Consider the following 224,401-nt stretch of genomic DNA (forward strand, 5'->3'; position numbering starts at 1 on the left):
AATCTTTCAGACAAATATACAAAACTCTGGATTCCAGAAGTGCCTTTCTACTTGAAATGTTCTGTTTAAAACATCACTCACTATACCTCTGTTAGAAAACCAGATTGTAATCTAAGGCTGCTTTTGGTTAGTAAAGCAAGGCTGGAGGACAGTCAATATATGTAAAATATGATTTCTAAAAGAAAAAGTTGATTTCTTGTGTTTATACTATTTTCAACTATTGTTTCATACACATATCTATAATTTCAAAATACCCTTATTCACTGTTGCAACTAAAGTGTTTTTGTTTTGATTATCCAGTTCTAGTAAAGTTTTCCCAGTTCATTGTACAAATCGTTTCATAAGTAGTTTTTAATTATAAGGTAAATCAGCCTCTTAATATAATGAGCTTTCTTTAAGGGAAGTCAGATGAGTAGGGAAGGGAAGCTGTTCTCCCTGAAAAAGAAAACTGCTTATTCCTAATGTCGTTGGGAGTGATGAAGAGGTCCGTGTCACTGTCTTAGGTAAGGGACGTGGCTGAGCTGCGTGGCTGCTCCTCTGCTTGTCCTGGCTCTGTGTGTGCACAGCCTCTGCACAGTAACAGGTGGAGCTAGGCCTGCAGGCTGGTCCTGTGTGGAAGGAGGGCGTCGCTGTGGTGAGCAGTCGGAGCAGCCCCTGGGAGCAGGAAGTCCATCACTCACTGGCCTAGGAGCTTGGGAGGTGTCGCCTTGTCATTTTCAGTAGTCAGCAGGTGAATCTAATCGCCGGGGGAGCAGAATTGCCTTCCCTTTCCTTACCTAAAATTCCTAATCAAAGAAAAAGATTGTTGCTAATCTTACAGTGAAGAATCCAGCTTCATGGAACGATGAAGGCAGTCATTGACCAGACATGGAAATAAGCAGGAATGGAAGTTAGGACAAGGAAAGGGAGAACCGTGGTTCTCTCCCCTGCCTTGCTGAGCAGGGCCTGGAAGAGATGTCAGGTAGTCTGTGGGTGAGGCCATTAGGGTTGAGACCAATAGAAATATAACATGAGCCACACGTATGATAGCTGAATTCTGAAGGATGCAAAGAAAGGGGCAAAGCTCATATGTAAGCCAGCAGCTCTGAAACATGTTCCCATCATTGAGTACAGTAGGAATTACTGAAGTACCGCGTCACTGTGTTGAGTCTAGTATGTGGTGTATGTTTTACACTTTGATCACTTGTGACTGTTGTGTTGAAAGCACGGGTTTAGATGATGCTTGTGTAACCAAAAATAGCCCAACAGCTAGTGAGAGTGTGAACTGTCATGAACCTAGGGAAGAAAGCGGCAGAGAGGGGACTCCCTAAGCATGGAAAGTTTCCTGCCAGTCATGGGTACTCGATACCTTCTGGAAGTACGCTGCGGCGTTGTGTTAGCAGAAGGGAGCTCACGGGCCGTCTTCTACCCTTACATACGTGTGTGAACCCATGTGTGAGCGTTCTTCCCCGATGTACGATGAGCCGCTCACGATTCCCATTCAGTCATTAACACTGAGAATTCTGGGAGGTCTTTGGGACACAGAAACTTCAGACTTGATTCAGAAACAGCTGAGACTTGAAAATTGTAGGAAAAAGGCAAGTTGTGGCTTGTTGGCTAACTTTTCAGTATATGTTAAAAAATTAGGAAAAAATGCTTATTTTCCTCCTCATCACAGACTTGTAAAAAATTCTCTCAAAGCAGAGTATTTAAGTTTTTTTCTTAATTGGGTGACATGGAGATAGAGCTGATCAAAGTAGAGCTACCCATTTGTTACTCCACAGAAAATCATTTTCCTGTTAAGGCCGTTAATGGCACAGCCGTTTTCAGGGAAGTACTTTAAAAAGTAGTATTTTAAATTTTTGCATGTAACTGTTTAACAAAAAACTAAAGTCAGACAAAACTTACAACCATCTAAACAGTAAATCGCCTCATTGCTTCGTAGTCAAGTCTTGAGTTACCTTGCTTTCAGCCTGCCCTGTGTTTGCCAGGCCTTGGTTCCAAATGTCTTCCCTGTGAGTGCACATAGCGTGTGAGCTGGTGTGGCTGTAGGCTTCGAAGCCAAATGCAGAACCTCCGTTTCAGTTGAAAATGTGTTGCAGCTCCTATAACTCAGACATGAAGCCGAATGCTTCTGTTTGCCGAGTTACATCGCCAGGCATCGTGATTTTACCACCGCCGACTTGCGTTTCTATTTCTGAATTATCTGCCCTTCTTATTTCCACGGTTTCTCTCCCCAGGTCAGGATCGTGTGACTGTTTACCAGAACTATCTTAGGTCTCCTATAAAATACTCTTTTAGTCTCTTCCATCTGCCAGTCCTTCTGCGCTGCTGCTAAGCTGATCTTCCTAAAGGACTCTTGGCCAAGGAGTGCAGAGGGCCAGCAGCCACACACTGCACGGCCCCCGCCTGCTTCTGTGCCGGGCCAGCATGGCTGCAGGCTCCCCACGCCCGTTCCCCTTCAGGCAACTGACAGCTTCCCTTCCCATCATCCCTGAGACACCATGATGACCGCATGTATGCTGTGCGCCCACGTGGAGAGGCCGTGACCTTCCAGGAGATCACCGCCTGCCCTGAGGCCCCACCCAGGCTCCTCCAATGAGGGTGCCGCTTATTACCCCCTAACGGGACAACCCCACCTTGTTGGGGGCAGCTGCTCTACTTCATCTGATGTGTACTGTTCCTTTAAGTACACCTTCCGTTCCTGCACCCTGTCTGCCTCTGCTTTGAATTCTCGCCAGGACAGGAACTTGTAAGCCCAGCCATGCCGTTGTCCACACCACTGGTGCCTGTACAGAACGTCCAGGGGCTCCAGAATCGCTCTCACACTGTTTGCTGCCTTGATTCTCCCCTTCACCTGCACCCGCCTTTACTCGAATCAGCTGAAGCCGCTGGCGCAGTCCCCTTTCCTTTGCCCCTGTGCTTGTAGGAGCCCCACCCGTCCTTGAGACTTCAAAGCCACGGATAAAGCCCACACCTTAGAGCGTGCTCCGAAGTCAGCTCACTGGAAGAAGGATGCTGGATCTGACAGGACTGGAAGAACGCCTTGCCCCCTAGGTGGTTCGCGCTGGTGCCTGCCTTGTTACTGTCTGGCCTCACGGTCTGCACACGGCTGTTCCTCGATGCATGGCCGTACCTGTGTTAATTCCTGTGGCTGCAGCCCAGACAGTGTGACCGGTTAAGAACGCGGGCCTGCAGCCCACTGAAGTGAATCCTGGCTCCAGAAGCAGCGCGGTTGACTGAGCAGGTTGCTTTTCTCTGCAGCATAGTATCCTTCAGCGTCTCGTGGATGGCGCCCCCTGACTGATAGGAATTTCTTAGTAGTAGCAGGTGCTTAAGCAATACTGCACGACCAGTAACATCCCAGCCAGAGCAGAGCACCTGCAAGGCTGTTATTTCACCTGTCTTACAGACAGACAGCCTGTACAGGGCCCACCTGGGCTTAGACCACCATCACCACCCGCAGCCCCCACCCCTGGGATACTGCACTGTGGGAGCCTGGAGGCTGAGGGTCAGGGCGAGGGCTCCTTGCAGTCAGAATGGGTTTGTGTTCAGACAAGTCCTGGCCACACGGCTGCCCTGCTGTGGCTCAGTGAGTGCTGCCAGTAGAGGTTGGGGGCCTTTAAAGAAGTCTGGTGATGGAGGGGCCAGTGAGAGGAGAGCCATGACCAAGAGTCAGCCTACAGAAAGAGGAGACCCTGCAGCCACGCGATGCGAGGCCTTGGACCACAGCTGTGGGAGTGCAGAAGGAGCGAGGGTAGGAAAACCCCCGCTGTGCCAGTTTGACTCCTGATGCGCTCGTTTGCAGGCCTGAGAGAGGAGTGGGGCTGCTGCCTTCTCTGAACAAGAGCGAAGGAAGGGGTGGGTGGGTATGCGTGGAGCTGACAAGTTACAGGGTTCAAGCCTCAAAGCCTGCGTCTGTGCTGAAGAAATTAAGGGAGACCCGGGCAGACGGGAAGTCGCAGAACTGCACAGGATAGGGAGGAGGAGAGTCGGCTAAGGGGACTACTGCCGAGTGCTGGTGCTCAAATGAGTTTGGGAATCGTGGCTTTGCGAGGCAGCCAACTGAAGACGCATCCTGGTCTTCAGCCCGTAGCTGGCAGAGGCGGGACACAGGCCAGGCAGATGGGCTGGGAACATTGGCGGGTGTGAGACGAAGGGGAGAGGGGTTCTGAGATAAGAATTTCAAGAGTGAGGTTACTGTGCGAGAACGGAAGGGGACAGAGGTGACAGACGTGAACTGGAGGGTTTACACGCGGTGACGGAGGGACGGCAGGAGAGGGTGGCCAAAGGCAGCAGCTGAGCTCCGGCCATGGTGACACTACTCTTGCGTGTGTTGTTGCTTTAAGAAACAGTAGTAACTTCCACGCCGCAAGCAGCTGCCCAGGCCTTTCCACTGGGGTTATTTCTGTGGCGTTGCTGGGATTTGCTTTCGGTTTGCTGTGTCCTGGACGTGTCTGTCAGGACTGAAAAATCTGGAGCCTTTTGGTTTGCTAATACTGCTTTTATGAAGATAGCGTCTGCATACAGTCTGAGAATTACACTCGTGCTGAAGAGGCTAAATACAGTACAGTGGTGCTGTGGCCTGCATGTCCGGGCTTCCCTAGTCCTCTTCCCCGGAGGCAGGCTCTCTGAGGCTCAGCTGTCTCTGCCAACACTTTCTCTCTCTCTCTGTCTCTGTCACTTTATTTTGCATGGTCACTGTCTTACTCTGAGGTTTATCTACCCTTCCAATGAAATGATATTTTGTTAAATCAGTATTCAATATTTGCGCTATTATGCCTATACCAATATTGTTCACAGCTGCAGATTGCAGTATATTTAGTCATCATTTTCTTCCTTTCAAAAATACTAAATTTTATTTTTTGGAACTGATTTCAGTTTACAGGGAAACTCAGGAAGGAGGATGCAGTTCTGGGTCTAGCCTCCCTTAGTAACTTCTTGCGTGAGCACAGTACCTTTTGTGCAACTGATGAACCAACACCGAGGGGCTGGCACTGTGGCGCAGCAAGTTAAAACCTCGGCCTGCAGCACCGGCATCCCATATGGGCGCTGGTTCGAGTTCCGGCTGCTCCTCTTCTGATCCAGCTCTCTGCTATGGCCCAAGAAAGCAGTAGGAGATGGCCCAAGTCCTTGGACCCCCGCACCCACATGGGAGACCCAGAAGAAGCTCCTGGCTTCGGATCAGCTCAGCTCTGGCTGTTGTGGTCATCTGCGGAGTGAACCAGTGGATCGAAGAAACCTCTACCTCTCTAACTCTTTCAAATAAATAAATCTTTTTAAGAAATGAAGCAACATTGAGCCGTTAGTTTTTAGGGCTTCATCTGTTTTAAAGATTTATTTATGGATTTGAAAGGCAGAGTGACAGAGGAGAGAGAGAGAGATCTTGCATTCACTGGTTCACACTGCACGTGGCTGCAGCAGCCAGGTCTGGGCCAGGAGGGAGCCAGGAGCCAGGAGTTGCTCCCCGGGTGGGATGCTGGCATCGCAGGCTGCAGCGTAGCCCACTGTGCCGCAGCAGTGGCCCCCATCGAAGTGAAGTGCGTTCTCACCCGGATGTCCTCAGTCTTTGTCTGGTGTCGCCCTGGTGTCGCGCTCTCCTCTTCACCGAGACACTTCTCCCTCGCCTTGTCTTCAGTGAACTTCCTGTTTTTCCCTGAGCTAGAACAAGACTTGATTTTTTTTTTCCCCCATCGACTGCTGACTTCCGGGGCCTCCCCCTGGTGTCCCGCCAGGGCGCTCACAGCAGGCGGTGCAGCCCCGCCAGGCGTTTTTCTGAGCCCTCCCCTGGGGACCCTGTGCTCTGGGTGGCTACCCTGGGGCTTGCAGCCCGCAACTCCGGAGTTGCATTTGCCATTCTCCTGGGACGCCACCCCTGTATCCCTGGTCTAGTGCCTTCCTCAATCTTGGTTTATTTTCTCGTGTGGAGGAAGTGTGGTCTCCAGTAGTTTCTCTGCGTATGGCTGAAGACAGCGGGAAAACAAGCCTCAGAATGCCTGCGCCCTGTTACTGCCTGTCGCACGGGGAGGGGGGATCATGAAGGTCCCCTGGTCTCTCCCTGGCTCGTGGCTTCTGCTTTCTGTACTCCGTGTTTTTCTCATCTTGGTCTACTCTTTCATTTGGTGGGCATACAGAGCGTGCTGATGAGAGTGGGTATGATTTGGGGTTGGCTACTTGTTTGGGTGTCCCCCCGCCCCGCCCCGGCGTCCCATGCAGTGGATGCGCCATCCCCAGAGTCTCCTATGAAAGGTGCATGCTGAGTGGTAAGGGCTGCTGGATTAGGGCTGGAGGCAGGACCTAATCAGGGCAACTAGGAGGTGAGCCTGGGGGAGGCCCTCAGCTCCCAGGGTGTGAGGCTGAGCCCCATCCCCAGTGCCTGATGCAGCCTTTGTCAGGCCTGGCTCTCTCCCTAGCTGTGCTGCTGCTCCGCCTTGACCATGATCACCAGTCAAGTCCTTGCTGAACATTGGGTCCCTCGGTGAAGGGAAGGGTCGGGCCCGCAGGCGGGGGTGCAGACCGCGTGACTCGGAATTCAGCGGTCATCTCTGGCGCTAACATCCTCCTGGTAGACCCCGTCTGGAGATATTCCACGGGGACATCAGGCCCTGAGTGCACCGTGCAGCAACTGATGTCGCTGTGGGCACAGTCAGCCCAGGGCACACTCTGCCATCAGAACGTGCCAGCGGCCTGTCGCTGACCGGTTCAAGGAAGGCCACCCGCACTCTAGACCAGCCAGAGAGCCACACGAGAGACTGTCATACGAGGCTCCACCTCTGTAAGCTTCCCCACCCTTCATTCCTCCCAGCATGTGGAGTCGGCACCTCGCTTGCCGAGTGTGTGGCAAGCAGACTGGCGCATCCGTAACAATTCTGCAACCAGGTGTGAGGGGCTTCTTGTAACAGGGGCTTGTCCTCTGCAGGTTCTCGAGAGAGGATTGGGTGTGTGAGTCCCTCCCTCTCTCCCTCCCTCCCTCCTAGCCTGATGGCTTGACTGCCCCTCTGCCATCCTCTGGCCTCACTGGAAACCTGAAACAATGGCACCATCTGACCTTGAGACTGAACCTGCAAACTCTAAGTTGAAACAAACCTTCCTGCCTTCCAAGTAGCTTCTCTGGCGCACTCTGGTTACAGCAGTGAGAACACTGATGGTGGAGGAAGCCATCAGGAAGCTTCTGAGACTTTGTGTTGTCCTGATTTTTAATAGATAATTTGAGTACAGACCTGAAAGAATTTTCTCCGAGAATGCTGAAGACGTTGCTCCATTGTCTGCCGCCTTCCAGCCTGACTTGAGAATTCCAAAGGAATTTCCGGAAGGATAGCAGACTCGAGGGATCTTGCCGATTCTTGACTTTCACCCGGTCCTGCTTATTTTACCCAGCAACCCCCTGTTCTAAAGGTTCCTGTTGTCCTCTGCTTTGTGCTGTGCAAATCAGGTTGGTTTGCAGCTTTTCCAGGGCAGGTTTTAGGTTAGGATTTCTCGTGGGCTGCACGAGTTACTTCTCATCCATCTGCTTTCTGGCTCACGTACATGCTGTCGTCTTTTCCAGCTTTCCTGTCCTTGTGGGTTGAGAAAAAAGGAAAGGCTCCTTTGGTGCCATTGTTCTGCGTTCAGATCCCTATCTTAACCCAGAAGTCTCCCCATCAGTAATTTTACCTGCATTGTCCTGCAAGTGTAGCAAGATACTTTTATCCAACCACCACAGATGTTTCCCTTCATAAAGTACGCAGTATTCTTCTACACACCTCTCCTTCCCTGTGCGTATGCGAAACCTGTTTCAGGTGTGAAACTTCTGCCGTGGCCATGTGCATTTCACACTGTGCCACCGCTGCTGATTGCTCATTCAGAAGGGCTGTCCCGGTTCATTGCCCCATCTCTGGGCCCATCTGAAAGGTGAGACACCTCCTTGCTGTCATTTGCATCTCCATGAGCTCTGCCACAGCTGGGCATCTCTGCTCAGGCCTGCGTGGCAGCCAGCCTCCTTGATGGCCATCTGAGATGTGCACCCTCCTGTGCTGATTGGATCTAAGCTGTGTAATGAGGAAGATATTCCAGAAATGGTGGAGTAAGCTTCTGAGGGTGTCATAAAGGTCGTCATGCCCTGAGCTATTTGTGGGAAGCCAACTTCCAAGTGTGGGGCGATCCAAGTGGACGGAAGCTCAGGCCTCCTGCCAGTAACCGCATTAACTTGCCAGGCACGGGAGTGGACCAGCTTGGAGGTGGATCCTGTAGCCCAGCCTTGCAGCCTTGGCTGACCTCTTACTGCAACCTAAGCTCCCAGGTTTCTGACTGCCAGCCACTTCGGGAGACGGTATTAAACAGTTGTGCTTGGGAGAATTTCTTATGTATTCATATAGTTATGTATGGGTAACTTATACAAAATTTTTCCCCCATTTACATTTTTCAGGCTGTTACCTGTTCCTACTGTGTCTTTTTTTGTTGCTCCATTAGGAAAAAAAAAAATGTAGATATTCTTTAAATACAAAATATGTGTCAATTCTTTTGTTGCCCCTGTTGCAAATATTTTTCTCAGTTTATTGAATGTCTTTTATACTTTATGCTTTGATTTACATTAATTTCAACTTCTTTTCTAAACTATAATGTTTCCCTTAATGTCTTTGACATTTTGTATGTTATATTCCAAGAAGACTTTGTCTCCCTTAAGGTTGTAATAGTATCTTCCTGTATTTTATAGCTGTGTTTTTTTTTTAAATAGAGCTTTTTACTATATTTGGTAAAATTTATATTTTAAAAATCTGTTTTACTTTTCTTCCAAATGGATAGCCGGGTATCCCTGCACCATTTGTTAAACACCTGGTTTTTTGTACTCCTTTGGATTTGAAAAGCCACAGTACATTCACATTCACATTCACACTACATTCACATCTACTAGGAATCCAGTTCCAGCTAGGAGCATGCCTTGGTCCTTAGGCTAATTTGGCTCCAGGAACATACCTGACTGGTTCCTATGGCTTTACAGTGTGTGTTTACGTCCTATAAGGTAACTGATCTCCTCACTCATTTTGCTGCTTTTCCAAAAACACTCTGGCTTTTCATTTTCTAATGACTTTCAGAGCAGGCTTCTCGGTTAACTTAGTTTGTTGGGGCTGTGATTGTATTCACTTTATAAATCATGTTGGTGGGAACTTAGATCTTGTAAAATACCGACTCTTCCCATGCAGGACCATGACACCAGCACTGGAAGCCTCACCTGCTGCCCCCCAGCCACGTTAGCAGGAAGCTGGAATTGGGAGGGAAGCTGAGATCCAGCCTGGGCACCCTAATAGGGGAGGCAGACGTTTTATCCAAGTGGTATCTAACTGCCTCGCCACATGCCACCCCTAGTGTAAGGACTGCATAGCCGGCTTCCAGCAGAATGTTTGTATTTTACTTATATAAGCAGTTTGCTATTCTTAGAAGACGTTAACTATTCAGTGTGTCCGCTGTGCGTTAAGATACTTAGCTGGCCAGTCACGGATTGCAGAATCAGAATGACTCTGTAGCCAGAATGGGAGATTCGGCTGCCTGCTTTCTCCCTTAAGTGCCGCTCTTTTCTCCATGTATTTAGTTAGAATTTGGGGAGAATTTTAGCTCTTCTAATTATTAAGCAGTGATTTAATAATGGTTACTTACCCTCTCTGGGCCTCTATTATGCCATCTATACTAACTGAAATTGTAACAACACCAGATCTGGCTGCTGGGAGAGACCCTCCAGGAGACAGGCACCCACACATTGTCAGCTTGTGTGCCTTTTTAGCGAGGCGAGGGGGAATTATACAGAGTACTAGTGCACACAGCGTGTACGTTTCATCTGAACCACCTTTCATATCCACACAGTAAGTCTAGCAGGTGAGTGGTGAGCCATGCCATCACACAAGTATCTTTGCCGGTCCCTGGGAGGTGTCTGCAGAAGAACAGCACAGAAATCCCATCAAAACCTTGATCAACAATCTGTAGCTTAAAGATTTTGTGCCCACATAATTCTAGGCTACATTACCTATTTTAACCTCGCAGTTGTTTGGAGGGTCTTCTGCCATCTTCAACTATTAAAGATTTATTTATTTGAAAGAGTTACACACACACACACACACACACAGCGACAGAGACCTTCCTCTGCTGGTTCACTCTCCAAATGGCTGCAATGGATGGGACTAGGCGAGGCTGAAGCCAGGAGCCAAGAGCCAGGAACCTCATGTGGGTCTCCCCCATGGGTGCAGATGCCCAAGCACCTAGAGCCACCTTTGGCTGCTTTTCCCAGGCCATTAGCAGGAAGCTGGATTGGAAATGACGCAGCTAGGGCTTGAACCTGTACCCATATGGGATGCTGGCAATGTAGGCGGTAGTTTAATTCATTATACCACAACACTGGCCCCAACTATTAATTTTAAAATTAAAAATGGGCAGTTGTGGCTGAGTTAAGGCATCATGTGGAATGCCTGCTTCCCATTCAGTTTCCTGCTAATGTGTTTGTGAGGCAGCAAATAATGGCTCGAATACTGAGTCCGTGCCACGCAAGTGGGAGATCCTCCTGGCTCCTGACTTTGGCCTTGCTCAGCCCTAGCCATTGTGGGCATTTGGGGAGCGAATGAGCAGACAGAAGACCTCTTTCTCTGTTGCTCTGCCTTTCAAATAAATAGAAATGAATGGGTAGCAACAAACAAAAACAAAAATACTACCTCTTAGCTTTTGAAATTCCCATTGCATTTTATAAAATGAGCTACTGTTTGAGAGGCAGATAGATAAAGCTCCCATCTATGGGTCCACCCACCAAGTGCCCACAAGAGCCAGGCCTGGGCTGGGCAGACGCTTGGCGCTCTTTGCCCGTCTCCCACATGGATGGGTGCCAGGCACCATTTCTGCTGCCTCCCAGCAGGAAGCTGGCAACCGAGCCTGAGCTGGGACTTGAACCCCGGTCCTCTGACAGGGTGTCCCTGCAGCCTAACCAGCATCCTAAGCGGAGGCGCAACTCCGGTGCCCGCTGCATCTTCACAGACACAACACTCGCACGCGGGGTTGGGAAGCAACTTCAGCGAGACAGCGCTATGACGGTACAGGGCACAGCTGTCACAGCCCACCGGGTCTGTCCAGGTGAGCACTGAATGTACCTACGACGCTTTCGAGAACAGTCTCCCAGGTCCCATGCCAAGCAGGAGATGACAAGTGTTGGTTTTGTTGTTTGAAGAAGGCTCTTGTCCTGAATCGGAGAAAGGTAAACAGATCTCCCAGCGCAGGCGGGGTTCCCCAGAGGCGTAAAGGCAACCTGCAGACCGGGTCTGACCTGCGGGTGTGGAAGACAGGAAGGCACAGGCCAGGCATGGAGGGTGCTTTTCTTAAAGAATTAGTCCTCGTGTTTACTGGCCAGGAGGGCACACCCGCGGGGGCCGGGCTGGCAGGCGCACGGAGCAGCCCTGCAGAAGCACGCACGGGGGGGCCGGTTCTGCAACAGGCCGGCTTCCTCCTCGTCCTCAGGTCCCAGCAGGGGCTCTGGCTTCCCGGGCGAGGTGACCATCCAGCTCCTCAGCCTGGGTCCTGGGCCTACCTGGTTGAGGAGCAGGAGCCGGTCCCCCACGTGCCCTGCTTTTCTGTCTTTTCCGACTCTCTACCGCACCCTGGGCTGCGGGACCTCCCCCCCCCCCCGCCCCCCGGCGTCCTCGCAGGCGGGAGCCACGCCACATGTCGTCTCCCGTGCACACACCCCCGCACTGCCACGGTGTAACGCGGCCCTTCTTCACGGCTGAGTACTACTCCGCAGAACGGGGGGCGCACGCCGTGGTCTCCACGCACCCGGACGCGGAGCTCCGTCACGGCAGGAGCCAGCGGTGCGGGACGGGAGCGGGCGCGGCCAATCCCGGGGCGTCCGCGGGGCTCCTCCGCAAGGCCGGCTTCCCGCAGGCCGCCGCCGCCGCCTCGGACTCGGGGCTGCAGGCCCCGCCTCCCGCGGCCCCCGGCACGCCCAGGCGCGGCCCGCGGCGCGCTCCGGCGTGCGGACCCCGCGGCGGCCGCGCGCAGCCTCGGACCCCGCGGGCGCCGGAGCGGGAGGCGGGGCGGTCGGGCCGGGGGCGGAGCGGCGGCCGCAGCAGCCGAGAGCCAGCCCGGCCCCGCCCGCCGTCGGCCGGCCGGCTGGCTGGGCCATGGAGGTCTACATCCCGTCCTTTCGCTACGAGGAGAGCGACCTGGAGCGGGGCTACACGGTAGGCGCGGGCCGCGGCCGCACGGGGCCCGGGCGCCGCCCCGGCCGCCCTCTCCCCTCCCCGGGCCGCGGGCGCTCGCGGGCCCCCGGGCCCTTTCCCGTGGCGCCGCGGGCCGGGCTCCGGGGCCTGGGGGCCGCGGCGCCGGGGGACGCGTGCCGGGACGGGGCGCCGCGCGCGCCCGGGAGCCCCCCGCACGCCGCGCGTGTGTGTGTGTGTGTGCGTGCGTGCCTGGCGCGGCCGCCCCTGCGTCGGGGCGCGCGGCAGGTTCCTGCTCAGCCGGCGTGAGCGCGGCCGTGGGTGTTGCACAGGTCCCGAGTGGGGCAGGTCGGGCCCTCGCTGGGCGGTGCGCGGGCGCCTGGGCGCCTGGGCCCGCCCCTCTGCGTCCCCCAGGTGTCGGCCCAGGTGGGTTTCCCGCGGGGTCTGGGCACCTGAGCCCTGCCCGCCCTGGCTTCAGGGGGCCAGCGCCTCCCTCGGGGCGAGAGTTTATTCCCACTTGTTCAGAAGAGCAGGTGGGGCTCGCCTGGAAGTCGGGTCTCAGGTAACCCCAAGTTTTCGCTCTTCTCGCCTGTACCTCTTATTCTTTGACCTTGCTGATGGCCAAGGCCGCGGACAGAGTGTCACACAGCAGTGGTGCTCAGGTCCCGGCGGCTGCAAGGCGCTTCCTCATTAGATGTGAAGTCAGGTATCTGCTCTGGGCCGGGCTAGTTGGCTAGTTCACCTTTTTCAGTTAGAGACCTTGGGCGCTGCTTCAGACGCAGAATTGGTAGGTGTGGCCGTGCTGCTTTGTTGACTTATTTTTAGCATCTGTTGGCATCTAGTGGATCTGGATATTTAGGGTTGGGGAAGGATGGCAGAGAGCGGTCTGAATTGTGTTCACAGCCAACTCCTTCATTTCCTCTAAATATTAATGGTATTTGGTGGCTGTGCATCTGATGCCTTTGGTTTTCAGAGCAAGAACTAAGCCACCCTCTCAGAGAGATTTAGAATGAAGAGCAGTGATTAGAAGAAATCCAGGGAGTATGTGGGTTTTTTGAATTAGATACACAGCTGCGTCCATGTGTCCCCTAACAAGTCCTTACTTAAAGTGCTTTCTCTGGGGAGGCTCCTGTGCTCAGCACTGTCAGAGACTTACATAAACAGTCCTAGCTAGCGTGGTAGCACGTGGGCGAACCTTAAGGGTCTTGTTGAAAACACTAACACCTGCAGCCCTCAGGGCTTTGTCCTTGGAGCTTTATCCCAGCCTCTAAGCCCAGAGCCTTGGCTGTCTTTCCATCTCCCTGGTTATGTCACCTGTCCAGTCACGGAGGCCTGGTGTCTTGGAGGTGCACTTTTTGGGATGTGAAGATAAAGGGGCTCCCAGTTAGGGGCCAGGGTCTTCAGAGCAAGGGTGAAGTCGGTGTGAGTGGGCCAAGCCCGGAGCACTCAGGCTCGCTGCCCTGAATTCGATTGTTGGCTTTCTCCTCCCCGACATTATTTTATTTGTGTAACGGGTGTGTGCCAGTCTCCAGGTTCTGATCTGGAAGGAGTTCTTTCTGTGTAGAGTTTGAAGGCTGCCAATGATGCTACGACAGTTGCTGTGCTCTTTAAAAGTTTACATGCAGGGCCCGACGTTGTAGCATAGTAGCTTAAGCCAAGGCCTGCAATGCCAGCATCCCGTGTTGGAGTTCCTGTTGCCTCACTTCCAGTCCAGCTACCTCCTAGTGGCCCGGGAAGAGCAGTGGAAGATGGCCCGAGTCCTTGGGCTCCTGTACCCACCTGGGAGACCCGGATAAAGCTCCTGGCTCCCTGGCTGTTGTGGCTATCTGGAGACTGAATCAGTGGATGGAAGATCTCTCTCTCTCTGGGACTCTGAAAATTAGGGAGAAAAAAAATCATATTTTAAAAAAAGTCTGTTAAGCCGGCGCTGTGGCTCAATAGGCTAATCCTCCACCTTGCGGCGCCGGCACACCGGGTTCTAGTCCCAGTCGCCCCTCTTCCAGGCCAGCTCTCTGCTGTGGCCTGGGTGTGCAGTGGAGGATGGATGGCCCAAGTGCTTGGGCCCTGCACCCCATGGGAGACCAGGAGAAGCACCTGGCTCCTGCCATCAGATCAGTGCGGTGCACAGGCCACAGCGCGCCGGCCGCGGCGGCCATTGGAGGGTAAACCAATGGCAAAGGAAGACCTTTCTCTCTGTCTCTCTCTCTCACTGTCCACTCTGCCTGTCAAAAAAAAAAAAAAAATGTCTGTTAAGATACCTTCTGACATGATAGTTTTCCTCTGGGAATTTACGAAGCAACTGTTAGATACTTTGTTCCTCTAAGTAACCGATTTTCTAATTGTTTCATTCAGTGATTCATTCAACAAATATTAACTGAGGGCCTGCTGTGTGTTTCTTTTGTAGGTGCCATGAATATGGCAGTAAGTAATAAATAGTTAAGCTTTTAAAAATGCTGGAATTTAAAAAACAATCCGTTTCCTAAACAGGAAACTGGGAAAACAGTGTACACTGTAGTGTTAAAATCCCTTTTTACTTTAATGATTGTGTTTTTTGTTTTGTAAATCACATTCTAACAAAGTCTGTGACGTTAAAGTGGAAGCAGAAAGTTCCCTCCCTGTACATAGTCTGTGCCCCCATGGACACAGCAGAGATGTGTTCGTGGAGGTTTTTCATTATGCTATGAAAAGATGTTGGTTTTTAATAATAAGTATGATAATAAGCTTTTAAAGAATAAACGCAGCTGCCATCCAGTGACTTCCCGGCAGCATCAGCGCTGTTGGGACCAAGACTCACTCCTGCGTGCCGTGCCAGTCCAAGTGCTCCACGGTTTGTTCTCCTGCCTGTCTGTTGGTGGCCATTGGCACCTGCTTCGAATTCTTAATGACAAAACCCAATAGTAAAATAAGACATCTTTGTTCCTATTTAAATATTTGAAAGGCTGAGAGACAGAAAGAGAAAGAAATGTCTTCAGTCTGCTGACTCACTCCCCAGATGGCTGCGTTGGCTGGGACTGGACCAGGAGGAAGTCAGGAGCCAGGGATTGTACCCAGACACTTGGGCCATCTCCCACTGCTTTCCCAGGTGCAGTAGCAGGTAACTGGATTGGAAGCAGGGCAGCTGGGACTCAAACCAGAGTCCTGGTATGGACTTGACATTACCGCAAGCAGCAGCTTAACCTGCTGCACCACAATACTGGCCCCTCTGTTGCTTTTTTAAAAAAAATGTTTTTAAAGTTTATTTTCTTTTTATTTAAAAGGTAGAGGGAAGGGGGAGTAGTCTTCTGTCCACTGGTTCATGCCCCAAATGCCTGCAGCCAGCAACAGCTGGGGCTGAGGCAAGCCACGAGTGAGGAGCTCCACAGGGGTCGCCCAGGTGGGTCGCAGGTGCCCAAGTACTTGAGCACTGTCTCCTGCCTCCTTGAGTCTTCATTATCTGGAAACGATTGGAAGCAGCGTGGCCAGGACTCGAACCAGGCTCGCCGATAAGTTACGGTCATGTCCTGGTTGGCAGCTTAGTGACTGTACGGAACACCTGCCACTTGTACATGCTATTTTAATGTTCACTGCTAGGATTTTTCTAGACCATCAACAACAAGAGGTCCTTTTAGTTTTTTTCAGGTTTTTATAGATACTGTTCAGTTATTCAAACAAAACTTTACAGGGGGCAGCGTTCTGGTACAGCTCCCTGCTAATGCTCCTAGGAACGCAGCGGAAGATTGCCCAAGTACTTGGACCCCTTCCAGCCAGGTGGGAGACCTGGATAGAGTTCCAGACTCCTGACCACTGCAGATGTTTGGGGAGTGAACCAGCAGATGGAAGGTACTTCTCTGTCTCTAATTCTGCTTTTCAAAAATAAAAAAAAAATTAAAGTTACATAAATCTGTGCTTAGTGTGCAAAATAATTTACCTGTAAAAGTGGATCCTGGCCCTTGAAATGTGTACTGTGGGCCTGCACTCTGTTGAGTGAGGAATGAAAGATGGAAGTGCTCTCAGCCTCTGGGGCCCTCAGCCCACCAGGGTCAGCTCAGGGCGAGGTGGGAAAGGGCTGGGGTGCCCTCTGTCAGCTGGAGCCCTGTGGGCAGGCCAGGGAGGGCGTGGAGGTCAGCTGTGCCCTGCAGAATGGAGACTGGCGTGGCGGTAGGCCTTAGGAATGCTGACTTGGAAATCTGATTAGCGTTTTGCTAGCATTGTGAGTTTGTGAAAGAGGAAATAACAGGGCAGAAATCGCCTGTCAAGGCTTTTCAGATTCTAAGTTATCGCAACAAAAATGTGGGGGTCACTTGTACTTCAGTTTGGTGTGCAAAAATAGGAGAGACTCCTGGGCCAAACTGCAGAGGACCCAGAATGGTAGCCCCTGGGAGGGTTCCTGCCCTGCGTGGCTGGCTTGCTCTGTGTGTGTCCTTGCTGGACTCCCTGAGGCTGGGCACAGCGTCCCCTGCCCCACCGTGCCCTGGCCCGGGGGAGCTCAGTCCCTGTCTGTGGGATAAGTAAGGAGTGAGTGGATCTTCTCGTGGGAGGGAAACTCAGAAGAGCTGTGGCCTGGAGGCCTGAAGCGGGTCTGGGTGCCGTGGGCGTGGGTGCTGCCGGGCGTCTCTGTGTCAGCAGCAGGGACTGTGCAAAGGGCTTCCAGAAAGAGCCGTGGGCAGAGCCCGGCTGCCAGCTGGAGAGCTATAAAGGGAGCGTGGACTTCAGCCTCAGACAAGGAAGGAAGTAATGTGCTTAGCTGCGTGCGCATTTAGAAAGACGACTGTCTTAGGCAATTTGGACAGCTCTGAGAAAAATTCCGTGAACTGGGTCGTTCATCAGCCCTGACTTCTTGTAGTCCTGGAGGCTCTGACAAGTCCAGGATCATGATGGAGGCAGGTTCAGGGTCTGGAGCATCGACAGTGCCCACTTGCTGTGGCGCCACCTGCTGGAAGGGCACGGAGCTGTCTGAGGGTCTTACACGGGCACTCATGCCATTTCTGAGCCCCTTGACCTAATTCCTCTCCCAGAGGCCCTGTCTCCTCGGGCTTAGGGTTTCAGCATGTGATTCTGGGCGAGACACAAACATTCAGATGGTGGCAGTGGCCTTGGGGCACTGAATATTTCAGTGACACTTGCAGTGACCTGGTTGGCGCGGAGGCTTTATTTAGCTTTGCTCGTGGTGGGGAGGTGCTGACGGCCAGTCTCCAGTGCTGAGTGACTCAGGTGACCGCGTGGAGGCGGAGGCCAGCAAGCAAGAAATACTGCAGCAGGCCAGATGGTTGGTGACTGCCAAGCTGTGGGCATGGGAGCAGCTGTTTGATTATGGAGTTCAGAGTGGGTGAAGGCCCTGGATTGAAGCGTGGCTGTACGATGGAAAGCCACGTGTGGAGTGGGGAGGGCCAAGGTGACGTTCCAGAACTGGGTGGGCAGAGACGCCCCAGAGGGAGAAAGCGATCCCAGCTGTGTGGCTGGAAGAGGGGGGTGGGGCAGGCCTGATGCTGTCTGGAGTCGGGGAGGGGAAGGTGGTGAGCCGGCAGTGGGGTGAGGGGCCTCTGAGACAGAGCAGGTGTCGGGCTCTGGCTTCAGCGAGGGTTGCAGTTTTAAGATACCTTGTTGATGAAAACAGCAAAATGAGAATCCTCACTTAGACGCCAACACAAACATTTGCATATGTCGTATTTCAGCTTTCATAGCTGTAAAAATCCCAGCACTGATTTAGGGAAGTTTTTCAAGTCCATTTGAACCACTCATCTGTGGTTGACTGCGTGTTGGGTTTGGGCCATAATCCGCTAAGACAACTGTCTCAGATACCCATAATCCCAAATGTTGCAAACCCAAAAGGTCAAAATCCCCTAAAGTCTAATATTGAAAATCTAACTTTGGAAAAAATAATTTAAAAATTCTTGAAGAGACCTTTTATTACATTTTATTTTTTAAAAAGATTTACTTAGTTATTTGAAAACTGGAGTTAGAGAGGGAGGGAAAGAGATCTTCTAACTGCTGGTTCACTGCCCAAGTGGCCTCAACTGCCTGCACAGAGCCAGGCTGAAGCCACGAGCTGCTTCTGCGTCTCCCACATGGATCAGGGGCCCAAGCAGCTGGGCCACCTTCCTCCGCTTTCCCAGGCCCTTAGCAGGGTGTGGCATTGAATTGGAGCAGCAGGGGCTGGAATTGGCATCCTGTGTGGGATGCCTGTGAAGCCACAACGTTGTGGCTCACTAGGCTAATCCTCCGCCTAGTGGCGCCGGCACACCAGGTTCTAGTCCCAGTCGGGGTGCCGGATTCTGTCCCGGTTGCTCCTCTTCCAGGCCAGCTCTCTGCTGTGGCCAGGGAGTGCAGTGTAGGATGGCCCAGGTCCTTGGGCCCTGCACCCCATGGGAGACCAGGAGAAGCACCTGGCTCCTGGCTTTGGATCAGCGCGGTGCGCCGGCCACAGCACGCCGGCCACAGCGGCCATTGGGGGGTGAACCAATGGAAAAAGGAAGACCTTTCTCTCTGTCTCTCTCTCTCATTGTCCACTCTGCCTGTAAAGAAAATAATAATAATAATAAAATTTTTTTTAAAAAGTAAGTAAAAGACATGTTAAGGAGAAGGTGCAGTGTGCAGGCTATGTCCCTCTGGCTGGGAATTCTGTGTGTCCAGCTTTCTGACTGTAGTTGTGTAAATGCTGTGACCCCAAGGCTGCGGGTGGGTCAGACTGCGAAGGGACACCCTGCGTGCCAAGAACTCGCGAAGCTCCCGATACGGTGCTTGCTTCCCTTCCTAGCTGGCTGTGCTGTCTTGCCTGATGCACACAGCTTGCAGCTCTCGGACAGCCAAACGCATGGCATGCACACTGTCTGCTCTCTGGGGTGCTGCCTCCTGGCCCTTCTCTGTAGCTTTGCACTCCTATGGGAATAGAGATTTAGGGGATTTTTTGGCCCTTAGGATTTCAGCATTTGGGAATGTAAGCTTTTGGGATTGTGGTTTTGGGAATTTTAGACTTAAAGGATTTTGGTGTTTGGAATTTCAATGTTGGGCATTAGTGGCCATCAGGATTGTGTCTTTGGGATTATGATCAGCAGCAGTGTGCTTGTGAAGATACACTGTGGGCCAGTGCTGTGGCATAGTGGGTAAGGCTGCTGCCTGCAGTGCTGCCATCCCATGTGGGCGCCGGTTCGGGTCCCGGCTGCTCCACTTCTGATCTGGCTCTCTCCTATGGCCTGGGAAAGTGGTGGAAAATGGCCTAGGTCCTTGGGCCCCTGCACCCATGTGGGAGACCTGGAGGAGGCTCCTGGCTCCTGGTTTCGGTTCGGCACAGCTCCAGCCATTGTGGTCATCTGGGAAGTGAACCAGTGGATGAAAGACCTCTCTCTCTCTGACTCTCCTTCTTTCACTGTATAACTCTTTCAATTGAATAAATAAAATCTTTAAAAAAAACACCTTTTTCTCAGCATATGGAATTTATAACTGATTTACTTAAAGATGTCTCATGCTCCTTAATACATGGGTAGCATTATATATACATAATCATATTATTTTGATACATGCAGGAAGCATTGTTTCAAGGTTTTCATGGGTTCAACTACAAAGGATGAATAATTCAGTAGATGACCCATTACTTTCAGTATGCTAATTCTGCCATAGTTCAACCCCTCATGTCTCTCTCCTTTTTAAATTTAGGAGTATTTAAGTGAAATGCAAGGTATAATTTCACCTGTAAATGTATCACTATGAATACCTGGCAGGTGAAAGACATTTTTAAAAAGTGACAGAAATGTGACTATTGTTGCAGAATTAGGAACACTGCTGTGTCATCCAGCTCCGGGTCATTTTTTACTGCAACCACAGTGCGCGTGTGGGCGTGGACTTCTCAGTGATTGGCATGTCAGTGTTATTGCCGTTCTGTGTCTGAGAATGGCGCTGAGAGGTGGGGTGCCAGTGGCCCTCCTATCCTGTTTCCTTTTGCTCTCCGAGTAGCTTCCCCTTGGGGACAGAATGGTGAGAAAGTTTGCAGGCTTTTTCTGTCGACTCAGTACCCAGGGAATAGAGGATGGTTGCCAACAACAGTAAGGGCCCTGTCGCCTCCCCAGAAGCCCTGAGCCGAAATCTCCCTTCAGACTTCACTGCCCCGTTGGGTTTCTCACCCACCGCTGCTCTCCCAGGGTTCTGTGTGCCAAGTAGCTGAGGCTGGGCTTGTCTGAACCCGTCCCGTGGCACCACATGGGGGGTGGGTTGCCACATGGAGTGGACTTCTGGGAGGAGACCTCTCTGGAGCTGGGCATGGGCTCTGTGCATGCCTGCCTCCCAACCCAACAGGTTCCACAGCGAGGGGAGGATGTCGGTGAGCCTGTCCCGTGCCCAGGGCCGACCTGTCAGTGAGTCACTGTTAGGAGCTGGGATGTGGAAGGGGGCACGCCTCCCACTGGGTGGGTAAGCTCCCCGCAGAAGCGCTCATTCAAAGTCTGCTGAGATGTTCCCAGCACCCCAGGCCAGGAGATACAGTTGGAAAATGTTCTTGACACAGTAGCAAACTCAGAGTGCTCCCCTCCCTTGAAAAATCAAAGAGCCTCTAACTTTGGAAACATAGTACTTAAAAAATGTGCGGACAGAAGGGAATTACTTTTCTTTGAACTAGAAGTAACTTCTAATATTTTTAGTAGTTTCCTCATGTATTTGTTCCAGTACACTGAATTTTGAAATCATCTGAGGTTTGTAGAAGCTTGGGACGTTAGTACAGACGGTTGCCGTGTCCCCTCACCCAATTTCCCCGGCTGTTGACATGTGATGTCACGGTGGTACTTTTGTCAACACGGGGGAAGCGTAGTGTTGGGTCACACTTAGAACTTGGCTCCAGGCTTCATTTGGATTTCAGCAATTTCTCTGCTCATTTTCTTGTTTCGTTCTAACCCAGGGTGCCACCTTGCCCTTGGGTCTGCCCTCATCCCGATGATAGGTCAGTAGTCCACATTGTGAGTTTCAACTGGGGAGTTCAGGTGCATCCTGGGTCCTTTCTGCCCTTTGGGAAGAAGGGTGTGTGGTGGGGGCCGACAAAACCAGCCGGAGCGGGGCCAGCGGGGGCCCTGGCCTCCTTTGAATGCCGAGCCTGACTCTGGCAAAGCTGCTTTCTGCCCTCCGCCTTGTTTGCCTGATCTCGGGGTTTGGTTTGGGGATTCACTGAGAGGATGCTGGCTGTGTACCAGGAATCGTATCTCTGGCTTTTATTCGAGGTTTATTTTCGTTTCAAGTACATACTGCCTTGAAGTTTAGTTGGTTTTCTTTTTTAAAGCTCTTTCATGTAACTTATTAATGTCAACAAAAGCCAGAGAGAAATGTTTATGTTATAAAAAATAAACTCTTTGCAAGGACTTTGAAGTGCTTCAACAACAGCCGTGGCGCACGGCCCACTGTATCCTCAGTGCGGCTCTCAAACCGTGTGTGCGTTGGCGTTGCCTTTTCTGCTGTCCCTGCATGCGCTGTTTTCCCCATGGCTGTGAAGGCCGCTCTAGTTAGGGGCGTGATCAGGGTGTGTTGCAGAGGTCTACCAGATGCCACTGTCCTGCCTGCCCCATGCTCCTCCATCCCCCGCCCCCAGCCCCTGCAGAATGAAGCAGCCGTGAGGTCCCTGCACTGTTCTCTCTCGCTTTTCCAGTACTCATTTAGGTGTCTTGGGATTGTCTGTGATTTGCTTTTTTATAGCTTTCCGGTGTTCGTTTGCGGTGCTTCCCTCCACCCCCCTCACCTTAAAGGTAACTCTTGGGACATCTCGACGCAGCAGCGGAGAGAACAAGGACGGCTCCACTCAGGTTTGGAGCTCAGTGACTCACGACCGCTTTGTATCCTGCTCTTCCCCACTGCTCCGTGTACATCCTCCCCATTTCATTCTGAAACAGACCTCAGACCTTTCTGTAAATATCGTCAGTTATTCATAGGTCTTTTACACTATGGCCACAATGTCATTATCATACAAATAGCAGTAATTCATCAGTTTCACAAATATGGTTCCATTTGTATATAAATTCATTTTTTTGCAATATGTGGGTATAGTGTATTTGCAGTTTAATTCATTGCCTTGGTCACCTTTATGCACTTTGTGTCCCTGTCCCATCTTTGTCCATTTCAAGTTGGGTGCTGTGCCCTTGACACAACCCCTGTGGTCTTTGATATTGTCCTTGCTTTCTGGTACTGACAAGGAATTCCTAATAGTTCTTTTCCATTCATACCCCAGATTGGGAATTAGCCGTTTTCCCAAAGGTTTTTTTTTTTTTTTTTTTTTTTTGACAGGCAGAGTGGACAGTGAGAGAGAGAGACAGAGAGAAAGGTCTTCCTTTACCTCCAATGGCCGCTGTGGCTGGCGCACCGCGCTGATCCAAAGGCAGGAGCCAGGTGCTTCTCCTGGTCTCCCATGGGGTACAGGGCCCAAGTACTTGGGCCATCCTCCACTGCACTCCCGGGCCACAGCAGAGAGCTGGCCTGGAAGAGGGGCAACCGGGACAGAATCCAGCGCCCCGACCAGGACTAGAACCCGGTGTGCCGGTACTGCAGGCAGAGGATTAGCCTATTGAGCCGCAGCGCCGGCCCCCAAAGGTTTTAATGGAGAATACTGCAGCCTGGGCCCAAGATTTTCATTCTTTTCAGTGGTTCAGACGCTCCTTGGACTCCTGCATCTTGTGTCAGAACGCCTGGGTGTAGTGCCAGCTCTGTTCTGATCCCAGCTTCCTGCACATGTGAGCCGCGGGAGGCAGCACGAAATGGCTCAAGTGGCAGGGTCCCTCCTACCCATTTGAGAGAGCTGGTTTGAGTTCTTGGCTCCCAGCTGTGACCTGGACCAGCTCTGGCTGCTGTGGGCATTTGAGGAGTGAAGCAGCAGATAGGTGGTCTTTGTCTTTTGTCTCTTTCACTCTCAGATTAATTAATTGAGAAAGTTGTGGTATGAGGCAGGCAGCAGCACTGCATTGATAATGGGGAATTATTTTTCTTCTGGATACAGATGGCCTTGTTGCCAGCAGATATGTGGGATCAGAAGATCGGATGGGACATTAATCACTAACGTTTCCCATGGGAAAAAGACCTTTCACTTGAAAACAGAATGGAGCTATGGTGTAGCGGTGAAGCCACTGTCTGCAGTGCTAGCAGGCACCGATTCGAGTCCTGGCTGTACCACTTCAGATCCATCTCCTTGCTAATGCAAGGAAGATGACGCAGGTGCTTGGGCCCCTGCACCCACGTGGGAGACTGGGATGAAACTACAGACTCCTGACTTTGGCCTTGCTCAGCCCCAGTCGTTGTGGCCATTTGGGAGGTGAACCAGCAGATGAAAGACCTCTCTCTCTCTCTCTCTCTCTCTCTCCTCTCCTCTCCTCTCCTCTCCTCTCATAAGTCTGGCTTTCAAATAACTAAAAAATAAATCTGAAGAAAAAAAAATAGAACAACTCCTGATCTGTTCATGCCCCACTCTCTTTTCCTTAGGTAAGCAGTGGTGTACACCAGCACTTACTCCCCGCTGCTGGTACCCTGCACTTTGCTCCCCAGAATGTGTGTGTGAAGAGCGGCATTGTTTTCTGAGGCTGCCCTGTGTTCCTGGGCCTGGCTGCAGTCAGTAGCCTTGTGTGTGTCTTTAGGGTCTGTTCCTAGCAGCCGGTTACTGGATCACCAGGCAGGTGCCCATGCAGCTTTGCCATTTCTTTCAAATTCCAGTACACAGATGGTGCTGTTTCCCATCTCCATGGCAGCAGAAATGCGCGTCTCCCGCCGAGCCTGCCACCAGAGCTGTTGGACTTGACTGTGTGATGGAGAGAGAGAGAGAGAGAGAGGGGAGGGGAGGGGAGGGGAGAGGAGAGGAGAGGAGAGGAGAGGAGAGGAGAGGAGAGGAGAGGAGAGGAGAGGAGAGGAGAGCCCAGCCCAGTGGGTGGCAGAGGCTCAGGTACTCTGGCCATCTTCCGCTTTCCCTGGCACAGTGGCAGGAAACAAGATCAGAAGTGGAGCAGTGGGGATTCTGGCATTGCTGGTCTGCAACGTGAGCCCCTCAAGGTAGTTGGCAATGTTGTTGGTTACCTCCTTCATCGTGGGTGGCATTGAGCTTCTGTGTATGGTTAAGAACCTTTTGTAGTTCTGTGAATAAGATGCTTTCAAAAGTGGTATTTATTGGGGCTGTCTCTGTGGCATAGCAGGTAAAGCTGCCGCCTGCAGTGCCAGCATCCCATAAGGGTGCCAGTTCAAGTCCTCACTGCTCCATTTCCAAACCAGTTCTTTGCTATGGCCTGGGAAAGCAGTGGAAGATGACCCAGTCCTTGGGTCCCTGCAGCTGTGTGAGAGACCTAGAAGAAGCTCCTGGCTTCAGATCAGCTTAGCTCCAGCCATTGCGGTCATTTGGGGAGTGGAGCAGCAGATGGAAGACTTTTCTCTCTTGCTCACTCTCTGCCTCTCTGTAACTCTGCCTTTCAAAAAAAAAAGTGTTATTATTTTAAGTTTTTCACTCTTTCAGGTAATGTTTTAACTTCCTAATCAGAACTATTCAGTTTTATTAAAGAAGTATCCAATGGGTGAGTGAATCAAAACATCGCATTAATGGAGAAGCTGAGATTCCTCCCTGGGGCTGGGAGGGTCTGGTGATGAGCTGCGTACCCCACTCCCCAGTGAGGGCCGCAGTGGTGGAGCCGAGGGAAGACGTCTGTGTGTCCGGGAGCAAGGCGGGCCCTGCCACCTCCAGCCATGTGAGCTGCCCTGTAGTGTGCAGAGCCCCAGATAGCTTAGGGAGCATCTCAGGGATGAACTTCCGGTTAGTGCACGAAGCAGACCCCGGCGAGTTCCGAGCTGTCCACTTTGGATGCCAATGCTTGCCGATGACATATCCCGTGGAAGCTGTAGAGTAGCCAACACTGAATGATACGGAGACCTCCAGGTAAGTCACTGAGTTTTCAAAAACATTTCTTGGCTGTTTGCTCTGGATTCTAGGGAAACATAAAGGAAATAAAGTAATAATGGTGCATCCGGCTAAATGACTGCCAGTGGTTGTGTCAGGAAAACAAGCACGTTGAGACAGAGAGCCGTCTCTCTTGGGCAGGATTGTGAATTGGAGGGCTAAAAACAGGCGGTGGGGTTGAAGCAGAGAGGCAGTTGGCAGCCATTGTAGGTTGCTGAGGGCTGGGACCATTTATTTATTTGGAAGGCAGGCAGAGAAAGAGAAAGATCTTGTATGCACTGGTTCATTCCCCACATGCCTGCAAGGGCTGGGGATGAAGGAAGCAGGAGTCAGAAATTCCATCCTTATCTCCCACATGGGTGGCAGGAACCACGTACTCGGGCCATCCCTTGCCGCCTCCCAGGGGGCACAGAGCAGGAAATTGGATCAGAGAGGTGGAATTCCAGCCCAGGCACTCTGATGCAGGACGTGGGCAGCCCCAGCTGCAGCTTAACCTGCAGCGCCGCAGCACCAGCCGCCATGTCTGCTTTAGGTGTTCCACACAGTGTTGACGTGGACTGTACGGCCCCCTGGCGAGGAAAGAAAGCAAGTATGTACACAATGTCACCTTCAGATGCTGAGTCTGGAAAACAGGCTGCCCCGCCGTCAGTTCCCTGGTTGGTTCACGTGGCATGCCTCATTAGCATACACTTTAAATTCCTTGATGATTATTCTGGCCTCCTGATTAGTTGTTATCTCTGCCTTCTGATTGGTTGTTATTTTGGCTTCCTGATTGGTTGTTATCCATGCTTTCTGACTGCTGTCATTCTGCCCTTCCCCTTCATTGGCTAAATCTGTATTCACTTTTCAGGAAGGAGCCAATCAGAGAGAGACACTTTATGTATAAAAGAGTCAGTACTGGCAAGCTTCCGTGGTACTTCCTGTTGACTGCAGGAGGCTTCTCGCTGGCAAGAAAGTTCTCTTTGCTCACGTCCTTGTCCACGTGGAAATTCTTCGACGTGAGACAAGGACTGAGATGGCCCTCATCGTCCTGCAACAGCGTCAGAATCAGCTGGGCTTGAGTAATGAAAGGATGAGCTGTGTGCTCACTTTAGACTCCCATGAGGCATGTGCTTAACACTGACTGACAGGCTTGACAGGCGTCAGTCCCGGAAAGCACAAGTTGTCCCGGCTCAAAGGTTGCACGATCTTTGGTCCCCTCTGAGCAGCACAGCAGTTCTTCATGATGTTTTTGTCCATTCAGACAACCAGATTAGCCCTGGAGAGACAGAGACAGTGTTGACAGTGAGCGGCGTGTGCTGCCTTTCCAGCCATTTCTTTAGGTGTGAAGAGCAGAAGTGCCTGTCGGGGCCGGGTGCCATCCTGTTGTAGTGGCTGAGGGGGATTCATGTCACTGTGGCGAGGGCTGGGACCACTTGCTTCTGGTCCCAGCCTAAAGAATGAATGGAATTAAGGGTCTCAGAAACCTCTGAGAAGGTTTTGTGAATTAACCTCCCCTCCCGGAAGATTTCAGAAGCCGGTAGCCACCGGGAAGCCCTCTCAGACCCGACACTCTGAGGACCGCCTGGGGCGGATCTGAGACAGGCCAGGGCCACCTGCTACTTTTTTTTCCCCTCGTGGGGGAGACGCTGGTATTTGAAATATGCTGCTGTCCTCCGCTTGTTGGTTTCTGTTAAGAGGGAGGTTGCTCAGGTTTTCAGTTGGTAAGTCTCACTCCCAGCGGCCTTTTCCTAGTTCTCTGAACTTAGAGGAGTTGTTTTCAGCGCTGTTAAGTTTCTCTCTCTCCTTGCGATGGGAAGTATCTTGTCTGGGTTCACCTAAGGCAGGTGGAGCGGAATGCGGCCCCCTCCCAGGGTATTGTTGGGGCTTGCTGGGTGTGTGGGAGTTTGTTTCTGTTGAGGGAAGGCTTGGGGAGAGATAATTAGGGGCAGGTAGGAGAGCAGGTGAGATGCTGCCTACAGCATGGCCTGAAATTCAACAGGCACAGTAATGATAGGTGAGAACCAGCACTGAAGGAGGTGGTGAAGGGAACAGGTTCTGTAATCCTAGTGAGGCTATGAGCCTGAAAATCTGTTGTGGTCAGTTTGGTGTTGTTTATTAAACAAGAAAATCACTTAACCCAAGGCCCACCCTTGTCCGTGTTCACAAGTGTGCAGAAACTTTGACCTAAAGCTGTTCACGACTGCATTGTTTATGGCATGCAGGCAAAATGGAAACAAGTCGGCCCACTTTCTGAACCAGTCTTCCTGGGCTCTGTCTCGAGTGGCAGGTGCTAGTCCTAATCTGCTAGGGACACTGCTGTTAAAAGTCTGGTGGCCCGTTTTCAACACAATGGACAAATAACTTCAGCCAGAGTTGGAGACGTAGTAAAACTCACTGAGCAAACCCGAGGTTAGGAAGCAGCCAGCTCACAAGAGGAAGCTGAAGTGCGGAGAAGGGAGGAGGAAGGTAACTTTGTAACTTAGGTGCTATGGGGCGGGGGAAGGTTGCACAGCCCGCAGTACTCAGCCAGTGAGGTACTCAGCCAGTGAGGTACTCAGCCAGTGAGGCACCGGGGGAGGGACCGGCATGCTAGGATAGAAACTGCTTGCTGTAACTGCTGGGGGGGGGGGGGGCTGCTCATCATAACACCTGACTTTTCAGGAGCAGTGATAAAGTCTCTTGCTTTCCCTGTGTGTCTTGTGACCAGCTGGTGTCTTAACTCCCGGTTCTGTCGAATCAGAGGTGTGTGTCCTGGGGGGAGCGTTCTTCCTTTGGAACTGAGACCTCTAGGCCAGCAGAGCATAAAGTTGGGGAGAAGGGAGAGAAACCGCCGGGCGTGGGGGCCGCGGGGTGAGGATGGGTGGTACACTCACCTTCCCCCATTCACCCCTGGGCCCGTGATCCTGGCCGTGGGAGACCGAGCGATGTGGAGTGGCTGCTGACTCGGGGCGTGGCAGCTCCCTGGCCCCGCAGCTGTGATGTGTTTCCAGCAGCCGTTCCGAGCCGTTCTGCGGAGCCGGCTACTGGGGAGTAGGGTGAGCCCCGAGAGAGAAGTTCGTGGGCCCCTGCTGTTCACTTGCTGTGAAGTGAGTTCCTCGGAAGCGCTGGCCTGTGCTGCAAAGACCCCCATGCGTGACACTGTCACCGTGGCTCAGGCATTGTGTGAGTCCACAGAGGAGGGTGTTGGCAGAAGTACCATGTGCAGGGAAGGCGAATCCGTGTCCCGGGTAGCTGGCTGCCCCTCCCGTGGCAGAGGGAGTCCCAGCTAATCCACCTGCACCAGGTGGCCAGGTGGTCTTTCCGGGGAACGTGGCCGGCTCGGGCACTCAGTGGTGGTCTCTGCCGCTGGCAGATTGGGCTGCAGCCAGATTGGCCTTGGTAATTGGAAGCCCTTGAGCGTAACCTCCTGGCTGCCAGCGTGGCCACTCTGCGTGTTCCCGAGCCGTGGGGCCTGACAGTGGAGCCTGGGGTGAGTGGGTGACAAGCGTTCTGCTCAGGTCACCTTTGCTTCCATTCACATGGAACACAGCTGTCGCCGTAGTTCTCTGGTCTGTTCAGAGCGAGCGTCCGCACACCTCTTCCTCAGATAGCCTTGTCACCGGTTTTCCGTTCATGTTTCTTCCCACCCAGCCACACCGGTGGGCTGCAGCCCCTGAATGGCCTGGATTGCCATTTCTCCTTGGAGCAGAGAGCACAGGCAGGTGCCAGGCCCGCGGTTCTGCCCGCCGGGAAGATTGCCTTTCACCCCCTCAGGGATGTCCCACAAGGGGTGTGGCACCCACTTACAGGTAGCACCCACATACTCTGCAGAACCATCTGTAAACTGCATCTCAGTGGGGGGAGGGCATTGTGGGGGTGGGAGCTGCGGGCGTTTGAGCCACCCTCTGGTGTAACTTGGGTCTGATCGTGCCTACGCCACGGCCGTTTGGAGGAGTATTGCCGTGCCTCCTCAATCTGGGTCGATGGCTCAGTCTCTGCTAAGACCCATTGGTGGGCTGCACGATGGTTCAGGCTGTACTAGGACCCAGTGGTAGGCTCCGAGCTGTTGATCAAAAGGAGAGTACTTGTCCACAGAAGATGGCAGAACCCAGACCCTAGGGGGCCCTCACTGCACTTGGCCAAAGCAGACTGCCAGGCTGCGACCGGCTCCCCTGTCTGCCCCTGGCTGCAGGCACCATCGGCTCACCTGGCCCTGCTGCCCCTGTGGCCGAGTGGCTTGCGTGGCAGCAGGACCTGTTGCAGGAGCTTTCCCCTGTCGGGGCTCCACTCAGAACCAGCAGCTGGGGCCAGCACTGTGGCGCAGCGGGTTAAAGTCCCAGCCTCCCACGCTGGCATCCCATGTGGGTGCCGGTTCAAGTCCTAACTGTTCCTCTTCCCATCCAGCTCCAGATTGGCCCAGTTACGGCCGATGTGGCCATTTGGAAAGTAAACCAGCAGATGGAAGACGTCTCTACCCCTCTCTCTGTCTCTGCCTCTCTCTGTAACTCTATATTTCAAATAAATAAATCTTAAAAAAAAAAAAACTGAGAAAACTCATTTAAAAAAAAAATAAAAAGAACCAGCACTCTGTGGGTCCCTTGGCGAGTGGGCCTGGACAGTGTACCACGTGAGAAGTGTGTTGCTTCCGGGCTCCATCCGTGCTGGCAGGGCTGTCAGCTTAGCTCTGTCTCTGTCTGCAGTTCGACACACACATCTCATCCAGACGCATCTAAAGTAGGCAGGCATGCAGGTTAAAATTGATCGAATTTGTGAACTGGAAGACCACGCCCCTGCTCCTACCTGATGCCTTTGCTACGCCCCTGTGTGGCCTCATTCCCCTACCTGGCCACACCGGGGTGCCCACTAGCCAATCAGGTTAATTAACCACTCCCCTTTGGAGTGGGTTAAAAGCCAGGACATGGTGTGGCCTGGCCTGCTCTTCTTCCCTGACCTCTTGTCAGGACAGGGCTGGCTGTAGCCCCGCGCCTCCAGGGCGCATGGCCTTCGGGCCATGTGCTCTAGGCTTCCTGGCCTGGATGCTCATCCACGTGGCTGGTTCCTGGTGCTTGGTATGAACCCCCATTCACTTCTCTCCCCTAAATAAAGCTCTCACTCTCCTATGCATCTTTCTCACTGAATAAAAGCTTAAAAAGTACCATGCTGCCTCGTTGATCTGTGCCAGTATTTAGAATTCTTCTCTAAATACTAGGCAAGAACCCTCTCGGGCTTATTGATATCAGGGATTTAGTAATACGCCCGTGGTGAAATCATAAGGCACCCCAAATTCTGGTAGCGCGTGTGGCACCCCGGATAGCACTTCGGGGGAACTTTAAGGGGCCACATTTCAGGGTAAAGTTTAGGGGGTCTTGTCCGACTTCACATCCTTTTCTGGATGCAGGCAGAACAGTGTTTGACTAACTGGCTGGGCACGCTGTTGCCCAGTCAAATTGACTCGTGAAGGGAACCCCCTCCTAAAAGTGGAATACACATGGTAATGCTTTTTTTTAAATTAAAAAAAAATACTTATTTGAGAGGTAGAGTTAACAGACAATGAGAAGGAGAGACAAAGATCTTCCATCTCCTGGTTCCCTCCCCAAATGGCCACAACAGTCAGAACTGAGTTGATCTGAAGCCAGGATCTTCTTCCAGGTCTCCCAAGCACTTCAGCCATCTTCTACTGCTTTCCCTGGTGGTGGCAGAGAGCTGGATTGGAAGTGGAGCAGCCGGGACTAGAACTGGCGCCCGTATGGGATGCCGGCACCACAGGCGGAGGATTAACCTGTGCCACACTGCAGGCCCTATGGTAGTGGTTTGTCCCTTGTTTGTGTTCAGGTGAACATAGCATGAGAAAATAAATGTGTTTGTGTCGTCTTCTGTGATGTGTATTTTAGACTGTTTAATCAGTCGTGTAGGTCGAAGTCTCTTCGGGTGCATGTCAGCGGCACGTTTGCGTCCCAGTTTTTAAAACACGGATCATAGTGCAGGGGAGGGAAGATTCTGTGGCAAAGCTGTGTTTTCTTTGCTTACTCTCTGTGAACAATTAGATCTCATTGTCAGTAAAAATTGATGACTGCAGCTTTCAAACTATTGAGCCCGTGCTAATAAATGCAACAGTTGTTCATAATTTGGTGGTAAATGACCTTTAAATGTAGCTGTTTACGGAGGCTGTCCTTGGGGAGCAATTTAACTTCCAAATGACACCCAGGAGTACTTGTTATCATTTAAATATGCTTCCTTTTGTCAATAACAGAATAACAAATACTGGTTAGATTTCTGATGTTGATTCAGATACCAGGAAAACTGCTGAATAAATTAGTGTACATTTGATTTATATTGACCAAAATTTTTTACATTGCTGTGTTACAAGTCAAGGTGATGTGCATTTAAATGCATTGTGGAGCAGAGGTCAGGCCTGACTGACATGAATGCTTGGGCTGTTTTTCATTAACTTTTAAACAGGATCCTAAAATTCCTCCTGCGGTTCTAATTACTAGGAGCAGGACTGAAATTAACTTAAGGCACTATCGCAGACCTTATTTAAAAGTCGATAATGTTGATCATTCCCATAAAAATTATCGGAGTATATTATCGCTACATTTCATCTCATCATTTGTATGGAAATCAGATCTACTTTTTTTCCAGACTAGGAATTCGTTGTCTGTGGTTTCTCCATTGACGGCTTTACAAAAATAAGCTGAAGTAGCACCAGAAAAAAAAAAAAAAAAAAAGCGAAGTAGTGGACAAAAATCTTAGCTGCTCCAGGAAGTACTCTCCCGAGCCAGTGCGCGTTGTGGCACCGTGAGCGTCTCCCTGGGCGCAGGTGCTGTGAGAGTGTGGTTGCAGGGTGAGGATGGAGATGAACCCTGTCAGCGGTCGTTAGCAGTCCAGCCTCGTAGGTGTGCAGGGGCAGCTTTAGTCAGTACCGCATCTGCCTTTGAGAGAGCATCTTCACGCCCAGTGCCCTGCCTTCCCGTCTAAGGATCCTGGGGCAGAAAACGTGTTGCTTCCTGCCGGGACTGTGATCATTTATGCTCTGTGGAAGGATGTTTACTTAACTCACAAGTTGAGAATGGAAATGCACAAGGTTCGGACTTTCTCAGCCATGAAGTCCTTTGTTGTTAAGGAAAATGTGTGCTTGGAGAATTCAGTCTCAGCCTCGCTTGTCTCCCTGAAGCCTTTGCTTTGTGAACTCTGACCTCCTGAGGCCAAAGCACCACTCTGCCTGCCCCTGGGCTTGGCTTAGCAGGGGTCCTTCGCTGCAGGGTTTACCTTGGTGCCTAGGCTTGATGGGTCCAGAACAGAATTAACCCCGTATTGCCCACGAGGGTACAGGAAGTGGCAGTGCTGCAAATGCTGTTAAGACAGAGAAGGAAGTGGAGAGAGTGCGGCTGAAAGTGGAGGGAGAGTGACAGACACACAGTGCGTGTGCGTGCGGCTGGGGTGAATCACTGGGCAGTGGGCAGAGTCCTGCAGCCTTTCTCTGAAGTGCACCTGCTTGTGCAGGGTTGGGGGAAGTGGCTGACAAATGGGAAGACTTCTGGGTTGTCAACTTTGGCCTAAATTGGCATCAGTAGTCGGGTGAAACAGTTTGGTCCAAGGGGCCGGCGTTGTGCTTAGCAGATAAAGCCATGGTGTGATGCCGGTATCCTGTCTGGATGCCAGTTTGTGTCCCAGCTGTTCCACTTCCCATCCAGCTCTCTGCTGATGGCCTGGGAAAGCAGCAGAAGATGGCCCAGGTCCTTGGGCCCCTGCCACCTGTGGCAGACCCAGTTCTAGCTCTTGGCTCCTGGCTTCAACCCTGGCCATTGCAGCCATCTGGGGAGTGAACCAGTGGATGGACAATCTCCCTCTTTGTCTTTTAAATAAATAAATCTTTAAAAAAATTTAGGCTCAAAGCAACCTTTGTATAAAGTGAAGTGCAACCTAGCTTGATGTATAAGGTATTCACAACCTATCTGAATGTATACCCTGGTAACCAAGCAACTCAGTCTCAGCCAATCACAGCGGCTGAACCATCAGCCAGTCCCAGGCTGGATGCCCAGTTACACCAAACTAGTAAGGGAAACCTGGGAACTGTACCCATCAGTTGATCTCTGTATTGCATTTCCTGCTCTTCTAGTTAGGAATTTCAGCTCACTGTGCTGTTCTTGGGGCCATTCGGAACCATCCTGGGTCTGGAACCTGCCCCGTTCTAGAACTTGTCTGCTTAAGACAACTTTGTTAACCCCCCTAGTCTCAGAGTCTGTGCCCCCCAGTCCCATCCCCAGAGGTTGTCAGCACCAGCTTCAGGGGTCTGACTCTAAGGGTGAAGGTGAGCAGTTTGGGGACAGGCTCATGACTGGCACACCATGAGAGGGGAGGGCTTGGTGTCCCGTGCAGTGTGCAGCTGCTGAGTCCAGGGTGCTCATCCCACTGCACGCTGGAGGCACCTGGAAAGCGTTGGCCTAGGCCTTCCCCCAGAGTCTGAATGGTTTGGCGTGTGGAATGAGTGCTAGAAACGACAAGAGGCCCTAGGTGGACTGTGTCCCCAGCATGCTATGCACTAACTATGTCCTGAGGCACATTACGGATCCCAGTACATATTAATAAGCTAGTTCAGTGATTCTCGGGAACTGTTTAGGACTACAGGTTGTCGGGCTTTGTCTCCAGCAGTTCTCGTGTGCCGCAGGCACAGGCTGTGCGGTCAGTAAGCGCCACAGGTGATTTTGGTTAGCATCCCAGCCCTCACACTGTGGGCTGTGTGGCTCACCTTGCTTTGAAACGGGTGCCCTACAGCGTGTGCATTTAACACAAAGGAGAAATGCCAGCCTTGTGACAGTTGTCGTCACCTTCTGATTCGACAGAAGTGGTTCCAGCCCTGGCTTATAAACGCATGGCCTTAAGCAAGCGCTTCTGACCTCAGCCAGTTTGAGGAGCTGCTGAGCAGTCCTTAGTGAGCTTGGGAGGCAGGTGGACTTGGTGCCTTCCTCCTCAGCTTTGCGACCAGCGAGGTGTAGGACTTGCCGGGCCTCGCTGGCCTACGTCGCTGGTCTTGCTTTCTCACAGGTCGAGTTCCAAGCAGCACGTGAGAACCGTGGGCACCTGCTGTGGCTGCTGGTACTTCCCATGGAATTTCTGCCAGTCAGAGCTAATGTGTCCACAAAGGCTCTCCCTCGCATCTAGTGGAATTTCTCTCCCTCCTCTCCTTGGAGTGATCCCATACTTACTTCACTGCATTAAATGAACCTTGAGAAAAAAACAGCATCTCAAAATTTCCCAGTTGGAGGCCAGCATCCCAGGTGCTTCTGTCGCTTCACACGTGAGGACAGGCCAAGAACAGCTACTCCATGGCTTAGCGGCCAATTGACAATAGCTGTGTGTCGATAACAGCGTACTTAGGTGGCATTCCCGCTGCCTTCTTGGCCTTGGGCTCCCGCTTGCTCAAGTCTTTGCTTTCTCAAGGACTTTGTAGAGGAGGGCAGATGCACAGTCCTACGTGTGCAAGGATCTTGGAGACGGCTGCAGCCTGGCAATGTGGTGGAGCCAGTCCCTACTCAGACCCGTTCCTGGGTGCTTGGCTCTGAGCAGAAGTGGGACTTGTGACCCCAGCTCAGCGGTGTGCCTGTCTTACTGGCTCTGATCTGGTATTCCGGAGCATTGGAGCCAGCCCTTGTGAATCAGAAGGAAGCCAGGCTTGTGTTTATTCTGTAATTATGGCCAATCACAGTTCTCGGAGAAGGGGAACAGCAACCTGACTGAGGAGCGAGCCTTGGACTTGTCTGACCCCAGAGAGTCCTGGCCCTGCCACTTCCTCACCACCTGCTTGCGTGCTGTGCACCCCAGCTGTTAAACACGACAGTGACTGCAGCATCATCAGTAGGTGTTGTTCGATCAAATGAAGCCATGAGTGTGAAGTTGGTTCTGTCCTAGCTGATGTGGACGTGTTTCCCTAAACCGTCATACATACAGAGTTTCTGAGTAAGGTAATCCCATAACCCCCTCTGAGCCTGTCCCTTCATTTTAGTCACCACAGCTGAACAAAAGTCAACAGAAGTAATGCTTTTCAAATAAACGTTTGGTAGATAGTCCAGTATGCTAAAGGGTTTTGGAGAGCTCAAGTCAGACTTCCGTTGATCCACGACCTGCTGAGAATGGCTTCCTGTGTCCAGTGGAGTCTGCTGCAGCCAACTAATGCAGCAGCATCAGCAGTGACCAGTGCATGCCGGGAGAGCCGTGGTGCGAAGACCTCATTTTTACGGGAAGGATTCTCACAGGTGGCCCACGAGGTTACATGCCTGTGCTTCAGAAGAGGTCTTTGTTAAGGGTTTGCTGTGATTTGCCTGGCACTTGGACAGCCTGGAGAGAGCATAGCAGGGCAGGAAGGGCTTGGGATTGAAGGTGAGCCAGACCCAGGCCTTACCCTGCTTGTGCCCCATATGCCCTAGTCTCCCCGTTTGTAATGGGGGATGTTGTCCCCAAGAGCTGTCGGGACAGAATGGATGGAATGTCTGAAAAGCCCCTGCACAGCGCAGGGTCTGCACTGAGCATCGTTGTTGTCCCAGGTCTGAGTGTGGGTTGGTCTCTGTTACAAGCAGCACGTGGGGAGTGCTCTTGTAGCCTGTCCTTGCTGCCTTCTCTCGCCGTGTCCTGGGGCATCCCCGTTCTCTCCCTCAGTGGCACCTGCTCAAGGGCTGCAACTGTCTGGAATTCACACTGTGTAGCAGGAAGGAGCCAGCCAGGTAGAGAGCACCTGCCAGGTAGAGGACACCTGCCGGGTAGAGTGCACCTGCCGGGTAGAGGACACCTGCTGGGTAGAGGGCACCTGCCAGGTAGAGAGCACCTGCTGGATAGAGGGCACCTGCTGGGTAGCGGGCACCTGCCAGGTAGATTGCACCTGCCGGGTAGAGGGCACCTGCCAGGTAGAGGGCACCTGCTAGGTAGAGGGCACCTGCTGGGTAGAGGGCACCCGCCGGGTAGAGTGCACCCACCGGGTAGAGGGCACCTACTGGGCAGAGAGCACCTGCCGGGTAGAGTGCACCCAGTCCGCTTGGGCTGCACCTGCCGGGTAGAGTGCACCCACCAGGTACAGAGCACCTGCAGGGTAGAGGGCACTTGCCGGGTAGAGTGCACCCAGTCCGCTTGGGCTGCACCTGCCGGGTAGAGTGCACCCAGCCCGCTTGCTGCCCAAGACTGCAGAGGCTGCTGTGCTGCTGGTGTTACTGAGAGGCCTTGCCGTTGGGCAGTTGTTCTTGAGTGGACCAAGGTCGGTGATCAGGACCCAGCTTGAATTCGGGTCCTGAGGGCGCTGGCCTCGTTGGTGTCAGCGTCATCCTGGCCAGGTAAGGGATTGGAAGGTTGGATTTGGACCGTGCACCCACTTCATTGGCGCTAATTCAGCCAGCAGAAGAGAATTTTCTAGTATTGCCATTAAGCACCTGGAGAGGAACTTAAAACAGACACGCAGTACTAAGAATGGTTCCTACGTGGTAAATTTTGATCATTTGAGGAAGTATTTTGGAAGTTTTAAGAGTCCACGTATGTGTAGATTAGAATATGTAGGAGACATTTTTGCATAAATAATAGACACAGAACCCAAAGTGCCAGTACTGGCTTAGGAAGTTGCGCGCACGTGTGTGTGTGTGTGTGTGTGTGTGTTACAGTAGCTGGAAAGCAGGACAGGTGTTGTGCAGTGGGGTTAGGCTGCCACTTGGGATGCCTGCCTTCCTTATCTGAACCCCGGCTAGACGACAGCTTCCTGTGGGTGTGCACTGAGAGGAGACAGGTGATGGCTCACGCAGATGGGCCCCTAACACCGTGGCGGAGACCCAGATTAAGAGTTCCTGGTTCTGGGCTTTGGTCTGACACACCAGCTGTATTTGGGGCATGAGCCAGTGGGTGGAAAATTTCTCTTTGTCATAGTCTCCCTCTGTCTCTCTGCCTTTCAAAGAAATAAAAATTTTAAAAAGAGCAAAATGTGTAGATTGACTTCTAAGTTCTCTATGCTATTCCATTGGTCTGTGTGTCTGTTTTTATGCCAATACCATCTTGTTTACTGTAACTTTGTAGTACATTTTTAAAAATTATTTTATATATTTGAGAGGTAGAGTTACAGACAGAGGGAGAGACAGAGCAAAAGGTCTTCCATCCACTGGTTCACTCCGCAAATGGCTGCAACAACCAAAGCTGGTCTGATCCAAAGCCAGGAGCCAGGAGCTTCTTCCAGGTCTCCCACACAGAGGCAGGGGCCCAAGCGCTTGGGTCATCTTTTGCTGCTTTCTCAGGCCACAGCAGAGAGCTGGATCAGAAGAGGAACAGGTGGGACAGGAACCAACACCCATATAGGGTGCTGGTACGGCAGGCAGAGAGGGTTAGCATACTATGCCACAGTGCAGGCCCCTGTAATACATTTTAAAGTTAACTATTTAATTTTCCTTTTTAATCAGGGTTACTTTGGCTATTTAGGGTCTTTTGTGGCTCCATACAAATTTTAAAAGTGTTTTTTTTTTCTGTTTCTGTGATGAATGTCATTGGCATTTTGGTAAGCATTACATTGAATCTGTAGGTTGCTTTGATATTAGACATTTTAACAACATTCTTTCAATCCATGAACATGGAATTTCCTTCGTGTGTGTGTGTGTGTGTGTGTGTGTGGTCATCAGTTTGTTTCACCAGTATTGTGTGACTTTCATTGACGAGCTCATTTCAATTTCTTGGCTGGGTGTATTCCTGGCCCTCAGTGGGGGTGGGGCTGAATGGGAGTGGGGTGGTTGTGTGTGACTGTTGTGAATGAGGTTGCTTTCTTGATATCTTTTATTTTTAATGATTTATTTGTTTCTTTGAAGGGCAGAATGACAGAGAGGGAGGGAGGAAGGGAGAAGGGTGGGGTGGGGTGAGAGAGAGAAATCTTTCATCTGCTGGTTCACTCCCCAGATGGCTGCAACAAATAGGGCTGGGCCGCGTTGAAGCCAGGAGCCTGGAGCTTCTTCCGGGTCTCTCATGTGGGTGCAACAGCCAAAGCCATGGGTCATTTCTGTTTTCCCAGGCACATTAGCAGGAAGCTGGATCAGCAGTCGAGCAGCTGGATCTCAAAGTGGTGCCCATGTGGGATTCCAGCTTTGCAGGCAGCAGCTTTATCTGCTGTGCCTCAGTGCCAGCCCCTGTTTATCTATTCTAATAGGTTTTTGGTCATGTCTCTAGATTTTTCTAGATATAAAATCATGTCACCTACAAGCAGGGACATTGGACTTCCTCCTGTCCTACCTGGATGTACATCATTGCTTTACTTGTTTTATTGCCCTGGCCAAGCTTTCTAATGCTGTGTTGAACAACAGGCAGGCTTTCTGCCAAGTGGTTAAGGTACATGTTGGCTCTCCCAAGTCCCACATCAGAGCCCCTGGGTTTAAGTCTCAACTCCATTCTCAGTTACAGCTTCCTCCTGGTCACACCCTGGGAAGCAGTGTGTTGCGGCTCCATTTAGTTGGGTCCCTGCTGCTCATATAGAAGAAGTGGATTGAATTCCCAGCTTTGGCCTGGCTCACTGATTGCATGTACTGACCCATCCTATGGCTGTGGCATGCGTCCTACTTGGTCACGATGTGTCATCTTTGGCTTGGCCAGTGTTTTTTGAGTATTCTTTGATTTATTTACGGGGATATTGTTCTGCAATTTTTTGTTGTGTCTTTGGTGTTGGTATTAGGGTGATGCTGAATTTGTAGATTGGATTTGGAAGAGTTCCTTCTTTTATAGGTCTTTGGAATAGCTGGAGGAGAATTGGTGTTAGCTCTCACTTACGAGTTTTATAAAATTTAGCAATGTGCCTGGGCTTTTTTTTTTTTTTTTTGATAGCGTTACAGACTGTGAGTGGGAAGAGACAGAAAGTTCTTCCATCCCCTGGTTCACTCCCCAGATGTCTGCAGCCAGGAGCTTTTTCTGGGTCTTCCACGGAGGTGCAGGGGCCTAAGGACTTGGGCGGGCTTTTACTGCCTTCCTAGGCCATAGTAGAGAGTTGAATTGGAAGTGGAACAGCTGGGACTAGAACTGGCACCCATATGGGATGCCGGCACTGCAGGGGGAGGATTAGCCCACTGCGCCACAGCTCCGGCCCCAGGCTTTTCTTTATTGGGAGGATTTTTATTACTGATTTGATCTGATTACTTGTCATTTTCTCTGTCCTCCTGGTTCAGCTTAGTTTATTTGTGTTCAGAGATATATTAATTTCTTCTAGATTATCCAATTTGTTGGTATTCGGTTGTCTGTAACAGTCCCTCGTGATCTCTTGATTTTGTGTGATACCAGTTGTAATGGATCCTTTTTCATCTCTGATTTTATTTGGGCCTCCCCCTCTTTTTTCTTTTTTAAAAATGTATTTATTTGACATGGAATGATAGAGAAAGAGACTGATTGATTGACTGATCCATCTTCCATCCTGTGGTTCACTCCCCAGATGACTACAGTGGCTGGAGCTGGTGCAGGCCAACATCAGAAACTCTATCCAGGTCTCCCACGTGGGTGTTAAGGGCCCACGTACTTGAAGCATCATCGGCTGACTCCCAGCCACATCAGCAGGAAGCTGGGTGGGAAGCAGAGCAGGTGGGACTCTAACCAGCACTGTAACATGGAATGCTGGCGTCTCCAGCCAAGGCTAGCCTGCGTTGCCACAACACTGACTGCTTAGCTGTGTTTTGCATACCAGGTAGGATCTAAATGAGCAAAAGGTGCAGGAATCCATGCCCTCCACCCCGCCCCATGGTAGATAATAATGAACAGTACATCAGGGGCATGGGCATGGGAGAAGAGCAGCTTCCTGTATATAGGGGGTCAGCCATGGTGGAGGAGGGAATACTGATACACAGAGCCACACTGCGGGGGTCCTGGGGGGCAGTCCTGTCCATGGGCTCCTGGAGGGTGGACAGTAAGCAGATGTTGGAGCTGTCAGCGCCCCGCTCTGGTGGAGTTGGGGAGCAGGAGGTGCTTTGGGGAGGTGGGGAAGGGGCTGTCCCGTCACAGGGTCTCCTGGTCTTTGAGCGGTATGGGTAGGACCTGCACAAGTAGCTCTGGGAACTGTGCTTGGGCCAGGCTGGGCCAGCAGCTGCCTTGTGCCGGAGCAAGCAAGGCCGTGGAGAAGCCTGTGGACCGTGCAGTGCCCTGGGGCTGAGGAAACCCTGCTGGCCGCCGCCACCGAGGTGCCCCGGGCGCTCCCAGCGGGGTTCAGTGGCATCGCCTGTGGCACCGCCGCTGTGGCCCAGGGTGAAGGTTTGGGCTGGGGCGCACGTGTCAGAGGCTTCAGGCGCTGGCAGCTCCAAGAATGAGAGGAACAAGGAATGAAACGTCGCATCTCCATCCTCCTCTGCTCCCCTCTGCTCCCTGCATCCCCGGACTGCACCCCTGCCAGCCCCCGCGGTCGCCTCGTGGTCTTCTGCCTGCGGGAAGCCTTCCCTGCCCCTGCCCCGAGCTGATGCACTTGCATTTTCCCCTCAGCACACCAAGTCGGGTTTCACTTCCTCCCAACAGCTGATGGGCAGATTTTCACTTCTACCCCAGTTGGCTCCTTCCTCCCTTGGCTGTGTCTTCGAGCCTACAAAGCAGACCCACGTGTGGGGACTCCCCGCTGGCCCTCCTCTCTGGGTGGCCCTGCTCCAGGGGACAGGAGCCCTGAGGCCATGGCCTGCAGGTGGCTGTGGCACCCCTGTGCTGCCTGTAGTGCAGCTTGATCCTGGCTTTTCCTGGACAGGAGCAGCAGGGGTGGGGTTGGGGGGGACCACTGGGCAGAATGATGGCTGACCTGGGAGCCCGCGAGCAGCTCTCCTGCAGTGAGTGAAGGAAGTGGGTAGTGGGAGAAGGGTCTCCTGGGGACCGGTGTCTGGGATACCGAGGTGGGGAGTCGATGCTGCTTCCTGTTTGGTCCACAGAGTGGGAAGGTTTCCTTGCCTCCTTGCAGGCAGCATGCAGGTGGTTGGTTCAGTCGAAGCTGTGGGGTCCTGGGGCCCAGTAGCAGCAAGGTCAGGGAGGGTGAGGGGCTGCGGGGGATAGAGGGTGGGGGAACTCGGACCCTGCAGATGCCGGGGGGGGGGGGGGACTTGGACCCTGCAGATGCTTTGACTGTGGCAGGAGGGAGAGCAGTCAGCGGCAGGAAGGGAGGTGGGGTCAGGTGCCGGCTTTTCCTGAATCCCTCCGTGACCTTGACTGTCAAGGTCACGGAGGGCAGTGGAGCCCGAGGGACTTTGGGGAGAGGGAGTATAGGTGGGAAGGAACCCCTGGAAGCAGGCTGAGGTGTTTGGAGGGGCTTTGCTGGTGGCAAGCTTGGACTTGTGCCTGTAAATCCAACGTATGACCGAGGCATGTAACCCACGTACACGTCATGTACGAGATCATTGATAGCACTTTTGCAGTGGCTTGTTGAAGTCTGGTGTTTGCACACTCGCAGGCCTTCTCCTTTTGGACTGGCCATGTTTCCAGTGCTGTTTGGCATCAGGGGGTGGGCGCTGCGGTGCTGGGTGGGGCGCATCGAGAGAACAGGATGGGCCTGGCTTCCAGCAGTCCTGGGGAGGCCGGAGCTCATCTCCACTCTAAGACTTCGTGGCTCCTGCTGGAATCCAAGCGACTTTTGTGTGTCTGCACCATCCACTCCCAATCATTTTCTCAGTGGGGGTCTGTTTGCTTGCACTCACCCTGTCCGCAGGTGGATGTGTGGAATTAGGAAGTAGGCTTGGAGGGGGCTCCAGTGCCACTGCAGGGGCTCACTTCCCACACTTCCCACCCCTGTCAGTTACAAGCCGTGAGACATGGGTTAGCGACCTCTCTGTGCCTCAGTTCCCTTACCTCCACAGCAGGAATGGGGCCAGTGTTGTGCAGGGCGTTAAAGCGCTTCTGGCATCGCTGGCATCTTGTGGTGGAGCACTGGGTGAGTCCCAGCTGCTGTGCCTCCTGTGGGCCTGGGAAAGCAATCAACATGGTCCAAGGACTCGGGCCCCCGCCACCCATTTCAGAGAGCCTGATGGAGTTCCTGGCTCCTGGCTTTGTTGTGGCCATTTGGAGGATGAACTGGCAAGTGGAAGATCTCTCTCTGCTGCTCTGCCTTTCAAAGAAGTAAATAAATCTGAAAGAAAAAGAAAAAGCAGGAATAGGAGTCGGCACTGGGGAACAGTGAGTTGGGTCGTCACTTGGGCTGCCTGCATCTCAGTTTGGAGTGCCTGGTTACAGTCCTGGTGACTCTGCCTTCTGTCCAGAGACTTGCTGATGTGCCTGGGAAGCAGCGGGTGAGCGCTCAGGTCCTTGAGTTCTGCCACCCATGTGGGAGCATCCGATTGAGCTACTGGCTTGTGGCTTTGGCCTCACCCAGCCCCGGCTCTTGCTGCCATGTGAAGAGTGAACTGGAAGATGGGAGGTGTTTCTATATCTTTCTCTCTGTCATTCTTTCAAATAAATAAATATATACAGTATAGATAAATATTTTTAAAAATAGGAATAGTGGTGGTACATTTTCATTAAGTGAAATTCTGTCTTATAGGACTGTTACAAAAATGAAATGTAGAGCTTAGAATAGTACCTAACCCAAAAGTAAATTAACAAGTAAATTAAATTTTAAAAGAAAGTATTCAGACTACTTTATTTGAATCAATGTTAATCATAATTGTAGATAAAAAAAATAAAAACTTGGGGAGGGCACTAGTACTTTATGAAACGTTAAAGTCAGAGTTTAAACTAAAAATGTCTGCTTCAGTCTTGTGATTTCTTTGGAAAACTATGAGAACACCTGGAAAGTTTGGCATTTATTAAGAATAATATGTGGGGCACTGCTCAGAATGTTACTGTTAGAAGCTGCCGTTCGGTGGGAGCTGAGCTCTCTGTAACGTAATAGAAGAGCGGACTTGGAGCGAGATGCCCGTGTTTCTGAGAAGTGTGCTGCTGACATAGGACAGCCTTGTTTGCCTGCATCGCCCTTTGGAAAAACTTTTTCATTAAAAACCTCTGAATGAAGAGGCTGTTAGAATGGAGCTAGGGCGGGGGGGTGGCAGGGGAACCATGTAAAAGCTGCTGCCCACGTGCCCTGTTCCTTTCAAATAAGCCTTTATAATAACTGGATCCTGGTACCCATCCGCAGGTGTGGGTGCAGGGACATGCCCGCCTGCAGCGTCCAGCTCAGCCCTCCACATGGGGCCCCAGGTTGGTTTTTGCCTGGAAAAGCTGAGAGTGGACCTGATGCAAGTGTTTAGTCTGCAAAGCCTCATTGTACTTATCATACCAGAAAAGAACAATGTTGTGTTGTGTTGTGGTCATAATAGAAGCCAACTCCGCTTGTTCACGGAAGCTGAGCTCCTAGAGATAAGGGAAGCAGAATAATAGAGTGCATTGGAAAGAGTGGAGTGTAATTATTTGTGGCCTGTCAGGTGCACCCTCTGCAGCCCCGAGTGATCCAGATCTGGGAACTCTGCACGGCTCGGCACACTCACTACCGGCAGCATCAGGGAGATCTCCCCACGCCGTGGACAGCGCCGAAATTGCTTCAGTTTGTCATGTACCAGGCATGCCGGCCTCACACAATATGATTTGGTTGCAAATGGGCCTGGCCCCGAAGCCCCGGAACACGTTCTGTGGTATCTGACTCTTGGCCTGCGATTTGTCACGTCCCGGCTGCTATCAGCAAACTACAGTAACTTTAATAGATTCTGACGGTTCCCTCAGAGGAGCGCGGGGCACGGGTGGGACTCTCCTGGCCAACGATGGCTGCGCCTTTTAAAAGGAAAAAAAAAATACAATGCATTGTACAGTTTAATTTTTATGAACCATGTTGTTTGTTTTCCATCTTTAAAGGAGTAGCCTCTTTGGAGATGTGTTAGTGGCAGCAGAGTGGGCTCTGAGAAGCCACCGCTGTGGGCGTGGAACCACGTAACGGAGTGCTTGCTGTGAGTCCATTGCGACTCGGCATCTGGCCCCTGCAGTAGCGGCTGTGCTGGACGTGTGTCAGAAATGCGGACTCTCTGGGGTCGCTCTCTGCACCTGCAGACTCTCAGGTGTGGCTCTGCCCCTGCAGACTGGGGCCCTGCGTTTGCCCAGATCCCCGGGCGGGGGTGGGGTGAGGGCACCCACATACAGGCTGGCGTTGGAGAAAGCATGGATCGTGGCCATTTGGTCAGTTGTGCCGGGCTTCAGATTCCTCTTAGGCAGAGTGGGGATTGTGATAACTGCGTCATTTGGCTTTTCTGAGAATGCCATAGAATTAAGTCTTTGTTGATAGAGTTACGGATTTTTAAATATCTCTGTAGCTCTGTCTGTATCAAGTGCCTGACATGGACCAAGTGGAGGTCGGTGGAGGATCTGTATACCGGTAGCCCCACAGACTTTGTCTAGGGACGTGGGCGTGATAGTGAAATAATTCTCCTTCAGGTGGTTTCCTTGACACAGGGATCGTGAGTTTCTGTAGAGCAGTGCTGGCTGACCACGGCTGACTGCAGAGTTGAGATGCCACTCACTGGCCCTTCCGTGCTGTGCTGGGGAAAGGCACATCTGAAACAGAAGAGGCCAACAGGTCCCACGGCGCCCGTGTTGGGGGTCCGCTGTTGAGGGATGTTGCTTCCTCCTGCCCCTCTCCCAGCCTTTGCTCTTCCAGCTCACTCTCAGGGTTCTGCACCTGTCGCTCAGAGCCTGGTCCACAGTGGCCAGGGAGGCACCACCTGGTGCCCTCGGCCCCTCCCGCTCCAGGGTCTTCTGTGTGGGGGTTTGGAATCTCCGCAGCTCCTCCCCACTTGGGCATCATCCTCCCCGCCGCTGCTGTGAGATCCGTGGCTTCCTCCTTCACTCCCTGCAGTGAGGCCTCACGATCCTGAGGTTCGTGGGGTCTGAGAGCACCCATCTCTGTGGTGGGTGTGAACTTATCTTCAGATGGGTCTCCAGCATCATTGCTAGGAACATGGGGCGGGAGGAAGGGTGCACTTACGCTGAGTCTGCTGGCTTAGCTCGGAGTCAGGCTGCCCCTCTTTGCCCGTGGGCCTGTCTTGAGCCGGAAGTTAAGGAATCAGCAAGTTTAAATAAGAACAGAGATTGAGAGGAGCTTGGGTTTGGGAAAGTCAGAGTGAATGTGCTGAGAGGCTCGTGGAAGGAGCCTGGTGCCTGCTGGAGACCGGAGGGGTTCAGGGTGGCCGTTGGCATCCATGGGCCTGGGGACAGTGGAGGGGTCGAAGGAGCCTGGTGCCTGCTGGAGACTGGAGGGGTTCAGGGTGGCCGTTGGCATCCATGGGCCTGGGGACAGTGGAGGGGTGGAAGGAGCCTGGTGCCTGCTGGAGACTGGAGGGTTCAGGGTGGCCTCGGGACAGTGTTGGGGAGGGGCTCAAGCTTTGTGTGGAGAGCTTGGACTTGAGTTAAATTAAGACCAAAGATATTTAGTTGACTTTTGATGGTGGCAAAGCTTGCATTTTTAGTACTTACTTTGCAAATAACTGTACTAATACTCACCTTTATAAAAGAAAATGGGAGTTTTTTGAAAGTTGTCTGCTTACTTTGATTACAAACACATTTCTGCCACTCTGCTTTCTGATTACCAGGTTTGATTCCTACTTTTTTCTCTTTTTTATCTTTTGTCAAGTGATGCTTTTCTTCTTTTTGTGTATCTCATCAGCCATTTTGGAACCTATTTATTTAGATATTTAATATTAAAATGTTGGCTTTTATCCTATACTGTATACATTTTTTAAAATTGATGAGGTTTTTAAAAATTTATTTCTTTGAGAGGTAGAGTTAAAGAGGGAGAGAGAGAGAGAGAGAAACAGATCTTCCATCCTCTGGTTCACTCTCCAAATGGCTGCAGTGGCTGGAGCTGGGTCAATCCAAAGCCAGGTGTCAGGAGTGTCTGCCCTGTCTCCCACACAGGTGTGGAGGCCCAAGCACTTGGTCCATCCTCCACTGCTTTCCCAGGCCATTAGCAAAGAGCTCAATTGAAAGCGGAGCAGCTGGAACTTGAATTGGTGTCCATATGGGATGCTGGCGACATAGGCAGTGGCTTTACCTGCTACACCACAGCATTGGCCCTAGTTTTCTAATTACATTTAAGGTCATGCATGATTGTTTTTCTTTCCGCAGCAAGGCAGGAACCTTAGCAGATCCTAATTAGTGTACTCCCGCATCCTGTTTCCTTGAGTTGCTATAGGGAATCTAGAATATTTAGTTCAGTTTCAATTTTTTAAACAAAAGTTATTTTAAAAGCAGAGTTTTGGCAATGACTGTACTCAGAATTTTTTTCTTTTAATCCATTATTTCTCTCTGGACATACTTTAAAAAAAAAAAAAGATTCTGTTGTTAAAAAAGAGAGGGGGAGAGATACAGAGAAAGAGAGATACCTTCCATCAGCTGGTTCCCACCCAGATGGCTGCATTGTCTGGGGCTGGGCCAGACTGAAGCCAGAATCCACAAGCTTCTTCTGGGTCTTCTACATGGGTGGCCTGGGCACAAGTACTTGGGCCATCTTCTGCTGCTTTCCCCTGGCACATTAGCAGGAAGCCGGATGGGAAGTGGAGCAGCAGGGACATGAACTGTTGCCCATACAGGATGCTGGCGTTGCAGACGGCAGCTTAACCCGCCATGCCACTGCACTGACCCCCAAGCTGACATTCTTTAAAAAAATAATGACCACTTCTTTCCTCTTTTCCTTGTTCCCTCCCTCCCTGTCATCTTTCCTATTTTTGTGAGAAGAGAGAGACACAGAGAGCTCTGATCTGCTGGTTCACTTCCTGAATGTCCACAACACCCAGAGGTGGGCCAGAGCCAGGAGCTGGCAGCTCTGTCCAGGTCTCCCATTGAGGGTGGTGGGAACCCAGGGACGTGAGCCGCCGCTGCTGCTTCCCAGGGTCTGTGTTAGCAGGAAGCTAGAGTCGAGAGTCAGACCTGGGAGTATGGAACCCAGGCCCTCCGGTACAGCACCCGGTGTCTTTTTTTTTTTTATTTTTTTTATTTTTTTTTTTTGACAGGCAGAGTGGACAGTGAGAGAGAGAGAGACAGAGAGAAAGGTCTTCCTTTGCCGTTGGTTCACCCTCCAATGGCCGCCGCGGCCGGCGTGCTGCGGCCGGCGCACCACGCTGATCCGATGGCAGGAGCCAGGAGCCAGGTGCTTTTCCTGGTCTCCCATGGGGTGCAGGGCCCAAGCACCTGGGCCATCCTCCACTGCACTCCCTGGCCACAGCAGAGGGCTGGCCTGGAAGAGGGGCAACCGGGACAGAATCCGGCGCCCCGACCGGGACTAGAACCCGGTGTGCCGGCGCCGCTAGGCGGAGGATTAGCCTAGTGAGCCGCGGCGCCGGCCCAGCACCCGGTGTCTTAACTGGCGTCTTCATCACTGGCCTGGACGGCCAGCTCCTGGGCTCACCTTTTATTTGCATTTAATGTTAAGCAAGGATCTCTAAGTGATAAACGTTAGATAAATTAATAAAAGGAAAGAATAAATAAATGAGCCGTCCGTCTGTCCAGGTGGGCTTCATTTTGTCCGTTCTCTGGGTTGACATTCTGGCTCCACTCCCGATGCTGGGATGTCATTCATCATATCGTCTCGATCCTCTCGTGGCGCCTGTTGTAGCTGCGACGTCTGCCGTGCACCCGATGCCACTTAGCGTTCAGGAATGTGCTCTCTCTGTGACAGCCCCTAAGACGTCTCCAGCACAGGGTGCGCGGGAGGGAACTTGCTCTCACTCACGCTGCTCCCTCTGCGCGCTTGTCCCGTCTGCCAGTGCCTGCCCTGTTGAACACTGCCAAGTTCAGATCCCAGGAGCTTGTAGACGTGTGTGGAGGCCTCCTGTCCTGTCCTGTGTGCCCTGTAGTGACTCTGTCTGTGAATGTCCTCGCGCTCTCCCCGTGACCTGGAGTTTCACAAGATTGCTCTTCACTTGGCCAGTTCTGTCTTCAGCTCTGTCTGGCCTGGGGTTTGCGGGAACCGCGGAGTGCTGGGTTTCACTGGCTGTCCTGCATCCACTCAGGGTTCACACTCAGTTCCTGTTCATGTCTATCTTTGCCTGTTTCGCTCCACTTGCCTTAGCTTTTTGCTTTTTAATTTCCTCGCTCCCTTCCAGTGGATGAAATGTTCTGAAAACATTTTCAGCGAGTTCTGTCACTTGTGTGTTTTCTGACTGTGGTTTGTTGACTGCTCTCGTGGCTTGGAGCCTTGGTCTGCAGGCTCACCCCGCCCGTGGTGTTAGCTTAGCCTAGTGCTCTGCTGGACTCGCTGTCCTGTGCGGTCCTCCCGGTGTCTCGTTCACAGCGGGGCCCTGTCCCTTAGAGGGACTCGCAGGACAGGAAAGAGGAGGCCTCAGTCCCATCCCTGCCGCTCCTGATCGCTCACCTGAGTATTTGTTTCTATTTCTCGGCCTCGTTTCCTCTTTAGCAGTCGGAGCTCAGGCTGGTAGCTAACTTGAGCTTTGGTTTTGATGATTCAGTGAGGGTTGCTCAGAACTCTGTGTGGCTCATGGCTCATAATGAGAGCTCAGTAAGTGTGTGTGTGTGTGTGTGTGTGTGTGTGTTTAGAGATCTTATTTTATTTATTTGAAAGGCAGAGTTACAGAGGCAGAGAGAGAGAAAGGTCTTCGGTCCGCTGGTTCTCTCCCCAGATGGCCACAATGGCCGGAGCTGCGCTGATCCAAAGCCAGGAGCTTCTTGTAGGGCTCCCGTGCGGTGCAGGGACCCAAGCACTTGGCCATCTTCCACTGCTTTCCCAGGCCACAGCAGAGAGCTCGATTGGAAGTGGAGCAGTCAGAACTCAAACTGGAGCCCATATGGGATGCCGGCACTGCAGACGGCAGCTTTACCTGCTATGCCGCGGTGCCGGCCCTCTCTAAGTGTTCTGCTCATGTTGGAAATACAGCAGAAGCAGAATGAGCAGCCAGATGGGGCCCCACACCTGGTCTCAGCCACACGCTGCCCCTCAGATGCACAGCTTCCTTTAGGCCACAGCTCCAGGGTGCCAGGCCAGCCCCCAGCTTCAAGCAGAGACAGTCCTGGCTGCTGCAACCCCATCCCCTCAAAATGTGCTTCTGATCCCAGTTACACCACAGGAAACGGACTACCGTCCCCGCTGCCTGCCTCTGGTCTTGGGGTTCAGCAGGCTGTAGATGTTATGGGGGACAAGGACATTATTTTTACTTTATTTTGAAATAATTTTAAGTGTACCAAAAAGTTGCAGGCGTAACAAAGAATTCTTGTTTCTGTATACCCAGGTTCATCAGTTTTTCTCATCTTGCCACTTTATCCTCTACCCCTGATAAATATAAATAAATAAACACACACACACACACACACACACACACACACCTTGCGCCATTTGGTCATAAGTTGCATACGTTCTGCCTCTTGACCCCTCATTATTTCATCATTCGTAAGGACAAGGTTGTTCTCTTAGCATCGCCACAGTAAAATTGTCAAGGGTACAAATGTAGCATTCACGCTGCTTTGTCTCCCGTATTCCAGGCTCGTCAGTTGTCCCAGTGATGTCCGTTGTAACTTTTACTTTCCCTAGCCCAGGACGCAGGCACATGTGCTGTTTAGTTGTCAGGTCTTTGTGTGTGTCCTTTAGTCCGGAGCTGTCTCCTGGCCTGGCAGCGTCTTCCACGGAACTGATGTTTGTGAGGGACAGGGCGGTGCTTTCATAGACCGTCTCCCGTTGGACGTCGTCTGATGGGCAGGTTTGGGACAGGCAAAGCCGTGAGTGACGCTGCGTCCTCTGGGCTGTGACATCAGGCTCCTGTGTTACCTGCTTGCCTCTGAGTGCTTTGACCACTTGGTCAGGTTCTGTGGTTTTCTCTGCGGTGCCCTTACTGCTTTTCTTGTTGAAGTTAATAAGTAGCACTGGGCAGGCCTTGACATCCCGTAAATACTCCATTCCTCAGCATTCCTGATGATTCTTGCCTGAATGTCTTACCCTGATGTCAAAATGGCAACTTTTATTTATTTATTTATTTGTTTATTAAAGATTTATTTATTTATTTGTAAAAAGTTACAGACAGAGAGGGAGAAGTCTTCCACCCACTGATTTACTCCCCAGATGGCTGCAAGGATTGGAACTGGGCCAATCCGAAGCCAGGAGCCTGGAGTTTATTCCGGGTCTCCCACATGAGTGCAGGGGCCCAAGCACCTGGGCCATCTTCTGCTGCTTTCCCAGGCCACAGCAGAGAGCTGGACCGGAAGGGCAGCAGCCAGGACCTAAACTGCCGCCTGTGTGGGATGCCGGCACCGTATCAGATGCTTAGCCTGCTATGCCACAGCGCTGGCCCCTACAATATAGTTTCTATAAAAGTATTTGTTTGTTTATTTGAAAGATTGAAGGAGAGGCCTTCCATCCACTGGTTCACTCCCCAAATGGCTGCACGTGGCCCATCGTCTCCTGCTTTCCCAAAAGCATGAGCTGGGAGCTGGATCGGAAGGGGAAGCAGCCGGGACTCAAATCGGTGCTCCAACGTTGGTTCACCCAGTAAGTCACGATGCTGACCCCAAGGGGCTTTTTTTAAAACACGTGGTTTTTTTTGTTATTACCTTATGCTCCACGCCTGTGCTCTTCCAGGAGAAGGCCCCTCGATCAGTGGATGTTAGGGATTGTGTGGGCCCTGGTCTGGGTGTCTGCGGGCGGGCTGACCCGCAGAGCCTCATTCTGCATTCTCAGTGGCGGGGCGGGGCTGTCTGTGAGGAAGCGTGTCGGTGTGTGCGTGGCCTGGAGGTGCCGTTGAGTGTGAGGTGTGGGTGCCAGCCTGGCTGGGCCCGGGTAGAGCCTGTAATGCCGGGAGCGCCCTCAGCCAACAGGGTAGGGCAGGGGGGGAGGGGTGCAGGTGTGCCCTTTGCCCCCCTGCCCGTGACTGAGAAGGAGTCTTGAAAGCCAAGTGCGGGAGCACCGGGCAGCTCGCCGGCTGCTGTGTTTGCCGCGCTTTCTTCGGCTCTCAGTCTTTGCACACCGACTGTATTTGCACTTGTTGGAAGAATCAGCCCTGAATTTCCACACCACAGCCCCTTGGCCAGGGGTTGCCGGGAGCGGTGGTCTGTGCCTGAACTCACCGTGATGATGGTTGCAGATGGTGGGTTTCTTCTGTTGCGTCTTCTGCATGAACTCTGAGAGATTCATGGCTTTTTTTTTTTATAAGTTTTCTGCTGCTGTTATTCTTCCTCCTCTACCTTTCCCTGTCCTTTTGACGGACCCTGCTTGCTTTCTGTCTGACCAGGTGTGCGCGTTCCCCTTGCCCTTCACTGGGTTTTTCCAAGGCTGCCTGCCTGCTTGTGGTCAGCGTATGGTCCATAGAGACCCAGGGCTGAGTGGCAGCTGTGCCGTGGTTTCTCTTTGCTTCTGGAACTTTTCCGTGGAACTAAGAAATGCACTTGCTGTGTGCATACATGCAAGTATTTATGATACAGGGGTTGGTGGCATGCAGTCACCTGTGCGTGGTGATGTTCCCGGCCGGGGATGGGCGCTCACACTTGAGCGGTGTCCCCGTGAGAGTGTCCTGGGGCTGAAAATGTCCTGTCGCCTTCAGGGGCTTTTGGGTGGTTTTCAGTACTTTCCTCTCGCTAGTAATGCTTGTGTAGCTGGTGGTTTTTAATGAACAGTTGCCTCCTCCTAGCTCTGCTTGTTGTCAGGATGAGCAGTGAGGTGCATTTTCTGTCCCGGAAGTGTGGCCGGCTTGTGGGAGGATGTGCCTAGCAGGGAGCGGGACTGGAAAGCCGCTGTAGTCTGGTGCTGGGCGCTTTACTGGAATCCAGATACTCTCAGTTCCTAGTATTGGCTGCACCATCTTGCACAAGTGGGATGAGACGAATAATGTGGGGCATGAGTATTATGCTGTCGTCTAGCTTCGAAGGAAAAATGAAATAGCATTTTTAGGTTAAAGTAAATACTTTTCACTGAGTCACCATTCAGTAGGTGTATTAAGCGACAAGTGTGATGTTTCAGTCGCTGCATTTTTGTGCAGTTTTTTTTTTTAAGTATTTATTTATTTGAAAGTCGAGTTACACAGAGAGAGAGAGGAGAGGCAGAGAGAGAGATGGAGAGGCAGAGAGAGAGAGAGGGAGGGAGAGAGAGAGAGAGAGAGAGGGAGGAAGAGAGAGAGAGAGTCTTCCATCCGAGGATTCACTCCCCAGTTGGCTGCAACGTCTGGAGCTGCGCCAATCTGAAGCCAGGAGTGAGGATCTTCCTGTGGGTCTCCCATGCAGGCAGGGACCTAAGGACCTAGGCCATCTTCTACTGCTTTCCCAGGTCAAAAGCAGAGAGCTGGATTGGAAGTGGAGCAGCCGGGACTAGAACTGGCACCCATATGGGATGCCAGCACTGCAGGTGCTGCAGCTCCAGCCCCTTGTATAGTTGCTAAAGGTAAAACATAATCAGGGATTTTGTATTGTTTGGTCAAAATTTTAATTCTGGATTTTTACCTTTTTTGGTAAAACATCCTATCTAACTTTCATTCCTACACAGAGGAAAACGTGGCTGCCCAGCCCGCCCTTGGTTTTGGGTGTCTGCTTGTCTTCACTCGTGAGGAGGTCAGCTGGTGTTGGAGACATTTTTGAGGGTCACTGCTCCCAGCACAGTCCGTCAGGATCCCCGTTACGTTCGTGCCACCACTGAGTGTCTCCTTGCATGAAGGCACTGTTCTGACTGTGGTGGCCCCTGTGTTTGCCACAACTTTTGGCTTCTGGTTTGTTGTGACACCTGGCCTGTACCCATTATCCAGGGGAACTTAGAAATGGAGCACACAGGGGTTAAGCACACAGGTTAAGCCACCGCTTACAATGCCAAATCCCTTATCAGAGCACCCGTTGGAGTCCTGGCTGCTGCACTTCCAATCCAGCTCCCTGCTAATGTGCCTGGGAAAGTAATGGGAAAGAGCCAAGTACTTGAGCCCTTGTATCCATGTGGGAAATGGGGATGGAGTCTCCTAGCTTTGGCCTGGCCCAGCCCTGGGCATTGTGGATATCTGGGGAGTGAACCAGCAGGTGGAAGATTGTCTCTCTCTCTAATTCTAACTCTGCCTTTCAAATAAACTAAATCCTTAAAAAAAAAAAAAAAAGGTTTATTTATTTATAAGGCAGAGTTAGAGAGATGGGGAGGCAGAGAGACAGAGATCTTCCATCCACTGGTTCACTCCCCACATGGCCACAGTGGCCAGGGCTGGGCCAGGCTGAAGCCAGGAGCCAGGATCCTGGGCCAGCCTCTGTCACTTTCCCAGCCGCATTAGCAGGAAGCTACAGCAGCAGCAGAGCAGCCAGGACTTGAACCAGCGCCCCTGTGGGATGCTGGCGCTGCAGGTAGTGGCTTAATCCACTGCACCACAGTGCTGGCCCCAAACTAAGTCTTTAACAGAAAGTTGTAGCATGTTTGTAATAGAAAAGTTAGGACATAGCAGTAAAGGGAAGAAAGCAAACCTCGGGCATAGGCTCCGCCTTCAGCTTACCTGTCGGGAACTTTCCCGTCTTCCTGGTTTCCTGTGAGCAAGGTCTGACTTGCACGTGATGTCTCCTCTGCTGGACTTTGGAGCCGTGTTTACAGCTCCCGCATTGCCAGGGGAGCCCTCACTGCTGTTCATCCACCCCGTCTCGTGTGCCACTTCCTGGGTCACAGGTGTGGGTGGTCTTGAGTGCTGGGGACCCCACACAGCCGCACGGGGGCTGGGCTGTCTTCTGGAGAGATAGGGTTTAAGGACATCAGCTGCGGGGACCACCTGGCATCTGTGGCTCCCCCAGGTCTGTTCCACGGGGCCAGCAGCCCCTCCTCTGCCTCAGCCATCGTCCCTGCGTCCCTCACCAGGCTCTCCCGCGGGCCAGAGAACATTGTGCGTATCTGAGCAAGCACAGCACTGTGTTCAAACCAGAAAAGGCTGAATTCACAGAGTGTTCCCGGGTGGGAAAGGCTGCGTTTGGCTTTCGTCTTGGAGTCAGGAGGTTGCAGGTCTCTGGCACACGTGTCATTGTTTCCCGCTTCCACACCCACAGCAGACATTGCTAATCGACCCCAGCTCTCTGTTCTGTTGGTTCTGCCCAGGAAACCATAGCCGTACAGCGCAGCCTTCCCAGGCAGGCAGACGTGGCACTGAGTTGTTCTTGTTTGTGAGGTTATGAAATTTTCCTTCCAGCTGGCTCCACAGGCAGAACTTGTAGCATACCCAGTCCTGTCCTGCCTCGTCCGGCTTCACTGAGGCTCCCTGCCTCCCAGCACCGTGGTCTGTGCAGCCCCGGACCCTGCTGTCTCTGTGCCGACATGAGACCCCCGCTGCTCACCGTGTTTCCCGCGCCTGCTCCACCCGCGTCCGTGTGTTTCCCAGCTGCTTGAGCTTATTTCTCTCCTCTGGCCCGGATCAGCAGCGGGGAGTGTGGGGTCCAGACAGCGTCCTGAGTCTTGCCTCGTTTCCACGGAAGACCGCAGCTTGTCCATCACAGGGTGCAGCTGCGTATAAAGCAGCCGGCTTCCAACTGCTGTGTTCTTGGATTATATGATTTAAAAATTTTGTTTTTTTAAAAAGATGTATTTATATATTTATTTGAAAACCAGTTAGAAAGAGAGAGAGAGAGAGATAAAGCGAGCGTCTGCTGGTGCAGTCCCCGATGACTGTAACAGCCAGGGCTGGGCCAGGCTGAAGCCGGGAGCCTGGAACCCCACTGGGGTCTCCATGTGTATGGCAGGGGCCCAAGCACTTGAGCCAGCTTCTGCTGCTTTCCCGGGTGCATTAGATCAGAAGTGGAGCAATCGGGACTCCAGCCACCACCCCTAGCTTAAGCAGCTACTTAACCCATTGCACCACCACGCCAGCCGCAGTTTTTTCAAAACGATCATGTGACATGACTGCCTTCAACCAAACACAGTGATCCCAGCGAGGTCTGGGGGTGAAGTCTGAGCACCCAGCACAGCTGCTCACGGCATTAGGAGGTGGTGGGCTGAGCACTGAGTGAAGTCCCCAGGCCACGTGGGTCTCAGACCCAGCACAGGAAGCGTAACCCTGAAAAGGAGACGTGTGGGCCTTCCTCCTGGTGCTGGATCAGTGCCACGTCTGGTGTTGCAGGAGACAGGCCAGCAGATGTGCCCCAGTGGAGTTTTTAGGACTTGTCTCAATGCCTTGTGGCTGTGCCAGTAGGTGTCACTGCGCGCGTTAAGTGCAGATCAGTGATGTCATTAAAGGAACTTGCGCGTTGGATCATCACCGTGTTCCCCAGCCTCCTTCCTCCTCCCCTGGTCCTGTTACCTTACTGCATTGCGTGGGCTTGTTTGTTCATGTACAGGTGTGTGCTCGGTGCCTTCCCAAGGTGACAGGAGGTGGGCTTCCCTGGGACCTCGTCCTGTCCCTCCCCTGGCTAAGGACTTTCCCGCCGTGAAAGTCTGTCCCCGGCTTTCCTTGGCTCATCACGCAGACTGATCCTTCTCTGACAGGGAAACCGAGTTGTCAAAATGTCTGTTTGGGAGAAGTGCGGCTGTCTGACCTGGGGAAGTAGGGGGTGGTCTGGCGCTTGCCTGCTCTGTGCTGTCCGAGGCTCTGCGGTGAGGACTGGCAGCACGGCGGGGCTCACTGTCCACTGTGGTGCAGGTTCAGGTTCAGCGGCGTCGGGACAGCTGTGCCACGCCAGGGGCTGTTTGGGCTCTCAGGACACTTGGCGTGGCTTCTGTGAAGACTGGCCCAGGGAAGGAGCCAGTGCCCCACTGTCCTGTGGGAAGACTGAGGGCCTGGTGCTCCTGCAGAGTGGGCGGTGAGCCATTCTGAACCCATTTTCCCAGGGGAGGAGTGTGCGGGGCAGCCAGTGCAGACGTGGTGGTGACAGAGGTGACGGTGACGGCGCCAGGGGTGGGGTGGGTGGGGGGTGGCTCCCAGGTCGTCTGTCTCCAGCCCTGTGCTTACCCAGGCTGGTTGACTCATGCGCTAAACCCAGGGCCCGGGGAGACACGATTTTGTTTCTTGCTTCCCCTCCCCTGTTTCCACAGGTTTATTGAGCTGTGATTGACAAATAAAAATGTCCTGCACTTAAAGTGTACGAGGTGATGATTTGACACAAGTTCACCTGCATATCCGTCACCTCGCAGTCACCGTGGCGTGTGTGTACTTGGAATTTCTGAGCTGGGAGCTCTAAAGCATTGGGAGGAGTCTGTGCATCCGCGTTTCAGCCCCGGGGGCTGTGGGGAAATGGGGAGGGGGCGCGGGGCTCGGTACCGGGAAAGATGAAGTCTTGGCAAGGACTCGGTGCCAGACTCGTATCCCTCTACCCGCGTAAGCTGTGCTCTACTTTGGCGAGGGAAACATCACTTCTGCGTGTCAAAAAAGACGGAATATTGCCGGCACTGAGGATGAAAAGTGACCGCGTCCTGCCGAGATTTCGGGCCTCCTGAAATGGAGCGGGTTTCCTGCTGCAGACACGGGGGCAGTGGCTGGGTGCCTGCATCCCATTCCGAACACCTGCGTTCCGGGTCCAGCTCTGCTTCTGCTCCCAGCTGGCTGCTGGCGCACCCCGAGTCCTGCCTCCCTCCAGTCCGTGGGTCCCCACCGCCCATGGGGAATGGAGGGCTCGGCTGCTGGTGTTGGCCTGACCCCACCCTGGCTGTTGCAGGCACTGGGGGAGGGAAGCAGCAGATGGGAGTGCTCTTTCCCTGTGTCTGCCCCTCTCTCTCTCTCTCTCTGCCTTTTAAATAAAAGGAAAATAAGTACATATTTTAAATGTCCCCCGTCTCCACTTAGCAAGTGTTTGTAGTGCCTGATGCTCTGCACTCTGGAGGACAGGAAGCAGGAAGTGGAGGAATTGTCATATGCACTGTCAGGCTGTTTGTAGACGTCGCAGTTGAACAATGAAAACCGCTCCATGCAGAGGAGCAGAATACAGAGAGGTGCTAAGTACTGTAGGAGTGCAGGGCAGCCAGGCTGGTCTGGAGGGGCTGGCGTGCAGTGGGGGTTGCTTATCCCAGCCCCTTCCTGTCCGGGTCCTGCACCCCAGGGCTCCGCCACGGCCGGGCTCCACGTCGAGGTGTGAGTGGCTTGTGCATCTTTGACTTTGTCCCCTGGTGTTGCCCATGGACTTGGCACATGCGTGTTACAATACCTTGGACCTCCGCCACCACTACCACATGTCCTGCACATACATCCTTGCTCTCTCTCTCTGACCCTGGCCTCTGTGGGTAAACACACAGCCCCCGGATGTGTGGTCCTGCACTTGTCCTTAGAGTGACATGTTTCCAGTCGCTCTGCCTGTCTCTTACTGGGTGTCTTGTCTCTGGACATCCTGTGGGTACCGAGATTTAAGACGTCCCAAGCTGATTTCACGTCTCCTTTCTGTGTTCTCCCCTCGGCGAGCACACCGCGTCCTTGTGTCTTCTGTGTCCGTGTCAGCCTACACAGCACCATCAATCCCATTTCCCAACGTAAAACAAAAGGATTGTCATCGTCACGCCCTCACCTGGTGTTCCCCTGTTCACAGGACGGCTCCGTGGCCTCTGACCTCTGCTCCGGTCTCCTGCCCGCCCCCTTGCGTTCCCACAGAGGCACTGCCGCCTCCCTCTCCCCTTCTCCATCTCGCCGTGCCTCTTGCCTTTCTGTTTCTGCTTTCTCTTGGCCATCTGCATCCCGAGGGCTACACTGCAGGTCTTCAAGAAGCTGCTTTCCAGTCTCCGGCCACCCAGCCCCCATCCCTCCTCCCAGCCACTTCCCACCTGTTAGCCAACACCCCCACCCTGCCTCAGCAGGTTCTGATGCCCGCTGGCTTGTCCGTGTTGCACAGATGGGGGCAGTTCTGGATCTGTGTCTTCCTTGCTGTTCCCTGGGCCCGAGGCACTCCCAGCCTTTGCAGTCTCTCTGTCCTACCAAGAACCCACTTCCCGGCTCAGAGACATCTCCCCTGGGGATTGTAGTCTGACTGCCCCCCAGACGCTGCTCTCCTGTGCACTTCCAGGGTTCGCTGTTGGTGTCTGCCTGTCTTTCTGTTTAAGAGGCAGAGAGGCAGACAGAGCTCCCATGCAGTGGTGAATTCCCCAGGTGCCTGCGATAGCCGGGGGCTGGGCCACACCAGAGCCAGGAGCCTGGACCTCAGTCCACGTCTCCCAGATGGGTTGGTGGTGTGGTCCCGAGTCCTTGAGCCATCACTGCTGCCTCCTGGGGTGCACATTAGCAGGAAGCTGGACTCAGGATAGCCAGCCCTGGAGCCCAGGCACTCTGGTTCAGTCTCCCACTGCAGCCAGCTCTGGCCAGTGCCATCCAGGGCTCCCATGTAGGAGGCAAGACCCAACTACTTGAGCCGTCTCCACTGCTCCCAGGGCTGCACTGGCAGGAGGCTGGAGTCGGCAGTCAGAGCCGGGCACAAGACCCAGGCACTCCAGAGTGGGATGTGGGTGCTGGCTGCTAAACCAGTGCCCGCCCCAGGGTCCTGAGGTCATCCTGGGTGCTCAGCGAGACTGGGAGCTGGTGGGGATCCGTGGCCTGCTTGGTTCCTGACGGTTGGGTGCGTGGTGCCGGTGCTCACTGTGGTGATCCGGGTGCCTGAGACGCTCAATTAGGAGGGCAGGAGATACAGGCAGTGCTGCTGACCTGCACGCACACGTGTTTATAACTCAGGCTCGGCCTCGTCCCGATGGCCTGACTGGCGGGCGGGCTGCCCGAGCGCCCAGAGCACCGCGGAAGGGTCCTGCTTGCCTGCTTGCTCTGTCTGCAAGGTTACTTGGAGTTCCTGTCGCCATGCCCAGGGACATCACTCAGTAACTCAGGTTTTTTTTTTTTAACTTTTATTTAATGAATATGAATTTCCAAAGTACGACTTATGGATTACAATGGCTTCCCCCCCATACCGTCCCTCCCACCCACAACCCTCCCCTTTCCCACTCCCTCTCCCCTTCCATTCACATCAAGATTCATTTTCAATTATCTTAATATACAGAAGATCAGCTTAGTATACATTAAGTAAGGATTTCAACAGTTTGCTCCCACACAGAAACATAAAGTGAAAAATAATAGCTGATTTTTTTAAATGATGATGAAATCAGATCAGACCTATTGTCATGTTTAATCCCAGTGAGAGTCAAGTTGGGAATTGATAATTTCTTTCTTTTTTTTTTTTTTTTTTTTTTTACAGAAGATCAGTTTAGTATACATTAAGTAAAGATTTCAACAGTTTGCACCCCCATAGAAACACAAAGTGAAATATATTGTTTGAGTACTCGTTATAGCATTAAATCTCAATGTACAGCACATTAAGGACAGAGATCCTACATGAGGAGTAAGTGCACAGTGACTCCTGTTGTTGACTTTACCAATTGACACTCCTGTCTGGCATCAGTAATCTCCCTATGCTCCAGTCATGAGTTTCCAAGGCTATGGAAGCCCTCTGAGTTCTCCGACTCTTATCTTGTTTAGACAAGGTCATAGTCAAAGTGGAGGTTCTCTCCTCCCTTCAGAGAAAGGTACCTCCTTCTTTGAAGACCTGTTCTTTCCACTGGGATCTCACTCACAGAGATCTTTTTGCCAGAGTGTCTTGGCTTTCCATGCCTGAAATACTCTCATGGGCTTTTCAGCCAGATCCGAATGCCTTTAGAGTAACTCAGGTTTAAGTGACTTCCACCTGGCCGTTGACTGCCTTCCTGGGCGGGGTAGGGAACCCAGTCCTGTCAGGTGGGGGTCTCAGGAGCAATCACTCCGCCACAGCCAGGTGCCCTTTGTGTGGGCAAGTGTTGGTCGGGCACCAGAGGCAGAGCTGAGTCAGCACAGAGCGACGCAGCGTGGGCGCTTCCGGTGTGTGCAGAGAGCTCTCCGTGCCCAGCACTGCATGTGGTGGCCTCTTCTTCTGTGTCCCTCCTGTGACAGTCTCCGTGGCCATCCACGCTGATGTCCGCTGAAAGAAGAAGGTGGTGGCATGGCGCCCAGGTGACAGTGGCATTGGTGGGCTACCCCAGGGACGACTGCTGCTGGCCCCTCTCTGCACTTGGCAGCTGGTGCTCGGGTTCTCCCACCCTGCCCTGGGGTCTGTGGCTGTGCACCGTAGAGGAGCATGTGTAGTGCTTGTCCCATGCCTCCTCGCTAGTGGCGAGCCCGGTGGGGAGGGCCTGATGGGCACGGTGCCATGTTCCCCGGGAGGCCTGGGCCACAAAGCGTGTCCGGCAGAGTACCAGGTCTGGGGTTCAGAGGCCCTGAGCTTGCAGCTGTGCCAGGGCAATGTAAAAGGGCCGTTGGATCCTAGTGATCTGAAAATACCAAGTGCAATGAAGCCAGCGTGTTTTGTCGTGTAATTCGTGAGGCGACAAAGCTCGTGGGATGTCTTGAAACACCTGACATGTTTGAAATAAACGCGAGTGGCAGCTTTCTGCTTTCCTGCTGCTTTTCATGTTAGCCCAGCCTGATGGTGCAGGCCAGGCCTAGCGACGCCTCCATCAGACCCTCGTGAGCCTTCCCGCGTGGGCTTGGGACGGGGAGCAGAGTATGCTCTGTCACCACTCCTTGCTTGTGTTCCTGCGTGGGCCCAGGGCAGACTTGGGCTCTGTGTTCTAGGAGCACTGGGGTCCGAGGGGAAGGCCTAGGCCTGACCCAGGAAGCTGCACTGGGAGGAAGTGTGGCTGGTGCCAGAAAGATGGGACCGGAATGGTGGGACGAAGGGCTTTGTGAATGGGGGTTGCCAACTGCCTCTTGAGTCGCTTCTGCCCCTCTGTGTTTGCTTTTTGGAGCTGAGGGTCTGCACAGGGAGACAGGAGGAAGTGAAGAATGGTGGCTAGCGTTGGTTCACAGTGTGGGACACTGTGTCCTGTGCTAAGCACGTCCCATGCACAGTCTCCTTGGCTTCTCAGTTAGTCATCGCCGTTGATGTTTCCTGCAGATGGCAGAGAGGTTGAACAGCTTGGCGGGGGTCACACAGTGAGAGGAGAGATCAAGCCCCAGCAGCATGATCGCACCCCTGGTCCGCTTGTGCACACTGGGGGTGTCTCCTGGGTGCAGACACAGGCCACCAGTGCTGCAGGTGCCAGCTGAAAGGGTGCCCGGGCTGTGGGTAACTGGAGTCACAGCAGAGAAAGCCATCCTCCCCCCTTCACCTCTCTCTTGCACGTCACTCCCCACCCATGGAACACTGCCGCAGGGGCTCTCACCGGCTCCCCGGCCAGCGTCTGCGGCAGAGAGGGCTGGTGCCACTCAGCCTTAGCCTCAGCAAGAAGCACAGCTGAGAAACCCGTGCTGACCTCGCCGCTCACCTCCTGTGGGTGGCGAGTGCCGCTGGCTTCCTACAGCCAGTACTGACAGCGTTTGCTCTACGTCTGTGGCAGTGCACGGTCTGTTGAAACCAGGTGGGATACAGGTGGGGCCTGGTTGTGCAGGTGCGTGGGGATTAGCAATTACAGATGGAGTTAAAGGGAGTCAAGTTGAAAGTCGGGCTCCCCCCTCCAGGGGGAGGGAGGTTGTGTTCCTTCACCTCCCAGTCAGAGGGTAGGGGCTGGTACGTCTGGGACCCTTGTGGCCTTTTCCTTCTCCTGTGTTGGAGGTGCATGCGACAGACTACCAAGGGTCTGTCTGGTTTCGTGATCCCTGTTCCCGTAACGTTATGACGCCTGTCGGCGGTGGCAGTGGGAAGGGGTTGAACTTGTTCCGTTTGAAACCGAAAGGCACAGTTTGTGTGCAGAGGGCCTTGATCTGCTGTCTGAGTTTGTAGAAGCAACTGAATTCTGCTTACAAGTGACTTTCAACCATATCTCCAGTTATCCGTTTTCTGTTTATTCTCCTGACAACACCATAAGAATCGAAACCCATTTAAATTTCTCTGCACAGTGGTTTGAAAGTTTGAAACAGAGCAATTCTGGCTCACTAAATGGTAATTCTATTTTTTGTTTTTTAAAGGACAGCGCAATTAGGTTTCAGTGAGATTGAGACCCGGGCGTCTCTCTCGGTGCATTTGTCAGGACAGATCAGTTACCAGGTAGTTTGCAAGAGCTGGTGGGTGCATCAGGCTCGCGTCGCCGCACAGACGGAACGGGCAGGAGGCAGGCGGTGCTGTAAGCACAAGTGGCATGATGTAATGAAGTTGTATCCCATTAGGCTCCGTGTCCGGGCGCCAAATGTCATCACCCGCACCGGCCCGTGTCTCCGCGCTACAACCTCATCTGTGCCGTCAACCAGTTTTGCTCTGATCAATAAGCAGTTTTCTGTGGCCTTTCACTACTGTCAGAAGTGGTTGAGTGATGTAAACGCACGTCAGAAACTAGAAAGCTGACGGCTGCCCCGGAGCCAGGACGGCGGCGAGCAGGGGATGGCTGACATCTCTTCGGGGTCACCGGATGCTGTAGCAGGTGCACTCTTCCCCCAGAACAGATGGCTAAAAATAACCCAAGGGAGAGCTTGTTCTTGGAAGGCAGAGGACGGTGACGGCGAGCACGGTTGGATCAGGTGGACCCCGAGTAACCGGTTCCTGTTGGGTTTTGGTGAAGGATCATCGAGGCAACAGAGATGGTGGCCCGTGTGCCCATCTTCTGCATCTCCCACTGCCGTGCCTGTACTTGGGAGAGTTTGTTAGCCCAGGAAGACGTGGTTTGTCAGGATTCACGCAAGGGGTGCCAGGCGGCAGTAACAGCAAAGGGACGTCCGTGTCCTCACCCTGGGCAGGGTCAGCAGTGCCCAGTGCAGAGGCAGAAGGGGCGGTGTCAGCGGCTGCCTTCTGTGTCCAGGGCAGCCGCGCAGCCTCACTCTGCCCGCAGGTGCCCGGGGCCCAGAGGGTCTGCTGCTGACTGCGTGCCGGACACCATGCCCTGTGCTCGATGCCGTTAACTGGTTTGAATCCCCGTGGAGAAGGCATTATCATCCTGTCCAACAGGCAGAGGCAGGTGTTGAGAGGGTTCCGGCCACTCCCTGTAGGGTGTGTACCAGCGGCAGATGGAGAGGCGCTAGGCTGAAGCTCTGACGCCTGGGTTTGGACTCCGAAGATCAGTTCAGGGCCTGACCTTGAGAGCGGAAGAGCAGCGATCCACTGGCACCGACGCTTCCCAGTGCACCTGTGTCGCCAGGACAGTTGCCTTAGCCTGGCCACGCCCCTGAGGCTCAGGGACCATGTCACACCTCCTGGGTGGCCCAGCTCTTACTTCAGTGGTAACCCTGCCCTTCCTTTGGGTTCCTCAAGTTCAGTTGGGGAGAGGCCATGTCGCTCCTGCTGTGTGCTGTGCCCAGCTCCGCATCTGGCCCGGGAGCAATGGCGACTCTGTTCCTGTAGGCAGCCCTGGAGTGAGGACAGCGTTGCAGTGCTGTGTTCTCTTCCACAGGGGCCTGATGGACTCCCTCTGCCCAGCACGTGCTTTGCACTGAGGAGGCCCACGTGGACTCCTAGCGAGTGGGTTCCAGGCAGGAAGACAGCGGTTCTTCCTGTAAATAGCGAGCCATGGGCTTCCTGCTCTGCCTCCCAGCTGTAAGGAGAAAAGAAAGAAAATCCCCAGAGGTAATGTCCTCTTAGAGACCTGGAAGAGCAGCCGGGAGAAGCCAGGAGAGGGACGCGGTGTCAGCGCTGCAGCCTCACGTGCTGTGGCGCTCACAGCCGGAGCGGCGCCTCGCCGTGACCCTGGGTGACCTGAGGCCTCCTCGCCACATCTCAGTCCCCAGCCACGCCCATGTCTGTCTGCTTTCGTCTCTGCTGGTTTTTTCCCTGTCAGTACCATAAGAGGGTTGCGGGACCATCGGACCATCCTTGCAAGTCTCCCTGTTTTAAAACTTTAATGTACTTATATTGTAAAGGCAGAGAGAGACAGAGAGATAGTCTGTCTGCTGGTTCATCCCCTGAAGGCTTGCAATAGCCAGGCCTGGGCCAGGCTGAAGCCAGGAGCCATGATCTTTTTTTTTTTTTTTAAAGATTTATTTTATTTAGTTGAAGGTCAGAGTTACACAGAGAGAGAAGGAGAGGCAGAGAGTGAGAGAGAGAGAGAGGTCTTCCATCCACTGGTTCACCCCCAGTTGGCCGCAACCTGAGGCCAGGAGCCAGGAGCTGCTTCCGTGTCTCCCATGTGGGTGCAGGGGCCCAAGCACTTGGGCCATCTTCCACTGCTTCCCAGAGCTGGATCAGAAATGGAGCAGCGGGGACTCAAACCGGCACCCATTTGGGATGCCGGCACTGCAGGCAGTGGCTTTACCTGCTACGCCACAGTGCCAGTCCCCGGGAGCCACATTCTGAATCCAAGGACCCGAGCGCTTGAGCCGTCACCTGCTGGGTGTGTGTCCCTGGGGAGCTGGAGAGCTGGGATGGGAACCTGGCTGCTCAGATGTAGGTGTCCCCAGAGGCGTCGTCACCGCCATGCCTCTGTCCTCACCACCTCCGAGACGGCTGGGTTTCCCGTGACCGAGGTCGCCCTGGGTTGCTGTGGTGCGGCTACGAAGGGTGAAGTGGAACCTCAGGAGGGCAGTGTTTCTTGGGCAGAGAATTTTGCATGAGGTGTCAGGGGCTCAGCTTCTCCCTTTGATCGTCTGTCGCACTTCCTCTCTCAGTGCAGCCACCACCAGACACCCGGCTTCCAAGCCCCAAGCCAGGAGCCGTCCCTACTGCTTCCCGCTCCGTCACCCTCTGTGTCTGACCTCAGACCAGGTCCAGCGCCTTGACGTCCCTACGGTCTAACCAAGGCTGCCTGCTCGCGGCCACGCCAGCGCCCCCTGCCGGCTGCGAGGCCTTCCCCGTCCACTCTGTGCTCTCACAGGGTGCCTGCCACTGTTGAGTGGCTTCTCGCCATCAGGGAGGAGCTGCCCCGGGGGTGTCCCGAGGCCCAGCCTGCGGGGCCCCCACCCGCCTTGGTAGCTGCTCCTGGCGCCCCCTCCCCACTTGGCTGCAGTCCTGGGCTGAGCTCCTCCGTTCACCTGCAGCCTCACTGCTCCTGGGTTTCTGGCCCTGCAGGTTGTGGCCCTGCGGGGCTGCCCGGAGCCTGCCCTCCCCTGTGGCCTCCATCAGGCCACGCATGGGTGCGGGTGGACGTGAGCATTGCCTGGTCAGCATTGGGGCGAAGCTGACAGCCTTTTCCTCTCTCTGGTTTTCGCTCTTTCCTAGCCGTCATTCATTCAGATCGCATGGGGCTCTGTTTCTGGGGGACCTGGGTTTGCGTTTCGGGGTTGCAGCCCCCTTCTGTGGATGTGGCTTCTGAACACTTCCTCTGCCCCCTCTTAAAGAAACTTTTTATCTGTATATTTTCATTTTATTGGAGACAAACAGAGATCCCCCTTCTGCTGGTTGACTCCTCAAATGGCCACAACAGCCAGGGCTGGGCCGGACCAAAGCCAGGAGCCAGGAGCTCCATCTGGGTGTCCACATGGGTGCCAGGGACCTGAGTCCTGGAGCCGTCACCTGTGGCCCCCCAGCCTCTGCCCTGGCAGGAAGTTGGATTGGAAACAATGGGGCTGGGACTCAAACCAGGGAGTCATGTTTGGGGTGCAGGTGACCCAAATAGTGGCTTAACCCACTGCACCAGACGCCCACGTATTTGTCCCCGGCCAAGGATCACCCCTGGGACCTGCTTTGCTTTTCTGACATCATAAAGCTGAAAATTACACGTTTCTCAACTTTCCCTCATTCCTGAAAGTGACCCTCGCAAATTGTGTGTCTGTAATACTTTGAGCTTTTGTATTTTGAAACCTTCCATTCCAAGCCTTGATCTCGGTGCTGCTTGTTTATCCAAACCTGGCCTTGGAGCCGTGCGCGTGGGGCCTTGATCGCTAGCCAACGTTCTGTCTCTCCGATGCTGCCCTGCTGCTGCGGAGGCCTGGCCCTCACGGACTCGCAGTCAGCAAGGGCACTCTTGGCTCAGCAGCATGGGCAGTCTGTTTGCCCAGACACGGGTGCCTCACGGGGCCTGGCTTCCCACAGTCCATCCCACGTAGGTGGCCTGGGGACCGCCGTTCAGCCTTCTCCGCCTCCGTCCCGGTCGTCTGTCTGTGCCCCAGACGGTAGAGGGTATCTGCCCCTTGCTTCTGCGTGGGGTCTGTGCAGCTTCCCTCTGGGCCATCCACTCACAACCCCTCGCTGCTCCTCCCAAGCCCTCTGGTCCTGCTGTGGCTTCTCCGTGGGAAAGACCCTATCCCGGCTGACAGCTGAGCCTGGCAGACCTGTAGGAGGGGACTGCGTGTGGGCCTAGGGGTAAGGTTTCAGCTGCATTGCAGAAGCTAAGGAATGGGGAGGAGGGTCCCCCAAGACTAGCTTCCATGTGTGCTCTGGACCTCTGGTCTGCTGAGAGGCAGCTGCCAAGTCCTCTGCTTCTCTGGCCTTCTCGTGACGTTGCCGTCTGGAAAAGGTGACGAGAGAACACCCCTGGAGGTGCTCACGGGCTGGTAGCAGATGTCGCGGTACAGAGGTGACGCTGGTAGAATGATTGCTGCACCACTGGGACGCGCTGCACGGGCACCTCGGTTTGGACCCTGCGCACGCGGTCTTTAACACGCCCCTGGAGTGCTGTGTCCTGAGAAAAACCACGCTTGGGTTCCAGGTTTTTGGGACCAAAATCAGCTTCGCTTCTAATTCCTGTTTTTCTAGTAACATTCTGGAGTACCCTGCGTTAGCCCAGGCTGCCCTGATGAGAAACCACAGACCCAGGACTGAAAGAGGAATCTTCTCTCGCTCCAAGATCGAGGTGACCTCAGGGCCGGATTCTGGGGAGCCCCCTCCTGGCCTTCTCTGCACCCACTCGGCCTTTGCTCTGTGCACACGTGACGGGGACGGAGAGGGAGAGGGAGAGTTCTCTGCTGTGTCTTCCTCTTCTCTTAAGGATGCCAGGCGTGGTGGACTGGGGCCCCACTGCAGCCACCTCCCTGAACCTTAATTCTTTACATAAAGGCCCCCGTCTCTCAGTGCATCACATGGCACCCACGTGGAGGACACAGTTGGAGCACAGCAGAGATGGGGCCTTCATTGTCTGTGCCGGTGGTCCAGCACCAGACGCGTGCAGTGTGCATGTGTGCACCCGTTGGCCTGCAGTCAGGAAACGAAATGCTTGCTGTTTGAGTGACTGCTCAGGAAGCCACGCCCCCATCTACAGGTGCAGCCGTCCCTGAGAACTTCCTGTTCCAGTCATTCGCTCTTCACCACTGGGCGGTATTTACATCTATTGCTTGTCTTTTATCATCGGTCGTATTTGTAGTCTGTGGAAGCTGTGGATTCAGGTGTGTGTCTTACCCTGCCCTGTGGCGCATACGGGGCAGCCAAAGATTAGTAATCTTGTAAAGATTCTGTGAGTTTCGGAGCTGAAAAGAGCCCACGGTGGCCATGTGCCGTGGCATCCCCACGCACTTACAGTGGAAGGAGAGGCACTCCGGGGGAGTCGCTGGTTTTCCTACGTGGCACAGTCCGTGGCCGAGTCTGGGAGAAAGAGCGCAGCGTGGCCTTCCTGACACGTGGCCACCTGCCCTTTGCCGCGCGCTGCCCTGCCTTTGAGGGAAGTTTCAATGAGGGTTAAAACTTAGCTTCGGCACTGTCTTGGACATGTCCACCCAGGTGCACAGCTCACAGGGGTGTGTGCATGATCTATAGGAGAATTTATCTTATACTCTCAGTGCAATTGCCACTTTTTGCCGCTTATTAAGACTTCAGAGATACAAACCAGTAGCTCAGTAATTGCTTTCTTGAATCTGCCGTTAATAATTACATTTAGTAAAGCTGTATCGAAAATTAGAAAGGCAGAGACTAATGGAAAACTAGATTTTTCACTGAATTAGAAAGCGAGACAATCCATATATTGACAACCCTTCAAGTTGAAACAGATCAGGAAAACCGTTTTGGACTGTTTGTGCAGGGCGCCCAGCAGGGCTGATGGGCAGTGGCGTCCACGTCCCAGGCCGGCAGAGAAACTCAGAGAGATTTCATGGAAATGGGCAGCTGGCTCTGATTTGGTTAGAAGTCATTTGAATCTCTGAAGGCCTGGAATTTCTCCTAACAAAGAAGTAGAAAATACAGAATTGTGTTAATGAAGTGGGAATATCTTTGAATTAAAAAAAAGTGAAAAAGCACCAGACTCATTTGAGGGTCCTGTCCTGCAGCCAGAGAGAAACATGGCGAGAAGGCTCCGTTTGGCTGGCTTCTGTCGTTCTAACTTCATGGCCAGAAAAACAAGTTTATTTCGTGGTATTTTGTAAAGGGCGCCAGAGAGATCCCAATAGTAGATTTGCTTAGGGTGGCTTAGGTATTTAAGAAAATAATTCAAAACTGAGGCGCAGTGATGCTAACCAAGCAAAACCGGGAGCACTGGTACCTCTGCTGCACCTGTCAGAGGGACTGCTCCCGGGCAGTAGCCGAGGGCCAAGCCGAGCTGCCGCTGCTGCTGCGCGTGCGCCTTCCCAGCAGAGCCTGGTCGCGCAGCTCCCTCGCCCCAGGTTCCACAAACAAGGCCACAGCAGCGTTCGAGAGCAGTGCCTTCAGGGACTCAGTTCTGTGTGTCACACTGCGGCGACGCTCATAGCTGGCCAGCGATGGATCCACGTGTCTGCTCACAGTGTTTGGTAGTGAGAAGTTGGGTGAGTCTCTCCAGGAGAGGCAGAAAGAAACGTCTGGAAACCAGAGGACCCAGCTGGTCGTCTGCACGCTACATTGTGGGGGGTTTGGGAAGAGAAACAGGAGCTGTAGGGGTGAGGAGTGAGCAGCGGGCACGTGGTGGAGCTGCTGTCTGGCGCGTTCGCCTGGGGCTTATGTTTTGAGCAGCCTCCGATTTCACAACCAGGAATTGCACATCAGGGAGAGAACCAGGGTGAGTGGGATGGCCCTGCTGGAGAACGGGACACAGGCTGAGATGCCAAGGGTGTAGACTGATCCCGAAGCTTGCGATGTTTGAACAGCAAGGTTAAGCACGCACAGTTACGAATGAGCTAGCTTCTGCTTGCGTTGTGCTGGTGTAGGGTGCAGAGCGAGGCTCGCTCTCTACCTTAGAGCAGACTTGGAGATGCGTGTACTTGACAAAGGAATGCAAGTGTTAGCCCTACGTGAAACCCTGAGGAGGTAGATAGCCTGTGGTCGGCCCCCCTCCCCCCCGCCTTGTTAGAGGTGTTGAAGGATGTAGAACTGACAAGTGATTTCTCTGTCCCTGGCTAATACGTATTAATGAGGGGCCTGGAACCCAACAGTTCGGATTCTTAGCTCCTTTTTTTGCTATTGTAGAATATTATCTCTCAAAATTTTAGAAAGTGGCATAAAACTGGGGGGAAAAACCCAGGAAAAGTGCAAAGAAGGAAAAAAATGACCCATGATTCCCGCAAAGCATTTTGGCTTTGTTTTTCCTCCCAGACACACACACACATGCAGAACACATATATACATGAATGATGCAGTTACACACATGTGTTTGGTAAATGAAGCAGCCTGCCTTGTTTGCTAACTTTAACAAGATGAATATTATCCTTTCAATGTTGACATGTTTTGAGACATTATGTGAATGCGCCATCATTTATTAATCCTTTATTAAAGTATTGCGTTGCCTGCAATACTTTTATAATTCTAAATATACTTCTTATACTTTTTTATAAATATACTTTTTCATTCTTACAAGTCATAATTTAAGGCTGGCGCTGTGGAGCAGCAGGTTAAGCCATTGCCTGTGACTCCAGCATCCCCCAGGAGCACTGGTTCCAGTCCAGCTCCCTGCTAATGCACCTGGGAAAGCAGTGGAAGATGGCCCAAGTGCTTATGCTCCTGCGCCCGTGTGGGAGACCCTGATGGAGTTCCAGGCTCCCGGCCCAGCCCTGCCTGTTGCAGCCATCCGGGGAGTGAACTAGTGGATGGAAAGTCTCTGTCTCTCCCTTTCTCTCTGTAGCTCTGCCTTTCAAATCAATAAACCGTAAAATAAATGGATCTTTATTAGTACAGTAGACATCCGTACAGGCATCAGTGAGAAATAATCTTGCACTTTTTGTTCTTTTTCCCAAACATTGATTGACAAACTGTTTTTGTTCTGTTTCTGTTCTTCATCTGTGTCTTTTCAGATGGACCTGTTCTTGGAATAGGTTCCCTGAAAAGCTGCGTTTGAGGTGGCAGCCCCGAGGATCCCTGAGGCCAGGCACCCGCCTCTCTGGGAGGGTCTACATGCTCCTGTGAGACGGATGAGAGGAGTCTCATTAGGGAAGGGGCAGCCCTGGCAAAGCTGTGTGTGGGATGGAGCGTGTGGATAGCTTAGGGAGCCACATTTGGGGAGTGGAGGAGCAGTCGTGTCTGGAGGTGCCAGGTCCCTACCTTGCCGGCCATTTTTGCCAAATGTCCTTTGGCTGCCTGTGCGCTGTACCCTGGAGAAAGGCCAGGCGGGGACTCCCAGCAGTACCCTCTCTGCCTGGGCAGAAGTGCTGTGCAGGAGATCCGGGCCGGGGGCTGGGGTGGGGGAGAGTGGTTGCTCCCATGCCCTGGGCAAGCGGGCGTTTTCAGCCCTGGGCTGCCTTGGCTTCAGCTCAGGCCCCTGGGAGTGGCAAAGTTTGCAGCCTGGGGTTTCCCTTTCTCAGCAGAGACCACAAGTGTCCTATTGTAGCTGGAATGCGACCCACAGACAAAAGCAAAACACACAGACAAGATGATTATCTTTTGCAAGTCTACACCTTTTCTCTTTTCTCGAATCCATTGTTCTTTGTTGAAAGCAGGCCAACAAATTAAGTGATTATGATGTATCATGTAATAGAAGAATCTCTTTGTTTGAGGGGGAAGAAAATCGATACGAGACACTCTCAGAGGCTTTTTGCTCGCTCCCAGCAGCTCCTCACATGTGGGTGTGGAGACACTGACCCCAAAGGCGGGAACAGTGGTTCCTGCACAGCCCGGCTCTGTGGGCTCCCAGCTGTTCCCTGAGAGACGGGACGCAGGTGGCGACATGCGGATCTAGTTGAGGCAGTAATTGGTGTGCTACAGAAGTTGAGCTGTAAATTTCCTTTAGGTGAACATAGCACTTTAAGCCATATATCAGTGCATGCTTTTTGAAAAATAGGCTAACTTGGAGTCGGTGTGTGGTGCAGCGGGTTAAGCTGCCACCTGCAGTGGGATGCAGATCCCATCCTGGCCTCAGTTCGAGTCCCTGCTGCTCCACTTCTGATCTGGCTCCTGCTGATGTGCCTGGAAAAGCAGCCAAAGATGGCCCAAGTGCTTGGGTCCCTGCGCCCACACAGGAGTATCTGAGGGAGTTCCAGGCTGTTGACTTACAGCCTGACCCAGCCCTGGCTGTTGTGGCCATTTGGGGAATGGGCCAGCAGATGGACGATCTGTCTCTGTCTCTTCGCCTTTCAAATAGATAATAATTTCTGAAAAGTGGGTTGACTGAACTATGAAGCAGTGAATGCGACCTGAGTTCATGTCTTCTCAACATCGCCCACTTGGACTGTCCCCTGATAGCTGCACCTGCGCAGCACTCCTTCTCCGACCTGTCTCGTCACTTCCTGAAACTCAGCCGTGTGCTTTACTTGTTCCCTATCTCTATTACTTGTTTTCAGTTCCCCCTGCTACGAGGTAAATTCCACAAGGGCAGAGAGCTCTTTGTGTTTGATTTTTTTTTAATTTTAAAGCCTCAGTCACTGTATTCTTTTTTTTTTTTTTTTAAAGATTTTATTTATTCACTTGAGAGAGTTACATACAAAGGGAAAGCCAGAAAGAAAAGTTTTCCATTTCTTGGTTCACTCCCCAAATGTCCGCAACGGCCGGAGCTGGGTGGATCAGGAGCCAGGAGCTACTTCTGGGACTCCCATGCGGGTGCAGGGCCCAAGCACGTGGGCATCTTCCACTACTTTCCCAGGCCACAGCAGAGAGCTGGATTGGAAGAGGAGCAGCCAGTATGCAAACTGGTACTCGTATGGGTGGGATGCCTATGCCACAGGCAGAGGCTTAGCCCACTACTCCACAACACCAGCCCCTTGATTTTTTTTTAAACAGATTTATTTATAAGTCAGAGTTAAAGAAGGGGAGAAACAGAGAGAATTATGCATCTCCTGGTTCATTTCCCAAATGTCTGCAGTGGCCAGAGCTGAGCTGATCCAAAGCCAAGAGCCAGGAGCTCCTTCCGGGTCTCCCACACAGGTGCAGGGGCCCAAAGACTTGGGCTGTCCTGTGCTTTCCCAGGCCATTAGCCAGGAGCTGGATTGGAAGTAGAGCAGCCAGAACTCAAACTGGTGCCCATATGAGATGCCGACGGCACAGGCAGAGGCTTAGCCTACTGAGCTAGAGCGCCGGCCCATCCATTTAGTTTTGGGAGAAACCCAGTAGCACCCAAGGAGACAGCATAGTGGCTTGTGTGCCAGGCAGGGTGCTGGGTGCTTTCTGTTCCTGGTCTTGCTCATTTCCTCCGTCACGAGCCCTGAGAAGGTCGGCTCTGTCGGTCCCGGTGGAGGAGCAGGGGCTGTGAGGAAGTGCAGTAGCAGGTGGCAGAACCGGGGCTCAGGCCTGTGGGCCCAGGCTGGAGTCCTGCAGAGACGGCTGACCACTGAGACGGAGAGCGCCTCTTAATTCCTGTTGCGGAGCGATCTAGTCGCTTTCCAGCCTTGGGGACAGAGTCCTTTAACCAGGTAGGACCAGCTTTCTGCAAGGAACCGTCTCATGCCGCCTGCTCTGCCTGCGCCCTGCCTGGCGCTCCTGCCGCACTGTCCGACAGTAACTCACAGTCCTCTCCCGCCGCCACCACCAGCGGCTGCGTGGGCTGCATCGAGGTGCCTTCGTGTTCTGCGATTGGTCGTCCGACTGTCAGTGGCATCTCTCCATCCCTCCCCTTCTGTTTGTTTGTTTCTTGGGTGCACACGTTCTGTTTAAGGCAATGGGGATACGACAGTGGACAGGCAGACCAAGTTCTCAGTTGTCGTGTGCATGTGTGGTTAAGTGTGCATAGGTATATGTATGTTGTGTGTAGTCATGCGTGCGTGTTTTCGGTGTACATGCATATGTGTTTGTGTTTATGTACATGTGTGTTTTATGAGTGTGTGCATGTACATGTATGAGTTGTGTTTGTGCACATATATGTGTTTGCATGTGAGATGTGTGTAAGGGAGAGATACACACACACACACACACACACACAGTTAGGCCCTAGTAAATGACAGAGGAAAAAGAAAGGTCTGGGGGTGGGGAGTGATGGGCGCCTGAATTAGTGCGTTTGATGGGCTGATGGGTTACACCGTTCTGAGAGGGTGACCAGCAGGAAGGAAAGGTGGGCTCGTGGCTGACAGCTGGACAGTCAGAAGTCACGGCTACACCTCAGCCAGCCACCGAGGAGGGAGCACTGTGGGAGGGTGGCACTGGGAGTGCCCTGTTGTGGTTGACGGGTCGAGGCTGGCACGGCTGGGCCAGGAGGCGCGTGCGGGGGTGTGAACAAGTGAGCCGCATCGGGAGGTGTGAACAAGTGAGCCGCATCAGGAGGTGTGAACAAGTGAGCCGCATCAGGAGGTGTGAACAAGTGAGCCGCATCGGGTTGTGGCTGCCGAGAGACTCAGATGGCTACAGGGCTCTGGTGGAGCCCGAGGCAGCTGGGAGGTGTTGAGTGAGAGTTCGAGGCAAGGGTAGAGATGCGCGGGCAGAGCTGACACCAAGCTTGGCAGGGCCCCAGGCTCGTGTTGTGGATGACCGAACCCACTGTCAGAAAATCCTCTCAGAGTAGCGTGCTGATGTTTCACACGTTTGTGGAGCCGACCCCGGGTCCGAGACCGCCTGTGCAGACAGCTCTGGGGGAGTATCTGAGGGTTTGCGTTCACCTCCAGGTCATCCTGTACCAACAGTGAGAGGTGGTTTCAAAAATCACCGGGGCGTGGGACCGGTGCTGTGGCAGAGCAGGTTAAGCTGTCTGCAGTGCCGGCATCTCGTGTGGGCACCAGTTCAAGTCCTGGCTATTCAACTTCCAATCCAGCTCCCTGCTAATGTACCTGGGAAAGCGACGGAAGATGGCTGAAGTCCTTGGGCCCCCGCACCCACATGGGAGACCTGAAAGAGGCTCCTGGCTGATCAGCCCGGCCCTGGCTATTGAGGCCACTTGGGGAGCGAACCAGCAAAAGTTAGATCTCTCTCTGTCTCCCCCTGCCTCTCTCTGATTCTGAGTTTCAAATAAATAAATCTTTTTTAAAAAAAATCACTGAAGTGAACACACAGGCTGCACATCTGGAAGCTTAAGCCAGAATCAAGTAAAGGCTGGTGAGTGTTGTGGTGCAGGGAGTTAAGCTGCCCCTTGAAGCCGCATCAGAGGCCTGGTTCCAGTCCAGCGCTGTGCTGATGCGCCTGGGCCCTTGCCACCCTCCTGGGAGACCATGATGGAGTCCCAGCCTTCTGGGTTTGGCTTAGCAAAGGGTGAGCTGTTGCAGGCATTTGGGGAGTGAACCAGCAGAGGGAAGATTTCTTTCTCTCTAAAATCCAGGGGAGTCAATCCCCACCCCGTACCTGGGTTTATGACTGCGGGCATTGGCGGGCAGGTGCGTAGGAGACCCTGCACCTGGTACCCGCAGGTGAACGTGGTCCTCTTGTTCCTTCTCCACCACCAGCAGCTCCCCCACCCTGCTGCTGTAAACATGTGCAGCAGTGCTGAGAGGTTAACAGTGTAAACAGTGGTGCTGCCTGGGTCCTTGCTAAACACCACACAGTTGGTTGATGGTGTATGTGAATATTCACATTTCATGCTGGCTGCAGACCTGTGTGAGAGGCCGCGTGCTGAACTCCCTGTTACAGGCGAGGAGACTGAGGCACCGGTGGCGTTTGGCAGTCCAGAGGAGAGCAAGGGAAGTCGCAGAACGCAAGGTTGTACTAAAAATCCAGTGGGAGAAGTAATACTAATTTACACCCAAGTTGATCAAGATAGAGTTGTATCAGCTGGCGTTAAACCTATTTTTATATGGATTCTGTGAGACAGTTGTGCTGATCTGTGTTTTCTTTGTAAATCGGTTGAGGAGGTAAAGTCTTGTCTTGTCATGCCGGCATCCCATCTGGGCGCCCGTTAGAGTACCGTTTGCTCCACTTCCAATCCAGCTCCTTGCTAACATGGCTGGGAAAGGAAGCAGAGGATGGGCCAAGTGCTTGGGCCCCTGCCATCCATATGGGAGAACTAGATGGAGTTCAAGGGTCCTGGCTTTGGCCTGGCCAGCCCCAACCACTGCAGCCATTTGGGTAGTGAACCAGCAGATGATGGATCTCTGCCTCTCCCTCCTCTTCCTTCTCCCTCCCTCCCTCCCTCCCTCCCTCCCTCCCTCCCCTCTTCTCTCTCTCCCCCCCTTTCAAGCAAGCAAATCTCTTAAAAAAATAAGAAGTAGAGAGGCAGATAGGAAGCTCCCATCTTCTGGTTTGTTTCCTAAATGCCTGCAGCAGCCCAGGCGGGGCCAGGCTGGAGCCAGGAGTCTGTAACTCAGTCCAAGTTCCCAACATGGGTGCGGGGACCCGATTTCTTGAGCCATCACCTGCTGCCTCCCAGGGTCTGCATTAGCAGGAAGCTGGAGTCAAGAGCCAGAGCCAGGAATTGGAGGGGGTGGGTGTGGGTTTTATAGGTGGCCTTGACCACTAGGCTCAGCCCCCACCCCTGAGTTTGAAACTACCTGAAAGATGGATTGGGGGGGTCACAGTCCGTTCATCAGGTGGGGAATGCCGGTGTGTCCCCAGGTCCCGGATCCTGCTCTGGACAGAGCACAGACACTGCTTTGTGCAGAAGACGGTCAGCCATGAGGGCCTGAAAGCCGGGTGCTCTCCAGGCCTCTCTGGGAGCTGGAATTTAGGGACCGAGGGGAAAGCTGCCAGAGTGGAGGAAGGTTCCTGCTCTGGGGATGAAGCCGTGAGCTGTGGGACGGTCTAGGATCCCTGAGTAAACCTCTCCCTCGGGCTGTTGGGAGCCCATCTCACTCACTTCCCAGAGGCCCCCGGATTTCTGTCTGTGGCAGAGAGCTCCCCTTACTGCCTGGATTTGCAGCTTCCGCCTCCTCAGCCTGTCTGGTTGATGTCCACTGTGCGAGTCAGGCTTGCCGCAGCCAGGACCGAGCCCCCGTCTGCCCCACGGATGGGTCTCTTGGCCCTGGTGCCAGTGCCACCCTGCCCCCAGCCGCTCGGATGGGTCTCGTGGCCCTGGTGCCAGTGCCACCCTGCCCCCAGCCACTCAGATGGGTCTCACGGCCCTGGTGCCAGCACCACCCTGCCCCCAGCTGCTCGGATGGGTCTCGTGGCCCTGGTGCCAGCGCCACCCTGCCCCCAGCTGCTCAGATGGGAAGCCTCAGCATTGCACCTGACTCTGTCCCTTCTGTTGCCAACTCCACATCCCACCAGCAGCCTAGGCTGCTGGTTCTGCTGTCACCCACGTCTCCCCACCACGCTCAGGGCTTACGTCAGAGCGTTCTCTCCGTCACTCTGGGCACACAAATGTGCCTGGCGTTTTGCCCTCTGCCTGCACCACCCTCCCCTGCGCCCTGTCCCTAGGGAGGTGTAGGACTCCCTGCCTCACGTCCCTCAGGCCTGGGGATATAACTGGGCTGGGGATATAACACGCCCTGGCCCCAGGCCTGTGAACTTGGCACTCACCCACAAGGGCCCCGCCTGGCTGGCGTGCTGAAGCTTGAGGGCCTTGCCCTGGGGGAGGTCGACCTGAATTCCGAGTGGGCCCTATGCTGTCCTGTGAGACCGTGGGAGTGGATGAAGAAGGCAGAGGGATAGGCAGGGGCGTGCCACCAGGCTGGGAGCCACTGTGGCTGGCCTTGATGTTGGAGGAGAGGAGCAGCGAGCCAGGGAGTGAGTGCAGGGGCTGTCGGAGCTGCAGGCGGCCTATAGGACGCTGGGACCGTGTCCCCAGCTGCTGGCATGCGGGACCTGGACTCCCTGAGATTCCCTTCAAGGGAACGCAGCACAGCCTGGATTTTAGCTGGGCAGACTGGACCCGCGAGAAACCAGCCAGGCCCTCTGGATGTGGGACCTGCAGGACTGGGAGGCTGTGAGTGGGTGCTGTGTTCCTGACAGCAAGAGTGCAGGACTGGGCGAGCTCTTGACCCCAGTGTTACGTCACCCCCAGGCCTTCCCTGGCCGCCCATCTGGCCAGCAGCCCCCACAGCCAATAGATGGCATCGCCCTGTTCACTCGCAGGTAAACTGGGACCTGAGCTGGCGTCGCGTGGGTGACGGATCCTTGCTGAGCGCTTGGTAGGACGTGGCCTTCAGCTTCCTCCCCAGCCTGGTCCTGCAGCAATGCCACCCTCACCGCCTGGCGGTGCCACGCTCAGCTGCTTCTGTCCTCTGTCCTGTGGCCCAGGGCCTTTGCACGTGCTCACTGTGCAGTGTCCCCCCCCCCACCCCGCTTCGGCTGCTGTCCCCAGAGGTCTGTTCCGAAGCGTCCACTCTGAAGGGGAAACTACCCTCATCTCTGGGAGCAGATCCTGTCCCCTCTCAGGCCGTCAGGTAGCTTCTTACAGGCCTCCGTTCCAGCACAGTCACCATGCGTTAGGGCACGTCCTCGTCCCAGCCTTCACGGCGCACACAGCTGGAATTCACAACTCAAAGGCGGGAAGTTCGCTGCTGCCGCTCCTTCTTCTGGCAGAGTGCGGCGGAGTACCTGGCACACAGCTCGGTAAAACTCGGTGGGAATAAATGGACTTGTAAGCACATGAGAGTTGTATTTGAAAACGAGTGATCATTGTTTATGAACTTCGCTCCACAATAACATGGGAAGGCAGAAATCTGATTAAATCTTTTCTCCTGCTATAAAGTGTTTTATGTGAATGTACAGCCGTATGTAGCACACACATACAGTAGGGGGATTGTCACATTATACAGGGAACTATACTGATTGTAACACTACCGCTCGAGCACCGCTGTGGCCTGTTTAGCTGCCTGTGTGTGCTTGTGTTATGTAGTCGGGGCATAGTGTAAATAAAATACAGTATCCAGCCTCTTCAGTGATTGGGACAGATACTTCCTCACATCAGTCATGTCAGGATCCACTTGGTGATGACTTCTCCCTGGGAAAATTCTGAAAGTTTTGGGTTATTTTGGGCACATAGGGTTTCTGTGAGGCTGTCACCAGGAGTCGGTTTGGTCACACTGAAAATGGGGGGCTGTGGGTGCGCTTCAGCAGTGGGGTTTGGCCATGGAGGCACTCTGTTGAGAGGGCGGTCTGGGAAGCCAGTGCTGCCTGCGGTCCCAGAAGGCTGTGCGGTGGTGATGGGATGGCGTGGAGGCTGCAGGGAGGCCAGGCTCCCCGGTGAGCAGCTCCACATAGATGCTGCCGCGGCAGGGGGGATGCAGCAAGGCCCAGCTCCCCCCAGGATTTCTGTGGGAAGCAGGATGAGGTGGTCGACAGGTTGGAGCAGATCCAGGAGGGCTTCGGAAGCAGGTGGAAGAACTGGTGTGTTTTTGTGGACACCGTGGGCTGGAGATCAGCACGTGCACACTCTAGCTAAGCAGTTGGAGCGAAGGAAGGGTGGATTCTTTGGTCACTGTCTGTGGCAGGCTCTGTGGACCACAGACCACTGTAAGCCACCTGTGACAAAGGCTGTCCCCCCGAGGCCGTGACCGCCTGCTGGAGACTGCCCACCTCTTCATAACCTGCAGAGTCACCTTCTCCATTGCAGAACCTCTTACACAGCACTCAGGCACTTGTGTCCCAGCAGAGGGTGCAGCAGGCGTTGCTGTGTCGTTCGCACTGATCTTACAGCGAAGTTCTGCGACACAGATACTATTCAAGATGTGCCCTCGTTGGTGGCCAGCGGAGGTAAAACTTGTCCGTTTTCGTTCTTTCAACGCAGGCTATAAAGGGAGCAGCAAAGCTCATGGAGCAGTTACCTTCCAGGGTGTGAAATACGATTTCTTGCCACAGCAACTTGGGAAAGCAGAGAACCCTCCAAATTCACGTTTTCTGGAAAATCTAAGCTGGAGTAGCAGATACTGGAAGTAATGAAAAGCCAGGTAGCCAGTGTGCAGGTGTGGCTGATGCATTTGAGTGCTTTTCCCCCTCTCATCGGATTGATTGATTGTTTTTGTTGTCATATTGATACAGCTTAAGAAGAAAGGAAAAAATGAGGACTTCCCATAACCAAATAGCTAACCACTCAAGGAACTGCGACTAAAAGCAGTCAGGGTGTAGACTGAAAATCTGAAATCCTGGATTTATCTGTGATGTTAAAAAAATCAGTAAAGTAAGGAGTCTCTCCTTTATAACCAGAAAGGTGTAAAACATTTAGCATTAGCATTTAACGTTGTCAGGATATTTGAAAGTAACATGTGTCCTTAGAAGAATTCCAACACTAGGCAGGCTGGCACCGCGGCTCACTACGCTAATCTTCCACCTTGCGGCGCCGGCACATCGGGTTCTAGTCCCTGTCGGGGCGCCGGATTCTGTCCCGGTTGCCCCTCTTCCAGGCCAGCTCTCTCCTGTGGCCAGGGAGTGCAGTGAAGGATGGCCAAAGTACTTGCGCCCTGCACCCCATGGGAGACCAGGATAAGTACCTGGCTCCTGCCATCGGATCAGCGCGGTGCGCCGGCCACGGCAGCCATTGGAGGGTGAACCAACGGCAAAGGAAGACCTTTCTCTCTGTCTCTCTCTCTCCTCTCTCACTATCCACTCTGCCTGTCAAAAAAAAAAAAAAAAAAAAAAAAATTCCAACACTAGGTGTTGGGGGAAAATAAGGTGTGTCTAGAACCTTCTAGAACCAGAAGTTCCACAGCTGCTGGTTTGTAGAAGGCACAGTGCGTCTAATGATCCGTCTCCAGTTCTGACTCCTGCCACTGAGTCTTCCAGGTTGTCCTCTGCCTCTGCTCTTTGAAAATGGCTCAGCTCAGCTGTCCGTGTCATTCCGTCCCCTCGCACTCAGCTCTCACTGTTTATGGTTTTCACGTTATCAGTTAAAAATGAGCATTGTGATTGTTTCTGTTGGCTGCTTGGCAAGTTGAACCTGTCTTCACCCACCAGCTTTGGGACGGAGCCTCGACTGCTGAGTTTGAAAGATGAAAAAATTGGCACCGTGGCCACTTCCATCACCAATCCCTCCCCACTGCATTTCCTGTCTCCTGAGTGGAGTGGCATTATTTTCCTACTGGCCAATTTCTTTTTTAAAATTGATTTACTCATTTGAAAGGCTGAGTGTGGGGAGAGAGAGAGGGAGAGGAAAAGAGAGAAACAGAGAGAATATTTCGCATCTGCTGGTTCACTCCCCAAATGCACACAACAGCCAAATCTGGGCCAGGCTGAAGCCAGGAGCCAGAAACTCCAGCAGGGTCTCCCACGTTGTGTTGGGGGCCTTCCCAGGTACATAAGGGAGCCTGGAATGCTGTCACAGGCTGTAGTTTAACCCACTGCACCGCAGTGCCAATCCCTGTACAGGTCTGTAAAGTGTGTACAATCTCTGCGTGCGGGGTAGGGAACTTGGATTTTTTGACATCACTGAAGGCCAGACAAAATTGTCTACTTAAAGATTAGCCTGCTGCAGATTTATTGAACTTTGAGTTCCACCTGTGGTTGCCTCAGCAGAGCCGGTCCACGTGATTTTGTGGGCCTTACGTGGCCTGCAGGCCACGTGGTCCCCACGCCTGGATCAGCTCCCTTGCTGTGAAGGTTGGTTCTAGAAACTGAGCGTGGGGAGTGCTGTTTCCAGTATGGTCGTCGTACGGATGTGTGTGCACGTTTTTCTGTTTTCACAGTACAATCAAGAGGTGTATTTAGAACTGTAATGAAGGAAATGTAGCCTTATAAATTACTAAATTGGTACTTCTCAGTGGATAGCACTTCAAGCCTTATGTCAAATCAATATTCTTTTACTATGATTCTGTAAATGGCACCACAGTGTGTTACATTTGGTTTGCTTTATTTTCAGACATTTACATTGTTTATGGTTGTGCTTATTTTTCTTGAACATTTTAAGCATTTTTTTCTTGCTGAAAAGTTACATGCTTTGATGATGTTGCTGCAGCATTAGGATTTCTCATTGGTGTTAATCATAGCATTTTCTCCATGAGTGCTTTCCTCTCGGGGCCTTCGGGCTTCTTTTTCTGATTCGAGTGTGTGTTAGGCTGCACAGCCGACATGCTTTTGCCCATTTTATTTCTCAGTTTGGTCTACAGTCTTATTTTTTTTAATTACGTATTTGGAAGAGTTACACAGAGAGAGAGGCAGAGACTGCGAGAGAGGGATCTTCCATCCACGGATTCACTCACTCCCTCTGCGACCACAGTGGCTTGGGCAGAGTGGGTGGCAGGGCCCAAGCCCCTGGGCTATCTTCTGCTGCCTTTGCCAAGCCATCAGCAGCGAGGTGGATTGGAACTGGAACAGTCGGAACTCGAACTCGCGCCCGTATGTGATGCCTGCGTTGCAGTCAGTGGCTTTACCCGCTGCACCACAGTGCCAGAACTTAGAACTTCAGGATTGGCTACTTTTTTGAATTTATTTATTTCTTTAAAGATTTATTTATTTATTGGAAAGGCAGAGTCACAGAGAGAGGGAGAAATCTTCCACCCACTGATTGATTCCCCAGATGCCCACAGTGACAGGGAGAGGGACAGGCCAAAGCCAGGAGCTTCTTCTGGGTCTCCCACATGGGTGGAGGGGCCCAGCCAGGGAGTGGATCAGCAGTGGAGTCTTTTTTTTTTTTTTTTTTTGACAGGCAGAGTGGACAGAGAGAGAGACACACAGAGAGAGGTCTTCCTTTTGCCGTGGGTTCACCCTCCAATGGCCGCCACGGCCGCACGCTGCGGCCGGCGCACCGCGCTGATCCGATGGCAGAAGCCAGGTGCTTCTCCTGGTCTCCCATGGGGTGCAGGGCCCAAGGACTTGGGCCATCCTCCACTGCACTCCCGGGCCACAGCAGAGAGCTGGCCTGGAAGAGGGGCAACCGGGACAGAATCCAGCGCCCCAACCAGGACTAGAACCTGGTGTGCCGGCGCTGCAAGGTGGAGGATTAGCCTAGTGAGCCACGGTGCCCACCTAGCAGTGGAGTTCTGAATGGTGCCCATGGCGGATGCTCGTGCTACAGATGGCGGCTTAACCCCCCACACCAAGACACCGGCCCCTTGATTTTATTTTTTGATCTGAAGATTCCTGAAAGCACCATAAAGAAACTTTCTGTGTTCTTGCATGGTGAAAATAGCGCTTTCCCTGGAGTTCTTCTAGTTTGAAGATCATTCACTACCAGACAGTGTAGTTGTTTGCCGCTGTTTCTCCATGCGCCACGTTGACCACAGACAGCTCCCTTTAAAGAGGAGGGCAGCAAGCAGCCTGGGACAGGTGCCTCCGTGTGGCCCGGGCGCCCTGTGCGTCCTGCTGCAGGCACTCGTGTCCTTCTCGTGGTTCGCAGCCCCAGGATTTCTGTTATTTGCACTGATTTCTCAAAAAGGACTTAGGTTCTCTCTCTCTCTCTCTCTCTCTCTCTCTTTTTTTTTTTTTCCTTAAAGTTTGTTTATTTGACTTAACAGAGAGAGACAGATGGAGATAAGGTCTTCCATCCACTAGTTCACTCCCCAAATGGCCACAGTGGCCGCAACTGGGCTGATCTAAAGCCAGGAGCCAGGAGCTTCCTCAGGGTCTCCCACGTAGGTGCAGGGGCCCAAGGACTTGGGCACCTTCTGCTGCTTTCCACGGCACATCAAACCAGTGCCCGTATGGGATGCCAGCACCGCAAGGGGAGCTTTGCCTGCTCTGCCATGGCACCGGCCCCAGGACGTAGAGCCATTATTTTCTGGGTTTTCCCAAAACCGAGGCTGCCTTTTTGTTGTGTTTGCACGTGAACTGCAGGAGCCACAGCACTAGCCTCAGTTGTAGGCACTCGCAGGTGTGCAAAGCAGCAGCATAGCTTGCTTGTGCCACAACACCTGCTTTGTAGTGTATCTTTAAAAAAATTTTAAGTTTCTGAAATTTAGATATTTAGAAAAATATGAGAAAAAGGTAGCTGCTTCATTATCACGCAGGTAATATATTACTTTACATAATATAATATATTCAGTATTAATTTATATTAATGTATTAACTTAATAATATGTCTCACTTTATCAGTGTGGCATCTTAGAAGTATGACTTAAGCCTCAGAAGAGGAACAAATGTTTACATTAGTTTTTTAGGGTAAATGTTGTTAATAATTATGTATTTAAAGATTTATTTATTTGTTTGAAGAGCATAGAGAGTCAGTGAGAGAGAGAGATCTTGTATCAGCTAGCTCACTCCCCAGGTGGCTGCAACAGGCAGGTCTGGGCCAGGCCAGGCGCCAGGCGCCAGGAGCTCCGCCCAGGTCTCCCGCGTCAGCTGGGTGGCAGGGGTCTGATGCCCGAGTACTCGGACCGTCCTCTGCTCTCTTCCCAGGCGCATTGGCAGGAAGCTGCGTTGGAAGCAGAGCAGCCAGGACTTGAGCTGGTGCACCTGTGCGCGGCGCGGATGCCACAGGCAGCTGTGAGCAGTGCACCAGAACAGGGGACCAGCAAGCAGTGTTGTGATTCCCTAACAGCTGGAGGCGTTCTCATCTGTGTCCCCTATTAAAAACTGTGTGAGCTGTCAATTTGTACCCCTGCAGATCAGGGCTCACAACAGGCGTGTGGGAAATGGCTGTTTCACAGTCACCTTCTTCAGTGGAGTAATAATATCCTTTATGTTATCCTTACTGCTTATTCTAACTCAGGAAAGACAGCAAGTATGTTGCCCCTGCCTCTTGGGCTAATCGATCCAGTGTTACATATGAGGATGCTTCAAGAAGTTCATGGGGAACTGTGACTTAGGGTCTGCATTGCAGAGCTGGCGCTGTGGCTTAGTGTGGCTGCCGTCACCGCGGATGATTCTGGGTTTCTCCCCTTGCGAGTGTGGTATGAAAAACCTGGGCAGGTGTTGCGGAATTGCTTTTGAATCAAAATAGACTTATGATTTTGATTCCATTTTCTGTGAACTATTAGAAGTATCCTTGTATGTGTGCGTGTGCTCACATGCGTGTGTGTAAGCATGAGAAGTTCTATTCTGAGTGCATGGTGGTCCCTCACAAGTATCTGATTCTCAGTGTAGACCTACACTGACCTCAGCTATTTGGAGCGCTGGACTTCAAACTTTATGTGTAAATAGATTCCCTGTCTACACTTAGCAGGCACTGGAAGTGGTGTGTCTGTGTTTTTCCTTTGTTCTTTTGTTTTTTGATTGAGTGTTTGTGTTTGGCAGACCCTGGAGTTAATTTATTAGACACTGTTAATCTGTTACAAGGTAATTTTTTTTTGCTTTAATTGGGCGTGAGTAATTGTCAGATATCAGCTTCTTTAAGGCCATTCATTGAGGAACAGCCATTAGGTCCTTGATTTAGCTGAGGTTTATTTAGTAGTATATTATTATCAATATTAATATATAATTATATATAATATTAATATATAGATATTATGTAGATGTATGTCTGAAAAATTGGGTGTAAACCCACGTTTTGAAGTGTTTTCTCAGTGACTGGCAGTGTTACCCCAGAGATGTTATCAAAAGGGGGAACGGTTGGCTCTGACATGCACTGAAGACCACACTTGGGCACTGGAACCTTCCCTTTAAGTGACGGCATTTTCCCTCCGACTCGAGTTCTGTTAACTTCATGTTTCTACAGCTGTGGCAAAGTTTAGTGAACAGAACAGAGTAATTTGTGTTTTTTAAACAAAACAAAATGGCGTTCGGAAAACGCTTGTCTGGCTGCATGCAGCTCTGCTGACTGTGCCGTGGGGTTTCTGGAAATCTCCGCGGGGTGAGTTTTTCTAATAGAGGGAGACTCAGTCCATCAGCCTCTGTGCAGTGTTGGGTGAGATAGTTGGAATACGCCACCACGTGTACTCGTCACACTGGACTAAATTCTAACTCCGCTCATGAGAGTCAGTGTGGTGAACAGCCCTGCTGGTTGGGGTGGGCTGGACGTGCTGCCGGTGACAGCGTTTTGGCAGGTCCCTCTGTCCTGGAGTGTCACCTGCCTGTCGTGTGCGTGGAGACCAATGTTCTGGTTCCAGCCCTCAGGGCGTGGAGGAGAGTGTGGGCTCAGGGTGGTCCCTGGTGAGGTGGTGCAGCCGCCCAGGACCGTGGGAGGGGCGTGCGTGACCGTGGCTGCCGTCACCCAGAACGTGTCTGGGTTTCTCCCCTTGCCAGTGTCCAGTCTTCCCAGCGAGTGGGACCCAGTGAGAGTCTGCTCAGTGGGAGTCAGAACTGTGCAGGGGTGCAGGGGTGCAGGCGCTGGGCCCGGTCTCTGGGTTCCGCGGGCGGCGCCGCCATCGTGAGGCTGCGACTCTCCCTGAGCCTCCCTCCCGCCGTCCTTGCTGAGAGAAGGCGGTCGCGGTAGCTGCCGTGCAGAGTGATGATCCTCCCGAGTGAGAGTCAGACAGCACCTGCTTAGAAATCCCTGCTGCCTCTGCGGCTGGTGCTCCTGTTGTCGTCTGGGAAGGACAGTTTAAGTAGCTTGAAAATAATGATTCGCAAGAGCACATTTCTAGTAATTTAAACACATAGCTTAGCTTAGGCCGGCGCTGTGGCTCACTAGGCTAATCACCTGCCTTGTGGCGCCGGCACACCGGGTTCTAGTCCTGGTCAGGGCGCCGGATTCTTTCCCGGTTGCCCCTCTTCCAGGCCAGCTCTCTGCTGTAGCCAGGGAAGGCAGTGGAGGATGGCCCAAGTGCTTGGGCCCTGCACCCCATGGGAGACCAGGAGAAGCACCTGGCTCCTGCCATCGGATCAGCGCGGTGCGCTGGCCGTGGCAGCCATTGGAGGGTGAACCAACGGCAAAGGAAGACCTTTTTCTCTCTCACTGTCTACTCTGCCTGTAAACAAAACAAAACAAAAAAAACCCCGTAGCTTAGAAGATGTGTTGGATCACTGTCAATGAGTTTGGTTATTTATACTATAGTATATCTGCCATCAGATTGTATTTGATCTTTTTAATGTCACTCTCTTTTTTTATTTTTTTGCTTTGCTTCTCAGATTTTGTCTTGCCAGCTGGTTTTCAATCATTTGATTATGATGTGTCTTGGATTTTTGTTTTTTTCCAAGTGTCTTATGTTTGGGTTCGTTGTTCTTGGATCTGTGAGTTGACAGTCCTCATTAAACAGGCTTTGGCTGTGGTTTCTCCAGGTATATTCCCCGGACCCCCAACCTCCATGTCCATCTCTCCTCTCTTTCAGGGACTCCTTTGATAATTAGGTTTTCTTGTTTAGCTATCCCAAGGTTCGCTGATGTTGTTTCTTTATTTTTTAAGATCTCCTTTTTATCTCTCTAATGAAGTGGATTGTTTCCACTGACAGGTTTTCAACACTAATCTTTTGCAGTGTCTAGTCTAGTCTAATCTGCTGTTATATGCAGTGTATTTTTGTTTTGTTTTTATCACAGATAGCAGTAGGACACAGACCTCTTCTTTAAGTGTTTTTGTTTGTTTTAGTTCCCTCCATACCTCTCCACATAACACAGCTAGCTTTTCTTTTTGGTTCTTCAATATAAGAAATTCTCTCCTAATTTTGATGTTGTTGTCTACTAATTTTATTTTTTAAGGTTTCCTTGTTTTTTAAAGATTATTTACTTATCTGAAAGAGTTATACAGAGAGGCAGAGAGAGAGAGAGAGATAAAGGGGGGTCTTCCATCCACTGGTTCACTCCCCAGTTGGCCACAACAGCTAGAGCTGTGCCGATCCGAAGCCAGGAGCTTCTTCCAGGTCTCCCATGCAGGTGCAGGGGCCCAAGGACGTGGGCCATCTTCTACTGCTTTCCCAGGCCATAGCAGAGAGCTGGACTGGAAGTGGAGCAGCCGGGTCTCCATCTGGCACCCATATGGGATGCCAGCACTGCAGGTGGCCGCTTTACCCGCTGCGTGATAGCACCAGTCCCTCCTTTATTTTTGAAAGGCAGAGCTACAGAGAGAAGGACACACACACAGACCACAGACAGACAGACAGAGATGGAGAGAGCTCTTCCATATGCTGGTTCCCTCCCAAGTGGCTGCAATGACTAGGATTAGGCCAGGACACAACCAGGAACCTGGAACCCCATCTAGGCTTCCACGTGGGTAGCAGGGGCCCAGGTACATGGATGGTCTTCTGCTGCTTTCCCAGCCACATTAGCAGGGAGCTGGCTTAGAAGCAGAGCAGCTGGGGCTCCAACTGGTGATCAGATAGGAAGCTGGTGTTGCAGGCACTGTGCCATGCTGGCCCCGATCTGTCTTTTCCGAGTCAGTTTGAGCTGATTGGTTTGTCTTACTACCATTGAGTTGTCTTTTTCTGTTTCCATGTGATTCTTTTTAAAAAAAATTATTTGTTTATTTGAAAGGCAAAGTTACAGAGAGGCAGAGAGAGAGAGAGGTCTTCTACCCTCTAGTTCACTCCCAAGATGGCTGCAATGGCTGGAACTAAAATGATCCAAAGCCAGGAGCCAGGAGCTTCTTCCAGGTCTCCCATGTGGGTGCAGGGGCCCAAGGACTTGGGTCATCTTCTGCTGCTTTCCCAGGCCATAGCAGGGAGCTGGATCAGAAGTGGAGCAGCTGAGTCTCGAACCGGCGCCCATATGGGATGCTGGCGCTTCAGGCGGTGGCTTTACCCGCTACGCCACAGCGCTGGCCCCTGCTTCCGTTTGATTAAATGTGATTTTGTGCACGTTGTCTTGTAGGCTGCTGGGTGTTTTTATATTCCTAATATTCTTGAGCGTTGTCTGGCCTGTGGAGACAGTGTGATGTCTTCAGGTGTTGCCTTTAAGCTCTGTTGAACTGCAGGGACACAGTTACTTTTGCCTTCGTCCTGAGTCCCCTAATGCCTCAGGACTTCGGAGGCTTTGCAGCCTGACTGTGTGAAGCAGGCAGGGTCCCCCGTTGCACGTGCGCACTGAGCACTGTGCCTGTGATCCTTCCCGCATCCCTGGGGGCGACCTCCCCTGTTCCATTTGCTTGTCTGGGAGCTTTGGGGGTGGCCCCTGTCAGCTCTGGGGGTGTCTCCCTGCTCCCTGCTCCTGGCCCTCCAGTGCCTGCCCTGAGAACCTTGACCACCTGGGCCGCCTGCTCCCAGCTCCCCTTCCTGAATGTGAAGGGAGGGGCCGTAGGGCTCATCCTGGGTGGGGACCCCTTCCCTGCACGGAGGCCTGGGAAGCCTCTGCAGGCGGCAGGCTGGGCTCTTTGTGTCTGTTTCCTCCCTTGGGTTCCCTGATACCCAGGGGCCTGGGAGCCTTTCTGTCCCCCATGTGTTTTGTCCAGTTTTGTATTCTTTCCAGGTGATGGGGTTGCAGGTCAGTCTTCCCCCTGTTACTCTGTCTTGGTAGTCAGTGTGCACTAGGCTTTAATTTTAAAATGGTTCTGGTTTTACATAGGAGTGAAAAGACCATTGGCCCCCTGGTGCCCACCTGAAACACAGGGGCAGCCCCACTCAGCTGCTGTGTTCCTGTCTCCTTGGTGATTTTCCCTCGGTGCCTCCGTGCTTGGGCATCCCTCAGGGGCCACGCAGCCTGCATCCCTCCACCCTGCTGCCACGGTCCTTGGTTCGCCCTGGGTGCTGGCCTCCCTCCCTGGACACCATGGCAGGTCCTCCAAGGCTGAACTCTGCTTTGTTTAGCTCACTGCTGGCTCACAGAGCCCAGAACAAGTCCCGTGTGCTTTGTAGAGCCCCAGTGAGCATCTGCTGGGTTAATAAACAGATGAACGCCAGGGACTGTGCTGGGCGCCTTCCATACCCCATCGTGCACTGCAGCCGCCTATGATGCGAGGGGTTTGCAGGAGAGCAAAACAGCAGGGACAACATGTGTCAGGAAACTCAGAATAACAGCGGGAAAAAGAAGGTCCGGTGTGGCAGTCAGGAAAATAGGATTATTTAAATCGACTCCGTTTCTGCTTCATTTTGCCGAGAAAATCCAGATTAACCCGCTTCCTCCCTAGAATGTTTCCAAGCATTCAGAAGGGAAAAAAAAGCCTTAGCAATGTTACGACGGTGTGTGTGTGTTCAGTGACAGCATAATAAAATACTAGACGTGAGATCTGTCACAGGCTTTGCTTTGTGTGCGTACAGCTCCCAATCCTGTGGCCCCTCTGTGGATCGAGCGCTTGGGGCAGAGAGGAGCTTTGGAACACAGCCACTGGGGCATGGAGGGGATGGCAATGCAGGAGGCAGCAGGTGTGCTGTTCCCGGTGGTGATTCCCAGAGGTGTTTCATTCCCGGCCTTTCAGGGGTCCCTGGAGGGGTGACCCAGCAGGTCTAGCCTTAACCTTGCTCCTTCTCCCAGTTCCACGGACTCCGCCACCAATTAAAGTGGTGGATTTTGTGATGAAGCCTCCAGTATCTGGGCCGAGCATCACTTCATTTGGTTCCTGTGGCTCAGCGGGTGGGAGCTGTTTTCACTGCTCCCGTGTGGTCCTCATTGAAACCCGGGACCTGGTGCTGAAAGTGGGCTCTGCGTCCTGTTCACGACCCCCAGCGAACGCCGCGCTGCCCTGGCCGGTGCTCTCCTGTGTTTTCCTGCTTCTGCTTCGGACCAGGTCTTTGAAGCAGCAGCATTTTCTTTAGTGAATTACTAAACAGATATCTTCCCCTAAATAACGGGTGTATGTCTGAGGGTTAACAGCATATGCTAGAAGGAAATATTTTTGTCAGTTCAACAAAGAGTTGTATTTCTGGGGGTTTCTTTAAGCAAAACAGATTGCTTAAGCTGAGTGGTGCAACGGAAGAGTTTGGTTTCTGATTCAGAGGAGCTCAAACGTGCACACAGGTTCCGTGTTGAAGACAGAATCCCGGCTTTGTAGCTGTGTCATACTCACGTGTCACGAGCTGACCTAGAGCCGCGGTGATGTTTCCATACTGAACGTGTGACTTGGACCTCACGGGTTCAATTCAAGAAGCTCTCATTCTCAGGCTTACAGCGAGCATGCGTTTAACACCCTTTCGTGTCACGTTGACCACAATAGAGTTCCGCTTTGTTTTTGAAAAGAAAGTGATTAAAATCGGAAATTGGGCTTGGCAAGTGCTTGACCGATACTGTCTCCGATGCAAACCCTGGCTACCCATGTGCCTTCTCCGAGCTCCTGCCAAGGAGGCCTCCCCACCTGACCTTAACGTTGTTATTTCCATGAGCATTTCGCGATATTTCTCATCCCTTGCTCCCAGCCTTGACCCCCTGACCCAGGAATCAAGAGAATGTCATGTCAGTGCCTACTAATTAGTGCGCTCCGAGAGCCTTTTCATCTGGCCTTTCAACCTTCGCAGGCGGCGCACGAGCTGTCACTTGCATCATGCAGGGAAAATGAGCCTTTACAACATTGCCCCTGTTTTGCAAACAGCAGAATAAGCCCAGCTGAGACTAGAGATGAATATGCAGGTTACAAAGAAATTAACCTGAAATGCGCTGCTGTTTGCATGCGTGGCTTCCCGATGTCACCACCCGCCTTTGTCGAAATCCCCAGAATGGAGTGCCGCCTGCCTGAGCCTGCGCCTGGAGTCTGGCTGTGACATCACGCTTCTGTTTCAGTACCATCCTGTTCGTTTGGCGAAATCACGTTAAGCGATGACTGTGTTCTGTAATTTAAACAATTCGGTATCCTGCTAATGAGTTATGTCTTTGCTTGTTTTTAGCCATGTTTTTGGAGGCTGCTATAGTTTGTTAGTGAGCTTCTGATTTGAGCGCTCATTAATCAGTGTGCTGGGCCAGGGTCTCTGGAGCCTTCTGCTTTTGGGGGATCAGCTCCTGTAATTAAAGGGATGAAATACATCATGGTCACAAACTTACTGCATCAGACACTTTGAGGGCTTTGAACCAGCAGAATTAATCTTTCAAATTTTTTTTTCCCCTGTAGGTGTTTAAGATAGAAGTGCTAATGAATGGAAGAAAACATTTTGTTGAGAAAAGATACAGCGAATTCCATGCCTTGCACAAAAAGGTAATCTTTCGTCTTTGCTTGTTTTAGCCCTTTTCTCTTTCTGTGTTACGAAGTTGAATCTCCTTGCTGTGGATCTTAGAGCATTAGTATTTGTGGGAGTGTGTGTATACGTATGGTATCGCTTACCGTGAAGTCCTTTTAAGACAAATGATGCAGTCTCTGAAAGGGGTGTTTTCCAAGTAGGTGGGCTTGGGTTAAGATCATTTACACAGAGAAAGTGAGACTGCAAGCATTTTGCTATATATGCCTTTGGATGTTACAGGTTCAGAAAGATTAAAGCCAATATCTTATACTGTGCTAGAAAATGCTTAATGTTCTTAGCAAAATGGAAGAGAAACACAAATAATCTTTTTACAGGAATAAATTTATTGAACTCCACTTACACGTTCATGGATTTGAGAAACGCAAATGCATATGCACATGTATGAAGGGACTGGGGAACACGTGAAGACATAGGCTCCCGCCTGCCTTAGCCTGGTAAAGGGCCACTTAGCAAGACTCACGCTTCAGTTGTAGGGCCCATTTTATTAAAAGTCTTGGGTAAAAGAAACAGAAGTGCATTAGGAATAGCTACGTTCGGGCTGAAAACAGGTAGTAACACATAGAGAAGTGAACACATGTTTACCCCAATTTAGTTGCAAATTATTGTCGGAGTGCTGAAATTCTGTTAATAATTAGAAAAACGAGGAAATTGCCCTGGAAGATCACTGCTCGTGCAGGTACACCGCTTTCTGCATGTATGAACTCTACATACTTACACAGGAGATGTGTGTTGGAAACACGTGCACAGTGTATGGCATGATTCAGTCTCTTCACTTTGCTGGGAGACTTGAGCGTGAACCTTCACCGGTGTCACTGAGCCCTTTGGGGCGCCGTTTCCTTTCACACAGGGAGCCCTGGATGACCGTGCACTTGTCTGAGATGGCCGGGGGTAGCCTGCAGGGATCCTCCAGCTGCACTTTTGTCAGGTCCAGGTTCACTTCCCAAAGAAGCCACACAGGTGGACACCGACCCAGAGCTTCCAGTTCAGAGGGTTTCGAAGAGAAGCCCAGAGCCTGGCTGGCACTGCCCTCTCCCGGAATCTTGCCTGTGTTTGCTTGTTTCTGGAGGACGCAGATGCCGGAGCGGCTTCTGCCAGGTACCTGATGGCATAAACAATGGGCTGAATTCGTCTCTGCCAGTGAGGGTGAAGCCCCGACTGCCTCCACCCTGGCCCAGCCTCTGCTACTGACCCAGCTCCTCCCAGGTCAGCACCCAGCTCTGGCCTCTCCGGCTGCTAGGCATCCAGTTCCACGCCACACACAGCTGAGGGTCTGCCAATTAGGCCAACTGGGGGGTGGGGGCGCGTGGGTGGGGGTGCATCTGGCCTGGCTCCTGCGTGGCACCCTGTTCTCTGCTGCTCCCCAGTAATAACCACAGGTCTGAGACAGTTACGGTTGGAGCAGATTTCCCAGAGCTCATTCTTCTCTTAGTTCTAGTTATTGTAATGATTGTAGCCAGAATTATGTTTATGCACACACACACACACACACACTTATGTGTTATACGGTAGACATTTTATATAGCATAGTGTTACCAAGTAGAAATTCTCAAATCTCTCAGTTTGGCATGTTTGCAGCAGCCTTGTCAAAATATTTAAGACGTCCCTACAGGATGGTGGAGAGAGAAATGGGCTTTGTGGGGCAGACTTTTCTTTGGGATCCACAGCCCAGTCATAGGTGTTGTGCCAGGGAGAGAAACTGCTGGAAGTCTCCTTGACTTGCTTGCCCCATGGTACTGCGTGCCAATACTATGTGGCAGTACGTAGCAATAGAGTCTCTCTGGGCCGGCACTGTGGCATAGCGGGCAAACCGCCACCTGCAGTGCCAGCATTCCATTCAAGTCCCAGCTGTTCCACTTCCAATTCCACTCTCTGCTGTGGCCTGGGAAAGCACTGCAGGATGGCCCAAGCACTTGGGCCCTGCACCCATGTGGGAGACCCGGAAGAAGCTCCTGGCTCCTGGCTTCGGATCGGTGCAGCTCCGGCCATTGCAGCCATCTGGGGGAGTGAACCAGCAGATGGAAGACCTCTTTTTCTTTCTGCCTCTCCTTCTCTGTGTAACTCTGATCTTCAAATAAATCTTTAAAAAAAAATAGTCTCCTTTATGCATAATTTTTTTCCCACGTTCAAGACTGTGTAAGTTGGATTGCAAAAAAAGCAGCCTTCTTCTGTCAGACGATGTGGATGTTTCCATAGCTGCTTGTATATATTTGCTAAATTACTTTGCAAAACGGTGATAGCAGATGTAGAATGCAGTGGCAAGTGTGAAAGTTTAAGGCTCGAGTATCTCATCCGCTTTGAGTATCACTGGTCCAAAGATCAATCTGTTTGGCAGGCATGTGCACGGCCTGGCTGTTCTGTTCTGCATTTCTCTGGTTCGTGGAGGTGTTGCAGTCTTTCCTGAGTAGTCCGTGTGTATTCCCATTTATCCGCTGGGATCTTGGCCCTGTTGTCTTGTCAGTGTGTGTGACCTGTTAATAAAATGTTAGCCACTTGCTGAAAATATTTTTCACTAAGGCCCTTTACATTTCGGTTATGCTGTTTAGTTTACAAAAGCTTAATGACTTTTTTATGTGGCCTATGTCAATTTTTATTCTTTGATATTTAAAACAATTTCATTTTATTTGAAAGCCTGAGAGAGTCATAGTTCTTCAACCCACTGCTCCACCCTCCAGACACCCGCAGTGGAGGCCAGGTTTGCACGTGGGTGCGGGCATCCCTGCTGCCTCCCAGGCTGAGCTGCAGCAGGACGCTGGAGTTGGAAGCAGAGCCTGGGCTCAAGCCTTAGACATTCTGACAGGGCTGCAGGCATCCCGGACAGCGTCTGAACTCCTGCACCGGACACTTGACCCCTGTCCTTGCCATCATTTCTTCTAGAGACCTGCTGAGTATTTGACTGCATGCGCTTTTAGTTTTCCTAGATTGGTAGTTTTCACAGTGTGGATTTTGATCACCCAGGAGCAGACAGCTGGGCCCCGCGTGAGGCGTGCCGACCCAGAATCTGCAGCAGCCAGTGATCTGCGTGTTGAACCAGCATCCCAAGTGGTCTCAGTGCCAGCTGACCTGGGAAAATTCCTGTTGTGTGGCTGCATCTTTTAAAAAGGTTTATTTATTTATTTGAGAGGCAGAGTTAGAGACATAAAGAAGTAGAGACAGAGAGAAAGGTCTTTCATCCGCTAGTTCACTCCCCAAAGGGCCACAGTGGCTGGAGCTGGGCTGGTCTGAAGCCAGGAGCCAGGAGCTTCTTCCAGGTCTCCCACGCGGGTGCAGGAGCCCAAAGGCCTGTGCCATCTTCTACTGCTTTCCCAGGCCATAGCAGAGAGTTGGACTGGAAGTGGAACAACCGGATCTCGAACCAGCGCCCGTATGGGATGCCGGCCCTGCAAGTGGAGGCATATCCCACCATGCCATAGCACTGGTGTGCTTGTATTTTAAAGGCTGCGCATAGACACAGCCCACCTCACCCTGTCCCCACCACACACACTGAAGCCACAGGTTTTAAAACCATGCATCTCAGGCCAGCGCCGTGGCTCAATAGGCTAATCCTCCGCCTTGCGGCACCGGCACACCGGGTTCTAGTCCTGGTTGGGGCACCGGATTTTGTCCCGGTTGCCCCTCTTCCAGGCCAGCTCTCTGCTGTTGCCCCGGGAAGGCAGTGAAGGATGGCCCAAGTGCTTGGGCCCTGCACCCCATGGGAGACCAGGAGAAGAACCTGGCTCCTGGCTTCGGATCAGCGCGATGTGCCGGCCGCGGCTGCAATTGGAGGGTGAACCAACGGCAAAAGGAAGACCTTTTTCTCTGTCTCTCTCTCTGTCCACTCTGCCTGTCAAAAATAAAAAAATTAAAATTAAAAAAAACCATGCATCTCAAGGTGTAACACCTTGAAGTCTCTCCTCCCTCTGTCTTAGCCACATCATCCAGGTAAATTTCCTTTTCTTCCAAATTTCTTTTCACACATTTATTTTATTTGAAAGGCAGAGTTACAGAGGCAGAGGGAGAATACACAGAGGCACACAGAGAGGGAGAGAGAGAGAGGTATAACTTGATCTATGAGGTTTATTCCCTAAATGGTCATAACAGCCAGGTTTGGACCAGGCTTAAGCCAGGGGCCAGGAACTCCATCCAGGTCTCCCAGGTGGGTGGCAAGCATTTGGGCCATCTTCCAGTGTCTTCCCAGGTGCGTTAGCAGGAAGTTTAATCAGAAGTGGAGCGTAGAGCAGGACTGAAAATGGCACTCTGATCTGGAACGCCAGCCTTGCAAGTGGCAGTTTAACCTGCTGAACCACGACGCCAGCCCCATCTTCAAAATTCTGTACGGTGTGCCACTGAATTTTATTTTTAAAGATTTATTTATTTATTTGAAAGATAAGAGTGCAAGGGAGAGGCTTTTATACTCCCCAAATGCCCACGATAGTCAGGGCTAGGCCACACCCAAGCCAGGGGCTGTACTCAATCTGGGTGTCCCATGTGGGTGACAGAGAGCACGTGCTTGGGCCATCATCCGCTGCCTCCCTAGCGCACTAGCTGGAAGCGGGACTGGAGGCAGAGTAGCCAGGACTCAAAGCAGCACTGTGATGCGGGACACCGGAGCTCCAAGGGGCAGCCTCACCTGCTGTGCCGTTGCACCAGCCCAGGTGAGCTGTACTCCGCATGAGTTCTCATTTAACCATTTCTGACCCTTGACTTCGGACCTTGTTTTCGGCTGCAGACCACTTTTCCCAAAGCACCGGTTTTGTTTTCGTTCTCTTGCTCAGATGGGCTGACGTGGGTCTGTGACATTGGCCATGTCAAGGGCGGTGACTGAAAACCAGCCTGAAACGCTGCGTTCAGCGCTTCCTGGGGCCGCTGTGCCGAGTCGCCAGGAGCTCCGTGGCTCAGCATCACATGCCTTTGTTCTCGGGTTCTAGTGGGCCGGCAGGGCCGTGCTCCGTCCGGGGTCTCTTCTGGGAGGGACTCCACCTCCTCATGTTTCCCCGCTGCTCGACACCGCCCGTGTTCCTGGCTCAGCGGCCCCGGAATCTTCAGGGCAGCGGTGATGTTCCTGCAACGTCTCCCCTCCTGACGCCTCCTGCCGTCAGGTCTCCTCCCTCAGATTCTCCGCTTCTGCCTTCCCCTTGCGATAAGCGCCAGTTCCGCCCAGTAATCCAGGGTAACCGTGCCTTCTCAGGACCCTTCATCGGATCCTGTGTGCAAAGCCCCTTTCTGCATGTATGGAAATCCGTGCATAGAGTGCAGGGCTCAGGAGTCGGGCAGCCTCAGTGGGGCCACGAGGCTGTGCTGCTTCTCTCCAGCTCTTGCAGAGAGCCCAGCCGAGCCAGTCTTGCTGTCCCCATGGCGTGTGCCGCCTCTGTCCTTGCCAAGCCGAATGTCCACCTCCACGTTCGGATCTCCAGATTGGATCAAGACATTTCCATTCTCCTTCTGTGTCAGTTCCTTTTCTTCACTAATGTCTTTTAGAAAAGAAAAAAACAATTTTTTTAAGGATTTATTTTACTTATTTGAAAGTCAGAGGCGGGGGGAGAGAGAGAGAGAGAGAGAGATTGAGAGAGATTTTCCATTTGCTGGTTCGCTTTCCAGGGGCCAGGCTGAAGCCAGGAGTTTCTTCTGGGTCTCCCATGTGGGTTCAGGGGCCCAAACACTTGGGCCATCTTCTGCTGCTTTCCCAGGCCATTAGCAGGGAGCTGGATGGGAAGTGGAGCAGCTGGGACTCAGGCAGTGCCCATACGGGATGCCAGCGTTGCAGGCGGCAGCCCTGCCAGGTACACCACCGCACAGCCCGAGGAGGGATGTTTCTAGGGGAAGCCTGGCTTCTGCTGCGGGGGTCTGTGGTCCCTTTAGTTCTCCTGACTCTGCTCATCCAACCTGCCCCTTCTGCATGACCCCAGGGAGCATGAGTCCTGCCTGTGCTGGGTGGGGAAAACCCGACCCGTGCCCTGAAACAAGACCAGAGCCAGCCTGTTCTTCCACGGTGCAGGCCCCGCTCCTGTGACAGGGACGCCTGGAACCTGGTACGGGCATCCTCCATGCCCAGGCAGCGCCGTGCACTCCACCTGCCTCCAGCGAGCTTGTCTGAGTGGAGGCGCGTGAACGGAGCCCGGAGCCACGCGCGTGGGTAGGACGCCTACCCTGCACCGCAGGCTGCTGCGCGTGCTGTGTTTCCACACCTTCCCCGCTGTCCAGGGTCAGTCCCAGCGCGCCCTGTTACACACAGAGGTTTCCCTGAAATTCGGCGCTGCTTTGTTTTAAAATGAACTGCCCTCTTTTTCCTTATTGCCTACTTTGGGCTTGAGGAAAACCCTGCATTCTCGTGTATTTAATCTAATGAAGCGCACATTTCAGGAGAAGCCAAAAATGCTGTATGAGATCCAGTGAGAGGGCAGCACTGTGTTTGCCTCTGAAAGGACACAAAACAGTGACGGTGTAGGGAGAGGACAGTGTAGGGAGAGGACGTTGAGGGAGAGGACGGCGTAGGGAGAGGACGGCGTAGGGAGAGGACGGCGTAGGGAGAGGGCGGTGTAGGAGAGGACGGTGTAGGAGAGGACGGTGTAGGGAGAGGACGGTGTGGGAGAGGACGGCGTAGGGAGAGGACGGCGTAGGAGAGGACGGCGTAGGAGAGGACGGTGTAGGAGTGGACGGTGTAGGGAGAGGACGGTGTAGGGAGAGGACGGGCTTTACCCCCAGGTATCCCCATTTCTTGAACTTTTATTTTTTATTAATAAAATGCACATTCTTCTTATTCATGTGCTTGGGAGAAGTATTTCCAGCCTTTCCTTTGGGAAATGGCTACTGTGAGGGGTCTGCAAAAAACTTAATGGAAAAATTGCATAGATTTGGATTTTTTTTTTTTTGCAGTGAAACAAACACAGCTTTTAATTATTCCATTTTTCTGGAGTTTTTTGTTTTGTTTTGTTTTGTATTTGTTTTTGTTTTTGTTTTGTTTTGAGAAGGAAAGTTTCCCTACGTTAGTTCCCTCCCCGAGTGCCTGCGTCAGCCAGCAATGAGGCCCCGCTGAGAACCCAGTCACTGGAGCTTGCTCCTGTGGGAGTCAGCCCAGTATTGCTTTAGCAGGAGGCTGGAGTCAGATGGGGAGCAGGGACCCAAACCCAGGCACTCTGATTTGGAATGCGGGTGTCTTACTCTTTTTTGTTCTTTTTAAAACGTGTGTTTTATTGTACTCGGAAGGCAGAATGAGAGTGAGCGGGTGGGAGCGAGCACCAATACCTCCTTCCCTGGTTTGCTTCCCAAACGCCAGCAACAGCCAGGGTCAGGCTAGGCTGAGACCCAGAGCCAGGACCTCCATCTGGGCTTACCGCGTGGTGGCAGGGGCTGGAGTGCTTAGGCCATCATTCACTGCCTCCTAGGTTGGATGCAGGAGCAGGAAGCTGGTGGAAGCAGAGTAGCCGGACCCGTACCGGCACACCCACGTGGGATGTCGGCGTCCCTGGCAGCAGGACCCCCTGAGCCACGATACTTTCCCCAGGCGTCTGAACCTTAGCAATGTCTTCACCTCTAGGCCAAACAGCCGGCCTTTCCACACCTGTCCGTGTGCCCTGCTGTCACCACTGTGCATGCAGTGGGTCCGTGTGGCCCGGGCTCTGTGTAAGTTTTTCCGGGAGAATGAAGAGGGAATGGGAACGGTCACGCCAGGCAGAGGGGGGACTGTGGTGGTGCTCACATCCCACCCGGCCCTCATCTGAGGCATCGGCAAGGCCGTTGACTGGCCGCAGTGTGGCCGGGCAGCTCATCGTCGGACGGGATGGCAGCAGAGGCCTCTGGGAAGACCCTGGCTGGGGCGTGGCTCGCACCTGAAGCAGTCCGTTCCCGCCTTCGCAAGCTGTGACGTGCGCCTTCCTCTGCTGCCCTTGATGGGATGACAGAGGCACCGCGTGTCTCACGCCGAGGCGTCCGGGTTTTACAGAAGAAAAGCGAAAGTGGTAAAGGAGTCAGAGTCTACTCTGAACCGCATGTTGCAGTTCAAGAGTTTTAAGACAAGTTTCTTGATGCAGATGAATATTAATGAGCTGATAACTGCTGTTGAGAGCGAGCTCAGAGAGGGTGGAAGTGAGCGGTGGGTGTGTTCCCTCGCAGAAACCATCTGTCCACCTTCCTCTCTCTCAGCCCTGGGTCAGTCTCCTGCCTCAGTGTCCTGGTTCTCCCCTTTGCCCCAGGACAGCTGTGCCTTGGCTCCAAGCTGTCCCCGTGCCCTTCCCATTGGGTTCCTTCTCGCCCCGCCCCGGCATCTGGTAGCACCTAGACCCCCACGCTTCCCCGGTGGAATGTACCTCCACCTCCCCTTCCCGGAGAACTCAGACCTGGCCCTCCGTGCCTCGTCTGCTCAGCACAGCGAGTTACCCCCAGTCAGCAGCTCAGAGGACCACCAGCCTGGTTTCCTTGCAGGAAAAATCAGCTCACTCCAGGGCTCACCCCTTCAATTCACCTCCCCTTTCAAATGAGACCCAATGCCTGCCTTGGCCTCCAAAGCCCACAGGGCACTGCCACCCCTCTGAGGATGCCAGGACGCTGAGCCCTTGCCCGATGACAACTGAACGCATACAGTGGGTGGCACAGAAAAGGGGCAGCCGCGGGGCGCGGGCAGGGGAGGCCTGTGCCAGGTGAGGAGTCTGGGGACGACCCGAGTCCCACGCTGGGGAGCAGGGGAGGCTGTCGAGAGCATCACACGGGCAGAGGGGCCCAGAGGGGCCGAGCCGGGGTGCCTGCAGGCTCTGACCCCTCCCCCAGCTGCCAGCCCTGGCCCCAGTTTCTTCTTCCTTCCTTTGCTCGTGAGATTTGGGGAATGAAGTCGGCATGGTTCAGTGTAGGGGACAGCACAGGAGGGAGGCTCCGAGTGCGTGAGGGCCTGGAAGTGCCTGTTTGCTGGCACGGGGCTGCCAGTGGCTGGCTGTGGAGCTCCATTTTCAGTCTGCGTCTTTGAGACATGGGTCTTCCAGTTTTCACTGCTGCTGCTTGGGAGTCGGTTGCCGCTGCAGGCTTTTAGAAATAAGGTTATTTGTATTTATTTGGAAGGCAGAGAGAGCTCTTCCATCTGCTGGTTCAGTCCCCAGATGCCTACAACAGCCACCGTTGGGCCAGGCTGAAGCGAGGAGTTCGGAACTTCATCCAGGGCTTCCACGTGGGTAGCAGAGACCCAGTACTTGAGCCGTCACCTGCTGCCTCCCGGCCCGTTGGCGGGAAGCTGGAATCAGCAGCAGAGCTAGCGTGGAACCGGCCCTCGGATGTGGGGCGTGCGCCTGCCTTTCCCTCCGCTTTCTCTCCATCACCGGGACTCTGCAGGTCCCACGGGCCTGTGTAGATAAGTGTGGGTCTTTCTGTTTTGTTACTGTACTGCTGTCAGTCTGATTCTTAATCTGAAGACAGAGGTCTTTGAAGCATCATGTAGAAAAAAGGTTGTCTTTGAAAATGTCTCTTTTTCTTTACAGAATGCTTACTAATCTCAGTATTAAGCCTCTTGGTTTTATCTTTTGTTTAATCCTTTTCACTCGTCTTTTCTCTCTTTGTTATAAATTGAGAGATTTCTGTGATTCTGATTCTACCCCATTTAATTTTTCTTTTCTGTGTCTTATTTTTTAGTTTGCAACATCTTTCTTCTCTGTTTCTGTCTCGTAGCAACCTGTTCTTGTTTCACACAAGCGACGTCTCCTCGACTGTCTCTGCGATGCTAAATGGCATGTTAGCAGCTCCTGTCTGTGAGCTGACGCGTCTGTTCCTCTTCTCTCGGGTGTCCTGCTTGCTTGTCCCACACTCTCTTCCGCAGCACGGGCTGCTGGCCGCTCTGCACGCAGAGGGTGGCAGTAGGCTGCCCGGGCACAGGCTGACTCCTCCCCTGCTCCCTCCTTCTCTGAGGCCAGTCCTGGGCGCACAGCCTGCTGGGTCTGCTGAGCAGCGTGGGTCCCCGCTCCCCCGCCACCTCCCTCCTGGGGGCTGTGGCCGGGCCTTCCCATGCCCCCTACCGTCACTGACAGCATCTGTTTCCTGTCTTTGAGACACTTGTTCATCCCTTCAGTGGCCATGCCTCGTTCCCCCTTCCTCTCTGCAGGGTTCTCTGGTTCTCAGGGGCTCTTAGTTTTCTTTTAAACTCCTGTCCATCAAGATGAAATTCAGGGGGTGGGCATTGTGGCACAGTGGGTTAAGCCCACCGCTAGGGACACCCGTTTCCCACAGTGGAGCCCTGATTCAAATCTCAGCTGCTCTGTTTGCAGTCCATCTCCCTGCAGATGGGCCTGGGAGGCAGCAGATGATGGCTCAGGAACTTGGATCCCTGTCTCCCACGTGGCACCAGATGGAGTTCCCTGCTCCTCGTTCAGTTTGGCCCAGCCCTGGCTGTTGTGGCCATTTGGGGAGTGAACCTGTGTGTGTGTGTGTGTGTGTGTGTGTGTGTGTGTGTTTCTGTGTGTCTTTGTCTTTCTCTCTGTCACTTTGCCAAGTGAGTCAGTCAACTAACCAACCAGTCAATCTTGTGTAAAAGATTAGATTAGGGTTCATAAACTGAGCACCCCAACGTGGGAAGCCCCAGATGAGGCAGGGGTGCTTCTCCTCTCACTCAGCAAGCCTGCCGATGGGCAGCCCTGGAGGACATAAGTCTCACTGGCTGCTGCTTCCTTTCTGCTCAGCACTAGGAACAGCGTCTTCCTCGTGTAAGCAGATGGTTGCTATAGCTCCAGCCGTTGTGGCCACATTCTAGGCAGACAGAAAGTGACAAGGGAGTAGGACAGCAGGTTCAAACCAACTATATCCGTTCCACAGTGCAAAAACTTTTATGCCGAGCCCTTCAGAGCGACTTCTGGCTCTATCTCATTGGCTTCCACCACCTGAGAAATTCAGCTTTGTAGTGTGGGTGAATACTTTATTACTCCCAGTAATACAGGAGTTCAGTTGGGGAGGGCGAATAGAATTTGGGTTCCCAGCCGGTACTGGGGCATCATTCTTTTAATGCGCTTTGGGCTCAGAGGCAGGAGGCAGACGCAGGGCCAGCCTCTTGTCTGGACTGGAGGAGCTCAGGGCAGGGCACAGGGCCTCTTCTTCATCGTCAGCACAGCACCTTTCAGCCTGGGATGGCTGATGGTGAGTGGATTCTTAAGTGGAGGAAGAAATTTTTATACTAGTGGTTTCAGCTACCCAAGTGTAGCCATTGTGCTGAAGTGTTTTCTACTGTTTGTGTGTGAGGCAGGGAAAGACAGAGACACATACAGAACTCCCTAGAGCTGCTTCCTTCCCCGCGTGTCTAAAATGGCTCTGCTAACCTGGGGCCAGAGCCAGGAGCTGGGAACACAAACCAGGGAGTCCACGTGGGTGGCAGAAGGCAAGTTATTGAAGCCACCATGGCTGCCTCCCAGAGGTTGCGTTGGCAAGAAGCTGGAGTCCAGAGCCAGAGCTGGGAATTGAACCCAGGTACTCTGATGTGGGGCACAGGTGTCTTAACTGCTAGGCTGGCCACCCACGCCCGTGAACTTTTTTTTTGTATTTGAACTTTTATTTAGTAAATATGAATTTCCAAAGTACAGCTTATGGATTACAATGGCTTTTTCTACCCCATAACTTCTCCTACAACCTGCACCCCTCCCATCTCCTGCTCCCTCTCCCATTCCATTCATGTCAAGATTCATTTTCAGTTATCTTTATATACTGAAGATCAGTTTAGCATATATTAAGTAAAGGTTTCATCAGTTTGCACCCACACAGAAACACAAAGTGTAAAATACTGTTTCAGTACTGGTTATAGCATTACTTCACATTGGACAACACATTAAGGACAGAGATCCTACATGAGGAGTAAGTACACAGTGACTCCTGTTGTTGACTTAACAATTTGACACTCTTGTTTATGGTGTCAGAAATCTCCCTAGGCTCTAGTCATGAGTTTCCAAGGCTATGGAAGCCTTTTGAGTTCGCTGACTTCAATCTTATTTCGACAAGGCCGTAGTCAAAGTGGAAGTTCTCTCCTCCCTTCAGAGAAAGGTACCTCCTCCTTTGATGGCCCGTTCTTTCCACTGGGATCTCACTCGCAGAGATCTTTCATTTAGGTCTTTTTTTTTTTTCCTCCCAGAGTGTCTTGGCTTTCCATGCCTGAAATACTCTTATGGGCTCTTCAGACAGATCCGCATGCCTTAAGGGCTGATTCCGAGGCCAGAGTGCTGTCTAGGACATTCGCCATTCTATGAGTCTGCTGTGTATCTCGCTTCCCATGTTGGATCGTTCTCTCCCTTTTTTGATTCAATCAGCTAGTATTAGCAGACACCAGTCTTGTTTATGTGATCTCTTTGATTCTTAGACCTATCATTATGATCAATTGTGAACTGAAATTGATCACTTGGACTAGTGAGATGGCATTGGTACATGCCACCTTGATGGGATTGAATTGGAATCCCCAGGCACGTTTCTAACTACCATTTGGGGCAAGTCAGCTTGAGCTTTTTAAAAATTCATCATCAGGCTGTTTGTTTGCATATGTCATAAGGGAGCAACCTTGGTGAGCTTTTCCGAGTTTTTAATTACAACATTAGAATTTGTTCTGTTTTCAGAGGCGTCGGGTCAGTTTCCTGTTGCTGCTGTAATATGTTTCTGTAAACCTTAAAACAACACACCTTTGTTAGCGCACATTTCTTGAGATCAGAAATCCAAGCTGAGTTTCAACAGGACTGTGTCCCTTCTGGATGCCCAGGGGCGGAATCCATTCCCTTCCCGGCTTCTAGAAGTTTCCCGGGCTCTCGGCCCCTTCCTGCGTCATCGGAGTCAGCCAGGCATCACCTTCCGGTCCGGCTCTGACTGTGAGCTCCCCACCCCCAGCTGAGGCTCTGACTGTGAGCTCCCCACCCCCAGCTGAGACTCTGACTGTGAGCTGCCCCCCCCCACAGCTGAGGCTCTGACTGTGAGCTGCCCCCCCCACACACAGCTGAGGCTCTGACTGTGAGCTGCCCCCCCACAGCTGAGGCTCTGACTGTGAGCTGCCCCCCCCCACACACACACAGCTGAGGCTCTGACTGTGAGCTGCCCCCCCCCACAGCTGAGGCTCTGACTGTGAGCTGCCCCCCCCACAGCTGAGGCTCTGACTGTGAGCTGCCCCCCCACAGCTGAGGCTCTGACTGTGAGCTGCCCCCCCACACACACAGCTGAGGCTCTGACTGTGAGCTGCCCCCCCCCACAGCTGAGGCTCTGACTGTGAGCTGCCCCCCCCACAGCGGAGGCTCTGACTGTGAGCTGCCCCCCCACAGCTGAGGCTCTGACTGTGAGCTGCCCCCCCCCACAGCTGAGGCTCTGACTGTGAGCTGCCCCCCCCACAGCGGAGGCTCTGACTGTGAGCTGCCCCCCCACAGCTGAGGCTCTGACTGTGAGCTGCCCCCCCCCCCACAGCTGAGGCTCTGACTGTGAGCTGCCCCCCCCCCCACAGCTGAGGCTCTGACTGTGAGCTGCCCCCCCCCCACAGCTGAGGCTCTGACTGTGAGCTGCCCCCCCACAGCTGAGGCTCTGACTGTGAGCTGCCCCCCCACAGCTGAGGCTCTGACTGTGAGCTGCCCCCCCCCCACACAGCTGAGGCTCTGACTGTGAGCTGCCCCCCCACAGCTGAGGCTCTGACTGTGAGCTGCCCCCCCACAGCTGAGGCTTGACTGTGAGCTGCCCCCCCCCACACAGCTGAGGCTCTGACTGTGAGCTGCCCCCCCACAGCTGAGGCTCTGACTGTGAGCTGCCCCCCCCCACAGCTGAGGCTCTGACTGTGAGCTGCCCCCCCACACACACAGCTGAGGCTCTGACTGTGAGCTGCCCCCCCCCACAGCTGAGGCTTGACTGTGAGCTGCCCCCCCCCCACAGCTGAGGCTCTGACTGTGAGCTGCCCCCCCACAGCTGAGGCTCTGACTGTGAGCTGCCCCCCCCCACAGCTGAGGCTCTGACTGTGAGCTGCCCCCCCACAGCTGAGGCTCTGACTGTGAGCTGCCCCCCCACAGCTGAGGCTTGACTGTGAGCTGCCCCCCCCCCACAGCTGAGGCTCTGACTGTGAGCTGCCCCCCCACAGCTGAGGCTCTGACTGTGAGCTGCCCCCCCCCACAGCTGAGGCTCTGACTGTGAGCTGCCCCCCCACACACACAGCTGAGGCTCTGACTGTGAGCTCCCCCCCCCCACAGCTGAGGCTCTGACTGTGAGCTGCCCCCCCCCCACAGCTGAGGCTCTGACTGTGAGCTCCCCCCCCCCACAGCTGAGGCTGACTGTGAGCTGCCCCCCCCCACACACACACAGCTGAGGCTCTGACTGTGAGCTGCCCCCTCCCCCCCCCACAGCTGAGGCTCTGACTGTGAGCTGCCCCCCCCCCCACAGCTGAGGCTCTTCGGAGGATCCTGAGCCTGCTTGGGTGACCCAGGTCGCTCCTGTCACCCCAGCGGCGCTCACAGGTGTAGAGTTTGGACGTCTGGGGCTTGGCGGGAGCTTTCTGCTCATCACAAGCAGCCCTGAGTCTACTTCCCATAGAACTTTTCGTTACTTAAATTGTCACTTAAAACTGCTGCCCAAGATGCATCATTCCGTTTTCACAAACAGAATTTGGTCCTCATTGTTAGGAATGTTGGAGAGATCAGACTCTGTGCTTCTCATTTATCCGTTATGACGTGTGCGAGGCTCGCTGCCAGTGGTGCGGCCTTGTTCACGTAGCATTTCTTTTTTTTTTTTTTTTTTAATTTATTTTTTACTTGAGAGTCAGAGTTATACAGAGAGAGGAGAGGCAAAGAGAGAGAGAGAGAGAGAGAGAGAGAGGTCTTCCATCCACTGGTTCACTCCCCAATTGACCGCAATGGCCAGAGCTGCACCGATCCCGAGCCAGGAGCTCCTTCCGGGTCTCCCACACGGGTGCAGGGGCCCAAGGACTTGGGCCATCTTCTACTGCTTTCCCAGGCCACAGCAGAGAGCTGGATCGGAAGTGGAGCAGCCGGGACTAGAACCAGCGCCCATATGGGATACCAGCACTTCAGGCCAGGGCGTTAACCTGCTGTGCCACAGTGCCAGCCCCCATGTAGCGTTTCTAAGGACTGTGGTTATAAGCAACTTTGTTTTGCTTTCCAGTGTGAAAAATAAGGAGGATGGCTTTTTATCAGAAAAGAATTGAAGCAAAATCTTTTATTAATAGTTTATCATAAATTTTATTTTCTTGTTTCTTGGGACTGTTTATTTGAAACTCAGAGTTACAGGGTGAGAGGGAGAGACAGAGATCTTCATCTGCTGGTTCACTCTCCAAATGGCTACAATGGATGGGGTTGGGCCACGTTGAAGCCAGGAGCCAGGAGCTTCTTCTGGGTCTCCCACGTGGATGCAGGGGCATATCTCCCACATGGATGCAGGGGCATATCTCCCACTGATGTTCCCAGGTGCATTAGCAGGGAGGTGGATCGGAAGTGGAGCAGCCAGAATTCGAAGTGGTGCCCATCTGGGATGCTGGCATCACCGGTGGCGGCTCCACCCCCTACACCACAAGGCTGGCCCCTTTGTTTTTGACTCATTTAACTCATCGATTTTTCAGGAAGTATAATTTCAGTCTAATTCTGGCAGCAAGAGCTGTGAAACAAAAGCCTTGATTCTGAAACGTGGATTCGCAGGACTGCTGAGTGAAAACGTTTCAGGGGGAAATTTCCGTATAATTACGTCTCCTGGTGCTTTTTGAATTGGAGGTAGCAGTAGTTCACATCTAAGAAAAGTAGATTCCCTCCTCCATGTTGTATTTGACAGCTTTTTTTTTTCTTCTGATTCTGTCTTTATAGCTTAAGAAATGTATCAAAACTCCAGAAATCCCGTCCAAACACGTTAGGAACTGGGTCCCGAAGGTCTTGGAGCAGCGGCGACAAGGTCTGGAGATGTATTTGCAGGTAAGGTGGTCGGCCCGGCCGGCCTCAGGACTCACGCTGGGTTTTTTTCTCAGTACCGGTAGGGGCGCTGCGGAGCACAGCGAGCTGTGAAAGGTCTACATTAAGAGGAGGAAGCTTCAAAGTGTAGGTTTGCCCCTCCGAGGAGTTCTGTTTCAGATAGGGGATGCGTATGGGGGAAGTGGGAGCTGCAGCGTGGAGAAGCTGTTGTCGACAGGATCTGTCCGCTTAGGATTTTCCAGTTGTATGAATTGGGTTTTGCTTTCCATTTTCCCGTTCGGTATCTGCCACTTCTTCTTGGAGTGGCCCCTGGTGTTGGTGTGTGCTGGGGGGCAGCTGGCTGGGTGGGGCGGGGAGGGGGTTGCGTCTGTGGAGCGAGGCTGAGAGCTGCTGCGAGGGGGCGCCAGCTCCCTGGGAATGCGATGGCACAGGAGCAGGGGGAGCTGCCCAAGTCAGGGGAGACCCAGGCCCGTCCACCAAGCCAGAGGGAAAGGTGGGGCAGGACCAGCGCCTCTGTGTGGGCCTTATGGGCAGGATGGGGGCAGAGGCGGCCAGGGTGGGTGGGGGACCTCAGCCGGCAGCAAGCAGCACCAGACTCCCCCGAAGAGGCAGCGCCCCATTGAAGCATGAGCCCTGGTGGCTGCAGGATGTCCGTGGGACTCCAGGGACCAGGAGAGCCAGGGTTGCCTTCTCCCCACAGCTCTCCTGGCTGAAGATGAGAAGCCCAGTTCCATGCCAGAAGTGTGTCCCTGGCCCCCGCGGTATTCCCAAAGCCGCCTCAGGGCATCTAAGCAGAGCAGGCTGGGGGGTGGGGGTGACGAGACCCCACCCCATGGGACTGTGTGTGGCAGTCCCAGGAGCTTCCTGACTCCTATGGCTTCAGGCAGCACTTCGGAGCCAAAAAAAAAAAGGCAAAAAGCAAGACATCAGACGTGGTGGGCAGAGGGTAAAACTTGCCGCTGTCTGTAATTACATGGCATAGGTAAACAACGCGTTCCTGTCTGTAAGCCCGATTTTCCACGGGGATTGCGTGTCTTCGGGCGGAGCTTGTGAGGAAGGCTTTGCTCCCCGCCCGTGGTCCGGGACACATGACTTGCATTACTGCTCCGCGTAAACACGCTAGGTTGTTTGTGCCCTGCATGTAAACACATGGGTCCACCCATCTGGCACGGACGGAGCCGAGGGCAGCATTGCCATGGAGCTTGAGAGATGCGGTGGCAGGGCTGGGCGGGGTTGGTACTCAGTGCTGCCGCTCAGCTGCCCTGGGAGTCCACTGCTTCCCAGTCTCCCTTCTCCCTTCTCCGCCTGGTGCTGCTGCAGGCACTGGGAGCTGGACCCGCACGGCGGAGATGAGTGTGAGCGCTTCATTCATGCCCAGAGAAACATGGACCCTGGCCCGGATGTCCTTTCTCGATCCTTCCGGGGATGTCAGTCTCCCTGGGTGTAGGGCACCGTGGGCGTTCCCCCTGTGCCACTGTCCCATTACAGTTAACTGCTCAGTCGCCCTCAGCACCTGTCCGAGTCCCACAGGAGTGGGTGCCCCCAGTGCTTGCCTGCAGCCACCCTCCAGCTGCTGCCAGGTTGCCATCTGAGCTGGGTGGTGTGTGGCCCTGAGCCTGCCCGTGACCCTGGGGAGGCATTCATACCTCCAGGTCAGGGCACCTGGAGCGCACAGGGCAGAGGAAATCAAGTAGCTGCCACTTGTCGTGTTTTCTTATCTCTTCTCCTTAAGTAATGCACCCCAGGAAACCTCCCTGAGGTGTAGTGAGGTAGGAATTGGTCCCTGTAAAAGGAGAATTAAGCACAACAAGATCTTTGAGGAAAGTGAGTTGCATTTCATCTAAACAGAAGATCTGTGCCAAATAAAGATGATTATCCTAGGAGCACACCTCTTGTTTTCCCAGTTACATTACTAGGAAGTAATGTAACTACTTGGGAGGATGTTTTCACTCCAGTGCATGAACAAGCTGATATTCATTGTTGCTAATTTACCAGTCACAGGCGCCGATGTAGCTTTGCTAAGTGATAAATGTGCATCAGCACCTGTGGCCTTGGAAGCAGAAGAGCCGATCTGGCTTCAGGGAAGCCTTGAACCGCAGCCCGCGTGAGGGCCCTGGAGGTACTTTGTCCTGTCTGCTTCCCGCTTTCCATGGTGGAAGCCTCATTGGGTCCCCCTAGTGGCACAGAAGTGCTGCAGCAGCTCCAGAACTCGCCTGTTCGCACCACAGGCTGCAGAGCCCACGCCGGGGCGGGGTCTCTGCTGGTGGAACCTCTGTGCTGGTCTGAGTGGTTCAGGTGTGTGTCTGTGCCCACCTCTGAACCTCACCTTGGCCGGGGATCCCTGTCTGGCTTCAGGCGATCATGGGCTCCTCTGAAGATGGAGAAAGGAAGGGTGATTTACCCACAGAATTACCAGGGGAGTCCTGGTCTGAAAAAGCGAAGAAAAACTGGAAGAAGAGGGGCCCGCGTTGTGAGGCAGCAGGTCGAGCTGCTGCCTGTGACGCTGGCATCCCATGGGAGCGCTGGCTCCAGTCCCGACTGCTCTCCTTCCAGTCCAGCTCCCTGCTGATGTGCCTGGGAAAGCAGCAACAGACGGCCCAGGTGCGTGGGCCCCTGCACCTATGTGGGAGACCCGGATTTTCAGGCTCCGGGTTTCAGCCTGTCACAGCCCTGGCCATTGCTGGCATTTGGAGAGTCAGTCAGCAGAAGGAAGATCAGTCTCTCTCTCTCCTCCTCCCTTTCAAGTAGATAAATAAATCCTTTTTTTTAAAAAAAAAAAAAAAGGATCATCAAAGGAAGAAAAATTTAGCAAGTTTTTGGAATTGCTGGGATACGATGTGAGTGGATTTGACAGCATGAGAAGCGCTGGCCCAGATGCAGCCAGGAGAGCCTGTGTGGGGAGTGGAGGCAGCATGCACTTTGCAGCGTGGAGAGCAGAGGACGGGCACAGTGAAGCCGAGAGCAGGTGCATGGTGCACGGTGTGTGTGTGGACCAGGTGCTTGGGACGGATTGCCTGCAGCCTGGTGTTCATGATCCGACTCAGTTAAAAACAAAAAAAGACTTCTTTATTAGCGAAACAAAAAAAAAGTAAACACAGTGGCTAGGGAAGAAATAAGATTTCTAATGAAGATATCAGAACACTTAAGCTCACTTTGGGCTGGCATGATGGTGCGACGGATTAACCCACTGCTTTTGATATCAGCATCCCATATGAGTGCTAGTTCAACTCCCGGCTGCCTGCTTGGGACCCTGACAACCACGTGGGAGACCTGGATGGAATTCCTGGCTCCTGGCCTCAGCTTGGCCCAGCCTTGGCTGTTGTGGGCACTAGGGGAGTGAACCAGAAGTTGGAAGAACGGTGTGTGTGTGTGTGTGTGTGTGTGTCTGTGACTCTGCCTTTGAAATCTTTTAAGAATGTCAATCCACTAGCTGCAAGGTCAAGCGCACCTAAGTGCATGACCCACCCACAGTGTTTTTCTTTTTTTCCTTTTTCTTTTTTTTTTTTTTAAGATTTATTTATTTGAAAGAGTTACACAGAGAGAAGGAGAGGCAGAGAGGGAGAGAGAGGTCTTCCATCCACTGGTTCACTCCCCACATGGCCACAATGACCGGAGCTGGGCTGATCCGAAGCCAAGAGCCAGGAGCTTCATCCAGATCTCCCATGCGCATGCAGGGGCCCAAGCACTTGGGCCATCTTCTGCTTTTCCCATAGCAGAGAGCTAGATCAGAAATGGAGTAGCCAGGACTCGAACCGGTGCACATATGGGATGCCATCACTGCAGGGGGCAGCTTTGCCCACTGTGCCACAGCACCACACTATCTTTCCATTCAGAAAGGAGGCCCATGTGAGAACTCCTCACTTCTCCAGGGAGGAGACCCACCCATGCCACCCAGGGTACTCTTCAGGGTCATCTCATAACCAGGCATGTGATGAAAGCAAGCAGCATCAACAGAAAGACCAAGAAGAAATAAAATACTCTTCAGGAAAGAGTTAACTCAGAATACAAAATGCATCTTAAAACTGGATGAGTACATCTGGAGGGCTTCGCAGAGGTATCGTGGATTATCCAGAAGCTTACAGCAGGTGTTGTGTGAGACAGCAGGAGAATTTACAGGAGTCCTTAGGGTCAAATGTGTTCGGCAATTAGAAACATTCCGAAGGTGCTTTCTCAAGTAACGATAATGTTCCATAGAGTACAGCCAGAAAATCCCGGAGTAAAGCCTGGAGATGGAGACCAAGCCAGGTCTCACCTCCCTTTTCTTTCTGGAGTCCAGAGGGAAGACAGAGGTGTAATACCAAAGGCAAGGAAGTCATCAAAGAGAGACAGTGGGAAGTTGCCCCAAGCTGCAGAGCGTAAGCCTTTCCCTAGATGTGTTGCAAGGGCCGTGATCGAAGAACAACAGAAGCTCCGTGTGCCTGGACATGGCCAGTGACATCTCAGCCACTCCGAGGCGAGATCTGCCAGCTGCCCGAAAGGAAACCAGTGTGGACCAGGCTGCGGCCTGCTCGTGGCTGCCTGATTTCTTCATCTGAAAGGGGCTTAAAGGTCTGGTTCCTCCACTCTGCCGCAGCAGCTAGGTCACATGGTGAGTCTGTTTGTAATTTTTTGAGGAGCTGCCATCCTGTTATCCCCAGTGGCTATGCTATTTTTCATTTCTGCCAGCAGTGGCCAAGGGTTCCATTTTCTCCACATCCTTGCCCAGCCTTGGTAAGTTTTCTGGTTTTTTTTTTTTTTTTTATAGTAGCCCTCCAATGGGTGTCAGGTGGTAGCTTCTCATAGTTTTGATTTGCATTTCCCTAGTGCACTATGAATGTGCCTGTTGTCCATTTGTGTATCTTTCTTGAAGAAATGTCTGTTCATGTCCCTCACCATTTTTTAATCAGATGGCTTGTTTTCAGGAGTTCTGTCTAAATGCCCACAATAGCCATAACTGGGCCAAGCTGAAGCCAGAATCCATGAACTCCATCCAGGTCTCTGCTGTGGGAGGAAGGTACTCAGCCACTGTAGCTGCCTCTGGGTGTGAATTATCAGGAAGGTAGAGTTGGGAGCAGACCTGAGACTTGAAGACAAAGCACTCTATGTAGACACCCCAAGTGGTGTCTTAACCACTAGGCCTAATACCTGCCCTCAGCAAGGTCTTGTAATACAGAAATTTTAGAAAAATGTTTTCCCCTAGTTCCGCGTGTCTGTGTTTTCTTTGATTGAGTGTAGCTTTGGAGTCCTGTCCAAGGAACTGCTGCCAAGTTCAGTCACCAAGGCTTTACCCTGTGTTTGCTTATGAGAGTTGTGTGGTTATAGGTCATGAATCCATTTCTGAGAAATCTTTTGTTTACAATGGTGGGTAGGGCCAGCATTGCTGTTTTCCTGTGCATATCCGGTTTTCCTAGCACCATTTAGTGAAAAGACTGCTTTTCCCATTCATTAGTCTAGACATCACAGTTCATTGGCCCATCTGTATGAGGGTCTCTTTCTGGCCTCTGCATTCTGTTCCATTGGTCTCTGTGTCTGCTTTCATGCCAGTACCACACTGTTTCAGTTATTATAGCACTGGAGTGTGTTTTGACACCAGGAAGTCTGAGTCTTCCAACTTTGTTCTATATACTTATTGTATTTTTTTTTTATTTGCAAGGCAGAGTGATGGAGACTAAGAGATGGAGATACTCTGTTTGCTGGTCCAAGCCCCAAATGCCCACAACAGCTAAGACTGGTCCAAGCCAAAGCCATGAACCCAGAACTCCATCTGGGTCTCCCACATAGCAAACATAGATGCAAGTCTTGGACCATCAGCTGCTGTCTGCAGGGTTTGCAATGGGAGAAAGCTGGCCTGGAAGGAGAATGGGAACTTGAACCCAGGTGCTGTGGTGTGGGTGCTGGTATCATAAGTAGTGTCTTCATTGCTTTATAGGAAAACTGACCTTATCCCATTTTTTTCTCTTTGAACATTGTTTTGGCTGCTTGGGGGTCTCTTGAAATTCCATATCCATTTTAGAATATTTTCCTATTTCTGCAAAAAACAGTGGGGTTTTGATTTGGTTCACAATGAATATGTGCGTCACTTTGGGTGATTTGATCTCTTAACATTTTAGTTTCCTAATCTATGGATATGGGATATCTTCCCATTTATTTGTATCTTCTTTGCTTCAGAAATGATTTCTGCTTCCCTTGAACAAATCTTTCACTTTCTTGGTTAAGTTAATTCCTAAGTATGTTTAATTTTCGGTAAAAGGAAATGTTTCCTTAATCTCTTTTTCAGGTTGCTCATTGTGAGTATATTGAAATGCAGCCTACGTTTCTCTGTGGACTTTGTATCATGCTACTTTGCTGAATTTATTAGTCATAATAGTTTGTTACATGGAATCTTAAGGGTTCCATACCTGTAAGTTCTTAAAAAATGCAAAGAGAGGTTATTTAATTTCCTTTCCAGTAAGGACACATTCTATTTCTTCTTGATTAATTGCTCTGACTAGGACTTCCAGCACTATGTTGAATAGAAATGGGAAATCAAGCACACTTGACTTGCTCCTGATCTTAGAAGGAAAGTTGTAGACTTTCAGTTTTTTGTATGAGGCTTGCTGTGGTATTTTCATCTATCATTTTCATTATGTTCAAGTTATTTCCTTCTATTCCAGTTGCATTGAATGATTTTGTCAAGAAGGGGAGTTAAATTTTGTCAAACTCTTTTTCTTCATCTGATCTTGTGTTTTTTCTCCTTGCTTACTCTTGTGTGGTATAGTACACTGATGGATGTTTACATGTTGAACCATCCTTGCATTCCAGGAGTATATCCCACTGGGTGATAATATGTAGTCTTTTCCATGAGCTGCTGACTTTTGTTTCCATTATTTTGTTGAAAAATTGTTCATCAGTGGTCACAGGCTATATTGGTCTATAATTTTCTTTTCTTGTACTGTCTTTGTCTGGCTTTCGTATTAGAGTGTCTTCACTTCATAGAATGTGTTATGGAGTATTCTGTCCTCCTCATTTTTTTGGAAACATTTGAGAATTGGTGTTTTTCATATGTTTGGTAGAATTTTCTAGTGAAGCCATCAAGTCCACGATTTTTCTTTGTAGGGTTTTGATCACTGATTCAGTCTGCTTATTAATTACAGGTCTGCTCAGCTTAGGTTTTGCATTTCTAGGGATTTTCCCACCTCATCGGGGTGACATAGATGACACAGAGTTTAAAGTACTCTCATTGTTTCAATTTTATACAATTGGTAGTGATGGCCCTGCTTTCATTTCTGATTTTCCTAATTTGAATCTTCTCTCATTTTCTGTTAACCCATTTCACTGAAGATTTCTCAATTTTGTTGATCTTTATGAAGAACCAGTTTTCATTTCATTGATTTTTGTCTTTATAATCTATCCCACTTACATATACTGCCATCATTATTATTTCCTTCCTTCTGCTAGCTTTGAACTTAGTTTGTTGTTTTTCTGTCTCCTGAAGTTGTAAATTTATGTTGTTTATTTGAGGTGTTTTTTTTTTAGTGTAAGCATCTGTGGCTATACATTTTTCCTATAGTGTACTTACTGTGTCCCGTAGGTTTAGCTATGTGATATTTGCATTTTTCAATCATTTCTGTTTCCTAGCTTATCTTATGGTTTCTTTTTTGATTTATTGGTTTATTAAGAATGTATTGATTAATTTCCACGATCTTTAAATTTTCTGATTTTCCTTGTATTACTGATTTCTAGTTTCATTTTACTGTGGAAGAAGATACTCTCTGGTATCTCCCTCTTAAAATCTATTGAGACTTAATTTGTGGCATGATATATGATCTGTCCCAGAAAATACATTGCTAACAGGTTCTTAGTTATTGTTGTTTATTGTTCTCTTTCATGGATTTGCATTTTAAAATTCAGTACTTTTGAGAGGTTAATAATTTTGTTGAAATCATGTCTAATTTCTTTGCTACATAATTGCAAAATATTTTCATTTTTAGATTAACAAGTATCAACTAGAATGACTAAATGAATTTTTTATAGATTTGTTTATTTTCGGGGTGGTGCTGTGGTGTAGCAGGTAAAGCTGCCTCCTGCCTTGCTGGCATCTGATATGGGTGCCGATTCAAGTCCCGGCTGCTCCACTTCCAATCCAGCTCTCTTCTATGGCCTGGCAAAGCAGTGGAAGATGGCCCAAATTTTTGGGCCCCTGCAGCTGCGTGAAAGACCTAGAAGAAGCTCCTGGCCCCTGGCTTCAGATCAGCCTAGCTCTGGCCATTGTGGCCATTTGGGGAGTAAACCAGCTGATGAAAGATTCTTTCTTTCTCTCTCTCTCTCTCTCTCTCTCTCTCTCTGCCTCTGTCACTCTGCCTTTCAAATAAACAAATTTTTTGAAAGGCAGAGTGACAGTAGAGAGGGAGTGAGAGAGAGATCCATGTTCCATCCGCTGGTTCATTCCTCAAGTGGTCCTAAGAGTCCAGGCAGGGCCAGGTTCCAGGAACTCCCTCTGGGTCTCCCGTGTAGGTAGCAGGGATCCAGGAGCTGGGGCCATCGTTTAGTCTTCGCAGATACATTAGTAGGAAGAGAAATTGGAAGTGAAACAGCTAGGAACTGAACCAGCACTCCCATATGGGATCACAAGCCACAGTGTAACCTGCTGTGCCATAGCACCAGGTCCTAAATGAATTTTTTTTAGTGACCCTTTTTCTTCTAATCACCTATTTATATACTTTTGTCAGATGAGGTAAAGCATTTGTTAGGTAAATCTTGGCACATAGACGTCATAAACAGTGAAAGAATACTGCTCCATATTCCTTTAGCAAAATGAGATGGTCCAAGTTCCTCATGCAAAATAGTATATATGAGCTAAAGTTTTTGCTGTTGAATAAGCAGCTCCTAGAAAATACATTTTCTTTTTATGTCACTGATTGTTTATGTTGAGAGCATTTATCTGAGGTCTCATGATTTGAGATTTTATAATTTTGCTCCACATTTTAGTAGCCAGCTGTTACCTTTGGCTGTAGAGCATTTAAAATGTGGGGAGGGGCAGGCGTTGTGGTACAACAGATAAAGCCACTGCTTGGCGTGCCTGCATCCCCTTTTTGAGTACTGATTTGAGTCCTAGATACTCCACTTCTGATCCAGCTTCCTGTTCGTGCATCCTGGGAGGCAGCAGATGATGGTCAGGTGTTTGGGCCCCTGCCATCCACCTGGGAGAGTAGATGGAGTTCCTGGCTCCTGGGCCAGCCTGGACTGTTAAGCCCATTTTGGGAATGAACCAGCAGATGGAAGATTTCTCTCTCTCTCTTGCTGTCTCGTTCTGTGGCTGTGCCTTTCAAGTGCATGAAAACAATAAATAAACATTCTTAGAAGTTTTCAAATGCAGCTGAGCTGTATCAAGATATACTGTATATTTAAAGGTCATGGGTTTCCTTAGTACAAAAAAAGAATGTAAAATACGTCAACTTGTATGCTGATGACATATTGGAATAATATTTTGTATCCCTTGGGTTAAACAATATATTATTAAAGTCACTCCTCTTGTTTCTCTGTACTTTTTCAAGTGTGCCTACTAGAAAATTTTACATGTCAAGTTTGCATTAAGGTTGATGGCATGTTTACAGTGGTTTGCACACTCTTCTCTTTGACAGGGTGGTCTAGAGTTTTGCTGTTTCTGCAGGCAGCATCCGACTAACCATCCTGGAGCATTTTTCTCTTTCACTTTTCCTTACCATTTTGGGTGGAAAATAGAGATTTCTAGATTTATGACTGTTCAGTAAAAACCTAAAGAAAACTTCAGAGGAGATGTTGCAAGAGCTGTTGGGAAGATGGGTACTTTGACAACACAATGAGAAAACTGGAGGTGATGTAATAATCACAGTGCATTTCACTATCTTTCTAGCTGATTCCATGACTCTTGTGTTTCCTTGTTTCAGTCTTAGCATATTTGGGAATAGCTAGTGAGTAATGGTGAGGTGGTTCTTAGGAATATGAGTCAGCCAGTGTTTCATGCTGGACGGGTAGTAACATCGCTAAGATTCCATATGTGTTTTAGAAGGATTTGAGAGGATCCATAGGATAATTGTAAGCTAAAATCAGTTTTATTATAGTTTTAAGGGTAGCGAATGTTCTCTTTGTTCTTGGAAGACACACGAGAAAGAACAGAAGTAACAGAATATCAATTTTCAAATAGAGCTGCTTTTCTGCTGTTTGAAAGTAATCTACGATTTTCCTGTGATTGCTTTAAGAGGTTCTTGTATTTTTTTAATGTTCTTCAGTTTTAAAGTAAAGAACTTCGTTGCTATGGTTTCTCTGTATCTAGGTGTAGTTTCTAAAAAGTTTAAAAATTTACGTTTTTGAGGATTGTTTTGTGTTCCCTAAACATTGCTGGGAAATGCTCAGATGCCTTGTGTTCGAATACCGCCTCCTCCCTGTCCGTGCGGTTTTCTAATGCTGATGTCTTCACAGGCCCTGTGCTTCTGCTGGTTCTCACTCATGCTGCTTTTTTGTCCTCTGGGTGATGGAGAGGGAAGGGGGAGAAAGAGACTCTATTTTGTGTGTGTTGTCTTTGAGCTCCTTTTATGACCAGGATTGAACTGAATTTATACAGAGAGGGTGTTGCTTCTGCTAGTCACCTGGGAATATGGTCAGCTTGGACTCATTAGCTTAAAAATTAAGGTTATTTTGAGTTTTGTTTTTCAGACCGCACTGCCAGTATTAATTTAGGTTGCAAACCTAGGAAGGAATGGGCTGATGGTGATGAATTTTTTCTTTCTTTTTTTATTTATTTATTTTTTTGACAGGCAGAGTGGACAGTGAGAGAGAGAGACAGAGAGAAAGGTCTTCCTTTTGTCGTTGGTTCACCCTCCAATGGCCGCCGCGGCCGGCGCGCTGCGGCCGGCGCACTGCGGCCGGCGCACTGCGCTGATCCGAAGGCAGGAGCCAGGTGCTTCTCCTGGTCTCCCATGGGGTGCAGGACCCAAGCACCTGGGCCATCCTCCACAGCAGAGGGCTGGCCTGGAAGAGGGGCAACCGGGACAGAATCCGGCGCCCCGACCGGGACTAGAACCTGGTGTGCCGGCGCCGCAAGGAGGAGGATTAGCCTAGTGAGCCGCGGCGCCAGCCTTTCTTTTTTTTTTTTAATTTACTTATTTACTTGAGAGGCAGAGTTACAGAGAGAGGGAGAGACAGAGAAGTCCTCCATCCTCTGGTTCACTCCCCATATGGCAGCAACAGCTGGAGCTGGGCCAATCCAAAGCCAGGAGCCAGGAGCTTACTCCATGTCTCCCACACAAGGGCAGGAGCCCAAGCACTTGAGCCATCTTCCACTGCTTTCCCAGGCCATTAGCAGGAAGCTGGATCGGAAGTGGAACAGCCAGGACTTGAACTGGTGCACATATGGGATGCTGGTACCACAGGAGGATGCTTAAGCTCCTGTGCCACAGCGCCCAGCGCTGGTGATGGGTTTACAAAGAATAGACATTGATTCTGGCCCACCATCCCCTCCCAGGCTGAGCACATTCCTGGTGGTGGAACTGTGTCTCCTCCTCCTGTCCCCGGGGGGTGGATCCCTTAGCTTTCTCTGGAGATTGCCTGTTAAATGTCCCCACTTAACTCAGGCCAGCAGGAGACTTCATCTGCATTCCCTCTCCCATGCAGCACCAGATGGGTGCTTAGCCTCACAGGGCCCACGGCCTCCTGCTGCTGTCCTAGCAGGATTGGTGTGGAGGTGCAGTTTAGGGTGCTGCAGGTTCCTCTCTTTCCCACCAGCTTGGTGCCGTATTGTCTTTCCTTTTTGATATCCAGCATTTTAGGATGTTAAGAATCCCTTTCTAAGCACTAGTGAGTGTTCACATGCTAGGTCGCTCTTCCTGGTGTACCTGCACGAAGGCGTCTCAGAGCAGTGGCACAGTGCTTTCCAGTGACACATTTTCCAAACGTGGAGAGGTTTGGACAAGTTTCATTACTGTACTGCCTTTGGGATTGCATTTGACGATGTTTCCTTCCCAAATCAGAATTCCGAGAGAGATCTTGTCCCACCCTGTGAAATGGATTTTGTATCCCAGTCATTCAGGAATGGCAATATAGGATGTGGGGCAGTGGTCACTCAGGAAGTGCTGGGGGTTCACCTGGGGGAGCAAGTGTCCAGTCACCGCGTGCAGCTGACAGAACGCACCCTGTGTACACGTGTGCACGCACACAGCATGAAGTAGACCTGCAGCCTTCCTGTGAGGTAGTCCCCACACAGGGCGCACCGTGACCTAACACAGCTTCTCCATGGGCTCGGTGCCGTGGGTTCACAGGCCAGTAGATTGTCTTGCAGTGCTTAGGAAGGCGGCTTCTGTCTGCCTGTTTTCTGTCTTTGCCATGATCTTCACTGCCTGGAGGGATGATTCTGCAGGAAGGTGGTTCCCTTCCTCCTGATGCAGCACACACTGTCTCTAAAATGCTGGAATTCATGCTTCAAGATGGGTTGGGTTGGGGCAGATGTTAAGCTGCCCACATGACACATCAGAGTCCCTGGATTCAGTGCCTGCTCCTGGCTCATGTCTGTGCAGAGCCTGGAAGGCAGCACTGTAGCTCAGATTACAGGGTTCCTGCCAGCCGAATAGGACAGCAGCATGGAGTTTCCGGGTTCTGGTATTGGCCCTGGTCCAGCCTTGACCACTGTCAGCACTCAGGGAGTGAACTGTCTTTCTTTCTAGGTGTCCTACTCTCCGTCTCTCAACTAAATAAATAAAATAGAGGCCGGCATTGTGGCCTGATGAGTTAGTCCTGTGATGCTGGCAGCCCATATGGGCACCAGTTTGAGTCCTTGGTTCTCCATTTCTGATCCAGCTCCCTGCTAAGCTAATGCTTGGAAGATGGTGCAAGTACTCGGACCCCTGTCATCCTATGAGAGACCCAGGTGGAGTTGCTGGCTCCTGGCTTTGGTCTCACCAAGCCGTGGCTATTGTAGCCATCTGGGGAGTGAACAAGCAGACAGAAGTTTCCCTCTTCCTCTCTCTCTCTCTCTCTCTCGACCCCTCCCCCCCGTCACTCTGCCTTTCAAATAAATAAATCCTAAAATAAATAAAATAATTAAGAAGAGGAAATTGTTGTGTCAGTAGACACTCTGCTGCTTTGCTCACCGGTTGCGTCATGAAAATGCCTGCCCGGGCCCCCGAGCGCCTGCAGGATCACATGTCATCACACGTCATCACACGTCAGGCAGGTGTCGGCTCCGCCATTGTGCCGCTGTCTCAGAAGCGCGCTCTCATTGGTCAGCAGTGTCTGCACGTGGGAACACCCTCTTCCACATTGTCTTCCACACTCGTGTATTTCTGTGCTTTAATTTTTCATGACTGTAAACCACTTAGGAATTCATTTTCTTCTCAGATTAGTTAGAATTTACTTCATGGCCCATAGCTATTTTTTAAAAAAGATTTTATTTATTTACAAGTCAGAGTTAAATAGAGGAGAGGCAGAGAGAGAGAGAGAGGTCTTCCATCTGTTGGTTCACTCCCCAGATGGCCGCTACAGCTGGAGCTGCGCTGATCCGAAGCCAGGAGCCAGGAGCTTCTTCCAGGTGTCCCATGTGGGTGCAGGGGCCCAAGGGCCTGGGCCATCTGCTGCTTTCCCAGGCCACAGCAGAGAGCTGGATCAGAAGTGGAGCAGCTGGGTCTTGAACCGGCACCCATTTGAGATGCCAGCGCTTCAGGCCAGGGCATTAACCCACTGCGCCACAGCATGGGCCCCAAGCCCATATCCATTTTTTAGGCATATACATTCCTAGTTTCCTCCTTCAAATAGTAGCTGCAATAGTGTGCCTCCCAGGGTCCTCTCCCAGTCCTGTAGACCCCGTAAGATGTGTGTTCAAATCATTTCATGAGGACTGTAATGCAGGAAAAAAACAGACTAGATGAAACTGAATTGAGATTCAAGTCTCATGTTTTCACACCCAAAATTACATTCTTATTAATATCTTGGGATTATTGTTGGTTTTACCAAAAACAGCGGTCTCATCATTGGTAGCGTATGTAAGTAACGTGAGTTCTTACGTAAAGTAAGTTTCCCTCTTTCTCCACTTAGGTTTTGTTGTCCTAAGTCACATGTCTGTTCCAGCTGCCCCCTCTCTGGCTCCAAGCAAACTTCCTTTCCGTCCAGCCCCTACAGAGGGAAGGGGCTGATGATGGAGCTTCGTGACATCGGGAGGCAGCAGGGATGCCCCGTGCTGTCGCTGTCACCACTCTAACCCTCATGCTCCACATTCTTAGGGGTTGAGTTTAATTCATAGATTAAGAAGTCATTTGCAGTGGCAGCTCCTGTTCTCACCTAGGATTGTCTTTGAACTGCAACCGTAGATGTGAAGTTCAAGACCTTGAGTATCGAGGACGGGGTGGGGCATCAGTGAAGGGGGACTGCGTAGACCGAACTTGCTCAAATCACCGTGGAAGCTTGTAGAAGTCCCAGTATCTACAAAGGGTCCAGCTTGTACCACGAGACAAACTGCTCTTTGTTCTTGTTAAAGATTGTGAACAGTGTGTTAAATAATATTAATGGCTGGGTTTGTCAGTACTTAACAGTGCCTTCCTTGTACAAGTGATTTTATTGATCGATACAGACTCCGTGCAACGGGGGCAGATTATTTTTACTGATTTTATCGAAACCGTGGCCAAGTTTGTTAGTGCACCATGTATCTTTAAATAGATCTAGATGATGATGTAGATTAAGAAAAGCAAACCGCCATCCATCTCCTTTTGATCTGTTAATAACTTAAATCCATCATTGCTGCGAGGGTTTCAGATTCCGTGGTGTGCACTGAGCTCCGTTGTGGCTGCTGAGAAGCCTTGTAACGTTTTTCAGGGTTGGTTTTTCATTAGAAAGCCCTCACGCCTCTCCAGGATTTGCCAGGCGACTTTGTCATCACCGTGGGCGCGATGATTGACAAAACAGGCAAAAGGAAACCTCTCAGGTCTTTGTTTTCTAAATTCAGTCTTTGAAGGCAGTGACCTGGAGGTATCCAGGTATTGTGACGGCTCAGTAAGGCTTTCTTGTGCTAAACTGAAAACACTTTGTGAAGGCTGCAAATAATTTCTTAGGCAATAAACAGTGTTTCTTCTCATTTTGTATTTTAAAGGCTTGCATTTGAACTGTGGAGACTGCACAGCTTAATTTCCAGCCATTTGCATGCTTCTTATTGATCTTAAAATGCTATATGCTGTGTTTAAAATAGTTTCTAACGCAGAGCATATTTTGAATTTGTGAAGCCAGTCATGTACAATAGTTCTGTAAAGGAAAGTGGTACACCTCCCTGTCTAGGAAGCGAATTGAACCAGCATTTAGAAAATTCGGATCCTGCCTCCGCGCTCCCCTGGGGTGGATCCGCCTGGCGGCAGCAAACCTGCAGAGCCAGGGATAGCGAGCGTCAGAGGCAGTGTGGCTCAGTGCAGGGCGCAGTACTCATGCAGTCAGAGCCGCTCTGGGGAGCTCTCCGTGAGGACACGGAGGACACTGCGTGTGAGAAAAAGGATCCGAATGGCAGTATGAATGCCAGTGCATTGTGGCCCGAAGGTTTGCATGAGCTTCAAACTTCCAACTCTGCAAGTTTTTAATCTCTGAATTGTCAGGTGCTACCCACCTGGCTTGGCCGTGTGTGCTGGTTTGAGACAACAGCTCTCAGCAGTGATTAATTCAGGGCCTGTGCGCTAACTTAGAGTCTCATGATTGCCCTGGGCTCAGTCCCCACCATTGAGCCCGCCATGCTGATGTGTGCTCTCAGCTGCACCTGCTGGGAGGGCTGGGGGCACCTGTCCTCGGAACCGGGGAGCCCCTCCCAGAGACAGGTGTTGGTGCTGTCAGTTCTTAGCTTTGCAGAGGCCACACATGGCTTTGCTTCCCAGGGAAACTTAGCCTCACACGTGGTAGGTTTGGGACGCTGGTGTTCTGCTCCTGGGCTGCCTGCTGTGTTAAGGTGGCTGTACGCACTTTAACTTTGCCCCAGCACTGCAGTTTTGCATTCAGAGATTTTTAGGAAGGCAGCCGTGATTCTTGGGCTCCTTTGGTTAGTGTCATCTGACCTGTGTGTGATGGAATCATGAGTTTTAGAAGAACGAGGTTTTGGAGGGAGCTCCTGTTGCGCTTGGTGACCCCAATGTCATGGCGTCGTGTCTGCCGCATGGCAGGGCTTTTCTGAAAGCCGTTGTCTCTGTACTCACAGGCATCAGCAGTGCTCTCCTGGTAAGTTGATGTATTTTTAGTAATAGTGTTTTTCTGTTCTTGGTTAGAATTTATATATGCATGTTCATCAGCTCTGAAAAATCAAACAACCAAAATAATTTTTTGATACTTCATTCACTTAGACCAGTGAGTCTGGTTTTTTTGTTTGTTTGTTTTTGTTTGTTTGTTTGTTTTTTTTTAAGATTTTATTTATTTGAAAGAGTTACAGAGAGGTAGAGGTCATTTGGTTCACTCCCCAAATGACTGCAACGGCCAGAGCTGAGCTGATCCAAAGCCAGGAGCCAGGAGCTTCTTCCAGGTCTCCCATGTGGGTGCAGGGGCCCAAGGACTCGGGCCATCTTCTACTGCTTTCCCAGGCCACAGCAGAGAGCTGGATTGGAAGTGGAGCAGCCGGGACTCGAACGGCGCCCATATGGGATGCCAGCACTGCAGGCTGGGGCTTTAACTCACTGTGCCATAGCGGTGGCCCCAGACCAGTGGTTCTGAATTGGGGGCAGTTTTTGCCCAGAGAGGACATTTGGTGATGTCTGGAGACATTTTTGTCTGTGATGGTGGGAGAGTGGAGTTGCTACTGATACCATGCAGCTGAAATGAGGCTGCTCAACACCCCCACAGGCACAGGACAGCTCAGAGAACCAGCTGCTCAGTCCAGGGCGTCAGTCGTGGGGGGTTCAGGGGCTCAGGCCTAGGCGCTGCACAGCGCTGGTGCCCACCCCTGCCTTGATTGGTTTGCAGTCATCCACTCTTGGGTATTCATTGTGTCGTCTCTAATGCTTCATGAATTTCTCTTTCAATCTAAAAGTGCATCCTGAACATTTTGCACACATCAATTATTCCTCTAATGGTTTAAGAAATTTCTTAACTTTTTGTTATGGAGTTGGTAAAGCATTGAAAAGTAATATATTAAAATCTCAGGCTGGCTGGCGCCGCGGCTCACTAAGCTAATCCTCCACCTGCAGTGCCGGCACCCTGGGTTCTAGTCCCGGTTGGGGCGCCAGTTGTGTCCCGGTTGCCCCTCTTCCAGTCCAGCTCTCTGCTGTGGCCTGGGAAGGCAGTGGAGGATGGCCCAAGTGCTTGGGCCCTGCACCCCATGGGAGACCAGGAGAAGCACCTGGCTCCTGGCTTCGGATCAGCACAGCTAGCGGCCACTTGGGGGGGTGAACCAATGGAAGGAAGACCTTTCTCTCAGCCTCTCTCTCACTGTATAACTCTGCCTATCAAAAAAAAAAAAAAAAAGATAAAAAAATCCCAGGTTACCGTCATCCCTCTTCAGCGGTCACAAACCCAGGGGAAATCTTAACCTCAGCTGCTCCCGCGCTCGCCACCTTGTTTTCCCGGGTTGGGAAGGAACTCCAGCACCGTGAAGAGTCAGGTTTTGGTGGAGACCGTGTGAGGGCGGAGCCCGTGAGTGCCTCATGCCTCTGCTGTGGCCAAGAGCCTGCCCTGGAGTTCTCGGGTGGGTTCTCGTTTTCCCATCCAACTGTTGGGTCGTCTTCGAGAGGGGTTTGCTGTTTTCTTCTGTTTTCATCTTCATGTGGTGCGCTCTCCTTGGTCTGCAGGTGAATAGAAAGCCTGTGAACTGAGCAAGGCCAGGAGCCCAGGACCCTTAATTGCATTAAGCACTGTGTAACTGGTGAAGATTAATGTACATATCTCTTGCTAATTCTTTCCAATTACTTAGTTCATCTAAATTCCCCAGCCTGGTTAATTATGCTGCGGTCGGGTGGTGATTCTGCGCGGGGCTCCGACAGCAAGGGAATTTTCCCGGGGCAGCCTTGCCCTCCTGCACGGGCTCTCGGCAGATTAGGCCCTCAGCCCAGGTCCATTCATTTTCTGCTCAGGCCTAATTGCTGCCGACTGGCTGCCACAGGTACCTGGATAGGCTGTGCTGAGAGAGGCAGGGACTTGTGAGAACAAATCAGGAAAGATTAATTGTTTGTTGTGTTCCTTCCCAAGAGAAATGTGGGTGCTTAATCAAGAAAAATAATTTCTTCTGTTGATTTGGCTTATTTGGAGAGAAGATAATAGGTACATGGCGGTGCCTTTTGTAAGAGGTATTGCCACTTAGCCACACAGGAGACCGGCACACAGGGAAATAACTGTCAGGCGGCGTCGACAGCGACGGGGCTGGCTCCCATGTCGCACAGTAATACGCCATCGCCTTCCTATTTGTACCGGGCGCGCCAGCTGGTGTTGTCATTTGTTTTGTCTCGATCTTTGGAAATCTAATCAAGGAGACAATAGCGTACAAAAAATCAACAACACTTTTCCAAATTGTTCTTAATTGCCGGACCAGAAAGTGAGCTAAATGCTGTGATGTTTCCAATTAGAGAACCTGTGTGGAGCAAGCACTATTAAATCTATCTTTCCCGATCTGATAAATAAGCTATCAAAGAGTCGAGCGGATTAATTGAGAGCAATTAGTTCCAGATTTCTTATACCAGGGAACGTGGGGCAACGTCGTTCATGCGTCTGCCGGTTCTGGGCACAGCAGTCGGATCTCTTGTCCCCGGCTGATCAGGAGACGCCCATCAGTCGTCGCCCGATTGGTCGCGTATGATTTTTCAGTACCCAAGCCATCTGCTTTGCAGAACCTGCAGGTGTGTGAGAGGGACATCGGCTGTATTCTGACTCACAGGTGGCCCCTGGAGTTTGGAAAGGGCCAAGTGATGGAATTAAAAGAACGGTGGGTGGTCTCCCTTGACAGGAATTCCTGCATGAAGAGGAGTTGGTCCAGTTTTTTTCTGTCAAATGTCAGAGAGCCAATATTTTGAGCTTTAGGAGCGTATTTCAAGATCATGGAAAATGGAATTAAATAAATTTTTTCTCTTCCTCCCCCACTTTGTAATGCAAATGCAGGTTTTTCTTAATACATGGTTTCCATGAACTTTTTGAAGACCCCGCATACGTGCCACACGGCCCTGTCACAGTTAACTGCCGCTGTGGCGTGCAAGCTGGCACAGATAAAGGAGAGGGGGCTGTGGTGCCCCCGCCGTGACTCCCAAAGGCAGCAGCAGGCCTCATCGGGCCTCTGCTCTAAACAAGGCTGACGCTGCAGGCTGGGCTGCTGGAGTGAAAGTGGAGGCCATCGAGGAAGAGCGTGGGCTGGCAGGAAGAGCGTGGGCTGGCAGGAGGCGGGCATGAGTTCAGCACCTGAGCCCCGCCTTCCATTGAAGGGGGGTCTGCTACTCTGCCTCCCTGAGTGGAAGCCACCTGGGGGTAGATGAGGGCTAGAAAGGCGTGGCGCCGTGCTAGAGCTGATGGTGTCCCGAGCTGAGCTGAGCTGTCCCGAGACGAAGCAGGGAGTAGCTGTGACTGCTCAGCCCTGGGCCACCGTGGCACGCGCGTCTTGTCCACGTAGCCCCCGGTCCCGGAACGTCCCTGGGACTCCAGGAGTCACGGGGGTTAATGCCTGCTCTTGGTGGGCCGTGACAGTTCCATTCGGGGTGTTCTTTCAGGAGCCATCGCACCCGTCAGCGGGCGCGATCACTGATTTAGAATGCCGTCGGGGCATAGAAGGCAGAGAGCTGCAAGATGCGGCAGAATGCGATGAGTGGGAAGCTCTGAGGGGGCTTCTAGCCATTCGCTCACTCAGTTGAGCATTTCCCGGGGACGTGTTTTGGGCTGGGCACTCTGGTCCCCTGGCCCCCAGCTCCACCCCAGCCCAAGGACACAGTGCTTGGTGGAGACAACACCCATCTGCAGGGCCCTTGGTCTGCTAAGCAGATGGCACACAGCCGCCCCCTCACAGAGGCCATCTGCCCTGAGGCCTGGGAGAGACGAGGATCTGAGGGGCACCTGCCAGTCTCAGGATGAGCGCCTGCCAGGCCCGTCCTCCGGGCGTCTCCAGGGTATAGCCAGGGGCCTTGCAGGGCTCTCTAGTTTCTGCCTGGAAGAGGAGTGGATTGGCCATTCTGATACTGGCACTTTCCCCAGGACCAAGGCCAGCCGGCAGCTGTCAGGGGGATGCCAGCGTGCTCCATAGCCAGGCAGACCCTGGCCCTCCTTGTTGGTGGGTGCATCCTCGCCTGTGGTAGCCCGTGGGGCCTGGTCAGCCCACTGCAGAGCTGTGCTGTCTTCTTCCAGCTAAACCTCAGGGCAGGCGCTGCAGGTGGAACTCGAAAACCAGAGCACTGCAGGCATGGCCAAGGCTGCGCCGCCCCTCCCCCGCCCCAGTCTGAGCCTTGGGAGTAAAGGCGCCCTGCCCTCCCCTGGGACAGCAGGTGGCCTTTCCAAGCAGGAGCCTCACCTCGGAGAGAACCTTTGAGACGGGGATGTTTGGAAGAGTGTGTTCAGTCAGCTGTTGGAGGGTTTTCTCGCCGGAATGAATGAATGCATGTAGCTTCTAAAACTCTAGTCCCCTTAGAACCTGGGGACAGAATTTTCTAGCCTGGTCAGAACTCTTTCCTAGGAAGAGTCTCAGTGGGTCTTTGACCAGCAAATCTTAAAATGCACTGTTTTCCTGTTGTTGCACAGCAAGCAAAAAGGGGGGTTCCTGGCTAAGTCACTTGAGCAAGTCTGACTTGGTGGGTGGGACTCGAATCTGCTTGTGTTTATGAGACACTGTTTCCAACAGTGGCGATTGTTGAAACCACATCTTTGCATACTTAGTTAAATATTCAGTCATTTAAAAAAAAAAAAAAAAGGTTTATTTTTTTATTTGAAAGAGTTACACAGAGAGAATAGAGGCAGAGAAAGAGAGAGAGAGAGAGAGAGAGAGAGAGAGAGAGAGAGAGAGAGAGAGAGGTAGGTCTTCCATCCACTGGTTCACTCCCCAACTGGCCACAATGGCTGGAGCTGCGCCGATCGGAAGCCAAGAGCCAGGAGCTTCTTCCGGGTCTCCAGTGCAGGGGCCCAAGGACCTGGGCCATCTTCTTCTGCTTTCCCAGGCCACAGCAGAGAGCTGGATCGGAAGTGGAGCAGCCGGTTCTAGAACTGGCACCATATGGGATGCCGGCGCTGCAGACCTGGGTGTTAACCCACTGTGCCACAGCACCGACTCCATATTCAGTCACTTTAAAAAAAAAAGTTTTATGTACTTACTGGAAAGGCGGAGTTAGTGAACTGTCTGCTAGTTCACTTCCCAAATGACCACAACTGCCAGGACTGGTCCAGGCACAAAACCAGGGGCCTGGAACTCCATCCGGGTTGCCCACATGGGAGCAGGGTCCCCAAGCACTTTGTCTCTTGCTGCTTTCCCAGGTGAGTTAGCAGGGAGATGAATGTGAAGTGGAGCAGCCTAGACTTGAACTGGGACTCCTTGGAATGCCAGTGTCACAGGCAACGGATTGACCTCTCAATTACTCTGAACACAGGGAAGAAAAATCAGTACTCCAACCTAATACATTCTACTCAGACATGGTATTTACCTGCTAAAAGATCATTGTCACTTTATAACAGGAACAGCAGAGTTCTTTATACCATTAATAAGTATAATCAAATGAAATTCATCTGAAGTGTTGGTTCGTCTTTATATTATTTAAAAATCTTTCTGGGGTGGGCACTGTGGTGCAGCAGGTTAAGCCACAACTTGGGATGTCCACATCCCATAGTAGGGTACCTGGTTCAAATCCTGGCTGTTCTGCTTCCAGTCCAGCTTCCTGCTAATGCACATAGGAGGCAGCCCAGGATGGCCAGAGGGACTTGGATTCCTGCCATTTGCACAGGAGACTCAGAGACAGTGCTTGGCTCCTGGATTTGTTGTCAGCATTTGGGGAGTGGGCCAGCAAGTGGAAGAGTTTCTCTCTCTCCCTCTCCCTCTCCCTCTCCCTCTCCCCCACCTTCCTCTTCCTCTTCGTCTTTCAAATAAGTAAATCATTTAGGAACACAAAATTTTCTTGTGTGTGTGTTTTAATTGGCACCTAGCTGACACTGTGGTGGCGTCTGTGTCAGGTACTGTGTGCACCTGCGAGTGTGAGTGCTCAGCCCTTTTTCATTTGAGAGGCGTGTGATGAAACATGTGAGGGGAGCTCTGAACTGAGGCTGCTCTGTCCTGAGTCGAATCCCTGGCTCCTTTCCTGCCAGTGCATGTGAGTGATAGCGTGTGGTTACAGCGTGGTTAGAGGATTTCAGAGATGAGCTTGCTGTGGTGCGTATTTATTAAATAATATGCTCTGATTCTATACATCTCTGTTTCATAAATTTTAAAATTCTAAACTTATTTATGAGAGACAGTGTGCATACTCTGATCTGCTGGTTTCTCCCCAAATGCCCTCAATGACTGGGATTGGGCCAGGGCCAACCCGGGAGCCGGGAACACTCTCCAGGTCTCCCATACGAGTGGCAGGAACCCAGTTACTTGCACCGTCGCCATTGCCTCGTTGGGTCTACGTTAGCAAGAAAGCGAAGGCTGGAACCAGAGCTCGGGCTCACACCCGGGGACTCTGAGCTGGGACGCAGGCCGCTGGGCTGCGTGCTGCTGCCCTCACTCTCGACTTCCAAGGTCCTTCACTGACGCGATGTGGCCCACGTGTGCTGTGCAGTGGCGGAGTTCTTCCTGGAAAAGGAAGGAAAGCCGGTCGTTTGGAGGCAGTTCCTCTCCTCCTGCTTGTCCCCATTTACCCAGCAGCGTTGGCTTTTAACTTGACTTCTGCCGCGGCTGCCTGCTGCCTCAGAGGGAGCTGTGTTTCTCTTCCTGCAGCCGTGACCTTGTTCGTGGTCACAGCCATTCACGAAGCAGATCTACCAGCTCTGCTCCTCTCCCTCCGAGGGGCTGCGGTGGGAGGTGGATGTGACATGGGCCCCCTGGAGGTCCTCTCTCTCCCAGTGTGAACCCATTCCCCGGAGGCTCTGACCCTGGGCTCCTCACGGCTCACTGAGCCCTGGCTGCCAGTCCATGTGGAGACCCCACCCGCCTCTGGGGCTGCACCTGCACCTGTTCATTCCTGTGCCACGTTCTCTGCACCATCGCTCTCCAGCTGGAGATGTCTCCATGGCCCCGCCTATACTGTTCTGGAAAAATCCAGACCCTTCTGCAGTTTTCCACTCAGAGAGCGTATCGACTATCCCATGGCCCTGGTGCAGAGCCAAGGGGGTCCTCTCCGTGGCTGCCATCCCCACCTCCAGGGCAGCCCCTTGAGAGTCTGGGCAGATGTTCCTTGGTGGCGCCATCTCTGGTCACTGTGATCTCTATTGTCAGCTCCCAAACTGGAGCATTCTTGGGGCAGTGTTCCTGCCTTGTTCCACGCATGGCCGTTACACCAGTGCCAGCTGTCACCCTGCTCGGCCCCTGTGTTCTCTGTCCCCTGGACGTCCCCACGTCCCCTGTCACCATCTCATTTACACACACACACACGCATGCACACACACTCATGTGCACACACGCACACACACATACACACACTCATGTGAACACATGCACACACACACACCCGCTTGTTGCCTTGTTCTCCAGGACCTTTCTTGAGTCTCCACACGCAGGTGGGAGGATCCCAAGCCCTCCTGCCCTTCACTTGACCATTAGCCAATCACATCTCCCATTTAAGCTTAGACTGTTGACCCAGTCCTGCCCATCACTCCCTCCCGACCCCCGGGCTCCCCTCAGAGTCTCCTGACTTGAGCTCACCCTGAGCCTGAACACTGTCCCCAGGCTGCCAGGGAGAGCATTTGTTTTTAATGCTACTTAATATGAACCCTTTGTTTCGTTTGTGAAAAATAAACTTCTGTGTTTTTAGTTCTCTCTGATAACTTGGAACCTACTTTCAGATACACACGAGTCAGTCTCCATGATTTCATGGTGCAATCTTTTATTGCATCATATTCTCTGAATGGATGTAGTTATTTTTGTCTTACTTGGGGGTATGCAGCTGTTAATATTTGGCTGCATAAAACTTTAAAATTCTTTACAGCAAAATAATCTTGCAAATTCAAATCATGTAAGCAGTGCACATTACAGAGGTCTAGTTCCCATGTTAGGCCAAGAGCTTTAAAAAAAGAGTTTATTTGAGAGCTAGAGTTAAAGACAGAGGGAGAGAGAGAGAGAGAGCTGGGCCAGTCTGAAGCTAGGATCCAGGAGCTTCTTCCGGCTCTCCCACATAGGTGCAGGGGCCCAAGCACTTGGCCCATCAGTAGGGAGCCGAGTCAGAAGTAGAACAGCCAGCACTTGAACTGGCGCCCATATGGGATGCCAGTGCTGCAGGCAGAGGCTTAACCTGCTACACCACAGCACCAGCCCCATGGCAAGAGTTTTTACAAATTACTTAGAGTCAATAAGGACGTCTATGGACCTCATTAATTAAAAAACAATTATGAGTGGTCAGCAAATCAGGAACAAGTTATGTTGTTATCAACCAGAAGATGACAAGTAAAATGAGACAAGCTATTTACTTTCAGATCTGCAAAGATGAAAACATGGTTGTCACTGGAGTGCAGAGAAGTAAGCATTTCGCTCTACCTGTGAGGCGATCACTGATTGCAGCAGCCCTTGGGGCAACATTTGTCCAGTTCCCTCGGGGCGAACTTGTCCTACGATTATTCCTGTGTCATTGGGCTCTGCTACATGTGATGCATTTTCATTGCAATATAATCATAAAATTGGGAGGGTGATTGGTTAAACATACATTGAGATTTTCACGCATTGGGAAAATTTACAAACCAGTGGCCACAGCAGTGCAAAAGAACTGCCGGGTAGAGTCTAACCCCTTTAGACAGATACACAGAGACATCCAAGACGTCCTCCAGAAGCAAAGTGAAAGAACTGTGTTGTGTTTCGGACAGTGGGATTCTTAAAGCCAGCTGCAAGAAAATCTTACAGTCAGAGTCACAAAAACAGAAACCTTGTGATTTTTACAAAGTATTTCTTAGTTCATTTGTTTGAAAGGCAGACAGCGTGTGAGAGACAGCGCTCTGTCCGCCAGTCCACTCCTCAAATGCTCGCCGTGGCCCCTGGCTGGGGCTGAAGCTGGGAGCCGGGGACTCGGTCCGGGTCTCCCACACGGGCGGCAGGAAGGCAGCCGCTTGAGCCGTCACAGCCTGCTCCCAGGGTCTGCATCAGCAGGAAGCTGGAGTCAGCAGCAGTGCCAGATGACGAACCCAGGTACCCCATAAGGGACACGTGGCATCCTAATGACAAGGACTATGGCTGCCCCGGCTGTCTCTTTGCATGGTTGGCGTGCTAAAAGCCTTGTTTGAGTCTAAGAACTCTGTACTTTTTATTCTCATAACCGCCTCTCTCGGGAGTTTGGTATCGCTGCCGCGCCGTCACCAGCCAAGTCAGAGTGTGAGCCGAGGAGCCAGGACGGACGTCACACTTCCTGATTCCCGGGGCTGCTGTTCATCGGCTCACGAGGGGCTGCTGAGCGTGCCCTGGCCAGGTGCTGCCAGCCCTCTGCATGAGCAGGTGCGCTGTGCCCCGTCTTCCTGGAGGAGGGAAGTGCTGTGAGGGGGCGGAGATGGCGCTGCTCAGGTCATTCCACAGTCACTGTCAGTGCGCCGCCCGAATAAATGCCTCGAGTGCGTAAAACACGGGGCACAGCGACCCCAGGATGAAAACCAATTGCACTTCGTGTTTCACACGTCTGCAGTTGCTCGTGCGCGTGTGGCAGCGGTTTGCAGCTTTCTCTCTCCTGTTGTTTCCGTCCGCCTCTCGTTCCTGATGGCCGTGTCTTTCACCTGCTCTGCTCCACAGTGAAGCAGAATTTGGCCTTTTTTTTTTTTTTTTCTGCTTTACATTACCGTTCTTGTTATGGTGCTCTGGACGGGAGCTGGTCGGTGCTTTGGGCTGTAGGCAGGCACAGAACATGGCGTTCCGCTTCGAGGCTCGGGACTGTCTGGGGCCGTGTACTGAGTTTGTTTTGCTTTGAAGGCAGGAAGGGGCCGTTGTGGAAAAGGAATCATCTTTGATTGATTATTTGTTGGTTGGGGTTTTAAAGAGCAAAAGTGAGTTCTCTTTCTGACCATAACCTCAATGCTTTGTGGTCAGGCAGGGGACTCATAGCACCTGCTAAATCTGACAGTTGCCCCATGTGGCTGTCCTGTCCACACCCTCCTGTGCACACACATGCACATACACACGTGCACATGCATACACACACGTGAACGCACGTGCGCACACACACACACACTCTTACAAAGCCACTTGCAGATGCGCAGCCGTTCGGTGGGCCGAGGTGTCACGGGGACGGAGAAAAGGCTGCTCCCTTTATGGATTACTGTTAGGTCAACAAAACTTTGGCAGCATTGATTAACTTGACAGTGAGTACAGCAGTACATTTATCACTTATGGCTGTGCTGTAGAAAATCTAATAAGAGGCAAACAATTCCCTTTAGAGCAGTAACAGGTTCACTGTGGCTAACGGTGCATGCACTGGAAATTTCAGCCTCTAAATTATACCCTTGCTGCTGGCTGGGTCATTGACTCAGAGCCACTGTCCTCGCGTCGCCACGCTGCGGCTGCTAATTTCATCACAGTTATTTGACTTGGGTAAACATTGATATTGTTAGGTATATGTTGTGCTTTAGAAATCGGAGTGGATGAATTCGGTGCAGTTCTTCTGAGTGACGGTTTTTAAAAGGACAGCGAGGCAGAGTTCTGTTGTTTGAATTTTTATGAAGCTGGGTATATCACAAGGAAATGACTTCCTAGACTCAATGCTGTGAATTGTACCTTGTCTCATAGAGGAGAAGTTTGTGAAAATTTTTTTCTCGGCTAAATACTTTGTAAAGGAAAAATACTTAGAATCATCCTTGGTGTGACATGACATACAAAGAGGTATGGATAGGAACGTGGTGAGACTTCTCATTTTCCCCCTGCATGTTAAAGAAATGCTGTTCATACACTTAATATTACCTTCTTCTTTTCATAAAAATACGTCTTCCCCGTGTGTCATTCAAGTCCTTGACACGCATTGCCTCTCAGGAACAGGGAAGCGTTCGTAAGTGTGGTGCATTCCACGGGCCAGGCTGAAGAACACGGGCAAGGGTGGGGTTTTAAACCGTGGTGTTTGGTCGTGTGGAAACTGCCGAGTATCTGATGAGCAGTTAGCCCCCATCCCTGGGATAGCGACGCAGAGAATCTGAACGCATCCGAGGGAAAAGCCTTCTTCCCGGGGCCGATTCTTCCTCGCGTGGCAGTATTTTCCTTTCTCTCAGACTGCTTGTTAGCGTTTTCAGAAAGATATCTAGTTTATCTCATTTTTTATTCCCGCGCTTCGGTAAAATTCAACAGTTCAGCAGGAGAGCTCTGGTTGAGATGGAAAAAAAAATCTTCTGGCTCCTTCTGTGCTTTGTGTTTGCTGGGCAGGCGTCTTGCGTCGAGGCCTTTTACGCAGCGGCTGCGGGATGATAGAGTTTTCTTCGTGGGGAGAAACGTCTTCTGCTGGAATCAATTGTCAGGAGGTTTAATATAATAAGGCAGCTCTTGGTATGACTAAAAGAAACACCGTGCACGAGAAATTCCCACAGCAGTTTGTTTTCAGAAGAAAAACTGGGTTCACCTGAAACATGAATACATTGCAAAGCAAGACTTAATAAGGCAGAGAGCTTGGAAGGTGCCAGAAGCATTGCTGGCCCGAGGCCCGCCCCAGGGATTTCATCCAGAATTTGTCTTTGGGATTCTAAAGGGCATTTAGCCACAGTGACTTTTTCTTGAGCTTTGGGAAGGACTGGCCGGAACCAGTCACGTTGCAGCCTGTGGATGTTGGCGTTCTGATGGAAGTCAGCCCACGCCGCGGAACGGACAGGGCGCATGGCAAGTGTCACCCTTCCAAAGCACGCGTTTCTGAACGCACCTTGGCCTGTGCTCTGCACCCTGCAGGTGACAATAGGGGTCCCCCCGCCCCCCGCCCCTGCCCTGGTGAACAGAGGCCAGTATCGATTAACCATCACGCTGGCATCAGAACTACTCTTAGGATTCAATTTTTTTGTTGTTTTGCATATTTTATTGATCAGAGTGGTAAATGAGCATCAAGCGTGCAAGAAGACGATGAATTGTTTACTTGCATAAAATAACCTTTCAATAAGGGAAGATGCATGGCTTCCACTTTGGTCCTGTTCTGCGGCCCGCAGCAGATGGCATTCAGCTGCAATCGATCTGCGTCCATGGTTAAGGAGCAGCCTGCAGCCCGGCATGCCCACCACACTGTGAAGGGGGTGCAGGTTTGGGGACCAGGACGGGGACCAGGAAGGACCCACTAGCCTGCCCCCAATGCTAGGGAAGAAAGAGTTACTTGGAAACTATGTATCTACTTCAATGAAAACCTGAAACAATGTAATCAGATGTGCTGTACGCGCTGGTGCTTTTAAAGAAAGAACCTTTGTGGTCATCACTCCCGGGGATGTCCCCAATGAATAACAGATAGCCTGAGAGCCACAGAATGCTAATTTTTAGCATGCCATATTTAAAGAAAACCTTTCCTCTCGCCTTGGGGTAAGATGAGGTAATGTTGCTGGATGCCGTGTAGTCACCGCCGCCGAGCCCACAGGCTGTGCTAACTGCGCACCTGTTTCTTACCAGGCGTGCCGTGTCCACGTACCCGGCAGCCCACCCGGCTCCCTTGTCAGCAGTCACATTTGACTTGGAAGCGTCTCTGCCTGAGAGGTACTCACAGATGTTGGAGCTGTAAACATTGCCCTTGAAGCCGTGGCCAGCAGGGACTTTAGATCTCAGAAGCCAGGGTGAGGCCAGCCTGCAAAACGCTGGTGTCCTTCTTCCCTTTCCAGACTCGTTACGGACCGCAGAGGCTCTTGTCAGAACCAATATGAACAAATGGGAAACGGATTTTCATGATAAAACCTGTACTTGTGCAGTAATCTGAGTCATACTTAGCTAACAGACTTAAAAGTTTTGCTTTGTTTGGAGTTTTTATGCACTTTCTCATTTTAAATATACACAAAGTATTTCAACAAAAAATTTGTAATGAAGCCACTTGCACACAAGAGCAGGACTTTGCTGTAAGCTTCCTTGGGTTCTTTCTCCTAAAGGAGCTGTTACAACAGGTGATTGTCATGTGTGCTTAAACGAGGTGACACGTGAATGCATTTCATGTGACTGTTACTCCTTGTAAGGGTTTTCCCTGTTTGTAGGGGACAGAGTCAAGTTCTCAAGGAGAGGTGAGCTCTCTCTCACCAGCCACCATCCCTGCCCTAGCATTGAAGGGTTTTAGGGGGTAACACTGAATTCCTTAGTGTCTGCAAGAAAAAGGAGCTGCGTGTTGTATTTCTTTCTCTTCTAGTCTAGTGTGAGGAAACTCAGAATTTCCCAGATCTTTCCATGAGGACAGGAGACAGCCGAGGCGCTGCAGGTGCAGGGGGATGCTCGCCACGCTGCGGGGAGGGGAGGGCTCACTAGCGGTTACTGTACTTTCTGTCCTTTCGTGTCCCCTCTGTGTGGTGTGTTGCGGAGGATGCTTCCTCTGTGAGGTGCCAGTCCTCACTGCCAAGAGTGGAGGATGAGACTTGCTGGCATCTGGGTTGTCAGACTCAGGGGTAAACTGAGAAGTCACAAGTCCTTCTCTCCCCCTGGCCACTGTGGCTGGGCCAGAGGGACGGCCAGGGGAGCAGGGAGTCGGGAGAGGACCTCTGATATTGGCAGTGCCATGCCTTGTCCCAGCTGTGGCCAGGAGGTCGGAAGGTGATGGGCAAGCAGAAGGTGCGACCCCTGGTAAGGGAAGCCCCAGAAGCAAGCGCCTCCGTCTGCCTCAGTGTGTCGGCTCTGAACGAGACGAGGAGGAGGGACTGGGGTTGTTCCTGTAGGCAGGTGGAGGCTAAATCATGGACATCTTCTCCAGACTCTCACCTGGAACTTGGCCGAATTCAAGCAAAACGTGGATTTCACAGGTAGTTTCTCTTTGGCACAAGGATTTTGAAATCGAGTGTTTTTTGTTTGTTTGGTTTTTGGTTTTTGGTTTTTTTTTCATAAATGTGCTATCCTTGGACTTTTTGAAGACCCTTCATATGCATGGATTTCAACATTTTTCACACCAAAATCAATTTATTTTTAATTCCACTTCTGCACACTTTCTGCTGTACCCTCCTGCGTCATGTGTGCCAGTTGAGTGTGTTGTTGGTGGATGAGCAAATCTTTCTTCCTTGACGTAGATACACAGAAAGCGGTTTGCTTAATTGGTCTTTTACCAGGGGAAAAATCCCTCCCCGTTCTCTAACAACACCCAACCAACCCTGAATATCAGCTGCAGGTAACAGTCTTTGCTAACCCAGGAAAAATGTGATCAGAATTTCTAGTATTGTTTAGCAAAAATTATCCAACAGACGTTTGAATATCAGCATTTCTTTGGTACAGCTTTGCTGAAATATAATTTATGCATCATAATACACAGACACGTATGGTAAGTGTACATTGCAATCACTTTTAGTAAATTTGCAGATTCGCGTGGCCCCCAGCAGAATCCAGTTTGAGAACATTTATAGCATACTCGGAAGTGGTCTCAGGCCTGCAGGATCTGCCCTTTTGCTTACATAGTATGAGAACTTTTCTTATCAACTTGAAATTTAAAAACTGAGATGCATGCTAAGTATCGGTGGAGCCCCTTCCATTATCCGTTATTCTTGGACTCTCCCTTCAGTGGCCTGCTTTGGGTATGGAAGGTGACTTCCCCCTGAAATGCAGGCCACCTTGAAAGGTTGTGACTGTTCTCAGAGTGGCTGCTAGAAGCGGCACTTCCAGGTAGTCCAGAAAACAGGCAGCAGGCAGGAAGAGGTGAACAGGAAAGGCAGGAAGAGAAAATGTTAACTTCGGTTTTATTTGCTTCTTAGTCACTTCCTTTGGCACTAACATTCGTTTTCCAGGGAAGACTGCCTGGTGGAATAGAGACCTCTTCTGGGTCCCTCGTGGCCCTGGCTCCCTGTAGAATGAATGCCAGAGAGAAGGGGTGGGGTCTTCTACTTGTTGAGCCCCTGCTGTGCTCCCAGGACTGGCCCTGCCTCCTGTCTTCTCCCCTGGGGGTTTGCACTGAAGAAGGGGCGGTGTTTGGTGAAGCAGTTAAGATGCTGCGTAGGATGCCTGCATCCCACACTGGAGATCCCGGGTTCAGTTCTTGGCTCGCTGCTAGCACGCATCCTGGTGTTGAGTCCCTGCTGCCCACATGGGAGACCTGGACTGAGTTCCCAGCTCCTGGCTTCAAGGCATTTGAGTAGTGAACCAGAGGATGGGAGATCTCTCTCTTCTCCCTCCCTCCCTCCCTCCCTCTCTCCCTCTCTCTCTGTTTCTCTCTCAAAAAATTTAGTAAAATGAATTAAAAATTTTTAAAATAAGCTGAAGAAGCTGTATACTATTCTACTGGTACTTATCTGCTACTTGTTCACCCTTTGTTTTAAACATTTGTTTTAACACAGATTGCATCATACTCTATTCAATATGTGAAATGCAGTATCTTATGGCAAATTAAGCTGCTTTTTGTATTATAAAAACTTAGAGTTACAGGCAATTAATTACTTGTGCTACTGGAAAAGGGGCAATCCAGGGTGGTGGCCCCTGCTCAGAGCCCTTCCTGGGGGGTGAGACAGGAGCCTCTGGCTCAGAGCAGTTTGTGCACACACCACAGTTGCCTTTGAGGTCTTCAGCTGGGGTCCCCACTAGCCAGGCAGACGGCCCCCGTGTCATACGTGTTTTGGAAGGAAGCGTGTCCATCAGAGGCGAGGGGACGCTGCTGGTGAGGATGGTGGTCAGAAAAATTGCTTGCTTTTTGTCAAAATGCTTGCCGTAGAGCAAAAACTAACATGGAACAGAAAGGTAGGCATAATAAAGGTGACGTGGATGCATAGGTTCTCTTGGATCATCCGTACTGGGCAGTGCATCAGATATTTCATTTGGGGAAATGTTAACTCTTGTTTAAATGCTATTGCAGTAGTAGTGCCCGCAGTGGTAGTGATAAAATACAATGTATCAGAAGCTATTGACCTCGTTCTGCAAATAAAATATTGAGGGTTTACTTTCAGTTGAACAAATCAGGGAAAAAGGTTATTTGCAAAACGTGGTGTTTTCAATACTTAAAAGCATAATTATATCAGCCCTAAAGATAGAAGTAAATGGGACATTTCTATTCTCAAGTGAGCTTTTCTGACATTATTCTTGGCGAGTACAATAGATGAGGTTTATGTTGATGATTTTTTTATTTAAACTCTGCATTTGCTTGTTGACCTTTGTATAACTGAGGGGACTCTGATTTTTAAGTATCTTTGAATATCTAGCTATACCACATACACTCTACATATAATGTATACCATTTACCTTCAGCTTTGTTCACCCCTACATCAAATCCGTGGGGCTGGCATTGTTGCCCAGCAGGTTAAGCCTCTGCCTACAATGCTGGCATCCTGTATGGGCTCCCGTTCACATCCCAGCTGCTCCACTTCCAATCCAGCTGCCTGTTAGTGCACCTGTTAGTGCACCTGGGAAAGCAGTGGGAAATGGCCCAAGTGCTTTGGCCCCTCCACCCACGTGGGAGACCTGGGTGAAGCTCCAGGCTCCTGGTTTCAGTCTGGCATTGCCCTTGCTGTTGTAGCTATTTGAGGAGTAAACCAGTAGATCTCCCTCTCCCTCCCTCCCTCCCTCTCCCTCTCTCTCTCTCTCTCTCTCTCTCTCTCTCTCTCACACACACACACACACACATACTCACACATACTCACACACTCACACACTCACATACTGTAACTCTACCTTTCAAGGAAATAAATAAATCTTTCAAAAAAAAAAAAAAGAAAAAAGAAAAGAAAAGACAGTAAACTCCACTGGAGAAGAATCCAGGCAGCTTTCTGGCCAGGGCTAGGTGTTAACTTACAGTCTTGGAATGACTGGCGATCCACACTGCTCCAGGTCCCTTTGAATATCAAGAGCAAAGCAGTGAGCAGTCTTTGAAAATGATGATCTCGTATGGATTCTGTGTGCGTTTAGGACAGCACAGCTGAATTTGGAATTGTGTGTGTACTTGTGGATTTACTAAATACTCACATTCAAGAGAAGGCCACTGCAGGGCGGTCCAGGCCACTGGTGAGGTGTGGCACCTGCCTCGGTGGCCTTCCCAGGGCTCAGCCAGGAGCTGCCTCTGCCCTCGGGCTGGCTCGGGTCGGAGCTCAGCCAGGAGCTGCCTCTGCTCTCAGATTGGCTTGGATCAGAGCTCAGCCAGGAGCCGCCTCTGCTCTCGGGCCGGGCTTGGGGTCACAGTTCAGGCTCACGGGTCGCCGCCCCCACCTCTGCTTCCTCCGCATCCATGCAGCCATCTGCTGAGAGCTGTGACCTGGGCAATGGGGTTTTTCGTCTGAAAATGTGATCGGCCAGTTTGCTTTTAGCACCACGTCCTTTCTGAGTGTATTCTAAGAGCAGCTGGCCCATGCCCCCGGGGTGGTGTTTTATAATTTATTAATTTCGTTTATTCGGTTGATCTTTGATTGCTACACAGATCACAGGGTTTGTGGAGCGGAGGAAAAGAAGCCCCTAAGAATGAGCGCATTAACCCCAAGTGTGCCGGCGTCCCCGAGCGTCTTGCGTCCTGCTCGCAGTGGGCGGGCACCTGCTGTTTAACGTAATTAGTTTCAGAGGGAATGTCAGACCAGTCCTCAGGAGTTTACTCTGCCCAAAAACCCTCATCAGGAAATATCAGCGAGACAAAACAAGAGGAGCGACCACAGTCGGGAAGCTCAGGCTCGCTGCGCTGTGTGGAGGTGTGGTTTGAGTCCAATTTGCTGTCTGACTTGGTTATTTTCTGGTTGCAAAATTGTGTTCCCGACAGATTTCTTCCAGAAATGAAAACATGGTGAGCTGCCTTAAAAAAGAAAGAAAGAAATTGAAAATTTACACTGGTTTTTAGCACGTGTTGCAGGATTTTAAAATGAAAGAGAAGTCAGGCTGATTTTCTGTGTAAGCTGAAGAAGGCTGTTTGTGCTGTTCTTATGTGGATCCTTTTTGAAGTGCAGCTTGTAATGGGTCAGAAAGCATCTTCCCGCCTTGCCTTGCCTTGCCTTGCCCTTTCTCCTCCCCTCCTCTCCCTTACTCCCTCTCCATTCTGCTTCAGACATTGTGACTCTCAGAGGTGCATAAGAGCCTCAGGTGGAGGTGCCAGAGAGCTGTTTAGTCCTGGGCGTCTGGAACGCAGCCAGGAAGCCTGAGCCTGGGCTATGTGTTTGCCCCTCTTCAGCATTCAGGATTTAGAATCCACTGCAGCCAGTGCGCCAAGTTAGGGAGAGAGCTGGGAGAGAGAAGAGCACTCCAGGGCAGCTTTGGAAAATCCCAGCCATTTGGAGGTGCGGTGGGGAACTGGGGAGAGTGGGGAAGGTGACAGGAGACAAACCGGAGGGGCCATGGAGCAATGCAGAGAGTGTGAAAGTGGGACAGAGTGACCGAAAGAGGGGGAAGAAGAGACAGACAGAGGTGGGTCTTCCATCTGCTGGTTCACTCCTCAAATGCCTGCAACAGCTGGCATTGGGTCAGGCCAAAGCCAGAAACCTGGATCTCCATTCTGGTCTTCAGCATGGATGGCAGGGACCCAAGTACTTGAGCCGTCATCTGCTGCATGCCTGGTGCACACGAATGGGAAGCTGGAGCAGAAATGGAGGTGGAACTCCATCCCAGGCCCGGGGATACGGGATGCAAGATGCGGGTGTCCCCAGTAGTAGCTTCACCCACTGCACCACAACACCTGCCCCCTCTTAGTGTTCATTTATTTAAACAAGGTGTTTTTTTTTTTAAAGATGTATTTATTTATTTGAAAAGTAAAGATACATAGAGAGAGAGAGAGATCTGTCCTTCCATCCTGTGTTTCACTTCCCAAATGCCACAACAGCCGGGGCTGGGCTGATCCAAAGCCAGGAGCCAGGGTTTTCTTCCTGGTCTCCCATGGCGGTGCAGGGGCTCAAGTACCTGGCCCACGTTCCACTGCCTTTGGATCAGAACAGCAGCAACCAGGTCTCAAACCGACGCCCATATGGGATGCCAGCAATGCAGATGGAGGCTTAACCTTATTTGCCACAGCACTGACCCCCAAACAAGCTTTTAAAAGAAAAACTAACGATGATGTAAGTGAAGACATACAATAAAACTTCCCCTTTCTTCACATGAGCTGTTTAAACTATTCAGCTTCTGCATGAGGTTGTTTTTATCAGTCTGATAATAAGGACCATACCTTCCGTTTATCAGATGTGCCAGGTGCCTTTGTGTCATCCTTAAGCTTGTTCACCAGTAGTCTGTATTTGCACGGTGAATTTGGTGCGCCGGCCCCGTGACGAGTTCACAGACGTAAGTCTGCTTTCCCCAGCACCGCAGCGTCTGAGACAGGGACTCTGAGAGCTGCTGCTGCCGAGGGCGGAGGTTGAAGCCCAGACACAGAACACAGCAGCCTGGGCTCCATGAGCACACGTCCCAGAGCATGCACAGTGTCGGCAGCCCCAGCCCCCTCCCTGTGGCCTCCCAGTAGCACAGAGTGGTGAGCTCCCCTCCCCCTTGTACCCTGCCTGCCTGGGCATCACCTCCCCGCCCCTGGAGCTTGCCAGGGTCTGTGCAGAGGAAGGTGCTGGCTGGGCGGGAAGAGGAGCAGTGAGGACTAGAACCCGGTGTACCAGCGCCACAGGCAGACAATTAGCCTAGTGAGTTGTGGTGCCTGCCGTGAGAGGTCGTTCATCCACTGGTTCACTCCCCAGATGGCCGCAACGGCCAGAGCTGTGCCAAACTGGAGCCAGGAGCCTCCTTTGGGTCTCCCACCTCAGTGTAGGGGCCCAGGGACTTGGACCATCTTCCACTGCTTTCCCAGACCATAGCAGAGAGCTGGATAGGAAATGGAGCAGCCGGGACAAGAACTGGTGCCCATGTGGGATGCTGGCACTGCAGGTGGCGCCTTTACCCACTACGCCGCAGCACTGGCCTCATGGCTGTCTACTTTAAGAAAACTTTCTGGCCGGCACCATGGCTCACTTGGTTAATCCTCCACCTGCAGCGCCAGCACCCCGGGTTCTAGTCCTGGTTGGGGCACCAGATTCTGTCCCGGTTGCCCCTCTTCCAGTCCAGCTCTCTGCTGTGGCCAGGGAGTACAGTAGGGGATGGCCTAAGTGCTTGGGTCCCTGCACCCGCATGGGAGACTGGGAGGAAGTACCCGGCTCCTGGCTTCAGATCGGCGCAGCCATTAGGGGAGTGAACCAACGGAAGGAAGACCTTTCTCTCTGTCTCTCTCTGACTGTCTATAACTCTCTCTCTCTCTGTCTCTCGCTATCTAACTCTGCCTGGCAAAAACAAACAAACAAACTTTCTGACCCTTCCCTTCCCTTCCCTTCCAGTAATTTTGCTCACGTCTTGCTGGCCAGATCTGTGTCACAGTTCTAGGGAGCCAAGGAAATGGTGTGGGGGGAGGGGACAGGTATCTATTGTTTTATTTTCCTTGTTTTGTGTGTGTGTGTGTGTGTGTGTTTTAACACAGGGACACTTTTCAAAAATATTTTTATTTATTGGAAAGGCAGGGTTAGAGAGACAGAGAGAGACATATTTAGAGAGATAGCTTCTATCTGCTGGTTTGCTCCCCAAATGACCACAATGCCTGGGCTTGGCCAAGTCGAACCCAGGTGCTTGGAACTCCCTTGGGCTCTCCTACACAGGTGGCGGGGGCCCAAGCACGTGTGCCATCTTATGCTGCTTTCTCAGGTGCTTTAGCAGGGATCTGGAACCGCAAGTGGAGCAGCTGGGATTTGAACTGACACTTATATGGAATGCCAGCATTGCAGGCAGTGGCTTAATCGGCTGCACCACCACGCTGGCCCCTGCGTTGCATTTGGTTGTTGTTTGCAGTCTTAGCTTGGCAGCTTGCCACACACACTCCGACAGCATCGATGCTCCATTAATAAGGGAGAAAGGAGAACAGATCCCAGGTAGAGGCCTGGCTGTGTGAGCCCGGGCTCCCAGTAACAGACGCAGGCGGGAACCTGGGTGTTTTGTTTAAGCAGGGAGCAGCTTTCCGCCCTGTTGTGTCTTCCTCCTTCGCAGAGAGCACCCAGGGCCCAGCAGCAAGAGGCCGGCTCATTTTGCACAGCCACCAGGAGCAGCCTGGGTGTGGGTCCCTGGGCCGTGGGAGGGCTCGTTGCGGCGTTCAGTGTGGCAGAACGGCTAGAGGAGACAGGTGCCAGCTGGGCTCAGCGTGCGGTCCCTACAGCCCAGGACGGAGGGGCGGCGTTTCTGGGCGCTCCCTGCTGTTTGCCCTTGGGGCTCCTGTTCTCCCAGCTGCGTGTCTTACGTGAGCAAGCTGGGGGCACTGCGGTTTTTGTTGCGGTCCACGGGCCAGGCACCTCCTGCTGTCTTTTCTTCCTCTTGGCTGGATAGACTGGCTTTTGCTTTAGACCAGTGGGTGACTTTTCACTCTGTGTGCGCTTGCTCCAAGGACGTGATGATCCACGCTGTCGCCTCCTCTTCCCTCTGAGTGCTGCGTCCCATGAGCTCTGCTCGCCGGGGGTCCCTGCGTGTGTGGGAAGCTTTAGTTGCATCACTTCAGCATTTATCACTGGAAAAATGTTAGTCGGTGTCTCAGGTCTTTGTTCAAAAGGAACGCAGGACAGGTGTTTGGGGCAGTGGTTGAGGTGCCCGTGTCCCTATGGGAGCACCTGGTTCCAGTCCCCGCTGTGCTCAGGGATCCAGCTTCCTGCCCACGCCCACCCAGGGGGGCAGCCATGATGGCTGAAGCATTTGGGTTCCTGCCACCCATGTGAGAGACCTGGATTGAGTTCCAGGGATTTGGGGGCATGACAGCAGATAGGAGGAACACCGCACAGGCGACCTAAGCTCCGAGGCACAGGCCTCCAACCCAGGGTGTGCTAACCATGCCGGCTCCCAGCATGGTGAGAAAGAAGCCAGACCAAGAGCCTGGCACACAGTAAGCATTCAGAACAGGCCACCATGGTTGCACGTGAACGTCATCGTATCGAGCAGGCTGAAATGACGGAAAGTTAATGAGATCTAACCTACTGTTAATCATCACATCAGATAAAATGATTCCTTTATCTCACAAGAGAAGATAGCTCAGCAGGCTGGGGGTCGCCGGGGGAAGCTCCCCGAGGGAGCTCACACCTGCGCCAGGACTCGCAGGGTGAGGTAGGGTTCCCCCAGAGACAGGAGCACGCGAGCGGGGATGGGCGATTGCAGAGCCGGTGCTGGCCGCTCACCGCAGAGGGTGGGGCCCGTCGTCGGACTGTCTGGGGCTGCTGTCTGCACAGGTCGGGGCCTGCTCACTGTTGCACCGCATTCAGAAACACACAGTGCTGGCCGCCTCCTTATCAATTAAAAAAAAATCTGAGCATGACACTTCAATACGATGTGTGCTTAGTAAAGATCGTATGCAGTTGTTCCTAAAATCCATTCCAGTGTTCATGGGAAGGGGTATTAAAAAGTATTTATTTTAGGGGCTGGCACTGTGGCACAGTGGGTTAACATCCTGGCCTGAAGCACCAGCATCCCATATGGGCGCCGGTTCAAGTCCCAGCTGCTCCACTTCTGATCCAGCTCTCTGCTCTGGCCTGGGAAAGCAGTACAGGATGTCCCAGGTCCTTGGGTCCCTGCACCCGCATGGGAGACCCAGAGGAAGCTCCTGGCTCCAGGCTTCAGATCGGCATAGCTCCAGCTGTTGCAGCCATCTGGGTAGTGAAGCAGTGGGTGGAAGACCTCTTTCTCTGTCTCTACCTCTCTGTGTAACTCTTTCAAATAAATAAAATAAATCTTTTTTTTAAAAAAAGGTGTTTATTTTGGTGCTAAAATCAAGATTGCACATGTGAGGAGGTCTTCAAAAGTTCATGGAAATGTACACCTGAAAAAAAACTACCTGCAAATTGTTTTGGTGCCAAAATAAAGAGCTTTATTTATTTATTCATTTCAGGGACACAGAGAGAGGCAGAGGGGAAGGTTGGAAGGAAAAGAGAGAGAGCTCCCCCATCCTCTGTTTCTCTCCCCAAATGCACGCAGCAGCCCCAGGCCACGGGCTACAGCTCGGAGCCGGGAACTCAGCCCAGCTCTCTCACGTGGGGGACAGGAACTCTGTTACTTGAGCCATCACCCCTGCCTCCCAGGGCCTGCATTCGCAGGCAGCTGACTCAGTTGCACAGAGTGGAACCTGACACAGGCATCAGGGATGAGATGTGGGTATGTTAACCACGCAGCAACAGACCTGCCCCAAAACTATCTTTTAATTCCATTTTGGCAGGAACTTTTTTAGTTACCCTTATATATTAGTCATTAGGAAAGATGAATTTGTTTCTTAATTAGAAACAGAGAGCAGAAATTCCACTGTTTTTGTTCTGAATTGCGGTGAATGATTCCGTAAACTCTCCATATTTATTTGAAAGAGTTATAGAGAGAGGTGGAGATAGAGAGAGAGGTCTTCCATCTGCTGGTTTACTCCCCAGAAGGCCGGAGCTGTGCTGATCCGAAGCCAGGAGTCAGAAGCTTCCTCCAGGTCTCTCTCGTGGGTGCAGGGGCCCTAGGACTTGGGCCATCTTCTACTGCTTTCCCGGGCCATAGCAGAGAGCTGGATCAGAAGAGGGGCAGCCGGGTCTTGATCCAGCGCCCATAGGGGATGCCGGCACTGCAGGCCAGGGCGTTAACCCGCTGAGCCACAGCCGGCCCCAACCCTCATATGTTTGTGATGCAGTTTGGAGACTCTGGTCTGTGAAAGCACTGACTGAGCTTGGACAGATTTTCCTGATGCCTCCTGTCTGTGCTTCCTGAGAGTGAAGAATTCGCACTTTGCACATCCACATGCTCTCAGAAGCCCCGATCCAGTAAATTAATGCAGTCATTGGCTCCAGACTGTATTACTAGGATTGCAGTCAGGAACCTGCACGCATGGAGCTTTGCACAGGCCCTCAGGAGGATGAAGCTGGGCCCCGGGCTGGAGCCCTGCTGGGGACGAGCTCATGAGCCAGAAGCAGAAAGCAAAGAAGAAAACTCAGGTTCCCTGCGCCTCCCTCGGCACAGAGGAAGCCCCAGCACAGCAGGACCCTGTTCTCGTTGTGTTTTGCTTTGCTTTCGGGATAAATGGTGTTTTAATGCAGTTCCTTTAAAAAGAAGAGCTGACTGCATCAAGAGTGAACAGAGCTGTGTCAGTGCGGCCTCTGCAGCGGCCCCCCTCCGCGGTCACCGGGAGGGGCCTGCGCCCTGGCCTGCAGACCTCCAGGACGTCTGGCTCAAGCCTCGGGTTCTCTGCCGCTCTTACAGGGAGTCTTTCTCTGCTCGCCTGGCTCCCGCCTCCTGCACCCATTAGAATCCTGGGGACAAATGACCCCAGACTTCCCCCACTTCCATTCCGAAAGCTCAGCCTAAACCAGTCTCGCTCTCCCAATAACAGTATTGGAGCATATCAGTCCAGGAGCACCTACTATTCTTGGTAAAGACACGGGAGCCCTGTCGCCCTCACACCAGGGGACCTTGAGCCGTGCCCACACACAGCCTGCCTCAGGGCACTGCCGTCCCCTTCCTGGCTTCCGTTAGGGAAACGGCTCGCGGGGCAGAGGCCCGGGTGGGCGAGCCTAACCCACTGGAGCCACCGAAACACACTGTGGAGAGCCAAAACCATGCTTTGCAGAATCCCAAGGCTCCTGCATAGTGCGCTCTTGGCGAGCAGATCTTGCTGACCCCTGGAGACCACCAGCTGTGGACCAACAACACCTGCAGGAGCCAAGCCGACCCCAGCCTGGACCATGTTTTCTGGCTAACCACTGTGTCCCCGCACCTTACTGAAGCTAGGCGGGCGCTCAGCACAGGTCTCTGTGTAAACAGTGTCGTCCTTGCGCGTGCACAGAATTTCTTTGTGTGCTCCGTTCCGTGCGGGTCGTCACACCGCTTGCGCTTTGCAGCCCCGATGGACCGCGCCGGTTGCATGAAGAGCGTGGTTCTCGCCATGGCCCAGGGTACTCATCTCGGTGTTGCTGTGACTTGCAGAATGAAGGCCGCTGGGGTAGCAGGTTCTTCCAAAGTGCGTCTGAGTTCTGTGGCCAAGATGCCCAGGGTCTGTCCGGGGCTGTCCGCGGGGGAGCTTTTTGCTGCACGCGCCTTTGCTAGCCTTCCTGTGGCTCATTTTGTGAGATAGTAACCAGGTGCGGGAAAGTGGGTCGGGAGAAGGCCGAGGACAGCACAGGCTCCGTGAGCTGGTAGCTGTAGGTCCCAGCGGACGGTGACACCGCAGCCCACTTAGTACGGCGAGAAAGCATTGATTTTTCTCCCCACACCCTCTCAGCGGCACCCCCGAAGTAGGCATGGCGTGCAGCCTACTGTTGTGATGACCTTTGCCACCCCCCGCCGTCGGCCGCTCCAGTCCAAGAAAGGCCCCAGGGTTGCTCCTGCAAACCCCCTCACGTGGCTCAGCTCCCTTCCCCCAAACCCCCACTAAATAACCATGGGAAGCCGTGTGGGTGTCGCGTTCGGAAAAGGGAACCAAAGGGTCCAATCAGTAAAAGCAGCACGGCTTGCTTGGGGCGGTGATCCTGGAAGGTTAGCAAAGTGGGCTCCTCCAAGTTTCCAGCACGGTGCTCCCTTGCCGCTCTAATTGGCTGCCGGGGAGGCTCAGGCCTCACTAGAATGCCAGCGTTCGATTTCCGCGTGTCCTCGGTGGAGACGTGTCACCGTGCATGTGCGCCTCAGTGACAATTTTCTAAAATGGAAACTCGTGGGAAATCATTACGGCGTTTATACGTCTCCCTTGTCGGGCGCGCTGTCCTGTGATATTTTACCCGTGTTTTCCACGGCGTGATGGCATCTTGCTAAGGTTAAGGCGGAACAAGTCCCTCTGTAATGTTGGGACTGCATTTTACTGGCCGAAGAAGAAGCCCTAACTGACAATTAAGTATTTGGGATGTCACGGCGAGAACATGTGCGAGTCGTCAATGGCATCCTTGGGGAAGCTGGTTTTATGAAGCTGATAAGGGAGAAAAATCGGGATTTTTGTGATTTGTGTTACATGATGATAATTGCACCTTTTCAATAAAAAAGACATTTCTCCTGAAGTAAACACTGAGCGTGCAGGGGGCTGCTGGCTGTTGTTTTTCTGCCTCATTCAGGCGGTGTATTGTGAACCTCGTCCTAGAGAGGATGAGGTTTTTCTGCGTTCCCCTTCCAGAGCGACGTTTCAGGGGGAGTGTCCGGTCTGTTTCAGGAGTCTTCTGTGCTCCGAGAGGGACTCGCATCGTCCCTCTCAGAATGATGTCTTTCCTGCTCCCTGAGTTCTCTGGTTGCCTGTGGTGGTGTGTATCAGAGATGGAGGCAGTGACCCCCAGCGTTGGTCACGTGCTTGCGCCCTGGTCACCGGGGCTGGGGCTGAACCTCATCACCTGGGTGCGTGCAGAGCTCAGTCGAGTTTCGGCCCACATGTGTTGCAGGTGGCAGACTGGCTGGGGGCTTCCTTCGGCAAGTGTTCCTGCAGCACCTCCGGTCTACCCGGGCACCGGGGGCCCAGCGGCTGTCTGCGCCGTCTCTTCCTGTAGCTGTGTGGCTGGGCGTGGACCCCTCTCTGCTGCCTTTGACGGCACCTTGCTCTTGTACCTGCAGCTCTGACAGTGCTCCTCAGCCCAGGGGTGGGTTCTCATGCTGGTCATGGTCACCCTGGTCCTCCGCTGCCGCATCCGCACTGTTGGATGACCTCTGGCTGGGGAGATGGGATTTTTAGCCCGTCTCTTGGGTCACCTCCAGCTCTCCTCGGGGGCTGGCTGACTTGTCCTGGGACGGGCAGGCACCCGTTTGACACCTACGGGAGCAGTAGCTCCGTCTCACCTGCTGCTCACCACTCATGGCAGCTGCCTGTAAACAGCTATTCGGTGTCTGGCTTTGCCCTTCTCTGTTACGCCCGGTGCTTACCCCTGTAGAACTCAGCAGGATCCATTTCCAGCTTTTTCTCCAGCTTGCCACGTTCATCTTAATTTCTGATGTGTCATTTCACAACTTCGTTGCTGAGCCATGCACGCCAGCCTGCACCTGGGAATGGGACCAGTGGCATCACAGCTCCACCCCCAGAGTCACTGGGTGACAGGGAGGCTGGTCCTGGGCCCAGACCGCTCACTGGGCAGCAGTTCAGATGCGTGGCAGACCCAGCACTAGGAATCACACTTCCCCAACATGGGGAAGCCTGAGGCCATGACTGCGCGCTGCTCCAGGAACTGGGGCTGTGGTGGATTCCAAAGGAGCCCCACTGCGAGACGGGGGTCTTCAGCCTCAGCAGTAGTGAGTTCTCGTAGCATGTGGCGCACACTCTAGCAGGATGCCCGCTGGCAGAGACGTGGGAAGCTGCCACAGGAAGCCTGACGCGCACGTACCAGACTCCCAGCCGCATAAGAAGGGCGCTCAGAGATGGGACTGCCACGCAGAGCCAGAGCACGTGTCATTGGCTGGACAGTCAGGCGTGCTGTTAGTGCTCTGCCACTCAAAGTGCAGTCATCATGTGTGAACATACATGTATATGTATGCCCGTGTTTGTGTACATGTGTGTATGCATGTATGTGTTTACAGGTGTGTATATGTTTCATACGTGTCTGTAGATGTGTGTATGTGTTTCATGTGTTTGTATGTGTAGATGTGTGTGCATGTGTAGATGTGTTTCATGCATGTGCATGTGTAGGTGTGTGTGCATGTGTATATGTGTTGCATGCGTGTGCATGTGTAGGTGTATGTGCATGTGTATGTGTTGCATGCGTGTGTATGTAGATGTGTGTGCATATGTGTTGCATGCATGTGTATGTGTAAATGTGCATATGTGTTTCATGCATGTGTAGGTGTGTGCATGTATATATGTGTTGCATGCATTTGTGTAGATGCGTATGTACATGTGTATATGTGTTTCATGCATGTGTATGTGTAGATATGTGTGTATATGTGTTTCATGCATGTGTATGTGTGGATATGTGTGTATATGTGTTTCATGCATGTGTATGTGTAGGTGTGTATGTGTATGTAGATGTGTGTGCATATGTGTTGCATGCATGTGTATATGTGTGCATGTGTGTTTTATGCATGTGTATGTGTAGATGTGTGTGTATATGTGTTTCAGGGAGCGAGGCACTCAGCTTTCATCTGCATGTCCAAAGGATCTGTGAATCCTGGGCTAAGGAAGCTGTGTTCACTGCATAGACGATAATCCAAATTTGCAAATGCCTGTGCTGGTGCAACACTCAGAGAGGACCGAGGGCCACGTGTGTACCAGAGACTCCTGGAGACGGCTCACTGGATCCTCAGCACAGAGGACGAGTTGGAACCCAGGTCTTGCTGTGCAACCCACAAGCCTCCTGCACCTCATGGCCCTCCGAGGCATGAAATAACTCCCCACCAGGGAGTCATCAGAAATGAGGATAAGCATGCCATAACAACGGGGCAATGTGGGGTACAATGAAAAAGAAGAAGTTATTTGTAAAAATTAAGGCCAGGCTAGGACTGCCAGTCCACGGGGTGAGCCAGGGTGCAGCTGCATTGAAGGGTCAGCCCCACAAACAAAGGCTTTGTAGGAGCTGAAGACGACGTGCGTGGAACAGCGAAGCCCCCTCCCCCATGCACACACACCTGATGTCCAGCCTCTGCTGCGTGAGACCCTGCATTTGTGAGCCCAGACCCTGGGCTGACGTCACTCGATTCCTCCTCCGCGTCTCTGCTGGTGCGTGGCACCCCTCGCGGCTGGGACTTCCGCGTCCATGCCTTTCCCGCCAGCTGTTTCTCCTCGGAGCTGAGGGCGTCTCCTTCCCGGGTCACCAAGCACTCAGCCAATCCCTCCCCGCTACCCTCTTTATAGCCCTAAGTCCTGGGCGTGTGCTGGTCGTCACAGTATGGGAAGTACTTCTTGAGACCATCTCATGAGCACTTAACGGAATAAATACTCGCAGGTTTGTGGAGTTCTCCCTGCGCCTCTCCGCCTGGCGGCCTCACGCAGGACCTCGCGGTCATCGGTTTGGAGCCCCGTGTGGGGAGGCTGCGCGGGATTAATCCCATCCAGTGCTGCAGTGTCGACAGCTTTGGCCTGTCTGTCGTCATTAATGATCACGCTGTGGACGTGGCCAGTGCATTGTAAGCCTATCTGTCAAGGCAAATAAACAATTCACCTTGTTAAAATTCCCTAAATCTTGCATTAATAAAACCAAAGTAACCCCTGGAACACTCAAGAGATGTCTCCCTCCATAGCACGGTGATGGATGGCGTGTCTGCGGGTCCTGGAAATTAAGTAGTTCAGGTCATTAAAAGTGTCCCACACTTGTTATTGATTTAATTTATTTTAAAAAGGTGGGGGTGGAGATAAGAACGGTGTTCCCTCCCCCATTTTTTTTTAAGTCTGAATGCTACTGCTTGTACAGATCGTTAAACCTGTTCTGGGTGGACAGCCTGGCGCGTGCCACGCTGGGCCTGAATGGTGCTGCAGCCACTTCCGCCCACGTGGATTCCCAGAAACAGTGTGACCATCACGTGGCAAAAATCCCTGAGCGTTGCATATGCGTGACGGTTCCTAGAACTTGCGAGTTTGGGGGCAGTGAAATAAAGACCTCTGGGCACCCCCACAGTTCCCTCGGGTAGGTAGAAACTCAGATGAAGGCCTCAGGATTCGAAGGCAGTCAGCTGGAAGTCATGCTGTGAGCGGAGGCTTTTCCTCCCTCTTTGTTTTCTGGAGTTAGCGTTTTTCCGGTTTTGCGATCCGAGCGCAGGTGCGTGTGTCGGTGCAGCTGTGGCTGTGGACATGGGTGGGTGAGTGGTGGGAGGTCCGAGTGGGACAGTGATCGGGTTCCGTGTCACTACTGAAAGCCAAGCTCAGGCCGCTGGGCTGTGTGTCTGTGGGTTGGTCGCAGTCTCCTCGGCCAGGCCACGTGGCGTTCCCCACCATATCCCGATGCCTCACAAGGGAGATGCCATTCTTGTTCTTATCCCCGTGATCCCTTAGGCCTTGCTGGCTACAGTGGCAGTCACAGCCCCAGACAGAGCTGGCCATGGTGACGGCCTCTGCCCAGGGACTGAACAGCCCTCCGGCTGTGTAGGACAGGGCAGCCTGCCGGTACCCAGTGACGGTGCTCTTCCCTCACCCATTCGTGTGTCCTGGACTGCGCAGCGGTTTTTAGACTCTGGGGAAAAGCAGGGCAACTCACTGTGTAAGTTAAGCTCACTCAGAACGTGCCCCCGAATGCCAGATACAGAAGACGCACACGGTTTCTCCTCGCTCTCACCGTTTGTTCCAGGTCTGGGGCAGCAGCTTGCATAGCTGTTCCTGATCGGCCGTGTGGATATTTCACCAGCATTTCTGGTGATATGGGCTTTATGTATTTATTTATTTTTTTACTTTGTTGTTGTTTATTAGAAAGGCAGAGAGACAGAGATGATATGATAGACAGATTCCTCCGTCCTCAGATGCCTGCGGTTGCTCAGGCTGAAGCTAGCAACTCAAGCAGGTCTCCACCGTGAGTGGCAGGGACACAGCCGCTGGAGCCGTCATCTGCTGCTTCCAGGGCTCACGTTAGCAGGAAGCTGGAACGGGGATTGAGGCGGAATTCTAATACGGGATTTGGGCCTCCCGAGTAGTGTTGTAACCGCTGCACCATACAGCCACCCCTCTCGCTGGGCTCTGAACAGTGAAGTCCCCCGTGTTAACTTGTTTAACAATGACCCTTAAGAATGCTTAGATGGCCGGCGCTGTGGCTCACTAGGCTAATCCTCTGCCTTGTGGCGCCGGCACACCGGGTTCTAGTCCCAGTCAGGGCGCCGGATTCTGTCCTGGTTGTCCCTCTTCCAGGCCAGCTCTCTGCTGTGGCCCGGGAGTGCAGTGGAGGATGGCCCAGGTGCTTGGGCCCTGCACCCCATGGGAGACCAGAGAAGCACCTGGCTCCTGCCTTCGGATCAGCGCGTTGCACCGGCCGCGGCGGCCATTGGAGGGTGAACCAACAGCAAAGGAAGACCTTTCTCTCTCTCTCTCTCATTGTCCACTCTGCCTGTCAAAAAAAAAAAAAAATTAAAAAAAAAAAAGAATGCTTAGATTGATTTCAGAGGTCTCTGTGCAGGCTCTGACACTCTTACCCCCCCAGTCTTTGGGAAGAGGGGAGAAGGAAGGCGGTGGTGTACACCCGGCTCACACGCCCTGGCAGCCTCCTTTACAGACAGGGCTCAGAATTTGGCCTCCTGGTTAAGATGCCCGCGTCCCTGCCTGCAGTCCCAGCCTCTGGCTCCAGCTCCCCACTGGTGTAGACCCCGGGAGGCCGTGGTGCTGGCTCCACATGGGAGCCCTGGATTGAATTCCCGATCGCCAGCTTTGGCCCAGCCTGGTTCCAGCCAACGTGGGCATTTGGAGTGAAACACCGAAGGGGAGCTCCATGTGTGTCTGTCCCTCTTTCTCCGCTTCTGACCTTCTCCATCTCAAATAAATAGGTAAAATTTTCATCCTTAGGGGCCAGTGTCATGGTACAGTGGGTTAAGCCACCACTTGGAATGCCAGCGTCTCATAGATCATACTCCTTCCCGGCTGACGTCCTGGCTGCCCTGCTTCCGATCAGCTCCCTGCTCATGCGCCTGGGCAAGCAGCAGATCACAGCCCACGCACTTGAGCCCCTGCGCCCACATGACAAACTGAGATGGAGTTCTGGGCTCCTGTCTCCAGCCTGGCCCAGCCCTGGCCGTGGTAGGCCTTTGGGGAACAAACCCGGAGATGGAAGATTTCTGTCTCAGTTTCTCTTTCTCTCTCTCTTGCCTTTCAAGTGCAATGAAAGTAAATAAAATTTTAAGAGATTTTTTAAATGAAAGAACTCCGCAATAACTCAGCAATAGAGTTGCAGTGAACACTTTGAGACAGTTCACGTGACAGTGAATGTCGGTTGATCCTAATGTTGAGACAGGTTATAGCTGAGGGTTTTCACTAAAGCTACCAGGTAGGAGAGCCATTTATAACATATAAATTTATAATATGCCTTCTGAGTTCCTGAGAAACGGGCTTAAAGATGGGTTTATTTTGGTGTGAAAAGTTTTGAAATTCATACATGCAAGAAGCCTTCAAAAAGTTCATGAAAATTCATATTATCTAAAAAAAATACAGATTTCAGGTTTTTGGTTTTTGGTTTTTTTTTTGTTTTTTTTTTTTTTTTTGGTACCAGTGTAAGGTCATGTTGGAGTTCGATTTTCCATGAACTGCTGGCAGCACCCTTGTGTGTGTTCCTGAGTGAGTCTGTCAGCCAGTAGGAGGGGGGGACACAGGTCTGGACGGTACTCAGGTGTTCGCCAGTGCAGAAAGCTCGCTCCGGATTAGAGTCTGCAAGGAGGCGGGGCCTGCGTCCACCTGCCTGCCCCGCCCTCCCGTCCCCTGGTCAGCATCTGAGGGACCGTGCGGGCTGTGTCCCTGGGGCTGAGGGAAAGGACATAGAGAGAGCAGCTCATCCGATGCCCCGGATTCCGGGGACCACACCTTGCGGTGATTCGGAGCCGCGGTGGTGCTGCGAACGTTGATGGACGGTTTTGACTTTTTGAAATAGTTTCTTTGATTGATTGCTTAGCAGACTTCATCTCGGTCTCTGATTCCCTTTTCTGCTTCCACAGGCTGTCATTTTAGAAAACGAAGAGCTTCCCAAACTGCTTCTCGATTTCCTGAACGTGCGACACTTGCCCTCTCTCCCAAAGGCAGAAAGCTGTGGGTAAGGCCTGCGGTTTCCAGGGTGGACGTTATTTTAAGTTACTCTTGGGAGGCCAAACAGATATCCCAGAATGGTGCCCTAGAGAGGCGGCCTGGCCACGCCCCAGCCTTTCGTTTTGGCACAGCCCTTTCTTGCCCCCTGTGTGTAGCCCAAGGAATTCCCCCAAATCCCTCATCCCCCATCTCGTGGCCCAGTGGCCAAGCCTCAGTAACGCGTGACTAAGCTTTGACCTTTGAAACAGTGCCAGGGGTGCAGCGTGATGTCACCTGGCCTGAGTTACTCAGACAGGGGAATACTCTATCTGTGGCTTGAGCAGAGTCCATATCCACTGGGCACACGTACCTGCCCACAGCGTTGTTCAGCTGCGAATGACCTTAGGGGTGATTCAGTGCAAGTCCCTCCCAACGCGAGCCCTCTCCCTCCGTGCCCCTGCTGCCTCTCCTTCAACTTCCCACAGCAGCAGGGACCCTGATCCCTGGCTACTAGGGAACCAGGACTCTGTTTTTTTGCAAACTACTTGTTAGCAGGAAGCTGGATCAGAAGCAGAGCAGCCTGGACACAAAACGGCACTCTGATAGGAGGTGCAGGTGTCACCAGCAGCGGCTTAACCCTCTGCACTATGATGCCAGGGTTTTGCTCTCCCTGTCTCCTGGGAAAGCTGCCCCAAAGAGGTGACTCTGAAACCAGCCACCGGCCCAGCTGTGAGCACATGGCAGCCAGCAGCCAGCAACATCCCTGGCAGAGTAAATCCATGTCAGAGGACAGAGCCCTGTGAAGCTCTGTAAATCCCCCAGGGAGAGGGTGTAAACCTTGTTCTCACTACTCCCACGGAGCTGCACCTGCAGGAGCCACACTCAGGACGGACCGCCAGGCCACCTGCCCCAGTGCCGCTGCTCCTGCCTCCTGCTCCCGGAGCCTGCCTGCGCCTCTCTCAGCGCCTCCCGGCTCTGTGTACCTGCGGCCACCTGCCAGTGGCACCAGAGCCGGTACCACACATGGCACTTCCTGAAGGAGCCATGCTGGCCCTGTGCTCTGTGTGTGGACTGGGAGGCTAGCTTCCTGTGTGCTTGGAAGAAAACACAAGCAGTGACACGGAGTGCAGTCTCCTCTCCATTATACAAACCCCAAAGGAGCAGTCAAGCCTTAGGACATTTCAGAGGTCCCAGATCCACGAATATTCCAGTCTCCAGATGCCACAGGACGAGCCCCAGCCCTGCTGTGACTCTGAAAATCAGCAGCTCTTCGTGTTGTTGCATGGGTCCCACTCGAGTGCCCCCAGAATGCCGGCTGGCTTTCCCTTTGTTGGTTGTAAAGGTTCATTCGGTCGTCTTTTCTGCTCTTTCAATTCCAGATCTTTTGATGAGACGGAATCGGAAGAGTCCAGGTGAGAAACAGGAACCCTGCAGACCAAAGGCATGACGGTGGCTCCGGCGCAGGTCTCACTGCCCAGGGAGTCATTCCTGCTTGCCTTGCAAACCTTTGTTGGGAGATGGGTGATGGGATGGTGAGCGCAAGTTGCCCAGGGACTTGTAGAAATTTCCCAGGGACGTGCCAGGGAGGAGTTGATTGTGTTCAGTGCAGTGAACAGCTCCTGCCACGTCGCAAGGCTACCTCTGGGTGGGCAGCCATACTGGGCGCGTGGTGTGCTGTGTAGACCTGCACCTGCCTCACCGCCCGCACCCCTGCCGGTGTTGCCCGCCCAGGCCCCTAGCTGGTGAGCCTGAAGCCGGCCCCGCGCTGCAGTTTGATCCCCTCAAAGCTAGTTTGTAGTGTTTTCTGTTTACCATCGTCCCCTGATGCTGACATGCCTGTTCTTGACCTTTGCAGCAAACTGTCCCACCAGCCGGTGCTGCTGTTCCTCCGGGACCCATACGTCTTGCCTGCAGCTAGCGGTAATCAAAGCTGTCATCTGTTAACAGCTCTTTACTGATCTGACCCCGCGCCACAGAAACCACGTTTTTAATACAGGCCTAACAGAGTGACATTGGTCCAGGGCTTAATAATCTGCCAATAAACCAGTGCTCTTGGTGTGAGAGACATTTAGAATTTTAATTGGGGCCGGCCTTTCAGGAGGACATGTAATTTTTCTTTCTCTCTCTCTCTCCCCTCTTTCTCCCTCTATCTCGTGTCTCTCTCTCCCTCCCTCCCTCTCCCCCTCTCCCCCTCTCCCCCTCTCCCCCTCTCTCCCTCCCTCCCTCCCCAGGCTCTTCGGAAGCAGAGTGGGAAGGGGGACAAGAAGGGGACTTCTATTGTCTGCATTTTCTGGGTGGCACTGCTTTGGTCTCTGCTTGTTTTTCTCCCAGGGCTGGGGTTCGAAGGCAAGGCCCCAGTCCCTCCTGAAGAACCCGCGCCCCACACAGCCCCGCACGTCCACCCCAGGGCTGGCTCCATCCCTGTCCAGGTTGCAGCATCTTTGATGGTTCAGGGTGTGTATTTGAAAGTTGTGTGTGTTCAGTGCAGTGAATTGATTAAGGTGCAGCCGTGATCAATACGGTAGCCCGGGCCTGTGAGACCCTGTGGGCTGCTGGGAGCCGTCCCCCGAGTGCCCTCACACAGCTCTGCACAAGCACAGCCCCAGACGTGGTTTATTTCATTTTCTTAGCCATCGTGTTCTGACAGGCAGGGCAGGTGTTGTCATTGGCAGGGCCCAGGAAGGCCCCTGGCTCGCCCGGTCCCCACAGACCCCAGTGGGCCTCAGATGCCCGGCTTGAAAATGAGGACCAGGAGGAGGCTTCTGGGAAGGTGTCATGGGCCTGGGTCTGGAGCCGGTGGCACGGGGGTGCAGGTGAGGTCTTGTGCAAGCGGGGGACCCCTGTTCGAGGAGATGGGAATTAGGAGACTGATAAAGAGGACGGACCCGGGCACGGGGCGGGGGTGCGGATGTAGCTGCCAGAGCCATTTCCTTGGGGTTTGGGCCAGCCCGGATTCATGCCCAGCCCTGTGTTGGTTTAGAAGCGTTGTACCAGGGACAAGTTCTTGCAGCCCTGTAGTGTTTGACGAGAGCCCTCACTCACGGGAGAGGAGACAGAGAGCAGCCAGGTCGACCTGGGCTGGGTGACCCCGCCTCTCCAGAGGTCTGCCTTTGCTAGGCTCCCACAGCCTCCTATCCCTGCGGCCATGACTCGGTCAGTCACGCCTCTCCCCTTGGTCCATCAGAGCCCAGACCTCACGGCTCAGACGTCTGCCTGAGACGGGGACGCCCCGTCCCGTCCCGTCCCGGACCGCGTCCTTGACCCCTCCCCCGCCTAGTCATGGCTGGGCGTTCCCTGGACGCCCCTTTGCCTCTCTGGCACCTGCCTGCCTCCCTCATCCTACACCACAGCCACAGTCTCCGCCTTGAACCCCTGACCTGCCCGTGCCGTGTCCACCCTGACCTCGTTCCGCTCTGTCCCCGAGTGACAGGCAGGTCACCTTTTCCCATGCCCCCTCCCATTCCTCTGTGGGTTTCTGGCTCCCGCCCCCTGCCCCAGCTTCCTCCTGCTGTAGACTTGCTCCCCGGTGCACGCCTGTCCCTGCTGAGTCTCAGGCCCCTTGTCAGTGCCTCCTCTAAGTGGGTGCCTTGGAGAGACGGTGTTAGTAAATGAACACTGCTTTTGTTTTCAAGTATTGGAATTGTCCTTACGTAAAGATGACTCTTAAAAGTGCTCGCTTGCAGCACAGGGCACAATAGCATTTTGGACAGGTGGATGCTGAGAAATTAAACTTTAGAACCATGAGACAGATGAGTTCCCCATCAGGCAACCTGCCTGTATTGCACTTGCTCTCTGAGTGCTTTTGGGGTGCGGCCCCCGTGCACCTCTGCTTTGTACCACACTTCCTGTGGAAATGTAACTGGCTTTGGTGGCAGAGTGGCCTTGTTCAGAAACGTGCCCTTGGACGCAAGGGAGCCGGGCCCCTTCCTGCTGCTCCCTGGAGCCTGGCCTAGCAGCCCAGCCTGTTACAGGCAACCAGGCCTGAGTGGCGCCGTAAGCCACAGTGGAAAAACTGCAGCCGCGTATTCCCAGTAGAAATCTTGGAATTCCTTCAAGTGTATTGAGATTTTGTTAGAAATTGAATTGCCAGTGTCATCCATCTTCCTTGTGAGAAAACATGCAGATAGAGAGCCGGGGCCGGCCGCGTTCACCGCCGGAATGTCCTTCGATCAATACGCTACAAATCTGGCTGCCCAGGCCGCCACACCGGCCAGGGCGCACGCGTGGCTGCAGGCCGAAGCAGCCTGACCGAGGGCACATCCCACGTCACACGAGGCCACCGCGGGGTGTTGCCGCGTCCTAGGTTCCGGGGGTCCTCGTTGGTTGAATTGTGCAGAAAGTCGTACTTCCTAGTGCACCTAGAAAAGCAGGTTTGCTTCTGTCTTTCAGATTTTCCGAACGTGGTCATCGAAGGAGTTCTCCATGGGATATTTTACCCTCACCTGCAGCCCAGGTAGAAGTCCCGCATGGCTGCAGGAAGCTAAAGCCAGGTTCCAGGTCGTAGTCAAGGAAATCGATACCTACCAAATTAACCTGCACTCAGTGACAGAGCAGCGTGAGCTGGTGGTGACGTTCACAGTCTCCATTCAGGGCAGGCATGTTTCCACTAGCATGGTGCTTTCGTATGTAGAAGCTGACCCAGGGCAGCAGTCAGGTGAGGGCCACGTGTTTGAGAAGTGAGTTGGAGCTGCCAGCTTAGACGCCTGTGCCAGGAGCCCCAGGGGATCCAGTGGGTCCCCAGGGGCGGGCGTCTCACAGAACAACATCGCGCTGTGCTGCAGCCGCACCACGGAAAATCACAGCCTGATCGTCCGGAGGCGGAGCAGCTCTGGTCCGTGACTCACTCGTCTGCGCCCTGTGACTTTCCCGGTTGGTGAGTTCGGTTCCTGAGCTGGCAGCCCCAGGAGTGTATCGGAGCAACGCTGAGAAAGGCGAGGAGGAGCCAGGTGGAGACCGAACTCTCCTCGCAGCACCAGGGCAGCCAGATAAGTACAGAACTAAAGAATCTCGACACTTCAGCCTGCGACACGGTGGACTCGGCATCGGGCCCCCGGGGCCAGGGCCCAGGGAGAAGGAGGGTGTGAGCGTGCCCCCTGGAAAGAAGTGAGTCACCTGCAGTTGGAGACCACAGGAAGTTGTCGGTGCGCGCTTAGGAGCCACAGGTGCTGGAGGCAGCGCCGGCCCCGCACGTGAGATACAGATGTGAAGTGGCAGCGCGGGACTGGCAGGTGGCCAAACGTCTGTTGAACGGGCAGTGTCATGATGGGATTCTGTGTCTTGTTCTGTCTGGGTCGCCTTTCACGGTCCCCATAGCTGAGGCCGCCGTGGGCCAATCTTGCGTGTGCCCTGACTCCCCTGTCCCTCCCTCTTGCTGACCTGTGTGGTGGGCCCAGCAAAGGCCAGAAGCATGGGGCTGCCGGTCACTGCGTGCTGTGTGTGGGCCTCTCGTGGGCAGCTGATGAACAGCCAGCCCACTGACGCTTGCCAGTCTGACCAGTAAACTCATACCAGAGCTCATGCCACATCATGTGCTTTCACTAGCATCTAACGGCTGCTGCAGACTTAAAGACGGTGTTTGGCACAGATGGTGTGATTACATGTCGGGAGCAAGCAGGGACAGAACGAGCAAGTTCATCAACCAAAAACACCTGAGTAGGCAACTACTGGAGAGATTTTTAAATGATTTGATGTTACTAGCTATTTTGAGTTCAATAAAAGCGATCAAGAAATACTTGAATGTGTCCTCTGCTCTGAGAATTTGATTGAAAACACAAATTGTCATTGCACACATGTGTGCACACACAAATCCTCACACATACGTTCACACTTCTGTTGCTAAGGCAGGGAAAGTGTTCAGCACCTCATCTGTTGGTGCAGTGGATACTCACTGTGAGTGGTCGATCGTTTACCAAGATAGTGAGAATTTCAGAAATAGATAGCAAGAATCTATAGTAGTATTCTGCTTCATAAATTTTTGGAGAATCAAATATTTTTCCTTTTGTACTTTATATTTTTTATATTTTAATTTCTCATACGTAATCCTGTCTGTCAGGCCATGGTAGGACCTGGAAGCCACTGTAGGTCTTTCAGGCAGGAAGGTTAGAGATATCAGCAATTGAATGCTGGGAGAATCTCCTGAGAGGTGAGAGGAGAGGCCCCCTGCTGGGTGTCCAGGAACGAATAAAAAGCGGGGCCTGGGTGGGGTGCATCCTGCTCACAGATGGTCTCCCTGCAGCCCATAGCATCTCCAGCGAGGCTGGCATGAGAACAGCAAAGCTCAGAGAAGCGGAGCTGCTTGGCCGAGACAAACACTTACAAAAAGAGCATCAGGACCGAGCCGTTCACCCACAAAAGCTCGGGCTAATCCCCTCCCCAGCCAGCTCACTGTGGCGCTGTCTGCATCTGAAGCAGCCCCGAGTGTCTGGACCACAGAGGACTGGCAGCGCAGAGGCTGCTGGCGGGTCTGCACCGTGCGCAAGTTAACAAGCGCCTGCCCCATCTCCTGAGTTCCAAGCTCGCAGCTGCATCCTGCGTCTCTCTGCTTCCGTTTCCCCTCTGAGCATTCTCTGCACGAGAGCCGGCGTGGTCCTTTATGAGATGTCAGCAAGTGGCATCGCCCTTGCTCAAAACCCTCCCATAGCTGCCACTGCCACTTAGATGAGTTAAACTTCGGCCCCCCTCCCCTAGTTTCCTGTGGCCTTCCTGTATAGTTCCCTGGATGTGTGCCAGCCTTGTTCTCTGAAATGTCTGTTCTTTGCAAGTGAATAGCTGTGCTAGTTCGGTGATCACAAACCCTGGTCTCCTGATACCCTGGGACAGCAGCACCACCACTCAGCTGCTTGGTAAAAATGCAAGTTCTTGGCCGGCACCGCGGCTCACTAGGCTAATCCTCTGCCTTGCGGTGCCGGCACACCAGGTTCTAGTCCCAGTCAGGGCGCCGGATTCTGTCCCGGTTGCCCCTCTTCCAGGCCAGCTCTCTGCTGTGGCCAGAGAGTGCAGTGGACGATGGCCCAAGTCCTTGGGCCCTGCACCCCATGGGAGACCAGGATAAGTACCTGGCTCCTGCCATCGGATCAGCACGGCGCGCGGGCCGCAGCAGCCATTGGAGGGTGAACCAACGGCAAAGGAAGACCTTTCTCTCTGTCTCTCTCTCTCACTGTCCACTCTGCCTGTCAAAAAAAAAAAAAAATGCAAGTTCTTGGGCCCTACCCCAAGCGTACAGAATCAGACTAATTGGTGATGGAACCCAGATATCCACCTGCCCCCCCCCCCAGGTAATCTTACTGCACAGTAACGTTCGAAAACCACCATCCTGTGGCATTTCTTGTGATTTTCATGGCACACATGCTGAGTTTTTAATTCATTTTAATGTAACACACACACACACACACACACCCCTCAATACTTCTAGGAGGCTCCAGATCTAGCAGAAGTGAGGCAGGTGTGCACCAAAGACCCGAGAGGGCTCTGCCCCGGCAGCAACCCAGCAGCAACTTGAAGATGCGTCCGGAGAACCAGCCAGACCCAGCGAGGTACTCTCAGAGTGTCCCGAGATGCCACGCGTGGGAAGCAGGCCTCCAGCACGTGGGTTTTGTTACCTGGTTGTCCTGGTAGTTCTGTCACAGAGGGGAACATCGAAGCCCCTGCAGTCCTTCCAAATTTGAACTTGAACAAATAGCTCATGGAGCTCACAGGATGTGCTCCCACCCTGTCTGTCACTGTCTGGTGTGTCAGGTGTGATGGAGGAAGACACCGAGTTTAGACTTGAGCAGTTCCAGAAGCTTCTCTAAGGTAAGTGACATTGGATGCTGAAGGAATTAGGCAGAGCACATGGGAAGAGGGGCGCCTTGGACCTGGGAGTGCCTGAGTCCCAGTCTTGAAGGAGAGGGGTGAGCTTGGAGGAAGAGGGCCGTGTGTGCCCAACTTTAGCTGATAGCCGCGTGTCGAGAGAAGCCATTGCTGGGTGTTTCATAGGAGGGATGTGAGCGACTCTGTTTTTTGTCTGCATATTTTTCTCAATCAGGCATGAACGTTGTTAAAACATGAATTGAAAAGAATAACCCCTCTAGACAGCTAGGAGACATCAGCAGAAGTGTGCATCTCAGGCCGCTGCGTGCACTACGGCGCGGTTGATCCGACTGCTCCCTAAAAGACCACTCTGGCCGCTTGGGGTGGAGGCACTGAAGCAGAGGCTGGGCGGAGACCTCTGGATTGGTCCAGGTGAGTGACGTCCTGGCGTGGGTGGCAGCGGTGGAGAGGGGGAGCCATGGGCAGCCAGTGAACCTGCTGGTGGATTTAGACGTGAAGATGTAGGGGAAGCAGGCAGAAGTCAAGGATGGGCTATGGCTTGGACAGTTGGCTGGACGGAGGCGCTGTCGTTGATGAGGCTGGGAAGGTGGAGAGCCGGTGCTCAGGAGCTCCAGGTGGCTGGAGAAAGCCCTCCTGCACCTGGATCTTTGCTGCAGCTCAGACACACGGCTCGCCACTTGCTAGTGTGTCTGCAGCTGCTTGGAAACCAAGCTAGATGCCACACCAAACCTCCAGCAGAAGTGAGCGACGTTTTTCCCACTGTGGTGACAGATGGGTGCTGAGCCACCTCCAAAGTGCTGCCCAGCTCATAGGGTGCGCGGCGAGCTCTGAAGCCATGACCTCCACGCTCATCCTACGAGTGCTTTAAAAGTGCATGGAAAACGGGATTGAAGGAGAATGCCTTTTCCTGTGAACTGATCAAAGAGCCTTCATTTTTCCACCTGAGTTCCCAGGGGTCATCTGCATGGTGCTACACCATGTCCTCAAGGGAGGCCACACAAACCGCCCCGCCAACGAGGACTTGTCTGAAGGCTTCCTGAGTGGATGTCATACTTCCAGGCCACCTGGGCCTCTAGGGAGGTGCTTCCTCACTTGCCTACAGGTCAGATCTAAACTCTCTACATGGGACCTCCACCAAGTGCCAGCAGCTGCCGTGTGCGTGGCAGGGCCCAGCCCCCCCCCCCCCCCAGCACACACACTGCCTCTAGCTCACCTTGCTAGGTTCTGTGCTGTCTTGTCATGTCGCACCGCACTTTGATCCATCTTCTCCATCGTGCCCTTCAAACCTCAACCCAAGACAGTGAAGAGGAAAAGTCTATTTTTTAAAAGGCTGATTAACATGCCGGTGCTGTGGCATAGTGGGCTAAGCCTCCACCTGCAGTGCTAACATCCCATATGGGCACCAATGCGTGTCCCCGTTGCTCTTCTTCTGATCCAGCTCTCCACCATGGCCTGGGAAAGCAGTAGAGGGTGACCCACGTGCTTGGGCTCCTGCACTTGAGTGGGAGACCCGGAAGAAACTCCTGGTTCTTGGCTTTGGATCAGCTCAGTTCTGGCCATCATGGCCTTTAGGGGAGTGAACCAGTGGATGGAAAACCTTTCTCTCCTCTCTGTCTTTGCCTTTCCCTCTCTCTGACTCTACCTCTCAAATAAATAAATTTTTCAAAAAAGGCTAACAGTCTTTGAAAAACAGATCTGGAAGATGAATGCCCGTGTTCGCCCGTCCTGTGGTGTGGAGAGATTCCAGGTTGTTCGTAATGTAAACGCACTTGTGTTCTTTTTCATCATCGATTCTGAGGATGCTCGCAGAGCGTCAAGTGGGTACGAGACAGGCTGTCGGAGGAGGCTAGAAGAGGAGCTTCCAGCCCAGGGAGGAGGCAGGAGTTAACCCAGGCAGCCAACAGGTGCAGCTGGAGTGGGAAGTCCCCAGGGAGCCATGCCCGAGCCCCACAGAGAGCAGCAGCCAAGTCGGGAGCTCCGAAGTCTTCAGAGAGGCTTCCCTTCAAGACTGGCAGGGTGGACCCACATCTTGAGCTTCCCTGTTCTGGGGTGACCAGCTCTTGGTCACCGTGCAGCTCCTGCAATCCAGAAGAAACCCTAGAAGTGGACCCAACCAAGACCAGGTGGAAGAAGAGAAAAACGTTCAGGTTTTCAGAGAGAGAGATCCATGCAAACAACTGGATGCAACAGACAGTGACCGTGCACTCCAGGGAGAAAGCCACCACACTGAAAAAGGCTCCCGTGACTCCTAAGACAACTTCCCAAGTGAGCAGCAGGAGGGTTCCTCCCAGTCCTCAAATTAGACTGCCGAGCATTCTCGTCTAACCAGAGGTGGGACTGACATTTTGCTGTTGGATTTGGGAATGTATTTTGTTTTAACCCTAAGAACCTGTCAGGCCTTTTTCATTGTCATGCAACTCCATGACCAGTGACTCTCTTATTTTTTTACACTTGATCTTAGCCAAAAGGCCAAGAAGTGGTACTCTTTTATTTTTTTAAGATTTATTTATTTGAGAGGAAAAGTTAAAGACAGAGAGAGGGAGAGACAGAGGGATAAGACTATCCACTGGTTCACTCCCCACATGGCTGCGACAACCAAAGCTGGGCTTATCTGAAGTCAGGAGCCAGGAAGTGTGTGAGTCTCCCAGGTGGGTGCAGGTGCCCCAGGACTTGGGCCGTCTTCAGCTGCATGCCCAGGCCATCAGCAGGGATGCTGGATTTGAAGTGCAGCAGCCAGGACTGGAGCTGGCCTGCATATAGGATGCTGGTGCCACAGGTGGAGGCCTAACCTGCTATGCCATAGCACTGGCCCCAACCGGTGATTGTTCATTTTGCTTTAACACCAGTTGTTTTTGTACCATTCTAGTGTATCAGTAACATGAGCAAGTCTTGGAGTACATTATGCTATATCACACCTCATGCTTATTCTTGGCCAAAATCTTCAATCCACAAAATGAATTACACACTTACATGAAAACTGTTATGTATTTAATGGTACCACAATTTTCCATTACAAATATTGTTTTTCTTCTTCCTCAATTTAAAAAAAAAAAGTGCCTTGAGGGGGTCTTAGAATTTCCAAGTTTTCTGGATCAAAGAGTTCTGCTATCTAAATTATAAGAATGTTGAAAAACAAAAACAAATCCTTTTCCTGCTCTAAAGTCCTTGCCATGTTTTTGTCTTTCTGAAACTCAAAACGGCTGAATTGAGAAATGAGGTTGGTGAGCTCTGTTCAACATCTGAAAATTCATCAGGAATGAAGTCACTGATAATTTCAAAAGTGTCATTCTCACTAGGCTGACCCAAGAATAAATTTTACTGGGTTCTTATTTGGTGATCCAGAAAGTTGCTAAATAGCATTCATCAGGGAACAAAATACTTGATGATTAAGTGTGCCAAAGTGTTTACAATGGTTCATTTTTGGTGGATGTGTGGGGCACACAAGATTAAGCTGCTGCTTGGGATGGTTGTATTCCGTATCAGAGGGCTGGTTCAAGTCCCAGCTCCTCTGCTTCTGGTCCAGCTTCCTGCTGATGCATGCTGGGAAGGCAGCAGATCATGGCTCAAGCGCTTGGGCCCCTGCCACCCAGGTGGAAGGTCCGGATGGAATTCTGGACTCCAGGCTGCATCCTGACCCAGCTCATCAGTTATCTGGTGTTAAGTGGCTTAGCTGATGTGCACACGGAGCCTCAGAATTTTAGCACTTCCAAATGAGCTGCTTTTTGTGGTCCCTAGAGAGATGTCACTTAACATATCCACTAGTAAATATCTAGATAGCAAATATGGTGCGGGGCACATGTCCGACTTCTGTCCTCCTGTGGGGGGGGGTCGCAATACTTAGGTGTTCGCTAGTGTTGAAAACGAAAGGAGCATTGCATGTGTAATGCTGCCTTTATTTTAAAATTCTGAAAAAAGTTGTTCTAATTATTAAAATGAAAACATGCTTCCATGACTGTGATCCCGCTGCCCACCCAGGTTCTCCTCTTCTCTTTAAAACATCATTTTCTCATGTTCCCCTGAGTTGTGTAACAGCAGTCTGAGTGAACGCATACGATCCTAGAGTGAACCATCAGCTCTAAACTGTTTCCAGTAGTTCGCTCACGTAAACCTGCAGTTCACATCTTTGTACATAAAACTTTTTCATGATTGCTGTATTCATATATGTGCTGCCAAAGCGATTGCTGTGTTTGACAAGCACTTCAGCTTGTACGTCGAAGGACGTCCAGGTGCCCTGGCTTAAGCAAGAAGGAACGGTATAGGCTTGCGTTATGAAAAGCTAGCATTGATTGGCCGTCACGTGGCTGGACACCTGGGCTAACAGTTGTCCCCAGGAGTCTCACTTGTGGCTTCTGGGGCAGCCACCTGCTGTGCTGGCTTCATTCTTGGGCCTGTTCCTTGTCTTGTCTTGTTGTTGTTGTCTTTAACTTTTTGCCCAGAGATTTACTTATTTATTTGAAAGAGTTACATAGAGAGAAGGAGAGAGAGCTTCCATCTGCTGGTTCACTCCCCCAGTGTCTGCAATGACCAGGGGCTGGGCCAGGCTAAAGCCAGGAGCCAGGAGCTTCTAGGTCTCCCTTGTGGGTGCAGGGGCCCAAGCACTTGGGCCATCTTCCACTGCCCTCCCAGGTGCTTTAGCAGGGAGCTGGGACATGAACAGGCGTGCATATGGGTTGCCAACCTTGCAGGTGGTGGCTTTACCTGCTACGCCACAACGCATGCAGGTGGAGGCTTTACCCGCTCCGCCACAACGCCGGCCCCCCCTTGCCATGCTGTTGCAGAAGTCCCGTGACCAAAGCTCTCTAACACCACTGAAGCCCCACACAGGCCTGAGCCAGCCACTGGTGCCACGGCCAGGGAATGTTCTGCAGGGTCCACAGCTGCCCCAGACTCTGCTCACCTGGCCCCTGTGGGGAGCAAACCGGACTAGACTGTTGCTGGAATTGGGACTTATTCTGTGCATCTGCTCTCCCACAGTGTGGCGCTGGGAGAGAAGTGGACAGCTTCCGCACAGCTGCCTCCAGTTCAACCAATTAACTGTGGGACTTGCTCCTGATTGGAGAGCGGCGTACTCGGCATGTGGGCAGCCGAGTTAGGATTGGCGGAGGAGGACTATGAAGGAGGAGAGAGACGGCATGCACCGGGAACATCTGTGGGGAGCATCTGAGGGAACCCGTGCAGCCCCCGAGAAAGCCGGCCGGCGGTGTGCCGCTCCCCTGCGGAAGTGGGGAATGTGGCCAGGGGGAACTGCCCTTCCACGGAGGTGGAAGGGATAGTAGCCAACCCGGGAAGAACCAGCAGCAAACCCGGGGAGGGCCGAGCAGACAGAAAGAACAGCGCAGGGTCCTGTGTTGCTCCTCCACGAAGAGGGGGAGCGACATAATGGTGCCGTGACTCGGATATGAAGCCTAGGCAGGGCTTAGTGTCGTTCCTCCACGAAGAGGGGGAGCGACAGGCCCCTTTGCTGCTTTCTTGAGCTCAGCCAGCCTACCCTTCACTGAGAGCCACTTCCTGTGTCCCTTCTGCCCCCTCTCTTCCCAGTATCTGCACAACTGGCTGCCCCCGACTGCCTCCAGCCCTCGGGGCCTGCCTTGAGCCCCGCTTGTCCCGTCTCAGCAGCTCCGTGGTGTGCTCAGGTGGCGGACGGTGGAAAGGTTCGTCTCCCTCACCAGGACCCGGAGGCCCGCCCCGTCTCCTGCCCTGTCCTGCACCGCCACGTATTTGCCCGGTGAGTTTGCCGAGCTGCTGTGAGAAGACAGGGGACTGGTGGCCCTCAGCAGAACGGTTACATCCACAGTGCAGGTCTGCGTCCACAGCCGGCCGGGGAGCGGGAGCGGGAGCGGGAGCGGAAGCGGAAGCCAAGGAGCGGGGTTCTTGTCGGTGCTGCGTCTGCCGGAGCCCCTCTGTGAGGCTTCTCCTTGTGGCAAAGTCATCTTTCTTAGGTGAGGTCACACATCCTGCATCTCCCCACCTTGCCTCGGCCCCGCCCCCTCTGACCCAATCCCCGCCCTGCCACCACCCCTGCCTGGAGCCCTCTGTTACCCCAAGACCTCTGCATTGTTCTTGCTTCTGCTCCGAAGGCCCTTGTGCAGGCCTCATGGGATTGGCAGCCCCTCCCCACCCCGAATAGGAAGAGCAGCCCAGGGCCACCTCTCAGGGGCAGTTTCCTTAGCATCGGCTGGAGATAGGTTGGGACATCCCAGCACAGCCCTGGACTGCTTTCCTTTCTCACCTGAGTTTAACACAGCCTAGTCTTCCCCTTCATGCTCTGACTTTACATGGTTTACTGCTGCATCTGGACTCAAGGGTTGTTGGAAATGTGACCTGAATAAAAAAAACAGTGGCCATTCAAGTACTGGGGATGTGGGTGACCCTGATTTTTCTGCATTCCCATCCCAAATGACCAGTGTGTGCATGTCTTTTCTAAAGATTCATTCATTTTTTTTTTTTTTTAATTTATTTGAGAGGTAGAGTTGGAGGGAGAACAGAGAGAGAGAGAGGTCTTCCATCCGCTGGTTCACTCTCCAAACAGCCACAACAGTCAGAGCTGGGCTGAACCAAAGCCGGGAGCCAGGAGCTTCTTCCAGGTCTCCCATATGGGTGCAGGGGCCCAGGAACTTGGGCCATCTTCTACTGCCTTCCCAGGCCACACCAGAGAGTGGGATCAGAGTACCCCATATGGGGTACCGGCTCCACAGGCAGAGGCTTGACCCACTGCTCCCAGTCTGTGTATTTTAACTTTCTGTTCACTGTCACCATTTTTGTACATAAATATTTTTAAAAACTTTGAATTTAAAAAATGTCTTGCCAAGAGTTGCTTCATAGGAGAAGTATTTATTATAGAGAATACAAAAGCACCGTTTATCACATAAAAAATTCCTGTAGTATACATCAGATCATACTATCAGTTTCCCTTCACATGAAAAATAATTTGTTTGAATATAAACTATTAAACTTTATAGCCTCTTTTTCGGACAGAACTTTAGTATTGCCCAACATGGAGATCACGATGCACTGGGGGTGGGGGGAGGATGATTAAGTTCTTAAAAAGAAATAGCCAAGAACATACTCTAATGAGTTTAAAAATAGCACCATTGGAAGAAGAGTGTATGTCTTTTAAGTTCAAAGTGCCTTAGTAGGTGAGTGACCAAAACTCATGCAAACTAAATTCTGAGTGGTTGATTTTTCAAATCTTTGCTGTGATCTGGGGTGGGAAATTAGGTTTAAAAAAAAAAAAAAAAGCAAAACAGTAACTTTGAAGACTCCACAGACAAACGTGTGCACGCACACACAGACGCGCACAACCGCACCAGGCTGTGTTCCCTGTCCCCTCTTGGCTGTCACCAGTCAGCAACCTCCACCACGAAGGGTGTTTTCACGTCGATCTTGCCACTGTTGACAATGGAGCAGTTGGTGAGCGGGCGGTCGTGACTGTCGGTGGCTTGCAGCTCTATGGAGTGCACCACGGTCTGGGGAGAGAAAGGCAGACTCACGCTCATTTCTGACCAGCAGCCGCGGGGACCCAGACGCGCAGGCGGTGCCGACGCCGAAAGCTCCCATGAGCTCATGACAAAACCATGCGAGCTAAATATCGGAAATGCGAGTATTCAGAAAACACAAACGCGGGCCTTCAAAAAGTTCGCGGGAGGTGTGTATTATGAAAAGATGGCATTTCACAAATTTTTTTTGCACCAAAAATATACTTAGTTGAATTTCATTTTTCCATGAAGGATTTGAAGTCCCCTCATATATATGACAGAATGGACTTCACCCACCACCAGAAACCATGTCGGTGTATTTCCTTTTTTTTTTTTTTTGTAAGAATTCTGCATTCTGAAAAATAGACATTGTTGTGAACCCCTAGCTCTAGTAAGAGGTGTTTCTAGGCACCTGCTACACCCAGTGTAAGCACCCACATGGACTGGGAGTCCATTCCAGCTCCACTCTCTAAGACACGGATGGGGAATGGCCAGGGAAGGCCCAAAAACCATTTGGCCTGGTCCTGCCACAGCAAGCACAGGTGTGACTTGAACTTCAGTAACTCTATAGCACACTCATTTTTAAGTTGATAATTTGGTATGGCCCACACATGATATAAATATCCAAATAGCCCTGGGCACAAAAAAAAAAATGGGTCCCCACCCCCACATGATAAAATGGCAGAGAAAATTCAGACATGGAGGTAATTCTGGGTCCACCCATGGTGACGGTGCTCCAGGCCATCAGTCTCTCAGTGGCACTTGGGCCGTCTTGCAGGGCTGTCCCAGGCTGGACCATCACTGGGGCGGCCAGGACTCCAGCTGGTGCTCACGTGGAATGCTGGTGTCGCACACAGCTCACCCCGCTGCACCACAGTGATGGCCCCGGAAATGCTCTGTAACCATTTTTTGGTTGCTGTACGGTGTGACTGTGACGTGGTGTCTTGACTGACCCCCAAGGGGCTCCTTTCCTCGACTGGAGGATGGTAAGACACGTGAGCTTGCCCCGGTTTCCGTCTGCGTGCGCAGTCCAGGGATGGGACGCACACTCAGGCTCCACAGCTTCCCCACCTCACACAGCCACAGCCCTTCCCACTAACACAACTTCCTGTTTCCCTGTCCCCTGGCCCTAGCAGCCGCCTTAATGTTTTCTGTTCCTGTGGAGTGGACCACTTGAGACGCCTCACGTAAGTAGAGCCACACAGTCGTCGTCCTTTTGTGCCTGGCCTATTTCAGTTAGCATAATGTCCCCAAGGCTCCTCCGGGCTGTGGAGCATGGCAGGATGTCCTCCTTCTGCAGCAAGTAATACTCCACTGAGTGCGAACAGAGCCCTGCTTTTGTTTACTGCGGCTGAAAGAGCTTGTCATTAAAATCCAGAATACAATACATCAAGTACTTCATGGCCAGGCCCCAGCTTCTGCTCTTACCACCCCCAACAGTTAGGATGCCACGCCTTGTAATTTATCACTTTTGAAGAAGCTAGGGAGTGTAAATTCATGGATCTCGAACAAAATGAAAATTTGAAAGTGAAAGTCACCAGAGACACTGCCCTTAGAAGCATCAAGCTTTGAGAGAGAAGAGAAAAAACAACCCATCAAGTTACCATCCCATCGATGACTTTCCCGAAGACCACGTGCTTGCCGTCCAACCACGTGGGCTTGGTCAGCGTGATGAAGAACTGGGAGCCGTTGGTGTCGGGCCCGGCATTGGCCATGCTCACCCAGCCAATGCCATAGTGCTTCAGCTTGAAGTTCTCATCCGGGAACGTCTCTCCATAGATGCTCACTCCTGGGGGAGACAAACCAAGGACGAGGAGTCAGCAGGCGTCACACCTCGGTGAACTCTCCAAAGCAAAGCCCAGGAATTGCGCACAGTTACTGGAAGGCCGTAAGAGGCAGGGATGGGGAAAAGATAGTCAAACACGAGGAGAAGCAAAGGAGAGGGAGGAGATGAACTCCTCAAGGAAGCAGGGCCCCAGGGCCTGGAACACACAGGGAGGCAAAGCTGTGAGTACTGGCCTCACCCCAAGAGCCACGCCTTGATCAAACAGGCCAGTGACTGCAACCTGAACTGAGAAGGAGCTGAAGGCAGGGTGACGTGTGCCAAATGGGAAGGTGGCTGAGCCACTTCGGTGGCCCCGTCTCTGTGCCGTGTTCAGGCTGCCTGTCCTGGGCCCCTCCCTCCTACCTCAGCATGCAGGCAAGTGCGCCAAGCGCGTGGCCAAGTCCCCGGCAACCCTACAGCAGAGGTTTCCTTTCACAGCGGGAATCCGAGCTGACAGAACCCGACTGCAGCGGAGCCGGACTGCAATCTGACTTTCTGATGTAAAGGTGGTGCTTTTCCTTGTCTCGGCCCCAAGAGCAGCAGCTGCTGGTGTCGCAGTCACTGGACTGCAGGGCTCTCAGGAGGACACAAGGTGATGGCAGCTGCGAGCACCCGGGGTCAGTCCCCAGCAGAACCAGAGGGAGCGTGGCTGGGGTTCCGGCACAGCAGCAGGTACCCAAGAATCCCTTTCTCCATCAATCAGCGGGGAGACCGTGAGCAGTGTCTGCCCCGTGGTGTGGACCCTGAGCAGGGCCTGCCCCGTGGTGTAGACAGTGAACAGTGCCTGCCCCATATTGTAGAACGTGAGCAGCATCTGTTCCGTGGTGTAGACCCTGAGCAGCGCCTGCCCCATGGTGTAGACCGTGAGCAGCGCCTGCCCCATGGTGTAGACCCTGAGCAGCACCTGCCCCGTGGTGTAGACCCTGAGCAACACCTGCCCCATGGTGTAGACCATGAGCAGTGCCTGCCCCATGGTATAGACCCTGAGCAGCACCTGCTCCATGGTGTAGACAGTGAACAGCATCTGCCCCGTGGTGTAGACCGTGAGCAGTGTCTGCCCCGTGGTATAGACCCTGAGCAGTGTCTGCCCCGTGGTGTAGACCGTGAGCAGCACCTGCTCCATGGTGTAGACAGTGAACAGCGTCTGCCCCGTGGTGTAGACAGTGAGCAGTGTCTGCCCCGTGGTGTAGACCATGAGCAGTGCCTGCCCCATGGTATAGACCCTGAGCAGCACCTGCTCCATGGTGTAGACAGTGAACAGCATCTGCCCCGTGGTGTAGACCGTGAGCAGTGTCTGCCCCGTGGTGTAGACCCTGAACAGCATCTGCCCCGTGGTGTAGACCGTGAGCAGTGTCTGCCCCGTGGTGTAGACCCTGAACAGCATCTGCCCCGTGGTGTAGACCGTGAGCAGCGCCTGCCCCGTGGTGTAGACCCTGAGCAGTGTCTGTCCCATTCGCCAGCCCCAGGAAGGCCTGTCAGACCCAGCTCCCCTTCTGCAGGCCCTGGACCCCGCAGTGGCCAACCTCACCATCCTGGCTCAGAGGACCAGCAGGACAGCTCTGGACACAGGGTTCTAGGCTAAACCTGAATGGCCCCAAAGGTCATCTCTGCAAGCTTCAGAGAACTTTGAACTCACGACTCAGGCGCGCTGGGCAGGGAGGGTAGAGTTTCTGCTCCTGCCCTGTAGGGGAGGAGGGTGCCACAACCAGGGACAGGAACCAGCATTGCAGAGTTTCAGAGCGCTGGCTCTGTGGCAGCTGGGTGACTCTCCACTATCTGGAGTAATCTGAACCCCTTTCTCTGTTCCATTCCATGTCCCTGTAGCCTGCAGCATTTCTGCAAAAATTAAAAGTAACCTTTGGGGCCAGCATTGTGATACAGTGAATTAGGCTGCTGCCTGTGACGCCATCATCCCATATGAGCACTGGCTCAAATTCCGGCTGCTCCTCTTCCAATCCAACTCCCTGCTTGAGTGCCTGGGAAAGCAGTGGAAGATAGCTCAAGTGTTTGGGCTCCTGCCACCCAGCTGGGAGACCTGGATAGAATTCGTGGCTCTAGCCTGGCCCAGCCCTGGCCATTGCATACATCTGGGGAGTGAGCCAGCGGCTGGAAGATCTCTACCTCTTCTGTCTCTGTAACTCTGCCTTTCAAAATAAGCAAATGTATCTTTAAAAAATAAAAAAGTAAACTTAGAAAACACCTGGCAAATCAGAGCATTTGAAGGCAGCTATTTTTGTTATAAATAAACCATCATAATAAACATGCCATTAGAAACACTGCCTGAAAATGGCCTGTTTCTTTAAAAAGGCAGTAACAGATGTCCACCAAACTCAGCACTTGCTGGATTAGCCCTCTGAACCATGAAGTGACTTTGACTAACAAGCCCCATTCCCAGGGACACTGCCCTGGCACGTGGCAGCTGCGCTCCTCAGTGGGACGCATTGAACAGAGAGCTGCAGCAGGTGGCATGGTTATTCGTACTTTCTCAAACTCGAGCTTCGTTCATAGGAGTTAGTCTGCATTATAGTTTTGACACCTGGGTCATTACTTTCATAAATTAGGGAGCCTGGAACTCCAGCTGGGTCTCCCACGTGGGCGGCAGCAATCCCAAGTCCTTGCACCATCACTGCTGCCTCCCAGGGTGTGCATTCGCAGGAAGCCGAGTCAGAAGCAGAGGCAGCCTGGAACACAGGTACCCTGACAGGGCGCGCGGGCGTCCACAGTGGCGTCCTCACCACTGTGCCAAATGCCCCGGTCTGAACGACACCGTTCCTTAATCCGGGATTTCTATCCGCTGTGCTGAGCGGAGGTTCCAGTCTGGGAAGTGGAAAGGGAAAAGGCAGAAGCCAAGGTTACCGCCAGTGCCGTCCCCCGCCGTGAAGTCCCCTCCTTGGATCATGAAATCCTTGATGACGCGATGAAAGCTGCTTCCCTTGTATCCATATCCTCTCTAAAGAGATTTTTTTTTTTCAATTGAGTACACAAGGAGACATGGCCCACACCAAAAGAAAAACCCCAGGGTCTTTCTGGAAATGATAAAATCAAACAAAAACACGCAGAACTTCCTTAGGTCCCAGCAGTGATCTGTTGACAAATGTGTCATTGGCTTCCCCCATGTAAATAAACCAGAGACCTGAGGCTGCACACACGTGCGTGCAAATGCAGCAGTGCACCTGCTCACTTGGTGGTCACCTTCCCTCCCGCTGCTAGCAGGGTGAGGGTGCTGGGTGCCTGAATGATACAAGTTTTCTAGGGACATCAAAATATGAGAAGCCGCCACAGGTTCATCTGATAGTCTAACTTAATCCTTTCCAGAAGGAAGAGCCAGCTCCGCCCAAAGGAACCCAGAGTGAAACCTGCCTCTCCCGTGGCCAGGGCGATGAAATTCTCCACCGTCTTGGGCACGACTTTTCCAAAAAGGCCAATCACAATTCTGCCGACATCTTTGTCTCCGATCCTCACGTCAAAGAAGACCTGCATGTGTCGAACGGCACAGAGGAAGGTTACAGCGTGGAAACCACAAGAGCAAGGTACGCCGAGATCACATACGATGGCCCCAGGCCACCAGAACTCTACAAGGGAGTCGGGACAGGGTAAGATGTCAGAGAAAAGAGCTCTCACACCCTTCTGTTACTGTATTTTTTAGTTAATTTATTTGAAAGGTAGTTATAGAAGGAGAAAGAGGGACACAGAGACAGATCTTCTATCTGCTGGCTCACTTAGCAATGGCTGAAGCTGGGCCAGTCCAAAGCCAGGAGCCAGGAGCTACTTCCGGGTCTCCCACGTGGGTGCAGGGGCCCAAGGACTTGAGCCATCTTCTGCTGCTTTCCCAGGCATGTTAGCAGGGAGCTGGATTAGAAGTGGAGCAGCTGGGACTTGAATTGGCACACATATGGGATGCCAGCACTGCGGGCAGTGGCTTTACCCACTATGCCATGCACTGGCCCCTCTCAGACCTTTTTGCAGGAGCATGTTGCCCACAGATCATCTGTGAGCAGGTATGCCCTGCTCAGTGCCCACTGGACCAGGACTGAGCTAAAAGTGTGGCTAGTTGCTGTCACAGTCGCCGACACCCAAACGGTGTGGCTCCTTTACATTTCTCAGCTTTGTGGATGAAGACTAGAGTGGGAAACAGTGTCCTGTTTTTGCAGACAAACAGAAAACTCCATCCGTTTGTTTCCCCTTCAGATGCCCACAATGGCTAGGGCTAGCCCATGCTAAAGCTAGAAGCCAGGAACTCAATTTGGATCTCCCATATGGATGGCAGGAACCCAAGTTGTCTCCCAGGGTACTTACTAGCAGGAAGCTGGAATCTGAAGTGGAGTCAGGACTTAAGCATAAGCCACTCTGATAAGGGACACAGGCATCTCAGCCAGTGTCTGAACCACTAACTAGGTCATACTTGTGCTTCAGTGTTGCTTGTTTAAAACCAAAGGTGGAAAAAAAAAAGGAGATAAATTGGCCAAGCATCTATATTTATTTCTTTGTAATCTAGACTAGGGCCCAAGTCCCGAACGTTCTCATTGTACGTCTACTGTCAGAGGGACTGCAAAAGACAACTCAGACGCAGGCCTGCCACCCACATCCAGGCGGCAGGGCCCAGCAGACATCTGGTGCTGACCAAACCATTTACCTGTGAAACTCAGACCTGAGTCAGTGTCATGTTCCCCCCATCGCCCAAGTGCATTCTGTCCTTTGTGCTGCATTTTAGAACAGAAAGGGGAAAACTTATCCATAGTGAGAGCTATTTTGTTGCAGATTGAACCTTCACAGTCCCTTGGACTTCTCTCAGCTGTTTGATCTGCAACAAAATTGCACACACCTTGCTTCTCCAACATCCTGAGACAGAGCTTGAAAAGGCCACAGAGCAGAAGGGCATTCTATTAGCGAGTACAGATTATATGAGCCAATTTACTGTTTGAATGCTTAAAAAAAAAAAAAAAAAAAAAAAAAAAAAAAAAAAGACATTCGGCAGATGACTTTAAAAAATATAAGAAGGCTTGTCAGAGGAAAAAGATGTCTTACAGTTTAGAAAAATCACTAAGTAAAGACTGTCAAGCTTTAGCTCAAGACAAGAGCGTCTGCCAATACATCAGCCCGTCTGTCACAGGGTGATGTGATATTTAGTGTTCCGAGTGGCATTTTACAATTTCTACATGGCCAAAGCAGCAAAACTTTTATTATGATTATCGGTACAGAAGAGCTTTATAGAATGCACAGAAGGCCCTGTCCTCGAGATGGGGCCATGCACAAGAGAGCATTCCCCGTGCTGGAGACAGGGCGCTACCCGAGCCACTCCTGTGCCAGGCGCTGCACCTGCTGCAGCCAGAGAGAAGCCAGGGATTCAGAATCAGGCAGCCACAGAGCAGTACCAGGAAGACAGCAGACGTAGGATGGTCAGGAAACTTTGGGATGGGCACCAGAAAAACCTCCAGACTTGAAGCCCTCGAGGGTGAAGAAAGCAGAACAGGGCCCAGAACTGCAGTGGTTAAGCCACTGCCTGTGGTGCCGGCATCCCACGTGGGCACTGGTTCAAGTTCCAGCTGCTCCACTTCTGATCCAGCTCCCCGCTAATGCACCTGGGAAAGCAGCAGAAGATGGCCTAAGTGCTTGGACTCCTGCACCCATGTGGGAGACCCTGATGGAGTTCCAGGCTCCTGGCCCAGCCCCAGTCATTGAGGTCATTTGGGGAGTGAGCAGCAGATGAAAGATCTCTTTCTCTCTGATTCTCCTACTCTACTTTATGTAACTTGGCCTTTCAAATAAATAAACACATTAAAAAATCAAAGAGAGAAGCATGAGAAAACAAAGTGCCTATCTCCCAGCACAGCTTTTTTTCTTAACATACAGCATAGCACACAAATTAATATTTTCCCACAAAGTATAGGGTCTTTCAACTTCATGTTTCCCAGCATTCATCAAATCCAATCTCAGACACCAAGAACTGACCAAAGGCAAGGGCAGCTCCCAAGCTCTAAGGTGTTGTGAACAGCAGGGTGAGCAAACGCTACCTGCAGAACAGGACAGCACGCGCACGGGCACCAATAACACCGTCCACCCTGACCTGCAGGAACGTGGAGGGTGGGGCCGGCACCTGGGGACGGCCTGGGCAGGCAGTGGCCTTGCCTAGCAGAGCTCTCTCTGGACCCAAGGCACCAAGGCAGGAATGCAGTCTGTGTGTAGACAACCAGAGCAGCCTTTTGGGCTGCACCTAGGAGCTGCAGGGTGGGAGTGTGGGAAGGGAGATCAGAGAGAAGAGGGCCTGGACAAGGCTTTGGGAATGTTATTCAGATGGGAGCGGCCAGATGTGGAGGCTGGGACGCCAGGGCTGCTGGGCTGGGAGAAGGAATTGCCGGGATGGAGGAGAAAGAAGAGGCATTTAAATAGCAGGGGAGAGGCGGGTGGACAAGGGCGACTGGTGGGTGCTACCACAGCACCTTATACAAGAGCCCTGGGCACGGCTTGGGGAAGGGGCAGGGTCTGTTCCCATTTTATCAAGGAGAAAATGGGCTGAGGGGGTGTCGTGACTTCCCAGGGCTTCCCACCCACGAGTACGAGGTCTACAACTTCAGCCCCAGGCGGCTGGCTGGTTATCAGGAAGAGGTTCTCCTGGTCAGGTGGGGAATCTCGGGAGGATGCATGTACTGGTTTGGGTTCCCCCTGTGCCTAGCACAAGACGGCAGTCCAGGAACATTGTCTGGTTCTAGCTGTGTGTGGAGTAGGGCGTGCCCACCCTTCACCAGGTGAGGAAGTGGCTTTGTGCCCTCACAGTCTGTGCCTGGTCTCTCTCCACAGGGCCGGTTCCTGACTCTACTGAGCATGCTTGGGCACAAGGCCCGGTGCTGGACAGAGCTGGGGTGCAAAGCTCCTACCTCGTGGACATTACGGTCCAGTTACGTGAAAGCTATAATATAGTGGGAAATCAGGTTCATAAGTACAGGTAAGATGTCCTGGTAAGGGGTGGTGACTACCTATGGGGATGAAGGTGGACTTCCTGGAAAAGGTGGCGCTTAGATTCAGTGGTAGGCTTTGGGGGTGCAACATCCATCACTTCTCTTTTCCCTTGAAGGCCATTGAAAATGAGGGAACACCAGAGGCGGGAGGAGTAGGGGGACAGGAAGAGGCACTCGGAGAGCCTGGCCCAAGCCAATGCAGGGTTAATTCGGCTTTCTTTTCCCAAGTAACGAGGAAAGACACCAAGCACCAGAGCTGTGATGTCCAGGACTGTTCAGTCCAGCTCCACTATCAGTGTCCATGGGGCCTTCCGCAGATAAGTTAAACCCCAGGTTCCCGCTCCTCATCCATAAGATAGTTGCTCACTCCCTTCGGGGCTGTCACAAGAGGATTTTAATAAAACAAACAGAACCCTAACAAGTACCATCTTAAATCCAGGACCACGAACCGACCAAGCGAGCCACTTGCCCTATCCAATCTAAGATGCAAAACCATCCTGGGTAGGTTGTATTTCCACTGTCATCTTAACACAGCAGGAATGGAGCCCCAGACCTTGGAGGACACCCCGAGTCACCCAGCTGTCACCTCGGAGCCTCTCCACACTCACACACTTACAAGCTGTGACACGCGTGCAGCAGGCAAGCACTCTGGGTGCCGGGCGCTGTAGGAACTTCATGGGACAACACCAGTCTGTAACTGCAGTTCAGTGGCCTCTCAGACCCCTGAGCCAGCGTCCTGTCACCCTCTGCGGCTGGGCGGTACGCGTGGAGGCTGGAGGCTGGCTGGGCGGCAGGATCTGCCGGTCTCACACCTCTCCTGTCCACGTGGCCATTTTTCAGCGAAATCAGAGCTCAAAGACTGCCAGGGACAGCAACATACTAGAGCGCTGGCCGATTAACCCATGAATCTGCGTTCAGATAATTATTTCTACCATTTTCATCTTCCAGAAGATTTCATTGTTTAAAAAAAAAAAAAAACCAGCTAAAACAGGTAGAGTTGGATCTGTGGGAGAGTCACTGACCTACAATCAGCTTTTCGAACTTAATTTCAAATCTGCTGGGGAAAAAAGAAGATCCGTTGAGTGATGACGAAGACTGTTCCGGGTCCGGACATCCCAGCCCTACAGCCCCCAGCTTCTCCCTCTCTGGGCTCTGTTTCAGTGGCCCCCAGCCCAGGCTGAAAGCTTTTAAAAGCAACAGGGCCAGAGCCGCAGCCACTAATTGTGGTTGATAGTCTGGGGGTAGTCTGTGCATCAGCTGTAAAGCTTCCCCCGTAAAACCTGTTGCAAAATATCACAATGGACATCCACTGAAAAAAGTTACTTAGGGCTCATCTGAAATCCTCGGGTTACAGTGTTCTGTGTTCTGGCTAGGGTCCTGTTCCTTCTCCCTCAAGGCCCGTCCGAGCTGCCAGCTCCTGTGAGCTGTGGCTCCAAAATCTATTTCAAGAACCCGCCTTTCTCCCTGTTTCCACTATGACCAGCATCTGGACTCGCGGGGAGCCCTGGCGACCCTAGCAATCTCTTAAACGCACGTCCGCCATGAGATTGGTTCCACACTTTGTAAAAGCAAGCGTGTGCGGCTGCGACAGACCCTGCACGGCCCCGCGCATCTGACTGGCTTCCCACCGCCGCGCCCTCGCCCACAGGCCACCCAACCCACGTGGCCTGTCCCAAACGGGGGCCTTTGCCAGCCTGGCTTCGGTCAACCTGATTTAAGAGGTTTGCCCGATGGCCAACTCCTTGGGCTTCACCACCGCGTGCATTTCAAGCCGCACTTAGGACCGTGTCCTCAAGACCCCGGTTCCCAAAGCTCCTCCTGCCCACTGGATGCGGGGCCTGCCGCTCTCCTGCCCCTCGGGGTGGGGGGTGGCTTCTGCGGTGCAGGATCCAAACGTGCCGCAGGGCCGGGGCTCTGCTTACCAACAGTTAAGCTCGGCGGATGGCCTAGCGCACGTCCAGCCTCTTCCCCACCCCTTGCCATGTTCCAGACACGTCCCCAGCTCCGCGCCCGCCCCCAGTGTCTTCTGACAACGGAGCTGACGCGGGTCAGCCGGCGGAAACGAAAGGGCCGGCCTTGGGAGCCCGTCCCCTTCTCGCTCCGTTCCCAAGTCCAGGCCGCGCCGAAGTAAGTGCTCGGCCCGCCGGTTCCCGAAGCCTCTCCAAGTTCCCCAGGCCAACCACGGACACCCCCCACCTCGTCCCGGGACACCGAGTCCGAACCGCCCGCTGGCGGCGAGGGCAGGCGGGACTGAGCCCTGCGCCCAGGACTCAGCCCACCAGGCACCAGCCCCGGGGCCGCCTCTTGCCCCTGCTCGCAGGCCGGGACACGCACAGGCGCGCGCGCACACACATACACGACCCCCGCGCCCCAAGCACCCGGCCCGCTGCGCTCCGCGCGGTCACCTTGGCCGTCACCGAGGGCCCTCGCCGGCGTACGCCCGAGGCCCCCGCGGGAAGCACCAGCTCGCCGAGCCCGACACACAGCGCGAGCGGCAGCAGCAGCCGGGCACCCGGGCCCATGGTGAGCGGGTGCAGCAGCGGCTGGCGGGACTCCCGGGCGGCTGCGCCTGCGCGCTCGCGGCCGGGGCAGGGCGGGGGCCTGCTCGCGCTCCTCCCCAGGCTGGTGGCGCGGCTCGGCTTTGGACGATGGACTGGCGCCGGGGCGGGGCGCCCGAGCGGGAATCGGAGCGCCACGGAGTGAGCTGGGGGCCTCCAGGGGCCCTCGCCGAGAATCCCGGACGGAAGGGCCAGGGCGCTAGGGGTTGGGGTCCTCCCGGGGGAGCACGCGCCCGGCTCCGGTGCCCTGTGTCCGAGGGAATTTGTAGACCCTGGGTGGGCCAAGCTGACCGCGTTTGGAGAAAATGGGGAAACTGCCGTCCTCGCTTGTCCTGGAAGCGCTACACCTTGGGGTGTTGGTCTTTCAGATTTTACTTATTTGAAAGGCAGAGCTGAGAGAGCTTCCATCCGTTGGTTAACTCCTCAAGTGGCTGCAACAGCCAGGGCTGGGCTAGGCTGGAAGTCAGGAGCCAGGAGCTTCATCCCGGTCGCCCACGTAGGTGCAGGGGCCCAAACCCTTGGTCCATCCTCCACTGCTTTACCAGGAGCGTTAGCAGGGAGCTGGATTGGAAGTGGAGCAGCCGGGACTCGAACTTGCACTGCAGGCAGGGGCTTAACCCTCTCAGCCACACACAGGCCCCTTGACCTTGGGGACTGGGCTGTGATGTGCTCTGCGGAGTTTACAAGTCCCAACAGAATTCCTTCCTGTGGATGCACAATTTTCCAGTCCATCTGTAGCGTGGAGTTTTTGCCGACTTAAGAATTATGTCTGGAGAGATGATTTAATCCCATTATGTTTTTAAGTGGAAAACTCCAGTTGTAGAACCGATAGACGTTCTGCCCTCAGCTGTGAAAATGAGTGGGTGGAAGGAAACTCGTCTGAAGAACTTTTGGAGGCACCAGCCAGGTGATAGAGTCGTGGGTCTTTGTTTCTTTGTGATTTTCAGGTTGCCAGATGTGACCCAGTGAGCACAGAAGTCGCTAACAACCTGGCAAAGTTATTTGGAAACTCCGTGTGTGCCCTAGACGGTAAAGCTGCCACCTGCGACACCGGCGTCTGTCATGGTTGCTGCTTCCCATCCGGCCCCTGCTAATGTGCCTGGAAAAGCAGTAGAAGATGGCCCAAGTGCTTGGGCCCCTGCACCCACATGGGAGACCTCAGTGAAGCTCCTGGCTCCAGGTTGAGGCCTGGCCCAGCCCTAGCCATTGCATCCATCTTGGGGAGTGAACCAGCAGACAGATCTGTCCCTGTAACTCTGACCTCCAAATAAATAAACATTAAAAACACACATACACACACAAGAGGAAACAAACTCAGTTGCTTTTTGAATTAGGATATCAAAAGTATTTTTGTTCATTTTTAGAGTAGCTCTAAAATTGCATATAAACAGTCCTGTTCTGGTGGTCTTCAGGGAGCCGTTGCCCTGTCTTTCAAGCCAAGCTGCCCCAGGATAAGCAGCAGGAAATCCTAAGCATACCTAAGTGTGCCTCAGAAATGACTTTGGAGAGTTTCTTGCAAGTGAAGGGAGTCACTGCTGAACGGTGTTGTTTTGTTTTTTTTCTTTTTAAAGATTTCTTTATTTGAAAGGCAGAGTTACAGAGAGGCAGAGAGAGAAATCTTCCATCCACTGGTTCACTCCCCAAATGACCGCAACAGCTGGAGCTGCACCAATCCAAAGCCAGGAGCCGGGAACCTCTTCTGGGTCTCCCATGCAGGTGCAGGGGCCGAAGAACTTGGGCCATTCTCCACTGCTTTCCCAGGCCAGAGCAGAGAGCTGGATTGGAAGTGGAGCAGCTGGGACTTGAACCAGCTTCCATATGGGATGCTGGCATTGCAGATGCCGGCTTTACCTACTACTCCACAACACCAGCCCCATAATGGGATTTCAAATGGGATTTCGAATGGGATTGTACCACAGCTATAGATCACTTTGGAAAGACTCAACAAATTGACTGTTGAGTCTTCAATTCATGGCACAGCATATTTGGGTCTTCTTGGTTTTCTGCCCTGAGGTGTTACTTGTATTGTACAAGTTTAATTTCCAACTGTTTGGGTTTTTTTACGTCATTGTCAATTGTCCCCCCTCCCCCTTTTTTTTACAGGCAGAGTGGACAGTGAGAGAGAGACAGAGAGAAAGGTCTTCCTTTTGCTGTTGGTTCACCCTCCAATGGCCACCGCAGCTGGCACGCTGCGGCCGGCGCACAGCACTGATCCAAAGGCAGGAGCCAGGTGCTTCTCCTGGTCTCCCATGGGGTGCAGAGCCCAAGCACCTGGGCTATGCTCCACTGCACTCCCTGGCCACAGCAAGAGCTGGCCTGGAAGAGGGGCAACCGGGACAGAATCCGGTGGCCAGACCAGGACTAGAACCCGGTGTGCCGGCGCTGCAAGGCGGAGGATTAGCCTAGTGAGCCGTGGCGCCGGCCCAATTGTCCCCTTTTAAATAATTTTTTCTGTTGTTATTACAGTCAAATTAGTTTTGCATATTACTTTGTATATACCAACCTTGTTCAACCTATTTAATAATTGACCATGGAGCCGGAGCTGTGGCACAGTAGGTTATTCCCACACCTGTGGCACCGGCATCCCTTATGGGCACTGGTTCTAGTCTCAGCTATTCCTCTTCCTGTCCAGCTCGTTGCTTTGGCCTGGGAAAGCAGTGGAAGATGGCCTGAGCACTTGGGCCTCTGCACCCACATGGGAGACCTGGAAGAAGCTCCTGGCTCCTGGCTTTGGGTCAGCTCAGCTTCGGCTGTTGCAGCCATTTGGGGAGTGAACCATTGGATGGAAGATCTTTCTCTCTGTCTCCCCCTCTCACGGTCTATAAACCTACCTCTCAAATAAATAAAAAATAAAATCTTAAAAAAAATTTACACGTGAATTATTTAGGATTTTTCCTTAGATAATTTTATTACCCATGAATAACAACAGTTTAATTTTTTTTTTATTTCTGTATTTCTTTTTCTTGCTCTATTGCATTGGCTAGAACCTGCAGCACCAAAACAAGTGGAAACAATGGGAGTTTTTTGTTGTGGGTCCATTGTCCTCTCAAAAGATACATTGAAGTCTTAAACCGTAGTGTGTATGACCGTGACCTTATTTGGAAATAGTTATAGCAGATATGGTAGAGTTAAAGTGAGGCCGTATGGATGTGACCCGACCTCATGAAAAGAGAAGAGACACACAGGTGGAGGAGAGCCCTGTGTGGGGTGGGGACAGGGACTGGAGGGGTGGGTGTGCAAGCCGGGGAGCAGTGGAGGTGGCCCCCAGGAGCTGGAAGAGGCAAGAAGGATCCTCCCCACAAGCCTCACCGAGAGCAGTGGCCCTGCCTTCCTCTGCGGACTGCCAGCCTCCAGGCCCTGTGACGGTAAGGCGCTGTTGCTTAAGTGACAGCTTGTGGGGCTTTGTTCTGGCAGCCCTAGGACATTCATCCACTGGGTCGGCTCCTAATCCTGGAGGGAGGCATTCAGTGTTTCACCAATAAGTGTATTTTCTGAAGGTTTTTTTCATGATTAAGAAAATTTCTTGGGGCCGACGCTGTGGCATAGCGAGTAAAGCCGCCGCCTGCAGTGCCAGCATCCCATATGGCTGCGGGTTCAAGTTCCAGCTGCTCCACTTCTGATCCAGTTCTCCGCTACAGCCTGGGAAAGCAGGAGAGGATGGCCCAAGTCCTTGCACCCCTGCACCCACATGGGAGACCTGGAAGAAGCTCCTGGCTCTTGGCTCCTGGCTTCGGATTGGCACAGCTCCGGCCATTGCAGCCATCTGGAGAGTGAACCAGTGGATGCAAGAACTCTTTCTTCCTGTTTCTCCTTCTCTGTGTAACTCTGACTTTTAAATAAATAAATCTTAAAAAACAAACAAACAAACTGAAATCCTTTGGGGCCGGCGCCATGGTGCAGTAGGTTAATCCTATGCCTGTGGCGCCGGCATCCCATATGGGCACCAGTTCTAGTCCCAGCTGTTCCTCTTCCAATCCAGCTCTCTGCTGTGGCCCAGGAAAGCAGTAACTCTCAAATAAATAAAATAAAATAAATTCTTTTTAGTCTTAGTTTGCTAAGAATTTTTATCATACATTTTTCTTTGATTTTTATCACTATCACTTATTGAAGTCAACACATACCATATGATTTTCCCATATCTGTTAATATGATGGGTTGCATTAATTTTCAAATCCTAGAAATTGTCTTAACCTTTTTTTTAAAAAAAAAAAAACTTTATTTATTTATTTGAGAGGCAGAGTCACAGGCAGTGAGGGGAGAGACAGAAAGGTCCCCCATCCACTGGTTCACTCCCCAAATGGCTGCAACCTTTCTATATATTACTAAATGTGGTTTGCTAGTAAGTTTTTGCAAACAAACGTACCAACAACTTTTTTTTTTTAAATAAAACATTTTACCAGGAGCTTCAGAAAAACAAAACAGTAGGTAAGGTATCACTTTAGCTTTCTAGTTTAGACCAAATTGATAACCTTGTGCCATTTTGCTGTTCGTGAGTAAAGGTGCTAATTTTATTTTCAGGATATTCGAATCTAAATTCATGAAGGAGACTAGGAACATACCTCAGCCGCAGCTTCTTGTCTGTTTGCTGTCAGGGTTAAGGTGAGTTGGCCAGTGATAGCTTTTTTTCCTGTTTCCTTAAGGGTTTATGTGGGATTGCCATTTCTTCTTTTTATTTTTTTTTTTAAAGATTTATGTATCTATTTGAAAGGCACAGTTACAGAGAGGCAGAGGCAGAGAGAGAGGTCTTCCATGCACTGGTTCACTCCCCAGATGGCCACAACAGCCGGAGCTGCACTGATCCACAGCCGGGCGCCAGGAGCTTCTTCCGAGTCTCCCACGTGGGTGCAGGGGACCAAGTATAGGGGCCACCACTGCTGCCCCCTGGGTGCACATTGGCTGGAAACTGGACTCGGAAGTGGAGCCAGACCTCACCCCCAGCCATCCGGATACAGACACCTCTGTGCCAAATGCCTGCCTGAGATGAATTCCTAATTCATCCGTCTTTAATCTTCCCTTTTTATGATAGTCTCTGTGCAAATAAACCAAGAAAGGCTTTAGCTGCTTCCTGAAAGTTTTGCTGTGGAGTGTTTTCATTATCAGTCAGTTAAAATGTTTCCTGATTAACTTTTTTATTTCTGTCTTTATCCATGTGTTGTACAGAAGTATAGCATCTTATTTCCAAAACATGACCTTAACAGAATCACTCTCTTGGTGATTTTGAGTATAGTTGCATGGTGGCCAGGGAGCATACTCCGTATTCTTTTATTCTTTTGAAATACGTAAGAATCGATCTGCTAGGATTTGAATAGTTTTATTGTTTCTGCCCCTTTTCGGTTCAGTAAACGATCCATAGTTTAGGTTTGCTGGTCCTTATGAGCCTTTTCATCAGCTTGCCACAAAGCTACTGTGGCAAATATATTAGAATAATCATTATGACTCTGGATCACCCGTTTCTCCACATAGGTCTGTAATTTCTGTCTTTATACATTCTTCATTGTATTTTTCTAGGATAATCTATTGATGAATTAAAATTGTTGTCATTGTTTTCCTTGGGTCATTTTTTATGTCTAGCAATGCTTTTAGCCTTAAAGTCTGATGAAGATGTGTTACTGAATGCATGGTTTATCCTTATCTGTGTTTCGACTTTTACTCTTTCAATCCTTATGTTGCAATATCTCTTGAAGATAGTGTAAATTATTTTTTTTTAAATGAAGTTGGATAATATTTAAATAGAACATGTAGCCTGTCTTTCCTTAAACTTCATGTTTGATTGTAAATCTAATATCTTAATATTTTCTTTCTATCGGAATCTGTTTTGTGCTCCCCTTGTCCCCTTTCTCGCCTTATTTCTACTTCATAGAACAGATCTTAATTTTGTTGGACTGATAGTTAACACGTTCTCTTTCACTGTGAATTCTTTAAGAGGCAATGTTAGCTGCTACTTTTATTCTCTTTCTGGCCACCATAAGGGGGCAGGACACTTCTATTTGTCCTCTGTGGAACGTATGCAGGTATGGTCATGTATTTTATTTTACCCCGCAGCACGTAATCACTGTTGTTTAATAAAGCCACGCACACGTAACAGTATCCACACATTGGCCTCCTCCTTGGTTTTCCTTACTTCCTGCCTTTCTGGCTTTAGACGGGTGACCCTGTTTCTTCTGCCCGAAGTGTAATTCCATTTGGTATTTCCTGAAGTGCCGTCTGCTGCTAACATTTGTTTTGTTTCTTTGTCTGAAGATGGTGTTTGACCTTCTTGCCTGAATGGTAGTTTTGCCCAGCATGAAACCATTTTCTTTTGGCAGCGTGAATGTGTCATTTCTTTTTGGCCTGTAGCTTCCATTCTTTCCCTTGAGAAATCTGCAGTTCATCTCGTAGCTGCTCCCTTGAAAGGACCCCATCTTTCTTCGTGAGAACGACTTTACGTTTTTTGTCTCTGGCTTTGGCTTTCTCTGCAGTTTGACTAGCTTGTACTTCCACATACATTTCTTCTCATTTGTCCCCTCTCAGGAAGCCTCAGGATTCCTCCCCTCTGTGACTTGAGGTCTTTCTGACTTTGGCAAATGCTCATTCATTCTTCAAAAGCCCTTATAATCAACCTCACTCTGCTAAGGCAGTTACTGTCATTTGTGTACGTTAGTCTCTTTCAGATACTAAGAAACAGTTGAAGTGATGTCACCATCGTGTGAAACGGAACAATTAAAGATACACAGGACCAGCACTGTGGCAGTAGTGGGCTGCTCCAGTGCCAGCATCCCATATGGGCACTGGTTCAAGACTCAGCTGCTCCATTTCTGATCCAGCTCCCTGCTAATGTGCCTGGGAAAGCAGCAGAAGATGGCCCAAGTGCTTGGGCCCCTGCACCCACATGGGAGACCCCGAAGAAGCTCCTGACTCCTGACTTTGGCCTGGCCCAGCTCCGCCATTGCAGTCATTTGGAGAGTGAACCAGCAGATGGAAGCTTGCTCTCTCGCTGTCTCTCTCTCTCTCTTTCTTCCTCTCTCTATTTCTATTTTTCAAATAAAGAAATTAATCTTTATTTGAAAAAAAAAAGACCTTGGTTTAATTAAAAAAATCTATATAAGATGCTGGTTTTTTTTTTTTTTTAAAGTTCTTGAGGTTGTATATGATCAGACCCCTCAATGACCTCTTTGACTTCATCTCTCTCTGTCTCTCTCTTTTTTTTTCTTTTTTCTTTTTTTCTTTTTTTTTTTTTTTTTGACAGGCAGAGTTAGAGAGCCCAAATGGCTGCTGCGGCTGGCGCTGCACCGATCCGAAGCCAGGAGCCAGGTGCTTCTCCTGGTCTCCCACGGGGTGCAGGGCCCAAGCACTTGGGCCATCCTCCACTGCACTCCTGGGCCACAGCAGAGAGCTGGACTAGAAGAGGAACAACCAGGACAGAACCAGTGCCCCAGGAGGCTGGTTTTGTAGCAGTGAATTAAGCTTCTACTTAGGACAGTCACATCCTGTATGGAAGTGCTAGTTTGAGTCCCTGCTGCTCTGCTTCCAGTCCAGCTTCCTGCTAACGGGAGTGATGGATGATGGCCCAGGCACTTGGGGCCCTGCCGCCCTGGTGAGAGATCTGGTTGAGTCCCTGGCTCCTGGCTTCAGCCTAGACTGGACCTGACTGTTGTGGCAATTGGGGTATAAACGAGCAGATGGAAGATGCTTCTCTGTTTCTCCCTCTCTCTGCCTTTCAAATAATAAATCTTTGGCTGGATAGGTAGGTAGACAGAAAAAATGTAGGACTGACTATGAAACAAAACCCAAGCATGGCAAATATGAATTATAAAACGATTCGCTGGTCTGTTGGCTGTCGTTAGTAAAATCAAAATAAACAACAGTTGTATAATATTTCCATAGCTTGTCTCTTTGTTCCTGTAGTTTCAATTCATCACAAAGAAGACTGCTTGTATTTTATTAATTTTTTGTGAGTGTCAAAGAGTGTAGTTTTGCCATATTTAGTTTTTTTCTTTCTGCTACTTGTAATATAAATATCATCCTCAAAACTGCATTTCAGTGTCTTTCAAAGCTCGTTATGTTTTGTCTGTGATATTAACTTTTCCCCTCACTTACATAAATAACATCTTAGTTAAGTCAAATATTACTTTCCCCTCAAAGTATTTCAGAACTGGCACCAGTGCCTGTGTTAGCTTCACTTTTAGCGAGCGAATGTCTCAGGCCTTTGTTGGTCACTGGCTGTATCAGTGGGAGGTTTCGCCTGGTAAGTTTCTTTCAGGTGTTGGGATGAGGGAAGAGCGCATCAGGTGGTGGTGGAGAATCCAGGGTAGGGCCCTGGCATTGGGGTGAAATTATGGGACCCTCACATTGTACTTGCCTTCAGCATGCCCAGCACGGGTTTCGGGAGCGATTCCTTCATGTGAAATGCCCTCCCTTTTGAGCTACCCCTGCCAAACTTCCAGAGGTAGAATCTCCATGGGATTAAAAGCTGCACTACTTTTATTTGCCATCCTGGACAGAGCTGACTGCCCTGGCGCTCGCCTTCCTCGTCTTCAGCATCCAGCAAGATCCAGAAGCAGCTCCATGAACGCTGAACATGAAGACACCTCAAGGAGTTTCGGAGGTGGGACGTGGGCCTGAGCAGGATCTAAGACCGGGCGGAGGTACAGGAGCTGCAAGCCTAGTGGAGACTGAGCCCTTAGGAGAAGCCTGCAGAGGGGAAGCCCGACCCGCGGGGGCGCCTGCTGTGTGCACACATACAGCGCCCTTGACCCCGGGAGGAGGTGCTGTTAGAAACTTGCAGAACCGAGGCCCTGAAGTTCAGCTGACAGTGTCAGGTGCCTGCTTCCAGGTAGCCCACGCGTGATGGTGACTGCGCCAGCGGCTAAGCTGTCACAGTAAGTGCCCAAGGGCGGCTGGATTTGCGCATGGCTGTTGGGAACCAACAGCTGGCGAGGAGGAAGTCAATACGGTTCTTGCGACTGAAAGTGAAGCAGGAGATTAACTGACTATTGATTTAGTCCCACAAACTAAGGAGCATGTGTTGATGTGAGAGCACCAACCTCTCGTTCTGTGAACCCCCGCTGCGCCCGCGTGCGCGCAGGTGGCGGCGTTGATCTCGGCTCCACTGCGTCTTCCCCAAGTCTTCCTGCGCCCCTGGTTCCCGATCCTTCCTTGCAGCCGATCTGCTACTGAATTGATCGGCGTGTTTCTGCTCTGTCCTATTCGCCGTTATTTAGTGCCCACCGCGGCTGCCAACTTTAAACAGTCTTCGTGTAAATGTTTGTTCCTAAACCTTTGCTGATAGGTGTGTTTTATGTAACAGTTATGGAGCCCATTAACATGATGCCCTAAAACACAAAAAAGAGACCAAAGAGATTTATAAGCATATGAAATGCCCTCACCAGAGACAGTTGGAATAATAAATCCAAAGTCAAAGGAACATTTGTAGCGTTCCTGCCAGTGGATTTATCCACTTCAAAACACGTTTTGTGGGCCTGAATCGTGCCGTATATTATTTCCACTGCAAATACAAACTGACTCTCATTGATTGATAATGACTTTTCATTGTGTCTGAAAAAACTCACTGATGGAGAAGAGAGAAATTCCATCATCAGCACTTTGGTGTCATTTGCATTCCAGTTAAGAAACATTGCCTACATGAGTTTTCTCAAAACATTGGAAATTTAGGAACATTCCAGTTACTCACATTTTAAATGATGTTAAATCAGAGCATTATTATTATTAAAAGAAATTAAGCCAAATTCCAAGGCCAACACGAGGTAGCCACAGGAGTGTAGAGGGCGACATTCTCCAGAAACAGACACCCCCACACCCCCCAAAAAACGTGGGCAAAGCCAACCGGTGGCATCTGTCTCCTCGTTAAAACATCAGATTGACAAAGTGCATGTCCTCCTCTGGTTCAGAAAGTTCCCGCTCTGTTAAACATTGACATTCTTACCCCTCTGTGTGTTCCGCACTGGCCACTGGCTCGCCGGCTCTGTGGGTTTCTGCCATATCTTCCCCCATCAGCTGATAAGCCAGGCTCTCCCAGGACTTGTGGCTGGGAGGCTGCTGGGAAGGAGAGCTCCTGGTGCATAGTTGAAATTGTTAACAGCCAACCTGCCTCCCCTTCTCCTGTTTCCTGGCTGGCTTCTTACTGTTCCCTAGACTGCAAGTAGATCAATTGGGACTGAGTGTTCAGGGTGAGAGAGCTTGAGCCTCCGCCCGGTGGTTTCCTTTGCTTTCCTTGGGGTGAAAAGACCCTGGTCTCATAAATGGAGCCCATATGCACTATCGCAGCATTACCCCAGGGCCTTCAAACTGGATTCAAGTAGAAGATAACCTGTAAGCCACTGCCTCTACATCGCTCTGGACAAACGAGCTAATACAGTCTTCTAGGGGTGGAAACAGAGTTCTTGGTGGCCCCTCAAATGTGTAGCTGTAGGTCTGGGGCTATTGAACATCTTTGAAGCAGAGTTATGCATCCATGAGTACAAGGGATCGTCAACACATGCATGGAAAAATGAGGAACACAGTGTCCAAAGTCCCCAAGTAAATTCGGTGCTATCTTGGATGTTTTTCCTTCCAGCCTGCACTTGTTTGGTTCCTGCAGTGTTACACTTTATGTTTTCATTGACTTCAATTAATGTCCTGCCCTGGGATGGTTTGTGTAATGTTGATGAGTTAGAACTTGTTTTGGGAAGATGGAGAATAATTTGTAGAAATGAGCAACATTTTTTTAGAATCCATTTCTCCAATGACAACAGCAAACAAGAATGTTCAAAAGAAAAGGTGTTTGGGGCCGGCGCTGTGGCTCACTTGGTTAATCCTCCGCCTGCAGCACCAGCATCCCATATGGGCGCCGGATTCTAGTCCCGGTTGCCCCTCTTCCAGGCCAGCTCTCTGCTGTGGCCCAGGAGGGCAGTGGAGGATGGCCCAGGTGCTTGGGCCCTGCACCTGCATGGGAGACCAGGAGGAAGCACCTGGCTCCTGGCTTCGGATCGGCACAGTGCGCCGGCTGTGGTGGCCATTTGGGGGGTGAACCAATGGAAGGAAGACCTTTGTCTCTGTCTCTCTCTCTCACTGTCTAACTCTACCTGTCAAAAAGAAAGGTGTTTGCCTCTGGTGAACACCACACAGCAGTGTTGCAGTGTAGGAGCTGAGAATGGAACTTGAAAGGGGGCAGGGAGCCATGGGGAGTGGTGTGCACACTCACTCCCTTCTCCCACTTCTCCCATCAGCACCCGCAGTCCCCACTGGCTCTCAGGGCCCCAGGAGCTCCTTGTCCACCTTAGGGTGATGGCTGCAGCCAGCCAGGCCCAGAGAGGAATGTGACAGGGATGCCCTTTCCTGTCCACCCTGCTTCTAGAATCTTACCAAATCAGAGCTGAAAGGGCTTCAGTCCCCGCCTCTCGCTGAGCAGATAAGAGTGCTGAGGTCCAGGAAGGTGACCTAACTCAGGGCAGGGCCAGCTGTGTCCCAGGCAGTAGCCCGCTTGCCCTGGGAGCCTTCAGTGTCCCTGGGGCGCAGCTGGGCAGGGGTGACAAGTGTGGCCCTGTGAAAGCTTGAAATGGAAGGAGAAACTCTTCTGTCCGCTCTTGTACCAAGGTTAGCTGGGCTTGGAGGAGTCCCCATCTTCCATTTAGTGAGCAACATGCCAGAAAAACTGGAACATTCTCACATTGTCAATAACAGAAACCAGTAACCTCTTGGTGCCCTTCAAGGCTTGACATCAATGCTGGAATTCTCCATTCTTGGTTCTGGGAGGAGCTTATAAAATTGGTATCTTGGTGTGACTTACAAGCCACAGTTGCAAAAATTAAAGGGGGGGGTTATTTATTAATACCATCACCCAGCGCTTACTAGGAATGGTTGCCTTCAGCTGTGTGTTGTCGCAGTCATGGTGTTCTTGGGCTGAAGTGCAAAGCAGCAGTGAGAAACGATCCGTCACAAGATGCTTGTGATGGCTGGCTGAGAAGACGGACTCCTTCCTGCAGGGGTTGCAGGCCAGGGCATGCTGGGTACCGAGGGAGGGGACACTGACAGGCCTGCACACGTGTCCCCCGTCCTGTCCCGCTGGCCACTCACGTGGAAAGGCTGCACAGGCTCTTAGGACACGCACAGTCCTGGCCAAGAGCATCCCCAGCTTCTCCATTCCTGTAGGGATGGACCCCAAAACCTTCCCAAGAAATCCCAAGTGCTGTCATCCAGTCTTAGACAAGAGCCCAGACTAACACAAAGCAGCGAGTTTTGCTATCGATTTGTTAAAACCGGGTGGAGGGTGTGTTAAGCGCAAGCATGTGTGACTACAGTGATGTAACGTGTGCTCTGCTTCCTTATTTGGCAAGAAACAAAGGGAGGTAAAAGCAGGGAAGGGTTGAGATGCCACCTACTCAGGACCAGTGACGTTTCCTGGACGTCAGACCGTTCCCCGGTTCAGCCAGGCAGCCATCAAACTGTCTCTCCTGCCGTCTGTCCGTTGGCACAGGCCCGTCTGATTCCGCTCTGTACCTTTGGCCCCTAGTTTACATGCCACAAAGTCGGCATCCATAAATGTTTGTACAATAAGTAAATGAAAGGCAATCGCGGGAGAGGTTGGAGCAGTCACACTCCTAAAGCAGCTTTAACTGCAAGATCTGGCAACGTGTGCTTAACTCTGCCAGCTGCATGGAGCAAGGCCCTTCAAGAGGAGGGCTCCTCATAACACCAGCAACAACAGGACGATCTGCTCCGAAACTCTGCACTGAGGACCGGGCCCCTTGCCATTGAGTTCTCCCTCCTTTCTCCCCCGCCCCCCTAGATGGAAGCAGAGAGACAGAGAAAGAGATGGATAGAGTCCTCATCAACTGGCTCACTCCCCAAATGTCCACACAGGCCAGGGCTGGATGGGGCTGAAACCAGGAGTCAGGTACTCAGTCCAGGTCTTCTGGGTGGGTGACAGGACCACAACTAGTTGAGGCATCACCACTGCCCCCCTGCATTAACAGGAAGCTGGAGTCAGGAGCCAGAGCTGGGAATCAAACCCAGTGCTCCCATATGGGACATGGGCATCTTAACCACTAGGCTAAACACTTGCTTCCATTTTCTTCTGCTTCTTAAAAAATTGGGTTTTGTTTGTCATTTTGTTCATCTTCATAGCCAACCAAAAAAAAAAAAAAAAAAAAAAAAAAAGGAAAGCTATAAACTCGCTAGGGATCAAACCCAGGCACTCTCATCAGGGATGTAAGTGTCTATACTGGCATCCCTAGGATACATGCCTGCCCTGACCTTGAACCCTGACCCTCCATTGTGCTACACAGGCCTAAGTGCTTGTGTAGGACTGAAGAATATTTTAAGGGGCTGCTGTTGTGGCCTAGTAGGCTAAGCCACTGCCTGCAGGGCCGGTGTCCCATATGGGCCCTGGTTCCAATCCTGGCTGCTCCACTTCTGATCCAGCTCCCTGCTAATGTGCCTGGGAAAGCAGTGGAAGGTCACTCAAGTAATTTTTCCTGCACCCACGTAGGAGGCCCAGAAGAAGCTCCTGGCTCCTGGTTTCTGCCCAGCCCAGCCCCGGCTATTGTGGCCATTTGGGGAGTGAACCAGCAGATGGAAGACCTCTCTCTCTGCATCTCTGTAACTCTGCCTTTTAAATAAGTATAATAAATCTTTTAAAAAAAAGAGAATGTTTTAAGAAAATAGGAAGAGACTCAGGATGGTGATTTATGTGCGAAGTGTTAATTATGTTCAGCTTGAACCGATTTGTTGATCAGACTCGTAGAGATGCTTGTATGTAGTCTGTTTTGCCCTCCAGGCTACTCTGTTGATTCTTTTGCTAGCCCAAGGTGAAATCCTCTGTCTTTCCTCTCTCCCTTCTCACTTTCTTGTTTCATCCTGCTTTGAGCGCTGGGTCTCCTGGTTGCGTCTCTGAGTGCAGAACCTCTGTGGCTTTGTGAGCACTGGGGGTCCCTTAGCTTGCTGCCCACGGGCTCATCCTACCTGATTTCCTCTTTCACTGATCCCGCAGCTGCTAGGCCCCAAGCCGCTTCCTTCTAGTTCTTGGTCTTGCTCAGAGCATCCCAGCTCCTGCTCCCAAGTCCTCCCTTGGGCTTCTTTGTATCTCAGCCCAGTGGCCTGTATGGATAGAAAGTATCAAATATGGGCCGGCGCCGCGGCTCACTAGGCTAATCCTCTGCCTTGCAGCGCTGGCACACCAGGTTCTAGTCCCAGTCGGGGTGCCGGGTTCTGTCCCGGTTGCCCCTCTTCCAGGCTAGCTCTCTGCTGTGGCCAGGGAAGGCAGTGGAGGATGGCCCAAGTGCTTGGGCCCTGCACCCCATGGGAGACCAGGAGAAGCACCTGGCTCCTGCCATCAGGTCAGCGCGGTGCGCCGGCCGCAGCACGCCGGCCGCGGCGGCCATTGGAGGGTGAACCAATGGCAAAGGAAGACCTTTCTCTCTGTCTCTCTCTCTCACTGTCCACTCTGCCTGTCAAAAAAAAAAGTATCAAATATGAAGAAACTTCAAAAAAGGTAATAGAAAATGGAAGTAGAAGATTTTTATTTTGGTGCCAAAAAAACCCTACTGAAACCCATGCATAAGAGGGTCTTCAAAAAACTCATAGAAAATGGGTTTTATAAGAATGCATTCCTGTAGTTAAATTTTTTAAAAAAATTGTTTTTTAAAAATGTTTGATCTTTGCTTAGTATATACTGAGTTGATCTTCTGTATATAAAGATAATTGAAAATGAAACTTGATGAAGAGTGGGATGGAAGAGGGAGTGGGAGACGGGATGGTTGCGGGTGGGAAGGAGGTTATGGGGGAAAAAGCCACAACAATGCAAAAGTTGCACTTTGTAAATTTACATTTATTAAATTAAAAAAACCCACAAAAATAAATAAATAAATAAATAAATAAATAGAAATGTATTTGAAAGAGTGACAGGGGGAGAGAGATCTTCATCTGCTGATTCACTCCCTAAATGGCTACCTTGGCCGGGGCTGAGCCAGGCCAAAGCCAGGGGCCAGGAACTTCATCCTAGTCTCTCATGTGGGTGGCAGGGGCCTATGCACTTGGGCCATCTTCTGCTACTTTCCCAGGCACATTAGCAGGGAGCTGGATCAGAAGTGGAGCACCAGGACTCAGTCTGGCACTCTGATGGGGAATGCCAGCGTCACAAGAGGCCGCTGATTGCAATGTTTTTTTGCACTAAAATGAATTTACCTTTTAATTCTGATTTCTGTGACTTTTTTTTTTTGACAGACAGAGTGGACAGTGAGAGAGAGAGAGACAGAGAGAAAGGTCTTCCTTTGCCATTGGTTCACCTTCCAATGGCCGGTGCACTGCGGCCAGCGCACTGCGCTGATCTGAAGGTAGGAGCCAGGTGCTTCTCCTGGTCTCCCATGGGGTGCAGGGCCCAAGAACTTGGGCCATCCTCTACTGCACTCCTGGGCCACAGCAGAGAGCTAGCCTGGAAGAGGGGCAACCGGGACAGAATCCGGCGCCCCGACCGGGACTAGAACCCGGTGTGCCCGCGCCACTAGGCGGAGGACTAGCCTGTTGAGCCGCGGCGCCAGCCTTCTGTGACTGCTTTGAAACACCCTCAGAAGTGCTCATCTGTGAATCAGTAATGAGTACCTGAAGCCTGCCCTTGACATTCATCATTTTTATTCCTTAAGGAAATTGGAACTTAAAATATCATGTGCAAAAAAATATATATTTTTCTCCCCTCCTCCTTTTTTTAAGCCTCATTTTTATTTGGAACCTCTGTTCATCACTTCATGGTTTAATGATGCACTTAGTGCAGTGATTTAAACGTTTGTCTCCCTGAATGCATGGAGGAGTTCAGTTCCCAGAGGCTTAGGTCAGTGGCACTGAGAGAGCGGTAAGCTCAGCCAGCTCTATTCAGAGGCAAGGCCTCTGGGGAGTGGCTGCATTGGAGTGGGCCGTCATGGTGGAGCTCCCACAGAGGCATCCTGGCGGCTTTGTCAGGAGAGGGAGCAACCACACAAGCATAGGCAGGTCGGCACGGCACCTGTCTCTTGCCACGTGCCATGACAGGACTCTGCCAGCAAGAAGACACTACAAAGGCTGGGCCAGCGGGATCTGCCTGGTCTTGGATCATGAACCTCCATAGCTGTGAGCCAACATAGCCTCTTTCCTTTATAAAATAGCCTGCCTCAGATCTATCTATCTATCTTTCTTTCTTTCTTTCTTTCTTTCTTTCTTTCTTTCTTTCTTTTCTTTTCTTTTCTTTTTTTTTTTTTTTTTTTTTTTTTTTTTTTTTTTTGACAGGCAGAGTTAGACAGAGAGAGAGAGAGACACAGAGAAAGGTCTTCCTTCTGTTGGTTCACTGCCCTAATGGCCACCACAGCCGGCACTGCTCCAATCCAAAGCCAGGAGCCAGGTGCTTCTCCTGGTCTCCCATGCGGGTGCAGGGCACAAGCACTTGGGCCATCCTCCACTGCCTTCCTGGGCCACAGAGGAGAGCTGGACTGGAAGAGGAGCAACCAGGACAGAATCTGGCGCCCCAACCGGGACTAGAACCTGCGGTGCCAGCGCCCCAGGTGGAGGATTAGCCTAGTGATCCGTGGCGCCGGCTCAGATATTTCATTATAGTAATGAAAAGCTAACAAAGCAGTTACCCCGGCTGATTTAGGTGGCTACTTACACAAGTATCCTAATACATACTTCATACTATTAGACAAATACTGATAATGAAGCAGGAAAAAACACAATAGAGCTTCCTGGCAAATGGCAGGTTGAGCGAGTTTTGCTCATTGTCTAATTTTGCTTCCTCCTGAAACTATGAAAACCATAGTAAAGAGGTTTCCTGGGAAAGGTGACCTCACCAAGGCAGAGTGGACACAACAGATGGACAGGAGGGGTCTCGCGCAGACACAGGAAGTCACATTCTCAACCCGCAGTGGGAGAAGCTGGAACTCACCTGACTGACGGGCATGGTCCTCAGGATGCGTGGGAACCAGAGGAGCAGGATGGGACTGGGACGGACAAGTGCAGAGGCGGAGCCAGCTGCCCCTCCACGCTGTGCAGGCAGCTTATTCCCTGAGGGCAGATCCCTGACGTCCGGGCAAGGATGCCAGACAGGGCTTCTGGTAGGGCAGTCACGTTAAAGCAGGGGAATTAAGTGACAGCTCATACAGCGAATGCTCGGGCCTCCCACCTTTTCTTCCCCACTGATGCTCAAAATGTAAGAAACCAGCTTTTTTCTTCTTAGACTGAAGACAGAAATTCTGGAACCTATCTGCTCTAGAGGAAACACCTAGAGATGCCTATGCCCAACAAATAACCCAGCCAGCTCCTTTTACAATGAAGCTCAATGTGGGCAAACCCAAACCAAACATCTCAAAACTCCCGATCAGCTTTCTGGTCCTCCCTTCAACCCAAGCAGGCACCAGGATTGCCGGGTAGGTGAGGGTGCCACTCACCGGAGAGCAGAGGCCATAGTCGACCAAGAGGGAGAAAAGCAACCTGGAGCGATCAGAGCAATGCAGAGAAGAAAGCAAAGCACACAAACATCTAAAAAAGATCAGTCATGTCCAAGGGTTAGCTAACAACTGTTACAAACCAGCACCATCATTGTCACAGCAAAAACTTAGGAACTTTCAAAGAATAAAACATAGTTTTTAGAGTTTGAGTGGAAGAGCAGACATGTTATTAGAGCTGGCATTAGAAATGCTGAAAAAGAAAGCCGAATGAATCTTTAAGAAAACAGAGGAAAGGGGCCGGTGCTGTGGCAGAGTGGATAAAGCTGCAGCCTGCAGTGCTGGCATCTCATATGGGAGTCGGTTCGAGTCCCAGCTGTTCCACTTCCAATCCAGCTCTCTGCTATGGCCTGGGATGGCAGTAGAAGATGGCCCAAATCCTTAGGCCCCTGCACCCTAGTGGGAGACCCAAAAGAAGCTCCTGGCTTCTGATGGGCTCAGCTCCTGCCATCAGGGTCAATTGGGGAGTGAACCAGCAGATGGAAGACTTACTTTCTCTTTCTCTCTCTCTCTCTCTCTCTCTCTCTCTCTCTCTCTCTCTCTCTCTCTCCTCTCTGTGTAACTCTGACTTTCAAATAAATAAATCTTTAGAAAAAGAATAAAACATAGTTGTTAGAGATTAAGAGCATAAGAGCAAAAATGTTACTAGTGCTGGCATTAGAAATGAAGAAGAAGAAAGCTGAATAAATCTTTAAGAAAACAGAGCAAAAAGACACCCTCCCAAAAAAGGGAAACTACAGAGATGAAAGATAATAAAATTAGAAAACCCTTACAGAAGTTCCAACGTTAAGAATTAAAAGAAAATAGAGAACAAAGAAAAAGGAAGGGAGGAAAGCATGGAATAAAGTATTAGCAAGAAAAATCCGCACGGCCGAGGCGATGAATGGGCATAGGACCTGTCCAGCATCCAGAATCAAAACCAAGCCACAGCACAGCACCTCAGGAATTCTCCAGGTTCTCTGAGTGAAATGCATTGTGACTTAGGGGTTTAGGAGGACATGCCCACACCATAGATCAAGGAGCATCCATGTGTCCTTATATATAAACAGTTTTTTCACAATAAAAAGTTGTGGGTAGAGACATGCCTGTGAAAAATTAAGGTGTGAAAATGCTGGAAACAGCCCCAAAGTGGCGCTCTCTGAAGACAGAGAGTAAGGGTGAGTCAGAGAGACGGGTGGTTTTTGGGAGAAGTCTTTTGGTTGTTCCTTGTTGACTATCTAAACTATGCACATGCCTCATTTAGGTAAAAATAAAATTTTATGGGCCGGCATGGAGGTGCAGTTGGTTAAGCTGCTGCCTGCAATGCCAGCATCCCAAATAAACACTGATTTGAGTCCTGCTAATTCAACTCTGTGTTAATGGCCTGGGAAAGCGGCAGAAGATGGCTCAGGTACTTGTGCCCCTGCCACCCACGTGGGAAACTCAGATGCTCCTGGCTTCAGCCCAGCCCACTCTTGCCACTTGGCCATCTGGGGCGTCAACTAGCAGATGGAAGTACTCTAACATGATCCCTCTCCCTTCTCTCTCTCTGTCTCCCTCTTTCTCTCTGTAAATCTGCATTTAAATAAATAACCTTTAAAAATTAAAGCGTTAAAATTTTATTTAAAAATGTAACGACAGGGAGAAAAGATTGTCAGTGCAGTTACATTCTGTCGCTGTCCCTGGGAAGTCCTTAACTGCGAGGACAACACGATTCTGGACTATTGATGCATCAAATGCCACTAGACCCCAAGTCAGGATAAATTTGCCGATTTTGTGATGAGACATAGGCTTATTTATTTATTAAAACTTTGTTTTTACTCCTTTAAAGTGTTCTCTCGCTAAAAGTTCAGAATTATGAGTATTTTGCTGATTATCAGATTGTAGCATCTAGAACAGTACTTCATGAGGATGACTTTATCTGCTTGTCCTCAGATTTACCCTTCTCTCCCGTCAACAAGAAAACTTGGTCTTCCAGGTCCCTAGTCTCTAACATGGAAAAAAATATGGAGCATGTGGAACAAAAATAGCTCAAATGTAGAATTGCTTGGGGAATAATTTGGACTTACATAGTTAAACAAAAAATCTCCGAAGTCATATTCACCAGAATTATATCCAAGAACAACGTTTTATTTAGCGACTAACCGAGATGAATAGCAGCTTCAGTAGCTCCAAGCAAAGACTCTATTCATCAAATTTAAGGACACAAGCAAAGGAAATGGATTCATTTCTGGGCCTGATTGAGTTTCCACAGTCAGATGCATTGGAGGGAGACACAAACTGAATGCTCCAATTCTGTGATGGCTGCTTGCGTGTAACCTGGCCTGGAACACCCACCCGTGTGTCCTCAGGTCCAGCCAGGCTCCCCACGTGGAAGAGACTCTTATCTCCAGACTACCGTTAGGAGAGTCAATGACATCTTTGACAAATGCCCGTGAGCCTTCAGCAGAAATACAGCTTTCTCTTAGAACGTGTGAAACAGGAGATGCGTGAACACTGGAATGTGTATGAATGTCTTGGGAATGGGAGGCTCAGCTGAGTGCCTTGCACGTAGTTGCTGCCCTCCCAATGTTTGTTGAATCAGTCAAAGGCCTCTTGTTCAACTGATCCTGTTTGCCACTGTTGTAAGATTTATTTTCGCCTTCCTCTCCATCGTCTTGAGAGTCTGCTTGGGAGCCACTGGCTGTTCTCCCGTGGTGTCCCACTGCCACTTCCAGCTCTTTAGAGCCACTCTGTCTCTGGCTTGATGTCTTAACCAGCCCCAGAGAGTAGGATCCATGAAGTCTGTCTTGTTCACAAGGCACACAGCAGATGCTTGCAAGATCCCAGCTCTGAAATCCAGGCGTGCTTCCGACTTTCTGTTCTCACATCTGGGACGCTTGCTTCGTGTTAGGATGCTAAGACCTTAGTGAATTCATCAACTTGGAGTTTCAGGCCTTTCCCTGCAAGATGGAAGGCCCTACATGTGGGATCCAAGTTAGCCTGTTAGCTATGAGACATCAGACAGTTTGCTTAATATCCCTGAGCTTCATTATTTTCATCTCAAAAAGGAAATGATGGAATCATCAGAAAGATTCTGATGATACTTGAATGAGTTTTTTTAATATATGAGCCAAGATCGTCTTGGTATATCTGTAAATATATACACATAGATGAAATAGTCGACAATGTGAGATCAGTTCTGTCTACAGCCCAAGCTGCAGATGCATAGAGTTCCTTGGACATGGTGATAAGAAGCTGCAAACTGTAATCACTTGCAGCCTTTGTTTGGTCCAAAAAGACTAATAGATTTATTATATCCACTTAGGATGAGATTCACTAAAATGCTCGCTTCGGTCAGAAAGTATATCAACTCATCTTTCTTGGTATATTCGTGTCTTAGATGAATTAAAAGTGGGGGATGAACTTCATACTCATATATAACTTGGTACATAAAAACTCCAAATATGGAGCCCAGGAAGCATCTTTCTTTGGAATTTTTAGGGGTCTGTAGTTATTCTGAATTTCCCACTTGGGGCCTGACTCCCAAATGCAGATTTGTGAGAGCTTTACAGAATTTGGGAACTGACGTGTTTGAGGCTGGACACCTGGCGTGTGTTCAGTCATAAAACTGAGTCAGTATCACATGGCAACATACATTCTGGCTAGACAGAACTGTTACCATTGTAACTGAAACACCTATGTCTAGTTGGTGTGAAAGGATTTTAGTGCTAATTGATGAATAGTGCTAAGTAAATAATTTGACTGCAGGATTTTATCAGGTGGTTGGAATCTCACAGTGACATGAAATGACTATGGTATTATAAAGAAAAGTAAAGTTAAATAGTCTAGATTATTTGTGAGATTCTGTAAAACATTAGCTCTTCAAATTGTCTCTTAAAATATTTCAAAAGTTATCAGCTAGCATACTTTGGGGACATAGTGTAGGGATATAAAGTCAGTGCAGAGTAACTTACCCCTGGTTATGCTATAAATATGCAACGTAAATATATAAAAATAAATGTAAAATGTAAAAAAATATATAAATGAGGACTTCCCTTGCTTATTAGCAAATTCCTGTGGGGCTGAATGAAAGAGAGACAGAGATAGGGAAAGAAACTCAGTCTTCGAGAAGTACTTTCAAACTGCTTTGATTTGTGGATAATACTTAAGTTATTTTGTGTTTTCAGTTTTTATTTTATTATTAGAGAGAAACAGAGAAAGCTCCCATTCACTTGTTCACTTCCCGGCTGGAGCTGAGAGCCAGGACCTCATTCCGGGTGGTGGGAACCCATGAATGGAGCCATCACCACTGCAGGAAGCGGGAGTTGGAGGCCAGAGACAGGCACTGAACTCAGGCTCCCCAGTGTGGGGTGCGGGCCCCCCAACCAGTGTGTTAACCACTAGGCTAAGTGCCCACCACGCATCTCTTATTTTTAAGTCAAATTTCCCTTATCTTGATTGAACTAAACAGAGACTTGACTGGAATGCGGGAGCCTTATTTTTGTTTGTTTTATAAATGGCAACTACGTAGTAAGCCGTTGCAACCACAAAGTGAGTCCTATTTGTTTTCCTAAACTTTCGATGCTTTTGCATCTCCTTTCCGTATTCCTGTCATTGCCACATAGAAAATCTTGTGAGAACCTGCTACAGGGTAGCCTGACTATACCTCAAACACCCAAGCGTCACTGATTCCATCATGGTTCCGCCACCTGTCCATGGTGTTTGTGATGTGTTCTAAAATGCCGTCTACCTATTTAAATAAAAATGATCTGTTGTAATCCGGTGCTTACAATGTTTAATTAAAAATAGAAAGTTGTGGCCGGTGCCACGGCTCAGTAGGCTAATCCTCCGCCTTGCGGCGCCGGCACACCGGGTTCTAGTCCAGTCGCGGCACCGGATTCTGTCCCGGTTGCCCCTCTTCCAGGCCAGCTCTCTGCTGTGGCCCGGGAGTGCAGTGGAGGATGGCCCAAGTGCTTGGGCCCTGCACCCCATGGGAGACCAGGAGAAGCACCTGGCTCCTGCCTTCGGATCAGCGCGGTGTGCCAGCCGCAGCGCACCGGCCGCGGCGGCCATTGGAGGGTGAACCAACGGCAAAGGAAAACCTTTTTCTCTGTCTCTCTCTCTCACTGTCCACTCTTCCTGTCAAAAAAACAAAGGAAGTTGTGAGGTCTTCTGTCACCACTCCGATCTTGTAAAAGCATGAAAACTAGCTCTCCAGTTTCTGAGTGTACGTGTTAAAGACTGCATCTTCAGTAACAGCATCGAGCTTTTTATTTCAGTTTTAGATGAATTTAAAATGCCCGGCGATCTCGTTTTGCTCGTGGAATAATCCTGTGGCGTAGGCGACGTCCGTCCTGTGGGTCTTGCTTCACTCAGTGAGGAAGCTGCGACCCAGCTGGCTTCAGTTCGCCGTGCAGAGTGAGACAGCTGAGAGCTGCGGCGGTCAGGGCTCAGTCGCTGGTCCTCTTGCTCCTATTTCTGGACCCTCGCAACACTGTGCAGCGCCACCTCTGCCTGGTCCCAGAACACTTGCATTGCCCCAAAAGAAAAGTGTACCCCGTGAAGCCGTACTCTGTGTCCCCTGCCCCCAGCCCTTGCTCCCTACTTCTCTAGGTGTCCCTAGTCCATTTCGTATACTTGTAATCGGACGGAAAGAGAAAGGAGAGGTGGGGGTGGATGGCAGCCGCCCTCCCTGCTGGGGCTGTGTGCACCTGCACGAGGTGCTGGGAGTTAATCTGCACATGCACCTCTCCCCACACTTCCCCTTTGCCTTCTCCTTTGCATCCGTGGCTCAGTCCATCATCTGGGGAAAGATGAATGGTCCAACACCTGATCACTGGTGGTAGGAGTGGCATTTGTCCCCCCTTAGGCTCGCACCTCGGGTGACTTCAGTGGAGTCTGGGAGACAGAGGAGCTTTGCTTTTGCCTCCAAACTGGCAAAAAGGTTCTCCTGGGCCAGGGTTGGGGAGAGGAGGCCAGGAGGAGTTGGGGTCCCAGCACAAGGCATCTGTGCTCTACTTCCCAGTGTAGCCTGGGGACAGTGAGGCCCCAGGGAGGGAGCGGGTGGCGTGGCCTGCCCAGCGTGCACTGACTGTCCCCCACATTCCAGGTCCTGCATATGGGGAGCTGTGGCTGTGCTACCTTCTGTCGTGAAGGAGACTGTTCTTGTGCTGAGAGCCAGGGTGTGGAGATGGAGAACATTTCCTGGAGGAACCAAGTAGAGCCAGGGGAATCCCAAGGCTCCTTCTAAGAGGGGGACAGGAGAGCAGGACCAGTGAGGAAGTGATGGTGATGGTGATAGTGATGGTGATGGTGGTGATGGTGGTGATGGTGATGATGGTGATAGTAATGGTAATGTGATGGTGATGGTGGCGATGATGGTGATGGTGGTGATGGTGATGACAGTGACGGTGATGGTGGTGATAGTGGTGATGGTGATGGTGATGATGGTGTTAGTAACGGTAATGTGATGGTGGTGATGGTGGTGGTGATGGTGACAGTGATGATGGTGATGGTGGTGATGGTGACGGTGATGATGGTGATGGTGGTGATGGTGACGGTGATGGTGGTGATAGTAACGTTAATGTGGTGGTGATGATGGTGGTGGTGATGGTGGTGGTGGTGATGGTGATGTGACGATGGTGATGGTGATGGTGACGATGGTGACAGTGACGGTGATGATGGTGATAGTAATGGTAATGTGATGGTGGTGATGGTGATGGTGATGACAGTGACAGTGATGGTGGTGATAGTGGTGACAGTGATGATGGTGATAGTAATGGTAATGTGATGGTGGTGATTATGGTGATGGTGAGGGTGATGGTGACGGTGATGGTGACAGTGATGATGGTGATGATGGTGGTGATAGTAACGGTAATGTGATGGTGATGTTGGTGATGGTGATGGTGACTCACTGCTGCTGGATTTGAAGAGGGAGGAAGGTGCCACAACCAAGGTTTGCAGGAAATCTCCAGAAGGCAGCAACAACCAGGACCCAGTCCTTCTCTGGACCTTCTGGAAGGAGCAGGCCCTGCTGACATCTTGATTTTAGCCTCTAAGAAATGTGTCTGGAGTTCCAGCTTCCTCAACGGTAAGATGATATTTGTGTAGCTTAAGCCACTGAGTTGTGGTGGTTTGTGATAACCCAGAGGGACAAGGGATGCTTCGGCAGTGACCAGTGTGCACTGCTGACCAAAGACACAATGGGCTGCCGCACCTAGTGCCTTGCAACCAGATGCACTCCAGAACTTCTTGTCTCCATCTTGAGGGAGGTGGAGGACCCTCCAAGTGAAATTAAACATCTGTCGCCCAGGACTAGGGAGTACTTGGAATATAAACAAAGGCAGCGACCATCCCTACACGCTGAGCTCGGGCTGACATTCCTGCTGTCTGCATGATGGCGGTGTCCATTGTGTGCTGCATGCTTGACGCATGCTTGTTCTGGTTCGTCTTCACAACCAGCGAGGTCAGCACCCTCATTGTAACCTTGATTTCTCCATGAAGCTGTGCCACACAGGGAGCTTTGGGGATGGGAAAGGCTATATTTAATTATTTTGAATATAAACAGTTGTAATGAGTTACAGGTTCATTCAAAATTTGCAATCAGTTTGCCCCAAATGCCACCAAACAGCTCCGACATCCATGTAACCATCTGCCAAGAATTTGTGCAGCATCGAAAGCGTTTACAACACCAGTCATCTAATTATCAACCTCAGCAGTGGGGATTTTGTGTTGGAAACACACTACTACACAGCAATGCAAATCAAGTACACCTTCCTTCTGCACTGTAACCAACGATCATGAAAACGAGCAACATGCGTGCCTGCTGAAGATGCAGGAGAAATGCAAGCAACACAAACGAAGCACAGCTGCCAGGGAGGACGGCTGAGCTCCTGCTGTGTCGCCCTTGGCCTTCGCCAGCCTTGGCTGCAAATCACTGCCACGTTTTCCTGTGCCCCTGAGAATTCCTCAGCGTGTGGGGGAGTGTGTCACTTATGGTCAAGTTGGGACCATCTTTGGTAAAGAAAAAGGATCTATTAACACTTGCACCGGGGGTGAGGTTTGCTGTAGACGTTCACGGTGCTGCTTGGCCCCCTCACATCAGAGTGCCTAGGTTTGAGTCCCAGCACTGGAGCCTGATTCCAGCTTTCTGCTAATGCGTGCCCTGGGAGGCTGCTGGGGTTGGCTCAAATGGCTGGGCACCTGCCAGCCACGTGGGAGACCCACACTGACTTTTCAGCCCTAGCTGTGGCCAGCGTTTGGAGGGTGAGCCAGAGGGTAGGAATTCTCCTTGTCTTTCATATACAATAAACACTTTCAAGCTAATTACATTGGGATAACTGTTGTAACTCCACCCACTGGAGCCAGACGGGCCATGTGGGCATTTTACTTGCAGCAATTCTGCAACTTGGAGACTCGCTTGTTCGTTCTTGGCACATTTTATCGCAAGTGTTTGGATAGTGAGACTTTGGTATTTTCTTTTTTCCTGTCTTCCAGACAATAGAACGCAAGACTTGAAGAGGATGAGCACCTGTCCTGGGTCACACAGAAATGTCCACAGCAGAGCACGAATTCAAACCCAGGCCCATGAGTTTTGTGTTATGGTTTTTGTGAGTCATTTCAAAGACCCTGAACTTGCACCCCTGTTAGGAGATGCCAGAGAAGTTGTTGCAGACCCTCTCCAGGCCTGAACTGAATCAGCAGTGCTGATGTGAAGGTCTGGGTCTGCCCTGGGGGCCGCAGGGCTGCAGGGCAGGTAGGAAACCCAAGGGCCCGTTCCTGAGGCAGAAGCAGGAAGCTACAAAGAGGAGACAGACTGCAGCCTCCTGGGCCTGCTGGGCATCACAGCCATGGCCTCCTTCTAGAAAATTCTGCCCCGGAGAACGTCACTCAATGTAGTCGGCCATGCAAGGCCTAGCACGGTCCATTCATTCACAAAGAGTCCTCTGTCTGTCTGTCTGTCCATCCATCCATCCTCTCCACTGGTATTTATGGTTTTTTGTTTGCAACCAAGGTTCTGTTCATGATCCCCCTCATAGTTCCTCAGGCTATGATGACAGACTGCCAGAGACCAGGGCTTAAAACCCCGGAGGTTGATTCTCTCACAGTTCAAGGGACAGAAGTGTGAAGTCAGGGTATGAGAGGACCGTGGTCCCCTTGGAGGCTCCAGGGGACAATGCTTCCTTGTCTCTAACAGCCTCTGGCGGCACCTTGTCTTGAGGCAGCATCACTCCAGTCTCTGCCTCCATCTCCATGTGGCTTTGAACCTCATGTGTGAATCTCCATGTAGCCTAGCCTTCCTGGAAGGACTTCCAGTCTTGCTGCTAAGGTCCACCGTCATCCAATATGTCCTTTGCCAAAAATCCTTGTATCTGCAAACACTGATTCCCAACTCCAACCGCGCTCCACCATACCCGGTGGCTGTGAGTTTGAACCCCGTGCAACCCACGCTCACTTCTCACAACAGCACGGCTCTGTGCCTTTGCCACTGCGCAGTCCTGATTCCGACCTCAGCAGTGTCGCCACGTGGGACAGACACAGTGCTCCTTTGGCGGTGAGAGGTGAGACGGGGCAGCCTTGGGGGACTGGGATCTGCACTGTTTCCACAGCCGGTTTTTCTGAAATTGGAACAAAGTCCCATTCCCTGGATGCAAAGCTTGGGTTAAGGGGTGGGTGGAAGGTGCCGAGGGAGATTTGGGAGCATGAAATATGTTCTGTCCCCACTCCCAGGAGGTGTATTTAGAATGAACAAGAAATTATTCTCCAAATCCACCTTATTTTAAGCAAACTGGTGTTTAAAGAAGTAGGCAAAATTGAATAGGTACAATCTGAGCCATTTGGTTTCTCAGGGAGGGCTTGTCTTTATCTTTTGCTCTGTGGTTTTTTTCAGATTCTGAACTATGAAATCTTGTCTCCTTTTCCTTCTCTTTTTGTTTTACTTTTTTCTAAAATATGGCATCTTCTAGTCCGAGCCACATCTCGGTTTTCACTGCCCCCAGTACAGAAATGAACTATGTGAGATGATAAAAGTGTTACTTGGCTTGATTGAAGTGATCGCTTTGCCATGTGTGATGGAGTCATCACACTGTACATGTGGAATATCGGACATACACACTTTGCTGTCAGTTGCACCCAGCTCAGGCCAAATACCTTGTGCCTCGCTTGGTTTTCCTGTCTCGCTGAAGAACTCCAGATGCCTTCTACCGTGGGTCCTTGAGAGCCCCCAGGCTCTGAGCACCTTGTGAGCAAGCACTGTCCCAGGTGCCACGCAGAGAACCTGGCCCGGAGGGGATGGCCAGCCCTGTGTTGGCTGACTGAGGGAAGACTCCATGTGAGAGAGAGACAGGTGCCACTTCCTGTGCTGACACTGGATGTGCTCCTCTGTTCCCGCTGGGCGGCCACGCAGAGTTACACATGTGTTCCTGTTCCTGCACTCACAGCCACTGCTGGTCCTGCTGCTGCTAATATGTTAGCACGTGGGGCATGCCTCCCTCTGTGGCCACACCAGGAACCACATAACAAGGAGTGGGCGCTTCAAGTCCAACATGATTAGAAACCTCTGGATCCCAGGCACATATGCAGATGTGGAAGCACCTCATAAACACCGACAGGAGAGGCCTTGACACGCGCCAGATGAAATGAGCACTCGCATTCCACACGGGATCGGCACACTGCCCTGTGGTCTTGTCAGACTGCCCCGGTTTTTATAGTAAGAAAACAGTCTAATGCAACTCATGCTCCACGAAGAGGAATTATGGGTGATTCCAGACCCATGGCTGGGACAAAAGCATGCCTCAACACAGCGTGGGAATCAGAGACAGGATTGTCCTACGATTTGAGCAGACTCCCTTGGAGGATTTCAAATTCTGACTCCCCGGGGGAAGTGCTCCTAGAAAACGCGACCTACCTTTGCCACGTGGTTCGTCTAGAGCAATGCTGACATCCCCTTCTTAGATCTCTCTCATTTGCCCACCACTAATTTAGTGTGGAGGATAGACCATTCTAGAACTGTTGCATTTCAATTCAGACCAAAAGGTGAGGATGAAGTTTTGTTGCTGGTGTTTTAATCTGAGCTTGAAAGAAGCACAAGAAAATGCTGGACGAACCCTGCCAGACTCTGCTGTCAAGTTCATAGATGCCTCAGTGCCCTCTGCACCCCCAGACGCTACCTAGTGTGCCTACTGGGGGCGTGAAAGAAGGACCTCATTCAGGATGCTTTCAAGAGCCCCGCCCCATGCGCTGGAGATGTCCTTTAACAAACAGCACAGTCCCAGAGGGTGTCCGCCTTACTGTTTGACCCACAGTGCGTGTCTGTTCCTTGCTTGTCCAGTGTGTGTTTCTGTAGGGTAACTCTGCTCTCAGTCTACTTCAGAGGAACCTACTTGGCTGGACCCAAAGCCTCACTGCCCAGATTGTACTGCCCTAGAGAAGAGACCTGGCTGGGCCCCACCCAGTCCCAGAGTTTGCCTCTGGGCAGAGCTCTTGGATGAGGCCGCGTGGTCAAGCGTAGATAGCTGTGTTGTCAGATCTGCAGCCATCTGGGCACTGGCTTTACCTGATAGGTCTGTGTGAGGAGACTTCATGGAAGTTCAAGGACAGGGAATTTCAAAGCAGGTTTATTTTGGGGCAAACAGTTCTGGAACTCATGCACCATTTTCTCATCATGCACATTTCCATGAACTTTTTTGAAGACCCCTCTTCCTATGTTACATACGGTAACAAACCCCTCACAGGGAAGCCAGTGGAAGTGACAGATGCCATGTTCCCCAGCCCCTGGCATCCTGCGCCTTCCCAGAAGTGAGAGGAGTTCTCCGTTCTTTGCCACCACCCTTTCTGTTCCTCATCAGACCTCCAGCTGCCCTGGCCTGCTGCACCTGCTGCTCTACACCCGTGTACAACAGGTGTGGAGTGTGGGTACTGCACAATACCCAGCTGTGAACACACCCCTCCGAGTGTGTACACGTGTTCACTTGTGACTCAGCAATCGGGAAACTGACGTTTATTTATTTATTAAAGATTCATTTGTTTGTTTGAAAGAGTTACACAGAGAGAGGAGAGAGACAGAGAGAGAGGTCTTCCATCCACTGGTTCACTCCCCAGACAGCCACAATGGCCGGAGCTGCGCCAATCTGAAGCCAGGAGCCAGGAGCTTCTTCCAGCTCTCCCACGGGGGTACAGAGGCCCAAGGGCTTGGGCCATCTTCTACTGCTTTCCCAGGTCATAGCAGAGAGCTAGATTGGAAGTGGAGCAGCCGGGACTAGAACCGGTGCCCATATGGGATGCCGGCACCGCAGGCAGAGGATTAACCTACTGTGCCACAGCGCTGGCCCCCTGATGTTTATTTAATACATGAAAAGTTTCTCTATTTTTCCAGGAGCTGACATAGCTTCTGTTCCTTCCCAACCCTGTGTTCCTATAGAATTCATGAAAGCTATGTCATTCAGGATTAATTTGATTGCTGTGTCAGATTGTGTGGGGGCTTTGCTAGCACTGGCCACCTTCCTGGTTCTCTGCTGTGGCTTGATCAGATCGCATGTTTTAGGTTCCGATTTCTCAGCCCCTGATTACACTCCGTGGAGCTCATTTAGAGGGTCTTGGTGACGCTCTGGGGTGAGATATGAGTGCAGCCTGCCAGGCCACAGACGTGTGCCAGCATTTCCTATTAAAGAGAAAATGGACCACTCACTTCTGTCTCGTGCTCACAGGTCTTAATGGGAATTATTAGACCACAGGGAAGACTTGTAAGAGATAATGGTGATGTGGTAATTTTATCAGGCCATTCCATTTGAGAGGAGGAATCTCAAGTTTCCTTCTTTCATTGGAAGAACTGTTTATGAAGGTGCAATTCAACAAGTCCAGGGGACTGTGCGAGGGTTAGGTGGGGGCCTCAGGGGCACGGGCCCTCTGCTTCAGGATGGATTTAGGAGGATAAACAGAGGCTAATAGGGAAATAATTCAGCCTGTGGCTATTTATGACCAGTGTCGTGAAGGGGAGCAGGCTCTGTATACACAGGCAGGGCCCAAGAGGGCAGTGTCCCGGAGCAGAGAGGAGGCGCGCTCAGACGGCCTCGCTGGCCTGGCCCCAGCAGTAGCCTCGCCGTGGCTGCTGAGCAAAATAAATCTTTGCAATCTTGGTCACCACGTGACACCAGAAGCCTAGTGGATAAAGCAAAGCCCCCAGATTGGACTTCTTGCACATTTTACATGTGTGTGCTTCAAAGGCCACGGTCAGGAAAATGAAACACAAACCACAGACAGTGTATGGCCGACCAAGGAGTGGCGTGTAGAACACACAGATAGAGAACTCACCAACAGAAGCACAAATAAACTCACTTAAAAATAGATAAGGGCTTTAAGTAGATATTTCTCCGAGGAAGATAAGAGACGCACACACATATCAAGATCCTTGACATCGGTAGCTATCAGGAAAATGCAAGGCAAATCCACAGTGATGGGACTGACATTCGGCCTCATGAATAAGTCACCTGTGTCCCACACTGTAGCTCCTGGCTTTCATACCCAACTGGCTCCTGACTCCAAATCCCTCTTTCTGTAAACCCTGGGAGGCAGCAGTGACGGGTAAAGTAGTCGGGTTCCCACCACCCGTGAGGGAGACCTGGGTTGGGTTCCTGGCTCCCAGGGGCTGCCCCAGGCAGATCCTGGAAATTGGAGTCGTTTAGAGAATAAACCAGCAGGTGGGAGGACATTCTTTCTGTCTCTGTCTTTTTGTGTATGTGTCTGCCTCACAAACAAAAGTAGACAACCCAAGACAAAGTTGCATAAATGTCATTAATAGGCACTGCACAAAAATAGAAAGCAGCCAATGACCATGTGAACTAACTCATTAGTAAGCAGAGAAGTGCAAAATAGAATTTGCCATCAGGCAGTTAAAACATTTTAAAAACCAGCAGTTCCAGGGGTTAACATAGGAACCTTGTTCCATTGCCTGTGGAATGGAACTTTAAGCATTTAAGATGTACAAACCTTGTGGTCCAGCAATCTGCTTGTGGGTCGGCATGATATAGAACATAATACATCTAGGGTGCAGGATACAGGTCCAGGAATGTTCAAGAGTGAAGTCAAAAAAGCAGGTCAAATAAAGTGTATTATGTAGAAATGCACACTTAGATAATAAAATCATGAGAAATACCTGTTTACCTTAAGCATTAGTATCAAGTGAATATTAGGTAAATTAGTATATGAAAAGCACTAAATATGTGTCTTGGTACACAATCTGTGCTCAAAAAGTCTTAGCCAAAAGTGTTTATCCTGAACTCTAGCCCTTTTTCTCACTAACAATGCCTGGGTATTTCAAAAAGGTTGGGGGGGGATGGAATTAAAAGAAAAGTTTATTTTGATGCATACATTTTGAAATCTCTGCATTGTTTTAGTATGAATTTCCATGAACTTTTTGAAGACTCCTTGTATGCATGGATTACAAAAACTTCCGCATTGTGGGGAACAACTCGGACTAGACTAAGTTACTGGAATTAAGACTTATTCTATGCATCTGCTTTCCCACAATATGGCGCTGAGAAGGGAAACAGCTTCTACACAGCTGCCTCCAGTTCAACCAATAAACTGTGGGACCTGCTCCTGATTGGAGGAGAGCAGCGTACTCGGTGTGTGGGTAGCAGAGTTGGGATTGGTGGAAGAGGACTATAAAGGAGGAGAGAGACAACATGCACCAGGAACATCTAAGGGGAACATCTGAGGGAACACCTGTGCAGCCCCCGAGAGAGCCGGCCGGCGGTGTGCCGCTCCCCCGCGGAAGTGGGGAATGTGGCAGGGGGAACCGCCCTTCCACGGAGGTGGAAGGGTCGGTAACCAACCCGGGAAGAACCAGCAGCAAACCTGGGAAGGGCCGAGCAGACGAAAGAACAGCGCAGGGTCCTGTGTCGTTCCTCCACGAAGACGGGGAGCGACACCGCATCAAAATTATCCTTCTCTACTTCCACTTTCCATGGACTTTGTGAAACACCCTTGTGTGTGCCTGGGTTGGCGTGAGGGTGTAAGCTAACCAGGTAACTCCTACATGAGTGTCCTGATGGTCTCGACAGTGACCTGCTACTTACTGAATGGCACATGTTTCTCCTGGGTCATTTTGTGTGTGTGTGACATATATATGCTCTCAATTTCAATGGTTGATTTCATATCTAGCTTCATCTTAGAAAAAGTAAATATATTCAGCCAAAGCAAATAAGTGTGCATTTAAGAGATCAGCTCAGATGGCAGAATAAAGATCTTAAAAGTGACTGAAATCAACTTGTGAGGCAAAGCATGCAGGTATGTGGCCAAGGGGAACTTGGGTATGGTACAGTAATTGTCCTGACAACACAGACTACTCCTAGATAAGCCATGATGTATGAGCAGTAGAGGTAAAAATGTTATCAACTTGGTTTCCAGCTGGAGTTGAGTAAGGAAATTATTAGCGTAATTTTGGAGATACCAGCTACCCTTGGAGCTGCTTGCTCCCACCCTGTAAAGGAGGAAGAGGAAAAAAAAAGATGACAAGATCGGAACAGTTAGCCGTCTGATCCATCATGCCATGTGTGCTGGCTGTACCATGTATGTTAAGTGGGGTTACCTCCAGGATACCAAAATATAGAGGACATAAAATCTTAAACAGTTATTAAGAGGTGGAGTACATAATCTGATATATATGGAGTATGTTCTGTGTTCTGAATATTTCTCCACAACTAACACTGAGTTCTCCTAACTCTCTAGAGATTTATAGACTAGATCCTTGGAGTACCGAATTGCCAAGTTACTTAGCTGAAGTCACACAGCCACTGGATTGGAGCCAGGTTTGAATCCACATGCTCTACACTAGATTAGTATACACTAACTGTATTAGGTGTCTAACTGTATGGCCTGTTGACAGTGTATGCTTCCCTAAAGAATAGAAACCATGAGTTTAGTGCCTGTAAGCAAGAATAATGAATAAAATACGGAGCCACCATATGGTGTGCCTAATTAATAAACCCTTCTGCAAACCATGTCATAGATTACATGGATGATTTGGAGGTCTGTGTATTGAATGAGATCACTTAAGGCTGCAAGAAAAGCATTTGTCTTGCAACTGGAAGTCTCAGGATAGGCAATCCAAGGCTGGGACTGTAGCTCAGCCTTTCCACGGAGGTCCTGGGCTCCTTTGTCCTGGTTCTTCCGCTTGTAGGTTGTACCTTTCTTTCCCAACCTTGCATGACTTCTGCAACTCTAATCATCTTGTCTGTGTCCCAGAATAGAACAGGTAGGGATGGCAAAGGACAGAGGACAAAGGTCTAGACAGCCTAAGCACTCCCGTCTTGAAATAAGAAGTCCCCCACCTTGAACTTCTATTAGCTCGGTGGCTTCTTCAAATTCAGCCCTAGAAGGTGAATAGAGAAGATTACAGGCAGGAGCTGGACCTGCCACCTTTATCGTGTGCCACAGGAGCTCAAATTATTAGTTGCTCCCAGGAGACAACTATGGTGCCTTCAGGAGGGAAGATGAAGATGCTGCCCATTGGTCAAGAAAACAATGAAGATTCTCTGTGACCAGCCTGGGGCTTGCCCATGGCAATACTCCTGTTAGCATATAAAACATTTACAGAGACAAAACATCTACTCATCTACATATTCAGCATTCATTTCCACTCCTCTAATAACTGTTTTCCAAAGGAAAACCATTCCTGTCCCAACCTTGGTCTGTGTGGCTTGGTTATGGCTGAGCTTGAGGCCGTGCCAGTCAATGTAATCCATTTCCTGGATCATAGTGATCAGTTCAGGGGCAGCTGGGTAACCTTATTGGTCTGTTAAGATTCCATTCCAAAACTTTGTTGGAACAGTCGGGCAACAAGTGGTATTTTCCCTGGGATTGCTATATAGAAGAAAAGGTGGAGGAGTCACATGGAAGATTCTGTCGAAGATTAAATTAAGACAGAAGAAGAGGCCAGCGCCGTGGCTCACTAGGCTAATCCTCCACCTGGGGCGCTGGCACCACAGGTTCTAGTCCTGGTCGGGGCGTCGGAATCTGTCCCAGTTGCCCCTCTTCCAAGCCAGCTCTCTGCTGTGGCCAGGGAGTGCAGTGGAGGATGGCCCAAGTGCTTGGGCCCTGCACCGCATGGGAGACCAGGATAAGTACCTGGCTCCTGCCATCAGATAGGCGCGATGGGCCGGCCGCAGCACACTGGCCGCGGTGGCCATTGGAGGGTGAACCAACAGCAAAAAGGAAGACCTTTCTCTCTGTCTCTCTCTCTCACTGTCCACTCTGCCTGTCAAAAAGAAGAAGAAGAAGAAGAAGAAGAAGAAGAAGAAGAAGAAGAAGAAGAAGAACCAAGAAATTAAGAGAAAGATGTAGACTTCATGAATCCATCAATATCTGAATCCGTTACCTGGTTTTTTGATATGTGAGCTATCAAATCCCTTTTTTTAAAAAAATACCACTTTAATTTCTGTCACAGGCAGTTGAAAGAGTTCTCAGTGATCTGCCTGGGCTACATTAACAATCAGCTGTCATTCTTCTTAATACAGTACTCATACTTTGGGGACAAATCACAGTGATCCTCCCCAACACACCCACACCCCCCCCCCCAACACACACATAGATACAGTGAGAGTCAAACTCACACCATCTTAACCCTATTTCATTTTGTCTGGAGTGAAGGGGTCTCTATACACACTTTCACAGCTCTGGAAATTAGAAGACAAATAATGACAAAAAGCATATCGCAAATAACATGGCACCCACACAGATGAAATGCAACATTGCTAGATGTACACATATTTCCAATTCATTTTTACAAAGTCAAAAATGATTGTAAAAATGCTTGCACTCTTCTTACAAAAACATTTTTTGGCCTAGCCCTGTAAAACGACCCATGGAAATATCTGCCCGAGAACCTGACCTGCAGGGTGACAGCACCAGTGAGGATCCCCTGGAAGAAATTGGCTGGAATGCTCAGCCTTGCCTGCTGGCTCCAAGACAGTTATTTGTTTTGAGGAAATGGTTGTGAGCACTGCTTCTGTATGAAAACTTCTGCTTATGGAACAAACATTTGATTTTGAAATCTATACTCATGCTCTTAGGTCGCTGCCAAATAAAAGACTTGTCCACCCAAACAGATGCTTCAATCAAAAATGCTTGCCTGTGTGGACAGACGAGAAGGAAATGCCATGAATATGGTCCGACTTGTAAAAGTCAAATTGTTAATCACTGAATCTTCAAAATGTTAAATTTCCATTCAGTATTCCAGTGTCACTTGTCAATTGTATTGTAATGAGACAGTAAGCATGTATCCTATGTCTAGTGCCATTTTTTAAAAATTCTATTTAAGAATCTGGCAGTTTTGACAATGCAAAATAATTTCTTTCCTTGAATCTCAAGACTCTGAGGTTGTTCTTTTTGTAGTTCCCTGTTTTTCTTTTGAAGGGAGATCAGCTGGAGTTGGCTAGCAAGGACTATTCAGGAATTCATACTCTACAACGTTTCCTCTATGACCTTGACTTCAGAAAGATACGATCCCTCAGTTATAAGTTTTTCAGTGTTCTTGTTTCTTCTTGCATAGTTCTTTACAGTTTAAGAAGAGCAGGCAGAGAATCATGACTGTATCACCCAAAGCCAGGAAGCGCCATTGCCAAGCGTTGTCAAGCTTTGCCACGTTGACCAAACCACATTCCAGGGGATTTCTGCAGTGCCGATGCTGCCTCCTGGAACCCTCAGCTGGTTTTCAGCTGTATTCATTGTGGGCTGATTCTCAGCCTTGAACCTGACCATCTTCTAGGCAAGACCTCCTCAGGAGAGCCTTTCTGTATCTGTGGACTAGAACTCAGGGCTGCCCACAGTCCTCCTTAGGGATGAAGAGAAGTCATCCGGGCCTCCCAGACTGTTTCTAGGGTCCCCCGTCCTAGGACTCTTTTCCTCACTCAGGTCTTCTCTGTCCACCTGGACACAGAGCCCACAGGGCTCAGCTCATCGGTGGAGTACTGCTTGACCATCTCCTGTGCTCAGTGACAGGTCCCTTCGCTGGACTTTCAAGTCAGTCCCTGGCTGCAGAGCCCAGGGAAGTGGAGAGCAAGACCGGGTCTTGGGGCGACTTCCACAGTGTGAACTCATGGAGGTGAGGTGGGGCACCACAATGCACACCTCTCGGGTTTCCCACAGCACCCTGCCCAGGGACTCGATTTTTGTTTTAAAGACCAATTTTCCATTTCCAAAAAGGAAACTGATATAGGTGTTTTTTTTTTTTCCTTTAACTGAAAGTCTCATACCCGAAGAACATAGAGGTGCCACAAATCATCCAATAAAAACAAGCCTGAGTGTCACCCTGGCTCCCTAGCCCAGAGGAGGGGGCAGGGCATCATTGCAGCTGGACGAAGGGGTGAGAAGGGGCAGGGGCTGCCCAGTCTTCCTGCAGAGCTGCTCTGAGAGCCTGGTTCCTGCTTTCTCAGGTGGTCCAAAAGGGGAGGCTTCAGGCCCCCCTTGTGTAAGGGGGTATGGAAAGCCCTCCTGGCTCCACTCCGGGGAGGCCACCATGCACTGGGAGCCATCTACCTCGGAGGGTGAATCAGCTACAACACAGATGCAGCCAAAGGAAGGCTGTGGCAGAGCCAGGTAGCGCCTGCTAGGGGAGCTTCCCGGATCCCTCCTGGCAGTCTCTGGACCCACAAGGGATGCCAAGCTCACTGGACGCCATGTAGAGCTGTTCCATTGTGGCTAGCTTTGGTTGGGCTTGCTTGTTCTTGCAGACTCTTGGGAGGATAGAAGGTCCAATTCCCAGGGGAAGGGACAGTGAGGCACTAGTGAGGGGAACCCAGGACTTTCTGAAGGGGTGGTTCTTGTCCAGTTGTTTTCTCTTCTTCCCTCGGCTTACCCAGACTTCGAAAAAGAGCAGCTTTTTTCACGCAGTAGCGATCCAGTGAATGATGGGACTGCCGTGTGCTCAACACAGGAGACCCTGCACATCTCAATGGCTGACGTCCCTGCAAGTGGAAGGGATGTGATTAGACGCTTTCCTGGGAGAAGGAGCTGCTCCAGTTGGTAATGGGCTGTGGGCGGAGCCTTTCACCCTGAGGTCAGTAGGTTAAATTCAGATCAGGTTTGGGGTGGCTGAGAGGCATTGTTTGAGTGACAGCTGTTGGGTGACCGTGGTGGAAGGAGCCAGAGGGTTCCAGCACATTTCAAGTGGACAGGTGCTGTCTGCGGTGGTCCTGGCGGAGGGCGACAGCACCCAGAAATCAGCCGGGCATGGTCTCTCAGCCCAAGGCCCTCTAGGACCTGGCAGAGCAAGTGCTGTTAGGAGAGAGGTGCACAGAAGAAGGGGATGGCGCAGCCCGGGCCTGGGCCCAGGAAGGTGTGTCTGGGAGGAAAGAGCCGCCTGCCCCTCACTGCTGCAGCCCTGCTGCAGGGTTGAGGTCCCTCAGTAAGGGCAAACAAGCAAAGATGCAAAGAGGGTGATGGCAAACAGCAGGGATTAAAATAAATGGTGTGTTGGGCCGGCGCCGTGGCTCACTTGGTTAATCCTCAGCCTTCGGTGCTGGCATCCCATATGGGTGCCGGGTTCTAGTCCCGGTTGCTCCTCTTCCAGTCCAGCTCTCTGCTGTGGCCCAGCAAGGCAGTGGAGGATGGCCCAAGTGCTTGGGCCCTGCACCCACATGGGAGACCAGGAGGAGGCACCTGGCTCCTGGCTTCAGATCGGTACAGCGCCGGCCGTGCAGCCATTTGGGGAGTGAACCAATGGAAGGAAGACCTTTCTCTCTCTCTCTAACTCTGTCATAAATAAACAAACAAACAAACAAACAAATAAATGGTGTGGGTGTTCAGGTTTTTAAAACACTGTTTGCAAGGTAGAAAGAGAGATGGGAAGAGAAATATGAAGAGAGACCTTCCACTCACTGGTTCACTCCCCAAATGCCCACAACAGTGGGTGCTGCACCACGCAGAAGTCAGGAGGTCTCAGCATCTCGGAACCCAGTCCTGGTCTCCTACATGAGTGGCAGCAACTGGCTGCCTCCCGGTGTTCATGTTAGCAGGCAGCTGGAAGCCAGAGCAGAGTTGGGATTCTGATAGGGGATGCAGGCGCCCAAGTGGCGTCTTAACCGCCAGGCTATATTCCTGTCCCATTTTTACATGCATATCCGGCCCACATGACTTGGCCTCATAGCACGCAGGAGGTGGGAAAAATGCTTGTGGGTGAGGAGATAACCATTTGATGGCAGCTTCATCAAAAGCCTACGAGAAAAAGCCACATGAGCCCCACTGATAGATTCCAGAGAAACTGAGGCCCAGCGTTTGTAAGGTTTATTTATTTGAAAGGCAGAGTTACAGAGGAAGAGAGAGAGAGATCGTGCATCTGCTGGGTCACTCCCCAGATGGCCACAATGACCGGGGAAGCCAGGAGGCTAGAACTCCATCTGGGTCTCCAGTGTGGGTGGCAAGGGCCCAAGGACTTAGGCCACCTGCTGCTGCTTTCCTAGGCTCATTAGCAGGGAGCTGGATCGGAGGTGGAGCAGCCCAAAGAGGATGTTGGCATCCAAGGCAGAGGCTTAACCCACTGCAGGACAATGCTGCCCCAAGGCCCAGACAGTTTGAGGGAGACTGTGTCAGTGTCCAAGTCGCTGACAACAGAAGTGACTCCACTGATGTGAGTTGTGAAGTGTAGGCAGCAGCTGAGAGGTAGAATCCTTACCCAGGCCCTTCCTCCTGTGTTAGCTGCTAGCCACAGGTTAGGGAAGAGAATGCTCCGCCCTGGGCACAGGACTGGTATCCTCTCCGTTTAAAGTCTATTCAAATTCCGCTTCCCATGGGGCTAGCCTGAGGCACCAGCATCCCATATGGACGCCCGTTCTAGACCTGGCTGCTCCTCTTCTGATCCAGCTCTCTGCTATGGCCTAGGAAAGCAGTAGAAGATGGCCCAAGTCCTTGAGCCCCTGCACCCGCATGGGAGACCCGGAAGAAGCTCCTGGCTCCTGGCTTCAGATTGGCACAGCTCCAGCAGTTGCAGCCATCTGGGGAGTGAACCAATGAATGGAAGACCTCTCTCTCTGCCTCTCCTCTCTCTGTGTAACTCTTTCAAATAAATAAAATAAATCTTAAAAAAAATCTTAAAAAAAAAAAAAACACCTACTATGAGAAGCCCTCCATGACCACACTATGTGAAACCTGGACACCTCCCACTGCTCTGTCCACAGTTACTTTCCATAGCAGCTTACAGTCATCTTGCCATTTCCCATTTCCTGTTTGCTTCTGACACCCCCCTAGAATGTCAACTTGAGGATGGGGCTTCAGGTCTGTAGCTGCCACAGTCCCCTTTCTGGGTCTGAGGTTTCCTGAGCCCGCCCTTAGGAGAGGCAGGTCCTGCAGAGTCCCGGTCTGGGCCCGTTTCCCCTCCTCCCCCCTCAGACCCGCTTCCCCCAGCGACTGGGGGCATTGTGGGGTGTCCTTTACAGAGCCTTCCCCCTTGGCCTGCCTTCTGGGCTCAGGTAGATCCTAAATCACAGAGGACAGGAGCGTCCTGAGTAACCGGGTGAACAGGCGCCCCGGAAGCAGAAAGCCCACCTGAGGCTCGGTCCCTGGGCTGTTGGATGCATCTCTTCCACCGAACTTTCATGGCAGGCGCAAGGCCCCGGCTCTGCTGAGGCTGAACACAGTTTCCTCCTCCCAGCAGTTTCCGCCTCCCCCCCCCATCTCTGCTTGCCCCCACCCTAGGCCATCCCCCCTTCACCTGCAGCCCGACCCCCTCCCCATCCATTTCCCAGAAAATAAATCTCCCAGAGGAGGCAGGCAGAGTGGATCTCAGAGAACCCTTCTGAATAAATGTCTATATTAATGAATTATTAACTCAGCCACCCGTGACCTTAAGCCTGGAAGCAGGAGCACCCAGGGCACACAGGAGAGAGGCTGCATCCTTTATTGCGGTCCTGTCAAAGGACCCCTCCCCCCACAGGAAGAAATAATTAACGGGACACGCAAACTTCTCAACTGCACGCGTGCCCCCCCCCCCAGAATCACACCTCGTTTGCTGCCCCTCCCTGCCTTCTGGGGCCTCCCAGCTAAGAACTCAGCGTGCTCCCTAAGGGTAATTTTCGGGGGTGAAATGCTGCAGAAAATGATGAATTTGGGTAGCTAATTTATCGATCCCGACTCCTCTTCCCACTTGTTTTATTTTAGAGGTCATTAATCAGTGAAGAAAAACACCACCGTGTCCCCCCGTTTGCATCTAAGGCACCCGCGCGCCTCATTTATTCCTCTGGAACAAATTCCCAGCAAATATTCACCCATCGATTTGGGAGCCATGGATTTTTTATAAAGGTTTGACTGCATCCTAAGTGGTCCGAGTGATTTGCTCACGCGGTCTTCCAAACCAGGAAGAGGAGCGGAGCGCGTTGGAGGCGTGCAGCCGGTGCGCGCAGTGGGCTCGCCTTTTCCACGAGCAAGGGGGCCGTGGCCAAGGTCGGCCGGGCGAGGGCACATGGCCTCGGCAGCCGGCCTGCCGCGGTGTGTCCGGGTCCCGGCACAGCGCGACTTCCGCGCCCGCCATCTCCGGGGGCTTCCTGGAAGTCTAGGTCCGGGCAGGGGTCGCGCCCTGACGCCGGAGGAGCTTCCCACGAGGCCACTCCGCTCGGAGCGCGCCCTCTGCGCCATCACCTTGAGGCCCGCGCCGGTGCCAGAGCTGCTGGAGCTGGGGCCGGGGTCTGGAACTGCCCCAGCAGCCCATGAATTTCAGGGACCTTAGGCAACCTGCCCAGCCTTTTGGGGCCTCTGTGGTCCCCATCCGCGATTCGGGGGTTCGCTGCACTGCCGTCGCTGCACGGTTGTTAGGCGGGCCAAGCCCACCTGAATTGCCTGCCTGCGCTTGGCGCGCCCCAGCTCTCATTAGCGGCCCAGCTGATCCTAAGAGAACCAGAATTCACTCACGCACCCCTTCCCACACTGTGGGCCGCAAGGGGCCTCGGGAGAAGGTGCAGAAGCTCGCGTGGTTTGCGGGAAGCGGGGGCGGGGGTCCCCGGTTTGGACCAAACCAAGAGGCGAGCGGTGGGGCCGGGGAACCGGCCACTGCGCGGGGGCTTCCATCCCCGGGTCTCGGTCCCTCGCAGCCAGCCGAGAAGCGACCTGGTGTGGTTGCTCTTGCGGCCGATTGAGTTCCCTCTGCGGCGGGCCTGGAGCTGCGTCCCCGGCTGCCGACGGGGCTGCTCCAAGTGCGTGGAGACCTCGTGCTTGGCCTCGGGGTTCCCAGCGCCGTGGGTTTTCCCTCCCTTCACCCTAGACTTGGGTGCGATCAATCTGTCCTGGCATGACGGATGACCTTGTCATAAGGACGCCAGTCCAAACATTTTCGGTCCATCTGTTCCGTCCAGCATCGAGGCATCCTGCGTGAGACGCGGACAAAGTCTACCAACAGCGCGTTTCCGAAGCTGGGAGCGAGCGGTGGGAAGAGAAAAACGAGCAGACACCAAGAAGAAATGGCTATTAGCTGTTCAGCGTGGCGAGTGTTGAACAAGCCGGGCGGTCTGGGGGGAGAAATGAATGCCAGTTCTTTTCCCTGAGATGGGGACAGAACTCGGGCCACCGAAGGCGCCCAAGGCGCCCAGGTCTGCGCACCCTGTCCGCGGCCGCAGCCACCGAGGGCAGCAGGCCCGTGCCCAATTCCTAGGGGCAAGACCCCGCAGCCGAGGTCGGCTGCAGCCCAGAGCCCCGGGAGAAGCCAGGATGCAGGCGGGGGCTGCGCGCCTGCCTCCGCGCCTCCAACCACAGCTTTGCGGGAGACAAACCTTACGTGACCTCTCGGGCAGCCCTGGGCACTCCAGGGCAAACAGCCTCGCCCCGTGACAGGGAACAGTTGGTGCCCCCAGATGAGGCTGGGCAGGCTCCGGAGCAGCCGCCTTCCAGTCCCGCGGCCCGGCTAGGGTCCGGCTAGGAGCAGCCCCTTCGGGGACAACGCCTCCGCGCTCCGCCAAGCCTGCCTCCCCGGCGGGAGACCCGGGGCTCCACTCCAGTGCGCCACCGCCCGCCGCGCCCCGACTTTTCTCCCCCGAGGATTCTGTGAGAGGTGCCGTGGCGGACGAGGCGCCTCTGGCACTCGAAGCAGCGCTCCAGGAAACGCAGCCCCGGGCAGCAGCGCACAGCGGGTCCCGGGACCTGGCGGGGCTCGGCCCGCGGCGGGCGCGTGCCCCTGCGCGTGTGCGGAGAGGCGTCCGGGTTTCCGCGAGTCCACCGCTTGCAGGACCGGGGCGCACAGCCG

The 224,401-nt window shown here is 51.7% G+C and overlaps 2 protein-coding genes and 3 long non-coding RNA genes across 11 annotated transcripts; 2 read left to right on the forward strand and 3 right to left on the reverse strand.

The window, feature by feature from the left end:
* Positions 1-7,157: 7,157 nt before the first annotated feature.
* LOC138850128 (uncharacterized) lies at positions 7,158-12,938 on the reverse strand. Its single transcript, XR_011389660.1, has 3 exons — positions 12,739-12,938; positions 11,082-11,254; positions 7,158-7,535 (listed from the first exon to the last, which is right to left on the reverse strand). It is a non-coding gene; the product is annotated as an uncharacterized lncRNA (long non-coding RNA).
* On the forward strand, positions 11,501-160,891 carry SNX24 (sorting nexin 24). Of its 6 annotated transcripts, XM_070076042.1 has the most exons (8): positions 11,635-12,167; positions 66,376-66,472; positions 90,509-90,592; positions 106,385-106,489; positions 155,094-155,188; positions 156,540-156,572; positions 157,016-157,080; positions 159,550-160,891. In XM_070076042.1, exons 1-8 carry the CDS (start codon positions 11,650-11,652, stop codon positions 159,615-159,617), a joined length of 1,065 nt encoding a protein of 354 aa, XP_069932143.1. In that variant the 5' UTR covers positions 11,635-11,649; the 3' UTR covers positions 159,618-160,891. The 6 variants fall into 6 exon arrangements, with proteins under 6 accessions (XP_069932144.1, XP_069932143.1, XP_051700109.1 ...); XM_051844149.2 differs by lacking the exon at positions 66,376-66,472 and having other exon boundaries at positions 12,011-12,167; XM_070076044.1 differs by lacking the exons at positions 11,635-12,167; positions 66,376-66,472 and adding an exon at positions 12,403-12,569.
* Positions 160,892-169,780: 8,889 nt separating this feature from the next.
* PPIC (peptidylprolyl isomerase C) lies at positions 169,781-181,802 on the reverse strand. Of its 2 annotated transcripts, none has more exons than XM_008254951.4 (5): positions 181,628-181,802; positions 175,630-175,743; positions 175,126-175,219; positions 172,049-172,233; positions 169,781-170,435 (listed from the first exon to the last, which is right to left on the reverse strand). In XM_008254951.4, exons 1-5 carry the CDS (start codon positions 181,742-181,744, stop codon positions 170,307-170,309), a joined length of 639 nt encoding a protein of 212 aa, XP_008253173.1. In that variant the 5' UTR covers positions 181,745-181,802; the 3' UTR covers positions 169,781-170,306. The 2 variants fall into 2 exon arrangements, with proteins under 2 accessions (XP_008253173.1, XP_051700114.1); XM_051844154.2 differs by having other exon boundaries at positions 175,126-175,215; positions 175,626-175,743.
* Positions 180,183-181,240, reverse strand: LOC138850129 (uncharacterized). The gene is made up of 2 exons (XR_011389661.1): positions 181,145-181,240; positions 180,183-180,279 (listed from the first exon to the last, which is right to left on the reverse strand). It is a non-coding gene; the product is annotated as an uncharacterized lncRNA (long non-coding RNA).
* Positions 181,803-184,114: 2,312 nt separating the features above from the next.
* Positions 184,115-191,295, forward strand: LOC138850127 (uncharacterized). The gene is made up of 3 exons (XR_011389659.1): positions 184,115-185,145; positions 186,299-186,379; positions 190,261-191,295. It is a non-coding gene; the product is annotated as an uncharacterized lncRNA (long non-coding RNA).
* The last annotated feature ends 33,106 nt before the right edge of the window (positions 191,296-224,401 follow it).

This window comes from Oryctolagus cuniculus, chromosome 6, assembly GCF_964237555.1.
Source record: "Oryctolagus cuniculus chromosome 6, mOryCun1.1, whole genome shotgun sequence".
In the NCBI taxonomy this organism is placed as follows: domain Eukaryota; kingdom Metazoa; phylum Chordata; class Mammalia; order Lagomorpha; family Leporidae; genus Oryctolagus; species Oryctolagus cuniculus.

What these genes read in the sequence shown, in the direction of transcription:
- PPIC (XM_008254951.4), bottom strand. Translation starts at nt 181,744, where the DNA reads ATGGGCCCGGGTGCCCGGCTGCTGCTGCCGCTCGCGCTGTGTGTCGGG. An exon ending in GGCCCTCGGTGACGGCCAAG is followed by an intron (nt 175,744 to 181,627) that starts GTGACCGCGCGG and finishes CGACACATGCAG; the next exon opens with GTCTTCTTTGACGTGAGGAT. An exon ending in GGCGGGGGACGGCACTGGCG is followed by an intron (nt 172,234 to 175,125) that starts GTAACCTTGGCT and finishes TGTCTCCCCCAG; the next exon opens with GAGTGAGCATCTATGGAGAG.
- SNX24 (XM_070076042.1), top strand. Translation starts at nt 11,650, where the DNA reads ATGTCGTCTCCCGTGCACACACCCCCGCACTGCCACGGTGTAACGCGG. An exon ending in ACCTGGAGCGGGGCTACACG is followed by an intron (nt 12,168 to 66,375) that starts GTAGGCGCGGGC and finishes CTGTTTTTCTAG; the next exon opens with TAACATTCTGGAGTACCCTG. An exon ending in CGTCTTGCCTGCAGCTAGCG is followed by an intron (nt 157,081 to 159,549) that starts GTAATCAAAGCT and finishes TCTGTCTTTCAG; the next exon opens with ATTTTCCGAACGTGGTCATC.